Source organism: Arvicanthis niloticus, chromosome 16 (genome assembly GCF_011762505.2).
Source record: "Arvicanthis niloticus isolate mArvNil1 chromosome 16, mArvNil1.pat.X, whole genome shotgun sequence".
Taxonomy (NCBI): Eukaryota; Metazoa; Chordata; class Mammalia; order Rodentia; family Muridae; genus Arvicanthis; species Arvicanthis niloticus.
In genome coordinates, this window is record NC_047673.1 from 8,333,981 (window position 1) to 8,620,459 (window position 286,479).

General features: G+C 46.9%; 7 protein-coding genes and 1 long non-coding RNA gene across 22 annotated transcripts; 4 read left to right on the plus strand and 4 right to left on the minus strand.

Annotated features, from left to right (window-relative positions):
* Positions 1 to 5,001: 5,001 nt before the first annotated feature.
* Positions 5,002 to 17,174, minus strand: C16H13orf46 (chromosome 16 C13orf46 homolog). Of its 3 annotated transcripts, none has more exons than XM_034520885.2 (9): positions 16,876 to 17,173; positions 14,822 to 14,873; positions 13,508 to 13,670; positions 13,372 to 13,419; positions 12,385 to 12,435; positions 10,470 to 10,537; positions 9,055 to 9,133; positions 5,989 to 6,057; positions 5,002 to 5,448 (listed from the first exon to the last, which is right to left on the minus strand). In XM_034520885.2, exons 1-9 carry the CDS (start codon positions 17,063 to 17,065, stop codon positions 5,443 to 5,445), a joined length of 726 nt encoding a protein of 241 aa, XP_034376776.1. In that variant the 5' UTR covers positions 17,066 to 17,173; the 3' UTR covers positions 5,002 to 5,442. The 3 variants fall into 3 exon arrangements, 2 of the variants coding, with proteins under 2 accessions (XP_034376776.1, XP_034376777.1); XR_004608482.2 differs by having other exon boundaries at positions 5,012 to 5,448; positions 5,989 to 6,173; positions 16,876 to 17,174; XM_034520886.1 differs by lacking the exon at positions 5,989 to 6,057 and having other exon boundaries at positions 16,876 to 17,172.
* A 5,392-nt stretch (positions 17,175 to 22,566) lies between these two features.
* On the minus strand, positions 22,567 to 135,095 carry Rasa3 (RAS p21 protein activator 3). The gene is made up of 24 exons (XM_034520433.2): positions 134,863 to 135,095; positions 87,631 to 87,748; positions 70,130 to 70,233; positions 62,499 to 62,593; positions 55,252 to 55,328; positions 52,839 to 52,919; positions 52,375 to 52,447; positions 49,322 to 49,398; positions 47,646 to 47,750; positions 46,379 to 46,535; positions 45,466 to 45,614; positions 44,206 to 44,320; positions 42,836 to 42,910; positions 42,076 to 42,199; positions 40,873 to 40,979; positions 39,281 to 39,358; positions 38,195 to 38,272; positions 36,918 to 36,991; positions 35,539 to 35,645; positions 34,714 to 34,796; positions 34,264 to 34,472; positions 32,878 to 32,981; positions 25,541 to 25,724; positions 22,567 to 24,085 (listed from the first exon to the last, which is right to left on the minus strand). The coding sequence occupies exons 1-24, from the start codon at positions 134,915 to 134,917 to the stop codon at positions 24,007 to 24,009; spliced, it is 2,508 nt and encodes an 835-aa protein (XP_034376324.1). The 5' UTR covers positions 134,918 to 135,095; the 3' UTR covers positions 22,567 to 24,006.
* Positions 135,096 to 143,537: 8,442 nt separating this feature from the next.
* LOC143434590 (uncharacterized) lies at positions 143,538 to 151,121 on the minus strand. Its single transcript, XR_013104200.1, has 3 exons — positions 151,022 to 151,121; positions 149,072 to 149,143; positions 143,538 to 144,324 (listed from the first exon to the last, which is right to left on the minus strand). It is a non-coding gene; the product is annotated as an uncharacterized LOC143434590 (long non-coding RNA).
* A 13,339-nt stretch (positions 151,122 to 164,460) lies between these two features.
* On the plus strand, positions 164,461 to 189,028 carry Cfap97d2 (CFAP97 domain containing 2). 3 transcript variants are annotated; one of them, XM_076913851.1, is made up of 5 exons: positions 164,461 to 164,619; positions 180,690 to 180,770; positions 181,789 to 181,907; positions 184,479 to 184,648; positions 188,641 to 189,028. In XM_076913851.1, the coding sequence occupies exons 1-5, from the start codon at positions 164,530 to 164,532 to the stop codon at positions 188,706 to 188,708; spliced, it is 528 nt and encodes a 175-aa protein (XP_076769966.1). In that variant the 5' UTR covers positions 164,461 to 164,529; the 3' UTR covers positions 188,709 to 189,028. The 3 variants fall into 3 exon arrangements, with proteins under 3 accessions (XP_076769966.1, XP_076769967.1, XP_034375758.1); XM_076913852.1 differs by having other exon boundaries at positions 184,488 to 184,648; XM_034519867.2 differs by lacking the exons at positions 184,479 to 184,648; positions 188,641 to 189,028 and having other exon boundaries at positions 181,789 to 181,911.
* An 11,940-nt stretch (positions 189,029 to 200,968) lies between these two features.
* Positions 200,969 to 225,099, plus strand: Cdc16 (cell division cycle 16). 2 transcript variants are annotated; one of them, XM_034520248.2, is made up of 18 exons: positions 200,969 to 201,168; positions 202,302 to 202,356; positions 202,444 to 202,541; positions 203,657 to 203,695; positions 204,360 to 204,500; positions 206,124 to 206,283; positions 206,988 to 207,079; positions 208,004 to 208,137; positions 209,340 to 209,419; positions 210,540 to 210,589; positions 211,577 to 211,650; positions 212,394 to 212,519; positions 214,889 to 215,041; positions 216,903 to 216,966; positions 219,256 to 219,317; positions 220,828 to 220,963; positions 222,580 to 222,670; positions 224,588 to 225,099. In XM_034520248.2, exons 1-18 carry the CDS (start codon positions 201,121 to 201,123, stop codon positions 224,845 to 224,847), a joined length of 1,863 nt encoding a protein of 620 aa, XP_034376139.1. In that variant the 5' UTR covers positions 200,969 to 201,120; the 3' UTR covers positions 224,848 to 225,099. The 2 variants fall into 2 exon arrangements, with proteins under 2 accessions (XP_034376139.1, XP_076769968.1); XM_076913853.1 differs by lacking the exon at positions 202,302 to 202,356 and having other exon boundaries at positions 200,995 to 201,168.
* A 3,864-nt stretch (positions 225,100 to 228,963) lies between these two features.
* Positions 228,964 to 252,402, plus strand: Upf3a (UPF3A regulator of nonsense mediated mRNA decay). Of its 2 annotated transcripts, none has more exons than XM_076913854.1 (9): positions 228,964 to 229,225; positions 229,581 to 229,687; positions 230,990 to 231,096; positions 234,641 to 234,739; positions 234,862 to 234,972; positions 237,667 to 237,722; positions 237,812 to 237,967; positions 238,798 to 238,931; positions 252,267 to 252,402. In XM_076913854.1, exons 1-9 carry the CDS (start codon positions 229,025 to 229,027, stop codon positions 252,283 to 252,285), a joined length of 990 nt encoding a protein of 329 aa, XP_076769969.1. In that variant the 5' UTR covers positions 228,964 to 229,024; the 3' UTR covers positions 252,286 to 252,402. The 2 variants fall into 2 exon arrangements, with proteins under 2 accessions (XP_076769969.1, XP_034376445.2); XM_034520554.2 differs by lacking the exon at positions 252,267 to 252,402 and adding an exon at positions 240,481 to 241,038 and having other exon boundaries at positions 228,966 to 229,225.
* Positions 252,403 to 256,915: 4,513 nt separating this feature from the next.
* On the plus strand, positions 256,916 to 267,556 carry Champ1 (chromosome alignment maintaining phosphoprotein 1). Of its 9 annotated transcripts, none has more exons than XM_076913855.1 (4): positions 256,922 to 257,072; positions 259,256 to 259,410; positions 262,985 to 263,136; positions 263,522 to 267,556. In XM_076913855.1, the coding sequence occupies exon 4, from the start codon at positions 263,566 to 263,568 to the stop codon at positions 265,969 to 265,971; it is 2,406 nt and encodes an 801-aa protein (XP_076769970.1). In that variant the 5' UTR covers positions 256,922 to 257,072; positions 259,256 to 259,410; positions 262,985 to 263,136; positions 263,522 to 263,565; the 3' UTR covers positions 265,972 to 267,556. The 9 variants fall into 9 exon arrangements, with proteins under 9 accessions (XP_034376129.1, XP_034376131.1, XP_076769972.1 ...); XM_076913856.1 differs by having other exon boundaries at positions 263,525 to 267,556; XM_076913857.1 differs by lacking the exon at positions 259,256 to 259,410 and having other exon boundaries at positions 256,921 to 257,072.
* Positions 267,557 to 276,209: 8,653 nt separating this feature from the next.
* Coprs (coordinator of PRMT5 and differentiation stimulator) lies at positions 276,210 to 281,566 on the minus strand. Its single transcript, XM_034520241.2, has 4 exons — positions 281,411 to 281,566; positions 279,039 to 279,105; positions 277,107 to 277,322; positions 276,210 to 276,641 (listed from the first exon to the last, which is right to left on the minus strand). Exons 1-4 carry the CDS (start codon positions 281,477 to 281,479, stop codon positions 276,472 to 276,474), a joined length of 522 nt encoding a protein of 173 aa, XP_034376132.1. The 5' UTR covers positions 281,480 to 281,566; the 3' UTR covers positions 276,210 to 276,471.
* Between the last annotated feature and the right edge of the window lie 4,913 nt (positions 281,567 to 286,479).

The following is a 286,479-nucleotide window of genomic DNA, read 5'->3' on the forward strand; positions in this document are numbered from 1 at the left end:
TATGGTTCTCAGAGACAGGTTCACACCACATCATCAAAATGAGCAAGAGAGAAGAGGCAGGTTCATACCATATCTTTCAAGAGGGAAGAACCAGAGCACAGTCACAAACAAAGCAAACCCAAACCCCCAAAGTGTATATAAAAATGTCCGATATATCTGGGATTCACTTACGATCTTCCAGACTCCTCCAATGGGCTTGGGTCACTTCTCTGGCTCTGCCCTCTGCAGCACACACAGTTTGTCTTCTAGGCTCCAGCTGGCTCCACTCCACTGCTGCTGGTGTCTTGGTGGTTGTCCTATGATACTAGCATCTCCAAAATGCTGGGGTCTTCTGCTGTAACTGGGCTGTGCTTTCGATAACATCCCCTCCTGGGTTTGTGGCACCAAGCCTCAACTTCTCTTCATGACCCTTTAATCAATAATGAGGCTACACCTTCTCCAGTGGCCCACTGTGGCCTCTCACAGTGCCAAGCCTCAGCTGCTCTCCATGACCCCTTTATACCTTCAAAACCAGCACCACCTGTGTGACTCTTACACTACCAAATCTAGCTGCCAGCATAAGGTACAACCTTGGCTGATTCTAGAGCATAGCTTTTGTGTATGGACTCTGAGGAAACACTTCCCAGAAGTTTTCACCTCAGTGATGCTGGTCTCTTCTTAATCACCACTAATTTCTCAGCTCCAGCTGGCTAGCATTATTGTCCCAGTAAAACATTGGTTTTCCTTTATTGTTCTGGACTCATGTTAGTCACGCTGATTCTTCAGTCCCAGCTGACCAGAACCACAGATTTGTAACCAAAGACCTGGTAGAGTTTTTCCTTCTCTGAAGCTTCACAAGACAGGCCTCCATCACCTGCACTGCTCTCAACAGTCATCTTCCAAGCTCCCACAGAACAGCTCACTGAGCTCTCAACACTCAGTGGCCTTTCTACCCAAAGTCCTTCCAAAACAACACTATCAGGTCTCTCAGAGCTATACTCCACTAACCTGGTACCAACTTATCTTATGGATACTGTTGCTATGGTTAAACACCATGACCAAATGTAAGATAGAGAGCGTGAACAAGTTTCTCTGACTTACACTTCCACACTGTAGTCCATTATTAAAGGCTCAGGACAGAAACTCAAGCAGGGATGGACCCTGGAGGCAGGAGCTGATGCAGAGGCAACGGATGCTGCTTACTGGCTTGCTCCTCATGGCTTTCTGGGCCTAATTTCTTATAGAATCTGATTTCTTATAGGACCACCAACCCAGAGATGGCCCCACCCACAATGGGCTGGACCCTCCCCAGTCAATCACTTATTAAGAAAACGCCATACAGCTGAATTTCAAGGTAGCATTTTCTCAATTGGTTCCCTGCTTTCCCATGACTCCCATGACTCCAGATTGTGTCAAGTTGAGCCAAAACTAGCCAGCACACTGGAGACTCCGTTTGCAGTGCAAACACAGAATCAGGATGTCTCTGCTCCTTGTTTGGCATTTAAAACCACCTGTCCCACACCTCTGAGAGGCATTGTCTCATAACTTGTTTAAAATTTAAAAAGACACCGTATAAACTCATCAAATTGGCACTATCGACATAAACACATGTATTAAAATCACACCAACTCAACGGACCCATAGAAGACACCTTAAGTCAGCAATGGGTCGAGAGGGTCACCTACTTGTCACCTGAACATCCTGTAAAAGATCTGAGAGGACTTGAGTGCCCAACAGACCCAGGTGCTCATCTCTGCCTGGTCTCCACAGTTGACATGGAGTATTCAAATAGCCTTCTGGTTCCTCATTGTCTGGAGCCAGTTCTATACTTTGTATCCATGGCTTCTGGCTTCACACCTGGTCAGGCAGCTAAAGAAGCTTGCTCCAGAAGCTTGCCTCTACCCCAGTGCCCTCAACAGACCTCCACCCAGTTTGTCATCTAACTTCTGCAGAAACTCTATCTGCAGCTGCCTAGGACAGATGTTGTCACCCATGGGTTGCGACCTTCAACAAATCTCTATCTCCAGAAATATTTACAATTCATAACACTGGCAAAATTACAGTTACTTAGTAGCAACAAAAATAATTTTATGATTGAGGGTCACCAGAAACATGAGGACCTGTATTAAAGGGTCACAGCATTAGGAAGGTTGAAGCTCTCTGGGAGGACTCTTTTAACTGCTTGAACTCTTAATACTTTGTAGCCTGTGACCCACAAATATACACGAAAGGGATACGTTCAGTGTGTGATATGTAATGTGTAATCTGAGGGTATTTGTAAAATTGGAATAAGGCCTGGAAAGACGGCTCAGCCATTAGAAACACATACGGAGGATCCTGGCAGAGGAGCTGAGTTGTCATCAGCACCCACGTCGGTGGCTTTCCTGAGATTCCCTCTAGTATGTCCATAGTGCTAATTCTAATAAACTTCTTGCCCCAAAGAACATTCTACAGCAGGGGCCCTCAGTCCCCAAACTGAGACCTTTCACTGTGTTCCTGATGTAGCACACTCAAGACAAATGAGTGTGGGGAACTGCATCCCTTCCTGGAGGACAGCGCCACCTAGAGTCTATAGCTGTGGGGCTCCCCGCTCTGCTCTCTATCTGCCAGCAGGAGCTTGTGGGACCAGGGAAGGACCTAGTACCCCTTGTCTCCCATGCATGCATGGAGTGATATATTTGTCTGTTCACCCTGCTCACTGTGGCCATCCTGTCAGTGGATGTCAGGCCTGTGACATTAATTGTATTCTTGGCTGCAGACATTCAAGGTGTTTCCAGTTCTGACATCATGGGTGTCTGAGCTACTGCAGACTGGGGGACAGCACTTTATAAAGCCAGCTGTGAGACACGCTCATCCAAATCTGAAAAGGAAAATTACCTTCTCCTGGTTTGGAAAACCACAAGCCGTGCTAAGTAGATGCTGAGCCAGGCTAACGTGAGGACCTGCAGAGTCATGACCCTCAGCCCTGGCAGAGACCGGGCAGGGTGGTGAGTTCTGAGGCTCTGGCTTCCTCCAACTCCTGTCCTTTCTAGGTCTAACTAGCATTCCAGGTCTTCTTTTTGTTCTTGGAATCTGTGACTGTTCCCACCTCGGGCAGGAAACTTGGCAGCAAACTCCGGAGGATGTCAGCCAGCCAGTCCTCAGAGGACCTGAGTGGGCGGCGAGTTAGGCGGGCTTGTGGAGAGGGAAGCTCGGGGGAGAGCTGCAGGCATGTCTCAGCATGCCTGGGCCTGCCCCACAACCTGGTTCTGCAGAGCTGCTGACTGGAGATTTTCCCTATGGCTCTCACTTGGAAAGAGGCTACCCTCTTTCCAAGTGACAGACATGGACTGCAGAGAACTTTGTTGCCAAGTTGCCTGGATGCCAGGGGTTGGGTAGGAGACTGGAAGGTGGAAGACTGAGCTCACAGTCAGACTGACTAGATAGGGAACTGTTCTTGTGATGTGGCTTCAGCTCTGAGCACTTGGTGTTCACCCAGGGGCTTCTGTCCTCTTATCCACTCTCATACAGCCTGGGGCTATGCTGAACCTTAACTCTTTAGCCTTGGGTTAGTTGAGGCCACAGATAAGAACGGACGGACAGGACTGTTACTTGTAGAAAATGATCTGGCAGAGAAGATGGGAACTCCTTGTGAACAGAGGTCTTGGATTGGGAGGGGCACTAGTCTCGTGGGCTAGGTCCCTTTGGAAGCAAGGGTTCTTGAGTGTGGGGTGGAGGCCCTTGGAGAATGAAGTCTTCCCTATCATGGGCCCTGAGAGAAAGCTAGATCTTTCCACAGGACTGGACGAGTTATGAGAGGGACCAGAGTTGTCATGACAGATCATCAAATTAGGAGAAGGGGTGGGGAGAGCCTGTGGGTAGCCCCTGAGGATGTATGCTCCACCCCAGCGCTGCTCAGTCTCTGGGCTCTGCCTCAGCTTCATGTCCTCTCCCTGTGCCTCAGTTTCTCCATCTGTAAAGCAAGGGTCGTCCTTAAGATGCCTTAAGCTTTGTCAGACCCAAACAAGATGGCTGAAACCAGGGGTTCCTTCACTGAGACAGCCTGTCTTAATCTTGCAGAACATTTGCTCACCCCCAGGGAGGGTCCTGACACCACAGGTCACTTTTGTCAGCTGTGGTCACAGTGCCCTGAACTCTGAAAATGTGCCCCAAAGCTAAGCTCACACAGGGAAGATGCTAAGAAAGTTGTCAGAATTCAGACCCACCTACTGGAGCCTCTTCTAAAGGAGATAGCAAGTGCCTCACTCAGAACTGTCAATGGATCTCTAAGCCCCTAGCCAACTCCCCAGACGTCCTGACCCAGGGGGATGATGGGTACCATTCTTATTTTCCCATGAAGCTTACAGATTGCCAGACTCCAGGACATCAAATGGACCATAATAGGCCACACCTCTTCACGCCCTTAAAGTTGCATGCTCTTCCCTGGCAATGCAAGACTCTTTACCACCTCAGCCTCTCAGTAAGGAGTCATAGACAGTCTGACTACATGGGACATTTCCATTTCTCTATAGCTATAAGAGGGGACCACCCCGACTCTGCCTCATGGCTTGAGCGCTTGTTAGAGCCTCCAAATGCCCATCTGCCTGTCTATGGCATTTGGCCAGAACGTCTTTCAAAGCACCTGCCCGTGATACTGTCTCTGTCTGCAGATACACCAGTAACTCTTCTAAGCAGTTTCTAGACACAAAGGACAAGCTGCTCAGTGACCCAGGACTTTCTCAGCCTTTCAAACATGAGCCTGAATTCCATCAAGACCATCCCTGAACCATCCCTTCTTCTTGGCCTTTCCATCCCAGCTTGGGTTCTTCATTGATACATATCCTGGACTCCTGTCAATTATGAACCCATTAGGATGTTGCTCCTAGGTGAGAGGGGAGGCAGCAGACCCTCTCACCCTGTCCCATGCCTCCTAGTGACCATGGCAAAACCCAGAAGCCCATTATAGGATCAAGCTTCTGCTACCCCGCCCTCCATTCAATGGACTCACCATGTCTACCGTGTCCTTAATGAGTCCAGGTACTTAACAGCCTCCGATGTTTCAGGAATTGTTTTGCTTTGATTGGTGTATGTGGAGTCACATGGGAAGGTAATGGGGGGTGTCACATGGGAAGGTGATGGGAGGGTCACATGGGAAGGTGATTGGGGGTGTCACATGGGAAGGTGATAGGAGGGTCACATGAGAAGGTGATTGGGGAGTTCACCTTTCCAAGCATCCTTAGAGAACTAGGCTTCCAGGCAGAGGTACTAAGGAGGGCTGTGGCCCAGGATGTAGGTGCAGGGAGGACCAGTTCAGAGGTGACCTTATCCCCTTCTCCTCTCCAGCTGTGGCCTGGAAGTTGTCTATATATGACATTGTAACTCCAGCGATGCGTTCATAACGTGTTGTTTCCTTTAGTGAACAATTAGCTGGCGCTTATGTAGCCAGGAAGCGGGAGGTGCCTGTTGGTCCTGAAGAGTTGGTTCCTAGGGCTGAAAGCAGAGCTGTTTGGAGAATCTTCGTCACCAGAGGGCGCCATCAGACAGGCTAAAGTAGCCACAGCCTGGTGGTTTGGTATTTGGACAAATAAGCCTACAGGGGCAGCAGCAATTCGGGTGGAGGACAGAGGGGAATTGTGGGAAGGCTGGCTGGCTGCAGAAGGGTGTACTCTATAGAGACGAAGGTGCAGAGCAGTTACCACGAGCCTGCACAGCTAACAGGGCACCCTTCCCTCTGCCTCTCAGCTCCCGCAGCCTCCTGCCTTCATGTCTTAAGTAAACTTGACTGCTATTTACCCTAAGTCTAATTTTTACAAAACTCTTTGTAGGTAAAATAAGTAGTATCAAAGGCTATTGTCTATTCCACTGTAGGCAGGGTCCATGGGGACACCATGTGCTACCCCTATCTCCTCAGGGGCAATGTGGACAGAATGTGTCACACAATCTCCTTGTGACCCTAACAGAGGTCCCTGTTCCCTCACTCTGCAGTGACCATCTGCTGGAAGATGAGTTCACTGTTGTCTGTCACCTTACCTGTGCTTGGCCTTGGATTGGAAGAGGGTCCTTTGCCTTGAGTATCCGTTGGCTGCTGTCACTCTGGCCCTGCCCATGGGGGGGATCACGAAGCCATTCCAGGCCTAGGCTGTCTTCCCTTAGTCCCCAGAAAGCTCTACTAGTGGCTGAGTCAGAGGGGTCCTGTTCTGAGACGACTGATGGTTCTAATAAAGCCAAGCTTGTGTCAGTGCCCTGACTGGAAAGATCAGGCCCAAAGAGGATCCTTGGGGTCTAAGTCACGGGGGCTCCTGGAAACCGCCAAGAAATGGGATGCAGGACTGTAGAAACTGGGCTGTCAGCCCTCCCTGAATTTCAGCATCACTTGGATCTGGGAAGCCAATGGCTGTGCTGGATCATAATGGCGGGCATCCTTCAAGAGCCTCTGGCCATCGGAAGCAGGATCAAGCAAGCCCACTGATGACTGGGCCCAATGTCTTTGTTACCCATGGACATGTGGACAGAATGCAGGCACCCTTTGTTCCTCAAGCTCCAGATCTATTTCATCCTTCCAGTAAAACTGGCTGCTGCTGGCTGCTGCCCAAGTGTCACTGAGCTCCTGCCCTGACCCTGAGTCCTCAGCACATAGATGATCACCTCCTCCTCCTCTTCCTCCTCCTCCTCCTCCTCCTCTTCCTCCTCCTCCTCCTCCTCCTCCTCCTCTTTCTCCTCCTCTTCCTCTTCCTCCTCCTCCTCCTCCTCCTCCTCCTCCTCCTCCTCTTCCTCCTTCTCCTCCTCCTCAGGTGCTGAGCTGCCAAGTGCTGAGCAGCTCCTGCCCAGACCTCCTCTTTGATGGGCCCAATGATGCTAAGAAGCCGGTAGGCTCTGAGTCTATGCACAGAGAGACAGGTGCAGAGAGGCAGGAGAGTGTGGGCTACCTCTCATGAACATGGGGATGCTCAGAGCCAAAGTCCCAAATATTTCTTGAATCTGATATCAGTCCTTGGACCTGGAAGATGTTTTGGCCCTTGACAAAGACACACAGAAGCAACCATATTGCTGAGATTTAATCTATGTGTTCTCCTACCAAGGTACCTGGCCGTGGCCAACACAGGACTGCTATCCAGACACACCAACCAACGATGGACAGGTAGACAGACTCACGCTGAGGGCAAGAGTCTAAAAGCAATGACTGAGGCCTCCTCTTCCATTCTGGCAGAGGGACCAACTAGTTGTTTGTCCTCTAGTGTCCATGGGTACCTGTCTCGTTAATGGCAGCTGGAGAACGGACCTGATTCAAAATCACATAATAGACCCAAAGCATTGCCTCAGTTTACCATATAGATCCACTCAGAGGACCATCTGGACCCATTTATCGCCAGTGAATGATCTGGAGAAAGAGTTGCCCTTTCAGCTAGGGGTCTAGGTGGAAATTGATGGATGGACCTCCCTCCCTTCTCTACCCAGAGTGTGGTCTCCCTCTAAGACTCACTGTGAGAGACTGCAGCTCCAGAAATCTGTCCTTCTATAGCTAAATGACCTCAATTCTCACCTGTACTCCATGTGTCCCAAAGGAAACAGAAGAGAGACATACAAAGTACTCATCTGTGGTGGCCCGTGATCTCTGACCTTTGACTTCCAGGTGTCTCATCACCTGCTCCGTGTGCCTATGTGTATATAACCACGAACATGGAGTGTGTCTATATGTGACCCCATACATTTGTACTATGTAAGTGGTGTGTGCACTAGGAATACACATTCAAGTGTGAATACATGTGTACTATGCATTATACATATGACTGTACAATGTGTAGGCATATGTGTATGTGTTTGAGGATCTGAAGAGCACAACCCTGCACACTCACATGGGTGTGTTCGTGTGTGCTCTATGCTGTATGAATGTTGAGCATATGGGAGTTCTCTGGGTGGACTCTGGAGGTACATGTCTTGTGAGAGAGAAGCTATGCCCACCCTTAGGATGAAGTAGAGCCACATGACTGGCAACTGTTGGCCTGTGGTGGTTTGCTTTTATCCAACTGGTTTAAAAGGTGAGAAGTGTCCACATCGGCCTTCCACTCCCACATGGCTGTCCTGGTTCCTGACCCTGTGAATCAACTCTGAGCACACTCTCCAAGAAGCTCAGGCTCTCTATCTGAAGGTCAAAATGTCTAGATAATCCAGAGGCCCTAGCATCCTGGCATCTACCTCTCAGAACCATGGCTGTGGTAATTGCCAAGAAAGAAGGTGACTCTAGCTCTAGGTTGGGAAGGCAGCTGGCCTGATGGGTGCTGTGATGGGGCCTTCCCCCATTTGCCAGGGCTTGAGGTTTGTCACAGGAGGCCTCAAGCCCTGAACATCATTTCTGAAGCTGTGTTATCCTTGCACATTTAACCTGCATCTCTGATAATAATGAAGCTAGGGATGCTGGGTAAATGAGGAGACCAGGCATTATGTCATGTGTTCCTACACCTGGTGAAGGGCCAGCTTCTCCTCTGGGCTGAGAGCACATGACCACAGCCAGATCCAAAGGTAGGAGTACCCATGATGAGGATCATATGGCAATGCTGGACTTTGGTTTCCCCAGTTTACCAGGGCCTGACAAGCACAGAGGGTGGCCAGGCTGCTGGACATCCCTGGACCTTATCCTGCAGGGACCTTGGCGCCCACCATGCCTTCCCCAGAGCACCGTGTTCCACTATGTATTTGGGCCAACTGCTGCTTCTAGATGTTTCCAGGACCTGCAGGTTAGGACTGGGGCATGCCAGCATCGCCCACTATTACTGACAGGAGCCTGTCATAGCCACTCTATTGCCTCTGTCCACATCCCATGGAGAAAGGAAATGACCTACAAACAGCATCTCATCATGCCTCTGGTGACCAAGGGCACACCTGTGTGGTGCTCGTGACCCCTGGGCATTCTCAGACTACAACAGACTAGAGACTTCTACATCATAGCATCCCAGCCTTTCTCCCAGCTATGGCTAATCTTACAAGATGCAAATGGAACCCCCTGGGAACTGGTCAGAGAGGATCTGGCGTGAGCACATGACCCCTGTGCCCCTAGTTGCTCAGTGTCCCACCCTTCTCTGCCCTTCAGGCCTCCAGTACCTTCTCCATAGTACTGGTGGTTTCCTTTGCCTTCTTCTTTGTGTGGTATGGGATGCAGCATACCCAGCTGGTCCTTATCCTGGAGGCCAAGAACATGAGGATTTAAGAACTCCCTCCCCACCCTGTAACGTGCTAACCTCCTGGCTAGCAGCTTCCACCCCGGTCTCTCCAGATTGCTCTCTCAAACCCCATAGCTCCCACTCTACAAAGTCCCAGGAACGTGAAGCTTATACCCCAGCCAACTTATGTATTATTCAAACCAGATTTCATAGGTGGCTACTGATTTTTGTCCTTTGGGTACCTATGTCTCTTATCCTCTGGAGTAGGACAATCTGGGTGTGGATGTGATCGTCTGTCATGGCCTGGTCATGGAGGTCTGTCAGGGTCACTTCCCAGTGAGGATAAACAAGACATCTCAGAGTTGCTTCCCCAGAGACATACAAGCTTGAAGCAAAGGTTGTGACGGCTGTAACAGTAACTCATCAACTGGCCGCCAAGCAGAGCGCTAAGCAGAGTGTTATCATTGCTTGACCAAAGAGCAGAGCTTCTGGGTGGCTTATGGTCCAGAGGACACCTACCAGCCTGCACAAACCCAGCCTGGGTATGAGTATAACATCAATGGCTGTGCAGCCTAGCAGTGTCCTGGGTCTATGAGGCTGGATTAGGGGTGACTCTGAAGACCCCCCCTTTTCTGTGCAATCTTGGCGCCCGCACAGTTGCGGTCATTCCTTGGAGAATTCCTTGGTGTCAGTTTTACAAATCCAATAGAAAAATTTTATTTTGAAAGTCTAAGTAAGGCAACAATACTAACAAAGCCACTAATTCCGAGAGGTGGGAGTCTGAGTAACCGATATTGTGTTCTTTGTACTTTTCTGTATTGTTAGAAATAAAGTAAACTGGATCCAAGGGCCAGAGGCAGGCGTGTCCTTGAAGCCTAATACTCTTCCTCTTTGTGGCTAATGGCTCTGGACCTCAGGAAGTCTTAAAGCTTTGCTGCTCTACCTAGAGGCACAAGTCTCAGCACCAATGTATAAAACCTTGCAGGCCTAAACCCAGCTGTGGAGGGCTGTCCTCTCCCTGATGGCGTCCATGTGTGCAGGGCTTTTCCAACCCAGCATTCTCTAGCTAACCTCCAAGCTGGAGATCCTGATTTTACCTTCTGCTTCTTGGCCATTTTGCTGGCTTGGTGGAGTCAAATGTGGCGCCTGGTAGCCTGGTAATTTTTTTCCCCAGCTCTGAGAAAGTCTACTGTGTTGTTCCTTGTTCCTCTCTGGTCCCCCAAATCACGTGGCTTATGCATGGCTTGGGGAACAGAGGGAAGGCAGGAGGCACGGTGCTGCCACTATAAGAGTTGGTGGCAGGGATGTCACTCTGGATAAGCACCCCTATCCGGGCAGTTCCTCAGCAATACTTACTCATCTTCAGACAAGTCCCCTATGTCATTGGGGAGTCTCTTCTCTTCTTTTATGGTACAGGTGATTACCTGAGGGAGGTAGGAGAATAACCTAGGGCACCCATCCAAGGAACAGACAGGGACAGAGGCCAGTCCCCTGTGACCCTGAATGTCCTTCCAGACTGTGCCCTGTTGAGTGGGAATACCTATCAGGGACCCTGGCTCCTTGTGTGACCCTCCGTGGCCCCTGGGCTAGGATGGGAGACCTGGCCCCTTGGTCTAGCTCTTCTTCTGGCTGACCTTTCCAGAGTCCTTAGAACTCAGGGCCTCATAGAGATTTAATGGACAGTCTTTTTTTTTTTTTTTTTTTTTTTTTTTTTTTTAAGTCAGACACTGATGTGGAAGCCAGGAAGTGCATGCTGACAGGAGCCTGATATAGCTGTCTCCTTAGAGGTCTGCCAGAGTCTGACATATTCAGAGGCAGATGCTCACAGCTAACCATTGAACTGATCAAGGGGTTCCCAATGGAGAAGTTAGAGAGAAGGCTGAAGGAGCTGAAAGGGTTTGTGGCCCCATGAGGAGAGCAACAATACCAACCAACCAGAGCTCCCAGAGTCTAAACCACCAGCCTGGGAGCACATAAGGAGGGACCCATGACTCCAGCTGTATATGTAGGGGAGGATGGCCTTGTTGGGCATAGATGGAAGAGGAGGTCCTTGGTCCAGTGAAGGCTGGGTGCCCCAGTGTGGGGGAATTCCAGGGCGAGGAGGTGGGAGTGGGTGGGTGGGTAGGGGCACATCCTCATAGGAAGAGGGGGGATTGGATAGGGGGTTTCTGGGTGGGGGGAATGGGGAAATGGGATAACATCTGAAATGTAAATAAAATATCCATTAAAAATTTAATTTAAAAAACCATATTGTGTGATTCAAAAGCTAAAGGTATAACAGGTGTTAATCTGGAAAATAACCAACCCTCAGGCACCCTTTGACCTTGTCAACAGAAATCCTCAGGAACTGTCCAGAAAGACATCTGCTCATTACAGCAGGAAATCAGAGGAAGGGACTCCAAGTAACTATGTTGGCACAGCACTGAGAAAACCTCATCGTTTTATGGATAACCATGGTGGTGATGGTGATGTAGGTGGTAAAATTAATAATGGCAGAGATATTGGTGATGGCGGTGGTGATGATGGTGACAATGATACTGAGCGTGAAAATATGGTGACAGAGATAAAAAGTACTGTGACAGCAGCAATGTCACAGTAGTGGTGACATTGATGGTAGTGATGGCCCCACCAGTGGTGATGGTGGTGATGGAGAGAGATAGTGAGACAGCCATGTTGTGATCATGGTGGTGACATTAGTGATACTTAATTCCAAGGTCGCTGTTTTGCGAGCTTCGGGAAACAACCTTGAGATACTTGCATCGAACACAAGAGGCTCTGAGTGGTTTGAGCAGTTACTGACAAAGCCATACACTTCCTGTTTTCCTAGATCCAAGTGCGTCATTTCCTGTGCATGATTCCTTCAGAGCTCTGGGGACCCAAGGGTCCAGGCTGGTGTTTAAGGGAGGAAGACAGACAGACAGACAGACAGACAGACAGACAGACAGACAAGGGAGACAGAGACATACAAAGAGAGTCAGAGAGAGAGACAGGAAGATAGAGATAGGGACAGAGACAAAGGCAGAGACAGACGGACAGACACACACACACACAGAGAGAGAAAGAGAGAGAGAGAGAGAGAGAGAGAGAGAGAGAGAGAGAGAGAGAGAAAAAAGGTGTTCTCATTCTATCCCTAAAGGCAGGTCCTCAGCACCAGCACCATGGAGGGTCCCTGGAACGTCTGGCCTTGGGTCTCTGCCTCCGCCTTCAACACAGTGCAAGTGCTTTCCCAGTGGGTAGTTTGAATTTCTGGTCTGGAGGGTTTGGCCTGTACCTCCTCTTCAGTATGGTCTCCCAGGTCGATCTCCACAAACACAGATGGTTTCTACGAATGGAAATGATACCCTATGAGTAAACTTGACAGAATGCAGACTCCTAGCCATCTGGGTCTGAGTGGCTCCACCCGATTCTGGCGATGACTGAATACTCCTGAGAAGCTTGACAGAGGCCCCATGGTGACATAGACAGCCGGGTGTCCAGGGGGTTGGCTCTGGGCAGAAGAGGGAGGAGTATGGCCTTCTGCCTCATTCCTACCCATTGGAAACAAGTTATTGATGTTCCAAGGGTTTCACCTCCTTCCACCTTGAGTGTTAGGGCCTTCAGGTGACAAGGTGCCTGAGACCTGGGGATCTCTCCTCATCCCTGATCTACTGGGAGCACATGGGTCACCTCCATATACTCCCCTAGAGCCAAGCTTCACTGACATGAGACCTACTCCACAAGACGGGATGATATAACAGCTCGGGGTATGCCACCGAGGTCTCTGCTTGGCCCTTTAGCTGGCCCAGAATCTTACCAAGGACTATCTGTTGTAAAGTCCTGGTGAAGAATGTGTTCTACTGCCACTATTCCCTGTGACACGGGCTGGGAAAGGTCACTGCAAAATTTATAACTCAGTATGGTGCTTGTACAGAAGATGCACCTCAGAGGCCAAGTTCAGATGGGCCTTTAGTCACCACACCTGGGTGAGGGTCTCCGGGGTGTATTACTGTGGGCTAAGCTCAACTGGAAGGTGAAATCTTTTCAAGATCCACACCTCTGGTGACTTCGTCGTTTGGCAAGCTAGGGCAGGATGGCAGCATCAGGCAAAGTGGTCCAGAGCTTGATCCCTCAACCCCTCACCAGCCCAGTTGGACAGCACAGCACCTGCTCAGATGGCCTTATGGGATACAAGCCTACAGTGTACTCCTAGCCCACTGCGATTTGTCTACAGACAGATTTACATATCTTAACTCCTGTAGCTAAAGAAGGAAGCTCTTGCCTGCTTTTCTTCTAGGTGATCCAGCTTCGTGGACTCTGGTTGCTGCTCCTATAAATCCAAGAAGACACCAACAGGTAACTACAGGGACACCTCACAGGAGGACAGACAGAGCAGGCAGAGCCGCCCAAGGCCTTACCTCAGCCACAGAGGTAGATTTTTCTTTGCAGGCATCATTCTGTTCCCCTGTGGCGCTGGCCTCTGAGTCACTCTTCTCTGGGTCCGTTTTCTCACACTTGAGGTCCACTTTTCCCACCTCATCCTGGCCCTCTTTCTTCTTCTCGTCCTCTAAGCTCACCTGACTGGAGGTAAGCGCGACAGGGGTGTCAGAGAGGCAGTTTGGAATGAGTCAGGACAGGAGTTACTTGCTGTCTTTCTGGCTCCTCCCCCTAATGCTAGGAGTGGGGTACGCCTGTGGGCCCTTTGGAGGCAAAAAGGATGACCCCCTATTCCCTCTAATGATTTGTCCTGTCTGGAGACACCAGCCCCACTCCCTCCAGGTAGGGACCTTAATTAGGGCATCAGTGGATGGATGCATGCACATGACTCATGACGACCTTAGTGGCTCCCTGACCCCATGTGTTTTGTTGAATGTGGCTTGGGAACTGCAGTGGGAACAGGGAACACAGCTATCTGCTTACCATTGCCAGAGGGAAGACTCAGAGAGCTACTGGCCTTTGACGTATTTGGGGTTACGGTACCCAAAGTCCCTGTCCTTTATCTGAGGCTAGACAGATGCTATAGGCCTATGTGACATGTTGGTACCTAGTTCTACCAACCAATGACACCTTCAGTGGCTTCTTAGTTGCCAGCATCCCTCCACCTCAAGATTTCCTGGTCTAGTATCCTCCACTGGTATTGGCTCATGGGATGTCATTTGTAAACAGGCAGCCTGGTCCACAGTGGATGGACTCTGAGAACTGGGGAAAGCCCTTGGTTCCATGACTTCTAAGCCCTTTAGAGGATGAGAAGGTAGGAAGTATAGAGAGATGGCCCCTGTGTTAGGTGGCCAGACATCTTGCTCTATCTGACCAATAGACATCTTGTTCTGTCTGACCAATACTGAGGCTGGTTATGCACCCCGCTTGCTCAGCAAGGAGACCTTGAAGGCCCAGCTGACATGACAGGGTGCAGATTCTTTTCCAGGAGAAGCACATGGAGATGTTTGTTGAGATACTTCCAACAAGCCAGCTCGATGCCAGACAAGGACCAGCCAGAAGGGCTGCCTAGGAAGTGAACAGGACTCTCTGCAGTTCAGAGACACATGATGGTGGGTTCTGTTTTTAGGACAAGTCTCTTGGATAAAGAGAATCCTCAACCCTACCAACCATCCCTTCATTAAAAGGATTCAGTTTCCTTTGGGTTCCCCAAAGTCATGACCCCAACAGTGGGCTCCAGGCCCACTCCCCACACCCCAATTGTCACATTTTAGAAGAAAGCCTCTTCCACTCACCAGGTGCCATCATCCGTGTCACTTCTTGGGTCTTTACCTTGGTCCTCAGAGTCTGAGGAGCGAAGGAAGTAGGTTAGTACATGAGTATTCTAAGCAAGATATGGTGGCTCCTGCATCTAGGCCTTCCCACCGTTTGCTACCTCACAGGCTCACTGTCCTGCCTGGCACTCCTCTCAGCCAGCCTGAGGTCAACAGCCATGGCTAAAAAAGCTCCCCTTTCTCCTCTTTGTCGGCTTCTTTGTCCGTGCTCCAAGCTTTCTTCTGGCCCAACACGCTCCATGCCTGGGCTTGAGCTTTGAGCCCACCTCATGCACTGTTGTAAAAGCACAACCCCCTTGCTCTATTATTATATGTTTGTGACCCAGGCCGGGCATCCATGGCCTTCTGGAACACACCCACAGGTTGGCAAATGTCCTTATCTCAGCTTCGATTATTGATGTGGCAGAGCAGGAGACAAGAAGGGACCCTCCCAAGATGGCCACTCTGTGGAAATGGGATGACTTGTTCAGGAACATCCTGACCGCTGATGCCTCATGGCTCTGAGGACCATCACTGGGGTGATCTTAATTATCCTTTATCCTATGAGGCAAGAGGTACCTTGAATGTGCTCAAGGCCGAGGGGACCCTAACAAGCTGACATGGATTCCCTAGCTTCAGGGCAATACCTGCAGGGAACTGTGCCAGGGGAGCCTGGAGGGATGCTTGTTGGTCTGTGAGCTATCCCAACATGCCATACTCCTTCTGCATGTAACTTCCTCCCCTCAGCTCCAAGGGACCTGGCAGTTCAGCACAGCACCCAACAGGAAGAGTCGTGCACAGATAGCTTCTCTGAGGTTTTATTCTGGACTCTCCCCTAGAGCTGCCATTCGGGCCAGACCACAGCTGGTATGACCTGTTCCCCCACAGTGGCTTTGTGACTCAGACAGGAATTCCAAAGTGCTAGAGAAGAGTTCTTATAGAAATCGAGCCCAGAGCCTGAGTTGAAGGCTGCCCTTCTCTGGAAGGTTCCCTTACAGAATTGGCTGGCCTTTTCCTGGGGCTTAGCTTGCAGGCTAGTTGAGGGCAGTGCAGGATAAAGTTCCTCACAGGTTCATCTGTCTTTCCACCCATTTCAAACCTCATCCCATCCCCCATGCAGTTCTTCATAGAGATGCCAGGTGCCTAGCCACCTGCCTCCTTCCCAGAAGACAGCCTGACCCTTCCTGTGTTCAGCATGCCTGGCTTTGGCCTGTGCCCCGTGTCCCTTCCTCAAAAGACCCTGTGCTTTGTCTCTCTATTGCCTGAAGTGCTGAACTCAGACATCTGTGGATGTCCCAACAGTGAGGAGCAGGAGGCTGAGGCCTTTTAGCTGGGGCTGGGAGTTGTTATACAGCATTGCATGATCATTCAGACCTTGGCAGTTCTCATATGCCCCAGGGAGAAAAAGGGCAGGTTGCAGTCTGATCCCAGTCTCAGACGAGAGTCCAGGGGGTCAAACAACATAGGAAGGGGCCTGATGGGAGGCTTGCTGGTGATTTAAATATTTCCAGAAGATTTAAAAATGGACTGGGAGGCTGGAGAAATGGTGCTAAACATACTTCCAGAGGTCCTGGGTTTGATTCCCAAACGCACATGGGACTCAAGTCTAATTCCAATCCCAGGGGATCCGACACCCTGGTCTCCAAAGCACTGCATGTACAAGATGCACATACATACATGCAGGCAAAACACCCACACACATAAGGTAAAATAAAAGGACTGAAAGCTCCCCAGCACTCCCACACACATGCACACATGTGACTGTGTTTCAGAGGATGCTGATTATTAGGAGAATCTTCCAGACCTGATCTTTTCTATTAAGTGCACCGAGCAAAGAGCGGTCACGAGAGAGACAGGGTTTCCATTGCTTGGTGCAGTTCTGGAGTTAGAAACCAGCTACCTTCTCCTAATAGGAATGCGTCTTGCATGATGGATACACACATTGCCCATGTTCAGATGTCCACAAATTGTACTTTCTTGAGGCTGGGCCAGGTCTGCCTGCTCCCCCAACCCTCCAGGAGGGAGCCACCCCCTACCTAGCTCCTTGCGTAGCAGCTTCCTGATGCAGACTGGTGGATCCCCCTTCTGGTGCAAGCCACCCACACTCCTGCTCCTTTGGAGTTCCGCCCCCTCACTGGCCGCCTTGAGGTAGACAGGGGTTATTCCTGAGGGCAGGGCTCCAGGTCCAGGCCGGTGCTTCCTGTGAGTGGTGGGATCCTTCTCCATCCTGACCCAGAGGGAAGGAGGGAGTCACCAGCACAGCCTCTGGCATCTCTGCCAGCCTCTCGGCCAGCAAAGTGGTCCAGCCTGAGCTCACTCACTGTTGCTATAGCGCTGCTATGACATCACAAGTTAGAGCTGAATGGTTGTTGAAGGCTGTCCCAGAGGTCCCCGCTGGCTCAGGTTTTTTTCTTTTTTCTTTTCCTTTTCTTTCTCTTTCTTTCTTTTCTTTCTTTCTCTCTCTCTCTCTCTCTCTCTCTCTCTCTCTCTCTCTCTCTCTCTTTCTTTCTCTCTTTCTTTCTTTTTTTTGAGTGGTTTGCTATCTGCTGCTTTCCTGTACTTCTGGATTCTTTAACAGCTAGGGGTTTCTAGAAAGGCAGCGTGTTCCTGAAGCCAGTGCTTTCTTCCATTTGAGAATCTTTCTGTTTCTTCAGGCATGAGGATGGCAGGAGACAAAATCAGGAAAATAAATGAATGGCCCTGGGGCAGTGTGATTCGGTTTACATTCAGACCAATGAGTCAGAACTTACCACTGAGAGCAGGGCTTGCGGGGAGACATTTTGGTGATTTACATGGACAGAGAAATCTGCCCATACAGGACCTCAGCCTTGGTGGCCTCAACTGGAAAAATGTCTCACAGCTGAAGGCTAGAGAGCAAGGAGGGGCAGGGATGTCTCTCCTGCAGTTTCTCCAAGGGTCTACAGATGTCATCTTCATGGGCTATCCCCCCAATCTGTTTCTTCATCTCTACAACAGCAAACACAGTGAACTGGGGCTCCCCCTGGTGTCAACACAGTACACAACTCTCCCCTCAGAGGGATGTCTGTTGCTAAAGACAGGTGACAACTGCCTCAGAGCACATTCAAATGACCCCAGCCTCAATGCTCCAACATAGTGACAATTGGACAATTTTTTTTTCTTTTATGAGTATGTGTATGTCTGTGTGTGGATGTATGTTGGGGGTTGGTTGGTCTGGTGCTGCTATGTATTCAAATGCTAAATACTGGCCCCCCAAGATCTGATTGTACCCAATAAGCAGAACCTCACATACACCAGTGATGCTATGTAAGCTTTGCTCCCCAATTTAAAACTACTGGTTAAATAAAGGTGGCTATAGCCAGTTACTGGGGAGAATAGGAGAGGTGGAGTTCCAGACACTGGGCTAGGGGTCGCAGTGGGGAGCATGAGGAGAAGAGAGAGTGAGAGTGAGTGAAAAGGGAGATGGAGAAAACAGGAGATCCCCATTACACGTGATCAGGTGGAGAACAGGTGCTCAAATGGAATGCCCTCCACCCTCACTCCCACCCTCACCCCCACCTTCACTCCCACCCCCAGGACAGACTTCTGGAGCAGAAGTAACCCTGGGCGGGATTCGAACAGCTGAGTTTTTCTTTGGGGGAGAGCAGCTGAGACTAAAACAGACAGCACAAGCGATTTTTAGAAAGGATTGCTGAATTAGATCAGCAGACAGAAATCCTAACTCCAGAACGGAAAAAAGGAGCCCTGTCACCACGGGAAGGAGATTTTACATTTGTTCCAACCGGAGAAGAAAAGCCACGGATTCTAAATTCCAAACTGATGAAGCTCAGCTTGACAAGGTGAGAGTCAAACCCCAAGTGTCTGGGGAGCGCAGCTGGGAAATTAAGTCTAGCAAATAAAAATATAGTTTAGGGGTAACTCCCCACTAATTGTGCAAGAGAAATAATTCATAGGATTCTGCCTTGGTTGTTGAGGGACTGGCTGTGTCATATTAATAACCAATATGTTGTGGGAAATATTTTAAAAAGGTACCATCCCCTGCCAGCGCCTGCTACTCTCTGGCCTCGGAGATCTCACCGCCTCCATGGCTAGCTCCATGCAGCGACCACCCATCTCGTGGTTCTCTTGCTGTGGATTCTGCTCACATTCTCAGCCATCCTCCCCCTGCAGTTAGAGGTCACAAATCCCTGTAACCCGGTAAAATCAAAACTCTGGAGGCTTGCAATTTATCAGTCAGATTTATATTAGTAAGTTCTCAACCCACAAAACGCCCGCACAATGAACTCAAAACTCAATTGTTATAAACACAAGCTACACACCTAGATGGGGCAAACACATCCTACTTATTATTTGATCATCTATCAAAGAGATCCCCAATACTAATGGCTCCCAGGACTGTGCTCTTCTTCCTCTCCTTCCCTTCTCTCTATCTCTCTGTGTTCCTCTTCATTTAAAATTCTCAGCCCACCTTCCTTTTCCACTGTCCAATCACAGGCTCTCATCCTCTCTTATACCTGCCCTCTCCTGCATATAGACAGTAATCCACACTAATAGTTTATTAATCTCGATGTACAGTAAGTGCGCGTGTGAGTGCAGGCGCTGGCAAGCTCCAGAAGAGAGTGTGGGATCCCCAGACTTGACGTTTCAGGCAGCTTCGAGGTATCTGATTTGAGCACCGGGAACTGAACACTAATATCGACTCTCAACACTGAAGATCTTCAGCCCCTTGGAGTTTTTATATTAGTAGGACAAAGAAAGTCAGAAACAAAGGCTCTTTTCAAATACACTGTTGTATGTTGTAAATAGGCTAAAATCTCAGAATCTGGGCCTCAGATGCTGTCCAATGGCATTCGTTGGGGGAAACTAGGGTTTTGTTAATACATCCCAAAAGGCTGCTCCTGTTAGTCACAGGTTGTGAGGTCAACAAGGACTGGCTATTAAGGTAGCTAAAGAAAGCCACAAGCTCCGGATCTGTGACACTCCAACCCCTCCACAATCACTGATGCTCTTATCAGTTACAGCCTGGAGAAGGTTCAGTGCAAGGTGTTGGTCCATCCAGAAGCCCCTGTTTACAGTTCTCTCTATTGGCCAAGTATCACATATCACTTACTAAGTATTATAAATGTTCCGTGTCTACAGGGAAGACTTCCTAGGACCTGATGTAGGGAAGGCTTGAGCAGTTGGAATAGCAGGCTTCAAGAGAGGAAAAACTGGTAAAGCCATTAAGAAAGAAACTTCTGGATCATATCGTTAAAATCTACTAGTTAAAGATCTGATGCTTTCTAAAAATCATCTGTATTTGACATAATGTGACATCTAATAGTAACATACCTAAAATAAAATAATCCAAAACATTATCTCAGAGTAAAGGTACAGACGAGGAAAACGGGCCCTTTAAACAAACAATTTCCTAGATTGGCTCTATGTTTCTCCTGTATTTACAGCCATTTATACTCTATGAACTGTTTTATTTTGTACTTGGAAAACTTGGGTTATTATCTTTTTAATTTTAGTTTTTCTTTCTGGCCAAACGTACAGCTCTAACCTGCTGTAGCATGGCTAGCTCTAATTTTGAAGAAACACTGGTCTTTCACCAGGCTCTCTGGGTGTATATTTTAGTTTTCAGTTTAGTGTTTTTATGGGGTTCCTGAACATATGAACGAGTGGGTTTCTGAGTGTTTTCTCTTCAGGCTCTTTTCCTTCTGTGGTTTGCCTTATCCAGCTTCGATGTGATGACTTCTGTCTACTACATCTTATTTTGTAATGCTCGGCTGCTACCGCTTAGAAGTCTGTTCTTTTCTAATGAGAGACAGAAAGGGAGTGGCTGTGGAGGTGAGGTGAGGTGGGAACTGGGAGTAGAGGGAGGGAGGACTCTAATCATGATATAGTAAGAAAAGAATCTTTTTGTTTGTTTGTTTTTGAGTCAGGGTTTCTCCGTGTAGTGCTGGCTGTCCTGGAACTTGCTCTGTAGATCAGTCTGTCCTAGAACCCACAGAGATCCTCCTGCCTCTGCCTCACAAGTGCTGGTATTAAAGGCTTGTGTCATGCTTGGCCAAAAATCTATTTTTAATAAAAGGGGAAAAATTGGTCTTCACTATCCAAATTATCATAATTCTCACCCGTGGATACTATTATATTGGCATCATACCAGATTTATCTTGGGAAAGTAAATGAAAAGTTACATTATAGAAGAAATTTGACAATGTAATATTCCTTTAAATTTTCTTTAAACAAGGTTATCTTTTCCTGGGGCAGAAGAGATGGCTCAGCGGTTAAGGGCACTGGCTGCTCTTCCAGAGGTCCTGCGTTCAATTCCCAGCACCCACATGGTGGCTCACAACCATCTGTGATGGGATTGGATGTCTTCTTCTGTCATCTAGGCACACGTGCAAATAAAGAACTCACAAATACATACATAGATAAATCTTTAAAAAAAAAAAAAAAACTTTTCCCATGGACCAAATATTATTTGTAACAGTGATAAAAATGAGATATCAGACCTATTAGAACAGAAGACACAAATCTCTAATAACAATAGTCATGACATTTCATACCTTAAATGTAAATGTTTTCTGACTGAATTATTTAAAGTATCCTACATTAAAAAAAACAAACAAACAAAAAAAACCAATAGCCCAACATAAAGTGTAATTGGGCTCTGGTCCTGCAACTGCCAACCTAGCCACATGCATGGAAGGTCTTATCAGTTAACCAGCCTTGCAGACATTCGGTGTAATCTCTTGTTCTCAAGACTTGAACTCACACTGGTGACCTTACTTCAGTTTTGTAACTTCCCAAGACCCCCTCCCCCTTCTCAAACATGGCATGCCTGAGGTTTCTGGTGTGATGTCTTCAGCAGATGGTGCTGGCGCACAACCTGAACACAGCTGAGAAGGTCTTTAGTGGTCTGTTTTCTGTATGTCTTCCCCACAGGGAGATCAAGTGTGAGCCCTTCCCACCCCCCAATGATCTGAATCCTAACTAGGCGTGCTGGAGTGTGAGTTGGGCACATTCTAGAGGAAACTTGAGTCTTAAGTAGGCATGCCTCCATGTGAACCGAGTCCTAATTAAGCATGCTGTGGTGTGATGGTTCCAGTGTGAGCTCATCTCTGATTAGGTGTGCTTGAATATGAGGTCAATCCTTCATTTTGGTATTGTCCAATTCTTTATGGTTTTTTTGTTTTTTTTTTTTTTTTTTTTTGTTTTGCTTCCAGCTGACCACACTAACAGATGCCCGTGGCCAGGACAGCAGACACTCCACACTCCACTCCTGGGAGTTCCCTGGCAGACAAGAGGCCAAGGAGCAGGGTCATATCTTCCCTGCTCTGCTCCGCTCTCCTTTGTGGCCAGTGGAAACTGACCAGCGACCCACTCCAGCTTCACCCTGTCCTGGGAAGCCTTCTGGCCTGAGTTCTTGGCCCCAGAAAGTCCCTAGAGAAAAACTCAGTGCTCTCTCAAAGCCAAACTCCAGACTTTTCTGGAGTGACTCCCATTTAACTCCCAGTGGAATTAAAAAGGGAAAGAAAAGAATGAAAACCAAAGGGGGAAGAAGGGGACAGGGGAATTAGGTGTTCGGCGCTGTCCCTCATCCTAGTGAGTGGACATGCCATGCTGTTGGAAATGCCACCTGTCATGAGAGCCACACCTGTCTGGGCTGAGCTCGATGCCATCTGCCTTTGTCTGTCACCCTCCCTGTAGGGAAACTCCTGGACACTGCTGCCCTCTGGAAATCCAAACCACTCCACAGAAAGAATAAAACATCTGCTTTAATCAACCAGTAAAATACATTGCAAATTAAGATTAGTATCTTATAAACAGAAACATTAAGTTACAAACCCATGTTAAAAACAAGATCAGTGCAGCCTGCCTACTGTGACCAAAGTTACTTTTTCCTCCCATCCTCCACTTCTAGGCCTTCCAAGGCTATTATGTTTCTAGATACAGAGTGAATCTCCCTAGAAGAACAAAGAGAAAACGGTACCAGGATGTGTGGTTGTGTCCTTCAGGAACATCTGCCCATAGAGCGCCCCTCTCTCGGCCTCTGGAGATGCAGGGGTGAGGCTCCAGAAGTACTGTGGGACTAAGCTGGTGCAGTCTGTCTTGTCTGTCTCAGGACCCTCCCACCCCAATCAAAAGTGGTTCCAGACATTGCCATGTATAGCCTGCTGGACTCACAGAGACCTAGGCATGTGAGATACCACGTTTGGCCTTTATTGCTGACGGTGCAGTCCCCATCTCAGAGCTCCGTCCCTGAGGACCCTTTGGCTTTGTGAGAAGTCAAATACTGTTCCCTTTGGATCTCCCTGGGTCATCCCCTTTAATGCATATAGATGCTGGTGTTCCACACTGCCTTATATCAAAATGCCATTTAAAAACAATCCTTTAAAAACATTAAGAAAGACAGCTTGGAAAATGGAGCATGAGGATTCTAGTTTAAAACCTTACCCAGCATCCAGACCTGCATTCAAACTGAGGGGTGACGGTCACCCAAAGAAGACTTGGCTCTCAGCACTCCCTCTCCAGAGACTCTTAAGAAAAGAACCCCAGGTCCTCAAAGATCAAAGGGTTTCTGTACCATCCTGTCCATCCCAGCCACAAAACGGCCCTTTAGCCAGGGACAGACCAACATAAGGTAAGGAGAAAGGCTGCCTGCCTGCTGACTTCCAGGGAAATACTGCTGCTAATATCCCAAAGAGGGATTAAGTAGAATGGCAGGACTACGTGTACGTCTAGGGCTAAGGCCAGACTGATACATGTGTACAGAGCCAGAGACCGGCAGGCAAGGAACAAGAGAGTGCACACTCCAGAAGGTGCACTCTAACGTGAATGAACCAGCCGTGCCTCTGTGAGGGACTGGGCCGCAAGGGAACTGGTTTAGACAAAGTCCACACTTCCCTAATATTTAACAGATCTCTGGATCCCCGTACAACTGAAGGAGTAAAAAGACAGATGATCATACATTCCAGGATGGCTCAGATCGCCTGCGCTGGCAGCCAAGGGAAGTGCACAGTCCAGGCAACAGTTCCTGCTGGGGAAGAGCATGCTTGGCTTGCGGTGGCCCCACCAGCTTGGCAGGGCCTGTGTGAACGGGTGAACATGATTCCTCTCCATGTATGTGTTCTGTCTTCTTTTATCTGCTTTTCCCCCTGGTGCGGGTCAACAGCGCTGTTCTGGGAAGTGCTGTGACCTTAAATGGAATGGGTGGAGATCTCAGACTGCTGCCTGATGTAGTTCTGGAAACAACTCTTGTCTCCAATGGGATGCTCCCTGGAGAGAGAGCAGAGGGGAAAGTGAGGTCCTGCTCCCGACACCCCAACAACCACTGTACTTTTAATTGTCATTGTGCCTGTTTGTCACTGTGATGCACACTCATCATTAAAAAAAATGTGGAAAGTTCAGAAAGAACAGCCAGTACTGACCCCAAGGAAGCATTCACTGTGACTCAGGTTTCTCCTGTGCATGGTATGTCACACGCTTCACATGTGTAGATGTCATGTGTGCTTGTGTATGGAGCACATTTAGAACATACACACTATACATACATACGTGTGGGCTGTGCGGTCTGAACACATGTGGCAGATGCACACAGATGTGTGTACATGCTAGTGTGGACATACACGGGCTGTATACACGCGTGTGTACTGCGTGAAGTATGTATCACTTGCAGGATGTGTGTATGTGTGTATGTGGTATGTGTTCTGGGAGGGCACGGCTTTGTCTTCCTTTGTGCTGGGAGATGTTCTATGCTGGGACAGGGCCTGGAGCATTGTGGGTGCTTGATAACTGTTACTCTATGGTGAGTGCACTCCCCACCTCCCTCCATGAGAAGTGGAATGAAGCCTCTCACTGTGCTCAGCCTGTGAGCTTTGGTCTGCCAGGCTGACATGCATGTCTAATACACTCAAAGCAATGTTTCTAGACGGTGAATGTGGAGCACCACAGGACTGTCCAAAGGGATCGGGTAGTATGAGCCTGGCTGGGAACCGGTGCAGGTAGGTCTGAGATCAGAGTCAACACCACCCTGTGTTGTTAATTCTCAGCCCTGTGAGTATCTGGGGACAGTCAGGACATGGGCCATGGCCAGCTCTAAGGGTCCCAGCGCAGTTGGGATTGGGCCTTGTTACTGTTCCTGGGGAAGGGTGATACTGGGAGGGCATATAGGCTTCTGAGGTCCCTGTGGGTCACTTACCACTTAAGGACGATGACCCATGCACTTACGGAGAAGTCCCTGAGCAGTCCTTGGGTGGATGTAGCACCACACCACCTGCTGACCATAGTCCCGGAGCTTCCCTAACCCTTATGGAACAGCTTCATCTCCAGCTCCTCAGCTGGAAAGCTTGACCCACCAGGGGCCACATGGCCAGACTTGGAGAGGCTGAATGTCCCAAACTGGCTTGAGTCCTCTACCTACACCCCCACTCCCCACCTCAACCAGGGACAAGAATGTGCTCGGCTTCGTGACCCAGCACGCAGAGCCCCCGGTGGTCAGAAGAGGTGGCAAAGGGTGTGTGTGTGATGGTAGATGGGTGGCCCCAGGCTCCTTCTAAGGCCTCGAACTGGGCTGCTAGTGGGATGGAGCTAGCTCTCTGCACACGACAGAGCTGGGTACCCAGGTCTCTGAACTCCATGGAACCCCGGGGCCCTCCCACGTGAAGTGGCTGCTCATTGAAGGGCCAGATCTCTAGATCAACCCTTCTGGCTAAGGAGCACCCCGACACTCACTGGCTCCCGTATCTCGTCTTCTTGAACTTGTCTCTCCTGTACTGTGCATGCTCCTGTTCAAGGGTCCCCACCCCCGCGATGACCTGCTTCAGCGTCTTGTACGTCTCCTGGGGGTCATCGATGATGAACGTTGAGTACTCCTCCTGCTCTGGGCCGTCGTACACAGACTTGCTGCCGCAGGCCTCTGCCACGGGGTGTGCGGAAAGGGGACCGTCAGTACGGGGTGTAACTTAGGATCCCCCTCTCCCTAGCCATGTCTCTGCATACCCTCCCTCAAAAGGCTTTCTCTTCCCCTTAGAAAAGAAGGGGGCTGGCTGGCCACTTCCAGGGTCAAACACTGTCCAGCCTGGAGGACCTCTGGGGGAGGGGCTGCACAGTCAAGGTTTCTCCAGTTTACATTCTGAGACTACATATCCCAAGCCTCGGTATCATGAACCCATGTGCCTGCCATCAAGCCAAGAGAGATGTCTACACCTACACACTGGGTTTAGCTGTCTGGGGTGGGGCTATCAGGATGAACTTCCATTTTGCATGTCTACAGAGTCTGACAGATGTCACTCACAATGCTTCTGGCTAGGACATATCAGCTGTGAGGGTAGCAGGAGAGAAGACATGTCCAGCAGTGGCCAAGGACCTCTGTTCTCTACTGTTCTCATCTCCCCAGATGGTCTTCCTAATCACCTCCACAGCAGCCATGCCATGGCCTCTGGCCATCCACAAGGACCATCCAGGCACCAGAGCTGCCCTTACTCACCTGACCCTGAATACCCAAGTTGGTATGCTATTTTGCCTCACTGTCCAAGGCTAGGCCCATACCCAGGCTAGGCACTCAAGCCCCATATGCCATGGGATGAAAGCTTGTTTCCCTTCAAAGTTATATGGTGAAGTCTTTGCTTATTTGGTTGACTTGTTTTTTGAGTTAGAGCAATGGTTCTCAGCCTTCCCAATGCTGCGACCCCTTAATACAGTTCCTCACGTTGTGGTGACTCCTAACCAAAAGAAATATTTTCATTGTTGCTCCATAACTGTAATTTTTCTGCTGGTATGAATCATAATATAAATATTTGTGTTTTCTGTGAAAGGGTTGTTGGACCCCCAAAGGGATCTCAACCCACAGGTTGAGAACTGCCAAGCTAAAGTTTCGTTGTATGGCCCTGATTGGCTTCCACTTAGTATGTAAATCAGGATGACCTTGAATTTTCTGAAGTCATCCTGTTTCTGCCTATTGAGCTCTTGGATTACAGGCAAGTGTCACATGCATGGCTTATGTATGTATTATGTATGAGTCTTAACTCCTAGGTGCAGTATCAGGAGGTGATCCGATCATGAGGACACAGCCCTGATGGATGAGACTAGTTCCTCTGTAAAAAGAGGCGTCTTCCAGACCATCAGGCATGGGAGGAAGTCAGTCTGCAATCAGAACTGCCCTCTCCAGAACCAGCAGTGTGATGAGTGGATTGCAGATGTCCTAGACTCCAGAGCCATGAGAAAGAGGTCTCTGTCACCATGACCACGAACAACCAGTTTACGGCAGTCCAAAGCAACCAAGGCAGAAGAAGACACAAAAGATGCCCTAGTGTTATTCAAGGGCATGAGCAGTTTTGGACCTGCAGAGAAGGGGCTGGCAACTGCTAGAGACAGAGCTGGACAGGCAGGCAGTCCTGCTGAGGGGAGAGCAGTGGCAGGGCCATGCTCCTGTAACACTGAGAAAGCAACAGTCTGCTCAGGTCTCACACAGTGACTAAGGAGGAGTTACAAACAGAGAGAGGAGGCGATATTAGATCTTAGGTGACAAAGAACTTGGCTGAACTGGGCTTGTGATCTGTTCTGTGCAAGACAGAACTCGCTCATGGCATGGATATTCAGCCAAGGAGGCTTCCCAGTGAAGAGGCGGAGGAAGAGCTGGTTGCTCCTGACTGCCAAGGTGGGGAAGAGAGAAGTAGGTCAATAGACTTGTTTAAAAAAAAAAAAAAAAAAGGACCAGGGAGTGCCTGGCTTTCCCATTCTGTGAACATTTGGAAGGAAGAGAACCACCGAGGGGAGTGTGGGCTACAGACTCACCTCCTTATCTCAACAGAGTCTGGGGACAAGCAGGGGTCACTCAACAGAAACTGCCATCAGGGACTAAGGGAAGAGAGGACAGGGTAGAAGGAAGGCTGCATGACAGCTTGGGCCCTATAGGACTGGACCAGAGAGTCACTGGCTATTGCTGTACATGTTTCTCACAGCGAGGGACAGAAGACTTGAAAGGCAGACCAGAGGGGAGTAGGGCTGCCCTCAACACCAAGAGGTCAGCTCTTAAGTCAGCCATCAGATTCGGAATTCCTGACTGCATTATTAAATTGAATCTGAACCAGGAGAGGGAAAGATGAAACCAGTACAAACAAGAACAAAGCAAATAAGAGAACAGAATCTGCTTGAAGTGGGGCAGCTTTAGTCATCTACTGGACATAGTCTCAAGTCATCTGGGATGATGATAGTATCAGTGATCTATTATGTAGACCAGGTTGGTGTGTATGTGCATATTCATGTGTGCACATGCAAATGTGTGAGTGTGATTATCACATGTATGGTCACTGGGGTAGGAAGACCCACCCATCATGGGTGACACCATTCCCAAAGCAGGAAATTTTGAACACATGGGAACGTGAATTCAGCACTGGTGTGAATCCCCTCATTCACTGCTCTCTGCTGTGGACGTAAGGTGACTAGCTGTTTTAAGTTCCTGCTGCTTTGATTTTCCCCAATAACGGACTGTAACTTGGAACTCTGAGCTAAATAAACACTTTCTCCCTTAACTTACTTTTGTCAGGATATTCTATCAGCACCAAGAAAGGAAACCAAGGAACCTGTGGAGATGAGTGTTCAGGGAACTGTATTGTGTTTGCAGACTTTAGCAAGGCCACTGGCATGTCTGCACAATGACTGAGATGTAATCTGTGTGTGGAAAATGAGCAGCAGACGAACACAGGCTTCTACTGACCGACCCTCCATTACCATCTGACCATCTGAGAATGAGACAGAGGTGCTGGTCCAAGTTCAGAGCTCTGACTCCGGTGAATGTGACATTTGGAGACATGATGGGGGCATGTCTCAGAAGCCTAGCTGACAGTCATATGCAGGAGGACTACAAGACACACGTAGCCATTGCTCTGGTCTCTGTTGTTGAGCCAAGTGGAACGAAGTGACGGCTGGAAGGACTCATGTTTGATGTCGTGTATGAGATGCTGGTACCAGATTCTACAAGAGTCACCCCAGTCAATCTCCCAAGGTCTGATGGGTGGAACAACCTGGTCAGTAGATGGACAATTTGGCTTGCTTAGGGGCACAGCATGGTGAGCAGGGCCAACTGTCCTCCACAGGGACTCTCCATAGCTCAGCACTGCAGGTGCCATGTTGGCCTCCAGTACAGGCTCTCTCCGAGCCCCAGACCAAGAACAGCACCGAGTTACACTGGGTCACCACATTTCAGAGGGAGTAATAAGAAACTATAGCAGGCACATCTGGCTTGGCCAGAGGAGAGGCCAGGCCACCGGAGGGACAAGGGAGCTGCTTAGGGTTTGAAAGGCACAATCTTTAGCAGACAAAACAAGCTGTGGCCCACTGAGGAAGGGACTTATTGATTAGATGGGGATAAGCCCCATAGGTGAAAGAAGGAGCTTGTCTAATAGAAATGGGATATCCCAAGGCATTCAAATGCTCCGGCACAATGTGCAGAGAGTGGGAGACTTGGGAACACTTAGTCCTAAATGGGACATCTTCACTAAACCCTTCCTCTCAGGACTCAGGAAACTATGCAGAAGAAGCCGTGGAAAGACTGGAAGACCCAGAGGGGATGGATGGTTATCATGGAAGCAGTGTCTTCCAGGACACACCATTGCACACATGAGCACACAGAGACTCTGGCAGTATGCACAGGGCCTGCACAGCTCCAAGCTAGACAGAGTCTCAGTGCTGAGAGGGGAAGTGTACACGAGCTCCCATCCCTAGCCAAGAAGCTCTCTCCACCTGACAACTGTTTGCAAAGGAAGAATCTGTTTTCTCTGATGGAGTCTTACTGGGTATACAACGATGTTTGAGGACAGGCCTCATGCCCAGAAGTAGATGGGCAACACAAATCAAACTCAGTAGTATTTTTTGTAAATTTTTTTTTGGTCTCATGTTGCTTTGTTTGGGCATTTTAAAAAATCTTACCAGTCTTTTGCTTATATAATATGGCTTCTGAGTTTGTGTTTTCATGGTATGTGTGTGTGTGTGTGCATACATACATACTTTTTGTGCTTTTTGTTTGTTTAATTCTGTATTTATTTACCTGTTTGTTTTCTAAAGAGAAAGAGAGAAAGAAAAAAGTAGTGGTGTTGGATGGGTGGGGAGGATCTGGGAGGAAGTTTTTATTTAAACAAAACAAAAACAAACTGTCCACCAACAAAACCACCAGGACAGCACTAAGGCGTAAGGCAGAAGCCTGTAAGCTGCACAGCCTCTGACTTTCACAGGGCGTGGTGCTGGATGAAGTGAGTGCCAAGGTTTCAACCATAGTCAGTGGACCCTTATTGTTAGGACAATCCTTACAGGGAAGAAAGATAAAAATGGGAAGGCAGTTATCATCTGTCCATTTCCATCCATCCACTTTCCTGTCAATCCCCACGTCTACCTGCTTGCCTGTTTATAAAGAGATATCTGTCTATTCCCACCTACCATCATCATTATCCATTTATCTCTTTGTCCAGCTACCTAAAGTCCATCTATCAGCTATTTTCTCATTTGTCCATCAATCTGCCCATCAATTTGTCTGTCCACTTGTTCATTTATCCATCTACTTGTCCATCTGCCCATCTATTTAGGAGTCCATCCAACCAACCAAACAACCAACTAACCCAATCAACTCAACCAACCAAATAAACCAGCCAAACCAGCCAGCCAACCAACCAACCAACTCAACCAACCAATCCAACCAAACAAACTAATCAACCAAACCAACCAACCAACCAACCAACCAAACCAACCAAACTAACCGACCACCTAACCAACCAATCCAACCAACCAAACTAATAGACCACCCAACCAACCAACCAACCAACCCAACCAACCAACCTACCAACCCAACCAACCAACCAAACCAACCAACCAAACCAACCAACCAAACCAACCAATCAACCCAACCAACAACCCAACCAACCCAACCAACTAAACTAACCAACCAACCAACCCAACCAACCAACCCACCCACCCACCCAACCAAACCAACTAAACCAACCAACCACCCAACCAAACTAATCAAACCAACCAACCAACCAACCAAGCCAACCAAACAAACCAACCAAACCAACCAAACCAACCAAACCAACCAACCAACCAACCAACCACCCAACCAACCAATTCAACCAAACAAACTAATCAAACCAACCAACCAACCAAATCAACCAAACAAACAACCAAGCCAACCAAACCAACCAACCAACCAACCAATTCAACCAAACAAACTAATCAAACCAACCAACCAACCAACCAACCAACCAAATCAACCAAACAAACAACCAAGCCAACCAAACCAACCAACCACCCAACCAACCAATTCAACCAAACAAACTAATCAAACCAACCAACCAACCAACCAACCCAAACAACCAACCAACCAACCAACCAACCCAACCAAACAAACAAACCAACCAAACCAACCAAGCAACCCAACCCAACCAACTAACAAACCAACCAACCAAACTAACCAACCAACCAAACTAACCAACCAACCAAACTAACCAACCAACCAACCAACCAAACCAACCAACCAACCAACCAAACCAACCAACCAAACCAACCCAACCAACCTAACCAACCCAACCAACCCAACCAACTAACCAACAGCTGTTGGCATCTCTTCTGCATCAGGTTCTGGTGCAGATAAACCCTGTCCTTTGTTCAAAGACAGTCATATGATACAGTGAACAGTTATGAGGCAGCTGCACTTGCAGTGATGGAAGCAAAGCCCAGGCTGCCAAGCAGCAGAGGCTGGGGAAAATGCACAGGGAACTAGGCACTAGCCAGGCTGAGGAGGACAAGCTTTCCAGGTTGAGGGAGGACGGGGATCCTGGACTGGAGCTCCACAGTGCAGGAGAGCCCCAGGCTATGCAGCATTGCTGGAAGAAGCAGGAAGGCATCTACTCACAGGTGTAATCACCCTCAGTACTCAGTGAGTCTTCTCAGTGAGGCCCCAACCTCTCCAAGGCTCTACTCCTACTCTGCTTCAGTTACTCTTGCTGGAGCTGCCCACAGCCGGCTACCTGTTTACTGAGTCACTGAGCAGTCTTAGGTCATGGCCGCATGCGTCCTCAGAGTAGGTATTGTGAATGCCAGGCTTGCTGGGCATGAAGATGTGACAGATGTTTACATGAGTGTGAGTCCATGTTGTGTTCAAGAACCCAGGTGGACATGCACAGTTGCCCTGCGCTGTCTGTGCATAGGTGTGTACAGGCCTGGTACACTGTCTGTGTATCCCCAAGGCCAGTCATTCAACAGTGGGTAGTACCGGGAGAGATGTGGCCGGGCTCCCATGTGGGCACTGGCATGAGGTCCATAGAGATCCCACCCTCATCCCATCAACCATGGTAACGCTCCTGGACCAGAGCAGGAGAATGGGAAGAACCTTGGCAGGCCCACTTCTAGGCTTCATTGTACATGTTCAGTGGTGCATGGGGCCCATCACGTAATCCCTAAGAACAGATGTGAGACCTCCCAACTCTAGGGTGGACGAGTGGTTCACTTGACTTCGATGGGTTCTGCACCTCTGAGTTACAGACCTCAAACCCTGCCCAGGTGGCATCTAATTCCTCTCATCTAGACTGTTTGCTTTAATTCTACAAAGAAATTAAGTCTTAAGGGTGACAAAGTAACAGATATTCGAAACATGCAGTATGCCTGTTTCACAAGCTGCTAGGCATGTGCCATATTCACATGTGCCCACACAGTCGTGTGTGCATCTACATGTGTGCACACATATATAACACATGTACACACACACACACACACACACACACACACACACACCCCACACACACGCACATGCATACACACCTCTGGAAAACACAAGAGAATGAAATCATGGTGGTGTAGATGTCACTGAGAAAGGCTAAAGAATTTGGAAGTTTCAGTTTACATGTTAAGTTCTCTCTGAAAATGTCAGAATGTCCCACAGCCAATTGCTCTCAAAACCACACCAAGCTCCCGGTCTGTAAGTGGCTTAACAGACATGCACAGACACCAAGGAACCCCAGAGGCTCTTCTGTGGTGCAGCCCCCACTTCCAGTTCCTCACGGTGGGAGCCCAGGGTCCACACTCACCCTGCATCTTTTCCAACTTGCCCATGTACAGGTTAAAGAGAGAGTAGATGCGCTCTGTTTCACGGTCCCCATCAATGTCCAGCCGGATGTCTGCTGGGAGACCACTGTCCAGAGACACAGATACAAAACGGTGAATGTGAGGGGTGGGGGAGAGGGAGGGAAGGAAGGGTAGGGAGGGAGAGAGGAAGAGAGAGATAGAAATAGAGACAGAGAGAGACAGGGGAGGGAAGAAGGGAAAGAGATAAAGAAGATAGAGACACAGGCAAAGACACAGAAAGACAAAGAAAAACACATTCACAAATGCAGAGAGAGAAAAAGAGAGAGGAGGGAGAAGGGGGAGGGAGAGGAGGGACAGGGAGGGAGAAAGGGAGGAAGAGAGGGAGAGGGAAAGGGAGGGAGAGAGAAAGAGAGAGAGAGAGAGAGAGAGAGAGAGAGAGAGAGAGAGAGAGAGAGAGAGAGAGAACGAACTTCGGACACATTAGTGATATGGGGAAGGGTCTTCTTGAGGCACATGGGTAGGAATGACCCAGAATAGCCCCACAGTCCGCGATTCCCCTCACCCTTGAAGGCTATGTGTGAGGCTCTGGCTCCTGCCACAGCCTAAAAATGGAGGCCCTTGCTCCCTTCCCTGGAGGGTTCTGGGAATACAGGGCCACACACGCAGATCTGAGAACCTGAGAAGGGGCCCTCCTGGGACCTGGGCTCTGCACTAACGAAGCTGATACAATTTACTCCAAGGCTCTGGGAGGGTTAAGCGACAGCCTAGGGTGGGTGACCCTGAGCAGTCCTCCACCTCAGGACTTGTCACATGAGGCTGCCAGTGCTTCTCTTATGTGCACAAGCTACATAAGGGTTCAACAAGGGGCACTACCAATCTTCATGGCACTAGGCCATCTATGGGATTGGCAGAGTTGGTAGAACCTTGACAACGGCAGAAGGCCCAGCTGACCACAGGGCCAGGAAGGCAATGGCCTGCCCCAGTTTCTAAGAAAGGGGATGCATGCTATGATCCAAGGAGAGAAACCAGACTGAGGCATCTGTAAGCTAAGCATGTTCTCAGGGATGCACAAGCCATTCATGTTCTTTGTAGAAGAGACAGAGAACCCTGCCCTGTCTTCAGACCCTCCACACAAGCCTACCGCTCCTGAAGACATCTCTGCCCCAGGCAGGACTCAGAGAGAACCTGTGAAGGCTTGCAGCTGGCGGCAGCCTATGCAGAGCCTTCCTGAGGACCACACCAAGGGTTCCCTGGAGACAGCTCTGTGCACATGGCTTCTGAGTAGGTATTAGTTACATCTTAGTCAGTACCTTAGCTGACGTGCCTTATGCAGTGCAAAAGCCACCAGCTGGGCCTGGATGAACAGGGCTGAGGAGCCGTGGACCTACCCGGTACAGGGAGTGCAGCCAGCAGCCGTGTCTGAGGAGGCCCTGCAGCAAAGCCAGTGGCCATTCAGGTAGGCGGACGGGTGGAAGACGGTGAGCCGCTTCTGGTTGCACTGACTCACTTTGGTGAGGATGTCGATCCAGTCCTTGGCCTCCACACAGTTGTTGGCCTGGATGTACAACGCGCGCTCTGGCTGGATTACCTGGAACATCTGAGCAGGCAGGATGGGATCAGGGGCTATTGGTCCAGCCGGTGGCAGGCCATTTGCCTAGCTTCTGGTAGGTTCTACCAATGGGCCAAGTAGAGAAGGAAGTGGGATGTATGAGTGGCAAGGTGTCAGAGTCCCCGGGCCTGGATATACAGGGGGAACGGGGGAGGGCACGTTGCCAACAGGAGAGGTGGACAAGGAGGAGGAGGGACCACCTGTCAGGTTGGAAGGGGCCGTCGCTCACATTTTTCATCCGGAAGGACTCCTCCTCTAGTCTCTCCACAGCCAAGATGTTCTCGATGGGGATGTTGCAAAGTGGCTGGTCACCTACAGTGAAGAAGGTGTGAGTGCCCGGCTTAGATACATAGCACACCCCTTGTGTGAGGCGCCCCACAGCCCAGTGGCTGCAAAGCCGCAGCAGAGGGCTCCCGACTGACTGTCCTTTCCTGAAGGCTGGGAAGACAGGAAGATTGTGGATGCAGGGCTGGGGTAGGCATGGGGCTCTCAGAGCACAGGATATACCCACAGGCAGGACCTTGGCACCTTGGAGCTATTTTCACACTGGTGACAAAGTGTCTTGCTCAGGCCCACAGGAGCATGGCACACACCACCTCCAGCAGGACGGCATGCTGGCCAGTTTAGCTCTAGGGCATGGCAGAGGCATTCAGCTCTATCCCTATGACTGAAACTTGGAACTCTGACGTCCCAGCTCGATGAGGTACAAAGAGACCTGGCTAATAGTGTCTCCCCTAAGCCTTTCCTCTTTATTGAATCACTACTGAGGCCCTGCATCCTTCATAGGAGCAAGAAAGACACAAAAAGGGGTGCTGGGGGCAGCAATGCCACACAGTTGAGGAGATAAAAGTCAGGGGCCTAGGGTCTGCAGTACCACAGTCAGCTCTGCACGCTCTGGTTCTATGGGGGTGGAAGGGGCAGAGGCCTGAGGCTGAGTCTCTCTCTTAGGTCTCATTTGCTCCCCAGGATCCTGTGACAGTCAGCCCGCACTGTTAACTGGCAGGGCCTCCCTGGCTTGCTGGGCCCTGAGGGAGGGAGTGGAAAACCTCTTTACCTTTGCTTTTCTGGTAGGTGAACTCATGGTTTGTCAGTCGAAACCACCTCTTCTTGAAATTCTTCATTCCAAACCGCTTCCTTCCTTGGGCCCGCTTAATCATGAACCTGTCGGAGAGGGCACATGGTGCTTACCGAATGTTCTCAGGTCAGGGCCGGAGCTCCCTCCAGACGTACGGTCTAATCCTCCATCCTTGTGAGCACGGTACTGGTACCATGGTACCATGGTATCATGGGCAGTGGTGCTGGAACCCTGCCACTTCCTTGAGCTAAGACTGAAGATGAAGGGCACACACTCTCGGATTTTTGAGCAGTTTTGCCTTCTACTACTACTTTTTGAAAAAACATAATTTTCTTCGACCCGTTAACATATGGGGTTTGTGTAAAATTCGTGAACACAGCATCCTTTGGAACACTGGACTTTATAGAGGAGGGCGTGGGTAGCTCTAGGTGGCTAGACAGAGAAGAACCTGTGGAGTCCTTGGTAATGGATTCACATAAATCTTCGTGCTCAGTTTTTTTTTGGACCCAAGTACCACCTGCATGAGTGACTTTTTCTAACACCACCTGTCTCTCCTCATGAGGTGGAAGAGGCAGTCGTCATTCCTGGAGGTTACAGATCGCTGAGGCTGCAGTCAGGCCCCCTGGCCTCACATAAGCAGGGCTGACTTAACCCAGCGAACAAGCTGAAACGGGCAGAGTCGACCCCACAGCTCTGTGTTGGCAGGTGACAGACGGAGAAGCACTGTGGCAGAGGTGGAAGTGAATCTGTCCAACCGTGGTGCAACAGTTACCACTGCACTCGGACTTAGATGATACTGCAGCTAACCGTGTAAAGCCCCATGCAGCCTGAGGATGTGACCCTCAAAAGGAACAGGTAGTGCTTGGGTCTGGGGTAAAAGTCCAAGACCTTGGCAGGACAGTGTGTTGGCAGAGCTGGAGAGGGTGCACCTGTCCTGCAATGACCAGTTACCACTGACATAAGGTTTGTAAGCCCTGTGCACACTGGGTCAAGTCAAGTACTATGAGACAAGCCCAGTGCTTTGAGGTTGTGAATTAAATGCACATCACATGGTGCCATGAATGCATTGTTGAACACCTGATTAAGTGATTAAAAAAAGAGCAGATACAGGTAGGGCGGCCTGATGGGTACCTAGGGATGGCTCAAGTTTAAGCCAAAAAGACACAGGAGACATAAGCCTAGCCAGACAGTCTCAACTAGGGACTGGGATCTGGGATGTGGGGCAGGTCCATCAGTTGATGCAAACAAGGGCAGGCTGCATCCCCCAGATGCCTCAGGCAGGGCTGTGGGTTGGAAGGAGTGGGGGCGGAGGAGTTCAAGTTCACAACAGTCTTGACCGCCAAGACCTAATTCCTTACCCTTCTTTAAGCAGGATGGGCTGCTCTATGCTCTTGGGGTCCCTTCTTCCCGAGGATGAGATCAAATCCAGGAACTGAGGTAGGAGGAAATCAGATCATTAGAAGAGGAAGCCTGTGGCCGGTGTCTGTTCTGCGGAGCCCTAGCTGGGGTGTGTAGACTGCTCCTGAACCCAGTGGGGAGATCTGGGGATGTGAGTCCTAAGACGGCTGGGTGAGGGGGTGCTCTTGTCTCCAGTATATTAATCCAGCCCACCCACCCCTCCAGGTCTTGTCCCTCAGCTGTGACCTGGTCGGGGCTGTCACTAGGAGCCACGTGAGTGCTAGGAAAGCTACTTGAGCTTCATGGGCCTAAGTCAGGTTCTATTGGTCCATCCTGAGGTCCTGAGGGGAGGGAGGTGTTAGCTCATCCGGAACCCCACTAGCTCTGCCTGGCTGAGGTTACTATCCCCTCTGGTCCCCAGCTTTGGCGTGTGACCTCTCCATTCCCTGGATTCCCTCCATCGGTTGAAGGTCACCCTGAGCTTCTTCCCTTTCCTTGTCCAGGACTTTAATGCTTTCTAAGAGAGAAGCTGTGTAGACTGTCCCAGAATGGTAGAACAAAAGCTATTTCCAGGGTCCAGAAGTGTCTTTCTCTATTGCATCTGAGCTCAGCAGCACACATAGGCATTAGACACACAGTCAACGTAAGACCTATGCTGACCAGTTTGGGTCAACTCAACACAAACCTAGACATATCTGGGAAAGGGAGACTCTCAACTGAGACATCCATCAGATTCACTAGTGGGCGTGTCTGGAGGACACTTTCCTGATCATGACTGATGTGGGAGGGGACAGCCCACAGATGATGCCAACCTGAATGCGTGGTCTTGGGTGGTATAAGAAAGCAAGCTGGGCAAGCTATGAAAAACAAGCCAGCCAATAGCATTCCCTATGGATTCTGCTTCAGTTCCTGCCTCCAAGTTTCCTGCCTGAGCTCCTGTCCTGACTTCCCTCAGTGATGGACCATGATGTAGAAGGGTACACCAAATAAACCCTTCCCCCAACCCCAAGTTGGCTGTGGTTAATTTTATCATGGCAATGGAAAATAACTCAATAGAAAGCCTTTGGCACAAAAAAAAAAAAAAAAAAAAAAAAAAAAATGAGGGTGACTTTCCACATCAGACTCAGGGGAGCCAATGGTGACTTTTACAGCCTCAGTTAAAGTGGCCAGGCAGGTTCTGGGAATGACCATGGAGAGAGAGGATGTGGGGAGCTGCCTTCAAGGGTGTGACACTTACATTTCTTACAGCATCTGCATACTTCTGCTCATTGAAGAGTTCATAGAACGTCGCCATGTACGACTCCTTAAAACTGGCCTAAAAGGAAATGAATCACCTGCTGACAGCCACTAGCATTAACGCTCATGGCCCAGGTCACAGGTCACCTGCTGACAGTCGCCAGTACTAATGTTTATGGTCCAGGTCACAGGTCACCTGCTGGTGTTAACCAGCACTGATGCTCATGGCCCAGATCTGAAAGCTGTGACACAGGTGACAGGTGTGGCAATTCCAGATCACCTGGGTGAAGGGGAAGCATGCAGCCCCACTTAGCGGCTTCAGCATTCATCTGGAATACTAAAACATTAGCCATAGAGGTTGCCTGGGAGTCTATGTTGAAGCCTCTGGCACAAAGCACATCTTTATGCTCCTATTGACACCCGGGAACTGGGTTCATGGGCTACAAACTAGCTACAGATGTAGTCATGAAGACTGGTGCTATGGGCGTGGATCAAAGCTAAGGTAAGTCTGGAAGAACGGGAGTTCAGGGCAGATGAGAGGCCTCGGCACCAACCCCTGGTCAGGGGCATATAATGAAGGGGAATGCAGGCTTATGACCAAAGGGGTCGGAGGGGATCTGCTGCTGTTCAGGATGCAAAGACTGCATATGGATGAAGGGCAGCTGCTGACCCTCCCTGGGTTCACTTCTATAGCACCAACGTCCCAGGACAGCAAGGTCAATATCACACACCTGGTCTACTATAGTCAAAGGTCCTGGGACAAAGCTGAAGAGGCTCAGCTACCTTGTCCACTTAGAGTAGGATGGGGCTGCTCTGCTCACCATGGCCGGTGAGCCTCCCCACAATGACTGGTAAGGGCAGTCACATGGCTGAGGACAATCTGTCCCGGCAGCAGGACATGCTGGACCATCTATTTTTGCAGCTGGGAGATGGAGACACAGGCTTTAATTATCTTTGCTATCCTCTTAACTGTGATGAGCACACCCTCCCCTGTATGCAAAACATTTCATTGATGGCTTATACAGAGAGGGAAAAAACCCAAACCCAACCCCCCAGCAGTCATAAAGGATGGTGAGCACAGGCTTACAGACTTGGACTTGGACAAGCTGCCAAGGGTCTGGATCGTCTTGGAGATCAGTGTCAGGGTTCTAGAAGTCTGTGGATCCTGAGGAGACAGGACGAGAGAGATGTGGGTTTTATTAGTTCTGTGGAAGAGCAACTGTTAATCCTGGAATAAGATAATATGCTGAATGGCACTAAAACCTACCATAGCATTGGAGTATGTGCATCAGTAAAGATTCGGGAAGACCAGTGTAGCCTGGGGTCTGTTTCATCAAGACCCCAGGTTCCTGGCATTGCAAGCTGAGAAGGGCCACATGGCTGAGGACTCTCTGCCTGATATGACAGGGATGTTTTCAAAATTAGAGCAATCCTGAAGATCACTATAGCCCTAGCTAAGGTCCCACAAACCTTGCTAGGGATGCCTGCAGCTTTGCTATGACTTGGAGGGTGTGATGTTTTGAATATGCTTGGCCCAGGGAATGGCACTATTAGGAGGTGTAGCCTTGTTGGAGTGGGTGTGGCCTTGTTGGAGTGGGTGTGGCCTTGTTGGAGTGGGTGTGGCCTTGTTGGAGTGGGTGTGGCCTTGTTGGAGGAAGTGTGTCCCTGTGGGGGTAGACTTTGAGGTCTTATGCTCAAGCTACACCCAGTGTGGAAAAAGACCCTCCTCCTGGCTGCCTGAGGAAGACAGTCTTGTCCTGGCTGCCTTCATATCAAGATGTAGAACTCTCAGCTCCTTCTCCAGCACTTGTCATGCTGCCAGGCTTCCCACTGTGATGATAATGGACTGAACTTCTGAAACTGTAAGCCAGCTGTAACTGTAAGCCAATTAAATGTTTCCTTTATGAGAGTTGCCTTGGTCATGGTGTCTCTTCATAGCAATGAGACTCTCTGACTGAGGGTTTAACTTAATCCAAAGAAAGCTCCAGCAGGTCATGTTGTGAACCCCTAGCAGGAGGCTACTCTCCTATACCTTGGCCCTGCCAGGCATATATCTGTTGCCCCATTAGAAGAGCTTGGCCATAGCATGTGCACCATAAGTAGATGAAGAAATGTGTGTATGTCTTAGATAGGGTGGGGGGGGCACTAATAGAGAGTATCAGGTAAGACCCTGGTCAGACATGAGTTATTATATAAAACACTATTAAGTGGGGGTCAGAGAGATATTTAGTTGATAAAGTGTCACACAAGCAGGAGCTTGATCCCCAGCACCCATGTAAGAAGTGGAACATGGTAGTGTGCACTTGTATTGAAGAGGTGGAGACAGACAGGGCCCTGGAGCTCACTGGCCAGGTAGTCCAGCCTAACTGGTGAGCTCCAGATCCCAGAGAGGGACTGTGCCTCAAAAACAAGACAGCTGGTGCATAAAGAAAGAGATCCGGGTTTGACCGTGCCCCACTCCACTGAGACACACCTACACATACACAAATATAAAATAAGATAAAATAGTATTGATTCTTCCATCAGGGTGAAGAAAGCTGCCCAGCCCATCCTCTCTTCCACTCTCGGAAGCCTAGCTGCTGAGGGAGGTCCAGCTGGCTGAAGGGAACTTGCTATTTAAGAAGGACTAGCTGGTTGAGGTGGACTGCCTAGCTGTGAAGGACTGGATGGCTGGCTTACCGTGTGGTGGGGTGTCAGCTGGAAAAGGTTTGGGGACAGGATGGCAGGAGCGAAGAACCTCAGGAAGATGAAGCTGCTCACAGCGGTGTACCTCACATCCAAGTCATCTGAAGCAGACAGGGGACAGTTTCAGTCTGGGACAGAAGCATGGTACATGGGTTCCGGTCCGATCTTGCTTGGCAATTCTCAAGGACCTCGTAGACCAGCCAGACTTGGCTTAGATTCTGTCTCTCTCTCTTTCTGTTTAGGCATCTCTTCTGTATCTCCTGTTCTCTCTCCTCAGTTCATTCATCTCTGTGTTCAGTCACTGCTCTGTCTCTGTGTCTCTGTCTATCTCTTTGCCCATTTCTCTGTCTCCCGATCTGCTCCTCTCATTATGTCACAAGAGGACACAGTCTGGCAGCTGAAGGTCATAGATGTAACCTTCACCAAGGCCTCCTGAAGATCATTGTTGGGTGGTCTGTTCCCATATGGGCTGAGATGATAACTTTTTTATTTTTGTCTTTGGAAACTCTCTCCCTAGCCTTCTGAGGTCTGCAGTCCCAGAGCTTTGGGTGTCTGAAGATGCCTGTCTCCCAGAGGCTGACCCTGGGAGCAAGGCACTCTGGCCTGAGACACACAGCTCCAGCTGGTGTGGAATAGTCATGGGGGCTCTCATTGCTTGTTGGATAATCTGTTTGGAGTGTGGGTGTGGGGCCTGGAGAGGTGTGGGTGGGGCAGGGGTTGGGACAGGAAAGGTCAATAGCATTGGGGTACGGGGTTGGAGGTGATAGGGGCAGCCTGAGAGGTCTGGTCTGGTCTGCATAGGACAGGCCTATAGTGTCCAAGAACTCTGGGCAATATCCTTGTGTGGAAGGAGGCTACCATGAGGATACAGTATTTTAGGGGATAAGGCATACAGTTTAAAGGGGGCTGTGGGGAGGGCATCTCTGCTTCTCCAGGAGCCAGCATGAGAAACAGATCTGAAGAAGAGGGTCCCCGGGAAACCTCTTCCCAGATGCCCTGACACTTGAAGTTCTTTGGTAAGGGAAAGGGGTTGGTCTTCTTAGCAAGGTGGTAACTCAGAAATTCATGACCCTAAGAAGAAAACATGCAAAGGCATTTCTGGGAGGACATGCTTACACTAAAGGATTGGGGTTCCTTCCCAGAAACTGGGGGATTCTGAGCCAAGATGGCTGGGAACTCATCCCCTAGCTGGCTCACCTTGGAAGCGCTTGGCAGCTGCCTCCCGCAGGGAAAAGAAGATGTCACACATGACCGTGGGGCAGCTCACCCCGGACTTAGTGATGACAGTGAAGATACGATCCACATACTGCCTTAGGCTCTCCTGCAAGAGTTGGGCAGTTAGACCCAGTGTCTCCCCGAGGCCAAGACGGCCTCAGAGCCATGCCTCAGGATAGCAGAACCCAGCCCTCCATGATGTTTACAAACACCCTCCCTGTAAAAGGTCCGAATGGGGTGAGTACAGTAACCCAGCCCCTGGGTCCTCTAGCCCAGCATCGCTGAATGTAGACTGAGCTTCACTGGGATCCACAGAACCTGCACTTCTGTTTAAAGGTCTGAACCCAATGAAGTCTGGTCTGTAAGAGCTAAGAGGACATTGACACATGGGAGCCCCTTGAGCAGTCTGACATGCTTCATATAAAGAGGCTTGTTTGTCCCGAGCTGAAAAGTGGTGGAGTTTGCGGGTCAGGTCTGAGCCTTCAGAAGACAGTGGCAGCTGTTGGAGCCTCCAAGAGGCAAGCGAGTGGGGCAGTGGAGGACAGGCGGTAACAGGGCATGTGTGACGACAGTGCTGTGAGCTCAATACTCGACTCAGGGCCAAGGACCAGGGAAGCGGTTTAGGGCTTGGCTATCCCCCACCCTGACTGAGATCTTCAAACAGTACCCACACAGTCATGAGTAGAATCTCCACCAGGTGACCAACCTTGGGAAGTGTCCCAGAACAAAGCAGGTGCCTTACCATGTTGTTCTCAAGGTTTTCGCCGTCTTTCAGTTTCACAGGGTCGATCTCGCAGGACTTGTGGCTCTGGCAGATCTGGAAGAGTGTTAAGAGGTGCTGCACAAGGGGGGCAGATGGAGCTGAGAGGCTTCCCGAGGAAGCTGGCTCTCCTGGAGGCAGCTTCCACAGTGGATGCTGGACAGGCATGCCAGACTTGGACTGGGCTGCAGCTGCCTTAAAGATCATCCTTGACCCCATATAACCCCAAGTCATCCCAGAGTCCCATGAGGTCCCACAGAGAAGACAGTTGCTCCTACACAGGCTGCTGGGAGGAACCAGTGAAACACAGAGGCAAGGCCAGGAAGCACAACCCTCCTCCGTCCTAGCCAGGTGGTGAGCATTGCCCCAGGACCACATTGCTTGGTTTACTCGTGAAGAGACGCTTCAAAGGTTTAAGGACGTTCTTCCTCTTGAGTGTTGCAAGGGTTCTGCTCACAGATACATCACTATTCTACTTTACATTTTCACACACGGCAAAGAACCTGCTGTTGACAACCCGCCTTACTGGAAAGGCGTCCAACAGAAGTCGTGTGAGGGGTGGGGTTATGAGAAGGGAGTCGTCTGGATATGAAAGACATCCTAACCACAGGCACGGACAGTCCAGGGGTTTGACGGTACAGATCACAGAGGCAGCCCTTAAGGGCCGAGGGATCTGCGGCATGTGAGGAGCTCCTGAGAAGAATGAGGCTTCTCTTAAATGTTCCTCTGTCTTTAGCATATCTATCTATCTATCTATCTATCTATCTATCTATCTATCTATATCATATATTAATCTATCATCTATATATGTATCATCTATCTCTATCTCTCTATCATCTATATCTACCCATCTATATATTATCTACCTGGCATCTATATATATCTATCCATTTATATCTATCTATCCATCATCCATATCTATCCACCTATCATCTATCAATCATCTATATTTAACTATTAATCAATCATCTATATTTATCTATCTATATTATCTATCTATTAATCAATCATCTATATCTATCTATATATTATCTATCCATCTATCATCTATATACTATCTATCTATCATCTATTAATCAATCATCTATGTCTATCTATCTCTGTATTATCTATCCACCTATCATCTATATCTATTCATCTATATATTGTCCATCTATCATCCATCCATCCATCCATCCATCCATTTATATCCATCTATCTACATCCATATATCCATCAAGAAGCAAAAAGGATTCTGGGATATATACAATATGTCCTCTATGAGAGCTAATGAGGTCCCTGTAGGTAACTGGGTAGCTCTGTCTCGTATAGAAGCATCGATCACCATGCTGAAGTGGCCAGGGCCATCTCACCTCCTCAATGGTGGGCTTCAGGGTCACATGGAGATAGTGCATGCCTGCCAGCTTCATCGTCTCATCTATGCACTTGGATGTCAGCGAGTTTCCTCGGAAGATGGTATTGGGGTCCCTGGAAAACAGCACTGGGGTGATCTCTGCCTTGTAAGATATGAAAGGAGCAAAGCCTCCCGAGAACTTGGTCACTGGGTGGGGTCATAGATGCTGGCAGGCCTGGGGCTTTGTGGGAAATGCTCTATCTCAACAAGTTCTTTTGCTGTTGATGTGCAGAGCTGCACGGACCCTGCCTCCACCTGTCCGTGAAGGGTGCGTCTGCAAGGACTTGGGCTTTTGGCACCAAAGCCTCAGGCTGCACACAAAGCCAGGTAGTCACTGGCTGCTGATCAGCGTATCCCCTTTGCTCCGGTTCCCTCATCATCAAGGGCGTCTTGGGATAAGCCTTGCTATTCTGGGGGGAGAGCAGACCCAACCTTTTTGAGTCAGTAGTGGGGCTCTCCAGGAAGACTTGGAGCTCACCGGGGTGAATAGAGCTGGTCCTTGAAGCCCTGGGGCCCAGTGCACCCCCTCCCCACCCTTTGTGGATCTTTCCAGAAATGGTGACTTCTGAGAGGACCAATAAGGAAATCTGTTAAAGAGGGTCAGAAACCTGCTTGGCTCCTGGAGAGCCTAACACTCTCGCTTCCTACCAAAGCTGTACACAGATGCAGTTTAAGATGGCTACTTTTGATGTCTAACCGCTGGGTACCCAGGGGCCCAGCTTCCCATCAAGGATATAGATAAGTGGGGAGCAGCAGGGTCAAGTGGAAGATACAAAGAATGGGGGTAGATCTCTGTGTGAGGCTGGGGTACAGGGAAGGTAGCATGGAGGTGGGAGGAGCATGAGGTGGGAGGGGCCTGAGGTGGGAGGAGAATGGGGTGAGAGGAGCATGGGGTAGGAGGAGCATGGAGTAGGAGGAACATGACGTGGGAGGACCATGAGTGGGAGTGGCATGGGGTAGGAGGGGGCCTGAGGTGGGAGGAGCATGAGGTGGGAGAGGCCTGAGGTGGGAGGAGAATGGAGTAAGAGGAGCATGGAGTAGGAAGAGCATGAGGTGGGAATGGCATGGGGTAGGAGGGGCCTGAGGTGGGAGGAACATGAGGTGGGAGGAGCATGAGGTGGGAGGGGCATTAAGGGACGGGGGGGGGGGGGGGTGGGGGGGTGGGGTGGTGGTGGTGGTGGAGGGGGACTGAAGGGGTGGGGCAGCAGGGGGCACTCACTGGGTCCTCTTCACCTCTGCGCTAGCGATGGCACTGATGAAGGGCACTACCCTGCCATAGTGCAGCAGGAGCCGTACCAGCGGGATGGCTGCCTCTTGCTTGTCTCTGCACACCTCACCCAGGATGTGAGCTGCTGAGGCTGAGACAGGCTGGGCAGAGGGGTAGTATGAGCAGTGAGCACGTGATGTGGAACCCACCCTCAGCAGGCTGTGCCCCATCCATAGTACCTGGTGACTAAAGACTGTCACCCTATGGCCACGTGCATGACAGCACATGGAGGCGGGCCACCCTGCAGAGGGACTCACCCCATCTGTGGTTTCCTTTCTATCTACTAAATATCCCACCGCTTTGCCGAGAAACCTACACCTTACGAAAACCTGTGTTAACATCCCTAGTGCAGTGGTTCTCAACCTTCCTAATGCTGTGACCCTTTAATACAGTTCCTCATGTTGTGGTGATTCCACCGCCCCCCCCAACCGTAAAATTATTTTCATTGCTACTTCATAACTGTAATTTTGCTACTGTTATAAACCATAATGTAAGTGTCTGATTTACAGGATATCTGATATGTGACCCCTGTGAAAAGGTCATTTGATCCTTAAGGGGTCACGAACCACGGGTTGAGAATCACTGCTCTAGCGTGCCCTTGCCAGGCTGAGTGTGGCACAAGCCTGCTCCTGCCAAACCCCAAATCCAGCAGGGCAGCCTGAGCAGGCCAGGCTCCTGCAGCTATAACTGGACAGGGTTAAATGTCACATGCATAGCAAAATGGGTACAGGCACCCCCGGGGACTGAAAACAGGGTGGCAAAGGCTCGGTATGCTTTGGATAAGCAGAGCCAGACAGGTGGGCACACAGGGCAGGTTTGTGGAGCAGGGTTCGGGCCTTCACCAGTAAATATGGCTGACACACACCTCCACATCTGCAGACTTCAGTAACAGGTCACGCAGTGGGCTGTAGTACTCCGAGGAGAAGACGTGGTCTTCTGTATAAACTACATTTAACCTCAGCGACCCCAAATCATCTGTCTTTAGGCTCTTACTACCATTGTCTCGGGGCTGGAGGAAGTACCTGGGAAGGAAGGACGGACATGGGCCAGCAGGTAAGGCCAGGGTCCTCCCGAGAGTGTTTCCAGGGAAGCCCAGTGCCCTGCCCCTAGATAGCCTGTGTTGTCACCAATGGGTCTCAGGTGGAAAGACAAGGCTCCAGAGCTATTCTCCAGGATATCATGGGGGCATGGCCACCTGGGTGTTTCCTGTAGAACCACAGACTTACAGGCTGAAGGGAAGCTGAAACAGGAGGGACGATGGAGGGACTAGGAAAGCTGACAAAATGGGGACCATTTTAACACACAAGAGAGACCTGGGTTGTGATGGTGGTCTGTGTCACTGCAGGATTTTCTGAGAACCCACCCCCCCGCCCCCAGCTCACATTGGCCATCCCGCTTTACCCAAATGTTTCTGGCCTGGCAGGTTGTCATTGGCTGGGGTGGAGCCCTGTGTCCCAGAACCTGGCCATGGAACTACCAGGGGATCTCCATAGAACTAGAAGTCAATTTCCTGGGACAGGAGTCCACGTTAGTACCCTCAGAGTAACACTTGGCATGGGACATTGCAATACAGGACACTGGGCTCCATGTGCTTCATGTCTTTAAGTAAAGATGCATTCTTGTTAAAGCCAAAGTGTCTGAAGGAACCAGGAATAAAGTCACGGGAGCAGAAAGGAAGCTTTATGAGAGCCTCGGCGGGCTCGCAGACAGAGAAAGTTTGTCTGAAGACCCACAGTACCCTGCAAACCAGCCCTAACCAGGGACCCCAGACAGTGACGAAGGCCATCCACAGCAAAGCATCTACTAGACTGTTGACATGCTCTCCCAGAAGAGGCCCAAAGCTGCACAAAGCTCTAACACTTGCTTTTAACTGGACCCTTCTTTGTCATTAGGATCCCAGAACCAATGGTCTTCCCTTCAGTATGGACAGCTCTCCCGTCTGCTGAGTGTTACCTACTGTAAGAGCAGAGGCCTGGTCAGAAAGCCCAGCAAAGTTAAGAGCAGGCCATGGGAGGTTAGGGTCAAAGGTTAGCATGGCACGGGGGCGGGGGGTGGTGGCATGGGGGCTCTGCAGTTCAAAGCTGTTCTGCGCTGGCTCCCCCCACCCCCCGTACCTTGAAATGCTCACTTACCAGGCTTCATAAGAGCTGGAATATCGGAGCACCTTGAGAGGAATCCTCAGCTCCCCGAGAAACTCATCCCCAAACTTCAGGTTGCTGGCGTTCCACAGGTCAACTCTGAAAAAGATAAGCAAGTGCCATTCCGATCTCACCGAGCAGGGCCACCTAATGGGCAGGGGCAGAGGGAGCCTGCTTCCCAGCGTGGGCAGGGAATGAAGGCCTCCTGTTCTCAAAGTGAAGACTTTCACCACGGGCCAGTGGGTGAGCCAGGCTGCACTGTGGAGCGGAGATTTTGATTCTCAGTGCAATGGACTAGCAGTGGGCAGACAGGATACCTGTGTCTGGGAGCCAGTGGGGACCCCCAGCTCAGTCTGTAGGAGGGAACTACTGGGGTCACTACCCACGGCAGAGACAAACAGCTGTTCCGTTCTTGGCTATGACCTGGGTCCCTTCACCTAGTAGTAACCTAAGGACCCTAAGCAAGCATTAGAGATCTGCTAAGGCTTTGGCTCTGCCCCAGACGTCCCTGCAGGCCTGGCACATAGAGTAATAGCGATGACATGAGGCTGAGCAGTTGCCCACAAGACAGAATCGCAAACCAGGACAGATGTTCCACCACAGCTATACCTAGGAGGGATATTAGACACCTGACAGCCCAGCTTTGAAAACTTCAGAGAACTGCCTTTGTCTCCAACACCCACTAGACTGTAGGGTGTGAGCCTTGATCAAGGTGTACCCTCTGGAGGGCCTACAGCTGGGTCCCAAGGAGTCACAAGCTACACAGTCTGCTGTCATGGTAGTGTCCATTGCTTCTTGGGAGAATGGGTCACTCAGGGATGCTGTTTCCCCCAAGAGAATGCTCCTTGTTCCCTCAGATTAGGGGTTGTAAGCCTGCACGGGGATAACTGGGTTGGGAGCATGGTACCCAGCTTGGCTCAGCAGGGTTCACAGCCAGAGTGTTGAAAGTCTTACATAGGTTTTACCATGCCTTGCCTATCAGGGCATTACTATGGACGAGGATGATTTAGAAGACCAAGCTGTCCTTCAGTCATCTTCGCCAGGCTTACAGAGCACACCTGCATGACCAGGGGCTTCACTGAAAACATGCGTGTTGAAACCCACCCCTAAGATGAAGGCCCCTGCTGGCGAGCTTGATCATATGACGGCCAGCATCTTCCCCAAACAACTTAGATGGATTTAGGAATCCACAGGGGGAGGACATGGTGCATACCAACCTTGACAGAAGACTTGGTTTCTATAGCAACAGAGCAGAAAGACCCACACGGGACCCACAAGGGACCCAAAAGGAATCAGTCACATCAGAGGAGATGGCTCTGCAGGGGTAATCAAAGCCTCAGAGACTCATATAAGACTCTGCTCAGAAAACAGCCTGGAGGAAGGAATCTGCTAGGTGGCAGCTGGCTTTCCCATAGGGCACTGAGGAAGAAGAGGAGGAGGAAGAGGAGGAAGAAGAAGAAGAGGTGGAGGAGGGCTTTGTCCCCTGGCTGTCTCTAAAATTAATCCCAGACCTTTGTGAGTAGCAAGTACAGGGGGTGTAAAGCCAGCACTGGGATGAGATCCCAAACGGCTGATGCGGCGACGTGCCAGGGCTACCTCCACAGTTCGGAACCTGTTTAAGTGACTGACCTCTGCAGCTTAGAGGCTATCGCCCTCTGTAAGGCACTCACCGGATTTCAAGTTTGTCCACGTCCTCCTCCTCGAAGTCAAAGTGGGACTTTTTGCTGTAGCTGCAGGGTCTGGTCACCTGAAGTCAGATGGGAATGAGTAGTGTCAGACTCCCCAGTCAGCAGCTGGGAGAACACAGCTTGGCATCCCACAGGGAAGGACCATACAACTGGCCGCCCGTGAGAACCAGAGCTGAGTGTTTCTGGACTAGGAACTCGCCCTGAGGCCACATCAAGCCATGGCAGGGGCTGATTTCTCAAGAGGGGGCAGGAACGTATGCATGGAGGCAGCTTTTTCCATCTCTAAGCTGCCTATCGAGTTCATGACCTTGCAGGTCCCCAGGCTTCTTGTCCTAATGTAACGAGGCAGGAAGATAGACCTACAGGGCAATAACCTTGGCTCTTAGAGTCTCCTTTTTACTCTCAAGAAAGTACGAACAATGCACTCCACCAGACACACACACACACACACACACACACACACACACACACACACACCACACATAGTAGGTCCTACACTCAGTTCACTGTGGTGGTCTAACCTGTCTTCTAACCCCAGCAAGACTTTCTGGAGAGTTTACACTCTGGGAGAGGCCAGAAAACCGAATGGACAGTCTAACACTCTTTACATATGACAGTTCAGAATGTCAGGCTCCTGGAACGTAATAGACGTATCCTGTTTGCTCCATGCACAAAGCTCGATTCCTAGCACCATACACTCACTTTCCTTAACCATGAGCTTTAATTTACTGGATGACGAACAAACACCGAAGCCGCCTGCCTCCCCCTGAACACCACCCCTGTCTCAACTGCTCCTCCCAGAAACACCCATTGGATGCAGTGGCCTTCCTACACTAATCTGTCCTTGTGCCTCTTTGGCCCTACCATCTCCGTGTCTCCTCTCGGTGACTCTCAGAGAAGCATGCCCCATCTCAGCCGTGGATATCCCTCAAGTATCACCTCAGGAAGGCTCCAGGCTTCTCCGCCACCCTCTCTCCCCAGCAAGGAGGACCCTAAGGGAAGTCTAGGAAGAAATCGATCTGGAAGCTACTTCCTTCTAACGCGTACTCTGTGAGGGGCTGCAGAGTCGGTCAGGCAGTTTACTTTCTTCCCATGACCTGCAAGTCTCCAGCTTAAGTCAAACAGTGGTTAGAAGCCCTGGTAAGTTTTGTAAGCTGGGTGTCCATCTTTCCGTCCTGCTGAGTCACAGGACAGAAAGATGGACAGCAGCAGCACCTGGAGTCTGAAATAGGAGGGGCAGGGACCCCGCCTGCCTCTGGCAGTCTTATAGGTGCCCACGACATACATGGTTCTCAAGCTTCTCCAGGACACTGAGTTAATCCTATGGGCTGGAGCTTATGTCTCGAGCAAAGAAATTGGCTACGCACAGCTCCAAAGTGCAGGGTCTCACACAGTAGGTCCACAGTAGAAGTGAGGTTGCCACCAGAGCAGATACGGTGTCAGAAGAGTCTCTCCTCACTCCTACCGTACTGTAACAGGCTAGTGGAGGCCTTCAGGGGCCGCAGACAAGGACAGACACTGCTGGCTTTGATTTCCAATACCTACTAAACTCACATTTTCTGACCACAAGTTCATGTATACAGGGAGAGCCTGTGGTTGGAGTGAGCGCCCACACTCCTCCTCTGTGACCTCTCCGCCTGCCTGTATAGCAAGGATTTCCTAGCCGCACAGTGGCGGGGTGCTGCTCCCCACCACTCCTCCCTGCACCCCTCAGGTCACAGACCTGCCTTCAGGTCTCTTGCTCCCTGCCTCTCTCTAGCCTCCATTACAGAGGAATCATGGGATTGGCTGAAGACTGTCCACTGCTCTGACCCCTGACCTGATTCCAGGGCACCCTTGTTTATGCAGATTTACAGAGCCTTCTCGGGGCTGAGAGTCCCAGTCTCAGGTCGGGAGGCCCCGCTCAAGCTACTCAGGAGTCCACACTTGAGAAGCCCTGCCTCCTTCAGCGCTGCAGCAGGCCGCTGTGCCACCAAAGCTGTGTAGCTTTTTTTTTTTTTTTTTTTTTTTTTTAAATCTATTAACTGGGTTCGTGTATCTGTGCATTGTGTATGTGTGCTTGTGTGTGTGCAGGTCAAAAGTTGATGTAGGACGTCTTTCCTCAACTGATCCTCACCGTTATTTTAAAGAGACAGGGTCTTTTTCACTGATTTGGCTGGCCAATGAGTCTCAAGGACCCACCTGTCTCCTTACCATAAGAACTGAAATTACAGGTGTGCACATCCGTACCTGGACTTTTTAGTGGGTTCTGGGGACCTGAACTCAGGTCTCTATGTTTGCTTGTCCAATGCGTTACTGACCCTCAGGCATCCCCACTTTTTAAAAATTAAGGTCTAGCCATCTAACATCCCTTAGTCTGGAGGTTGCTATGTAGACCAGTCCATCCTTAAACGTGTGGCAATCTTCCTGAGTGCAAGGCAGTTACAGATGTTGGCGCACGGTGCTGGCCCACAGTCTACCGTGACATGAGGTTATGAGACACCTATATCTTTCCCTTCCCCTCCTGCTCTGGGGTAGGCTCTGAAGATGGAAACTGAGGCTCTGCTTGTCTCCCTAACCCCCAGAACCTGGTGCTAAAGCATAACAAACAGGCTGAAAGGAGCCTCCAGCCTCACCCCTCTTGATTAGCCTGCTCTGGTTCTTAAGAGGCCTCGGGGTGCTCTGAGCTGAATCATTTCCCCTTTTTCACTCAAACCCTCACGTTTCCGGAGAAACAACCTCACCCTGCTTGGGGAAGCTGTGGCGAACGCACAGGAAAACAAAACCCTCAGAACCAAACAACCCAACCCTGTGTCCTGGTGACTGTGACGCTTCTATCTGCCCCTTCCGACTGGAGCCAGATGGTTCAGGAAGAGACGCTTGGCTTTGGTCTCCTGAGACTGAAGAAATCTCTAAGGAAATCAAATGCCACCCAGATCTGAGGCTCCTTGGACTGAGCCAGGACAACTCCCGAGACACAATCAGGTGGGCTCGGTTCGAGACTTGCTCCCAGTCTTGGTGCTAAGGCTCAAGGTTCTTCCGACTGAAGCACCAACCTCAAAATAAAACACCTCATCAAACTGGGGGTTGTTGGTTTTCTTCTTCACCTTCGTTTTCTTTGCTTCCGACCTGTAGTGAAGAAAGAAAGAGTTAAGAGAAAAAAATGGCTGTCAGCTCCAGATGGGTTTGAAACCGAGCTGTCAAATGTACAGTTGTTTACCACCTTTATTTATCTCGCAAGTATTGTCTCTCTCCACTTCCAGATGGTATGTAAAACAGGGACCTTTACTGAGCCCAAAATACCCAGTATGAAGCTCACAGAGGCTTTCCGAGAAACAAAGACACTTTACCGCAATGAACTTATAAATCTATAAAACACATTCCACTTGAAAGTGTACCTACCCACCCAATGAAAAGGGCGTCAACCTCTTGGCTCCCAGAGCTCTAGCCCGCCACCTCCCATCCCCCACAACCCAGAGCTGAAGCTCTGGTAGGGTAGGGTATCAGAAGAACAACTTGCCTGAAGGGTCCGGCCAACGTGACTGTGGCATAAGGATCACACTGCCCATTCACAATGGGGAGGCCCTGGCACTCGAAGATGCTGAGACAAAGAAGACAGTGGTCAGGGAAGGGCTGTGCTGGTCAGGTAGACTGAGCCAGTGCTTAATAGGCCTGGTGAGTTCTGGCAAGAATGTGGATCAGCAATCACCAAGTACTGTGGAAGGACAGAGGGCAGAGCAGGTAGCCTTCACCAAACTACCTCTTAGGGTGTTGAGCCTTCTGGCCACCATGGTCACAGCCCCTCCAAAGCACCTACGTGACAGCTAAATACCAGCGTGTCACCCAGGGCCAGCACTGCCCTCTGCTGCTCAGAGGCCTGCGTTTACGACTCCTTCATGGGGCCACTCTTGCTTCCCCAGAGAGCAAGCTCTTAGCCTGGAAACCCACAGCTGCTTACAGGCAGAAGATTTATAGCAATGGACTGCGGTTGTCTATACATTTTGACACTGAGTACCGGTATTTTCCTGCACTGGCCTGTGAGTCCCGTATCTCCACCACTCTCAGGCTTTTGCCTGACTCCACCTCTTGGTTTTTAGTTCCATGGATCTTCTGGTCAGATGTTAGGCTCTGTGAAGTTTAGGAGACTAGAAGAAAGCTTCAGTTCCTTGGTTCCTGAGTTTGTGAACTAGCCAAGAGTGGGTGCTGGGAACCAAATGCTGGCCCTCTGCAAGAGCAGCAAAAGCTCTTAACCACCAAGCTACTTCTCCCCCTCAACTCTGGGATCCTTGAGATTCAGAAGCCATGTTTATTTGACTTAGAATCAGGGATAGCCCCACACTGTGCACCTGTCTAAGTACAACTTTTCAGGAATCAAGGTTCACAAACACAGGGCATGTTGTGGGAAACATTAAATGGCAATCCATGCTACGCCGGCATGGTACCAGCGGACAAGTATCTTTCTCCTGCCTCCCCTCTTCCTCTCTTCAACCCGGAAGTCCTGCCTCCCCGCCCAGTTATTGGTCCCTTGAAATCTTTATTCATTGAAGGTTCTGCCACAAGGGCAGCATTTCTGTGTGAATGAGAATGATAATAAAATGTCCACCACGTCTCTATTCCTGAACTTCATAAATGAAGAATTTGAAACACAGTAAATCCCCAAATCTAGAGTTTAAGGTACAAGAGCTGTGGAGTTGAGTGTTTAATTGTTATGGGCTTTGCTCTTCAACTGAACCCTCAAGACGTGCCTCTGCTAAGTTGGTGTGGAGATGTTGGGTTATGGCGCCATATACCAAGGAGCTCACCAGGGAAACACAGTGTACAGAGATGTCTCAGAAGGTGGCATCTACACTAATTCCTGACTGAGCCTACATGGAAAGCTTGGGCCCACTGCTGCACTGAGGGGTGGGGTTGCTAACCTTCCCTTCCTATCTTTACTGGACAGCTGAAGGCGGCTAGGTGTGTCGAATGGCCACTACAGGATTAGTCTCTGTCCCCCATATTCCCTCACTCTCCTACATCCTTATCGCAAACAAATATTTTCTATTAGCTGAGGACTCTTCTGACAGCTACAGAAAACAGCCGCCATGCTCAGGGTGGTGATAAAAGCTCAGCCAGTAGCCAACTGTCAGTTTCACCGTGGGGTGTGCTACTACTGTATTAGGATACTGCACAAGGCCTTAACCTGACCGTGGCCAAACAAGTGCCTGTTCTTTGTAAGTTACCTAGCCTCGGGTATCTTGTAACAGTAATAGAAAACAGATGGTGATGTTCTTAATCACCAGAGCTCACTTCTACTTGTCCGACCACATGGAAGACTCTCCAAGACACAACTTGGGTCCCTAGTAGAGGGAGAGGGGGCCTCTGAGACCTGAAAGCCATCAGGACAGGAGTGATGTATGGTGCTACTCTCTACACATAGAAGGAGAGGAAGCAATCAATCTGTCTTGTACATTTAGGGGCATGATATAAATAGGCAGCTTGGTGTACAGTCTCAGGGCCAGGGTGGGGCCGACCTAAAGTATGAATGCAAAATAAAATGTGCCTGTCTACACTCCCCTGGAGCCACAGATAGCTATAGGACCGCCACCCTTACAGAGGGGCTGCTGAGTGCTCCACTGCGAAGTCCGGGGACTAACTTTAGCTAGGAGTGACCTCATACATCCATACATACCCATGTGACTTCGTTGTTGCTCCTGTCCCCTGCATGCCCACTCATTTCTATTTCTAACTCTGGAAAGTAGTGCCCACTTCTTAGCTGAAGTGTGGTATGAAGTATGAAGTATTAGTATGAGGTATGACTGAATAACACAGGCTATCTGCAAGAGCTGTATCTCATGCCCAGGCTGGGCGTCAGATCCATGGGGGACATGAGGGATGAGAAAAGCAACCTCTGGGGAAACGTGGTTAGGTCCTCAGCTCCCTGGGTGACTTACCGTGCAGCGAGTTTGTGGCAGACAACACCAGTGTCCGTAATGACCTCACTCAGTCTCAGCTCCAGGTGGACCTTGCCCTGTAAGGCATAAGGACAGTGTCATGAACAGACAAGGCTTGGGGGAAATCTGCAGCCCTTCAAGTGGCTGGCACTTTTGCCAGAAGGTACCAAATCTAGACTTAGACATGAAGAGAGAGGGTGCAGCCCATTGGTGTTATACTGGCTCAGACGTAATGGGCTTAAGAGCATTCAAAAAGGACACATGGACACGTGGCCCCCAGAAGTGCTACAGATGCTATGTCCAGGGCGTGTTGTAGTGAGATACAGTATGAAAGACTCTCCCAAGAGGGCTGCAATCTCCACAGGGAGGCCAGAGCATCCAAGTCTCATTCTCCATGAAGAATGTTACTCTTCATGAATGCTTCTAGAAGGGCAACAGGTAGCTGGCAACCCCAACCTCCTTTGTTTATCTCTACATAGTCACACCATGAGAATGAGGAGGGAAAGGCATCCAGAGAACAAGACCTGCTCCCCAGCAGCACCCACAGTGGCATGTGGGACCTCCTGTGGGTTAGGTGCACACAAATGTTAATCCAAGGTGCCTGTAATTAGAGACAGGGAGGCTAAACCAGGCAGTTTCCAAGGCCTCTTGTGTTTGAAACCTTTGGGCTTCGGAGCCTTCAAACAAGGCCTTGCCTAGGAGAGCCCAAAATTGATACATTAGTTCACAACAAAGACATCTTACCGATCTGTGTCACCTCAAGCTAGACTTTCATTATCAAGTATAATTCTGTCGGGAGTCCCTCAGCAACTACTCAGTTGAGTGTAGCATCCCTTCAAAGAAGTGATTTCAAACCTCACCAAAATCCTATGTCCTACTGTAAAAAAACAAAAAACAAAAAACAAAACAAACAAACAAAAAAATGAACTATGACTCTCCTAAGAGAGAGTTCCTACACTAGGGTGGTTTGCTTTCTGTGACTGTGTGTGAAATCCCACCCATGCTTTCACGAGTGTGAGGGTCACACCATTGCTCTCACATGTGTGAGGATCCCACCCATGCTTTCACATGTCCTTCTTCTGTGAGCCTTTCTCTTAACCTTGGTACTTAAATATAAATTCAAATGTCTTCATTAAATTCCAGCTCTGCTTCACACTAACCAGTCCCAAAATTCTCTTTTGTATTGAAGCCACAAATCCTGATCTGACTTGAACTGAGATCTCTAAATATCTAGGGACACTCCTTCAGGCTTCTGAGGCGACAGTGGGTGCTAGGTCTCCTGCCTTTGGCACCCCCCAAGTGCTGCCATAAGGTGTCCTGGTTGTCTTGGCCAATTTGACACAAAGGTATACATAATTGAGAAGAGAGAACCGCCATTGAGAAAATCTCTCCATAGGACTGGGCTGAAGGCAAGCCTGCAGAGATTTTCTTAATCAGTGATTGATGAAGGAGGGCTCAGCCCGTTGTGGGCTGTGCCATCCCTGGACAAGCAGTCCTTGACTGTACAAGAAAACAGCCTAAGGAAGCCATGAAGCGCAAAGAAGTAAGCAGCATCCCTCCATGACCTCTGCACCAGGTCCTGCCTCCCGGTTCCTGTCCTGGGTCATGGACGGCACGTGTTAAGGTAGAATAAACCTTTTCTTCCTCCAGTTTCTTTCTTCCATGTGTTTTATCAAAATAATAGGAACCATAACTAAGACAGAAGGACCACGAAGGTAGATACCAGCTCTCCCCACCCTGTGACCCCACCCTTGGCTGTTTAGTGGTGAGGAAAACCTCCAAACCCTAAGAAGCACAATGTCAAGTGATTTTTGTGGCTCCATTTTCCAAGCCTGGTGGAGCTTGCCTGAAGCTCCTGCCCAGTGCTTGAGTAACTGCTGGCTGGGGAAGTGGCCATCCCAGCCCCCTGAAGTTGGCCATTTTTAGGACCCAGCTGTGAGCTGTTCAGATGGATGGAACTGAGTTTATCTTTTAGCCTCTGAAAGGCAGAAGCACTGGGGTGAGGTAGATGACCCCACCTCCCACAGCTGATGGCAGCTGCCTTCCTGTTTCCTGTTTTTCCCACACACTAGCAGTGCCCCAAGACTCAGCACCAACACTCCTCACAAGGGCGGGCCCCACCTCAATAAGCAGTGGCTTCCGTTTCTAGAGGTCTGGGAGAGGCCAGAAGGAGGTGAAAAAGCCGACTACATCGTGACCCCTCTGCACCATGAAGCTGCTCTAGGCAAGCCTGTGGCCAGAAGTCGCTCTGGTTCCAGCCCTGCACATGATGGGTGTTGCCCATCAGGGCGAGGTGTCAGGGCGGAGGCTGGGAGGTGCCTCTTGCCCTGTGGTCAGGTGGCTCTCAGCAACCATCAGGTCTACACCTGTGTTTCAGAGCCGTACTCTCTGATCCCAGGTCCCATATCTGGGTCCAGTTAGCTTCTACACCACAGGGACAGTTGCCTGCCTTCTCTTCAAGACCTAGTGAAGGGCAGACAGGGGGCTTCTAATTCACTCTGATCTGAGAGAGAAACACTATTTGATGGTTCAGAAAGGAAGTGCCGCAAGTCTCCCCTCTGGCCTTAAGATGACTATCACGAATGTCCATGAACGGAGGCGGTGACAGGTGACAAGGGTCCACTGTATGAGGTCCTGAGAGGAGCTAACTGGAGTCCCTAGACCTTGTCATTCAGCAGGGAACACTGGGGACAAGGAAAGTACCTTTAGTGTCATTCATCAGATACATGGGGGGAAAACCACAGAGTTCACTCCCCAAAGTCACAGGAACAGACTAGAAACTAGTAACCAAAAGAAACACACTCCAAATACATGGAGATTACAATGACTTCCAAATAACACTCTGATAAAAGGAGTCTCAAGGTGAACTTAAAAGTATTTTTAAGTAAATGAAAATGAAAGTGCAGCTTATCAGAACTTGTGGGAGTCACAGAAACACGGTATTAGAGGCTTGTTCAGAGCGCTAGCTGCATGCTCTGGGAAGGGGAAAGGCCCCGAGTCAGTAAATTAGGACAGAATCCTCCAAAAGCAGAAATAACCAAACATCTGATTAGAAGTAAACACACACACACACAGACACACACCTCAAAAACATAATCTGAAAGCAGGAAGTGAGAGGAAAACAAAACCCCAGTCAGATTCGCTGAAGAGATTGTTAAAGTGATAGACCTGTAGTCAGTCAGGTTACCAAACCGAAAGAGAAAGATGCAGCTTCCCAAGACCACAATGAGGGTGTGCCCAGCCTGAGCGTGCAATGGGACGGCCTGTGCTGCAAGCTGGCTGTGACCCACTTAACACGAAGGGTGTGGACTTTGGGAAACAATGACTGCCAACACCTGTCACAAGGGGGACTGTCAAGGTTCCAGGAAGATATACAGATCTCTGTCTAGTGTCCCTATAAACTTAACTGGTAACAAAATTTTGAGTTTATTGCTGCCTCATGAAACGAAGACAACTCCTGGCCAGTGCCTCAGAAGAGGGTGGCTTGTTCATGGACACTCCCCTCTAAACCGTCCCTAGCAGCCTGAGCGGTCACAAGGCCATGGCAGGGAGAAAGGTGGAGATGGCTCTAGGTGAGATTTGTGACGCCAAGACAAGGCAAGGCAAGGAAAAAAAAAAAAAGCAGGACTGGTCCAGGTAAGCAAAAAAGCCAATACTTCTCCCAGCCCCCATGCTCTCAAAACCCCCAGAGACAAAGGTGGCCCTTGACCATGGACAACCGCTGGCAACCTTTTGTATTATCTGACACCACAGAGACACTCCCAAACACTGTGGAAGAGGTGGTATGTCCACCCCTTCTCTGACCTTCACGGTCAACTCATATCCCCAAGGTGTTATTTGCCTGTATGAATTAGAGCTCTAGGGTGACATAGCGTGTGTCCTGAATACATCACATGTCCATAATTGGTTCAGAAACACAGATCTGGGAAGTCACAGTAGGGGAGGGGCCAGTGAGTTGAGGACCAGTGCCATCCTTCCCCATACCATTCAAAACTGGAGGATGCTGGAGGCTGCAGGGTGCCCCATCAGCTGCAGCCCCTGCCTCCTTGAGAGGACCATCCCCGTAGCTGACAAGTCTCTGTGAAGGGAGCAACAGACGTGGCTGACTCCGTATAAACAAGCAGCTTATCAAAGGCTTTCGAAAAGTGTCGGTTCCAGAAGGAAGCAAGACATTTAGCTGTCTTTCTCTCCATGTCTGTGACACATGGTCTCTCCTGTGGGCCCGGTTCCCTCTGTTGTAATGTGTGACTCCTTCCCATGAATTACAAAATAGGTAGATCCAAGAACCCAAATGTGGCTTTCTGCCCCTTCTAGAAACTGTAAATGTGACATTTCTAAACAAGCCACAGCTGCGGAGCAAAGATGGCGGTTACCATTTAAAGGTCAGACCGAGGGGAGGAGCTGCCTCCCTAGCTCAGCCTCCGTGAACGAAGCTGTAGCATCATACGCACCAGCGAGGAATTGAGTCCCATAGAGACCTATTTCTCCCTCAGCCCAGCAACAGCAGCCTAGACAACAGCTGTGCTCTGTGTGCACGCAGTGCCTGCAGTAGCCAGAAGAGGGCTTTGGATCTCCCGGAACTGTAGTTACAGATGGTTGTGAGCCTCCAAGTGGAAGCTGGGCTTTCTTTAATTGTTGATCTATCTCCCCAGCACTTTCAATTGCCTTTTACAATCCAAGGTCTCAGGATCATGAAGGGTAGTGGGAAGGCACAAGTAGGAACATGCAGGGTGACACTAGAGGGCTGGGGTCAAAATCTGTTTTCACTGACATAGCACAAAGCTTCAAGGGAGAAAAACCTGTCCCGGTGATAATTTAGTCACCTTCTGACATTGATTAAAAAACCCCCCTCCAGACATGAGATTGACACATGCACCTATATTGATAGCTTTGTGGCGATAAAATGGTTCTGAATCCTGATTGTAGTCGCTGTGATACAAATGTGTACATGGGCTAAAGTTGCAAAGAAATCTACTAACCCAGCAGTACCAATAACTCGCATGCTGTCCATGGGTTAACAGGTATGTAAAATGTAGTCCAGGTCCCCAGCCTAAGGAAGGCAGGGATCCTGGCACAGTACAACACTCACGGACTTGCAACATAACACTCAGTGAAACAAGACAGTCACAAGAGATGGACTTTTCTCACCTGAGTTCTAAGCAAGTCACTGCCTCCCCACCCACCCATGTCCTCATTTCTGGCCCAGCAGAGTAGTGGATTCTGGGCCTGGGAATCTGGGTTTAATGGGTTGAAAAGAGATGTGGGGAAGGGTAGTGGGAAGGCACAGCTAGGAATGCACACGATGACACTAAGCTGTACTTAGCAATGGTTGGAATGGCAAGGTTTATAAGACGCGTGTTTTACACACTAAAAAAAACTAAACAGAGTGTGTGTTTGTGTGTGCGCATGCATGTGTGTGCATATATATGCGTGTGCATGTGTGTGTGCATGTGTGTGTGCATATATGTGTGTGCCTGTGTGCATGCATGTGTGCATATATGTGTGTGTTGTGCCTGTGTGCATGCATGTGTGTGCATGTATGCACATACATGCTTGTGTATCTGTGTATGCATAAGTGCATGCATGAGTGTGTGTATGCTGATAAGATCAGACAGAATAAGTGCACAGTCACGTGACCTGTACCAGCCACACCAGGTCCTCACAAATGGTATCCCATCTTTAGACAGGAAAAAGATAACATCCAAACTTCCTGGCAATATTCCCTGCAGACTTCCGTCTGCAGCTTCCTGTGAACCTGCAGCCATTTAAAGATGAAATGGCTGACAGACAGCAGGAACTTGTCAATGAAATCTAACTCAAGGAAAACTAGGCCTGGAAAGGGATCTCCGCAGCTCTGTGCAGGCGCTGAGCTGACCTCGGCCCTGGGGATTTCACGAGAAATAAGCCTGAAACTCCAAAGCAATGGAGAAGCTTCCTGAGCCAGGAGGGAAGGCAGGGACGGGGACAGCCTTCAGAAAGGCTCTACGTTCCTGCTAGAGTACCATGACTGCTTCTGTAGATGATCGCTGCACAATTTAGCTCCCTCAATACAAGTGGGTCAATGGGAGGCTGGATCAATGAATAGGAAATCAGACATGTCCCTCCATGGCTGAGATTTCTGCAGGCTCCTTTGCACCTTGGCCATGAGAGTCTACTCAGTGCCTCACTGTCTCTGTGCTGATTTCACTGCCAACTCTACGGATGACCTTTGACCTTGGCACGCTGGCCCTCTGCATAGAAAAGCCAGGCTGAGGAAGAGAAACCTTGAGGATGTGGGGCAAACAGACTACTAGCCTAGACAGCCTAGTAGTCCTGTAGTCCTAGGACACACAGATGCACAGCTCAGAGCTTCCCCCGTTAACTGTTAATAAATTCTTTCTGCTGAATTACAGCCTGGCTCTTTACAATGCCTGTTTCATGGACTTTCCCCAATCTCCATCTACACAGGATAAAACCAGCATAAATCCCCATATCCCACAATGCATCTAGCACTGCCAGGCTACATGTAAGTCTCCACAGCCTACAAAACCCCTGCTTTATACAGATGAGGCTTGCAGAGGCTGGCCACCTACCCATGTCACCCCTGAACAGGGGAGCTGAATTCTGTGACCCAGCTCCCAGTCATGACATGGCCACAGCAAAGTGAAAGGTCACTGCAGCTGTCCTTTATCTAAAACCAGGGCTCATGACAAGGGCCCCAGTTGTGAACAGGTTTGCACCCTGGGTTTGTGACCCCTGCTTCATCCCCTCTTACAGGCAAGTTCAGGAGTGACCACACTAAGGGTAGAAAGACCAGGCTATGGGGTTTTACGCTGCTCATCTAGGGACAGCCATGCCAGGCCTACCTAAGTGTCCATGATCTCTCTACCCCTGTAAGCTGGGTGCTCGGTCCCAGATAGCACACTATGTAGGCACGCCGTGGGGAGGCCGCTGAGGGGATGGGAACCCGGAGGTCGGCAGATCCTGTGGCTCAGCTTCTCTCTCCAGGAATAGCAGCACAGAGCCTGACCCACTCTTTGCCTTCTTTGTCACCTCCCTCCCCACCTTCTGTATTTTTCAAGTTGCTTCCATCTGCCTGACAATGCGTTCCAGTAACCAGAGCGACAAACACAACCGATGAGCAGGCTTGCAGAGCTCAGTCAGGGAGGTGAAGACGCAGTGCAGCGTGCTGAGCCGGCTCCCCTCCCACCTCAGGCCCATAGCCTATAGCTGATCTTACCCCAGCCCTACACGTGTGCGAGCCTCACCTGCACCTCTGAGTCTGCGTCTACATGCTGCAGCTGGAACCAAGTGTCCCTGTTGTGGTACCTCTGCAGGTCTTCCTTCTGGATGGCCACCTTGCCTGGAACACAGAGAGAGAGTAAAGGCCATGGAGGGGGAACCTGTGGAAACACACGAGAGGTCAAGGAGGCGGGAGCCCCAGTCTGTAGCAAGGTTAAGACTTGGATGCTCCAACACGTCAGAACACACTTCACACTGGCTTTGGTCAAGGCTTCAGACTTGCCTGTTCACATAACAGCACTTCCTGCAAGCCAAATGTCACAAGAGTCAGTTTTTACAGGTAAGCCAGTCTTCCACCTCACCTGTATCTAAGTTGCTGCAGCAGGCTGGCTATAAGAGAAAGGGGCAGGCCTATTTTCTGCCATTAGTGGCCTGCCAGGCTCCCACACAGCCCATCTGGCTGGCTGTCCACCACCTCTGCTGCCGTCCTTTCCCCATGATGTGGTTGGGAGCAAAACACACTACGTAGGTTTATGACAATCTGGTAGGAGTGTGTGTCTACTAATAAAAGCTGTAGAATGGTACACAAATGTGCATCTTTTACTTAAGTATCGTGTGGCATATGTGGTGGGTGACCATGCCCATAGGCCTGAAGGACAGCAGTTGTCACAGGGGCCCTCCTCCCTTCCCCTACCTGTTAGGTATTCCTTTGATTTTTCCCACTATAGGGTCCTGAGGCCTCTGACCACTGAAGGCGGCTACTGTGCGGCTCTTGCAAACAGACCTTTGTCCCACAGTGGGAGGTGACTTTATTTTTTAAGTCTCTTGTGAATCATCCCACATGAAAGTTTCATAAGATGGAGCTTATGTCTGTGGGGAAGGATAACAAAATCCTGTGGCTCTGTGTTCAGCTCGCTGGACAGCAGGCTGACCTCTGAAGCACGAAGCTCGAAGAGTTATGTCCTTGCTACTCTGTGTTTTCAGGGGCTGATGCTGGCATGGGGGGAGGGTGGGGGCTGGCATATGTATAATACTTATCCTGACTCCCATTCTTTAGACATTGCTACCAGCATTTATTTTTGAATTCCTTCACTCAATTTATACAAGACTCAAGACATTCAGAAGGAATAAACAGTAAAGCATCATCTCCCTTCTGGGGTCCAGCATCTCCCTCTTGGGGTCCAGCATCTCCTTCCTGGGGTCCAGCATCTCCCTCCTGGGGTCCAGCATCTCCCTCCTGGGGTCCAGCATCTCCCTCCTGGGGTCAAGCTGCCACATGGGGTGGGGCTTTAACAGCTTCTTCTTGTTCTCCCAGCTGTGAAATGGATTCATTCTCCCCATGGGCTCACACATCTGCATGAAGTCACCTTCTCTTCTGTGCTGTCAGACAGAAGCATTGGGCTCCTTGACCCCTCCCAGCCACAGAACTCATATCAGCCTCTTTACACAGAAGTCCCTACTTCAAGCATTTTGTTATAAAGCCCCAATGAATCGAAGCACCTGGCACCCACACTGCTGACCCAGGCTCTGGAGGAAGTGTAGCAGCTTAGGAAGGATGGTAAGCTCAGTTCGAGACACACACCGGCTTGTGACTCAAGCTTCACAAAGAGCAGATCCAACCAAAGCTCCTCCCTCTCCAAGATGGAGGACTCATGCATGTGCTAGTATGTTTTCTCCCACTGTGGACTTTTCCAGTATGGCTACTTTGTGAGACACACTTATGTTGTCATACGAGGCAAACAGTTATAGAACTGTGTGGTGCAGCTAGAATTTCATCTGTAGTCTTTCACACTGTCTGAGGGAGATACTGAACCCCAGGAGGGAGATGCCAGACCCCAGGAGGGAGATGCTACAGTCATCCATTCATGCACTGTCTGCTAGGCCTGGCCCCTGCTCCTGTGAGGCAGATGGGGTCTTCGCTCCTCAGGCAGCGTCTGTTTCCCTCTTCTTTAGAAGCCTCTACTGAAACTGACCTCAGTTCAGGTTTCTAAAACACACACAACCAGGTCCCTCGGGTCCTTTCTTCTTTGAGAAGAGAAACCTGTCACCTAGAGGTCCCCATTTCTCATGGCCCATGGCCTTAAAGCAAGAAGCCATCAGGCCAGTCCCTGGGAGTAGTGAGGACTGACATATGTCTTACAGAGTGTCTGAGGTCCTGATAATACCTCAGAGAGTACCCAAGGACCCAAGCCAACTGCTCTATATCCTGAGAGAGGAACCCCACCCCAAGACCTCAGAGGGAAACCAAAACCTTCAAACACCAGATCTAAGAAGGCTTCCCATGTCTAAGAAGGCACCCCAAACCCAAGAGTGGCATCAGATCCTGGAAAGCCCCTCAGCACTCTGAAAGAGCCCCAAATCTTCAAGAGAGCACCCCTCTAGTGAAGGGACTAGAGCCTGGCAGTGGCCAACCAAGGTCTGTCAGAAAGAACTGGCTTCTAGGGTGTCAGCATTCTAGCATTCTACACATAGCAGGGCAAGCTCCCCTCTGTCCTCTGGACTCGGGGCCTAGAGCCCTGTGCCAGGTGGAAGCCAAGAGAGAGGAAGGGATCGATCAGTTCAAAATGGCCGACAGCAGCCACAGCACAATGGAGGTACAGTGTCCTCAGGAAACAGGCGAAGCCCAATCAACAGTGGCTTTCAGAGCAGACCTTCCCTGGCTGTGCCTGAGCAGCAGCTGGTCAAGGGGATACCCAGAGCAGGTCACAAACTACAAGCAAACCGCCATCAGAAGAGCCAAGGCCCAATACTCTCAGGAGACTACAGGACACAGCCCTGAGGAAGGCTAATCTCCATAGCTAAGTACTGACATACTTAGAAAGGCAGATGGTTCCACTGTGAGCTGCCTGACAGGGAGTTTCCCCTGCCCACCTAGAGGAAAACTACCTGTCCTGGTTTCTCCCTTGTAAAACACCTGGAATAGCACATTTCACTCATTCTTGGAAGCCATGACCTAATTTTCTCTTGGCATGTTGGGGATGCACACGGCTTGTTGGAGCTGAGGGACATTCATGGTCTAGCCTCTCTCCAGGTGACACTGAAATCGTGGTGGAGAGACTGCTGGCTGTGGCAGATTTGTGGTTCTCCTGCCCTTTGCTGATGGAAGCCTCAGCTGGCTCACACTTACAAAACAAGCAGAGAAGAGCAGCCCCTCCTGCTACCCTGGTTCAGTCTTCCGCCAGCTCCCACTACCCCTAACAAAAGGTAAAAGAGGGTAGGGATGTAACTCAGTTGGTAGAGTGAGTGCCTATCGCACGGGGCCCTAGATTCCATCTTCAGTATCACATAAAACCTTCTACAATATGAACTATCAATGTCTGCCCTCAGAAGTTCAAGTTCGCCATAGCAAGTCTGAGGTGGTTGGTTACACGAGACCTTGTCGAGGAAAAAGAAAATGAGGTGCCAGCAAAATCCACAGGTTCTACACAGACAGCGTTCAGGGAGCTCAGCGTCCTGTGGGTCATGGTTGGACTGGCCTATGCCGGAGAGGAAAGAACAAGGAGAACCTACATCAGAGACCAGGAAACATTCCCTACACAGATACACAGAGAACTGTGTAGGGGTGGGGGATGAAGAGTATAGTCCTCATGAAGGGTACCCTGGGAAGGGAGATGGAGCCTGGCCACCCACAAGAACAAGAACTTGTTGTTTTGCAAGAACAAGGTCAAGACAGTCTGCAAACTGGGGCCCTATAATGTCTCCCCAATAGTTCATATCCATTTTCTACTTGTGATAGTACCACGCTATTGGTGAAAAAAATGGAAGTCTCCAGCTGATTTTGATAGTGAAAATTTGGTCCCAAGTCTGATTCAGCTCCTCATCCTCATACCCGCTTAGGTGGCCCTTGGCACCCCTAATAGCAGCTGACTAGTGGTGGCTCATACCCTGAAGCCCCTGGAAGGCAGATACACAAAGCTTTGAGCATCGGAGCCCCTTTGAGCATCAGAGAGCCCCTTCAGATGGAGACTGATCAGGACTCAGGACTTTTTGTGTTGTGTTCCCCTCACGTGGACTCCCGTTGAGTTTGGGGACATAAGTACAGAAAAGGGTTATTCCAGATCCAGTTACACACAATCAAGTCCCCTCCCTTTCTTTACCCCATGTCACATCCATGAATATTGTTAGTTGGACATAAATAAAAATAATCAGACCGGGCAGTGATGGTGCACGCCTTTAATCCCAGCATGTGGGAGGCAGAGGCAGGCGGATTTCTGAGTTCCAGGCCAGCCTGGTCTACAGAGTGAGTTCCATGACAGCCAGGGCTACACAGAGAAACCCTATCTCGAAAAACAAACAAACAAAAAAATCAGATGCTCAAACTATGTCATGCCAATATGGACAAGCAACTAGTCACGTTGATGGGGACAGGCTGGGATGCAGGGTACCGAGTTCTAGGGTGGATCTCAATTGGTACCATCTGGTGGTCATTGTGACAGTCCGACTGTCCGGAAGAACTTGCAGACCACCATTGTTTCCCTACCCCTGAAGGAAGATACAGGAGGCCACGGACACCACATGAACACTGAGACAATCCATTCAAAGAAAATTCCGAGAAACAGGATGAGAAACAAAAGCTGCACACCAGCAATCGCAACCACACAACATAAACTGTGGGTGAGCAAAAGTCTAGAAGGACGATGTCTTTGAGGGCTGGTGCCTCAAGGACCCTGAGAACCAAACTCACCAGCCTGGCTGATAATGAGGACTCATTAAATGATTGCAAAATGAGTACAGAAACTGAGAAACAACACAGATGTACAAACAACTAGGACGTGCTGCATTGGAGAAGCAATACAGGTGTGGTTAGCTTTTCTATTTTACACCTTTGTGTGCTCAAATTAAACCTATACATAAGTGTCTTCATATGCACAGATTTATTCATGTTTATGTGTTCCTTCAGCACACTGATCATATGCCAAGCAAGCACCCAAGGAATGAATAAAATATACAGATCCCTGTCTTCAGACATCTTACAGACAATGGGATACAGACACACAGAGATGAGTAACCCCGATATCCGATGTGGAGGCACTCTAGGGAAAATGAGGCAGAGAAGGGCCTAGAGACCAGTCTCCAGAGAAACAGCAGAGGGGGGAGGAAGAGCGTGTGGGGGTAGCCGTGAGAAATAAGCCAAGGTCCTCAATGAGAAGCGAGTCTGAGCTGCCTGCGAGCAGATGGTGAGGTTGGGTATGAAGAGCGAGCTGAAGACTGGCGTAAGACGTGGGCGTCACTTGGGTGTGAGGGAGTAAGGGGTCGGGTGTGAGGAAAGAGATGAAACACAGGAGAGGAACATGTATAAAGTCAGATGTGAAGGGCAGGGTGAGATCCATGTGAGGTGAGTGTGAGGAAAGGTGTAGTGGGCGTGAGAGACAAGTGTGAGGGAGAGGGATGAAGCCGTGGGATACAGGGGGCGTGAGGAGGGTGTGAGGTCAGATGTGATGAGGAAGGCGAGGGGAGCGGAAAGAGTGAAGGCTGAGGCGCAGGGCAGTGACGAAGGCAATGTCTATGTTAAGGCTGAGGTACAGGGTGGTGATGGCTGGTATGAAGGGTGAACGTCAAGGTCGAGTGAGATGAAGTGTAAAGGGAAGTAAGAGATGAGGTGAGGTTCCGGAGGTGACGTACAGTAGATGTGAGGGACAACTCTGCAGGTGTGAGGAGTGTCTGTGAGATTGAGTGTGAGCAGTGTGTGAGGTCAGAGTCAAGTAGCAAGGTGAGATGGGTAAGGAGCTAATGTGGGGTGTGTAAGGGATGAGGGGAGGCCTGCACGAAAAGTGAAGTAAGGTGAGGTCCACCCGGGGGATGCAGGGAGGGTTGTGCCTAGTGTGAAGGGAAAGCATAAGGAGAAAGTGAGGTGGGGTGTGAGGGGCATGTGAGGGGCAAGGTTAAGTGGCCTGAAAAGCAAGTAAGAGAAATGTGGAGTGCTTTGAATGAGAATGGTCCCTGTAGGGGCCTGTGTTTGAGTGCTCGGTCCCCAGTTAGTAGAACTGTTTGGGAAAGATTAGGGGTGTGGCCTAGTTGGAGGAGGTGTGTCACTGGGGGTGGGCTTTGAGATTCAAAAAACCCAAACCAGGCCCAGTCTTAGTCCCCTCCTCCCCATCCGCCCTCTGCCTGCAACTTCTGGATAAAATGTTAGCTCCCAGTTACTGCTCCAGTGCCATGCCTGCCTACTGCCATGCTTCCCACCATGACGATAATGGACTAACCCTTGGAAACTATAAGCTGGCCCCCAATTAAATGCTTGCCTTGATCATGGTGTCTCCTCACAGAAATACAACAGTGACGAAGACAAGGCTTAAAGACTATAGAGTGTGAGAAGGAGTAAGAGAAGTGTGTGAAGTCGTATGTGGGGCCTCAGGGAAGATGGGCGCAGGGGCTAAGGGGCTGAGGTAAATGGGTTTGGGGTGAGGTGAAGTCTATGGAGAGGAGTGAGGAAAGGTGGGCACATAGGAATGGGTCAGGTGGGGCATGAGGGTGAGGCTACGTGGGATGGAAGGGCTGAGGTGTGGTGAAGAAAGGTGGGTCTCATGCGAGAGTTAGGGTGAAGTGGTGGTGACGGTTGGCGTGAGACAGGTGACGGGGTGAAGATTGAAGTGCGTGAAGTAAGGGTGAGGTCAGATGTGGGGGTGAAGCAAGGTTCTGTTCCTCCTACAGTTCCATTGACACGCCCCCATCGAGACTCTGGCTGAAAGGTCCAGGGCTCCCCATCTGTCCGGGCTTAGTGTCCTCTCAGCTTCAGCAGTGTTCTCTTCTGCATCCCTGTGACTTGTTCACCTCAACTGACAGGGACCTCAGACAACACAGAGGGAGTCAGTCACTTCCTTCTGTGAGCAATGTGGGTCAGGCAGCAGTGGCCTCCTCTGCCCATCTGTGGTGGGTGAACTCTGGCACCACACCATTCCTGTTCTCCTACTTTGGACAATCTTGGATTCAAGGGAATCCAAGATTAATTATTATCCAAAATAATAACCACCCTTTGGCCTGTTCTGTCACCTAGACTCCTCATGCAACTACTGTCTAGGGAGAGTGTCAGGGTTGCCAACTTCTTGAAGCCACGGGGAAAATGAAGCTCAGAGACATAAGGGGTTGACGTGGACTTCAAACATGTCTGACTGGCCCCAAACCCTCCCACTGGCCTTTTCATATCCCTACTACTCTGCTGGAGTTAGGGGTGAGACCAGCCTAGAGACAGTGAAGAAGAAAGGTTCACAGTTCAGACTGCCCTGTGGTTACCTGGGAAGGAGTTCTTGAAATTTGACTAGGGATGTTTGGGGACACACTACATGTTGCCCTAAAGTGATGCTCAGAAGACCCTGATCAATGTGTTCTGGGTATGAGACTCCAGTGTTACAGTCTTCTGCACATAAGGTCATTATCCGCACACCGTTCTGCATTATCAGGTCAAAAGGAAGGATGATTCGAGAAGCTACAAACACCAGGCCAGGCCACACCGGCAAGCCTCTAAGCTGGTCCCATCAGGAGTGACTCAGAGCCATACAGTCCTGTCCAGGAAAGCTTCAAATTAAGTGCTAATCTCCTCCTAGTCATAAGGGCAGCAAGAGAGTGCTTAGGAGAGATTTGCCATTTCTCCCAGGATGAGACCCTCTTTGTAAAAAAGAAGAAAATGTCCATTTAAGTACCTACCATTTTAAGTACCTACCTATGATGGAATCCCTTCTGAAAACATCTCTATCAAAAATGTAAAAGGACAGGTGGCGAAAACTCCGAGGGATTTCACAGTAAAAGTCCTCTCCGTAAAAGGGGCTAGACAAACAAACAAAATGCACACGGTTAGAATGTTTGTGGCTGAGTCCACCCAGAGGACCGACTTGAACAAATCAGAGAGCTCAATGCGGGGCTGGGGGCAGGGCGCTGGTCATTAATAATCTCTAGCGCATGGATCCACACATAACACCACCCCCAAGACTGTTACAGAGACCTGACTGTAGCTGAGGCGTGGGGGTTGTACTCAGTGACGCATCGAAAGGAAAACTCACACTGACGTTTCTGATATGTGACTTTCCCCATAGACCTGCCTGTCCTTGGTTTCTGTATGGAGGACCCAGCCCCATAGCTGGCTCCCAGGTCTCATTCTCCCAGGGCTCATTAGCCCCCTCGTGAGTCACCCCACAGCTGCAGCAGCCCTACAAATGGAAACTTAAAAATAAACCGACGTTCTAATTAAAGGGGCAGAAAGCCAGAGGGCTTTGTCACTAAACAAACTTCCCATTGTTCTGGGCTAGGAAAAACTTGCTCACGACAGACACTAGGAAGAGGACACCAGACATGGAGAACTGCTTTAGGAGACCCAGCGATGACTTCAGCACACACATGAGGGTCTGACTTGAAGTTGGATGTGATTCCAAGTCCATGCATGGTCGTGGCTGAGGTCCAAACGGGAAGGGAGACTGTTGACGAGGGAACCAAGCGCGTTACTGTCAGAGAAGCCGCAGGGGAGCACATGCAGGGAGGACCATTGGCATTCACGTACCTAACACCTGCTCACCACTGCATACAAAATCAACACAAAACACATCGCACACCAAACCTAACGGTTAGAAATACAAACTTCTCGGAAGTCCGTGGGGACAAAGCTGTGACCTGGAGTTGTGTAGAGATTTCTTCGATATGATATTATAAGCAAGACAGCTTTTAAAAACTTGGTTAACTCAGACCATTAAAATGTAAAATTTTAATTTAAGATGCCTATGCTGAGACTGGACAGATGGCTCAGTGTTTAGAAGCTCTTTGCTGTTCTTCCAGAGAATCTGAGTTCAGCTCTCAGTATCTACACTGGGCAGCTCACAACCGTCTATCATCACCCCGGCTCCAGAGGATCCAACACCCTTTTCTGGTCTCTCACGCACGCACATGTGCGCACACACACATATACGCACAACAAATAAATAAAAATAAGTCTTTGAAAACTTCATGCTTTAGAACACATAATTAAGAGAGTAGAAAGGAGAACCTACAGAAAGTATCTGTAACTCGGTTATCTGATAACGGGCTTCTATCCACGGTAGGTCCGCTGCATCTCACTTAAGACAAATGGCCAGGAAACAAACAAAAGATGACAAGTACCATTAGCAGTCGCGATCTGAATGTGTGATGTCTCCCCACAGGTGCTTTCTGTTTGAACACTCGATTCCCAGTTGGTGGCACTACTTTAAGAATATTGCCTAGCTAGCAAAAGTGGGCTCCTGCAGGCGGGCCTTGAAGCCATGCCTATTTCCAGTTGCAGACTGGGCTCCCTGTTTCTTGATCTGCCAGACGGCGAGAAATGGCAGCGGCTTCTATCTGTGTTCTGTCACAACAACGGAAAAAAGTAGCTGTGCATTGACCATGGTGGGGAAATGCAAATTCAAGCAGGAAACACAGGGGACACTTCCAGCCTGGCCTCTGGGTGGGACAGCATCACTTAGTGTTCTAGCGTGAGCTCACAGGAGCTCAGCACACCTGCCTTCTCCGGCCGGGGCATGGACACACTACTCCATTTGTATGTAACACTATAGTATACTCGGCCAGAAAGTTACAGAAGAAACTACTTCTTCCCAATGAAAACGAAATCCTCAAAGTGAAAAATCTAAGAGACTGAAGTTGCTTTGAGCATTTCGGGTAGAAAGAAGAATTAAAGATAACAAGAGATATCATTTTATGGTTCATAGGAGCAGGATGCCAGAGTACTTCCGTCCAGAGTTTCTTAGCTTAACAATGCTTTGTAAGGAAATTGTACTCGACCCTTGTATTCATGTGAGTCTTTGGTTCTCCTATACGTGTGCCAGACACAAATACAACAAGAAAGCAAGGCCCTGTGTGGATCTCCATTCCTTAGCCTCCGTGCTCTTCAGATAAGACTCTTGAAACCATTGAAGAAGGAACGTCCACGTCAGGAGGCCGTGTGTGTGTGTGTGTGTGTGTGTGTGTGTGTGTGTGTGTGTGTGTGTATGTGTGTGTCTGTGTGTGTGTGTGTGTGTGCGTTTGCATGGGTGTGAGCAATCCTATGTGTGTGTGTACCTCTGTGTGTAGTGTGTATGCACATGCCTGTGGGTGCAGGGGTGTGCGTGTGGTACACCGATGGACACGTGCATGTGGACACAGATGTGTGCAGATGTGTCTGAGTACACATGAACACATATGCACGTATGCCTTCTTGCGTTTTGCTATGTACTTGTACTCTGGGTCCAGCTGGGTGTCCACCTACATGCATCTCTGAGCACATAAACTGCACATGTAAGCCACAGACTTACGTGTCTCCCCACAGTGCGTTGCCTTTGTAGTGTGGAGTGAAACCTGTCCACCTCCACACAAAGCCACAGATGCTGGAAAATGTCGGGATTTTGCAAAAACAAGACACCTCTTTATTTCTGTCTATGAACGTTCCGAGATGTGTCACTGTGGAAACAGCCCATGTTCCATAGGCTTTGGTCCAATAACGGAAAAACTGTCATCTATCCAAAGACTCAAAGAATGGAACAGAGGAAGAACAAACCCAGAAAGACACCTTGTCACCCACTAAAAAAACTAAACAGCCATAAGAGCTACTAGATGGCTCCATTTAATAGTCAACTGTAAAACATTCGTTTGTTTTAAGTATGAAATAGCTCCTCTGCATATATGCACGTCGACACCCAGGGATGGACACTGAAGTGACCATTTGGGTTAAGACGATTGAATGTCCAACTCCAAACCATCAGATGTTCCTGTCCCTTTTAGGAAGCCTGTGAGGTGGACCTCTGAGAACCAGTCTCCAGAGACTGACCTGCAGTGCAATCCTTGGTCACAGCAAATCCTGCCACATCGAGGGTTCTATTATAACCCACCTACTGAGGGGTTCAGAAGACATGCCACTTAGCTCTCCATTACAAGAGCAAATCTCTGAGATGGCCAATTTACAAAGAGAAAGGGAAGATCTTGGCTGAGAGTTTTGCAGATTCCAGTCCGTGATTGTCTGGCCCGTTGTCCTGGGATGATGTGAGACACATCATGGTGGGGCATTTGACAGTAAAAGTTTAACTTCATGTCAGGAAATCAGAAGGGAGAAACAGAAAAGAACCTGGGTCTCACTGTTCACACTGGGCTGCTGACACTGGGCTCTCACACTGAGCTGCTCACACTGTGCTGTACACACTGGGCTGCTCACACTGGGCTGTTCACACTGGGCTGCTCACACTGGGCTGCTCACACTGGGTATAACTGCAATGACCTAAAAATGCCCAGTAGGTCCAGTACAGCAGACAGTGAACATTGTGCCACACACCTTTTTAAAAAAATTTTTTCTAGTAAGGTCAATCACCATAAATGTTTTTTTTCTCTTATTTCATTTAATATGTTTTTAGCTTGAGTGGGATTTTGTTCGTTTGTTTCTTTATATGGGACAGGGCCTCACAATATAGCCCAGGTTAGCCTGGATCTCACTAGGTAGCCAGGCTAGACTTGAATTCACAGTGATCCTGCTGCTTCAGTGTTTCTGAGTGTTAGGATTACAGGTGTGTGCTACCATGCTTCATATTCTCCTATGACTCCATATAACTTTTCAAGTTGAGTTTACTTCCTGTGAGTCACCTCAAGACTTTGGGAATTAGGGTGGGACACTGGGAAGTGAGGGAAGGAGTTTACTAACCAAGAGACCTACTGTGTGCAGGCTAAGTTTTTATGAACCTGGCTCAACGGGTAGACAGAGACAGAGAGAGACAGAAACAAAAAGAGACAGGAAGAGACAGAGGGAGTGAGGGGGGGAAGGAGAGGGAGAGGGAGAGAGAGGAAGAGAAAGAGAGTGCAAATGTAGCTCTGTATCGGAGGGGGAATGGTGCCCACAGAGAATGAAGAGGAATCCGTGCTGCAGAGCCTGGAGAGATGGGCTCTTTGCCCCATGGAGCTGTGAGGTTTGAGCAAAGGGTAGAGGCCAAGGGAGGCTGGCCTGGCAGAGCTGGTGTTTGTTTTCACAGGAGGCAAGGGTTTCAGAGACAGATCCCACGTCCTAAATACAATTCAGCTTTCTTTCTTTAAAAACAGTTTGGGCTGAGTTATGTTTTAACATTTTTTTGTATATGCACGTATATGCATATGTGCATGTATATGTAAATGTGTGTGTACATGTATACATGCATGTATATGTATATGTAAATGTGTGTGTACATGTATACGTGCATGTATATATGTGCCATGGTGAGCATATGGAGATTAATGGACAAGCTGGAGTCAGTCTTCTCCGGCACTGTGTGGGTTCCAGGAATCAGACTTAGGTCATCAGGCTTGGTGGTCAGCACCTTTACCCACTCCCCTAATCACAAATCACTCAGGGTTTTAGACTCATGACTTCTTTGTGAAGAATAAGAAAGGAAACCAAAAGCAGTAACCTTCTCCACTCACTATCACCCTGGCCTGTGGTCTTAGCCCAGTGAGAACCCAACAGGACAAGCTTTCCCTGAGCATGAAGGCTTGCAGAGCATTGGGGACCCCGATCTGTGGCTAACAAGCATCCTCAAGGCACAGGTAAATGCTGCAGACACGTGAGTTTCTCAAGTCCAAGTGATGGCCGGACTTGGGGGGTCAGCTGGGCAAGTTGTAGTAGGTTGCTCATTCCCTGGGGTGTGCATGGCAGAATTCCTGCTCATGCCTGGCCACTGGGGCAGGGCAATGAGGTAGATGAGACCCCAGGACAGGTGGGTCAGCTCTTAGAAACAAAGTGCCCACAGTGACATCTGGCAATGGAACCGCCGTGAGCGTTACTAAGAAGACCCAGGCCCTGAGCCACGTCTGATCATCAGGACTGCTACAAACCAGTGTTGCTATCCACATGCCAGACGGGACATATAAATGGGAAAGTGTAAATGGGAAAACAAATATAAACGCAGCCAACTGCCCAGCTCCTTTGCACCCCAGCCTGGCAATCTATTCACAAACTGGACTCCCAGCCACTCTCTTGTGCAACCATCAACTTGAGATTTCCAAAGCATCTGGATTGAGTGTTCCTGGAACTCCGTGTACTGCAGATTCGTTGCTATTATGAAGTATTAAGAGGAATGTAATCTAACTATGGTGTTTAGAAGCGGGACCTTTTGGCTATGGAATAAAGAGAGCTGGGCATCGTGACTTTTGCCTGTAATCCCCACTACTTGGGGGTCTAAGGATTATTGGTATCAGGCCAACCTGGGCTACACGACAAGGCACTGTCAAAAGGCTGGAAGGTGTAGAGGGAGGGAGGGAGGGAGGGAGGGAGGGAGGGAGGGAGGGAGAAAGGAAGGAAGGAAGGAAGGAAGGATTAGTAAGGCCACAATGACACCTTGGATAGAGGTACAGACCACACACATGGATTCCCACATATACATCATGCACAGTTTGTCCCACCATGACACCTCTGCTGCCTGGGGACACTACCCAGTCTTTACAGTCCACCCCATGTATGTCAGATAGTCTGTAAAGACAACTGACAGGCTGCTGCCGCTCAAGTCTAAAGTGGTTTCAATTGTTACATTTAGAATTCAGTTCCTGGCTGCTTAACGGCCACACATAACCTGCGGCCACCAGACTCAACAGAGAATGTAGAAGCAATGGACACGCAGAGGAGCCCTTGTCCTTGACCGCCCTGTCCTTTTAGGCCAGCACCTGAGAAAAATCTCAGGCTGATCTATGGGACAGGAAACAGAGGCTCGCTTGGGCTACTGGTGGGATGGACTTTGCTTTAGACACGGCGCCACACACCACAGCCCTGCCTCTGCTTCAGAAACAGAGAAGGCAGGACTAGCGGATCTGACCTTACCAGCTCTAAGTTTTCCAGCAAGTCTCCTTCCTGTCACAGAGAGGGGACCTAGATTCTCTGGTCTTTGCTGAAGGTGGCACGAGACCAGCACCAGCACTCTCCTCAGCGAGCATGGGACATCACTGAGAGAAGCGCAGAGGCCTCTACACGTGGCATGCCGCAGTCACCAGGCACAGGAAAGGTGGCCCAGTCACACCCCCTCTGGCTGAGAGGCAGGTCACAGTGTGGGCAGCAAGGACTTCAGGCTGAATGATAGGGACTGGAGCCAAACCGGGCCAGATGCGAGCCTCTCTTCAGCACATATCCAGGAAAGCATTTTGGGGGCGACAAATTGATTCATGATATGATTTATATGCAAATCTGGAGAATTTCCCATATTTCACTCCTTTATACACGTTGAGTTTGGGAGCCTTTTAAAACAGGAGACATTCATGGGAACAAATATTTTCTTCCATTTTAACAAACATTAAAAACTCATTTTTTTTAAAATAAGAAATAGAATTAAATTAAAAATAAAATTTAAAAAGAATGAAAAATCTACTGAGGCTATACTGTTAAAAAACATTTATTTTTAAGGCCTGGTCTATTATGATAGCTCACGCCTTTAATCCTAGCACTCAGGAGGCAGAGGCAGGTGAGATGAGGAATCCCCTCCCCACACACATAGACTGCTGAGGTGCCTGGGGTCAGGCAGTATGAGGCATACGGTGACGGTGACGGTGACGGTGACAGGACCAACTTTTAGTAAAACGCAATGTTCTAAAAGTGACTGTGGTGGTGGCTGGACATGCCTCCGGGGCCAAGGAGTTGTGATTTTAAATGGCTGAATGATATGAACTGTCAATTATATATCTCAATAAAGCTACTTTTAGAACAAAATTCTAGCCAGATGTCGGAAAACTGGAAGCTAGAATCAACGTTCTGGGGTAAGTCCTCCTAGAACACGTCGCCTTAAATATACACAGACAAAAAAATAGAAATGGTTACAGATGGGTTTTCAAGGGAAAGTGGGAACTCCATACACATTCTGACACAGTCTGCTTTTCCTTAGCACCGTGCTTACAGCCACTTCCAGGAGAAGCAAACATACCACCAGGAGCCAAGTGTCCCCTGGCCACCAAACACAACCACCAGATTTCCTTACTATTAGCTTTCCCCAACTTTCACAGCTAGGAGCAGTGTCACAGTGAATGCTCGGTGGATCTGCATGGCCTCTGTCGGTCCCCTGTCTGTCCCCACAGAACCACTCTGAGGTGGGAGTCTCGGTGCAGAATGCTCTAAAGCTCTAGAAGCAGAGACTATGAGACAGCTCACACCTCACGAAGCCAGCTCAAACCAACCCAGTTAAGAGTGGGCTCGCACACGAGTGTGGCTCTGACCCTGTGCATGTTCATCTCCAAACACCAAAAATAAATCTGCTCAATTGATAGCATTTTTTAAAAAGTGAAGAGACTATTTATTTTAGAATGTTTAAGTTGCAGATGTGTTTAAGATGCTTCCATGTATTTATGAGCTTTTGAAACTTCACTTTTCTTAATGACTTTGGCCTGCGTCCGTTAGTAACTTCTCTCTCTCAGGATATTGACCCACTAGGAACATTCGAATCTGTGTTCCAATAACTTAGAGCATATGAGAAACCCTTGCAAAAGGAAAAACACCCCATATCTGTAGACAGCTTTCTTAGTAGTGGCTGACTTGACATCCTTCACCCCCCAGCTCTGAATAGCTTCAGCAGCAGGACTGAAGACCTTATGTCCTGAGCCATGGCTGCCCCAACTGTAATTGCGTAATGCTTATGACAGAGACCTTCAGGAGTACCCCCCAGCAAGGACCTCCGGGTGAGTCAGAGACACCTAGGCTGTGGCGAGTTACATGCCAACTTTCCTCCTGGGTCAGAAGTTAAGGACCAGGCTAGAAGCAGGAAGAACTGAGCATGTAGCCCCAGGACCTCAACACCCTGTGCACTGGATTCTCTCATCAATGGGAGTCGGCTTGTGTCCCTTCCTGGGCATCAGAGTTTAAAACATATTTTCAAAAGAAAAAGGAAGCAGGCTAAACACGGGGAAGAAGTCTTCTCCCACCCCCTCCCGGGGCCTCCCTGTGGACAAAGCCTCCTTTCTGTGGCCCTCAAAGGGGCCCACAGTGAGAGTGCTTCCCTTCCCAGGCACTGCTTAGCCACAGTTGTGTCCACACAGGCTGCCTTTGTCCAGGCCACAGCCTGTGTGGAGAGGCATGGACTGCAAGCCAGGAAGCCCCCATCCCAGCCCAAGGGCTCCAGAAACCTCTTTCCCAATAAAGAAAAGACCCACGGGGAAGGGCTGGGGCCCTCTCTCTTCTTTGCTGTTTGACAAGAAGAAATTAATCTAGCCAGCAACTCCTGCCTTGAGGCCACCAGAGTGATAGACACACTGTCCTTTACCTCATCAAAAAGGATGAAGCCAGAGGCTCAAAGGAGTTTCACAGAATCAAGGAACTTTCATCAAGAACAAGAAAAGCTGACAAGGGGCCATTATCTCCAAGTGCAGCCTCTGGCAGGAACCCTCTGAAAGCTCCTCCTCTCCTTAATTTCTCCTCCCCCCCCCCTTTCTCCCCTGCCCCTCCTCCATGAGCCCTCTGAATCTTTTCTCTCACAGTCCCGCCAGCCTCTCCTCTCCCTCCCACTGCCCACAGGACTGGGCACAGGGTGCACATAAGCCTCGCCCGCCCCGGGACCTGCAGAGAAACCACCAAGTCCTCCTTGAGTCATTTCCCGACATCTATGCCGCCCCACCCCATCCCAGCTGTTTGCTGCTTGCCGTGTGCACCTCGTGACAAGCGACATTGGTCATGTGAAATGATAGAGCTGGGTCCCCAGTGTCCTGCCTGAAGCAAGTTTCTGGACCTATTTCCCAACCTCAGATGGAGAGCTTGGGATGGGGACTCTAGAGGCTGTGGGGAAGATTAAAGGAATCTGGGTGGGTCTCCACATGCCTAGTCTCTGTGCCCCAGTCTGAGGAGGCTGGGACAAGGCCAGTCTCCAAGAGGACCTAGGGCAGAAGCCATGTGACTCTCAGGCTCTAAGACAGCTGGTAGCCCCAAGGGCTGGAAACAGCTCTCTATGAAGTTTCTCAATGGCTGAATGTTCAGCTATGAAATAGGTGCTGGGCTAATCACTAATTAAAAGCTAGATTAAACTTTCATTAAAGCCAACAGTATATCAGATGTCCCCAGCTGCAGGGCACAGAGGGTCTTGTGAGGGCAGCAGTCAGTTCAAGAAATACCTCAGGTAACAAAGTGGTTCAGGCCTGCGGGAAGCCTTTCTGTTTTCCCCCAAATCTGCCTCTTAAGTCTCCTGGACTGGGATTCTTAAAGCTCCTGGGAACTTGTATCAAAGGTACCAGGATGACAGGGCAGTCCAGATTTAACCACTGGTGTTGAGCCTGAAACCCTGGAGAACTGCTACCAGGACAGTCCAGAGAGGAAGAGGAGCACCAGAGATAGAAGACTGACCACAATGTCATCCAGTAAGAAATGGAAAAACTCCACTGGGGGTTCTCAGACCATTCACACATCTGCACAGGAGACTGGGAACAGAGTGACCCTGAGGTCAGGTCATGGTGCGTCTATACCAGGCTAACTTCCTGGCCTGGAGCCCCGTATGTGACAGCCTAACACCCCAGGGTTTTGGCAGGAAGCCTGCAGCGCACTGGCTGCAGGGTACCTACGAGTAGTCAAGACACGGGCGGGGATTGTTTATCTAGAAACTCTGGCACACAGATCTGCACATTTTCAAACTAAACACGGAGCTGGTGAGAAGAACAGATGGGGTGGCTCACGACTCACGGCATGAGGCAGGGGGATGAGAAATGTGAGCTGGGTTCCTGCCTGGACCTGTCTTCTAGGACCAGGAAGCACCTGCCACCTGTGCCGCCTGGAGTCTTGGGCATCAGGCAGGTACTGGGATAAACCAAGCCTTTTGTTCCCATACCTCTTTTCTCTTAGACTCCCCTTGTGCCTGCACAAGTCCATAGGAACTTGGTGCTGTCACAAGATTCCTAGGAAAATCCTCAAAGTCAGACACCAGGCCAGCTGTGGGACCAAAATGTTTCAAGCCCATGTCATAGGGAGCAGACAAAAGCGTAAGAGGGACCTGCAGGCCTTGGAGAGGCATTCCACAGTTCTCCAAAAGAACAGGGGTGCCCAGTACAAAGAAAGAGGGTCAGTGCTGGGCCCACGCTCCACAGTGCCTCCCTGCAGCTTCCTGGGGACCAGGAGGTACCCATCAGTGACACATGATGATAAGCCCCAACTTGGCCTGGATGACTGGAAAGAGGAATGTAGGAGCTACTTAGAGTACTGGTGACAGGGACAAGCCTGTGTTTCAGCCAGCTGCTGTCCACAATGCAGAAGGAACCCCACACTCTGACACAGGTGTGCTCCTGGCTAGGAAAGTGCTCAGCAGGGATTGGGACAAGTTAGCCGTGGGTGTTGTAGCTGAAAGGGGGCTAAAACAAGGGATCAGGAGTAAGGGGCTTGGTGGCCACACCCACATGGGAATGCACAGTGGCTTTCTGGGGTGTTAAAGGCCCACCCTGGACTGGAGAAGTCCCTTGGGGTCATTATAAATGCAGGGAATTCTTAGGCTCTGACCAAAAGACCCAGGAATTTCCAAGTGGGCCGGACCCTTGGAGAGACGGCACAGCCAATTGGTAACTGGCTTTTAATGAGAGTAACTCCCATCAGGATACCAGAGACCCAAACCATTCCAAGATTAAGAAAACAGACACTGCCTTAGCACAGGATCGTCTTAGACGTCTTTACGTGCACAACCCTTCTCCAGAACCCAGAATGAAGAAGACACAGAAGGGAGAAGGCACGGCAGGCAAAGGCCTTTCTACGCCACGTGCAACCCTGACTCCAGCTCTCCTGACACGTCAGCCTCTTGCACTAGGAACCATCGACTACCAGAGTCTCCAGGAGCTTCTGCCATTACCACTGCCGAGACTCATAGGGTCTCGCAGACCCCTGCTACCCAGTAGCCTTTCTTAACTCCCTGGTACCCTGCCCTGGACACCTCACTGCTACAGCCAGAGCTGCCAGCACTATAGCAACAACTGTAACTGCCTTGAGAGGGTACTGCTCCTCCCAGCCAATGCTTCCCATTGCCTAACTCCAGGAAGTGAAGGTACCACTCCTGACAGGATTTTCTTGTGGTTATTTAGGAGCTTATCCTTTGGAATGGCCATTCTGTGTGACAGCAACACATTCCTTTACTGCTCAGACAGTAACTCCCTCTACAAGCCCCTCCTTCCTTCTAGTTATTTCTTTCTAGTGCAGAGCGTTCTGGGAATTTTAAAAGTGGAAGCCCTGAGCTGCCTGCAGATACAACCTTGGGCTGCTTTTCAGCCATGCAGACTAGGGTCATGGGCACTTAAGTGAATGAGAAGTTCAGGGGCACTAAGGAGGCTCTCCTAGGTCAGGAGGGAGGGAGGAAGGTCTGTGGTGCTTTGAGTAAGAACGACTCCCACAGGCTCACAATTTTGAATGCTTAGTCACCAGGGAGTGCGGCTGTTTGAGAAGGATTAGGAGGTGTGTCCTCCTTAGAGGAAGTGTGTCACTGGGCTTTGAAGTTTCAAAAGCCTCCCCCTAACCCTCTCCCTCCCTCTCCCTCTCCCTCTCCCTCTCCCTCTCCCTCTCCCTCTCCCTCTCCCTCTCCCTCTCCCTCTCCCTCTCCCTCTCCCTCTCCCTCTCCCCCTCCCCCTCCCCCTCCCTCCTCCCTCTCCTCCCCTCCCCTTCCCCCCTCCCTCTCCCTCTCCCCCTCCCCCTCCCCCTCCCCCCTCCCTCTCCTCCCCTCCCCTTCCCCCCTCCCTCTCCCTCTCCCTCTCCTTCTCCCTCTCTTCCCTCTCTCTCTTTCTCTGCCTGCTGCTGCCTGTGAATCAGGATGTAAAGCTCTCAGGTGGTACTCCAGACATGTCTTTCTGCTTTCCACCATGATAAATGCTTTCTATTATAAGAGTTGCCTTGGTCGTGATGTCTCTTCACAGAAATAAATAGTAACTAAGACTTTGTTTTCAGGATTAGAAGTATCTCTTTCTGGTGGGACATAACCTTTGACAATATCACTTTCATTGGAGAGGGCTGGAGCCAGTGGGGCTTGCTCTCCCCAGTGTGCCCCTCCAAGGGTTGATGGTGGAGAAACGGGACAGAGAGGAGGGCACTCTCTCAGCTACACCGACTCAGTGATGTGAGCATGAACTAGGGCCTATCAGGTCTCATCCATACACGGGACAGACACACAATGTGTACTCTGAGAAAGCATCCATGCAAGTGGGGGAGGGGGCAAAGAAACTCAGCTCTATCTTCTCCCATTCTGAGTGGCTCTCGTTGAGACCCAGGCACACAGCAGGACCCACGGTGAATATACTTTGTGACTGCCTCTCCCTAGGGACCATGTTCGGCTCCTGCAGCTCTCACCAGCTCTGCCAGGCTGTGTGTGCACACAGTCTTCCACACTTTCCAGTTCAGACTTGCAGTTATGTGAGTCTTCGGTTCCTGCAACAATGTTGCCAGATCTGTATCTAATCTAAAGGGTGATGCTGCTGCTGGAGGGCCCTGGGGAGCCACGGAGGACCTGTTCCTTCAGATGGATGCCAGGACGCTGTCGGAAGGTCTGTAGAGCAGCAGCCACACTATGGGAAGGGTGGGAGCTAGCTATAGGGTCTCAGTCTGGACCAGTGGGCCGCACTTGCTCCATCCCACTACTCACCTCATTTGCCAATGGGTCTGCCCCCTCCCATCTCTCGCCTCAACATCTGCTGCTGGGTTCTGCCCCCTCCTCCAAGGCCACACAGAATCAGAGTAGGACTGACCCCTTTCAGATCTGGCTACTGTGTGCCCTAGTGAGCTGGCCCTGTCGCAGCATCGCAGCATCGGTCCCCACTTCTCTAAACTGCTTGCACTTCCCGTTTCCTTCTATTTCAAACTTCAGTTTCCTCTTCAGCTATGTCTCCGAGCAACTTAGTTCATTCACCAAACTGTCCATTTAAATGGCCACACTATTCATTCCTACAGGTGCTACTTTAGAACAATGTTCTCCCTAGCCGTCTCTCCTCCAGCAGTGTGTCCCCATCTGTCACCCCCACCCGGTAGTTTATTGTTCCAGCCATCCCTACACACACACACACACACACACACACACACACACACACACACACACAAGCAAGCACGTTTTCTTTGTACACATGCCCCTCTTAGCTCACACTCCTTGGAACTTTTTTCCCCCTTCCTTTCTCCCTCTTGCTCCGGGCCCTGCTTGTTCCAGGCCCTATTCACTCTGGCCCCCACTTGCTCTGGTCCCTGCTTACTCCAGGCCCTTTAGCCCCCGCTCACTCTGTCCCAAAGTACACTTTAGCTGTCTTCAGACACCCAAATGAGGGCATCAGATCTCATTACGGGTGGCTGTGAGCCACCATGTGGTTGCTGGGATTTGAACTCATGACCTCTAGAAGAGCAGTCGGTGATCTTAACTGCTGAGCCATCTCACCAGCCTTCCCTGGAACTTTATATAGAAAAGTTCTTTGAGACTTGGACTGGCAGAGGTGACTGTTTTTGCTGTGGTGGGCACATCATTGCCATCCACACGGTGGATGCTGACCCAGTGCTAACCTAGATCCCATGACTGTGGCTTTCAGACCACAGATGGGGACTCAGCATCAGGTCGAGAAGCACCTGCTATGGCTCACTTCTGCAAGTCACTGGTACGCGTGGCCCAGTGCAGGGCTTAGGGTGCCAGTCTAAAGACCTGCTAATGTAAGGAGGGCTGCTTGGCTATATGGGAAGTAGCCACACAGACCCATACCTGAGGCTCCTGTCAGTCTGCCTGTGTTCTCTTCTGGGACTATCAGTTTGGACTTAAAAGACAGAAGCTACTCCTCAGCCAGCATATCCCATCAGCAGCCTGAAGTGGGATGGAAAGGGAAAAGAGCCCCTCACCCCAGAGTCTGGCCCAAGTCTCGTACTAGATGAGAATCAAAAGTTCCAGGACCATTACACCTTTTTCTGTGAATGGTGCTAACAGAGAGACGATATTTCTTTCATATAGAGATATCTCAAATAACATTTAGATAGCGACAAACTTTGAGTAGAAAGGGTACCACCCAATAAATTTACCAGTGAATTGGGACTGTAGGGGCACACAGGCACATTAAAAAAAAATCTTATCAGGAAAACATGATGCAAGGACTTACTGGATACATCAAACCGTGGAAGGATGCAACTCCCTCCCATGAAGGAGCGAACACCAAGCATGGTGGTGACCCCAGGAACAATCATCTGACCCCTGGTGTGCATCAAGCACTGAGAGACTTTCTAACCTTCCTAGGAACTCTGTCTTGGCTTGATCAAGATTGACATGGTCTACTAGAATTGCTGTCTGTCTGTTTGTCTGTCTGTCTGTCTGTCTGTCTGTCCACCTGTCTGGACCTGCACAGTCCATCTGTCCCCACGCCCACTCCTCTGGACTAGGCACTGCCTTCATGTCACCTCATTCCCGTGGCTCAATCCTGACCTTGCAGCCTGACTCTCTTATAGCCCGATGCACTTCACCCTGGTTTGTTACTATACTGACAGACTTATTTTTGCTTTTTATCAGTTTCTCTGTTCTCAAGACTTATGAAACCCCATGAACTCTGCTGCAGCATAGATATATACGCACATACATACATGCATGCATAAGTATTTATATATACTGTGTGATATATAATGAGTAATTGTAGAATTAAATATTCGTAATTGAGATTAGAATAAAAGAATCCATGTTCACTTCCATCAGGGCCTAAATGGAAATATATAGTAAATTGTTGTCATTGAAACCTGTCTGAATCAATTACTATTCTTTTTCTATTGATTACACATTCTTACATTGTATATGACCCTGACGTAGCATCTTCAGGACACAACCTTTTGAGATGCAACTGCAGAAGCCACCAAAAGCACACATTGTAAAGCCACTCAGACGTGACTCTCTTGAGAAGCCTACGCTACATGTAGGTGCATGTTACCCTTTCCCAAAGTATGTCTCTGTTAACGTCAGTGCTGACACATATGTTAAAATCTCTTTCTTTCTACTAAGCTCTAATCCTGCTTCATACTGATTTACCTGAGAATTCTATGACAAAGTCAAAACTTCTGGCTTGACTAAGTAGAAGTCCCTCAAAAGATCTTAGGTGGCTGAAGAAAGTACTGCACTGTTTCCAGCCCCTATCAGACTGTTACTGACACCTGAGGTAGGGAATCAACTAAGAACACAGAAGTCAGGACCAGAAAGATGGCTGTGGTCGGGGTGGGGGAGCTGTAAAAGGACTTTTCCCCAAACTTCACAACTTGAGTTCAAAACTGGGACCCACATAGTGGAAGGAGAGAACCAGTTCCCACAGGTTGCCCTCTGACCTCCATTCCTGTGCTTTGACAAGTGTACCCCTCCCCCGATACGCATATGTAATTAAAAAAAAAAAAAAAAAAGAGAGAGAACCCAGACAACAGCTTCCTAAAGCTAGCTGCAAGAGATCCTCGATGTGAGGTGGGGCGCACTTGAGATGTACATCAGAAGAGTTCTCAGTCAACAGCTCACAGGAGCAGCAGATCTGGGGCTCACTGTAAACAGGAGTGTGACCCCCCTAAGGGCTGGTGTCACTACCACCGCCTCTGTTTAGCTCTTAGCTCTGCTTCCCACGACCAAAGCACCACATCCAGGCTCCAAATTAGAAACAAGGATTCCTGTTTCTAAACCTGCCAGTGTCTGGCAAGTAGCCATCCCTTGGCCATCAGAGGGGTCCCAAGCAGACATCCCTCCTGCTGACTCCACAACGTTGGCACGGTCCCCAGGGCATACTGATGGGCACAGTGCTCACATAGGAACACGCTCAGGTGTCCACAGGTAACAGGAGGGTAACACAACACCATTTTTCCAGAGTAAAAGTTATCATCCCAGCATCTTCTTCACTGACCCCACAAGACAATTCTTCAACAGACTTGGCTCCTGACAGTATTTTTCAAGTCTTCCTTTTCAGAAAAAAAAAAAAAAAAAAAAAAAAAAAAAAAAAAAAAAAAAAAAAACCCTAAAGCGTATATAAATAACAACACAAACAGCTGTAACCATGGGACCTCGGCAGGGTGGCTTCAAGGCAGACAGAATGGAAACACCATCCACCTCCCTCGGGGCGGGCAACATTAGTGGTTTTCCAAAAATTAGACTCATTAAGTCATCAGGACATGCTGTTTGCTGCCACTTGAAGTGGCAATAGGCAAGGATATAATTCAGCTGCTAAAAATGCTCTTAAAATCAGAACAGTGTTTTGAGACCACACAACCCATAATTCTAAACCCAAAAGGTGGAGTCCCTGGCTCCAGGTTGTCTCCTTTGATCTCGAAGAACCGCAAGGGAGGCTGGCACGCCTGCCTTGATGATATTCTTGGCTCCCTTCCTAGCGCCAATGGTAAGGACACGGCTTCCTTGCTATTTCCACACTTACTCTCAGATCGCTGCGAAGGGCTCTACAATGTCACTTCCTGTCCCCACATGCTCCTAGCCACAGCCCAGACTCTCCTTAGACTGGGAGCTTATTGACAAAGCGAGCAGGATGCTGGGGCAGATATCCACACTAAAAATCCATGCTAAAGGCGAAGGCTCTTACTTATCCTGGACCTCGAACTCACGCGTTACAGGTCCCATTATATTCTCATTCTCCTTGGCTGTCACCTCCCTTGCTCAAAATGTGCCAATAAATACTTTCTGGATCTTTCTCCTCAGTTAACAGCTCTATGTACAGAGCATGTGTCTCTCAATTTTTTTTTTTTTTTAAAAAAAGAAGTATGGTGCAGGAAGAGGAAGCTTTAACATATTTCCTCTCTTAAAGTTCTCGCTTGAACTCTTAATGGAGACTTTTAAAAATGAGAACTTTGCAGATGTGAGTGTTTCGCCTACAGAGACGCGGTGTGCCCACCCAGTTCCCACAGAGGCCAGAAGAGGGGGCCATTCCCTGGAACTGAAGGTAAGGATGGTGCTGAGCTGCCTTGTGGGTACTGGAAATGGAGCCCAGGCCCTCTGCAGGAACAGCGGCTCCTCTTAACTGCTTAGTCACCTCTCCAGCCCCCTCTGCGGGCTTTCTCAAGACGTTCTTTTCTGGTCCTGGGGAAAGATGTGGCCCCAAGAGTTTCCCATACTTTAGGGCCCTGGCGAGCAGGAACACTAGTTCATCCAGACAGAGGTGCCTACGATAGCCCACACCAGAACCCCGGGGTTCTTCTTCGTATGAAAACCTCACATGGGCAGCCTGGCACTCAGAAGAAAATAAATAAATATAATAAAGATAAATAAAAATCAAATAAGTAAGAATCGAATAAAACAGAGCAGCGGACATTACCAGAGTGACTTCTCTACAATTTTGGTCCGGAAAACCTCCTCCTGGTCCAGGTTCACAGTGCAGTAGCAGTCCCTCATCTTGTTTGGCCCCGGGTAGGAAGGAAGATTCTTGGCCTCACCTAAAGAGTTAATGAGACACATACCAGCTTAGCACAGATTGCTCAACATCCCCGTAGTCACACACACCATCGAGCTACCACAGAGCAGTCAAGACAGTCACCAGTCACCTCATGGGCAGACGCGTGCCTTCACCTCGTATACTTGCTCACTTATTCACTCTTCGTGTGGTTTGGTTTTCAGAAAAGTCAAAATATTGTCTAGAACCATGTTTGTCACACATGAATCCACCTCTAGAACAAACGAGAGGAACCAGTGCCACCCCGAGTCTGCTTTTCCCCTTGGGGTATCCGGGCACCGCTGCACAGTGAGAATCTCTGCCTTAGGATAGAAGACTGTTGTGTGTTTGTTTGCCTACATTGGTCCCTTCCCGTTTATAAAAACTTTAATCAAGGTAAAAGGCACACAGAGCGCAGTGCCGCAGCCATCTCTAGGTATGGTAAATAGGGTGAGCGTGGTCACACCGCTGCGTGGCAACATCTTCACCCACCATGGTCTCCTTCCTCACTTTGGATCATTACCCCTTTCCTCAGGGCCCGCTACGCCTCCGCCACGCCTCCGCCACGCCTCCGCCACGCCTCCCCGATGTGTCTCCAGCAACCCCACCTTTCAACATTCTACTTCCTGCCTCTGTGTTGTTGAGGCTCTGTGTTTCGGACAGCTCTGGCGGCTGCCTCTGTGAGACCATGCATATCTTCTGTGACTACCTTACTTCACCTAGCCTGTATCCGTACAGCGGGATGCTATGGCTTAGATGCAGAAGGTCCCCAAAGACTCATATAGGATATAGGTTTGGTCCCCAGGGTGGCGCCAATGGGATGTGAGGCCTTGGATAGGTTTTGAGATTGTGCCCTTGAAGGGTTATGGCTCTGGTCTGTCCTCTCTTTTTTGCTTTCTGGCCATGAGGTGAGTAATAAGTGTCACCAGTGTCACGGTCATCCCCCCAGAGACCCAAAGCCATGGATCCACACCGTCTCAACATGTAACCTCCAAAACTGCAGAACAATTTAAGATTTTCTTCCTTTCGAGGCTGAATACCAACCATGTTTGCACATTTTGTCCATTTGTGTGTCAAGTGGCTTTTTAATGTTTAATTTTATTATTAAACAAGCTAGCAATAACCACAAGGACTCATTTTACATTCACAAAATTAAAATATAAAGTCCAACTGTGATTTGCCAGTTGGGAAAAAAGTCTGGAAGGAGAAGCCTGCTATGGCCCCTGCTTCCCTACCATGGGCCCTTCTTCCTCTAAGAAGCCCTACAAAGTTCTGAATGTGTTTGGAGATTGCAAGAGATTCTGAGGCAGCCAGTGACACCGTGCACTGCAGAACTTTCCTGCCATACTATAGCTACATGCCCACAGTTAAGTCTAGGAAGTTTTCCAAACCCAGTCATTAGCTCCTGGGCCAGAAGCACAGAATAGCTCTACACATGGCCCAGCCTATGGGTGAAGGACACAGTCACAGCTACTATTCTAGACACAGGCACCTACTGAAGCACGGCCAGGAGAAGAAATACCTCTGAAACTCCCTTGCCTTCTAAAAGGCCTTTATACTGTTTGACCCATTTTGGTTCTAAAGGGATCTGGTACCAGATGCCCATATATGCAGTCCAGTGGTATAAAGAGAGGCAGGACACCATTCCATCACATCAGTATAAGAGAAGGGAGGTTGAAGACTCAGTTTCCAATGTTCTGCTGTTGAATAGCAATTTCTTAAAAGTTGAAAACTTCCATCCTGGAAAGATGCTCCTTAAGACTCTGAAAGTTCTAAAGGGAGGCTCATCAAAACTCAGGAAGCAAACAACTCACAAGTCTCAGGAAGTCCCTGAAACCTATCAGAATTACACAGTCCCTCTCCCCCCAAGATTATATAAATAGCCAGTTCTGCTTAGAAGAGACTTTCCCAGTTGTTGAACTGTTAGTCCTGCAGAGATCTTCAGGTTTCCAGCTTTTGTGAGTTGTCACCCACACTTGAATGGGCTTTTGTTGATTCATTTGCTTTGAAGTGTTCCTGTTCTTGTACATACCACTCATCTGTACTCCTTTAAGTAACCCCAGTAAACTCAAGCTGGATTTTGGTGATATCTGTCTGTCGTTAGCTGATTATTAGGTGAGTAAATATTTGTTCATGTTTTCCCTGGAGTGGTGCTAAAAAACAGCCAGCAAAACATGAAGTTACACACTGGTTCCTGTGAATACTACAATCAACAAGCAACACAATCAACCAAGTCATGGCAGAGCTCTACACTCAAGGCTGGGTCTACAGCACCAAACAGTCTTACCTTCCTCAAATACAATCAGGCACATATGCTCAGCTTTTCTGAGAGAAGGAATTCAACTAGAAACACACCAACTTACAAACTGCTCAGCTAAAAGTCCAAAGCATATAGCTCACTTTTAAACCTTTCATTAAGGTTGCTCTCCTGAGACATGGAATGAAGAAGGTTAGTAAGAGTTTTTTCTAATGAGAAATTTTTTTTTAATATTTTATTTTTCTTTCCAATGAACTTTGTCAATATATGTTATCTCTTGGAGCTGCCCACAGGTCTTAACATGCATGAGGCTGTTTCAACAGTGGATGGATAGAGCCTGTTTGGTGCCTCAGTTACCTCTACCTTGAGAACACAAGGCACTGGGCTCTAAATCTGACCAGTTCAAAGATCTTGGAGTTTTTTTCATGTTGGGGTGTTGGGAAGCTTCACTCTAGTGGGTGAATGCTCTACCACTAACCTCTATTCCTAGCCCTCTTTTTTTTTTTTTTTTTTTTTTTTTTTTTTTTTTTTGAAATAGAGTCTTGCTAAGTTGTGCAGGCTGGCCTTGAGTTTGTGGTCAGCCATCTTAGCCTCCTGAGTAACTGGGAGTCAAGTTCTGCACCATAAGGCCCAATAGACCCTGGAGTTAAAGGCCCACTAAGAAATCACTTATGGCCAATAGTGGTTCAGAGAAAAACTATAAGGACTCTTTCTTGCAGCCACCCTCACCCTAGAAACACAGCTCTCCCAAAATGTCCACTTCTTCATAGGTAGACTCAAGACATGACCAACATGTTTGAGGTAAAGCTGAGCCCAGCCTCCACACTTTACAAGACCAAGCTCTGTCAGCTTCCCAAGACACCACAGCCTTAGAACACATACATCATCTGTGGGGTCCTCAATGAATTCACAGGCAAGAACAAGATTGACAGCTTCTACATGGAGCTAAGCTCCAAGCATAGCCACCCTGTTGGTCTTAGAGGTAGCACTGCAGCTCTGGCCACATGGAAAAAGGACTTTCCATCCCTAGCTCTGGTTGGAGACCAAGGGCTCCTCCAGAGTTCACAAATTTTGAGCTGAAAATCACTGAATGCTACTAACTTCCCGGCAAACACCTTTATGATTTGAACTAAAGCTTCCCTTCCCTTTGGATTGTAACTGTTTTCTCTTCTTTGCTTTTATGTCTGGGTTTCCTTTTGTTAGTGTGAGCATATGTTTTCAACAATGACTATACAGTGAGGTGTAGATAGCTACTAGCTGCCCTATTTCTTGAAAGACAATGTTTTTTAAAAGTCCTTTGGGAGATGGTTTTTGGTGGAAGATACAGAATGGATATCATGTTCATTATCCATAGAAAGTTAAAAGAAGAGAGATTGCAACTGTGTCCTAGAAGGCAGTTCAGTAAGGATTCACTCACTGGCTCTGCACTACATTCTCCATGTATTGGTCACTACATTCTCCATGTATCCCACTTAGACAGGGTAGAAACATCCTGGCTGCTATGACAACAGCAACACCAGACAGCAGATGAGTGTCCTGAGCCATCCTTTAGCAGGCCACTCTGCCCAGGAAGACAGAACAGTTACATCTGCTCTGTGTCTTCTCACAGGGTCCCTAGACTCACAGGCTCTGTCTGTATCATAAAGTACCAAGAGCAGTGAGTCATCTCCAGTAAGCTCATCCAGCTTAGCGACAACAGGCCACCTGCCTGCCAGGTGTCAACGACACATAGGGTGCAGACGTCCAAGTACCCTTCTCAGTCCACAGTACCTTCTTCATCTCCTCCCAAACTGCATGGGTTTTTTTTTCCCTTTGAAAAAATTGGCATCTGTTTCTGCACAGCATTGGTTTGCATAAAAACAATTATGTATTATATATTTTGACAATATTCACCCCAGTTTTAGCCCTTCTCCTTAGTGCCTCCCTTCTCTTCCCACTAGTCTTACTTCAGTCTACCTTCTGCTCTCATGACACCCACATACACACAAATATATATATATGTATATATACATATATATACATATATATATACATGTATATATGTATATATACATACACGTATACACACACACACACATGCACTTGGGAGGCAGTGATCTCTGTAAGTACAAGGATAGACAGGTCAGCATACCTACAGGACAGCTGAAGCTGCACAGAGAGTCCTGGTCTCAGATTAAAAATAAATTAAAATTACTGTAGGGCCCACAAATAAGAGAAAACATGGTAGTTGTGGAGGTTTGTATAAGAATGACCCCACAGGCTCACAGAGTTGAATACTTAATTATCAGGGAGTAGTACTATCTGAAAGGATTAGGAGGTTTGACCTTGTTAGAAAAAGCCCTTGTGTATCACTGGGGGCGGGCTTTGAGGTTTCAAAATCTCAAGCCAAGCCCAGTGTCTCTCTCCTCCTGCTGCCTGTGGATCCAGATATAGAACTCTCAGCTACTTCTCCAGCACCATGCATGCCTGCATGACACCATGCTCTCCGCCATGATGATAAAATAGACTGAACTTCTGACCCTGTAAGCCAGCCCCAATTAGATGCTTTCCTTTATAGGAGTTGCTGTGGTCATGGTGTCTCTTCACAGCAACAGAATTCTGACAGTGTCCATCTGTCTGTCTGTCTTACTGAATATGTGGGTCTCCAGTCACATTCACCTTCCAGCACCTGACAGAAGTTCACTCTTCTTTATGGCTGAATAAAATTCCACTGTGCATATATGCAATGTATCTGTTCACTGCTGATGGACATTTAGGCCGAGTCCTTGACTTGACAATAAAGAACAGTGCTGCAGTGAGCGTGGGTGTGAGCAGGCATCTCTGGGGTGTGTCCCCTTGGTCCTTTAGTTAAATGCTCAGGAGTGGGATAGCTGGGTCACAGGGTGGTTCTGATTTTAGTTCGTTCTGGAAACTCCACCAAGCCTGGACAAACCTGCAAGCTCACCGGCAGTGTATGAGGGTTCCTTTTCCTCCACATCCTGGCCAGAATCTGTTTGAGTGGCAGGCAGTCTGACTGTGGTAAAGTGAAATGTCAGCGTGGTTTTTGGTTTGTTTCCCTTATGGCTGAGGGGTGTCTCGTTCTGCTTATTAGTCACTAGTACAGGACAGTTTGAGAGCTGTGTGCTCATTTCATTAGCCCATATGTTTACTAGACTGCTTGGTGTTCTGGGGTGTGTGTGTGTGTGTAAATTCTTAATACATCCTAGATATTAATCTTTTATCGGATCTATATCCTATATTTTTTCCCATTTTGACAGCTGGCTCTTCTCTTGATAATTGTTTGCTTTGCTGTGAAGAATCTTGCTAATGTCACACAACACCACTTATCAATTTTTGGCATTACTTACCAAGACACCGTAGCCCTTCCCAGAAAGTCTCTGGCTATGCCGGCATCTTAAAGAGGCTTCCTATAACAGCTGCAGATTTTGAGTTCTTATATTACCGCCTTTGGCCCATTGGTTTTTTTTTTTTTTTTTTTTTTTTTTTTTTTTTAACAGGATGAGAGATCTACCTTCGTTCTTCTATACCTAGAGATTTCCAGTTTTCCTGGCACCGTTGATGAAGAGCTGTCTTTCTTTATAATATATGTCTTTGGCACCTTTGCCAAAATGCTCATAGCTGGAGCTATATGGGTTTATGTCTGCAAACTTGAGTACTGTCTTTTTTTAGTTCTGATTAATATTGTCATTGGGAATTTTAAGAGAGTTTTAACCATATGTGTGTATGTACACATGTGTTTCTGTGTATGTTTACACATGTGTGTGGCTGAACACGTCTGTGTGCATGAATGTAGTGGCCAGAAGGTGGTGTCATATTCCCTCAGAGCTGCAGGCATAGGCATGTAAGGGACGGACAGTTGATACATGGGTGCCGGGATCTGTGCTTCGGTCCCCCATAACCACACAGCAAATCGCGGAACTGCTGAGTCAGCTTTCCAGCCCCTCCTTGGTTTCAGTGAGGATTGAACTGAGTTTATAGATTCCTTTTAGCAACACAGCCATTCTTCACAACGTTAATTCTGCTCATCCGTGAGCACAAGGGGCCTTTGAATCTTGTGTCTTCTTCAACCTTGTTCTTCAGTGTCTTTAAGGGTTTTGTTGCAAAGGTCTTTTAGCCCATTGTTAAGATCATCCCCAGGCATTTTTTAATGCCATTGTAAATAGGAATGATTTTTTAAATTTCTTTCTTAGCATTATCATTTATTATTGTTATATAGAAAAGCTACTGGGTTTTGCATGTTAATTTTGTGGTCTTTACCTTACTGAAAGTGTTCAACAGTTCCAAGAGCTCAGCGCAGTCTTTTCTGTTCTTCTGTACAGAATCACATTATTTGCAAATAGAGATAAATTTTGTTTCCCATTGGAACCCCTTGTACCCCTTCTCTGGTCTTATTATGCTAGTCGAGGTACCGGAGACTATATTGATAGGAGTGGAGAGACTGGATGCCCCTGCTTTGTTGCCTGTTTCAGTGTGACTGCTTTTGAGGTCTCCCAGTTAGTAATGTTTATATAGGCTTAACACAAAGAGCCTTTATTATACTGAGGTATTGTCTTTCTACTCCTTGTTTACGGTTTTTAATTGAGAAAGAATGCTGGACTTTACCAAGGGTCTTTTCTGCATCTATTGGTATAGTCGCATGCTTTGTTCTTTGTGACAGTTAATGTGATGTAGCATCTATTGGTATAGTCACATGCTTTGTTTTTTGTGACAGTTAATGCAATTATTATATGTATTGACTTGTATATTTTGTAGCATCCTTGCATTCTTAATGAAGCCCACTTGATCATGGTGAGTGACAACACCTTGGCTGTATAGTCAAGTCCAGTTTGGAAGTCTTTATTGTCTCTGCATTGGCATTCCTCAAGGACACTGGCCTGTCACTCTATTTGTTATTGTCCGGTGTGGTATCAGTGTAAGGCCAACTTCTTAAAGATGAGTTCAGCAGAGTTCCTTCCCTGTCTATCGTATGTGATAGTCTGAGGAGCACTGATGTCAGCTCCTCGTTAACAATGGTGTGATTCAGCTGAGAATCTTTTGGGGCCTAGGGTTTTATTAGTTGGGAGTCTTTTTTTATTATTATTAATTATGTGTGTGTGTGTGTGTGTGTGTGTGTGTGTGTGTATTATATATGTGGGTATTCTGCCTACATGTATGTCTATGTACCACATGTGTGCATATACCCCTTGGAGGCCTGAAATGGGTATTAATTGTTGGATCCCCTGGGACTGGAGCTGTAGATGGTTGTGAGCTACACTGGAGCCCTGGGAACAGAAGCAAACCCAGGCCCTCCGGAAGAGCAGCCAGTGCTCTCAACCACGGAAGCATCTCTCAGCCCTGCCATTTTAAACCCGGCTGAGCTTTACTGCTTGTTGTACCACTACTAAAGTTGGTTATGGGTTTTTTGTTTTGGTTTTTTTTTTTTTTTTTTTTTTTTTGGCTTATATTTGGTAGGTAGTATGTGCCTAGAAACTTAATCTGTTTTGATTAGATTTTTTAATTTATTAGAGTGTAGGCTTACAAAATATGCCCTGCTAATCCTCTGAAATTCATTAGTGGTTTTTTTTGCAATGTCTTCTTTCTCACACATACATCTCTCCCCCTCCCTCTATCCCTTCCCCTCTCTCTCTCTCTCTCTTTCTCCCTCTCCCCTCTCTCTCCCTCCCTCTCTCTCTCCCCCCACTCTTATCCACCTTTTTGCTAAGCCAGCTCTTCATGACACTGCTTCTTCTGTCTGTTTCTATTTCGTTCATTTCTGTCCTGATCTTGAGTATTCTTTCCTTGCGTGGTTTTATTTTTGACTGTTGCTTTTCTAAGACCTGGGGTGCATCCTTGAACCTTGCACACATTCCACCCACTGGGCTGTGCATTCATTTCATTCTGGAAATATTGAATCCCGCTCCACCCGCCCTTATTTCTTCAGTGACGACTCATTATTCAATAGTGTGGTTTCCGAGACCCATGAATCTGTGCACGTCCTGTCGCTTCTCTTGCTGCTGATTCCTAGTTTTACTCGCTGTGGCCAGAGAGAACACAAGCAATGACTTCAGGGTTTTTGTCTTTGTTAATCCTTGCTCTATAAAATGCTCCATAAAATGTGGTCCATTTTACAGAAAACTCCACAGGCTACTGAGAAAAATATGTATGACATAGCGTTTGCATGAAATATTCTGTGAACATTCAGCAGGTCTATTATATCTTTTTGGTTTTCTTTTGTGACAGCGTCTTGCTATATAGCCCCAGATATCTTAGAACTCATTCTGTGGACCAAGCTGGGCTAGAACTCACAGAGATCCACCTGCCTCTGTCACTAAAGTGCTAGGATTAAAGGAGTGCACCCCACACCTGGCCTCTATTTCTTTTTTTTTTAAGTATTATTAAACTCTAATGTCTCTTGTGTGTGTGCATGCATGTGCGCATGTGTGTACATGTGGGGGGGGTGCCTGTGCGTGCGTGTGTGTGTGTGTGTGTGTGTGTGTATACACTGTCTGTTTGTGTGTGCATGCATGTGCACATGTGTGTACATGTGGGGGGGGTGCCTGTGCGTGCGTGTGTGTGTGTGTGTGTACACTGTCTGTTAGTAAGAACAGATTACTGAAGTCCACCACTGTTACTGTGTTGAGGTCAATCTGTACCTGAAGATGGCATGTGGCACATATGTAACATGTACTACTACAATCTCTGGGGATAAGCCAGAGATGGCTGGGGTGCAGCTGTCCTAAGAGGTGGGTGACGGTGGCCAAGCATAGGTCCCGTTCTTAGAGCCACCTAAGTAACCATGCTCACCACTGCAGGTTCAGTTACCACATCCCCAAGCCTTGCTGCCTGCCAAGGGATTTCCTAGACTCTGAGAACACAACCGCCTGAAGTCCAGCTTGGAAACCAGTAAGATAGACTACAGGCCAGCCTAACCTGAGTCTGAGTTTGAGGAACTGGGAGGAACTAGGCTGAATGCTGTCCCCTCCCACCTAGTCTCCTCTAAACTGAAGAGGGTGGGAAGGGCCACCTGGAGCCTAGGCTTCTCTGCCACCCAGAATCTCTGAATCAAAAATTGGACCTCTGAGTTTACATCTGTCAAGACCGTGTATTATAACAACACTAGAAGTGTTTTTCTGAAAAGAAGGCTTTTGCAATTAAAATATTCTATTCCTGGAACCTGTTTTTACTGCCTTGTTATTTTAGTGAGTCCCGACTTCTAAATCACATTACACAGTCCGTGATCATGCTGAGTTAGACGGCGTAGGAACCACAGGCCTCCAACATAGAGTGGGCCCCTGGGAAGAGGCCCACGGCCACATCTCCAATCCTTCCAGTTTCCACAGAGGCCAGGAAGCTCTTGGCAGTGAGAAAAACCAGCATAGAATAAGACTGTTGTGTGGAAATAAGGAGGTTGTGAACGGCTGAGAAGGAAAAATTACATCTACCCATCCCAGCTTGTGGGAACAGCATCCCACTGAGTTTCTGGGATATGTGGCATAACATAATTTTCTTATTTTATTTAAAAATGAAATGCACCAACTCTCCGGGAGGAATTTACCAGGCATCTTATGTAGGTGATATTAAATAATGAATCAGACACAGTAATAATGAGTCTTCCGTGAAGACTTTCAAAAGACGCAGAGAGGACGCCCTATTTTGTACCCCATTAACAACAGCTACGGCATGGCTAAACTACGAGTTCCCAGACAAGACTTCTCAGCAGAAGAAATGGGTATTAATCAAAGGGGATTAACTCTGGGTTGTTCCATCTCTCCACCCATGCTTAGAAGAATCCTGATAAACGCGTCCTTGGAGCCTCATCTCTCAGCTGGGCTCTGAGAACATCAGTGGGAGGAGCTTCCGGTCAGCAGTGAGCTGTGGAACAGGCCCCTCCCACCACAAGAGTCTTCCCTTCAAGCTTATGCCCTGGAGACTCTGCCCATCCCTCTAGTCTACTTATTGGTCTCTCTCTTGAAGCCTAACTCCTACTGACAAAACTGGGCCTCAGCTGGTCTTCGCCTTCTGACTCCCAGAGCAGCATGTGAGAGACAAGCACAGAGACCGAGACACTCAAACCCCTGAGATGTAGAAACGGAAGCCCCGTGGGAGGTGGGAGTATGTCAGGGGACTAGTGTGGGTGCTTCTAACTTATTGAGATACGAAGTAAATGAGCGTGGCAATCTTACAAGCCAGGGATAATAAACTAAACTAATGGAGACGGGCATTCACGAAAAGAAGAGAACACTCCATAGACACACCACCGGCAGGCTGACATGCCCACGAACGTTCCACATTCCGCCATGCTGCTAGCCACACACACGGGGGAAAGGTAGAATAGGAGAAAACTCAGGGTTCCACAGGAATCCATTCAAATTAGCAAACAGGCAAGGAAACAACTGCACTGTATATAGATTTTCATACTGCCGTACACCGCCTGGTCCACAGGTTCTATGTACCTGAAGGCTGCCTGTGCTGGGTGTCTGCCATATGCACAGAAAACCTTTGGTGACACCTCCAGGCCAGCACCCAAGATTCCATCCCAGGTGTTTATGCTTCATGCCGACAATAGAGGTCTTCTAAAATTTTCCTCACAGTACAACCTCTGGAGGTCTTTCAGGAGACGAACACTCACTCTACACCCAGGGTCCAAATCCTAGAGGAGGTACGGTTTAAGGATTTCAGGACCTAGGGGAGAATGCACATGGGTGGCTCTGGAATATAGCCCAGGCTAGAGACACTGGTTTCTGTCACGAGCTATTCTTCATAAACCAGCTCGCAGCTGCAGCAAGAAGCCAGTGACTCTTTGGTCCAAGATAAAGGGATTTTGCATTATTAACTCAAAGGCTGCTGCAATTTTTAATACTCTAAACAGAGGTGCAGCTGCTGTCCGCACACATCTGCAGAGGTGGGATGCTTGAGACATGCATCCACCTGTTCAGAGGCTGTGGACAAAGAGGTGGGGGGGCAAGGGGACAGAATCTCTGCCTCCAAGACATGGAAAGAACTGTCTCTATGGAATCAAGCTCTGGGAGGCAGACAGAAGCAGAGGAGGAGCAATCCCGACATCCATGATGCCTAGCTCCAGCCAAAGCCAGCATGGAAGGAACCACGAGGGCTACAGCGAAGGGCAGGCTCTCCAGGGAAAATGTACGTGTGTGCTCACACAGGCTTGACATAGATCACTCAGGCACTAAACGCAGCACACAAAATGGCTTCTCAACACAAGTGTCATAGAGTGTGTTCGCCTTTAATTCTTCTTCAAGTTGTATCCATCAGGCCTCTTCCAGCCTCACGCTAGGAACAGTGACAGACACTCCCCTAATCTGTCAATGGCCCAAGCGACTTGGTTGGTCAAGTATTACATCCTGCACATATATGTATGGAGATATATAGATATAGATATATTAGAATACACGTATTGCTAGTCACAATGTGACAGCTCCCGGTAACAGATCTAGTTCACACCTTCATTTACCCCATAATTTCCTAAGCCCAGACCATACAAAAAAAACCAAAACCAACCAACCAACCAAACAAACAAACAAACCACCTGCCACCAAAGAGCCTAATGTACCCACCCTTAAGCTACCACTGGGCCCAAGCCAGGAAGACAAGATACACACCAAACCCACACAACAGTGGCAGAAGGTGAGGCATCCAGGGAATGACAGTTGGGTATTTACCACGCCCACTCTTCATGCAACATATTCCATTCGAGACTATACTGCAGATCTTAAACAGAACTGTGTGTGTCAGCAGGTCAAAACTTTCTTTTGATCCTGGCGTGGCAGGAGGCGCCGTGGCAGGTTAGACAAGTTAGCTGTGTGCACGTCTTACTGTGTGCCTGGGACCTGAGGCAGAAGATATACAACAAAGACCAGTGGGCTATGAGAGCTATGTGGGCCATTGTGGAAGTGGACACGGGCACCCACAGAACGCAGGCATGCTGCTCCACCTATTTTCTGACAGATTTATGTTGGAGGACCACGGGACAGCTCCACCGTTATCCAGTCACTGTACTGAATGAACGGGGGCCTGTTTCAGAACTGCCCTTTAGTGAAGGATAGACCATCTCTGAATGGTCAATGTCATGTTCTGCCACCAACTTCCCAGAGGATTAGACTATTGTCTTCTCCAGCTGCCAACCTGCAGCCCCCCAAATACATGGGGGTATCGCTGATATTCACAGCTGTCCCAAACTATAGCCCCAGGTACAGATGCTGGGAGAGGGCTCGACCCAGCTGTCTGCACACAACCCAATAGAGCTATATAGCACATCCCATTTGGCCCTCAGGGCCTATCAACACCTCAGCTGCCAGCCGCCATGGATGGGACCTGTTCATTCAGCTCAACAAGGTCAAACCGGAATGATGTGGGAGCCTATCCTGACCCTGGACCCGTAAGTTATCAGAACGACTCTGCTCTCTCTGACTCTTGCATTTGATGTATAAAAACTAAGGAGCATAAACACCTACAGGCTTTCATTGGTTTCTGGTCTCATTATGCCTCTGCTCAGCACCCACACCAGTCACCCCCACACCAGCCACCCCACCTCCTACAAGCCTCCTCCTCACCATCCACCTCCACCCCCTACACAGGCCACCATTAGCCATTCCCACCCCACACCACCACCACTACCACCACGACCAGCCATCCTCCCAGCTCCCATCAGTCAACACCACAACCACCACCAGCCATCCCCAACCCCCACCAGCTCCCGCCACCCTACCCCCGGCCACCACCAACCACGGCACCCAGTAGGTGAGTCCCAGGTGTCACTGGCTTCCAACACCGTCCAAAAGGTGCAGCCACAGCAGTCTTTGATGTTATTCTCTGGGCAGGGCTACGGATCTGCTTTCTGGGTGCTGGGCACCTGCGTTATAGACCAGCAATGAGCAAGCCAACCTGAGTTTCTGGGTTGCTGACTGTTAACCCTGGGGGAGTATTTACTGCTGGTCCTTATACTAGCCAAGTAGAGCCCCCAAAGTAGATCCGGGTACACTTTAAATAGCACTTAAGACTAGGTGTCACTATCATTGTGCTACACATAGGGGGTGTCACACTGCTGTGGACACACAGGACATACCTAGGACAGGGGCTGCAAAGCAGCTGCTGCTAGTGAGTGGCCGTTCTGGGAGAAGTAATTACCCTGCCTTTGCATAGGAAACTACTGTGTGGCTGGGCGGTGGTGGCGCACACCTTTAATCCCAGCACTTGGGAGGCAGAGGCAGGTGGATTTCTGAGGCCAGCCTGGTCTACAGAGTGAGTTCCAGGACAGCCAGGGATACACAGAAAAACCCTGTCTCTAAAAACAAAAAAAAAAAAAAAAAAAAAAAAAAGAAAGAAAGAAAGAAAGAAAGAAGCTACTGTGTGGTGCTTCGCTTTCCAAAGCCCATGCGGGTGCCCTCCTCCACCTACAGTGTCCAGCCACAGAGCTCCAGAGCTATCCCAACCTCCACCCTCAGGCCCAGCCCAGCTAACAGTGGCTTCTCTCGAGGCCCCCAAGTCACTTCTAAGGTTATTCTCTTGATTCACCCTAAACTGTTCCTTCCCTCTCAGAGCTTAACCCTTGAAGAAAGGGAGTCACTATAACCAGACACTCCTGAGTTTGGGGTTGGTGGGGAGGGCAACAAGTGACTCTGTATTTGTGGGTCCCAGCTCATCTCTGTGTCTCTGTGCTGGAATGCTGCTCCCTAAATCAATGAGTAAAAATCAAAGCAGGAAAGAGGCCGGGACATGACCAGGGACTGTCACTCACGGCTGGGAAGCTGCAGCTCCTGCAGCCTGGGGCAGTCAGACCTGGGATCCAGGTTCCTTCCTGTCTCCTAGGGGGCTATGTCCAAGGCTCCTGTTGCAATTGAGCTTTGGTCTTAGTCACTGCACAGCCATTTCTAGAGAGTTGTCACTAAGCCAGTGGGGTGGGAAGCTCAGGGTAGCTGTGAAGGGAAGGAAATAAAAGGAAACAGGGTGGGCTGGAAGACAGGCGAGGCTAAAAAAGGACTGGTGTGGGGAGGCTAAGGCCAGCACGTGCCAGAAGCTCCCAAAAGATGTGGAGCCCCTGGGAAATGTACCCTAGGAAGGGCATCTGAAGAAACCTGCTTTCCTGAGGAAGCCTGTGGCCCCTTCAGAAATGACAGGAGGGCAGGGAGGTAACAGAAGGTATCAGAATAACGCAGGCAGCCAAGATTAAGTGCCAAGTGAGAGTGAGAACTCTCTCTTTGTGCAGGGAGCCTATAGAGGAAGGCCTGCCTGCTTGAGAGAAAACAGGATGGGGGAGGCAGGGGAGATGCCAGCCAACTGTAAGGCTCCCCAGTGTGGCAGGCTGCAGCAGCCAACTGTTCTCCAAAGTGAGGTGTGTGGGACACATTTTGTATATCTCTTGTGTCTTGGGTGATTTTGTGTTTTTTTTTTTTTCTTTTAACAGCTCTACTGAGACAACATTTCAACACAGCACAGCACACAACTGACTAGTTCCCAGGAGAGCAGCAGAGTTACGAAAGAGTCACCAAAGACAATATGAGAACATTCTCGCCCCCTGGAAGAGGCCAGTCCTGCTGTCCCTTCCCTTTCTGTCCCTCCAGCCCAGAACCCTACACCATGTGGTGGCATTTCTTCTCAGGGTTCATTTACATTATAGTGGCTCCTGACTGCTTCTCTGCTTCTCCTGCTGGGTGATATTCTACAGCATGGGTGGACCATGGTGACAGATGCTGGGGTTGGGGCCAGCATCATGTTTTCACGGCACCAGAAGGAAGAGAAGGAAACACTCAGTGAGGTCCAAGATTAAACCAAGTGCAGCCACACTCCTGCACCTTTGCTGTAGAACAGCTATGGCACCAGCTCCTGCCTCTTCGACAGCCAGCCTCCCTGCCATTTCTGAGCAAACCTCCTCCAAGCTGTCTGCTGGCTCCCTGCTGAGAGAGGAGAGACCAAAGCCAGCTGCCATCTTCACTGTAGGAGTGGGCACTTTGTTCAAACTGAGGCTTTTTTCTATGTGTCTACAAATAAGCCTTCTTTCTTTAAAGGTCAACTATTATGTATTCTGACCCCCTAAAATGTCATCTACAACATCTGCCTCATCCACCCGTCTGCTGAGAACCAGGTGTCATGCTCTATTCTGGGTCAGTGGTCCCTGGAATCCATGGTAAATCACAAGCATCTGGGTTGGAGAGAGACAGATGGCTTGGTAGTTAATAGCACTGGCTGCTCTTCCAAAAGACCCAGGTTCAATTCTCAGCAACCACAAGGCCGTTTACAACTCTCTGCGCTCCACAGGATCTGACAGCCTCTTCTGGCCTCTGAGGGCAGCAGGCATGCGTGTGATTCACAGATATACACGCAGGCAAAAACACCTGTACACAAAAAATATTGAAATTTAAAAAAAAAATCCCAAGCGTCACTCTGGGATGTGGCCTGAATCACTCACTGCATTTCTGGGTGGCCACTGCCATCTGTCCAACTTTGTCACCACCTGCCCCTTTCTGCGCTGTTTCCCCAGCATCTAACACAACCAGGGTGGAAGACTGGGCCCTCCACGGCCCACAGGTCCTGGTTTGGGGCTCCTCTTGGCTGGCTTCACAGTTTGAATTCCAGTTTCCAACTGGCTTCCTTTCATACTCCTGTGGATAATAGTCCATTAGAGAGCTCCTTAAAGACACCAGGGGACTCAAACCTCCGTAAGCACTTGAAGCAGAGAGCCTGCTGAGGGGGTCTGCGGTTTAACCTGCCCCAGGAAAGGGCACTTTGGTTATTTTCTGTCTTTTGCTCTTACCAAGAAGGCGGTAATAAATTGACTTCTATAGATTCCATTTCTGTGTGATAAATTTCTAGAATTAAAATATCTGATGCAAAATTCACTTAAATGACCACACTGCTAGACGGATAAAAACACCCGTTTCCCATGGTCTCTCTAAGGTGTCCATTCATGATGTATGTCTGTTTATTACAAAAAGCTTTGCTTTTTTTTTTTTTTTTTTTTGAAAGTCTCTAATTCTATGCCATTAATTCAAAAGTTAAAGCCATTTCCTGGTCAGCAATCTAAAGTACTTACACATAACAACTCTCCCCAGCTCGTTCTCCTTCCTCCTTAGGACAAGGGACAGGTACAAACGGAGGCTGCACACTAATTGTCTAATGGGATCCCTGAAGACACAGTTTAGGGGAGCCTAAATCAACTTTATTACCAAGTTCCCATTTCCCCAGCATCTTCTGGACCCATCACTTCCAATTTACTAAAGTGTCCAGGTATATGTCAACCTAGACAACCCTCCTGGGACGATAAGTTCCCTGCCACCTCCCTAGAGGCCTCCCTGACCTGACAGCCATCTCTGGAGGAACCGCAGACCTCAGACAAGGAGCCACAGAGGCTTGCATCAAGAGCTCCTCTGACATGTGCAGTATTGGTTTTGAGTCAAGGAGCTGGATCTGGGAAACACTGCGTTTGGGGAATCAGCCGCAAGGCACTGAGACTAAGACAAATTAGAAGACCTTGCCTCCCCAAGGCAAGAAAGAGCATTGTCAAAGCACTGTTAATAGCATACTTTATATATTACATATACACACACATATATAGTATAGTAATATATAATATGTTATATTGTATACTATATACACTGTATATACATATATACACATATAGTAAATAATATATAAAATGTATATATACATGTATAGTATATAATATACACATACATATATGTACACATATATAACATAAAATGTATATATGTATATAGTACATGCTATATACATACATGCATGTACATATATAGTATATAATATATAATGTATATGTATGTGTGTGTACATATATAGTATATAATATATAATGTATATGTATGTGTGTGTACATATATAGTATATAATACATAACGTACATATACATATGTGAACATATAAAGTATATAATATATAATGTATATATACATATACATATATGTACACATATAGTATATAATAGTTTATATTGTAAGCATTCCTTTTGATAAAAATTTGTCATCATCCCTCCCACTTCCTGAGACAGCATTTCTCTGCATAGCCCTGGCTGTCCTGGAACTTATTACGTAGTCCAGCTTGGACTACGTAGTAAGCTCCAGGATGGCCTCAAACTCAAGAGATCCACCTGCCTCGGCCTCCCGAGTGCTGGGAGCTAAAGGTCCCAATACCTGAAGCCTGTGCAAGACGACATGCATACAGGCGACAGCTCCCACTTGCCTTCGGCTGATCCAGGTCTGGTCTAGCCTCACTGCTGTCAAATGCCAAGACACACAAATGGTACCAAAGACCAGGCCCGGGCCAGCTTCTCCTCACCCACCTGACTACTCTCTAGGGAGAGTAAAACAATATCCAGCTCATTGGAAATAGCACAGGATCACTAGTCCTGACCTGGGGACAAGGGCTTCCTCCTGTAACAAGCCTGCTTCACTTGGAGGTCATTCACCCTCTAATTTTGGGGAACTCCTTGCTCCTCTTTCTCCTTTCCATACCATTAGCTGAAGGAGTCCTGGGTTGGATGTATTGAGAAGATTTAGCAAAACCTTTTCCAGTCTTCTAATCATTAGAACCTATCCTCAATTCAGCTGATACAAAAAAAAAAAAAAAAATGTAGAACCAATTTTAAATGGATGGCTTCTATTTGATCATAAGCCTCTGACAAAAATGGAAACCTGCTTAAATATTTACTGGCAAATGTCAAAATGTCCCGACGCCACAACTAGAAGGCTCTCCTCTGGAACTAGATGTCAGTCACACACTTCTCAGGCTCTAAGGATCCCCGAGGACTGCTCAAGCCAAAGCCAGGTTTCCTCATGGACCATAAGGTGGCTTCTCAGCCATCCTGTGGATACTTCAGGCTATCTTGGATACTTCCTGGGAGACTTCTGAGCAAAGAAAGAGGACACACTGTAATTCCAAGCTCCTGTACAGCAAGAAACAACATGTATGTGTAACTGTGATGAAGACACAGACAGGGGTAGCTATACAGTCCCACTGTGCCAGCAACATGCTTCATCTGCAGAGAGGGGAGAGGCTGAGCTCTTATTAGGAGCCAATAAATTCTCCTTCCCTTCCCTCCCCTTCCCTCCCCTTCCCTGACCTTCCCTCTCCCCACTTCCCTGCTGTCAGCAGACAGAGGCAAGAATAGTCAGACAATTTCCTCCCCTCCCCTCCCCTCCCTTCCCCTGTCTCTCCTCTCCTCCCTTCCCTGATGTCAATAGACTGAGGCAGGAATAGTCAGACAGAAGGCTTTGATGACAAAGAAGGACCTAGTTGTCACAACCCCAAGAAGCCCAATGATCTCTGAAACTCAGAACAGTTATACCCCCACAAGGGCATATCAGCATAGCTGCCCCCCATACAGGGCATATTCAGACATAACCTCCCCCCCCACCCCCCCGCCCACCTCCAACCCACCGAAAGCAGTGGTAAGTGAAGAACAGCCAATGACACCGGTGTCTGGGAACAACAAGGACCTCAGACAGTACAAAGGCTACATAGGAAGGCTACTACAGCTGTCAAGTCACAAGTCTGACAGGAGCCTAGTATAAGTGCGTGTTTGGTGCTGTGGAGAGAAGCCAGGGCCTTGCACAAATTTAGCACTGTTCTACCACAGAACCACACTCCTAGCTTTAGAGTTCAATTTTAAACACTTTTGCAACTCAACAAAGAAACCCAAACTGAGAGAGAGGAGGAGGGGGAGGGAGGAGAGGGAGAACCAGCCCAAGGACCTAAACAAATACTTCCTCAAAGAAACAGAAAATGTCAGTGTCATTAGTCATTACAAAATCTCAACCCAAAACCACAAGATACCACACATCCAGCAGGGCACAAAGGGCAGCTGCAGTTTAAGAGAAAAACAGAACAAACAAACAAGCAAAGCAGAGAACGGGGAGACGGGAGAAACTGGAGCACCGGAGCATTGTTGCCAGGACAAAAGGAGACAAAGTTGCAATAAACAATAATCCTGCAGGACCTCAGTTACATGAGTAGCAACCCTGGACCACAGATAGAAGAAGACAGAGAAAGGGGGCAGGGAGAGAGAAGAAGGAGGAGGAAGGAGAGAGTTGAAAGGGATGGGAGGGAGGGAGAGGAGAGGGGGAAAAAGAAGGAGGGAAGGAAGGGGGAGGGAGAGAGAGAGAGAGAGAAGAGAAGAGAAGAGAAGAGAAGAGAAGAGAAGAGAAGAGAAGAGAAGAGAAGAGAAGAGAAGGAGAAAGAGAAGAGGAGAGGAGAGGAAAGGAGGATATTAAATGCTGAAACAAAACTCTGGCTATGCTTAGCCACAATACCCAGCAGGTGGGAACAGCCCAAGTTCCTATGGAGGCCGGAGTTGACAAACCACAGCCAATCATCAGGACAGGCATGCATGATGCTGTTTAAAATGACAGGGTGTTCTGGGAGGGAATTTTTAAAACAATTAAGTAGATATCCATGAAGGCACATCACAGCAGATGATTAATGGAAAGTATACACTTTAAGATGAATAGGGTTACAGCCACAGTTTTCTAAATTCTATGTTGTATGCCATTTGCAAAATTCTTTTATATTTTTATGTGTGTATGTGTAGGTGGGTGAATGTGCGTGTACATACACACGGAGGCCAGAGACCCACCCCAGTGTTGTTCCTTAGGGGCCATCCAGCTTACTTTTGAGACAGGACCTCTCTCTCCCTGAGCCTCACCAACTTAGCTAGGCTGCTGACTAGAGTCCCAGGAATCTGCCTGTCTCCTTCTCCACAGTGCTGGGGATAAAAGCGTGAGCCACCATGTCCAGCTTTTTGATGTGGGTTCTGGGGTTTGAACTTGGGTCCTAATACTCCCAAGGCAAACACTTTGCTAACTAAGTTATCTCCTTGACCCTGTGTGACATGCAGTTACCTCCATGTGGAGCTTGGCCACTGCCCACACACAATTTCATACCTCCTCGCACCAGTTCACACTCTATCCCCTATCTTTGTAAGGAGCTGAGAGGCGCAGAAAGAAACACATCTTTGGGAGTTTATTTTTAGCTCTATTATTCTCACGTACCCAGTGGGATCTGACAGAGCTCAGCTCAGGAAGCCCCGCAAACATCCACAGCAGTGAGTATGGAACTCCAGCTGGCATGGCCGCCACCTCTAGCGCCCCCACCCCACCCCACCCCCAGCTCAGCCCATACATTGCAGGATTCTAGAACTCTCTTTGCTACTTCTTACGGGCGTGGAAACGGAGTGTGATGCACAGGCTTCTCTTCATCTCCAATGATAATAAGCTGAACTAAATTGGCAAGAAGCCTTCATCTGCTTCGGTGAGTCAGTCATGAAGCCAAGTAAATATTTCTTTGTATTTCCTGAGTCCTCACGAGATGACTTTCCCCCCACACCTGACGCGCCCCCACCTGACCCCCGCCACCACCCTGGCCCTCAGAAGGTAGCTGCACTGGCTACTTTCATGTCAGTTTGACACAGGCTGGAGTCATGTGAGAGGAAGGCGCCTTCAATTGAGAAAACACCTCCATAAGACCAGGCTGTAGGCGGGTATGTAGGGCATTCTCTTAATTACTGATGGATGGGGAAGGGCCGGGTCTACTGTGGGTGGTGACACCCCTGGACTGGTGGTCCTGGGCTCTGTAAAAAGAAGGCTGAGCAAGCCATGGGGAGCAAACCAGTAAGCAGCACCCCTCCATGGCCTCTGCATCAGCTCCTGCCTCCAGAGTCCTGCCCTGCTTAAGTTCCTGCTTTTGACATTGAACTATGATACAGAACTGTGAGCGAAAGAAACCCTTTCCTTCCCAAGGCACTTCCTTCTGGTTACAGAGTTTCAGCAGATCAATGGTTACCTGAAGATAGTAGCTAATTTGAGGTTTTTTTTTTTTCTTTTTGCAATTATGTTTTATCTAGATGTAATTCACTAGGATACAATTCTCCCTTTTAAAGGTTGTACCCTGGAGGCATTCAGAGAGCCTCACTGTGTAAGAAGCCTCAACACCTGAGAGAGCAGCCACCGCCACCCTCTACCACACCATGAGATCCACACTTTTCCTTTGTTTCTGTGCGGTTACCAATGCCACGGACACTTCCCATAAACTGACAAACAGATGCTCTTTGTACCCAACTTCTGTTAACAGTGCTGCGTTTCTAGGCCCTGCTGTGTCATGGCCTGCACCCGGTTTCACTCCACTGGTGCCAGAGTCACCACAGCAGAGGACACAGAGTAGACTTAACATCATGAGCAAAGTACCCCTGGCACATCTCCTGAGCACCCAGGCTTCCTCCCCGCCAGCCACCCCACCCCAGAGTCTCAGGCCCTAAGAGTGCCCAGCTATTCTGTTTATTGCTCATGGATGCCAGATCAGGGTCGTCCTCCTGCCTCCTGTGTTATCTATGAATTGTTCTCCCCACTCAGCATCATCTGCTTCTTGCCAGACACTTGACATGGCTTGCTGCCTGACACCCAGCTCCCAGCTTGCACCCCATCTCCCTGACAGGACTCTCCTTTGTTACCATGTAGCTGATCCCAGCCAAAAATTCTTCCTCACAGGAAGAATTGTTCCTGCACCCCATCTCTCTGACAGGACTCTGTTACCATGTAGCTGTTCCCACCCAGAAGAGCCCTCGTGGGAAGAATTGTTCCTTCCCAGTAAACGCACATCCAAGACTTCACTGACTTACAGGAGGGCCCATCTCTCTCCTGATGTCTCCTTGCCCTCCAGCAGGTAAGCGCTCTCTATTGCCTTCAGTCAAGCTTACTCCCGGCCAACATGGAAGCCCCAGCCACCACATGGCTGCCTGTGTCCAGTTGATCCGGCTCTTCCCTGGAATTTCCTGCACATGCTCCTATCTGTTGCTCATCCACCTCTGGACACACCCTTTCCTCTTGCTGATACCTACAACCACCCATCCCTGTATTCAAGTCCTTCCCTCCAGCAGGCTTCCCTGGGCACTCATCAGAACCAGCGCAGCCTTGGTCTCCGAGTTCCCTCAGCAATTCGGTTGTCACCTCTGTCTCAGTTCTCACAACTTCTGCACAGAACAGCTGTATCTCTAAGCACTGATATCACTTCCTGAGACTCACCAAGCATTTCTGATCAAACACCCACCTGAACAACTCCAGAGCCAATCAATAACTGTTTAAGGACAAAGTCCTGAGTTACCTTAGGGGCCAAAGTCCTGAGTGACCTTAGGGGCCAAAGTCCTGAGTGACCTTAGGGGTCAAAGTTCTGAGTGACCTTAGGGTCAAAGTCCTTAATGACCTTAGATTTTTCCTTCCTGTTTCAGTTACCTGAGCAATAAAATCCTGACATAGGTTACAGATCAACTCTCAGAGATCCACTAGCTGAGCCCCACACAGGACACCACTGCTGTAACTGACCAGCCTCCCCTCCCCAGGGCTAGTCTGGGGGAGCAGTACAAAACCACTCTACCACCACAGCACAGTTGCAGCCGGCTGCACCCTCCATATAAGGCTCAGCTGCTCCCCTGTGTTCACACCCAAGCAAACTCCACTTGACAAAAGCACTGCCTCAAATTTCCAGGATGATTTTTTTTTTAACTCTCTTAATGAAAACCACCACCTTTATACACTGTCATGTGCATTGGAAGGAGCAGAGACTTGAGACCAGATGCACACACCTGAGCATGGGTTCTTTTTTGTTAGAATAAGGTAGGCATGGAGAAGAGTCAGAGGATGTGCATACGTCTTAACTCTGGAGATTAACATTTAATCTTCTAGTTAGACTCCCCAACACCTGTCTCTGTGTGTGTGTGTGTGTGTGTGTGTGTGTGTGTGTGTGTGTACACCTGTGTGTGTACACCTGTGTGTGTTTGTGTGTGCAAGTGTGAGGGTGTGTGTGCACATTTGAGCGTGCATGCACACAAGCATACAGAGGCACAAGGCCAACCTCAGTTGTTGCTCCTCTGAAGCCATCATTGGGACCTGGGGTCTACTGACTAGGCAAGGGTGGCTGACTAGTGATCCCCAGGGATCTCCTTATCTCTGCCTCCCCCGGAGCTGGAATCAGAAGCACAGCCACCATGCTCAACTTCATACATGGGTTCTGGGAACTGCACTTAGGTCCCCATGCTTGCATACAAGTATTCTACGGATTGTGCTCTCTGCCCAACCTTCCTATCCGGCATCTCCCACTTCTCTCTCAGCCTTCCCATACTGAATTTTCTCCTCCCAGATAGGGTCTCATGTATCCCAGGCTGCCCTGGAACTGGCTCTACAACTGGGGATGACCTTGAACTCTGATATTCCTGCCTTGGTCTCCTTGGTCTCCCAGTGCTCAGACTGCAGTCAGAACCACGACATACGGTTTATGTAATGCTAGGGGTAGAGCACACGGCTTCAAACATGTTAGCAATACACTCTACCAACTAGGCTTGGTCCCAACCCCAAACCATCCATCTCTAGAGGACTGGCGATCAGCCCGGAGTCAGGCTTCTTCCTGCCCTGCCCCTTCTGGCCCTTGGCAGAGGCCTCCACAGAACAGTTCATGGTTTCCGCATCCTGTAATAAGCTATTTTCTATAATGAACATGAGTCATTCACAACTTTGGTGTAGAGTTGCTGAAGAACGGAGTCAGAATATTAATTCGCTCCTTCACGGCATCTTAAATGTGTACTCTTTAAAAGCTGAGAAGAGACTGAGCTCGTCACCACAGCCAGTGTCAGGAGAAAACAAGGAGTGAGCTGAAGCCACGCTTGTTTTTCTGCACACTTTAGCTTGGCAGACTCTGGCCCCAGGGCCAGCTCTGAGACGGCTGAGTCGGGAGGTGTTTTCTCACCTTGTCCCCTGACATGATCTAGTCTCTGGGAAACAGGTGGGGGCTAGCACTGCCTAGCAGTCATTGACCCTGTGATGGAGCTGGACCTGCAAGCATCCAGTGGCATGAAAAGCCAGAGTCCAGGGAGCTCTGGGCAAAGGTCTCCTCACCGGCGGCTACCTCTGTGCTGCTTGACTCAACCTTCAACGAACCTCATATCACCAATTCATATGGTCCACCAAGTGAGCCCAGGGATGACCAAGGGTGACAGGTCCAGGTGGAACCTCATCAGAATAGATTCTGTGAGTTCTCTTTGGAACCATGCTTGAACACCCCCCCCCCCAGGGCCCCCGGGAAAGCCCAAAGCAACCTGCGCTGGTTCTGGGTGGTACAGAGAGCCATCTCTCTGGGGGTTCTTGGGCAAGATGAGAACTTACATGGTGTGGCTGACAACTGGAGCAGAGAGGGAACTTTATGGTCCTAGAGGAGGTAAAGCTGGAGGGACGACACTCGGGCACTCTGTTCTATAAAAAGCCACTGGTTTTTTTTTCCTCTGACATGTTCTAACCACGGCCTCTGCTCCCTCCATTCCTCCCAGTCCCCTACCTCCCCTCTCCCCCAGATTCACTCCTCCTCCCATTTCCCTTCAGAAAGGAGCAGCCCTCCCGGGGATATCAACTAAACACAGTATAAGAAGACACAATAAGACTAGGCACAAACCCTCATCAAGGCTGGACAAGGCAACCCACTGGGAAGAAAGGGTCCCAGGGGCGGGCAAAAGAGTCAGAGACATTCCCACGTTAGGACTCCCACAGACACCCAAGCTAAACAACCATAGCATGGTCCCAGCCCAGACCCACGCAGGCTCCATAATTGCTACTTCAGTAAGAGCCACTGTTTCGATGGGGTTTCAGACATTAGGATACATGGGCAGAAAACCATCCCAGAAGAAAGCACATCTGAAATACGATCTGGGAAAGAAAACCGAAGTTTCTAATTTTACGTTTCCTCCTACTCCAAAATCATCACCAAGACTTCAGAAGGGCGGGACTAGTTCAAGTTTGGGTTGTGGTTCCCCACAAAGGACAGAGAACTGAGGCAGGTCCCACTTGCTCTGTGATCATTTTGGGTACACCACCCACTCTGTGCCATACTGATGACTGGACCAAGCAAGGAAACCCATTGATGCTGGACAGAGGCCACAGGCCGTGGCCTCCTGGAAGGCAGGGATGCTGCATCATCCACAGTGAAAATTCAAGAAAGAACTACACTTCAACCTCCCCAGAGGCTCACACTACCATAGCCCTCCTGGGCACTTCAACCTCCTGAGAGGCTCACACTACCACTGGGAGGGTTCACACTCACTCCTACAGCAGCCCAACACATGTTGTATGGGTTCAAAATTAAATCTAACAAAAATTATTTTCCTGTATTTTAAAACTTTTAATTACATACAAATGTAATTATATAATACATATATTTTAAAGACACATATGTAAGTATCACATAGGCCTTAGTAGGGTATCTGTTCTCCTCCCTTCACCTAGCCCCACACCTAGATGACCAAGCAAACCATATGGTGTGGACACTTGTGTCTCTGAACACTTTCTCTCTGAGCACACAACCATACAAGGGACAAATATATTTAGGTATGGGAAGGGTGTTCTGAGCTTTTATGAAAGTTGCTTCTTTGTTTGTTTGTTTTCAGATAGGGTCTCACTATGTATCCTTGGCTGGCCCACAACCCACTATGTAGACCAGGATAGCCTTGAATTCATAGTTTGGCCTGTCTCTACCTCCCCAGTGCTGGGATTAACGGCATGCAGCACCATGCCCAGCCTGCTTTTACTCAAGTGTTTTATCACACTGTACTGAACTAGCGTCCCAACCCTCTGCTATACTGAAAAGGCTACTCCCATGGTCCTAGCCACGGATGGACAATAAGCCACTTTAAGGCACAGGGCTGACATAAGGCATTCACATGACTTGTCTGAAGATGGTATGTGATCTGTCCACCTGGCTTTTGCCCTGGATGCCCTTCTCATCTCTCCAGTGGCTCCTACCTCACACTGTGTTGGAAACCGCTGTGTTCACATGCCTGCCAATCCTGGGAGACCGTCACTACTGATCTCCTTACCACAGTCCTATCCACATAGGCACAAGCTCACACACAGATACAGTGGAACCCTGAGCCGAAGTTCACATGCTCACTAGCTCGAGCCCTCAACCAGCGTCTGAGTGGAGAAAGCCCATGGCTCCCTGCTCTAACTACAGCTCCCTGCTTGTTTCCAGAAGTGTGGGTGGGCAAGATGACAGCCAGCACTGTTTGCTTTTGTGTCCGCGCCCCCCCCCCCCTTGGTGCTACTTTGTAGCGATGTCTGCTGCTTGTGGGTAGGGTCTGCTCCAATCTGCAGCTCCCAGCATCTTTTCAAACAGACACTTAAATTCTTACATGCAGTCCTCTCAGCATCCATGGGGACTGGTCCCAGTATCCCTCCGGAGATGGTTGTTCCAGTCCCTTCTAGAAAATGGTGCCATATTTATTATGTAGCCTATGTGTGTCTTCATCTGCATGTTAAATCTCTCTGGGTGACTTACTCTATTAGCTGTGCGATTGTCTTACTGTACTGTCTATGTTATAACGAGACAAGACTCTGTGTGTGTTCAGTAGAGCACATTTCTTTCAAATATATTTTTTTTATTCCCAGCTGGTAAGACTCCTGAGTCACGGTCCAGCCTTCTAGTTTGCTTCCCTGTCAATGAACTTTCCCATGTTTCTAGGGCTATTCAGGACACTCTGATGGTTTGCCAATTTTACTGTTGTTTTATTCTTTTCCACAATGTAACCTTTAATCATATAGGAAAGTTTATACAGTGTGACCTAGAACGCAATTCCATTTAAGGTGACTAGGTAATGAAGCCCAGCCCAATCTCTCATGTAATTAAAATGCCTCCTTAACCATCAGGGGGACTCTGAACCCACTGTAGTATATTCCTGCATCACTTCCTGCCTATCAGGAAGCCTGACCCCTATGAACAACATGAAAAACTGACCACACGTGTATCCCAAAACCATGTGCAAAACACAAAGTCCAACTAGTTCTTAGCAACTGCATCACCTTTCATAGCTTCTGGCTATAAGACCCAACTTCCAATCAGAATTGGCGCTAGCCCAAACAGTTGGACTGGCAAGATGGTGAAGAACACTGGCTTTTCCAGAAGACCAGGTTGATTCTCAGCATCCACAATGTAATTAACAACTATCTGTAACTCCAGTTCCTGAATATCTGATACTTTCTCCTGGCCTCCAAGGGCAATGAATTCATGTGGCACACAGAGAAAGTGATACACATATACATGCCTATGAAATTAAAGCATAATCTTTTTTTTAAAAAAAAAGCTTCTCAACTTTTTCACATTTAACCAGAGCTAATAATCAAAATTTAGAGTGTTCTTCACTGCAATTTAATCACTTCTACCTAACTGCACACTGCTTGATTAAAGGAGTGTCTTTAAGGGGTCCCACATCCATCCCATGGGTAGCTATTTTCCTCCAGCTATGCACCGACAGGGCCATTTCACCCTGAAACTCCCTGGAGTTTCACCTTCATCTTCATCCTTCTCTAAATGATTCTTTCCCCGACACTGGTTCTATTTTTAGTTGCGAGAACCGGAGCCTTCAACCAGTGGAGACTGTCATTTACTGTCCAACCAGCAACTGACTTTAATCTTCTATGAATTAAAATCAACTGGGCTGATAGGAAATCCCCAGCATTGACATCTGCCACCCCATCTAATAAGTGACCCTCTGGGGCTCCAAACCTAAGGACCCCAAATTCTACCAAGCCCAGGCAGAAAGGAAGGCAGAAGGCAGAGAAGTCAATATGTGTAAGGAGACAGTGCTGTGATTACAGTGGGGCTCACACCGCCCTGGAGTCAGACACAGTGCTCTGTTAAAGGTATCTGGGTGGAGAAGGGTTTTCCTGCATCTTGTCTGTTGCAGGAGCTTTGGGATCTGATCTTCCCACCTTTCAACCTGCAGGAGAGCATGGCTCGACTCTCCTCTCCCTTCCTCTTCTTCACACCTAATATGACACTCTGGATGGTTTCCTTGACATTTTGCTGTACACCTTTTCCTCTCCCTTTACCATCCATAGTACCCAGTCAGCCAGAAGGAACAAAGCCTATGACAGAAGCAGCAAAAGCCAGTATAAGCCAGTCACTGTTAACAGGTTTCAGCACTGCAGGCTGAATCAGTGGCCACTGCACAAGGGCTCACGTTACAGTTGTCTTTTCCAATAGAACCATACGACCCTGGGTCATCAGAAACAGAGGCCTGAATCATTGAAGGGCCTTCATCCCAACATAGAAGACTGAGCTCAGAACAGATAGGAGCTGCTCCAAGCCAAAATTTCCCTAACAGTAAAGTGGACCAGCTCGGCTTGCTTGCTCAGGTCTCCAGGGACATAACCATGCATGAAGTGAACAACCTTGCCCTACCCCCTCCAGTTTCCAACTGCAGCTAGCAGACTTCCAACAATGTAGCTTGCAAGATAGGAATGGCTATGCATCCCTCCAGCCAGCACCACATCTGAGTATTAAGAGTCAAGGGGCACCTCAAGAGGGTAGAATATCTCCTTTTACATATCAGCTCTGTGGACAACACAGAGGTATCCCATGGTCCACCTGCATAGCTCTGGTCCACTGGGCTCTACACAATGACTACCCAGTGTCACAGGGCAATATCCCAGGGCAGCAAAGCCAGCAGCCTAGGCAAATATACCCCAACCTAATGCAAAATAATAAACTCAGGGTATTGGGGTACCAGGGTACAGAAGTTTTGGGTCACAAAGACCTCCCCTATATCCACCTCCAACTGTTGTGACCTTAGGTTAAGTAAAAATCCCAAGAGCTCCCCAAGGGAGCAGCATTAGTGAAACTCTAGATTCCAGGCCAAGTTGTTTCACTCTGACAAACAGGCTTCCAGGTTCTCAAGACTTTGGCTTGGTGCTGGTGCAGTGTGGCTTGATATTCAGCCCATACCTACAATGTGAGCTCTCTCAAAGTCTAGAGCTAGAGCAGCCAAAGAGGCTTTATTTTGGGGGGAAAGGTGTCATAAGCAGAAGGAAGACTCCAATAGTAGCAAGACCCTTTCCTTCCTTTACCCGCCTGGCCCAGGATCAGAGACATCAACAGAGGCCTGAAAGCTCAACTTTAGTCAGTGCTCCACACACTTGCTATCTAAAGCGGAGAATAACATAATAAAACCAGCAGACATGAGGCTGGCTTAGACACTCCAATTTCACCTTTCTATGGCTAGGAGGATATGGTGATACAGACAACTAGGCTGATGATCCAAACGGCTCTTACAGCCCATAACCAGTGTGACAAAGTAAGACACAAATTGAAGGATACAATTTCTTACTCATCCTCTGCCCACCAAACAAACAAAACAAAACAAAACAAAACAAAACACCCTTGCAGGTCCTTATCTGAACAGTACCAGGGCCTTCAGATCTCTGCAAGTACCTTCCTGGCCATACACAGGGTCAGCATGTGGCTAGGTCCCACATGGGTTTAGAGAGTACTTGGGTAAGAGGGTCCCCCCTCAACACAAGCTGGGAACATCATATATGTTCAACTTGAAAATACACATGACAGCCTCCATAAAGGGCGCTCAAACCACTCAGTGAACACACTCCAGCTGTCAGACACCCACAGACAAAGACCAGTCCTCCAAAAGAAAGTGTTAGACTTACTGCACACAAGGCACCCCGGTGTATAACTATAGCTCTCTATGTTTTAACTTCCCTTTTCCGTCTTCCCCTAAACTTTCTACAGTGATCATACAAACCTCACCCACCACCACCCCATATACACATATGTAAAAGTCCTGCAAAGACCTGGAGCAACAGTTGCCAGGAACCCACAGATGAAATAAGCAGAGCAGGGTTTAGAGAACTCAGGGTAGAACCTGAGGAAAGAGAAGAGAGACTCTGCTTCCCGATCTCACCTGATCCCACATCAGTGCTCCAAAAGTTCTCAACGGAAGCCGGACCCAGCCCAGCTCAGGGATTTGGGGAGCTGACTCTGCTTTGGGGCTGTTTGGGGGTCCCCGGTAGCTCTGATGTTAGGCAAGGGGCCTCGAGTCCTCCCTGAGGTTCCTCACTAAAGAAATCCTATCACAGCCCTCACAGGGACACCCCTGCACGACTCTACCTGCCATAAGCCTTCTGCCCTGCAAGCATCAACAGAGCAAGCAACACGCACAGTGTAAGGTGAGAAGAAGTGAGGATGAGCTGTGAGCACGTGTCTAGCACTGGCCCTGCACTGGTACCAGCTCACTCGCACCAAAGAGGAACCGTCCTCTCTGGTAAGGCCCAAACATGTTTTGCAGTAACTCTATCTCACAACCACCATCCGTGTCTCACAAGCTGAGCTCCGCTAAGCACAGTGGTCTCAGGAAAAAAAAAAAAAAAAAAAAAGTGCCATGTGACTTACTCCTAAAACTCGAAAGCAAAGAAGTGGGCGCTGGCGTCACATACTGGTGATGTGGCCGGGAGTTCGCACCATAGTAACAAAGTGCTTGTATCAGGACTGCCCACCTCTTAAACAGACTAAAATAAGTGGCTTTGCCTTCCAGTAGCCCAAGAATCTTCCTGCTTCTGGCCCACAAATTTCTGCAGCAAGAATTCCAACCAAAACACTTCAGAGAACTGTTTGGCCCACAGAAGCAAGTTCTGGTTTTCCCTAGTCCTTTGATTATCCAGATTTTGCTCTCCCGGCATAGCTAAGTGCAACTGGGTCCCAGAGCTTATAGAACAGGGCATGGAACCTTCCTTCAAAAAGTTTAGGCTCTGACACAGCCAGGGCCTATGTCAGGGCAGGGTACAAGGCCTTAAGCCAGACTCTCATGATCACAAGACACTGTACAGCCTCTTTTAGCCGTGACCTAAATGTGGATTGAGGAAAAACATTCCTTCTATAACAAGAAATATTAGTGAGTCAAGAAAAAGCAATGGTCCGAATCCAACATAAAAACAGAAACCAGTGGCTCAGACCCTGAAGAATCAGATGCTGAGCAGCATGGAGCCTGGATCTGCTCTCAGGCTGCAGGCTGCAGGCTGCCCTGCATCTAGACTCTGGGGTCAACAAAATAGACAGAATCCCCAAGTCAATTATTGTGTCTGCCAACACAAGATAAAAATGGCTTTTTGCATTGGTGTGTGCGTGTGTGTGGAGGGTAAGCATTCGTGTGTGTGTGTGTGTGTGTGTGTGTGTGTGTGTAAATGAGTATGCCTAGTTGTATGTGGAGGACTAAAGGCGACATTAGGCGTCTTCCTCAACCCTGGCTACATCATTTTATGTCTCATTTACTGTCCCTCACTGAACCTGGAGCTCATCAATTCTACCCAACTAGGGAACCAGTGAGCCCCAGAGGTCCTCTTCCAGCCAGCACTGGGATTCCAGATGCCTCCTACTGTGGCAGATGCTATCTTATTTTTTATTAAAAAACAGATTTTTTTCATACAGTATATGCTGATCATGGTTTCCCCTCCCAGCTCCTCCCAGCTCCTCCCAGCTCCTCCCAGCTCCTCCCAGCTCCTCCCCAGTTCGTCATCCAAATCCATAGCCCTTTCTTGCCTCCCACCTCTCACTGAAATATAAACGGGCACCTAAGATGGTAATAAGATAAATTAAAAACAAAACAAACAGGAAAAAAAGAGTCAGAGAGAAAGCACACAGCACATACGTGGACACTGAGACACGCACATGCTCACACACAGAAAACCCATGCAAACTGAATTGGGAACAGTAGTAGATAAAAAAAAAGTCTCTAAGGTAAAAAGAAAAAAAAAGTTCAGACAAAGCAATGTGAGACAAACAAAACAAAAACTAAAAACAAAACAACAAAAACCCTCCAAAAATATCCCTGAGTTTGTTTTACATTGGCCGTCAGCTGGGCATGGACCTGCTCTTAAGTGCAATTATATACCGTATGCTCAATAGGACTCCCTTGGAGAGAACTAATTCTTCCTTTGTGAGCAGTTATCAATTGGAGACAGCTTCTGGATTGTGGGTGGGGCTTGTGTCTACTTCTCTCTGCTCTAGGACCCCATCTGGCTTAGTCCTGTGCAGGCCCTGTGCATGCTGCCACCATCTGTGTGTGTGTGTGTGTGTGTGTGTGTGTGTGTGTGTGTGTGTGTGTACCCAAGTGTATACAGAAGGCCTTGTTTCCTTAATGTCTTCCGTTCTCAATGGCTCTTAACAATCTTGCCACCTTCTCTTCCACAGGGTTCCCTGAGTGGTGAGCGGAGTTATTTGATGGTCTCTCACTCTCTTGTACCTAGACTTTCCCCGGGTGCTAAACTCCATGGCAGGCGCTTTTTTTGACTGAGCCATCTCTCCAGACACGGCTTTTAGATTTCAAAAATAACCTTATCAAAAAGACAGTTCATAGCATCTGAAAATTATATGCAACCCAAATGTCAGTGTCCATAAATAAGGTTCCACAGACATACAGTCACACCTCCCTGGTGACACACTGTCTGCTTACTTGGAGCTACAGCAGTGAGGCTGAGTGTCCCAGGCTCCAAGTGTCCCAGTTCCCAGCACACACAGATAGAGCTCACAGTGGTTGCTCAGCCATGAGAGGGTCTATACAGAAGCATTCCCACTTGAATTCAACACATTCGCATCTGCCTTGTGCTTGCTGGAGAGTGGGGGACCACCCGAAGAGCCCTTTATCCATATGGATGAAATTCTAGCCCAGACCAGGCCCTGCACATGGAGGTCAAGCCACAAGCCAAGAGTATGTCTCCTCCATGCATACTGACAACATCATTAGGGCCACAGGAACCAACAAGACAAGCACCTGCTGATGTCATCCACGGATGGACCACAAACTGAGTTATACTGGCTGATGCCTTCACAGAGGAAATGCCACCTCCCACCCACAGGGCATCCAGCCTCTCAGAGTACCACGCCAATGCATACCGTCTTTTATCCCAAATAACTTCTAACTGCACAGCTCCTCCAAACACCTTAATTGTAGCAAATAAGCCATCAGATGTGTTTCTAGAGGGTCACTGAGCCATTTGGGGTCATTCAGTGCAACTCAGAATCGCGTGTCTCTTCTGTAGGTAATTACAGGAAAAGGGTCGATCTCTCCTCTTACGCCAAAGAGAACAGAGAGATGGAGTTTGCCTCAGGGTAAGACAGGAAGACTGGAGGGGGCATAGGGACACCATAAAGCCCTAAGGCCATAGAGTGGCCAGGCTGTGGTAACAGCTCACCCATTATAAGAGCAGAGAAACCTAACAAGGGTTTTGGGCCCCACTATCTAGCAGGCAAGCATCAGAATAGAATACAAGTGTCTCTTCTTATGTTCTTTTTTAGTGTCCGAGTATTCTGTCTGCATGTACATCTGCATACCAGAAGAGAGCATCAGACCCCTTTATAAGTGGTTGTGAGCCATCATGCAGGTGCTGGGAATTGAACTCAGTACTTCCGGAAGAGCAGCCAGTACTCTTATCCACTGAGCCATCTCACCAGCCCCATGAGCGATTCTTTTAGGATGGTCACTCATCCTAAAGCCGTGCACCTCCATGGCCTCAGGCTCCTTTCTCCTCTGTGTTCTCCTACAAGGCTATTCACTCCACTTTCAAGGAGCCTTGGCACCCACGCATGGAGACTGAGGGTTGGAGGGCTCCTGCACAGGCCCCAGTCACAGGCAGACACACTGAAGAGAGCATGCCAGTAACGGTGTCCCTGTAAGCCTCTCTCATAAAGAAAAGGGGGTAAGCAAGCAACACAGAGCACTGCTGAGTTTCTTCTCAATGACCAAGTTGCTCCTGAGAGTAAGAGAGGCTGAAAGAGACCCAGACCCAGCTTAGAAAGCAGTTGATGTCAGATATCCACGAGCTCATTAAACACCATAAACCTTAACCTATGTTTCCAGCCTACACCCTTTGTCTTGGCGAGCCATTTGGCGTGGCACTATTAGAAAGTCAAACCACTAACTTATCTGTAGTACTTAAAATGAACTTCCTCTAGCCATGTGCTTTCTATTCTGGATTTCCTGAGGTTTCCTTTATTAGACTCAAGTCCAAAACTATCTTGGAAAGAACCAAGGGACATATGGGTCTTACGCATTTGAGGGTAAGGGAGAAGGGGCCGGGAGAGTCAGCATTTCTCAGCTCTGACAGCCTGCGTGAACTCCACCCATTAAAAACTGGCCATTTGCTTGTTAAGAAGACTGCGATGAACCCAGACCTTATTTTACTCTGAAAAATATAATAGTTTATTCCTGTGCCCTTTAAGCCACATGGGACACACTGCCTCCCACGCTCCTCCCGTGTCAACTTCTCAGTAGCCCTACTTCCAAAAACATCAATGATGAAATGACCCAGCCTGCCCCAGGAGAGTTAGAGACACAAGTCAGGGAGATTCCTGGTATTTCTGGAGTTGACGTGTTACGAGCAGGTCACCCAGTCCTCGTGGGCAGCTGCAGGCCTGGGCAGGAAAGACAAGTTCCAGGGACAGGCTGCTATGTGGTGCACAGAGCCAAGGTCTGGTAAACCCAGAATCCCCTCAGATCCCCTGAAGTCTTCACTGTAGGTGGGCAAGACACTGTGCTCCTGTCTATGGGCAATGAGGTATCTGTTGCCTTTGTACCCCTGTGAAGGAGTGGTCCTGGGTATCCTGGTTGAGCCATCGAAGTAAGCTTTGCTGGGTGCAAGACTGGCAAGTGGATATATCTTAGCAGAAAGCAGGCAAGCGCCTCAGAGTACGACACTGGGACCCAGTGCTGAATGCTGACCTTGCCTTCCACATGGGTTCTATGGTATGCAGGGTCTGCTCAAAGCTGACCCAATTTGAGAACACTCTTAAATTCTGCAAAGTAAACTGTGTTCCATGTCCATCACCTTACAGAGAGGTTGACTTTGCTCAGTTCCTGGAGGTTCCTGCTGCGAGTAGGCTTCACTTTAGCCATGTGTTAGCATACCATGGATGGATCGTGTGAAGAAGCAGAGCTGTTTGCCTCCTAGCCAAGAATGGACCAGAAGAAGTGGCTCAGGGCCCCAGCATCCTCCATGCCCCACTCCCTAAAGATGGAGATGTCCTCCCACAGCCCCAACCTAGAGATCAAGCCTCTGATACACAGGCCTTTGGGGGCACTCTTACCATAGCACATTGCATCTGTTGATAGGACGGCTTGAATGATAGAGATGGTGACAGGATAGCCCAGGAAATATATCTAAGTGGCTTTGGGCTAACCTGCTACACTCACTCAAGTGCTTCCTTCAGCTTCAATATCCTATACCAACTGTTTCTCACCAATGGCCGGGAGCCCAGTCCTAGCTTCTGGGAAAGAAGCCCTGATGCCCAACTCCACAGCCTGCCTCTGTACTGCAACAGACACTCTATGGACACTGTGCACTGACACGAGGCCACACTGAGGTTAGCACTTTATGGTAGGTTAGCACATCATGGAAGACAACTGAACACTGCCGGTTAATGTAAGACACAGAGGCTCTGCATGGCAGGCAGAACAGGCTCTGGTTTACGGGGGCCTCACGAACCCCTAACCCTCTTACCCCAAGCCCATGCATGGTGCCCACTCACCAAGAAAACTCTATACTCTTACGAAGATTTTCGGCTGGTTACACACAGCCCAGGCCTTGGCTCACCCGTCATCCTATGACCCTGAGCAGACACTGACTCTCACCAACCCCCACACAGCTCCCGGGTGAGATAAGAAACCAGAAGAGAGCAATGACAACATCAGGCTCAACTTATTCCGTGCCCACACAGAAGTGGCACTTGGCAAACTATTCAATCAGCGATGCTACTAGGAAGGGAACACTTAGAATTCTCATTGTATAGTATCAAGCCAAGGCACAGACAGCTCGAGTAAGACGTGAGGGCCATCCAGCTGGTAAACCTCATACACCGCCATCCCTTGGGTTGTCCCAAGACCGCAAAGCATCGGGTACAGAGTGCACAGCTTTGGAGTGTTCTCCAGCACGATGTGCAGGGAGAACTTTGCTCCCTGCTCCCAAAATACGACGGACAGTAATGTGATACTCTATTTCCTGAGGAGCAGAGTCAGACACATTCTTGGTGTTCACCAGACATTCAACAATGTCCCATACCAGTCTTCTCTCCATCATCCTGTTCAAAAGATGTGATCAAACAAGGCTTTACCTCAGTACGTTGGGCCCATGGATGCCCATGTGACGAACAAGAGTCCCAGCCACCGCCAACGGGAAAATCCACGCATCAGAGAAAGATTGCCCCTCTGTACGCACTTCCTTCCAGACTTGGTAGGATGGTAATCAGGACAGAGGGCCGCCTCAATTGTTGTGCGTTAGGTTGACCTGCTCCCGGTTTGGGAAGAAGGTAATAGGTGCGAAAGGACAAGCATACACAAGACATCAAACAGCCCTCTCCTCTGAGTTTCCAGTCTGACCTGACAGAAGCCATAGCTTTCTCAGCCCTGTGCAGCAAAGCTGGGGGTAACAGGACACCTTAGAGCCAGCAGGTAGGAGTGACAGGGCCCTATGGCTACTTTATCTCATGACCAGAGAGGCCAAGGTCGTAGGGAAACCCCAGGGTAGGTATACATATTTTGCAACCTACTTTTAATAAGGGTTCAACCTCTCCTCTAGCCCGCCACCCAGCAGAGGTAGTGGAGGAGAAAAGTTATTAGGATGTGGGGGAAGTGGTCCTGTTCAGCAATAGTTCTTTGGGGAACGAGCTCAATCTTCTTGGATAGCAGTTTGTTCCAAACACCAAATATGACTTAGCAGCTGCAGACCAGTCCTCTAGGCAGGCAGACATCAAGCATGAATCAGCAGCTACAGTTCGGTCCTTTCAGCAAGCAGATACCAGGCAGGTATAGTTCAATCCTGAAGAAACCACCAGGCTCGCCAACCAGCCTGAGGCAAGGCCACAGAGGCAGCAAGCTACCAGAGGAACCTCACGAGCAGTTCTTGGGCAAGTTTCTCTTAGTGGCAGCATTACCACAAGTCGAGCTCAACAAGGCTATGGAAGGCGAACCAATACATGCGTGTCTTTAGCAAAGAACATGGAGGCGGAGCAAATCAAACCAAAGCTCAGTGCTCTTCTCCCAGTGTCTGTGGGGTCATATTTATACACCTACATCAAGCGTCCTTTCACCTGTGTCTGCTTCAGGGAAAACAGCCTTTCACATGTCTGCTTCAGCAAGGCATCCTCTCACCTGTGTGCCCCAGCAAAACATCATTTGACATAACTAACTTTTCAAAGAAACTAGAAGTTTCCACCTCACCCCAGAGCTTCCTCCATGCCCTCTTGGTCTCCCTCTGAGCCCTCTCTTTGGTATCCACTCTGGAGGAAGGGCTGTCCTACACTCTTCATTTGCCCTGATGACAAGGGCCGTGCAAACTGAGAAGGCATCTTAGCAGGAAGACAAAAGCTCAAACCACAGTGCTTGTGGGCAGCCTCCTGATGACCGTAAGAACCTTCCCAGGCAACACCTGCTCTGCATTCCCTAGGTAGCCAGCCATTCTGCACCGCACCAGAATCCAAACACAGAAAGCTACAACTGCAACCCTGCCCAGCCTACTCCAAACCAGGGCAGCTGATCTGCCTGGGGACCCTGTCCAGCCCACCAGCTTCTAGACCCCTGGAGCCTATCAGCCTCTGCACCCTTACCCAGAATCCCTCCTCCTATTCTGCTACAGCAGCAACAGAACCACAGCAAACTGTTCTTACATCCACAACACCACTAGGTGTGGTGTAGCTACAGAGATGCTAGAGCCCTGAGGTGGGTGGACTCCATAGAATGGGGGCTGGGGCTGTGGGGCGGGGTGAGCCACACTACTGACCGCGACAACCACAAGAAATAAGCAAGATGTGTTTGACTTGTGGCATGAGACCCGGTGGGTGTCCTCTGCCTGCCAAGCCCTCCTGACATGCTTCCTCTAGCCCTCAGGAGAAAATTCTAGGGCCCAGGAAGGAGACAAGAACGGAGGAAAAACTTTCCCTACAGAAGTCATGAAATATATTACACTTCATGAACAAAATTTTAAATCAAGACACTAGGCAAAAACAGTGAACCTTTTTTTTTTTTCTTCTTCTTCTTTCCATGTGACCCTTCATTTCCAGTCAGGACAGGCATAAACACATTCTTGGGTTCCAGTACTGAGGATCTCCCTCCAAACACTGAACTCAGAGCTGCCGGGAGCAGGAAGTGATGAAGAGCGAAAGGAATGTCAGAGATTCCAGACGGATGGGACCAGCTGGGGGATCAGGGCAGCCACACTAATGTCTCAGATGTTGCCTGTGGGACTCCTCAAGGGAACTTCTGCAGAAGTACAGCCCAGGAACAGCCAGGGGCCTGTGTGTCCAGCATAGCTCAAAGAGGCCGGGTGTCCAGGCAGGGACATCCTTCAGTCATCTTCTGGTAAGAGTCCACCTGACCCAGGACTCTGCGCCATCTCTGCCCTAAACAACCTATGGGTAGAAACTGCCCATGAGCCCCCAAAATTACTGTCAAAACCCAGTGATCTGCAGACAGCTGTTTCCTGCTTCTCACCAACAGGCTATGGCTTGCAGCTGCCTAGGATCCCTGGTCATGGCTGACCTACTGAAGTTCTGCTCATGGCTTCCTTCACAGAGCTAAGGATTCGGGTTTGCCCTACAAGTCCCTTGGGTCTCACTGTGGCTTCCTGAGCATGCAGCTTAGAAGACCCAGCCTTGGCTCCTGCCTGCCAGAGCCCACCTAAGAGAACAGGTCAGAAACCAACAGAAGGAATCCCACAAGAAAAACGCTAAGCTGTGGGTCTAGAAACACGAGTGTGCCACACAAATATAACATAGGTAAAATCCCAGAACAATTGTGGGAAAAGATCTCATGGTGTGGACAGTGGAAGAACCAGCAGGTGCCTCCAAGCACCAAAGTCATAGTATCAGAGGCAAGCTGTCTGAAGGGCTCTCGGACCGCAGGTGGAAAAGCCCCACCCATGTAGGTGACAGGAAAAATAAAGGACTGTGTGAGAAAATCAGGACTACTTTAAACTCAGCAAATGTCACAGTGCCAGAACTGATCCAATCTGTTGTTAGGAAACCTGGGGAAAGTATAAACCAACATAAACCACGCTGAGTGCCCCAACCCTCCACACAACTATCACATTGCATACTGGGGCAAGCCAGTGTGCCCTGCAGGTGGGCCCCAGGGTGTGTGTGTGTGTGTGTGTAGATGAGAATCTAACTATATCATGACACCTCATAATGGCCCCTGCCCTAACCTGGATGCTGGCCTGGTGAGTACAGATCAGTTTTTCCTCCCTCCCTCCCACCTTAATGGTGTCCAGTGTCAGGAGACCTCCAGCGGTGCACACAAGCACAGGGCACAGTTCCGGCCACTAGGATTCCACTTTACAGGGTGGAGGAAGTCCCCTATTGTGTGTTCCTAGGTCAACAACTTTACTGATCTGATGATCACTACTCAAGAGATAGCCTTGACACTTGGGAATGGATGCCTTCAGTGTCCCTTCAGGCTGGAGGCCAGCAGCCTGCTTCCTTCTTCCTGAGCCCAGCCTAGGTCCAGGCTCCACGGCTGTAGAGCAGAACTGCGTTCTCTCTTCAGGGACCCGGCTGACGCTGCTGCACAGATGAAAATCTGGCACAGACTCTGAACCCAGCAGCATCATTTTGGAGATCAGCCATATGGACAAGGGGTAGTGTCCTCTCCAGGCTATGTGGTAGCTGCGCTTTCCCAGAATTCCATCCTGCAGCAGTCTGCCTGCACTAAGGGCTTCAAGCCAGCTCAGCAAGGCTTCCCAAGGAGGCTAAGTATGCCATCTGCAGCTCTGAGGGTCTGGAATTCCCCAGCTCAGCCCTCACCCCAAAGGCCGTGGGAAAACCAGCTCCGTCACAATGTTCATCCCATCCTCGAGACAAAAGTCCAGGCCGACCAGGGCCTTCGGGGCCTACAAACAGATGAATTTTCCGGAAGAGCCTCATGTTCCTGGACTAATGCTAAAAACCCTGTGCCCCAGTCTGACCCCAGCCTTGGAAAATCCCAAGTTAGCCAGAGCCAAAACAAAGCAGATGCCCAGAGACTCGGGGTCTTAGGACTGAGATACCTCCTCTCCCTGAACTGTGCACTCCACCCGCTTCCTGCTTGCCAAAGCCACCAAAGCCATACTTTCTTCTCCAGATGGGCTTTCCTGGCACAGGGCAGCAGGAGAGAGTGGGTAGGATCAAGCACCCTGGAAGCCAAGGATGAGATGAGAAGAGAGACATCTCTCGGTGGTCATGTCTTGTGATGCTGAAGCTTCCCACTGGATAAGATGTTGCTCAGCCGGGGTAGGGTTTGCAAACGGTCACCCCTGACACTGACTCTCTGCTCTGTGCTGCCTGCTGACACCAGCACTGGTCACAGTGAAGACTGTGCCCCATGGGCTAGTCCCATGAAGGCTGCTTCTACAAGGTACTGAGAAGGAAGGGCATTTTATTGGGAGGCTATCCGCTCCTGTTCGGAGGACAAGTCCTTGCCAATCATGAAGACTCCCAGACCCTGTAAGGCAGATGCTTACCACAGGACAACTTACTGGGAGGCTACCTGGCTTCTGAGCCTCGGATAAAATGTGAGAAACACCTTTCAGGACCATACCGACCCTCCACACAATCTGTGTGTCTTCGGCTCCTCAAAGCTCAAAGAGCAGTGGCTGTCACTGGAGGGCATCACCATAGTGTGGGCCCAGCATGAAAGCAAACCCCAAGAGTTGACTTGGGAACAGATGGAGAGCCTTTCTATGAGCGACTCTCAGATATGAAAGTGAACTATTTTCTTAACAAGAACCGGAAGAGAACACTGACAACAGTCTTCAACCATAAGAAGAGCTTTAGTGTTGTGGGATCATCCCCCGTAGCCTCTTCACATGAGGAGAGACCAAGGCAGAACCCCAGGAAACATGATACAGTGCACGACGGCCCGGAGACAACTTCCCTCGTCCCTCAGTGGATGTTCCACAATGTTCCACCCTTTCAACTAGCTACTTTTTATATCTGTTCCTTTAACTGCTGGCTACGGGGGGTGGGCGCAGAGCACTTCTGTACCCAATCACCATCTTGTCAGAGCTGGAACATTCCAGTTGTGCAGGTGGCTTCTCTTCTGCACCAGCATAGACTGCTACCTTGACAGGCACCTACAGAAGGCCAGCTGTGACCCATGAGGTCCCTCCCAGTCCAACTGCCTAACTGTACATCACTCATCTTGTACCTTCCAGAAGCCAGCCAGCGCCTACAAGTCATATGTGTGGGTTTTGTCACAACCTACCTACATGTGCTTTCTCCCCAAGGGGAGGCTCCATCTACTCCCCATGTTGGAAACTCCAGGCAAGTCATCTGTGCCCCCATGTTGTATGCACTACCAGCCAATACCTGACAATATCAGAGGCAGGGAGGGACACTGAGACCCATGGATGCATGGTATCCTCTCTTCAAGGGCAAGGGCAGAGTCGTCTCTCTTCACACTGCTACCCTATCTGCTAATTAAAAGTCCAGCCCTCTCTTATTTGTGCATTGCTTGGGCAAAACTCTAATTTGCTACAAATTAACAAAACGAACAGCTTCAACTTATACCGGAAACACTGCCTCTGTCCATGATGCTCTGGTCCCTGGCATATCTGCTGTCACTAAGCTGGGCTCAGAGAAATGTCACTTCATCTAAAACTGCAGAGTTATCAAGAACCAGCCACTACCCTATCTTGAGATTCTGGTTCCAAGAATGAACCCATCACTTCCTCTCTTCATTGGCTGTCTGGGGCTCTGGTCCTAAAAAATTAGGCAGCCCACCTCCAGGGTCATTCAGCTACCTGGACCTTCAAAGGCCATTGGCAAAAGACCATTTTTGTTTTTGCATGCCATAAACAAAACTATCAGCTTCCATTTCTCTGGTGGCCACCCAGGAAGTGGACTACCTCCATCTTGCTAAATATTTTCATATTCACACTTCAACATCGTTTGCCCTCAGCCAGTTATAGTGAATCCCTCAGTGTGTCTACGCATGTGTAGCTTATGCACTCAGATACATAATCAGCTTCAGGGAATCAAATCAAGACACTTTCTCCCTTTCAGGTACCGACTGCCACGGATCGTCACTTTGGGGCTACTGTGTGTCACCTCAGACTGTCCCCCTTACTCAGTCTTATGGCACTTCGAAGATCAAGTCCTGCACCTATCGGTCAGTGAGTGTCGGAGCTGGTCAGCCTTCACTGAAGTCAGCTCAGCCCTGATAGCTACAGCATGAACTGGTGCCCCTTTCACCCCCTCAACATCAGCTGCCTCCTCCCTCCAAAGCTCCTCCTCAGCCCTCCACTAACCACCAATCAAATCTAAGATTGTAGTGGAAGTAGCCTTGTGAACTGACAGGAAATGTTCAGAGGTGACACAGGCTGGCTGTGATATATATAATATATACATATTATATATTATATATCATATATCACATATCACATATATCACATATCATATATCATATATTATATGCTTAAATTAGCTTGGCTACACACACACACACAAACACATTCTCCCTTCATGGACATCCATGTCATGAGTCTGTGAGCATTTTGTGCACTTGCAGAGGACCTAAGTACAGTTTCCAGCTCTGCTGAGCAGTTCACAGCTGCAGGCAATGCCATCTCTAGGGAATCCAATACCCTCTTCTGGCCTCTGCAAGTATGGCATGCATGTGTACACACACACACACACACACACACACACACACACACACACACACAAATAAAATAGTAAAAAGAAAAAGTCTTTAAATTTAATGAGAGACAAATGTGCCCAAAGCCCTCACTTGAAATCTGCATTTCTCTGCCCACCATAGTCAACATCCTGACGGGCCACAGCCTGGAACAGCAGGGGGAAGCGGTCCAACCTGAGCTCCCCTCGCCTCCGCAGGTACAGCCTAAATCTGCACATTAGTCCCGGGCAGTTAAAAATACCACAGGCAGCTGAGCTGGGCTGAGCTCGGTTAATGGAATACCCAAGTTAATTTTAGCATGAGAGAGCTCAAGAGAATCTAAAGTCTCTCATGCCAAAGACCACATTTGGCCCACGTGGCATCTTCTTAAAGCCAGACCCAGAAACTACTGTACACGAAGGCTATAGTCATGACTCAAAAAACACCTCTTCTCTCGGAACCCAGCCTTGGCTAGCCATGACAACTGTGTTAGCCCCACAAAGCACAACTGCCCCCTGCAGGTCCGTGGCCCGCTGTGACCCACAGCGGCTCTGGTATCAGTACACTGTGGCCAGTGGAGAAGGCAATTTCGCTCAATGGGCTAACTGCAGCCCTGAGCTGCCAGCCCTGAGCTGCCAGCCCTTAACTTAGGGCTTTGACACCTGCTACCTCCTCACCGAGAACGAGCCAGGCGTGCACGCCCTTGTCTGCTCCCATCTTTCACTTCTGCACATCCTCATTTCACTGGCTCCTCCTGCTTCTGCTTAGATTTTGTTGTCAGCAGAAAGGCAAGGGAGAGCGCTGAGGGACAGCACTGAGGAAACACACTGAGGGAGAGCACTGAGGAAGAACAGTGAGGGAGAGCTCTGAGGGGAGAGCACTGAGGGAGAGCTCTGACAGACAGCTTTGAGGGAAAACACTGAGGGAGAACACTGAAGGCAGGAAACCAGCCCTGGTCCACAGCAACCCAACCCTGCTGAATGGTAGGAGCTACCATGTATATGCCCTGCTTGCCCTGTACTTCTCCACAGCCATATAACTTCAGAGCCCGAACATGGAGCCTCGGTGAGGATGCCGGGCGGCTGCTGCACTGTTCAGGCAGAAAGACTGGAGTCACCAAGAATCCAGGGGAAAAGCAGAGAGCAGAGCCTGGTTCCCTGGGGGCTCGGGGAGCTTAACAGAGACCTCAACGGAAAGAAAATGGGCAAAACCGTTTGTAACGGCGCAAGAGAACATTTCTGGCCTGGGAATACAAAGCCAGAATTTTAAATTTTTATTCATTACTTGATAATTAGCTCTATGCGCTCAACATTTTTATCAAGGGAGCACTTTTAGAAAGCAAATAATAAATATTGTAAGAAAGGAAAACATGACTGGGAAGTAAAGCTATATTGCAGCCCTAGGGAACACCAGGCCCAAAATAGCATTGCTGGGCAGATGAGCGCTGGCCACAGATATCCGCCCAATCACAGGCCAGCGCTGGCTCTAGAGAGTTGGGCTACACAGTTCCTCAATACAGCAGCCTCAAGGAAGCGTGGGTCAGTCCCATGTGATGGCTGAAGATGGCTTTAACAAAGCAGTAATTGTTACCAAAGACACTTACGATTCTAAGTGCATGGAAGAACATGTCTAAATAACCACGTGAATTTCAAACGGAGAAGCAACAGATTCTTCAAGACTGGAGATGCTCAATCAGTGTTCTTACTAAGATACTTTACTTTTATGTGGCTTTGTCTCCTGTATGAGCCAAACGTGGATGGAATGAGAAAGAGGAAGGAGAACAGAGAGTTTCATCTCTGGTGAAACCAAGCACTATCTTATGTCCTAAAACCAAGAAGTAGGGGGCAGGCCTCACACCATCAGCGCCTTCCCTACATTCCCGGCCACAGCCATGGGAATGGTGTTAATCTGTATGTATGGCTTTTAGGGGAAATTGTCTCTCTTTCCTTCTTGGGAACTTCTCTGGGTGGGGGAGGGTATTGACTAAGACAGATGACAGCCTTGTGCATGTATTCCCACCGGATGCAGCCCCCCCCGGGGGGCGGGGAACGGCTTGACAAGAAAGATCTAGGTCACCCTGGAAGTCACCAGAAAGCTTGCTGGAAGCCAACATGCCTGGAGACAAGGCTCAGAGGAGTGACTCTGGTGTGTGTGTGTGTGTGTGTGTGTGTGTGAGAGAGAGAGAGAGAGAGAGAGAGAGAGAGAGAGAGAGAGAGAGAGAGAGAGAGAGAGAAACACTGAGACAGAGACTCAGGGGCGGAAAGGGTCAATACTTCTGCCCTCAAGTCAACTACAGTGTCATAACAAGTGACACTCTAGCAGATGTAAATCATAGAGTGATATGACCACAAACCAGAGATGCAAAGGAAAACCCAAGAGGTCCCTCCTCCATTGCTAGACTGAATAAGGCACACCGGGAGCCCAGCTACCTAACCCACCGGGCTAGGAGTCCTGTTCTTCTGATGGCATTTCCCTGGGGACCCACCCCAGTGATAGCAGACAAGCGGGGCAGCCAAGAAACACCAAACCCAAACGAGTTGCTACCGCTGTTTTCTGCACTCCAATAGGCCAAACCCAAGGCACATCTGTGCTCAGACACAGAAGGCAGGGTCTATCTGCAGAGCTACTCTCCCTGCACACTCCATCCTGAGGGCACACAGCCATCCCTCTCGAGCAACCCTGCAGGTAAAGAAACATTTAGGGAGGCAGTGGGGAGCTTGGACACCTCTACCCAAACTCACATTTGAGTGCTGTCCAGCCCCCTATGCAATCAGAGGCAGCAAAGGCTCCAATCATTCCCTTATTCAAAGTCTAGCAACAGAGGAGGGACCTTATGACCCTCTGCCACTCCTCTAGTGAAGACCCTATTCCAGCAGACAGGTTGGACTGTCGTCTTGAACACTGGAGCCTTTCCTTTCCTCCTGTCTAACTTACTATGTCATTCAAGAATGTTTGGCTAGAACTAAAACCCTTCCCTGCGTGCACAGTAGCTGATGCTAGGACTGGAGTAAGGAGCAAGGCACATTGTACTGAAAGGGAAAGTCCTGGACCCTTGTTACCAACTGACCTGACTTTCTCCCAACAGTATTTCCACAACTACCTCCCCACTTCCTTGAGCGGAAGGGCACAGCACCCCTGGAGCCTGGTGGACTCACTCGGTCAGAGGACCTGGCTGAAGGAAACTGAAGCTGGCCGCCCTCACACAAGTCGTCTTTGCCCACAGAAGACAGAAAGCAGCCCCTTTCCTCAGATGGAAACTGACTGCCATTCCAGGCATTAAAGCAAGAGAAATCCCTCCCATGCCCTCTGCTCAGCCCAAACACCACATGCTATCCAAAGCGCTTCTGAACCAAAGATCAAACTGTCTCGGCGATGATTCAAAAGCAAAATAAAGCGGACAGGAAGCAACACGCTGATTGCGAGTAGTTGGCGTTCTTCAGGCAGCATCGAATGTCATCAACAACTGACACTGGGCCGGGACTGTTGCCACCCACTAGGGGCCTTTTCACATGGGAACAAGCCAGTAATGTGGGGCGCAGTTCAGAGGGAAAAAGACTACAGGAACAGTGCACTAGGACCCAGAATTCCTTCCAAGAAAATTGGCCCCTGCCCAGTAAGTTAATGACTTGATGTGTAACGGTCACTTCAGAAAACCACTGTAAGGAAGTAGACTCACACATCACTCACAAGATTAAAAAAAACAACAACAGCAACTGGGAAAGACGAAATCTCCAGGTTAAAAAAAAAAAAAATCAGGAAGTCCTCTCCAGATCACTCCAGTTCCACTTCACTCCCTGCCCCCAGCGTTCCTGCCTAAGTCGCCACCAGCCTAGGGCAGCCTGAATGCCAGGCCTGCGGGCCACAGCTCCCACGGCCAGTTCTCAATGAAAAGAGGGGGAGGTGCTGGTGGCTCCATCACCACGCCTGCAGTACACACACACACACACACACACACACACACACACACACACACACACTCATTCACACACAGAGTAGCGCGCGTGCACGGCCTCGAAGCCTGCAGCACCGCGCAGCCGAAAGGTGAAGGGGCGCCCCCTCCTTGGGAAAGAAGTTCCTGCGCACAACTGTGAAGAGGACACCAGGAGACTGACATCAGTAGACCCCGATCCCTGAAGTGGGAGCACCGAGACGGATCCGCGCGTGCTCGTGCATGTAAACTCAGGCGCCCGGGATCGGGAGCGGTGCTGCGCACACGGACACACGCAGGCAACCACGCGCGCTCACGCACACAAACAGACGCCCCCTGATGCAGGTCCCGCCTCCCCCGCAATGCCACGGAGAACTGGGCAGTCTGGGCGGGGAAACACGAGAAGCCGGTCCAGCCGGGCCGGACACCAGGAGCTGGGGTCTGGGGAGTTGCCCAAGCCACCGCGGTCCTCACCAATCTTGATCCTCACGCTCTGGAAGACCCGCAGTCCCTCTTCCTCCACCGCCATGCTGCTTGTCGACCTCGCCAACACGCGAGGGCCCGGCAGCGCGGCCGCAGAAGGGGGACAAGACAGGGGAAGAAGCCCGCAGACGGAGCCGAGCGGCGGATGCCCCCGGAGCCCCGCGCGCTGCGGTCCGCGCTCTGCCCGGGTGCACCGCCTCGCGCCCTTCCATTGGCAGAGCTCTGGGGCGGGGCTGTGGCCGCCTTCCTCCGCCAGGACCCCGGTCTTCATTGGCTAAGGGTCTGCATGGGGTGGGGTAGTACGACTCCGCCTACTGTCAAACACTGCACCCCATTGGTCGGGTGTGTAAGGGGCGGAGTCAGATTGTAAGGCGGGATCGGAAAGGACTTGCCTTGGAGTGCCCCTGAAGCTGTCCTGGTTCACAGCCCTCACTGGTCTGGTCTCTGAACCTGGGACAAAGAGAAGTCGTGAGGATTGATCTGTGTTTTAACTACCAGGTCCCGTGAGACCGACTCGCACTGAAAACTTAAAAATCTATATTCAAGCAAAAGGTATGAAAGGAAAAGATTTCCTCTGGCCTCAGCTTCAGCGACTGAGAAAAGTGACACCTGCCGATCGCTCTGGAGAAATCAGGAGATGATGCTCAGTCAAAGTGAGGTCCTAGTAGACCCTGCGCCCAGCAGGCAGTCCCTGCTTACCCTGTGGTGTACTTGGAAGCCTAACTTCCACTGGAAGGTTAGCATTCCAGAACCTTCAAACCAGGTGCTTACAGGCAATTTGGTTGGTATGCAACTTTGGAATTACTGGGTCTCTACAGCGATACTGTGAGGTGCCATTACGATCCTTTCAGTAAATTTTCCTGCAATTGGCATAACTCCCAGCTTTCCTAGAGGGGCAAAAGCTCTGGGCTCCTCAATTCCCTTATAGTAGTCATAGAAGTCTCCCAGAGGCCCAGGTGGGTGGGTAGAGTGGAGGTAGAGAGTGCAGTGGGCTTGATGGAGGCCCGCCCTTCAGCAGTGAAAACTGGGTAGAAGACCTGTGGAAAGAATACACTGCCCTTGGGAGGTCTGAAAACCGAAGTGGCATCACCTGTGGTGTCCGGAGGCTAGATCATTGATACACAGACACAAAAGCCCCTTGGTGCTATATGGTAGTTCTCTCACCAGCAACCAGAGAGCAGAAATACAGTGTATAGCACACCCAGAAAGGTGCTGGAATTTCCAGAGAAGTTGAACTGGAACCCTCCAGAAGCTGCTGTGTCATAGTCAGGCTCTGACTGGGAGGAGAGGGAGCCCTTCTAGGTTAACACATTTAAAAACCCTGAATTCCCTGCTCAGGAATTCAGCTCAGTGGTAGAGACACAAAATCAGTAAAAGACAGCTTTAGCTGGGCTGCTGTACTGTGATAAAGCACCATGACCAAAAGCAACTTGGAAACCAAAAATCAAATGAATAAAAAACCAGGAGGTGGTGTCACACACCTTTGATCCCAGTGCAGGAGGCAGAGGCAGGCAGATCTATGGGGTAAGTTCCAAGACAGCCAGAAGTGCACAGAAAATCCCTATAGTAGACCCCCCCCCCAAAAAAAAAAAAACCACACCAAAAGACTTGGGGAGGAATTGGTTTATTTTCATCAGGACCCATCATCAAGTCAAGGCAGGAACCTGGATGCAAGAACTGAAGCAGAAGCCACTGAGGAGTGCCACTTCCTAACCTGGTCCTATTGGCTTGCACAGCCTTCTTTCTTACCCAACTCAAAACCACCTTACCAAGACTGGCCCTTCCCACAGTGAGCTGGGTCTTCCCATATCAACCATCAGCGTCCTACAATCAGGAAATGCCCTGCTGACTTCTCTACAGGAAATGTAATGGGACCTTTGAGAACTTTCTCAGTTGAGTTTCCTCCTCTTCTCAGTTAACTCTAGCTTGTGTCAAATTCACACACACACACACACACACACACACACACACACACACACACACACATACACACACACCAAGGGGGAGGGGAAGCTAAGAAAAACCTCAATTCCGGACTCCTCTGAATCTGCTCAGTGATCTTATTTCTCTCAATAAAGCAAATGACCTCTATGCCTGAAAACACCTTGAGACATATACCTATAAAACACTACACAGCTGTTGCACCTACTGGTCCCTTCCCTTTACTAGATCAGCACCACTGCCTGAAGCCAGGCCCGAATGAGGGAAACAGGTGACCAACAGACCTTCCAAGCCATTGAATATGAGCCTCCAGAGGTGAGGCAAAACAGACCTAGATCTGAGGGACATGGAGCAAGGTGACTTGTTGAAATTTCACTAACATCTACAGGCAAAACCAACACCCTAGCAAATACCCCCATGGTCCTGGGACAGCCTCCTGAAGCTGTTCAAAAAAAATCACGATGCCACATTCAGTGAAGTAGGGCTGTCAAGTTGTCACATCCTCAGAGTGGCTAGCTGAGAAAGGCACACTCTGTGAGTCTGGGCTGGCGATGATCTGTAACAAGTCACAAAGGTAAAAATACAGTTGTGAGATGCTCCAGGACAGATGTCCGTAGAAGGACCTGACAAGCTAGGACTGAGCTGCTGCAGAGCTAGGCCCTGCCAGCCGTGAGGACAGGGGCAGAGATGGCACCGGAAACTGATAGAGGAAAGCTGATAACCGACCATCAGCAACAGAGAAGATGTAGTGGCATCATAACCACCAGAACAGGAGAGCTGGGAGAGAGACAGACACTCCCAGGAGAAGACTGCCTCTGACTTAATTAATAAAACCAAGGGAAATCAAACAGCATGAGCAGCTTTCACACCTACACTGCTAACTGAGGTGAGGCTGAATTCTGAGGATGACACCTGGTAGCTGCGTGCTCACACAGGTGCATGCTAGAATGCTCAAGGGCACCCCAAGGGCATGCAGCTGCTTAACAGAGGGTTTCACTTAGATCTTTCCAGGATGGCCAGGGCTTGTAGTCCCAAGGTCATTATACTTCAGTGTAATGCAGACCTGTAAAGCTAAAAAGCCAACCGAGCCCTGCATAGGATTGGCTCACGGGAGACCAACTGCATACTCAGCTTCATGAAGGCACTATTGTGCTGAATACAAAGTTTGTGTAGGCAAATTTAGAAAAAGTCTGAACGCCCTACAAGCCCTCAGCGTGTAGGCTAAGAGCTATCCCTGTTGGGAAGGCCAACCAAGGTATCAGAATGGAAGGTAAACGGTAATAACACATCCCAGGACAGAGACCCGCGCTGCCCCTGGAGACACAGTGGGTCAGCGTGGTTCAGTAGACATGTTCCTGAAAAGCCAGATAGATTTCGAAGGGGAATAGACCACCATAGACTCAAGGCGCTAGCCACCTTACTTCAGCCCTACTGCCAGGACAGATCTGCCCAGGCTGCCAGGAGCTGCCCCCCGAGTGTTCCTTCTCCTCCTGCTATGGAAGGAATTATAGGTAGTCTGCAGCCTCCTGGAATACCTTGTCCCTACACAGACACAGCCCTTTTCTGTACTAGCTCAGCCTAATTCATGAGTTGACATTGTGGTTGACAAAAGGTTAGCAGGTAGAGGGAGAGAAGCAGGCTTTGTGGAGACATGCTTAGAGCATCCTGAAGCCAGCCAATGCAGTTGTGAAGGCTACTTGCTGAAGCCTCCAGGTGTCCAAACTCCTCAGGAAATCCCTCATAAGCAAGGATGGACAATGTTCACTTCCCACTCTCCCGTGAAGACCGGCCTGAGGCGGGTTCACTGTGAAACTGGAGTTGCTTCCGTGGCCCATCCCTAGAAGTCTCAAAGTTCTAGGTAGACACGGAAGAGAGCCCTACGGCTTCTCTGTCCATCTGGCAGACAACCATGCTGTCTGATTCCCATCACCCTCAAGACTCAGGGAGAGAACACCGGGTGGTCTGTGGATGAAAAGTCCAAGCTGTGGCTCGGTTGGAGGAGCATAGACTGGTCCTCCAGGTTCTGAAGGGAACAGCCATAGGAAAGATGCATGATACTCAGCATACAGCCTCTCTCAGTCCAGCTCAGCCCTAGTAGAGCCATGTAGCCATAAGGCCATCATCACTCAGCCATCACAAGTCAAGTCTATGATACCCACCAGGGGTGCCAGGCAGGCCCAGCTGTCATCCATCCTAGGCGGCAGACATCCATAAGCAAGGCTGCGGTACAAGCATCTATGTCGGCTGATGACACCAGGACGTATATCACGTTGGGCTGGATCTTGGTCTTCCTACCAGAACCTAGGGCTTCTGCCACCTAGGCCTCCCAGTAACAGAGCATTTGTGTCTTAGGGTCCTGTTCCTAGATCCCTCTACGAACTTGGCATCTTGTGTTCATTATCCTTGCCACATGACAGAACTGGGGGTGGGGAACCCTTGTGCCACATACATTTGTCACAAAACTCTCTGGAGAACCCCAGAATGGTCACCGAGACCAGGAGTATATAGTGCCCAATGATGCCCTGCTCACTCTCTGTCATGCTTAACCAGACACACAAGTCTGTCATACACAGGGTAAATCCCTTTCCCCTTGTGAAGCGCAGGTGCCCATGTAGATGGTATCTTAGGTTTCTCCACCAAAGAACTGGGTGGAGCTTGGTGTTGAGTAATACTTTCCTCCAAGACTGAGACATTTTTATCTTGCGGGGAAACCCCCTTAAGCAGAAAGGTAAACAACTCAACATAGCATCAGGAAATCCCTGAAACCCACCAGCTTCACTAGGCCCCTCCCTGACAGAGTAAGCAATAAAACCTGACAGTCTCTCTCAGAGGCTCAGAGCCAAGCTGCAAAGAAAACTCTTAAGACCACACCAGCTCTCCGGAAGCAGCAGAGCTGCCTAGAGGAGTTTAGTCTGGAGTCACTTGGAATGGACACTCTCTATTGAGCTGCCTACAGGCTGTGCAGTGTGCTCCAGGTTCGCAGATTTGTGAGCTGTCACCGGAGCTGGGGTGGGCTTTGGTGATGCAGCCACCTTTGAGTCATTTCTGCTCCTGTGACCCCTTACCCACACCCCTGTAAGTAACCCCAGGAGAACTCATCATTTCCCAAGTTGGACTTTGGTGGTACCTGTACTTTGGTCTTTTGTAGGCTCCCTACCTTCAGTAATAGGTGTGTGTGTGTGTGTGTGTGTGTGTGTGTGTGTGTGTGTTTGTCTCCCCAGAAAAGTTTTGTCACACAAAACATGAAAACTGGCCTCCCCAGTCCACAATCTATGTTCAGTTGTTTACCTTTCTGCTTAAGGGGCTGCCCTAAAAGATAAGAATGTTTCAATCTTGGAGGAAAGTATTACTCAACACCAAGCTATGGAAGTAACACATAGGAGAATATGAAATCTTTAAAGCAGTGGTTCTCAACCCTCCTAATGCTGCGGCCTTTAATACAGTTGCTCATGCTGTAACGGCCCCCGACCATAAAGTTATTTTTGTTGCTACTTCATAACTGTAATGTTGCTACTGTTATGAATCATAATGTAAATATCTGATATGCAGGATATCTGACATGTGACCCCTGTGAAAGGGTTGTTCAACTCCCATGGGGATTGAGACCCCACATATTGAGAATTGCTGCTTTAAAGGAATAAGAGGTGGAACTTTAGAGCCGTTTTGTTTTGTTTTGTTTTGTTTTGTTTTTTTGAGATAGGGTTCCTGGCTGTCCTGTAACTCTCTCTGTATAAACCAAGCTGGCCTTGAACTCATAGCAATCCTCCTGCCTCTGCCTCCTAAGTGCTGGGATTAAAATCATGCACCAGCACTGCCTGGCTCTATGATTTCTTTTTGCTATTACTTTTTTGTTCTCTTATAGAATATCCTTCTGCTTCCCTCAAAAATATTTTGTAGACCCTCAGCATCCTGAAGAAAAGATACCCAAGCACCTGCCTCAGGCACCACTATGGCAGACAAATGTGTGATGAAAAGATAGGAGCGAGATCAAAGCCCAGGCGTTCGTACTTAGTGGAGAAAGGTGGAACTGGAGACTTGTCAGCAGTGAGGAACAGTAGACATAAGGATGTGTGAGGTACTGGGTCCCATCAGCCCCAAGGCTGACACCCAAGGTCATGTCTGAGTCTGTGGTCCTGCTACAGCTGAGATGTGTTGATGTCTGTTCCCCAGGTTACCACCAAAAGCAAAGCGGATATCCCTGGTTTGGGCTGCCACTGGAGACCATATAGATATCTGAGGGTTGTGCTGCCGAGGGGGCACATGCTGATCTGAGTGGCCTGCATACCAGTGGAGACAGTACAGATAGTGTAGCAGAAGCCAGAAGCCTTGAACCATACCAATGACTCATTGCAGTGAACATTTGCAAGATGTGTAGACAAAAGGGTGTGCTACGTGACACACTGTGACACACTACAGCTTCCATGACAAGATTTTACTAAATTCTATCTTCTTTTATTTTCTTTGGGGTGGGGTTTGCCAGGGCAGAGGGCAGATACAACAGGAATGGGGTTGGGGTGTATGAGGTGAAATTCATGAAGAATCAATAAAAAGCTTAAAAAGAATTATTGAGACGTATGAAGTTGTTCGGAGCTTCTTAGATCACTTGTTATGCATATCTAATCAATCTACTCTCGAGGCGTTTGAGACGACATAACATAAACAACCAATGTATCAGCAAGTACTCTTTAAAGGCTACAAAAAGAAGGCTCGAAGGAAGAAATTGCAATGTCAGCTCATGGAAAAAGCTGGGGCACCGAGCAGAGAGGTCGGCTCTGTGCCTCCTGAGGGCTAAGTTTAAAAGAGAAATGCAAAGGGGTAAATTATCCTCCATGGGCTGTGTGTCTAACAAGAGCACAGAGGTAGACTTTTCAGGAATGTCAAACATGTATTCGAAAGGTTTTTCAACAGGCTAGGGGGATGTGCTCTCCGTCTTAAATGGCACTGGAGCGTTGGACACAGTTATATGCTCTAGGGTGAGTCTGAGTTTCTTGTAGCATTTCCTGAAAAGCGTGAAAGAATGTGGGAATGCTGCTTCTGATGGTCTTGTGGGCCACAGGGAAGATGCTGCCGAAACTGTAGAGGGTGAACAGCCTCCAGGTTATGTTTGTCTGGAAGCACACCAGGAAGCACCTGGAGTATGTCTGTACCACAGCCCTTCTTGGCACTGCCCCATGGTCTCTGCCACTAGTAGGAAGAAGGCTGTGTGGGTTTGTAAAGATGTCACCCCCCATCACAGCCAGGCCAGGGACTCTACCTGGAAGTATAAACAGTGGTGGAGAGGCCCCTCCCCTACTTTGGACAGCCAGAGCCCTGTGCATCCCCCCATTTTCTCTTACTGGGGCCTCAAACCTCACATTGAAACACAATGAAAACCGAGTAGCCTGGATCCCTTGTGGCCGCCTTGTGTGATGATTGAATGGCCTTACCTGCTCCAAGAGCAGCCGCAGCTGTGCGTGCCTCTGCATGTGCGAGTGAGCTTCGGCTGCGCAGAACATTAAAATGCAGACCTTATCAGCGTAGCAGGCCCTGCCTACCTGAGACAGGCCTTGACCATTTACACAAGCCCACGTCTTTACCTTGAACTGATAGGAATAGAACTGGTGTTTAAGGATACCCCTGTGGGGATAGTGTGCCACGTCTCTCCGGCGACCATAAGAACATTCTCTCAAGGGTGGCCATATGGTTTTTCATCATAATGAAATTAGCTTGATGTTTTTACCCTAATTAGCCAAATAGCTTTTGAAATTGCTAAAAGAGTAGTTAACTAGACTTTTTATGTAAGGAGGTAATCCTTAACAACAACCCAGGAAGTATGTATTTTTATCCCATTTAAAACCTCCATGAAATTACCCAAAGGGATTTAAAATGCTTGATGGGGGTCAGGGCAGGGACTTCCTGTGAGAATCCCACACGGGCTTAAAGCAGCACGAGAACTCGAGAGCTGTAGGAAGTCCTGCGTGGACAGACAGGTGTTTCCTGTCCCAGGTGCCAGAGATACAAAGAATCAATGCAGGGAACGTCTAAAAACTGTTGCTGAACGCTGTTGAGATCAAAAGGAGGAAAAATGTTGTCAATGGCTGGTAAAGGACCCAGCTGTACAGCAACAAAAGACTAAATGGGCAAAAACATAAGCGTATGTCCACCGCTTCAGCACAAGGGTTTCTGTTCCTTCTGGTTCTTTAAAGGTCCCATACGTGTTTCTATACACTTGGCTCTGTTTAGAAACGTGTTTATTTAACAGATCTCTCCTAAGCACTTGGCTGTGTCTTAGACCTGCCAGCCTGTGAGACAACAGACACACCCAGCCAGGCCCAGCCCTAGTGCTTCCCCCTGTGTGGTTCCCTGGGTGCTAATGAGTTGTCCTTGTGAAGAGGGACAGAGACCTGTAGAAAGAGACTAGAGACATACAGGGACTTCCTGTGCATAGCTACAGTGGCCACCCCATGGAAGAATCTAAGCCCCTGTTCCTGTGGAAAATAGCCTTGGGGACATGAGAACACTAGCCATACCAGCTCAGGCCTGGCATATCCCTTCCCCTCCCTCAAACTGGGCCGCCCTGCTACTTAGGCAGTTGAGACTGAACTGACTAAGGAACCCTCACCTCAGAAACTGAGCAGTGAAGAATTCGAAATCCCGGGGTATGGGGGTATGGGGGTGTGGAGGGGTGGGGAGTGGGGGGAGGTGGTTGTGGGGCCTCTGGAGCAGACACAGCAAGGGCACTGGTACATTCTGCTTCCCCCTCAAAGTTGGAGCCCTTGGCTAGGAAAAGTGACTGGAAGTTGCCAACTGTAGGAGCTCTGTATGCACCTCTCCAATCTCCTTGTCTTCCAGTTTGAGGTAAGCATTCCCCTTCTCCCCAGATGATCTCCAAATCTCTGTTAGACAGAACTCAGGCTGTGAGGCAGGTTCTAGACCAAGGATATTTTCCCTGAGAGCCAGGAGTGGCCTCTCATCCGCTGATGCTGTCATGTGCTGAGCGCTGAAGGGTTTGTAGGCCTCACAGCAGGCCACAGGGAGAGGTGAGTAAGTTTTCAATGGTTTCACATCCCCAGAGCAGTGCTATCCATCAGACTAAGCCTCCACCCATAGACCGCAAAGGCCCTGAGTGATCCCAGCACCCCCTGCTCTGCCTCCTTATGCTAGAAGACAGCTGGGACCTCATTCCCTCACACCACAAGGACCTCCATATGCCCCTCCACCTACAGGGAGAAATAATTTTTTTAAAAAGATGTTAGACACACAAAACATGGTTAAATGCAAAACCGGAAATGACCTTTGACCTCTCCTTCTGGAGGCATGTGCCAAGCAAACAGTGGGAAGCACACAAGGGATACCACTGGCCACGTCAAGGCTCAAGGCTTAGGGCAACTCCAAGAAAGTGCAAGAAATTCATCTAGGCGTAGAGTCTCCAGGGCAGCCACTGTCTGCTCCGCTTGCACAACGTTCTCCAATGACAAAGCCATCGAGATGCAGGCCCAGACGGTCTCACAGCAGAGAAAGAGGAAGCTGTAGCTGACCAAAGATAGAAGAGACCCTTGATGCCTGGAGATGCCCTGCATCCAGGAATGCACATACATGATAGAGCTGCTTTAGTCTACATACACATGTTCACACGCACATGCTCAAATACGCAGCACCAAAAAGCTTATGCCCACTCATCACCACACATATGCCCACACATGCTTATACACGTGTTCACATAGTCAGCACATATACACTTGTACAGGATACCACATGGGCATATAGTCAGTATATGTATATGCCGGAACTTACATGTTCACATACTCAGACACACATGCTTACGGGCATATACTAAGCACATATATGCTCACACACTCATACTCAGTACCTACACAAATACATGTTCATATACTACACAACACATGCACACACACATACACGTGTAGCAAGGCAATCTCAGTGGGTCATTGGCCAATGCAATACTAGAGGCAATTCCAATACTGTGGTTTTGCAAGATGTTAGCACTGGAAGAAACCGGGAGACACTCCACGGGACCTGGGTTCTGTAACTGAATGGGAATCCACATGTTTTTTTCACAGACTGAAATGCTTAGAGCCACAGATGACACAGAGGCAGCTGTCACCTCACTGTCAGTCTCCCCTTCTCACGGCAGCTCCAGAAACCAAGCCCTCTCAGTAATAACCCAAACCTCCTCTGCACAGGAAGGGTGTGACCCGTGTTTACCCACCTAGCAGGGTACAGCCCTCTGTAGAACCAGCCCTTGATGTCTCAGGAGGAAAGCTGAGGTCAGAGAAACTCAAGGTCTGTGAGCGAGCGTCACGGTGCCCTGGTGGTTTGACTGCAAGGGACTCACCACGGGTGGGTTCCAGTGATGAAGACACAGCTAGAGGGATCCTGGGCCAGGGACTTGCTGGCATAGAACTGCCTGGGCCCCCACTGCTGCGCTGTCTCTGTCTTTGTGTGTGTGTGTGTGTGTGTGTGTGTGTGTGTGTGTGTGTGTGTGCCTGTCTGTCTGTTTTATCTCTCTGTCTGTCTCTCTTTGTGTCTCTGTCTCTGTGTGTGTCTCTCTGTCTCTTTGTCTGTCTTTCTGTCTATCTCTATCTCCGGTTCCAGCTCTGGCTCCAGACCCCGACCCCTCCCTTTACCCATCCCCTTCTCTATCTCTATCTTTATCTCTGTCTCCATCTCTGTCTCCATCTCTGTCCCCCTCCTCTTCCCCTTCCCCCTCCCATTCCCCATCCCCAGCCTCTATCTCTATATATCTCTTTCTCCCAGGCCTTTCTGATCACAGGTTGTTGTGAAGCCGTAGGCTTTAGCACTAAGTCACGGTCTTCTCAGCGAGACTTTGCCCCACAGAAGTTAATTATCTCAGTCTCCTGACCCAGCCTTGGGATGAAAGGAGCCGGTTGTTTCTATTCCAGAGTGATTCAAAATGCTCAAGGCAGATGATATAGTGAAGCCACACCCAAGGCACTCAGAAGTTGAACTGAGTAGCTCCGACTGTCTAATGTTTTACAGCCTATTCTAGTTTCATTCATTTTAAAAACATACTTTTTAAAAAAAAAAAAAAAATTTTATGAGTGTTTTGCCTACATGAATGTGCACTATTTGCTTGCAGCGCTCAAAGAGGCCAGAAGAGGGCATTGGATCCCCTAGAACTGGAGTTACAAATAGTTACAGCTGCCAATTAGGTACTGAGAATCGAACCGGGTACACTGGACAACCAACAGTCAAATGCCCTTAACTGCTGAGCCATCGCTCTAGGTCATGGTTTGTTTAGTTTTAGAACAGTGATTTCAAGAATTGATTGTGAGCCTCCGGCTTGTTGAAGGTTCATGCTCATGAAAGACAACAATTAAGTTGTTGGGAATTCTGTGAGCAAATGGTTAAATAGAGCCATTATTTTTAAGTTGATGGGGCTGGAGAGATGGCTTAGCAGTTAAGAGCACTGTCTGCTCTTCCAGATGGTCCTGAGTTCAATTCCCAGCAACCACATGGTGGTTCACAACCATCTATAAGTTGGATCTAGAACCGATGCCCTCTTTTGGCATGCAGATATACATGCATATAGGGCACTCGTATACATAAAATAAACAAATCATTTTATTTTAAGTTGAATTATGTTCTCTTGAGAGGTCTGAGAATTCCATACCTTGTGTTCTTGAGGCCACTTGATGTCACCTGTGGTAGAATGCCTACAGCCACAAACTCATTCCAGTGTGCCCTACTCCACCCTAGTCTCTTGAGCCTGTCCTCGTCCACTTAGATTCTAATACAGGAGAAGGGGGAGAGCCCTCTAGTGGGGCACAGCGATGCCCCCAAGATACACCCTCTGCCTCTTAGGACCTCTTAGGAGGTGAGAGTCTTAGAACGCAGCCTGAGCCCAGAGGTTTAGAGGAGAAAGCAGACCTGTTGTACCCTGTCTTAAGACAAAATGCATGCTAGAGGGACATGCGGGCTCCGGCGGGCGCCTGCGAGCTCCTGGGGGCTCCAGCGGGCGCCTGTGGGCTCCCACGAACTCCCGCAAACTCCCGCAAACTCCCGTGGAAGGTCAGGATAAAAAACTTGGGTGCTGTTTTGCTGGTTAGATACCTTTCTCTCCGGTCGGGAGAAGAGGGCTGGGTAAGTCTTGATTCGGGGCCTGATCTACTGGGGTGGCTTCATACTTAAGCCTCAAGCTCCTTTTCTTTGTCCCTTTCAAATACTCCAGGGAAATTTCTGGGAGGAGAGTGTGCTGAGAGGGCGCATGGGAGGGAGAGGAGGGGGGAGGAGGTCCTTAGAAGTTGCCCCAGCCACCTCCTCATGGGAAGCACGCCTGCTGGCTAGAGTGCTCTAGGCTCTTGCAAAATGTGTCTGGCTCTCCCTGAGGAGCTGTGTTCATTTCCTGCCATGAATGAGCAGCAAGCCTCCCTCCAGACCGAGGCTTCTTGAGTCTTAACACTTCCTGTCCCTTGTCACTTGAGAAAATTTTACACGAACCCAGGTGTTGTAGGTATATAAAACAGATGCACAAGGCAAGCATAAGGACAATGAATCATAAAGAATTTTATCTTAAAATAGCTTTATGGTATACATGTTATCATTTACTGAAGATAAAGGGCAAATCTGCACGCTAATGAGATGCATGTGCTTCCTTATTTTTGCATAAAGGATTAAACCTTGACTGAATACTTGATCCAACAGGATGCAGAGCACCCTCAGTGTCTTTCAGAGTTGATAAATATTTTGATCTTAGAATCAGCAGTGCTGAGGGAGTTACTCTGCATAAATATAAAGTACAAAATGGCAAAAAAAAAAATACATTTAGAACCATTTCAGAAATTGTTAAACATTTTGTTCTAATCCCAGACCAGCATTCATTGTGGAATTTTTTTTTGATGGATTTCTGGTCATCAACTCGAATGGAAAATTTTAAAGTTTTTTTTTTAACTCTATGGGTGTGGGCCTGCGTGGGGAAGGGGGAGTGCACATTCAGCACTGGTACCCACGTGTCTTCCTGTAGATGGATGTGAGCCGCTCTGTGGGTGCTATAGGAACTGAATCAGGGTCCTCTGCATAAACAGCACACACTCACTCTCAAGTCTGACCTGTTTCTCTAGCCCCACAAATCTTTTGTTGTTCGAGACAGGGTTTCACTATATAACCTTGACTTGGAACTCAATATGTATAACAGGCTGGTGTCAAAGTCATAGAGATGCCCCTGCCTCTGCCTTCATAGGACAAGGTTTAAAGGCATGAGTCACCACAGCAGGATTAAACAGAATTTCTTTCTTATTTATTTTGTGTGTGTGTTGTGGGTGTGTGTGTGTGTGTGTGCATGTGCATGTGTATGTGAGCGCCCAAGCATGCATGCACACACCGTATATGTGCACTGCTCAAGAAAGCCAGAAGTGAGTGTCTGCTCTCCTGAAATTGGAGTTACAGTTGTGAGCCACCCTGTGGGTGCTAAGAATTGAGCCTGGGTCCTCTGGAAGAGCAGCATGTGCCCTTAACCACTGAGCCACCTCTCCAGCCTAAGCAAACAGCCATTTTTAAAACCAAACATCCTAATGGAACACAATCCCAGATTGCACTAATCTGACATGTGTTGAGGAATGGTGGAGACCAAGCTTGCTCTCCGGAACCAGACCATTGTTTTCCTAGAAGAGCAAGCCGCTCTGAACACACAGCGAGAACACAGCAATGGTCTGGATTCTGGTGTGTTTCAGCATTATTTATGGGTGTGGAGGGCATGATGGGAAACGTGACGCTCAGTGCTGGGCATTCAGAGCCAAGGCTGCAGTTACGTCACGAGCAACAGCAGCAATGCTAACAGAAAACACCTCACATCGGTCATAGACCTGACTCTGAATTAAGTCTTTGTTGTTGTGGCTGTATGTTTGGAGACCTTTTACTACAACTCTGCCTTTAGCACATTGAGTTACAGGTAGTGATCCACAGTTTGTGAAGCTGAGCCCGAGACCACCCAACAAAGGCACCGAGAGGCCCCAGAATCCTAGGACCCACTGATGGACAGCTGCCTACCTCCTCCCACTCCTCACACTGGACGGAATGGCAGTATGTGTAACCTGGTTCCACCCTTCAGTTCTCCACGAATCTGCCTGGACTGAATAAGGGCTGACCACCAGTGGTCCCTTCCTCTTGGAAAAGACCACATGTGCCTACAGCTCTGACTCGCTCGCAGCCTAGTCCCAGGGTACTGCCCTGTCTTTCTTGCCCCAGCTGTCTACAGAATTGAGTTGGCCCAAAGTAAGCTGTATACTGTGAACAGCCATACCTGCATTGAAGATGCTTCCATTGGTTGGTCGGTTAGAAATTTGTCGTTGTGGAGAGTTATAAGGTCGCAGATCTAGAGCCAAAATTATTTGGGGCTATTGTTAGTTGTCTTAATAGCTATTTAGTCTCCCCTCCCCCATGCCTGACATCCTTCCAACTGTCAACTGTCCTTTCAACTATCATCCTTTCACTATTAAAGCTTTAAAATGCACTAATTTAGCAGAATGCTACCTTCCACTAGTCAGAAAAGCTAAGCCTGTTACCAGACAGCATCTGAGGTCCCTGCTTTACTGTCAATCACTACCTGGTGTTCCCACTCATGTGTTTATCAAAAGCCTTGACTTATAAACTGTCTTTTATTCTACATCCATAAAAACTTTGCATAGCTACTGCCCCAGTGCCACACATCATCTGGAGCAACCCGAATCAATTTTTCTGCATCGTGGTTACTCAGATTTGGCTCGGAATAAACTGTTCTTATTTCCTCTGGAGCAAGAGCTGCGCTTTGTGTCCACACGATGAGCGATTTGAGCCAGCCAGAAGGATGACGCGTCAGCCAGAGAGGAGACCCTAAGGAAAGGATAGACCTTGAGCTAAACGCCATGTTTAAGTATTGATGGCAGCAAGTGGCTTCAAGGATCAGCTGGGGCTCCATAATTTTGCCAGGTTCAGACTCACATCATACGGGGTGAAGGATATAAATGTTCCGCAGGCAGTGTAAATCCTCTGCAAAGACCCTGGACTGTCCCCCACGCACATGGATGGATGCTGTATGAGCAGCTGCCGCTCTCCCAGCCTCCTTCCCCTCTCCATCTTCTTACTAGTCCAGACCTACATGGCTTTGGCTTTCCTTATGCAGATTCTCTATGACCCAAGGACTTTGTCATTCATGGAATCCATGACAGTGATGTCCCCAGGTAACTGTACATCCAATCTCCCTCTTTCTGTTGAAACTTGGCTACCAGGATCCCTGTCAAAGAGGCTTGATTGGCTACTGATACCAAGCTGTCCATGTTACTCCAATGTGTTTTACTGCCTGACCTGTTTTGTATTAATTTGGTTACTTTGTGTATCTTTTTCCAAGTTTAGTGAATAAATATAGTTATTTCCAAGTCGTATGATACTCTGTCATAGAAAACACTTATCTCATTCAGATTATTGATTCCCCAGTGTTTTAATTTTTTTCTCAAATAAGAGAATCTGCATCCAGCTGACTGTCAGAATGACAGTGATGGCGGCCGAGGACTAACAGCACATGATTGCCACGCAGGCTACTCAGGCATCTTACACTCTGCCCATCTCTGGGCACGGGTATAGCAGTTCTTCAGTGTCAGAATGGACATCCTGCCTCCGCTGGTACACTGTGTTTGCTCTGAACGTCAGACATCAAACCTTTCATTTGCTTGTTCTTTAACTTCAAATGCTGTGGCATCACAACCATGGGAAGCCCACTTCTGAAGACAGAACAGGATGAAATCTAGGAATGTTAGTCCTGGCCTGCATGGCGACCAGAGCCAAGTGCGCTCTGCAGCACCTGCTGGCTGCATCTTCAGCCCAAGCTCCTAGCTCCCTGCTGCCCCGAGTGCTGGGCTGCTCGAGGCTCTCTCAGGCAGCTCCATGGCACCCTGGCAGGCTGTCCACAGGTGTTTGTAGACTGTTCTTTTTTTCAGACCTCGCTGTGCCACCGTTTCTTAAAAGGAGAAAGAACATAGAACTTGACTGGGTGGCTTGCCAGTACTTGGAAGACTGAAGGAGGAGGGCTGCTACCTGCTTGAAGCCATTTAGACTGCATGTTGAATTTCAAGCATGCCTGGACTACAGAACAGGGCCCTGTTTCAAGGGCAAGAGTGAGACAAAGACACACAGAAAGAGTATGATCACTGGTCACACATACTACATTCATTCATACATACATACATACATACATACATACATTCCATTGTTTACTCACATGCATCCCTGCTGGAAGAAAGCATGTCAGAGGCTCCATGTGGCCGGTCTCGCACTGTTTCTACACAGTGCAGAGCATCTTTAACAATGCCTGGCTTAAGGATATCACCCGGCAGTGCTGCCCGCTCCCCTCCCCACACACACACTCCCAAAGGCCACAAACGCTTGGTCCCAGTGCTGCTAGCCAGAGCCTGCTGTTCTTTTTAATTACACACTGCCGCACTCCACTGAGTTGGAGCTGATCGCTGCTGACAGGCCATCTGGCCTCCTGTCCTTGTGGAGGATCACACCTTGGTGGCTGTGTCGTCCCCCCCCACCCCCCGCCACCAACCCCCAAGTGCATTCTAGTGTTTTAACAGCAGAAAGCCTTCGTTGCTTTCTGGAAAAGAAGACAAAGCCCTTCAGCTCATACCAAGCAGGTGCCTTCCAGGCCCTCAGCCCACAGATTAGGATTCTTGTCTCAGCCTGGCAGAGGAGTAGGAAGTTGAGAGATGTTCAGAGTACGGGGAAGATGCAGGGTTGGACAGAAGCTGGGCACAGGGTACTGCAGGACTGTCAGCCCTCTCAGATGGACCTGGGCCTGAGGAGCAGCTCCTTAGCCCTCACCTATCTCCCACTGTGCAACCACCCCCCAATAACACAGATGACTGGGCTGCCGAAAGACTGCTCGGCAGGGACGTTGTTGATTCACAAGTGTGCTCAGTTGTCAAGTTCCAAGAGATGCTTGTGGATGGTTCTAGGTTGGACTGATCAGGAGCCAGACATTGATGGGGTTAGTGAGATGGAGACTGTCAGTTATAAAATAGAAGCAGTTCTGGGTCTGCGAGGTCACCTGGGACCACACCTGGAGCCTGCAAGATCACCTGGGACCACACCTGTAGCCTGCAAAGCCACCTCGAACCACACCTGGAGCCTGCAAAGTCACCTGGAACCACACCTGGAGTCTGTGAGGTCACTTAAAACCACACACCCCTGAAGCCTGAAGTCCTCGGCCCTGAGGATGATGGTCTATAACCCATAAACCCCTGAAGAAAGAAATCGAAGACCTCAGAAGATGAAAAGATCTCATCATAAAAATGGCCATCTTACCAAAGGTAATCTACAGATTCAATGCAATCCCCATCAAAATCCCAACACAATTCTTCACAGACATGGAAAGAGCAATTCTCAACTTCATATGGAAAAACAAAAAACCCAGGATAGCCAAAACAATTCTCAACAATGAAAGAACTTCTGGGGGAATCACCATCCCTGACCTCAAGCTGATTCTAGAGCACAATGGTGATTTAAAAAAAAAAAATGCATGGTATTGGTACAGAGACAGACAGGTAGATAGATGGAATAGAACTGAAGACCCAGAAGTAAACCCACACACCTATGGACACTTGATCTTTAACAAAGAAGACATAAATTAAAATTAATACCTTCCAATCCTATTCTGTTTTGGTCAGTGTTTTACACAGCAACAAAAACCAGGCTAGGACAGCCAGGCTCTCACATGCTCACCCGCTCACCCGCTCACCCGCTCACCCGCTCACCCGCTCACCCGCTCACCCGCTCACCCGCTCACCCGCTCACCCGCTCACCCGCCATATCCTCATTGTAACTCTACCAGACACTACTGTGGCTGTTTGATCCAGTCTTATCTAATACAGAAACAAATACAGGGCTGGTTGATGTTTTCCCATGATTCCTTGCTTATGTTAGTTTGTCAAGGTTCCACCACAACCAGGTCACCACAGATGTTTCTTGCCTCAAGACTAAATGTGCCTGCGTTAACAAAGGAGAAGCCCAAAAGCATCACAGTGAGTGGATGCAGCCAGACACAAACACTCCACACTCCATAATTCTATTTATACGCCGTCCCACAACGGCAGTGTGACAGGTCATGGAAATAAACCCATGGCTGTGCCAGCCTGTGTGAGCAAGAAGACATCAAAGGCAGGAGAAAGCAGGGCTGACTGTGGGGGGTGGAAGTCTTCTGTATTTTGAGTATTCTGCTAATTATACAAGGACGATGAACTGTGTTGTCTCACTTCGGTGGGGAGCTGAGCCCACTCAGCACACTCTACAGGAAGGCTGAACTTTGCCGTCATTTCTTGCGCCATATTTTCTGGTTATGCTTGCTTTTCTTCAAAGGATTTCACAGTGTGTCTGTGTGCCCTTGTTGGCTGTGCCTCACGTGGAGGCGATGTTTGTGCCTCAGGGGCGTGTAGCTAACTTTCTCTCCTTTCCTGGGCTTCTCCCTCTCTGCACCTGCTATTTTTTCCTTCTTTCATTTTAACTCTTTAACTTACTTCTTGAGATTATACCATCATTCCATGATTTTCCTCTTCCCTTTCCTCCAACCAAACCCTCCCACACATCCCTCCTTACTCTCTTTTAAATTAATGACCACTTTGTAAATTGTTATTACATACTCAGCATCCTTAGCAGCCTGCAGTTCATTGTGTGGAGCTGAAGCCTCCTGGGCTTTCTCTGTCAATGTTAGCAATGTGTATCTGTGTATCGTTGACTTTGTTCAATTTGTGCTTAAGCCGCTATGTGGGTGAGACTTTATGGGTTTACTTCTGATGGTACTAGGAGACACCATCTCAGCGCAAACTCCCCGATCCTCCGGCTCACACAATCTTTCTGCTCCCTCTTTTATAAATGATCCCTGAGCTTAGGTGCAGCAGTTGTATTGTAGATGCATCTGTTGGGGCGGGGTTCCACAACTCTGCATTCTTATTGGTTGTGGTTTCCTGTACCACTCTCTGTATGTCATAAAGAGAAGTTCCCTGGATGAGGGGTGAGGACTGTGTGTATCCGTGGGTTCGAGGACAGCCGTGAAGAGTGTAGTGATCCTCCAGGATCCATGACTTCAACAACCCTGAGGTGATGGCTAGGTTACCAGGCATGGTTTCCCTCTTGTTGAGCGGGTCTTAAATCTAATTAGAACGTGTTGGTTACAGCCAGGGTGTGTGTACCACTACTGGGCCCTCAGGGTATTTGTGCTATAATGGTGATTGTGGTTCACGGGTGTCATGGCTGGGTAGGATTGTCGATTGCCTCTCTCCCCTAGAAGCTCCCATGGAAGCTTCCTTCTTTCATTTATTCTATTCTTATATAGACCTCGTGCAGGTTCCTTCTGGCTGTGACTCATCCCTAAGTGAGGAAAGCCTTGCTTGGATTAGCTGTTTATGGAGCTTCTGGGAGGCAAGGTATGCCACACCTGCCTTGCAGGAGTCCCTGTGAGGAGGGCTGAGTGATTATGGTGACAAAGTCCTGAACAGACAGATCTGGGCTGTTCTCAGTGATGTGTGCCCCTCCTTTATTCTTGACAATTCATCTTCTTTCAGGTGCATCTCTTCTGGTGACACCTTTGCTTCCCCTCCCCCCTTCTCTGTTTTCTTTCTTTCTTTTCCTTCCTCTTTTCTCAATTTTCTTTCTGCGGTTCCAGAGATTAAAACAGGTCTCATGTATGCTAGGCAAGTGCTCTGTCACTGTACCATGACCCAGGCCAGCTTCATCATGGCAGAGAGATCCAAGTTGATTCCTGGTGCTGGCCCATAGGCTGCTTTTCCCTGAGTGTGTGATGCTCTCTGGGATCTTTTTGGCCCCTCTGGCTTGTGCTGTCACTCCCCGTGACTTCCCCACTTGCTGTAAATAGGAGCAGCCACCACCTGGTGTCAGTGGAACTTGTCTTTTTCTTTTCCCACAAGAAAGGAGGTTAAATGTCAGCTCTACTCGGCCAGCCCTCTACCAGATCGTACGGTCCAAAGCCAAGTCCTTGGTTTCTACAGGTGTCCTCTCTTCCCAGGGGTTCATGGGGCTCACAGTCTCTCCTGCTTCCTCTGTGGACCTTGGCCTGATGAGTCACATCTCTGTCCCTGGGAAAGTTGTTTGAGGGACTCACTCACTCTCTCTCCCGTGTTCGCTCTCCCTGCCTTTGGCCCCCACTCTTGACCTCCCTACTCCTCTCTGTGCTTCTCCAGCTGTTTCTTGAGATGGGGCCTGTGATTCACTTGACTCCGGGACGCCATTTTTTGTGTGTGTGTCCTCCTTGCTGCCTGTTCCCACTGGGACCCAGGACAAGCAGCTGAGGCGCCTGTTTAACATACCAAAGTGTGCCTGGCCTCCAGGTCCTCCCAGCTTCTCTGGGCCCCTACCTTACACAGCATTGCTGGAAAAGCCTGCCCTCTACCCAGAACTTTCCAGACCAGGGGCTGGGCTTCCCCTCCCCTAGAACCTCCTCCCTATTCAATCCAGGCATTTTCGTCCCCCGCTCTCCTCCTCTCTCTCCCTTTCTCTGAATTTTCTCTCCCCACCATGTGCAAATCTCCCCCCTTCCTTCTCCCAGCTGCCCTCCAATCCATGGTGACTTCCCTGACCTCATTCTTTGGGGCCAGTGAACCTGCCCGAGAGCAGCTTCCCGATAAGCCTGCCTTTATATATACTTGAATTCAGCTTGACTTGGCTCGTTTCACGGGTGGGGAACAACTTATCACTTACCTAGGACTCTGTGAATGATATGCAAATAAAACCAATTTTTTATGAGGACAATCTTTGACTTCAAATGTTGTGTTTCAGCTCTGCTGATTTCTTCGTGGTCCTTGTTTTGTGCTGGTGTTTCTCTTTGCTGGTCTGGGTAGCTGGCCACCCGAGTGAGTCAAGAGTCACTTTGAGGAGATTTTCTTTCCTCGGTCTCCTAAGTGTGGAAGTAAACGTCTGTGCTCGGAGACGTCTGTGTCGAGGGTGATGGCGATACGATCAGCTCTAGGCAAGAGCTCCCTCTCTGCTGCACCCAACAAGTCTGGATTCAAACTGGAATACGGGGCCTCGTCTGGGTCCAGATCCATGCTAGAAGCTGTGGCCCTGCCTGCTATGGATCTTTGAGAAATAGCTCCTTCTGTCTGCTTCCTGGAGCCTGCCTGGTGAGGGAAGTAAATGGCTTCAGCCATCAGCAGCAGTGTGCTTTCTGGCCTCTGGAACTATGTGCTCACTCTTCTCTGGGCCTACCTCAGTTTGTCCCTCTGAGTTCCTTTGGCAAGGCAACACGGCTTCAGTGGCTGGCCTCTGCAGCATCACCTCAGTGGCCTCTGCAAACCCTGGCTCTGAATGACAGCCTAGCCACAACTCTCTCCTCCCTTTTCACTTTGGAGGCCAAGGGCCACACTGGCCTCCCAAAGCCTAGGTCGCATTGCCTGTCCCAGCTATGCTTTCTCTGTGTATCTTTTCTCCATGCCAAGGAGCAGGACACATGGGTGCTCAGAGGACTGCCTTGTCCCTTAGAACTGGTGCTAGACATCTGGGGCATTCCTCAACTTCAGGAGGCCTGGAATGATATCCCCAGTGCCCTTAAAATATAGGAACAAAACTGGACAGATAACTGGAAGACTTGAATTCTCCGAACGTGGGAACGATGACCATGTTTGGTCACAACCTTTGCATGGGGCTCTGCCAAGAACACCAGCAGTTCCTCTTTGGCTGCAGCCGCTTGTTTTTCTGTATGTCATCAGGTTTGGCTCTCGCCCATCTTCCCAGGATTCCCAGCTTGTACAGAAAGGCTTGGGCATTTCGAGCCACCTTGTCTTTGAGTAAATCTGCTTTCTGGAGAAAAGTTTGCCACTCAGCTATGCCACACAGGCAGAGTATCAGATACATTATTCTCTCATCCTACCCTGCAGACTCTACCGGTCTTTCTGAAGGCAACGGCACTGCTGGCTTCTACTTGCTGTGCTTCACATGCCCATGTAGCCACTTCATCCCAAACAGAATGCTTCACGTATAAGTAGAACCCTGACAGGCTCTGCTAATAATAAACACTGCACCTGGCACACCGAGTGGAGAGAGCAGTGTCTTTCTATATAATCTGTTTCCTGAAGATTTCCAGGGTTTTTCTTGGTTGAAAATTCACTCTCTAATTCACTGGTAGCTTTCAAATGCAGGACTCACAAACCAAATTATTACCCATGTCCATGGGCAAAACATCACATAACCAAGCCTGCTATTAGCCCAGTGTTTGGGATACAGCTGTGGACAATTTGAAGCTGTGGGTTTTCAGGGATTGGGGGGGTTGTTTTTTGTATTTAGCTCTGAGATGTTTTCTTCAATAAAGCTAAGTGCAATACCAACATATTAAATACGGCCAAGAAAAGCTGTCCTGATAAAGAACAGCAGGGAGCTTCCGCTCCTTAGAGGCTCCTCACCAGACTCAGAGACACCAGTGATACAGAAAGTACTCAGGGTTGTGGAGCTCTGGACTTTGGCGTCTTAGCTTCTTGCTAAGTCACGGTCTGTCCCATAGATGGGCTGTGTGCCAGAAGCAGGAAAGGGACAGAACCCAATAGAACAAAGGCCAGCCAGGAGTGGGGGAGGGGATCCTTTGGGTTGGCAATGACTAAAAAGTGTTTGGCAATCTTTATCTTTTCCTTCACTTGAGACATAATCTCACTATGTAGCCACGGCTAGCCTGCAACTCGATATGTAGCTCAGGCTGGCCTCAAACTCTGACATCTGCCTGCCTCTGCCTCCTAAGTGCTGGAACTAAAAGTATGGACTACCACACCTAGGATATTTGGCAGTCTTATCCAACGTGGTCCTCATGGAGACGAGAGGTCAGAAACACGGCTAGAAAGGGCCCAGTGAGTTTCCATTGTCAGGATGACACTGTAGCTCCCAATAGCCTCCAAAGAAGAAGAAAGATCTGTGGACCCACAGCTACCCTCCCAGGCCCAGGGGTCAATGCGGCACAGGAATGAAACCTGTCCCTCCACCTTCCACCTCAAAGAAAAGCAACAACTTGGGTTAGGCTGAAGACCTGGCCAACCCCTTCCTCCCCCCCCCCTTTTAACTGTCATATCCTGACAGCAAAATAACCTAGAAGCTCACCTTTGACCCGCCACACACATTCATCCCACACACAGAGCCTCAGCAGAGAAAACACCCCTGGACCAAGGGTCAGAACTGTATTCCATCTGCTGGGCATCATCAGCCCTTGTGCCCGAGTACCATTCTGATGATGTTTTTGCCTTTAACAACTAAAGTGGCCCTAAGAACACCTCTGACCCAAAGCAGGATCATCACAGAGTGTCCTGAACGCAAGGCCAGTTCATCCTGAGAAGGTGGCTTCCAGAGCTCCCCATTCACAAAGAGGTGATCAGCAGGGAAGGATGAAAGAAACCCATGAGGATCAACAGCCCTGTTTTTTAAATTCAGGGCAACTGTGTAGACCCACCAACTGTGGCTGCAAGCCAAACATGACTGGGTTCTTATCTGAGGTTACAGTGACTTCCACCTCTATCCAAGCTGTACCACTATCAAGCAGCCCAGAAACGCATTCTAGGAAGTTCTGGGCCCTTTGGAATTCTTCAGCCAGGAAGTTAACTTAAATATCTTGCAAACATCCCCCCCCCCCAAGTTTCTCTGGGGTATTTGAAAACTCATCACTAGAAATCTGAATTTTTTTCCATTAGGGAGTGTGATACTATTTCAGGGGAGGGGAGGCAGAAAGGCACACGGCACCCTTGCTTGACCCCAAATGGAAACAGTAGGCGGTGCCACCTTCCCTAAAGAGGGTGCTCCAGTCTGTCTCCATCCACTCAAGGCTGTTCAAGACAGAACTGAATGAAAGATTCTGTGGTCTGTGATAAATTCAAGGGGTTGGGGCTTCTTACGTATCTGAAGCCAGTATTAAGAAAGCCACCAGGAGCTCTTTCAGCCCCTGAGTCAGCATCTTAGCCCAGGTCCCTGTCTTCTCTGAAGGCCATTCCCAACTGCTCTGCAGAGTTGGGGGACAGTGCCCACAATCTTAGGTTTATGGGTACCTCAGGGACAAGCACATGTGAATCTGAGTCACTACATGCAAATACCAATTATGGTTCCAGAAACAGGTCTAGTTTATTCCAGATCATTGATTTGCTTGCCTTCAGCCCAGGCTGTGGGCAGGGATACTAAGGATACTAAGTAAGAACACAGCCGGTCTTGGGGACTGGGGGCTCTGAGAATTGGGCGGATACAATGAACAAGACTGAAAGGAAACAGAAAAGACAAGCTTGCCACAAAGAAGGAGAGCCAGACGTCACAGATAGAGAGACTCGGCTCCCACTAAACCCAGAGGTCAGATAACTGGCCCTCCACCCCTGGGACATATTCCTTATGGTAAATGAGGCAAGGCTTCAATGAGCTCTATTTGTGCATGTCAGCAACTTCCCTTGTTCTATGCTGTTCAACAGTTACCACGTCCACTAATAAAAGTTCTCACTGTGTAGGCCGAGGTGAAGGTGAATTGAAAACCACACCTAGTGTCTCCTTCTAGGACACAAAGCTTCTCTTTGGAGGCCAATACCCATCAGACCCCCAAACAAACCCTGGTGTGTGCGTCCCCCACCTCTACTCCCACTTAAGAATTTATTTCAAAAGACGCTTCATTCACTGTACAAGAAACTGCTAAGGAGACAGACAGCTTAGCCTGAAGAAGCAGACAAGGGAGACTGCATACCACAACTGCTGCCTGACACTGCCGGGGCCGCCTGTGTGGAAGAACACCTGTGTTTTGTTTTGTTTTTTTCTGGAACAGCAGTAGGTAGAATTATAAATACAGCCCATCTATATTGTTCCCAAGTCTAAGCTGCCCCTAAATTGAATGTGCTTCTTTTGATAGGCCAAGTTCCACCACGATGTGGCAATTTATTTATCAAAAAAATCTGAATCAAGAAGACAGAAGCAGATGGTAACAAGGTCCTGCATCCTTTGATTTTGAGATTGGGGGAGGGGGCTATCTTTTAAATGTGCCTCTAGCTTTGGTCTTATCCAGTTCTCTTAACACCTCCAAGATGTGTCTATCTTTCCATAAAGGAGACAATGGCCCGAAGGTGAGTGATCTCCCCAAGAGCATCAGGTCAGCAGAGTCTAGGGTGTGGAGCTAGATGTCTTTGCTTCCTACTCAGCCAAGATACATTCTTGCCTGCCAGTCAAAACTGAGCTAGGGACCTGGTCCCCAGCAATCTTCTGATGAAGAGTTTTGAGCCCTAGGAAAAAGAAATAATTTATTTACTTCTTACCAGTTGGGTAAAATTGGCTCAGACGTACAAAGCACAATTTATATGCATCCTGAGCCTCAAAGTGGTTCCTGACAGTCCCCCGGTGCTGTTGCTATAAACACTCAGTCTGCTGGCCTCTACTGCAAACACACTGATTCCCTATAAGGAAACCCACTTGCAGTCTGGTGCTAGGAGCTCACTGAGTCTGCTGAGGATTGGACAGTGATGGGTGGCAGTCACATCGCTTCCTACGTGTTGTCACATCTTCTGTTTGGCACATCTTATAGCCCTTCACTCTGAGGAGCACATAACATAGACTATCTTTCCCTCCCCTCTCAGGCCTTGCCTGCCTACCTGGAGCCAATCTGAGCAGAGGCTCTCACCACTTGATTGAGTGAGCTGCTTTGGAATTCCGTGCAGGCTGGTCACCAGTAGACTGGGAGACCGCTACCTCCCTCTCCCAGACAGCTTGTTATTACCAGCATAGACTGGTAGACTGGAGAGACTATACCAAGCATCCTACATACTGGGACACTCTACACCCAAGCATCACTTGACCAGAAAATGTTGATAATGTTGAAGTTAAGAAACCCAGTATCGGGCTGGTGAGATGGCTCAGTGGTTAAGAGCACTGACTGCTCTTCCAGAGGTCATGAGTTCAAATCCCAGCAACCACATGGTGGCTCACAACCATCCATAATGAGATCTGATGCCCTCATATGGGTGTCTGAAGACAGCTACAGTGTACTTACACAAAATAAAAAAAAAAAAAAAAAAAAAAAAAAAGAAACCCAGTATCAGGCTGGAGAGATGGCTCAGCGGTTAAGAGCACTCACTGACTGCTCTTCCAGAGGTCCTGAGTTCAATTCCCAGCAACCACATGGTGGCTCACAACCATCTGTACTGGGATTCGATGCCCTCTTCTGGTGTGTGTCTGAAGACAGCTACAGTGTACTCATATAAATAAAAGTAAATTATATATTCTGGCTGAAAAGATGTTTTAGCCGTTAAGAGCACTTCTGGCCAGGCATGATGAAGCACACTTTTAATCCCAGCTCTGGGGAGGCAGAGTTAGGTGGAACTCTGTGAGTTTAAGGCCAGCAGGATTTACATATCAAGTTCCAGGCTAGCCAGAGCAATATCCTGTAAGCCAGAGTAAGATCCTGTCTCAAAAGTAAAAATAAGAATCTAACTCGAATTCCAGGGAAACCTGTGCTTTCTTCTGGCCTCCACGGGCACTGCGGCCAGGCATACATGCATGCAAACATAAATGTCCGCTATCTACTGGAACCCACTGTGGGTCTCACCTCTCATTTAATGGGGCCCTAAAGGGTCAGCTCCAGGAGAAGGAAGAAGAGAGACATGGAGCAAGGCTTGGCGCAGCCTGGGGCATTTTAAGATGAAGCTCACTGAGGAACTAGATACTGGACTGGACTGACAGGGAGACTTCTCATTAGTCTCAGAGACAAAGCTTCCTCCCGGCTTCTAGAAAAGGTTCAACAGTGTCACTGTGTAGTGACAGTTCCCTCTGGGACATAAAGTGATTACAGTGGCAGTTCCTACCAGAGACAGAGCCATCTAGTGACAATCCCCTCCTGAGACACAAAGCCATCCTGTGACTATTGCCACATGATAACACTACCCCCAGGTCCCTGTGAAATTTCTTCCCTGTCCCTGGGATTTCTCTAACCTAGAACCACGGTAGCAACTTCCATCTTGGACATCATCCTTCTAGAAGCTGAATCCCTCTGGATCATAAGGACTCAGTTTCCCTGAGTTTCAATTTCCTTCTCAGTTGGAACAGAAGGTTTATCCCATCTTCTGCTGTGTTTTCTCCTTTCTCTGGAAGGAAAGGATAGGCTGCCAAAAATACTTAATGAACTACTTCCTTGTGTTTACAGTGGAGAAAAGGTTTATTTATTTTACAATTACATCCACATTTAAATGGCAGCCAGGGACCATGGGGCTAGGACCTGGGGCCTTGAGTCCTCCCTGGGGTGCTGAAGAGCTTTCTGGAAGGATTTGGGGACTTGGCCCTTGCCTCAGAAACACACACACCCTGTTTAGCCTCTGCAGAGCCTCCCCTGCCAGGCCTCACCCTGGGTGCCAATATGGCTCCCCAGCAGCTCTCTGCTCTTGGGCTTTCAGAGTAAAGGCTGTAGCAGTATTCCTGCTTCTTCAGAAACCGGCTGCTCTGCGAAGATACCATGTTCGGCCCGCTCTCTCATCCAGGAGACACCCTCCCCTGCAGATGAGGGAAGGGCAGGGGCTTTAAAAATACCAGAAATACTGTAGTTGTTCACTTCTGAGAAGTCTTCCATAGTTGATAGCCAGATAATAAAAGAAACTGGGGCCAAGGAGACTTTGCAAGCAGCGTGGATGTAGAAGTCCAGCTTGGAGTCATGGCCTCCCCAAAACATGGCCTGTGAGCTCTTGGCAGAAGAAGTCCAAGTAGTGAGGTATGCGCTGCTTTTCAGCGAAAGCAAACGTGGTTCAAATCCATTTGGCCTGGTTTGGATGATGAAGGAAAAAGCAGCTCAGAGGCACCCTCCCTACAAGACGCCTTCCTGGACCTGTAGGGGCCTAGACACAGTCCAGTGCCTTCTCTGCCCGTGTTCTACTCCGTAGATGTCTGGTTCTGGGAATGCCAGTGCCAGGAGAGCTGGCATGATACACAGAGGCACCTATGACCATAACCAGAAACTGGAAACCAGGATGGCAGACCAGATGTTGAAGGAAGTCTGCTCTGTGAATAAGTGTCCTGTGAAAGGGTATGGCGACACTTGACACTTGTACATCGCCTGAATTACCTAGGCTCCGGGGCAGAGGAGTGACTAGGAGTCCTAGGATCAGGACTGCTGTAAGTGGTGTGACGCAGAACATATTCATCAAACAGTTCTCAAAAATTAGTCATACAAATGTGGCAAAGCACACCTTAAAACAGTGGCCAGGCGGAGTGATACGCGATCGTTAATCCCAGCACTTGGAAGGCAGAGGCAGGTGGATCTCTATGAGTTCCAGGCCAGCCAAGCCTAGGTAGTGAGACTAGGTCTCAAACAACCACCACCATAACCACTTCCTTCCCACCTGTAGCAATCGACACGGTGACCTCTAGGCTGGTTTGTGGTGTAGCTGAGGCAGGGTGGTTTTGCCTGCTCTGCGTTTGTCCACCCTTCCCAGCAGGCTCAGTGCACGTTTCCTGTCACACTGTACTCCAGGTTCTCTCGGCAGCAAGAAAATCATCCAAATCTCATGTGTGTACCATCTTCTTCTCCTGTAGGTCAGAATACCTTAAGAATGAGCTCAGAGAGGGAGAGAGCATGGCCAGGACAGGTTTTTTGTTTGGTTGGTTGATTGGTTGGTTTTTGGTTTTGTTTTTTGAAGAGGGATTGTGTGTTGAGGTGCAAGAGCTTCGGGGAGCAGGACCCTGGTGTTCAAGGGACCCAGGCTTTCTAGAGGCCCAATGAATAAGTGCCACTGATCCTGAGAGATCCCCCCGCCAAAGAAGGCCACAGAAGTTTCCCTGTCTTTTCTTAGGCTGAACTTTTCACAACAAGGACCTGTGGGTGTGTAGTCAGTTGTCCATGGCATCTCAGGAGGCTGCCATGACTTGGCTTTATTCATATCTTATCCTGAGTTTGACTCAAGCACAGCTGATGTGTTGACAGTTCCTAAATCATGTGCTATGTGCCCGTCTCCATTTGACCAGAGCTGAGCAGGGAGTGGCATCTACCAATTCTGTACTCCAAGTTCTGGATACCAAATGTTACAAAGGCCAGAATTCTGAAATGAAAACAATATTGCTATTCTTTTTGACAGTCTTTTGGGTTGCTAAGGAAAGTTTGTCCAAGACAGATAAAAAAAAAAAAAAAAAAAAAAAAAAAGTGTCATGAAAATGAACCTTAAAAATGAACAGCTTAAAAATGACTAAGACTTCGTATAACTGAGCCTCAAGTCAAGAGAAGAAGAAAAAAGAAAAGAAAATCTGCTACCTGAGCTGGAGTTATTGTTATATTGTTATAAGATTTTTATTACATTTATAACATTGTTACAAATGATTTAAAGATAGGACCAAAGGTGTTTCTTTTCCTAAAGAAATACAAAGATTAAGAAAGGAAAGAAAAGAAGAGAATGAGAGGTGGCAGATGAATGTGAAGGAGGGAGCTGGTCCATTCTATCTGTTCCGGCAAAGGAGATGGCCTTTGACCTCCTTTTTCATGTTTTCTTCTGGAGCTGGGAGCTGAGTTGCTCTGCTCAAAACAACAGCAGTGAGCGAATCAAGCTCCAAGACAACCACTGGGGTGGAAGAAGAGTCTATTTTTCTCTTAGCTCTCATCCTTTGTTCAAAAGCCTCCACAGGCTGAACTGGGCTCTCCCCAGGCCTGGGTGCCATGACAACAGTCACATGACCCCACAAACAGCACTGCTGAGGCTGTACTGCTGTTCCTGCTCCTCTCTGAAGGGACCCTGGAGTCTGTGATCTGAGATGCATAAAGTCCCCCAGCTGACCATCCCGTGGGCTAATAGGGACCTGCAGAGAGCCTGGGAGAAAACCTACCAGGACCATAGGAAGAAGGTAGGAAGACACCTACTAGCCTCGTGCCGGGGGTTGCAGTGCTAGACAGAGAGCCCAGGGAAGTCTGGCATGGATTCAGAAGGTCAGAATGGTAGAGTTTCTTTTTAATTAAAGAAATATTTTATTTCATGTGTATGAATGTTTTGATTTCATGTGTGTCTGTGTACCACATGCATACCTAGTACCTGTGGAAGCCAGACGATCCCCTGGAATTGAAGTCACAGACAGTTGTGGGTGCTGGGAATCAACTCAGATTCTCTGGAAGAGTAGCCAGGGCTTAAAACCTTGCTAACTAAGGGTCTCTCCAGCCCCAGAAGTTCTTAAGAGGGCTCATCATTATGTCACCAGTGAACAAAGTTTCCACAAACTTGGAGACCATCCCATCCCCAAACACGGAGTGTGTTCCCAAAGTACCCAATTTCCCCCAAAATACTTGAAACTATCTTAGGACAAAAAGACCTGATGTCCACTCCTGCTCCATATTACACGTACCAGAAGGAACTAGAACCTGCCTGGGCCTGGAAAGGGGGAGAGACAAGTGCCACTTATACTCCCTGGATAAAGATGTGGGTGTTGCTAAAGAATGTCATGATGGGCCGGGCAGTGGTGGCACACACCTTTAATTCAGCACTTGGGAGGCAGAGGTAGGCGGATTTCTGAGTTCAAGGCCAGCCTGGTCTACAGAGTGAGTTCCAGACAGCCAGGGCTACATAGAGAAACTCTGTCTGGAAAAACAAACAAACATACAAACAAACAAGAATGTCATGATGGAGTTCAGCCCAGCTTTCCGGCCTTCTTACTAGGCTAGCCAGTTGTGTTGGGAACACTGGAGGGAGGGTGTTCTTAGGTCTGGAAACTTCAGGCATAGGGCGATCCCCTTCACTAATTTTCAATGGAAATCAGTTTGGTTTTCTCAGCAACCAAACCGATAACCAACCCTGTTTCCTTCAGAAGTCTCAGGTGACACCCTAAGAGATCAACTCATTGTCAGGCTCACTTGATGCTCCAGCCTCACCCCTCCCTTGCTTTGCCTCTGTCCCCACCTCCCTAACCCCTGGGAGCCCCTATGTAACACTCCTCCACAGCTCTTTAGAGGGCCTCCGCTTACCTCTTGAGAGGACTTCCTCTGGTCTCACTGTAAGAAGAACACCATGGCCTTCTGCTCTCTTGTCCGTACCACCGTGGTGGGTGCACAGGTTCATCGCAGGGCACCAGTTTCACCTGCTCTGACCATGACTGCTCACTGTAGTGTTGTGGACCTGAGTAACCACTTCAAGAGCTCTCACTACTCACTAGGAGGCCAGAGGCAGTGACTGTTGTTCCTCCCAGTGATCTTCAAGACTAGCCTTGTAGGTACCTTGTTCTTGCTTATCCCGGGGAATTGACCCAAACCCATGAGATAGATAAGTAGTCAGCCTGTGCTTATGCAAATATCCAGACTCTGCTCCGAGACACTGTAACACAAGGATTTTTAAATGGTCACTGTGGAAGAAGAGGGCTGAGTGGGCAAATGAGATTCACAGAGGTGGACAGTGGCCTGGGACCCTGAGGTGTCTTGAAGCACTGGCTTACAGGACAAAAACATAAATCTTTTAATGTCCCAGAAGCTTATGATTCGTTTTTTTTAAGATTTATTTATTTATTTTACATATATAAGTGCCCTGTCTTCGTGAATGCAAGAAGAGGGACTCAGATTCCATCACAGATGGTTATGAGCCACTATGTGGTTCCTGGGAATTGAACTCAGGACCTCTGGAAGTGTAGCCAGTGTTCTTAACCACTGAGCTGTCTCTCCAGCCCAATAAGGGGTTCTTAGAGAACCTGATATGTCTGTGGCCAGCAGCAGAGCAAGAACACTGGGGATCCACAGCTTGGCACAAAGGTGACAGTGTTAACATGTGAGAGAATACACCATGAGTCTAACTGAGAAGGAAAGACAGTCACACAAAGATGGGAAGGGAAATCACACAAGGTCAAGGAACCCATCTTGGGCACAGCTGATCAAATAGCTAAAAGTGGGGGGGGTCGTGAGGAAGCACACAATGACGGACAGCATAGCATAGAAGCCATGCCAGCTGGGGGTGTGGAGAGGTCTGAAAGTCAAACATTGGAGGCCAGGAGCTAGTGTGATGTACCCATAGGCATAGGGAAGGGGTCCGTCGTAGCCAAGGTTTCTATTGATGTGCATCATGGCCAAAGCAACTGGGGGAAGAAAGGGTTTATTTGGCTTCCACTTCCACTCCCACAGTCCATCATCAAAGGAAGTCAGGGCAGGAACTTAAGCAGAGACCACAGAGAAGCACTGCTGACTGGCTTGCTCTCCGTGGCTTGCTCTCCGTGGCTTGCTTTCCATGGCTTGCTCTCCGTGGTTTACTCAGGCTGCTTTCTTATACAACTCAAGCCCACTGCCCAAGGGTAGAACCACCCACAGTAGACTGGGACTTCCCACAGCAATCACTAATCAAGAAACATTCTACAGACTCACCTACAGTCCATCAGAGGGAGGCATTTCCTCAGCTGAGGCTCCTCTTCCTAGATATGTCTAGGTTTGTGTCAAGTTGACAAGAGCCAAGCAGCACAAGGACAAGGTGTGACTGTGGTCCAGACACCAAGGGCCCTGGTGAGTGAAGACAGACACAAGCAGGTGGGAGACGAACGATGAGGAGCACCAAAGGATGAAGATCCATCTCTTCAATCCTAGGTGCAATCAGTCTGGACAAAAACAAATCTCTGTTTCATGTGAAGAGTAGAGATCTCAGCTTTCCAAGTAGTTAGTGCTAGACTGGGAAACTCTGAGAACACAATTTAAAGAAATAGAGAAAAGAGAACACTGCACCCCAAGCCACCAGCCACCAGCAGCACTGCAGAGCCCCTCCTCAGCCAGTGTCACCATGACGAAGCCAACACCTCCATGGCAAAGCCAGCACCATCATGGCAAAGCCAGCACCACCATGGTGAAGCCAGCACCACTGTGGCACAGCCAGCACCACCATGGCACAGCCATCCTTCTGTTCACTGCTTCTTTGGAAATGCTTCCTTCCCCCTCCCGGTCTGCCTGGCACCCTTCCTCTGATGGGCTTACACTGATGGTGGAGAATCTGCAAACCTGAGGGTGCATTGATAGAGCCTGTATTGATCTGTTCCTTATGCTATAACAAGACACCCCAGAGTAGACAATGGATAAACAGCAGACATCTGTTTCTTTCTGTTCAAGAGGCTACATGTTGAAGATCAAATCTCTGGATGCCTTAGTGTTTGGTAAGAGTGGCTTCAACGATGACAGCTTGGGTGGGATAAGAGAAGGAAGGGCAGGCAGATTTCTCGTGACTATTCTATAAGGGCTTTAATTTCATTCATGAGAAAAGAACTGTCATGATTTAATCACCTCACCAAAGGCTCCACTTGTTAATGCCTCCATGGGAAGGATTAAATCCTGGAATGAATCATGGAAGGACAGAGTCAAACCATGGCAACCTTCAAAACTGAAGTCAAAGAGAACAAAGGACCAACGAAAAATAAACATAAAAACAACCCTGAATTTCCAAACACAGTGGGACAGGGACAGAGTAGTACACCAGTAACGAAAGTACCAAGAGGAGAGGAGAGGAAGGAACAGTGAGGGACAAGATTCCTATCAGACACTACGGCAGAGATCCAAGGAGCCAGAGATACTGTGAGGCATAAGAGTCTCAAACTACACACAGGCAGATCGTAGTTGAACTTCAGAAAAACAAGAAAGTAAAGAAATGATCTGAGGAGTTGGCGAGGTGGCTCAGCAGGTAAGGAAACTTCTGCCAAGGCTCATGGCCTGAATCTGATTCTTGGCACCGAATGATGGAAGGAAAGAAGCAACTCCCACATGTCCTCCGACAGGCTGTGGACGGTGCGTGTGCACATAACACATACTCATGCACACACACACACACACACAAATAAGTAAATATACGTAATAAGAAAAGATTTAAGTACAGATGGTAACAGTGGCCTGGATTGTGTGTGTCTTTGTATACTTCAATGATACAGGAGCAGGGAGGAAATAACAGAACATAGTTGTTATAAAGTACGACACTGTTCAACATTCTTGATGATGTTAATCGAAAATGGACTTGGAATAGTTTCAAGTGTATGTGGTAAACTGCATGGGAAACAATTTAAAATCTCTTTAAAATGTTTAACTGATGTGGCTGGAGAGATGGCTCAGTGGTTAAGACCGCTGGCTGCTCTTGCAGAGAGAGGACTTGGGGTAAGTCCCAGGACCCACATGGAGATTTACAACTTTCTGTAACTCCATTTCTAGAAGATCTGACACCCTCTTCTGGCCTCCTCAGGCACCAGATACACATGCAATATGCATACATACATGAAAGGCAAAACATTTGTACACCACATAAAGTAATAAATATTTTAAAATCTCAGATAAAATGAGAAAACGCAGAAAACTAGTATGGACCCCAAAAAAGGAGCAAGACCAGGCTGATGGATAGACACAGCAAATATGAATCCAATTGCATCAATAAACACTTTGTATGTCAATAGCCTCAATCAGTGGCTCTCAGCCTCCCTAATGCTGCAACACCTTAATACAGTTAGTTCCTCATGTTGTGATGACTCCAACCTTAATACAGTTCCTCATGTTGTGATGACTCCAACCTTAATACAGTTCCTCATGTTGTGATGACTCCAACCTTAATACAGTTCCTCGTGTTGTGATGATCTCCAACCTTAATACAGTTCCTCATGTTGTGATGATCTTCAACCTTAATACAGTTCCTCATGTTGTGATGACTCCAACCTTAATACAGTTCCTCATGTTGTGATGACTCCAACCTTAATACAGTTCCTCGTGTTGTGATGATCTCCAACCTTAATACAGTTCCTCATGTTGTGATGACTCCAACCTTAATACAGTTCCTCATGTTGTGATGACTCCAACCTTAATACAGTTCCTCGTGTTGTGATGACTCCAACCATAACATTATTTTCATTGCTACTTCATACCTATAGTTTTGCTACTGTTATGAATTGTAATATAAGTGTTTTTTGAAGATAGAGGACTTGCCAAAGGAGTAGTGACCCGCAGAATGAGAACTGATGGTCTAAATGCACCAATTAAGTGACAGAGATGGAGACCCTTGAGAGTGTCAGCAGTTAAAGGTTCTCGACACCAAGCCCTGGACCTGAGCTTGATTTCCTGGAACCCACATGGTGAGAGGGAAGAACCAACTTCTGCACGTTATCACATATCACGAAGGTTATAGCATGTACACCCTCCAAAAACATGATAGGTAAATAAATGTTTAAAAATACAAAGTAGATCAAAAATATATTTAACCATATCTACATTGACTGAAGACATATACTTCCGTAAAAGCTGTATAGATTAGAAATAAGTACATGGAAAAGAATACAGCGTGTTAACATTGACTAAGAGGAAACAAGAGGGGGCTGGAGAGATGGCTCACTGATTAAGAGCACTGACTGTTCTTCCAGAGGTCCTGAGTTCAATTCCCAGCAACCATATGGAGGCTCACAACCATCTATAATGGGGTTTGATGCCACCTTCTGGTGTGTCTGAAGACAGCGACAGTGTACTCACATATATAAAATAAATAAATCTTTTTTTAAAAAAAAGAGGAAACAAAAACAACTTTTTAATCTTAGGCAGAGCAGACTCTAAAACAAAGAATTTCACTAGGAATTTGAAAATTCTTGCACGACGGCAATGGGGTTCACCCTTCAAAAAGATAATAGTCCTTATTAGTAAGCGGCTAGCGATAGCATGTCAAGCTACCTGGAGCAAAGAGAGAACTTCAAGAGAAAGTTCTGAGTTGTGAGGTGAGGGCAACAGAACGGGTGGAGGTAATAGTGACCACAGTGCATTATACAGATGTCTGAAAACAACTGCCATTCAACAGGTGCTGGTTTTAAGGGCGGGGGGAGGGGGAGAAATGCATGACTCTACCATCACAGCTGGAGATTTTAATACCTTCCTTCAGAAACAGATCGCCAGGCAGAAAATCAGTAGGGAAATATTTGAGCTGGTTAGCACTATCAGTCCGTTGGTTTGAAATCTATAGATTATTCCACCCAGTAGCCATATAATATACATTTTCCTCAAGACCATCTAGAATGTTTAACAATATAGACCACATCCCAGCCTATAAAACACACCTCAGTAAAGCTAACAGGTTAGAAATCATATGACATTTGTTCTCAAATCACTGTGGGACTGAGCTAGAAATGAATAATAGGAAGGTAACTGGAGAGATTTCCAAGCATGAGAAATCAAACACTACAGAGTAACCCATGGGTTAAGGAAGATATCTTAAGAGAAATATATAGACAAATACATTCCATTTATTTTGTGTGTGTGTGTGTGTGTGTGTGCGCGCGCGTGCATATGCACACGCATGCAGGAGTTGGTTCTCTATCTCCATCATGGATTCTAGGGATTGAGTGCAGGTCATCCGGCTGGGTGACAGTGCCTTTGATCCACTAGGCCATCTTGCCGGAACTAAGTGAAAATGAAACACTGTTTCTCAGAATGGATGAGATGTGATCAGAACCTCGTCAAAGGGGAAGCTGCAGCACTGGGGACATGGATCTGTACAAAAGAGGAACAAGCTGGGTGTGGTGGCACGCAACTTTAATCTCAGCACTAGGGTAGCAGAGGCAGGAGGATCTCAATAAATTCAAGGCCAGTCTGTTCTACATAGCAAGTTCCAGGCCAGCCACGGTTACATAGTGAGACCTTGCCTCAAAAAACAAGGGCGTGGGGAGTTAAATACAAAGTCAGCTGAAGTAGAGAAATGAGCAAATCAGGAAATTAGTAAGAAAAATAAATGAAATCTGTCCTTGAAAGTTGATTCTCTGGAAAGATCACTAAAATATATAGTTTCTATATGGGCTAACTAAGAAAAAAATCAAGACGTCATAAATTATTATATGAGATGGAAAACAGACAACTCTAGTCTAGGCACCATGGACACAGGCTGGGGTGTAGCTTAGCAGCTGAGCACTAACCTGGAATATGCAATGGGTTTGATTCCCAATACAACAAAAACAGAGACTCTGAAACAGGCCTATATCTATTAAAATATTGAATTGACAACTACTTAGCTTTCAAATGGAAATCTCTGAGGCCACATGGATTTGCTAATGAATTTTCCCAGATATTTAAGGAAGAGGTTGGGCTAATTCTCTATGGTCTCTTTCCAAGGCTAGAAATAGACTTCCTAATCCTTTTCATGAGGCCAGCGTTATCTGGTAACCCAAACCAGGTAACCACATTATAAGAAAACCACAGACCAATAACAAATGCTCATAGATGTAAACATCTCTAACAAAGCACTAAAAAATAGAATACAACATTTTTTTAAAAAAATTGTATACCACAACCAATTGGGATGCATCCCCAGTATGCAAAAGTGGTTATTATTCAAATAACAATTAATATAATCTGTTATACAACAGGAGAAAGTGAAGATAGAGAAAATAAGAAAGAAAATAGGGAAGGAAAGAAGGAAGGAAGGGAGGAAGGAAGGAAATTAAATCAGAATCAAGTTGGAGGACCAGTGCTTCCTGTCTTTAAGACATACTCTAAAGCCATAGTCATCAGAATGGTATGGTATTGCTCAAAGAATAGTCAGTTAGATCAGTGGGATAGAATAAGGTACCAGAAATAAGCACACAAATAATTATAATCACATATTTCACAAAAAGTCAAAAGCAACACATTGGACAAAAATAATCTTTTCAGTAAATAGTATTAAGTCAACTAAACATCTGTGTGCAAAGTAGAAGCAGCAGCAGCAGCAATCTAGACTTAGAACTTGCAAATCTCACAAATATTAAGCAAAAAGTTCACCATATGTCTAAATGTAAAATGCAAAACCATCAAACTTCTGGAAGATAACAGATGGAAATTCAATGATCTTTGGAATAGGGGTAATTTGTATATACAAGCCAAAGAAAAAGGCATAGCTCACGAAAGAAATAACAGACAAACTTGGGCTTCATCAAAATTTTAAAAATGCTTCTACACTGGAAAACAGCATTGGGAGAGAGAAACCTGGAGAAAGGCTTGTAAAACATCTATATGATAGATGCTGTTCTCCAAAATGTACAAAGGATCCTTAAAACTCAACTAAGAAAACAATCTAACTTAAACACTGGGCTTAAGACTGAACAGACATCCCCAAACAATATATGCAGACAATATAAGCCTGTGGAAAAAATGTCTCACGTCATTTCATATAGAAAAGATAGATTAAAACAATAATTAGACAGCATTACATTCCCATTAGAATCCCCACGCCCCAGAAACCTCCACATGAGCACGTATTAGAATCCTCCACCAGACTGTCCCTTGGGTTCTTAATGATGCTCCCTTACACAGGCACGCATGATCAAATCACTAAGCACTGGGGACCAGTTTAACCTTCATCCCTGCTCTCAGAGGGGTTGAGGACCAAAGCTTCTAGCTCTCTACAATTTCAGGAGGAGCCTCATCCAGCTGTCCCACTGGCTACCAACAAGAAGACACTCATAGCTTTAAAGAGTTCCAGGACTCCAGTTCTATAATAACAGGAAGGGGAGAGAAGACCGAGTATATGTCTTCCCACACCTGTATAGAGAGCAACAGAACTTCCCAGAAGATCACAGTAGAAGACTGACAAATAGAAGACTGACAAATAGACAGTAGAAGACTGACAAATAGAAAAGGTGTAATATTCTTGAAGATAAACACTTGATACGCAAAGTTGCCAATTTCCCTTGAGTTACTTTGTAACCTTAGGGAAACCCACTGTCTTTTCCCCTGGGACTAGGTACATTTACCATCAAGCTTACGTGATAGGCCATGCATAAACATTCAGGAAATACTGGAAAGAAAGTATAATTCCAGGAGGCTAATCTATGATACAGATGCTAAAACCACCACAAGGCCTCTGGACCTAAGCATCTAACAGTGCTAAGCATGGACAGGAGTCAGACCAAAGGCACAGTGGACTCAGCCTCAACTGCATATGGAAATCAGAAGACAGTCAAAGTGGTGTCACTGCAGACTCTGTGCAGACAGTAGTCTCCTTGCTGTTCCAGAGGCTGAGAGCAGACAATCAAGAAGCAGAAATGTATAAATTATATATAATACAGAATATATATTATATATTATGTAATCTATAATACAGAATATATATATTTAATATATAATGTAGACTATATGATAATATATAATTAATATATAATACATAGTATATAATTCATTATAAATTATATAATTAAAATTATGTTATAATTAGAATTATATTGTACATTCTATTTATTATATATTATATTTGTTATATATTATATATATTATAATTAGTATATTATATGTTGTATTATTACATATTCTATATCATGTATTATATATAATTTATATGGATGTTGCTGTACCTTGTCTGCTCCCAGACTAATGTATGTAATACATATGTTTTATATATTATATATTAATATATTTATTTATATATAAAATATATTTATATATTTATATATTTATATATTTATATATAAATATTATATGTCAATATAGTATATATTGATACATGAATATAATGTATAAGTATATTATATGTTTATATAAATATAAATTATATATAAATATGGTAAATATATAATATACATAATATATTAGATGTAATATATAATTAAATAACATATATTATACTATATGCTTGTTATTTAAATTATATAAAGTATTCATTTATCTTTATATATTATATATAGATATTTATATAATATATAAATTATTTAAATTATATAAGTTATTTAATAATTATTATAATTGTATATTTTATAGAAAATAATATATTAAATACAAAATATTAATGTATTAATAGATATTATATATAGTACATATGTACATATAATATAACATGTGCATATATAATATGAGATGTATTATATATAATATAATATATTATAAATTTTATAAATATAAATATTATATGAATAATATCAACATAAATTATACACATATATTATATACATATATTATATACATATATTATATACATAAATTATATACATATATTATATGAATAATATCAACATAAATTATAAATTATTGTATTATAAATACAATAAAATAAGGTAAGTAGAAATTAAATTATAAATAAAATATTATGTTATAAATATATTTACATTTTATAATATATTATGTAATATATATTATGATAGATAGATAGATAGATAGATAGATAGATAGATAGATAGATAGATAGATAGATAGATAGATGATAGATAGGCAGATCGATCTTGTTGCAGTGCCCCCTGGTGGTAGAAGCAGAAAACTGATGCCCAAGCCTTGCGCCCTTTCATGAGGAATGAAGAAGAGGCCATCTTTGATGCAAACCTTTTGTTCAGCAACTGCAAATTCATCTCCAAGGCTACAACTGCCCACAGGGTTACCTCTTCACTCTACACTGAGGAATAAGTTTCCTATCATGAACTCAAGGGCACATTAAGACCACAACAGTCTCTTAGTCTGTTTGGGCTGCCTATAACAACAAACATTTATTTTCACAGCTTGGAGGGTGCAAGTCAAAATGCAACTGGAATGCCTGGCCAGGGCCATTTTTATAGATGGTGTCTTCCTCTTGTCCCTCTCACTGGGATCTCTTCTTTGTCATTTATCCAATTTAGGGAGGATCTGCCCCAGAGTGTCATCACTCCCGAAGACTCCATCTCTGATGCTAGGGGCTAAGATTTCAACAAATGAAATTGGAGGATGTGAATATTCAGGTCTCAGCAACAGCATCTCAAACATCGTGAAAAGTGGCACTGAGTGGTAGGATGTTGTTTATACACAAAAGATAAGCCTGGGTGTATTCTTGCTGCTGAACCTGAGCTGCCATGGAGAAGACTGGACTAGACCATTTTAATAGCAGAGATTTATTTCTCAGAGTTCTGTGCACTGAGAGTCTAGGGTCAAAGATGCTGGCAGGGTTCAGTCCTTGGTAAGGGTGGCTTCGTGAGTTGCATACAGCACACCTTCTCTCAGCTCACTGGACAAAGAGGACCAATGGGCTCCCTTTTTCTGACCCCTCCATGCTTCATTCAGATTCACACTCCTTCAGGGGACCCTGTTTCTACACTTACCTCCAGAGATTGGAGCATCCATCTGGATTCTGGGGCCTGGAATCTTTAGCACATACATTCTATACTAAGAGAAATTCCAGAAGAATTGTAGATTTAAATGTAAAAATCCACATGAGTGTGGTAACACATGCCTGCATTCTGGAGGCTAAGAGGACTATCAAGATTTTAAGGCCAGCAGCATAGGCTACATAGTAAGATTCTGTCTTCAAAAAAATGTAGCCAGGCATGGTAGTGCATGCCTTTAATACCAGCATTTGGGAGGCGGAGGCAGAGTTCAAGGCCAGCCTGGTCTACATAGTGAGTTTTAGTACAGTCAGAGCTACACAGTAAGATTCTACCTAAAAGAAAAAAAGTACAAACTTACTTAAAATTAGCTCTGCAAGGAGTAGAAAATACAAAAATTACTCTATAGAACCATAGTAGAAAAATATACTAAACATAATTCAAAACCCTTTGAAAAGAAGGAAGACTGATAAACTTTATATAATAATAAAATTATAATACCATGTCATAAATAATAAGGGGAGGAAAAGTAAGTGTACATGGAGAAAAATAATTGGACGTTACATCACAAAAGTTCATACTCCTCTGTAAGCAGGCTTTAAGGCTGGGAGAGCAAAAAAGGGACAAGCAATATGGAAAACCAGTTTTCAGAAGAATTTCAAGTAGCTTTTAACCTATAAAAAGAAGATAGTCGATTTCACTAATAATAAAGAAATGCAAACCAAGCTTTCCCTCTAATACTGTTTCTCAAGTCTGAGCCTGGTGAGGAGCTGGCTGTGCTCTGGGGAAAGGACCACCATCGTGTGTCCTGTGTGTGAAAGGCAGAGCCCCACGGGGAGCTGAGCAACACCTCCTCAAGTTGAGCACATGTTTAGCCTTTACCCTAGCAATCCCAATTCCAGATACACTGGCAAATACACAAAGGCGAATTGCAAAAGATGTTAATTGCAGCTTTTTCTTTGTAATAGCAAAGTTGGAACCAATTCAAATATTCTTCAATGGGCAGCTGGGTAAATAGGGTGCTTTGCACATAATGACTTATCAATTGTATAAGGAGGAAGAGACGTCTCCACATGCTACTGTGCAGTTATTTCTGGAATGTCGTATGTTGTGTCTTGTGCTGAAATTTAAGCCCCATCGTGAGGCACATACATTGTGAGGGTAGAAACTTGATCTACTATGACGTTTGGGCTGAAGCCTGGGGTGGTGGAGAGGGGTAATTCGGATTAGACAATGCCATCATGATGGAACCCAGACTGAATCCTGGTGGCTTAATAAAAATAAAGGGATGGTTGGAGGTTTGTCTTTGCAGTGGAGCTCTTTCCTGGCACAAATGAATATTGTTTCCATCTCTACATGTAGATAGATGATAATAAACAGATGATAGAGAGATAGATAGATAGATAGATAGATAGATAGATAGATAGATAGATAATGTATGGGAGACCATGAAACATGTAAATACACACATACACGTGCACACAGACACACATACATACATGCATACATGTGCATACATACATTTTATCTCTTCCCATATCTCTGCATCTGCAGGGGCTTGGCTGGTAAGAAGGCCAGCATCAGATGGACCAGAACTGCAGAGCAAAACAAACCTCTTTCCTATATCAAGTGCTCATCCTCAGGTATTTAATTCTAGTAACAACAAAAAAAAAAAAAAACTGACTAATACATAGTATTTCATGCAAGACAGTGAGTAAAGATGCATACAATTTCTTGTTAGTGGAAATGAAACCGGTAAAAATGTGTGCAAATGTTTGGATGCACACGTACTATGAAGTTAGTGTAGGCATGTTCTATATGATTTGATGTTTTTAATTATGAAAATAGGTATAACACTGGAAGAATAACTAAGGAATAACTAATGAGAGCAGAATGGAGTTGAAAGAACTCAGTTCTCTTTTTTTTTTTTAAAGATTTATTTATTTATTTTATGCATGAGTACACTGTCACTGCCTTCAGACACACCAGAAGAGGGCATCAGATCCCATTATAGACGGTTGAAGTCCACCAGGTGGTTGCTGGGAATTGAGCTTAGAACCTCTGAAAGAGCAGTCTGTGCTCTTAACTGCTGAGCCGTCTCTCCATTCTCCCACCTCCAGATCTCTTTTAAAAAGCTCTTTGGGGCATGTTTGGCTTTGGAACTGTGTAAACATCTTACATCGTACAAAGCAAATTAACTTCAAAAGGTGTTCCCGACTACTGAGAATGAAGTTAACCGGAGTGCTGACGCCGCTCATTCCTAATCACACTGAGAAGACATAACCCAGAGACCTTTAAAATCAGCTCCTTGGTCCGCACAGTGACAGTGTCCCAAACACAAAGCAATAATACATAGGGGTGTTTAGGGGAAGAGGTGGTCCTGCTGACGTTTAGCTGAACACAGCATCCTATGAGAAGGTGTAGTCGGAGGTTAGGGTGGCTCTCTAGTAGGAATGTGATTCTAACCTAGTGAAACTGCACAGTGTCCACCGTGTCCACCGTAACAGGCAGGCAATGCCATCCCTAACATTAACTATCTACATGGGCTGATGTCTCTGCAGGCCCTTTCCCACTGTAATCAGCTTGATAATCAGACATGATAGCTTTGTGGTGAGCTGCAGGTTCAAGAGATAGCTCTACCCCTCACTGTTCTGGAAGGGAAGGACACAGGCAAGGTCCTTAGAGACAGTGGGCTCCAGGGCCCAGGGGCAAGCCCATGCCCCGCTGAACCTCATGACAGACTGGAATACATTAAGCACTATGATTTTAAAATTCAGTAAGTAAGGGGCTGAGAAGAGGGCTCGGTGAGTAAAGGGCTTGCTACACGAGCATGAGGAGCCTACTTTAGAATCTCGGACATAAAAATCTAGGCCTGATGGTTCCCACCTGTAATCCTAGCACTGGGGAGACCTTAGAGACTGAAGCATCTTGAGGACTCACTGGCCAGCCAGTCTAGCCAATCAGTGAGCTCTAGATTCAGTGAAAAAGCCTTTCTCAAAAAACTACAGAAATGATAGATAGATAGATAGATAGATAGATAGATAGATAGATAGATAGACAGATGACAGACATGTACATATATGAAAACCAATAAAGGAAGACATTTGACAGTGACCTCTGACTTCCACATGTACGTATTTATGTGTGCCCACTCCTGTATGCATACACATATACAAATATGTACACATGCATATAACACACATGCACACATTCATAAGTAAGCTATGCATGGTGGTGTACCCCCACAACCCCAGCATGTAAGAGAGTCGTGAGTTCAAGACCACCCTGGCCTGCCTACGAAGACTCTGTTTCAAAAGGAGGCAAAAAGATAAGTAAATGAAGAGAACCTAGTAATTTATCCTGTGAAGATGAAGTTTGCCTCTGTAGGAGTATCTCAGAAGCAAAAGCAAAGGGAATCGGAAACTTAGAGTATCTCTTTTGAACCCAGCCAAGTGCCACCCCTGGGATTCGTCACTGTTTCTGAAAACAGAAACAGTGCTGGGGAGATGGACGGCTCAATGTATGAAGTGCTATGCAGAGGCATGAGGACCTGAGTTTGCATCTCCAGAACCTATGTAAAAACCTAGGCATGGCAGTGCATGCCAATAACCCACACTGGGAATGGGCACTGGGGGATAGGTCAATCCCCAGAACTCCCTGGACAGACAGTGTCTCTAAACAATTGGTGAGCACCAGTCTCAGGTGAGCACCAGTCTCAGGTGAGCACCAGTCTCAGGTGAGCACCAGTCTCAGAGAGAGACTCTCGCTTAAAGAATCAAAAGCAATAAAGGAAGACACCTGACGCTCACTTCTGGCTTCCATGTGTATTGTATATGAAGACACACGCGTGTGTGCACGCATACACACTTGTGCTCACATACACATGTGCACAAACACACACACACAACAGAGTGTGAGGGAGGGAGAGGGAGAAAGGCAGGCAGACTTCTGCTCCTTCTGATAAAATTGTCATAGTATCATCCATGTTTTATTCTTACCAAAGGGAAAATTAGAATTTAAAGTTATGAATCATAATTCATACGAGATATCAAGCAATACTATTGTAAAAACTCAGACGGAGAAACTGGAGATCAGAATTACTCATTTTCCTGGGGGAAAACAACCTTACAAGAAATGTAAGGAAGACATCTGCTGATCATTGAATGGATTGTTTTGTTTTACTGGTCCTAAGTCAAAAAGGAAGAGAAGAGATGGAGGAAAAGAAGGAAGAGAATGGAAGTATGGATGGTGTTCAAATGTTGTAAGAACTGTTGTTGAAACTCTGTGTGTGTGTGTGTGTGTGTGTGTGTGTGTGTGTGTGTGTGTGTGTGACTCTGTGTATGTGACTCTGTGTGTGTGCCTGTGTGTGTGCATGTGTGTGTGCGTGTGTGTGTGTGTGTGTGTGTGTGTGCATTTGTGCGTGTGCTGAAACACCCAAGCGTGGAATACCGTCCTACTGGCCCCCTGGATGCGCTCAGAAGAGACAAAGTGTGCAATAGTGAGCACAGAGACGCTAGATTGGGATCAGGCTGTGCTGCATTCCAAGGATTAACCTACACAGCCTCATTAATTACAATGCTTTCTCTGGTTGAAATATTTTTCTGTACTGAAGATTGAACCCAGGACTTGTACACACAAGGTAAGTTCTCAGCCACTGAGCTGGAGCTTCAGTGTGTCACCAAGGTGCTCAGGCTGGCCTCAAACTTGCAGCCCTCCTGGGTTAGCATGCACCATCAGACCTGGCCTACATTTGAAGTTTTACACAAACATTTAAAGTAACTCTGAGAGGGAACAAAGCAGAGTGACAGTCACACTCACTGTGCAGCCAGGGGTGACCCCGAATTTGCTGTGTAGGTCATCCTAATGGGGATGTCACAGAGCCTGCTCAAACTGCCCCCTGGACTCTCACTGTCTACTCTGTGCTGCAGGTCCAGAATGCCCAACCACTAGTGGACACCCACCCACCACAGACTTACAGCCATCTCCACCTAAAGTTCAAGAAGTTGAAGGTAGGTGCCTCATTCTCTTCTAGTCATGCCCCCAGCTTACAAGGTGATGTCACCTTGGAGCCTAGAATGTGAGTGGACAAGCTCCTTGGCCTTCTCAAAGACAAGATGTCACCAAGGGGTCAACTGAACTTGTCCTGCCCTAATGGCAGGGAGCTGGCTAGTGCTTGTTCCAGAACTTTCCATGATATTGCCCCCATCACGTCATAAATGCAGACAGATAACTCTTGGACAATTTGTACAGTGCAGCTCCAGATAGTCAGCATCACTGGCCACTTCTGGATTCGTATTTCTCGAAGTGCAGGCCATGGGTAAGTAGTCACGCTTGCAGGGATGTCAGTGGGGCCAGCTGAAACTGCTGACGTCATAAATCAGCTGAACAGAGAGCTGCGGAGCAGCTGAGCAATCCATCAAGTTAACCGGTTTAAAAGCTGAAAGCAGGGCTTAGTGGTCCCACCAGGCTCATGGCAAGATGGGAGGAGAGTCAGGAGAAGCCCCAGAAGCTTGCGGGCCAAGTGGTACGACATATAAAGCGGTGAACAAGAAACTCTACCTTCAACTTCTTGTTCTTGTTCAAACAAAATAGACTGTGAAGATGGACAGCCAAGGTTGACCTCTGACCTCCACAGGCTGAAGCATAGAGGCATTTGAAAACACACACACACACACACACACACAGTGGGGGTGACTATAACTATAATCTTTTCTTCTCTCTGGAATTAAGTACACCCTTTTCTACTGAGCAGCATAAAATGTCTCTTGAGATAGTTTCTTTGCTAGCATGACCACCACGTGTCACTTTAAGAGACAATCTCACCATACAAGATGGCGTATCTCCTTGTTACTATTGCAGCCCATCCCAGTGTATGTCACCCCAAAGATAGAGTGGTCGTCCACGCTCTTGTCTTGGTGCCCAGTATTATGGTGTACCTGATGGCTCCTGCTGGAGACCTACAGGATGTGGCTTTGAAAAGTGTGTCTGGAAGAACCTTGTGCTTTGGAGGGGTCCCTGTATCCACAGATGGAGGAAGAGAGACTCTCCATCATTGACAGAAACAACTACCTGCTTCTTCAGAGGGTGGCCTCCGCCATGAAAACCAAGGGACAGACTGATGGCCAAAATAACTTCACAGAGAGAAGGTAACAAAAAGGCTCTTGACATTTGTCTTGGCTGGGTCTGTGTTCAAGGGCAGAGGACAGGGGCACGGTGACCCAGGGCTGGGGACAGGGGCATGGCAACCCACAGACAAGATATTCTTTCTGATCATAAGAGCCAAATTCAAAGGGCCCACATGCTCCCTGACTCCAAACCTTCCTTGAGGCTCTGAGATATATCAGAGCACAAGACTGGACCCAGAATGACAGCAAGCCCAGCCACAGGCCTGCTGAGGGCCAGGCACTATCCACAGAGCCTTTCCAATCACCATTCTTACAAGGACCAGGCAGGGTAGAGGCTGTGCTTCTTCCCATTTCATAGAGGGTAAATTGAGGTATAGTGAAGCTGCACAACTTGACCAAAGTTGCCATCACTGTGGAGGGTGCAGGGTGTGTCCAAGTTGCAGAACACCCAACAGCCTTGCAGTGTTAGCTCTGGGAGAAGGCAAAGGGCTCAGACCTGATACGTGAGCAAAAGCATGGCTGTCCCCTCTCTGCTGCTGTTGCTCTCTGAAACCTGGGATTCCCTCAGCTTAGAAACTTGCTTCCCAAGGGGATGAAGGGCAGCATGCCTTCGTGGTCCATGAGGATGAAGGGCAGCATGCCTTCGTGGTCCATGAGAATGAAGGGCAGCATGCCTTCGTGGTCCCTGTGAACACCCTGTCCTTTGCCCTTGCCTCTGCAAAAGAACGGTGCTCCATCCTTGGTAGCCATGTGCCCTAGGAGATATCTGTCATCTTTCACTTTGAGTGCAGAGTCACGGGGCCACTGCAATGCAGGCTTTGCTGCAGGAACTCCTGGACTCTTTAACCCTTTAGAGAAGTTTCCAGATTCATAATAAGCTAAACTATAGGCAAGCCATCTAATTCAGGGAAGAGACAGAGGCGTCATGTATGAGGCCACTAATTTGGGGAATCATATCTGTTTCAAGTGCACAGAAAACTAGTTGATTTACATAATCTTGATATAGCCAGATATCCTATTAAGAAAAAGAAAAGCCAGCACTTTTAGAGAAACCATACAACTTTTAACTATATAACTTTTCTATCTTCACTGAAATACACTTGGCACTTGATAAGAAGTGCCTTACAGTTAAGGTATACAGTTTAATGGGTTTGATATGCCCCACACTGAACCCATCTCCTTAGATGGTGCACACAGCCCTTGCTCCCGATTCCTCTGGTGCAGGTCAAGAATTCTTATGACAGCCAGGCCCTGGAGGTCACGCTGGATGAGGTTGGCTCTGGGACTACACGCTTGTTCTGCAGAACAACACTGGTTTGTTTTGTTGCTGTTTGTTTTTTGAAGACAGGATTTCTACATAGCCTGGCTCTCCTGGAACTTACTATGTAGACCAGGCTAACCTTTAACTCACAGAGATCTCCCTGCCTCTGCCTCCTGAGTGCTAGGATTAAAAGTGTGCACCACCACACTTGTCTAGACTGACATTGCTGAGGACAGCGTCGGGTCAGCCTGGGACACCTTTTCCTAGAGGCCATTCTCTGTTCATCTCACCTATCAGTGAGCATTTTGGTTTGTTTCTTGATCACTACTAATCAGGTTACAATGACTGTTTACATTTTAAAACAACAACAATTTATCCCCATGTCTGAAGAGACCAACAACTCAGTAGAAAATAGAGAATGAGCCGGGCGGTGGTGGCACACGCCTTTAATCCCAGCACTTGGGAGGCAGAGGCAGGAGGATTTCTGAGTTCGAGGCCAGCCTGGTCTACAAAGTGAGTTCCAGGACAGCCAGGGCTATACAAAGAAACCCTGTCTCGAAAAACCAAAAAAAAAAAAAAAAAAAGAAAAAAAAGAAAATAGAGAATGCAAACAAGCCATCCAGAGAGGGACCCCCTGAAGGAAAAGGTGGGACTCCTTGAACGTGCCACCAGCAAAATCGGTGACAAGAATTAAACAGACACAAAACAAAAGCCATTTAAAGGTTCTGTACATTGTTATGAGGACACATTCACAGGGCAGAATATTTAGGATATCTATTGTATCAATAGAGGAAGCTACAGTATTTGAACTGCACTGACCCCAAGCTAATCCACACAAGACCCACCTGGGAAGTCCTGTTGGAGCTGAGGCTGGTTCTTCCCACGATGATCTTTCTAAACTACACATGCACATGTACTTGGTTTGAAGCATTTAGCACTTTCAAAACAGATTAGGCTCCTCAAGCCTCCGGCCGCCAGGCTTTTCCTCATGTGCTCTGGGCCTCCCTCCTTTTCTTGCTCAACCCTTCTCTCCCTTTGAGGCTCTGTTCAGCATTGCCTTCTGGATGCCACTTCACTGTCCCTTAGGGACCTGGCATCTTCACCTCATGAGCTCAGTGTCCATTCCCCCAGTGGACAGAGGCATCCTAGTACAGGGACAGGGAGGAACATTTGTTGAATGTTTCTCAATGGGAAGCAAACAAGAGCCCTGATATTAACTAGAGCCTGCCAGGCCTGAGGACACATGGGCTCCCTCCCTTTGTGAATGCAGAGTTAAGCTCTCTGTCCCATAATCTTGGTCTACGAAAGAATGTGTGTATTCCTTTCTGGAGTCTAAACAGGAAGCAGAGAGAACAGGCATTTATGAAAGTGCAGAAACAAAATCAAGTCGTCCCAGAGAGACTCAGAAGCTCAGAGCCCTGGTACGGAGCACAGAGACGGCGGGAAGACTGGGCTGCCATGGCCAGACATCCCTGTAAACGCAGACACACCTGGAGAAAAGGTACCTGCAGTTCTTACTTGTTGTCTGTGTCCTGAACCACTCACCACCTGACCCTACCTGCCCTTGGGGTTGGAGGTGCTCGGAGTCAACACCACAGACTCCAGGAGCGCAGTAGCGAGCTCATCTGAGCACGGCTGCAAGCTCCTTTAATACCCTCCACCCGCACCACATTGGTCCCAAGAAAGCATCTCTTCCAAACAGTAGTTCCTAATTGGCTGGCATTATCTGCACCTGCAATCCTTAGTCTCTTAGGCAGTTCTCAATTAGGTCCTCCTGCAGGAGATGCTTTTGTGGCGGTGTGGCCTCTGGCAGTTACATAGAGGTGACCCTGCCGTTCCTGCTACACTTCCTTGGGAATGTGCAGCTATCTAAAGTTCCTGACTCCATCAGTGTCACTGCGCATGTGCTTTGGATCCTTGGCTGTCCAGGGCCTTTGGTGCATTACTCAATGAATAAATGCCTCAAGTCATAGAAGCCATAATGAAGCCTGGGAAATTCTCCCTTCTTTCTTCCCAAATTTACAAGGAGATTAAAAATGAGTCCGGCTGATTGATTGTAGGTTCGGGGGAGAGTCTGGTGGAATTAGTGACTTGATCAGATTGAACCCATCAAATCTCATTATGAAACTGTGTGATGACGTGAAGTAGCTGTTCCACTCAGAGTCCAGGACCAAAAATAAAAATCTATAACTGGGAAGAATTTGCCAGAAAACTTAATACTCTAAACTCTTCCTCTCCACGTAACCCAAATCACTAGCAAACTCCTAATTGAGAATGAAGAGCAATTCGGTTCTGTCGTCATCATCCTTACAGATGTCTCAATGAACCAGTTATTAGGGGTTTTAAACTGTCGCTCACTGTCCTTATGCAGGATGCTGCTCTCAGGACCAAGTCTATTCTACGGGGAAATGCAGATACCAGATTGAGTATTGTAGGACATAGAACCTCCCCGATCGAGACCCAGTCCCTGAAAGATGCCATCCCTCAGACCCTTCCAGTGGGCATTAGGACAAGTACATTTGCAGAGATGTATAATAAGAAGCAATTATTAAGTAGCAAAGCACTAGGGAAATTTAGTCCACTTTTTAATTTCTTTGAAAACCTGAACATTTTGTTTCAAGCCTCAGTTTTAATTACAGAGCAGTAGCATTTGCTACTGTAGAAAATAAGGCATTGACATGGTGTAAATTAGTTATCAAAGGAATTTTTTTCTAAGACAGAATTTAACTATGTATGTCAGGCTGGTCTTGAACCCAAATTTTTCTACCTCTGCCTCCCAATTGCTAAGATTACCAGCATGCATACCCTGCCTGGATTCAGAGTTATTTCTCATTTTTTCCCCAAATATATTGGAAGTTTTAAAAACTTTTTAAAAAGCATTGCTACCTCTGCTAGCCATTTGTTTATGCCTGAGTTGCTTATGTGTTGGCTTTATTCGAGGCCGTCTTAAAGGGCAAAGACGACTTTTACTGAGTACTCTGTTTTCTGTTGTTTCTGAGTCTTCTGGTTGTTTTGTTATTCATCCATCCTTTTCATAAGGTTGATTTTGTGGGGCTATTTTTTTTTTTTTAATTTTCCAGTGAAAATGTCTAGAAAGTGCTTAGACAAAATGCTCCGCTCTGTTCAGTAAGGGAGAGGCTAAGACGGAGACATAGGGAAGGCTATTCTGCTTGGAACCCATCCCTGCAGCTACCACCCAGTCCACACTCCCTGTAGGACGTTGCCAGCTTGGCTCAAGGACAAGTACACCCTGCAGTGGCTCCTCAGGGGCTGGGTGGGGGTTGGGGAGCTTCTTCAGGGTAACCCCACCTCCTCCACTGTTCACCTCTAGGCCTACCGGGGATTTGTCAGTGACTCTGGAGTTTTAAGACAGGAAACAGCTGTGCTGTGGTCTGGAGGCAGCTTCCTGCCCAGAGTCTTTCAGTCCATCTTAGGCATTCATTTCCAGAACCTTTGCTCTGGGTGTCCACGGGAGAGAGTGAGGGACGCGGGGCTCAGGCTGCATCAGATATGGAATTTCTTGTTCTTAGGTGACTTGGCCTTTTGTTGTTTTGTTTTGAGACAGGGTCTTACTCTGTAGACCAGGCTAGCTTTGAACTCCTAGAGCTCTGCCTGCCTCAGTTTCTCAAGTCCTGAGAATAAAGGTGTGTACCACCATGTCTGATAGGTGTCCCAGCCTTTTATAGAAATAAAATTTTACACACACACACACACACGGGGGGGGGGGGAGTGGAGAGACAGGCAGACATACACACACACACACATAAACTTATGTTATCTGAAAATGGCAAGGACAGGACTCCATTTTAGAATGCCTGGAGTGCACTCTGCTGGCTGGCCAGCTCAATCTAGAACTTTTGCTGGCCCCGAGCCTCTCACAGGCATTACAGAGAAGACCACCCTCTCCTAGCCACTTCAGCAGACTCTCCCACATTGCTGCTTGCTCCCTACCTCCAATAACAGAAAAGACTATGTTGTCAGGAGGCTATCTATAAAAGCACCGCTAAACCACTGGCCATTTTGCTGCTTCCTGGGGCTTAGGTTGGTGGAAGCACACGGTCTCTACCATCCCCACACCAACACCAGAAAACAAAACCCAGAAATGACCACAATGAGAAAGCCAAATAAACAAACTCCTGCTGGACAGTGGAGCAGCAGACAAGCTCTAAGCTCTTCAAGACAGCTCTATGGTCCCCAGCATCAGTAAAGACAGATGGACCTTATCTCCTGAACCCATATGCACCCTTGTGAGGGTTAGGTGAGCAGCAGTTGCCAATAGGCTACAAAGCTCCTGACCCTGAGGAAAAAACAAACAGGTTTTAGTTTCTGTCCTTCATCACCGCATAATTATATCATATGGAGCCCAAAATCTAGGGTTCGGGTGACACCTTGAAACCAACTGATGCAGTGTAAGAAGATACTCGACAATGAAACTGAAATTATTTGATCATTTGACGACATGTACACCCAAGAGACATACACAGATGACCAATGAGCACATAAAAAAAAAAAAAATCCAGTGTTGTTGGGGAAGTGGAAGTTGATACCAGTGAGAGACTTCACACTTCACACTTGACACTCACTAAGCCGACTGGAATAGCACATGATGTTCGCAGATGCTTGTAAGGTGTGTGGAGAAACCAGGAAGCCTTGTGGTGATGCGCTGACTTAGAAAACACTGCTGATTCCTTTAAAAGTTAGACCGCAAGTGCACACCCAAGTAGAGGAGAGAACCAGGACCACAAACACATGCGAAACTGAACACACACCAGTATCTGTACACATTATTCACATTAGTGTCCACATGTGGATCACTGATGGATGAGCAGACAAAAAAAAAAGAGGCATATGTCTGTCGATGGAATATTATTCTGCCATAAAAACATGGGGTCTTGCATTACTACCTTACGGATGAAGCTTAAGGACATCGGTGAAAGAGTCAGATGCAGAAAGTCACATAGAGGAGATGCCCAAGACAGGCAAACCCTGGTGGAAAAAAGACAAGTGGCTTCTGGAAACTGGGATGGGAGACTTGGAGGGAAATAGTTATGGGTTATGGTTTGTGAAGCGTTGGTGATTATAATGTTCTCAAATTATACTGTAATTATAGCTATATACATATTAATGTCTCTATAGCACTAAAGTATTCACTTTAAAGGGCGGCTTTTGTAATCTAGTGTTACAACACTTCAGTCTGAGCACTATAAAACAAAGATATGAGCCAGCATGGAGCCAAACACTGGGAGATAGATGGCAGTAGGATCTGGGATTCAAAGTTAAACTAAACTGCATAGGAAGTTCAGAGCCAGCCTGGGCTATGTAAGACCTTGTCTCGAACGAGCAAAACTTCACATGACAACAACAAAGGATTATGTAGTGTATTCTAAATTAAAACAAAATTGTCCAGGGAGGTGCTCCATTCTCCGTGCATTCTGGAGAACTGGCCTGTTTTCCTGCTCTTGCCTAAGGAATGTGATTGTTCCTGTCCCACAGGAGCTGAGAATGATGCCCGACAGGGCCACAGCCTCATGTGGATGCGCAGCCTGAAGCAGAAGGGGTGAACCCAGCCACCGAGAAAACACCAGGGCCAGATGCTTCTGTGCCTTCCCGTGTCTCCCTGGGGGGTGGGGGGGCAGGGAGAGGGGGTGTGTGCAGGTCTTGGGGCTGGTGGCCAGCATCTGAGGACCAGCTGGCTTCATGGCCTCCAGGCACCACTGTAGGAGCTGTGAGGCAGCGCTCCGGAGCTGCTCAGTCACTTCACCAGATGACACAGCACAGCTATTTATTGTTTTACTTGAACCGATAACCAAAAACAAAATATGCAGAGTAATAATACTGGAAGTTACAGGATTTGAATTAAACTTTCTTTTCTAGCCGTTAATACTTTTCTGAGTTACCATGAGTTTGGGTGGTTGTATGTAATTCTCTTTACAAAAAAAAAAAAAAAAAAAAAAAAAAAAAAAAAAAACCCTGTGACTGTCATTTTACCAATTATGTAAATAAATCAAATTGAGATCTTTAACCCAGATCTAGAATGCATGACCCAAAAGGTAAGGACCCAGCAAGTCTTGCAGAGCAATTAAGGAGTGTCTGAGAGTCCCAAATCTGCCTGTCTTCCCTGTTTTCAGGTAAGATCACATTTAAATTATTATGTAATGAGGAGCTGCTAGCCTGTCTGCCCCAAATGTAACTTTTTAAAAAACCTCATTCACACTTTCATCTGTTCATCCAGCAAAGTCCTGTGGGGTTCTGGAAGTGTAGAGAATGCATGCTGTATGTAAGCTGGGAGCAGCCATTTCAGAGAAGTCCAGTTATCCTGGTGTGTGTGTGTGTATGTGTGTGTGTGTGTGTGTGTGTGTGTACAAGCTGATTTCATTTCTTTAGGCTCAAACCCTTGGATGTCTACTTGAAGGTCAGTAGTAAGCTTCACGCTAGCTCCCCAGACTGCAAAGATCCCTTCAGTACATCACAGAAGGGGTAAAAATAACGCAAGAGCCAGCAAGGAGACCTTTTCTGGCTGTGACGTAACCGCACACAAGGACTCACTGTAGCTGGGGTTATCTACACAAGACCTGCATGGTATTGCGCTGGTCAGCATCTAATTATGGTTAGGGAAGGGGCCTATGAGGGCTCGTCCTTCCCTGAAGGACTAGTAGCAGTTCATGGCTACTGGGGAAGGGGAGTATCATATTATTCAGAGGTGTAGCTTCAGTGAATAACTTCCATGTCTGTTCATGCAAGTAGCTCTAATTCAATGAAGTGGCCAGCACACTTGCATACATGTGTACACACAAGCACACATGTGTACACATACACATACACAGATAGGAAATGGGGCTGGAGAGATGACTTAGAGGTTAGGAGCACAGTGTATTTTTCCAGAGGACCCATATAGGATGTCACAGCCCTCTGTATCTCTAGTTCCAGGGAACCAAATGCCCCCTTCTGGCTTCCATGGGCACTGTATGCTTGTGGTTCATACATTCATATACATAAAATTAAAATGAAATGAATCTTTATGGAACAATAAAGGTAGGAAAAAGACTTGCTAGGAAGAAGGGCTTCATGTTTAAAGATGTTTAAAGAATGGAAAGACTGTATCCACTCACCAGGCGCATCACTAGCTGAGTCAGGAGTCCTTGGCAGCGCTAGATCTGAGCTATCATTTTGTGAGTTCCCATGGATCTTTGTGGAATCGTGTTCAGGAAGCAGTGTGGTAAGATCATCACCTGATCTTCACACAAAACTCCATTTTCATATCAGGGCTTAAACCTGATACAATCCAGTGGGGTGCAAGCCAAAGCCATATCTCTCCTGGCACTGGCTCTGTCTGGTGTTTTCGTCTGCATGGTAACTTGCACCCCTGGCTCAATGTACATTCTCTGTAGAGTCAAAAGCAGAACTCTCTTGTCACACAGGTTGCCTACAGACCTGGTCTCTGTCATTGACGATTATCTCTAGGACCCTGTGGTCTTTGACAATCCTGGCTCCTTCCCTGCTCAGAGGTCTAGTTGCCAGTTTCTCAGCAGAGGGGACTCTCCCGCCCACTCTGACCTCTGTACTGTCACACTATGGTCCACAGGTAAGAGGCCTCACTCTAGTGCAGACACCATCCACAACGCGTCAGGAGAGCATCTGTCAGACTGCGTTCAGGGCAGCCCTTCAAACATCCCCTGTGTCTGTTCTCACCCACCTCCTTTCGTGTCTACTGCTCCTCTCTCTTTTCCATGATGAAAACCCCTCCTACAACCCTGTGTGCTTCTGTTCCTGCCCCCAGTTTGTACCTCATACTTAATAAAGTCAAAGTCTAGTGGGAAACGGGTCCCTCACCCTGGTCAGCAGTCCAGCAACTGTGTTTCCTAACCCCTTGTAGGGCCTCCACCACGCTGGAGTTGCTATGAAAGTATGAAAGTGAGAACAGAATACAATTATCTGAGATGTCAGAAGATGGGTTCCGGGAGAGTCCAGAAGATGGGGTTCCGGGAGAGTCCACTGCTAATAAATTAGCTTTTCTCCATACAGCTCAATTACTCAGTGTATATGAAATTTGCCAGGCTTTAACCCCTGAACACACACACATGCACACACATACACAGAGGTATAAATGTAATGTATGTGTTACATATAGATATATAATGCATATATACTATATATATGATTTATGGTATGTATTAGGTATGTTTGTATGTGTGGTTTATGTGGCATGTGTTTTGTGGGTTTTTTGTGGTATATATCATGCATGTGTTCTATGAAGTATTTATGTGTTGTATGTATTATACAAGTGTGGTATATGTGTTGTGTGGTTTGAGTACTGTGTCATGTGTTTAGTATGCGATATAGAAGTGTGTGGCATATGTGTCCCTGTGACTAGTGTGTGTCTGGTATGATATGTATGTCTAACGAGTATGAAGCATGTAATGTAGGTGGTGTGTGGATATGATGTGTTTCAGTACATGTTGTCTGTAGTATGGTGTGGCATACATGTGATACAGGGTATGATATACATGGTATATGTATCATTATATATGGAATGTATTTGGGGTAAAGTTGATGTATGGAGTATGGTGTATGTGGAAGTATATATTGTATAGACAAGGAATATATATGGTGTAGGAAAGAAATAGTGTGTGTGATATATGTAGTATGAAGTCTGTGATGGGTGCTATATGTGATGTGAGAATACTTAAGGTGATTCACATGCTATATGTGAACTATGTAAAGTGTCAGGAGCCCTCTAGTAAAGGCTAAGGCTGGCAGGTGACTTTCCTGGAGGTGGCCCACCACCATTTTGCATAGTCTAAGATTGATGAGCTCTGAGAGGCAAATTTCCTAGAGACTTAATGCCAAGATAGCTTCTTGCAGATGATAAGCCTTTCCCATCACTATCACATATGCTAATAATTCCTGGGCCCACCCTATTGAACAGACTTTCTGCAGATCAACATAAAGATGAACTTTTGTGAATTAATCCTGTTTAGATGAATTAATAATTTTATAAAATTCCTGATTTGACTCAAATAATTTTAGGAGGAAAGTTTTAAGAGATGGACTTAGTTGTTTTGCTAGAAAGATGTAATAAAGTTAGAATCAAGAACAGAATATTAAGTAAAGGCTTCATAATAATGAACACAACGAGCTTTCACAATTACACTAAAAAGAGAAACAGGCTTGGGATGAATTTGTGATCAAGGAAAAACACTCCTTCTAGGTCAAATCCAAGGGCGAAGCCACAGGTGTGCGCTATGATAGAGTGAGGCCATGTGAAACTGTGGCTTTGAACTTATAATGAGCTTATAGGATGAAACACTGCTTTAAACTTGCTATCAACATTCTTTTGTGTAACATCTTATCTATGAAATAACTGTATAAAGAACTTTTGTCTAAGAAGATATAAAAAGACCAGAAAGAAGAAATGAAGTGGCGGCTTGGGGGTTGTGCCCTACCCATCCATCCATCCATCCATCCATCCATCCATCCAAATGTGTGGGTGCAGCCATTTTCCACTTCACCCAGTGTGTGTGTGTGTGTGTGTGTGTGTGTGTGTGTGTGTGTGTGTGTTGTCTGAGTGACTTCTTTCCCTTCCATTCTTTTCTCTCTGGTTCTAAAAGAGTTAATGAGCTCCCCAGCCACCAGAAGGCTTCTGGATGACTCACCTGAGAAAGGAAAACTAGCAGTAAATCCTTTCACTCAATTCCACCTCTCCCCACACACAGCATGTGTTAATTCACCAGAATTTAGTACTCATTTAAGCACAGAACAGTAAGAAAGAGTTAAGTTTCCCTATGGGTTATTTAAGCATAGAGTTAAATTTTTAGTGCTTACTAAAACACAGCCGGAGTCAATTACTAGAAACCAGCAATGTTTAGCCATAGAATAGCAAGGAGTTAAGGTAAATGTTACCAAAAGTAGGCTACTTTTGCCCTGGCCATCACAACTTCTGCCACCACAACCACCAACGCATCCATCCCTGCCTTCCAGACCTGGAAACCTTGTAGATGTCTGAGGGTCACCAGCAGTGAAGTGTGTTTTGTGGCACCTGTAGTAAGTGTGAAGAGTGTGGTGTCTCTGTGTGTGGATTTGGAGGTACGGTTTGTGTCTTCGTAAAGGCTGCTACTGTAGTGAAGAAACACTATAAGCAAAAGCAACTTACAATTCGCCGTTCATCATCGAAGGCAGTCAGGACAGGATCTCACACAGGGCGGGAACCTGGAGGCAGGAGCTGATGCAGAGGCCATGGAGGGGTGCTGCTTACTGGCTTTGCTCATCATGGCTTGCTCAGCCTGATTTCTTATAGAACCCAAGACAACACGCTCAGGAATGGCACCATGCACAATGGTCTGGGTCCTCTCCCACCAATCACTAAGAAAATGTCCTACAGACTTGCCTACAGCCAGATATTACGGAGGCATTTTCTCAGTTTAGGTCCCCTCCTCTCAGAAAACTCTAGCTTGTATCACATCAGCTGTAGACTCATGTAAGAAAATAAAATAAAAATTAACTTAAATACTTTCTTACGTCACAAAATAAGAACCAGGGCACAGTCACAATCAGATCAAATTAAAATAAAATTCCAGTGCTGTAATAATGCAATGCCCAATGTCTTGGATTTGCTCACAGTCTTCTGAGCTCCTCCTAAAGGGCATGGGTCACTGCTTCAGCCCTGCCCTCTGCAGCACATACAGCTTGTTTTCTAGGCTCAGGCTGGCTCCATTCCATTGCTGCTGCTGTTTTTGGTGGTCATCCCAAAGTACTGGAATCTCCAAAATACTGGGTCTTCCCTGCAACTGTGATGCGCTTTCACCGATAGCCTCTCCTAGTCTCTCTTTTGGGACCCCAAACCTGTCACACAGTGCCAACCCTCAGCTCTTCTCCATGCCCCTTCAAACCTTCAAAACCAGTACCACATGGGTGACTCTGAACACTACCAAGTTCAGCTGACAGCACAAAGTCCAAACTTGGCCATGTCTGGAACATGGCTTCTGTGCTAACTCTCAGGAAACACTCTCCAGATTTCACCTCACCAGTGTTGGTTCTTAATCACTACTAAATTCTCAGCTCCAGCTAACCAGCATCATGTATCCCAGCAGAGCAAAGGTTTCACATCAGTAGTTCTGGTATCTTGTTAATCATGGAGGATTCTTCAGCCCCAGCTAACCAGAACCGCAGAATCTTAATTCAAAATGGCTCCAATGGAACCTTTAAACTTCCCTCTGAAATTTCACAAGCCAGGCCTTTATCACCTACACTGCTCTCAACAGTCTCATCTTCCAAGATCCTACAGAACAGCTCACTGAGCTCTCAATACTCAGTGGTTTTTCTACCCAAACTCCTTCCATAATTCCACCCCCTCCCAAAACAGCAGTCAGGTCTGTCACAACAAAACCCCACTCCTGATACCAACTTGTCTTAGGGTTACTGTTGCTGTGATGAAACACCATGACCAAAGCAAGTTGGGGAGAGGAGAGTTTATTTGGCTTACACTTGCATATCACTGTTCATCACTGAGGGAAGTCAGAACAGAAACTCAGACAGGGCAGGAACCTGGAGACAGGAGGTGATCTAGAGGCCATGGAGTAGTGCGGCTTACTGGCTTGTTTCTTATGGCTTGCTTGGTCTGATTTCTTATAGAACCCAGGACCATCAGCTCAGGGATGATATCACCTACAACGGGCTGAGCCCTCCCCCATCAATCACTAATTAAGAAAATGCCCTGCAGACTTGCCTACAGCCCCATCACGGAGGTGTTTTCTTAATTGAGGGTCACTCCTTTCCAGTGACTCTAGCTTGTGTCAAGTTGACATAGAACTATCCAGCACAGTTTGTGATGTGTATAATATAGTATTTGTGACAATGACTCTTTAGGATGTGGGGTGCATGACCAGTGTGTAAAGTATAGTATGTGGAGGTAAATCTGTGGTGTGTATGATCATGTGTATGGTATGGTATCTAGGGGAAAAGTTAATGCTGTGTGTGTTATTAGTGTGTGTAGTGTGGTATCTGGGAGGGGTGTCTATATAGCATATGGATTTGTATGATCAGTGTGTGCAGTGTGGTATCTAAGGAATGTCTATGCAGCCAATATAAGTGACCAATAGCAATACTATATTTGTGTGTAACTGCTTTGTCTCTGTGGTATATGCTGTGTGTGACCAGTGTGTGGTATGGTATTTTGGTAGTGTCTATGTGCTGAGTGATGTGTGTGCTCATGGTATGGTTGTTTGTGTATACAAGTTGTATGTGTGATGAGTTGTGTGGTGTTACATGTGTGTGTGTGTATGATGAGCTGTGTGTGTGATCAGTGGTAGTACAGTCCCTGTTGTATGTGATCTCTCTGGTATGTAATGTTTGAGATTATTATGTACAGTGTGGTCTCTGTGTGTGTCTCTTTGTGCTGTGTATGATCAGTGGATAGTACTGTATCTGTGTAGGATGTGTTTGTAGTGTGTGTTATGGGCTGTACCATATCTGTGGAGGGGTATCTATGATCATAGGGTAATACTCTATCTGGGAGGCAACTCTGTGGTATGTGAAGTGGTATATATGTATGGGAGTCTTGGTGGTGTGCATGACCTATATGTGTGCTATGGTATGGGTGGGGAGATATCTATGTGGTGTGTGTGGTAAGTGTGTGTGGTAGCATCTGTGAGGGTGTATATATGTGGTGTGTGTGATCTATGAGTGTGGCACAGTATTCCTGAGGTGTAGTCTGTTTGATCGGTGGTTAGTACCATATCTGGGGAGGATCAGTGTATGTATAGTGTCTGTGGAGGGTCTCTGTGGTGTGTGTGATCAGTGTGTGTATAGTGTCTGTGGGATGGTTTCTGCTGTGTGTGTGTGATCAGTGTGTATATCAGTTGTTGCCAGCCACCTGTGAGTGCCGAGGTTGCAGTCCTGTCCTCTAAAAGAACAGTTTGGTGTTCTCAGCCGTGGCGCCATCTCTCCAGCCCCCAATACATTTTTTAAAAGCCATTTTAAAAAAGATTTAAATAGTGAATTTAGCTTAAAGTATAATCTCTTAGTAAGCAAATCATATCATACACCCTACACAGATACACCCTACACAGATACAGTACTACCCACTGATCATACACAGCACAAAGAGACACACACAGAGATACCACACTGTACATAATAATCTCAAATATCACATACCAGAGAGATCACATACAACAGGGACTGTACTACCACTGATCACACACACAGCTCATCTCACACACACACACACACACACACACACATGTAACACCACACAACTCACCACACATACAACTTGTATACACAAACAACCATACTATGAACACACACATCACTCAGCGCATAGTGTCTGTGGAGAGTCTCTGCTGTGTGTGTGATCAGTGTGTATAGTGTCTGTGGAGGGTCTCTGCTGTGTGTGTGATCAGTGTGTATAGTGTTTGTGGAGGGTCTCTGCTATGTGTGTGTCTGTGTGTGTATAGTGTCTGTGGGAGGGTCTCTGTTGTGTATGTCTGTGTATGTAGTGTCTGTGGGAGGGTCTCTGTTGTGTGTGTAATCTGTGTGTATATAGTGTCTGTGGGGCCTAACAGAATGGAACTTAGAAAGGAAGTGGGATGGCATTCTTGTGTGGGTGCTGGTTACTATTTGAAGAACCTTAAGGTTTTTGAAATAGGGCCAAGTGTGGAGACAGACACTTTTAATGCCAGTAGAAGCAGGTGAGTTTTGAGGCCAGCCTGGTCTATATAGTGAGTTCCAGGCTAGCCAAGGTAATGTAGAGACTTTGTAATGAAATATTCAGAAGTTTAGTTGTATCCAATCTATTCCAATGTCACAACAGTCTCAATGGAACTGGTGGCCACTGTGGAGATCAGGAAAGGGAAAGATAAACTAAGTGATTAAGTGCTTCCAAGATACGATTTTCACTTGACTGATGTTTGCAACAAAGCATTTAATAAATGAGGGCAACTGGAAGAATAAAACACTGACGTATGAACTTCATGCATACCTAGGATATGACGTGATTTGCTTACTAAGAGATTATACTTCAAGCTAAATTCACGATTTAAATCTTTTTTTAAATGGCTTTTTAAAAAATGTATTGGGGGCTGAAGAGATGGTGCTACAGCTGAGAACACCAAGCTGTTCTTTTAGAGGACAGGACTGCAACCCCGGCACTCACAGGTGGCTGGCAACAATCTTTGACTCTAGTTCTAAGGGATTCAATGCCCTCTACTGGACTCTGTAGGCACTGCATGCACATGTTGGTATAGACAACGTGTGAAAGAGAAATACGCATACACATAAAAATAAAATAAGAAAACAACCCTGGCGGACAGAATATATTAGATATCTTTGTTATCTTATTGGTCACTTTTGTCAAATAAACGGCAGCTCAGACATGGCTGGGGTCATCACAACATGAGGAACTGGATTAAAGGTTCGCAGATTAGGGAGAGGACTACTGCACTTGGTGGTTAAAAACCATTTGTAATTAGTTTCAAAGGATCCAATATCCTTCTGTGGTTACTGCACACACATGGTGCACAAACATATATGAAGGCAAAAGCACCCATTCATGTAAAATAAAAATACACAAATCTAGCCGGGCGGTGGTGGCGCACGCCTTTGATCCCAGCACTTGGGAGGCAGAGGCAGGCGGATTTCTGAGTTGGAGGCTAGCCTGGTCTACAGAGTGAGTTCCAGGACAGCCAGAGCTACACAGAGAAACCCTGTCTCAAAAAACCAAAAAACTAACAACACTGTAGAGCCCCCGACATAGTAAGCTTCAGCTCACAACTTGACACAATCCATAGTCACTCGGGAAGAAGGAATTGCCTAGATCAGATTGACCTGATCACAAGCCTGGCGGGAGGGGCATATTCTTGATTAATGACTGATGTCAGAGGACTCATCTCACTGTGAGCTGTGCTACCACTGGGCAGGTGGTCCCAGATGCTGTGAGAAAGCAGGATAATCGAGCCAGCAAGCAGCACTCTTCCATGGCCATAGTATCGGTTCTTGCCCTGACTTCTGTTCATGATGGACTATGATCAGGACGTATAAAATGAATGAAGCCCTTTCTCACCAAGTTGGTTTTGGTCGTGATGTTTTATCACAGCAATGGAAGCCTTTAAGACATCTCATCAGATTGTTTTTTGTAGTGTTTATCACAGCATCAGAAAAGCAAACTAGGGTAGTTAATGCCCAAACATTTTTGGCATTCCTGGCCTCTGGCAAGGACACTTTTGCCTTCTGGTCAAGGACCAGAATGGAACTGATGGTTTTTTGAAGTCCCTGCCCTAAAACGGCCTGACCAGTTTCTATCCCCTGTTCTCACCATTGCCACTGAAAGGAACGAAGAAGTTATATTGCCAGCTTGGAGTTCCTTTTCTTCTTCCCAGAGAAAATGATTACTGTATGGATTTAGATTTTTTGATGAAAAAAGAGGGAGGGGTTTGGGAGAAGAGAGGTAAGAAGAGAGATGTATTAGAAGAAATTGGTTCACACAACCAATGCTGCAAGGTCCTGGGGTCTATATTCAGCCAGCTGGAGATCCAGGAGGACCATGGTAGTTAATCTTAACTGCCAACTGGTCTGAATCACCATAGAAAAAGATCTCTTCACCTGTCTGTTAAAATATTCCCAGAAAGATTTAGCTGAAGAGAGAAGATTCATCTTGAATGTGGGAGGAACCATCCTGTAGACTGGAATCTCAGACTGGGTCAAAAAGGAAAGTACTAGAACTGAGCTCTGGCATTCATTTATCCTTCTGCTTCCTGGCGGCAGACATAAAGTGACTAGCTCCCTCACACCCTTGCCACCATGCCTTCCCTGCCATGACAGACAGTGTCCCCTCGAAGTATAAGCTAACATATACCATTTCCCCCTTATGCTGCTTCTTATCGGGTATCTAGTCAAGGTAAGAAGAAAAGTTATTAGTACAAGAGCTAGTGATATGAGTTCCAGCCCGAGCAAAGGCTGGGTCTACAGCATGGAGACACTGACATCCCATGTCTAATGGGCAGGCAGAGACTGAATTTGTCCCGTTTAGTCTTTTAACAGGTTAGATGTTAATCACATCTAGAAACACCTCTGTAAATACACTTAAGAGTATTGCTTTGCCAAATATCTGAGCACCCAGTGGTCCGGTCCTTGCGCATCACAGCCCCTCAGGCAAGAGATAAAGGGTTCCTTTGAATACATCATAGTTCAACCTACTGAGATGCATGCAACAAGAAACATTCAGGTGTTGTTGACACTGGGACACAAAGGTCACCCTTGAGAACTGCACAATTGAGTTACAAACAAAACAAACCACATACAAACCTCATAATGTTTTAAGAAAGTTTATAATATTCCGTTGGGCCACATTTGTAGCTCTCCTCTGTCACATGGGACCTACCGCCACAATATTGGAGAACAACCCTATAAAACATTACAAAGAACAAGGTGGCTTCTGATGAGGAAAAGCATTTATTCTGGTGAGCAAAGCAAGTCTCAGAATGAAATATTGTACCTTTCACTTTTTTTGTAGGAAAGGAGATGTATTTGTAATTATGCACATATACAAAGTACATCATGGAAGCAGAGGATGTGCTAGGTAGGGTATGTTGTAGACGTTGTATCTTGGAAACCAAAGGAAAAGAGAACTCCGTAGCACTGTTTGTTAGAGGCTCTTCAGAGGGATCATGGGAAACTCAGACAATTCAGGAAAATACACCACAGACAGGAAAGGCAGATGGAGCACCTTAATATTCTGTAAGCAAACACTTCGTACTGTAGGGGGAAAAAAAAACCTGCAATGCATACTGCAAATAGCTCAGCATGTACACGCTGCTAATGGTTTGTTTGTTCCAAGGGTCTCTACTGGAAGAATGAAGGTCTCAGCAGCCCTCGGACGATGCAAACCCAGCTGCACAGAGAGGTAACAAGAAGTGCAGGAGACACACAGCAACACACACCAGCATAATCTCAGGAGTAAGGCTGACCAGAGAGGCAATATTAAACTTTGGAATAATTAACTTTTTTTTTTTTTACTCTTTATAAGGCTTTCTTGGTTGGAGATGAGATAAAAAAAGAACAAGGTATTAGAATGTTAATCTACTACTTTCTCAGATAACTAGCTCTCTGACTTGAAGATTAAATTCCTGTATCTGTGGTGACAGCACAAATAGTCTTTATAAAATGATTCTATCCAAAAAATGGAAACAACCGTAAATATGGTAAACTATACCTTGCCACATACCCACCTCAAGTCAATGGTTACGGTTGGATCAATAGCTAAAAATGGAGAAGACGGGAAAGTGTGTGTGTGTATCCTTAAAGTATTACTCTGTCATACATATGTGTATATATACATTCACAGAAAAGGATGCAGCCAACTGCTCACAGGAATGAGAGCAGAACATTTGAGTGGTGCCATTCTCTATACTTTCAATAGGCAACACACGTGCACAAAATGGAATTTTTAAAACACAAAATGCCCCATGTGGTGATGCACATCTGTATTTCCAGCACTCAAGGAGGTGTGTGTGTGTGTGTGTGTGTGTGTGTGTGTGTGTGTGTGTGTGTGTGTAAAGGAGTCTGAAAGTAAGAGGCCAGTCTGGTACCCAGGGACAGCTCTGGGCCACCCAGGACTGAAGAGAGAAAAATTCGGTCTCAGAAATATCCGATGGGGAGAAAAGTAGCCATAGAAGCATCTCTTCCACTCCATGAAGCACGGAATCCCGGTAGACACCCTTAACCGCCTCCCAGACAAAGGCGAATAGCGTCAGGAACAGGAGTCTGGCTCCGGAGCCTGCCACGGAACCAGTTGAGTGGGCACACACCCGAGGGGGACACTTTTGCAGGGGACTTCCGGGGTAGGGCCTGTCGGAGCGGAAGTGCCGTGTGGCGCGCGGGGTCTGATCCGGGCGGTGGTCGGCGCGCTTAGGTTCATCGACAGCCGGGGGCGCGCGGAGGCTCGAGAGGGTGTCGGGTGCCTGACCTGGCCTCGCGGCCATGAACCTGGAGCCGCTGCGCAAACGCGTCCGGCAGTACTTGGACCAGGTGCGCGGCGGGTGGCCGGACGCTGGGCTTCGGGGCGGTGGGGCCTGGCGGGGAGCGCGCCCCTGATCGCTCAGATCCTGCGTGGACTGTGGCAGCGGGGCTGGGGTTGGAGGGTTGCATTGTGGCCTTGGAATCTGGCTGGGCCGTAGGCTGTTTGAGAGGATTTAGTTGTGGTTCTTATTTGATAGAATGCTTGTGAATGCAAACAAGCTGTCTCCAGTTAGGACGGGAAACAATACCTAGTGCTACATCTTCAGCCTCCACACTTCCCTCGAGTGGACAGCAGAGAGTGTTTAAGGGAAGGTGTGTCTCTGGGGTCCACGTCATTGTGATGTCATTTGGTTTTTGCTAAAATGCTTGCTCTCCCGGTAAATGGAGAGCGGAATAGATGCTAAGTGATTGAGCCAAATGTTTGCAGCCTGCTAGCAGGCAGTCGGTTTTGTGATTATTTTCTTTGGCACTAAGATGTAGAGAGGACCGTGTGGGCCTCTTTTCCACTCTGGGGGCATCTGTTCTGAGCAGATTCTCGGGTCCATAAGGCTTTCTCCTGGCCATCCATTTGGCAACCCTGTTCTGAATGTATTCTGGGGAACTGAGGCCGAGGCAGTAAGAGCCAGGGATCAGCACTAACCAAGACAAATTTATAAATGTCTTTCCGCTGTCAGATTAAGTTTTGTTAGAGTTGGCTATAGGGGGCGACTTTGCCCATGATCAGTGACTGTTAATGCGTTATGGGTTTAATTTGAAATATTTGGATCTAGGGATGTACTAAATTCCTACTTTGGGATTCATTGGAGATTGTGGAAAGTGTTATTACATAAATGCCAGTACCAGACGTTCTTGATGACTGCACTTCAATCCCTTGTCTACCGTTTTAGATACTAGCTGATACATTTTTGGTAGTGTAGGAGTTAATCTGCTACCTTGAAATGTGTATATGAAGTTCTTACAGTAAGAAACTAAAACTCACGCTAGCTGAGCTGTAAAATGCAGATGATTGGTGGGCCCCGTGCTACATCTAAGGACGTGTTGTATAGTGAGTTGTTGATTTGGTGTGTGGGTTTGTGCTAGTAGACATCTGTCAGAACTGTGGGGGCAACGGCAGTCACCCTGTGTTTGCTTTTTGTATGCAGCAACAGTATCAAAGTGCTCTGTTTTGGGCAGACAAGGTAGCTTCACTCTCTCATGGTGAGTGACATGCAATTTATTCCCCCTAATTCATCTTTAGAGGTTTCCCCATGAGCCTCTGACCACTTGTGTAATTTTGCCCCTCAGAGGAACCCCAGGATGTTTATTGGTTGGCTCAGTGTCTTTACCTCACAGCACAATACCACAGAGCAGCCCATGCACTCCGGTCACGCAAGCTGGACAAAGTAAGTACCCAGACTGTGTGAACTTCAGTTTCCCAGCTGTCTAAAACGTCATTAGGTTCTTATGTTGGGTATGGGCTGTTATTAAGTTAACATTTAAAAGAACTTAAATTTTTTATTTTTATGTGAAAAAAATGTTTTATCGGTTTGGGGGGGTTTTGGCTTTTGGGGGGAGGTGGGAGGAGTAGTGTTGAGACAAGGTTTCTCTATGTAGTAGTCCTGGCTGTCCTGGAACTCAATTTACAGATCAGGCTGGCTCAAACTCACATATATCCACCTACCTCTACCTCGTGCTGGGATCAAAGGTGTGTCCCACCACACCTAGCTAAGAGAGTTTTTTTTTTTAATTATTATTATTTCTAGTTTTATTTATGTGTTTGTGTGTGTGCCACATGAGTGTGGGTGCCTCCAAAAACCAGAAGTCAGCATTGGGTTCCTCGTTCCAGGTACTGTGAGCTGCCCTATGTGGGTGATGGAAACAGACTTGGGTTCTTTGGAAGAGCAGCAGGCACTCTTCCAGGAGGAAAGCTCTCACTCCAAGTCTCAGTCTTTCCCTCTCTTGCCCACCTGTCTAACCTCGCATTCTCATTGTAGTGTTCTTGCTTTTGTTTGCTTTAAAATTTTGTTTTTTAATATTATGCAAGCGTGTGCGTGTGTGTGTGTGTGACCTGAACCACCTGTGGGATTTGTCCTCTCCTATCATGTGAGTCTCTGGGGACCAGACTCTGGCCTCAGTCTGTGGCAAGTACCTTTAGCTCCTGAGCTGGCTTGAAAACCCAGTTTGCTTGTTTTGAGATAAGGTGTCACTGTTTTTCTTAGTCTGATTCCTAATTCTTGGGCTCAGGGCAGTTCTCCTGTGTCAGCCTGTGTGGTTGGGATTGCAGTCAGAACTTGTCTTGGATCCTTGGTGCCTTTAACATGTTTTTGATGATGAATATAGGCTAAACAGACTGGGGCTCTTTTTTTTTTTTTTTTTTTTTTTTTTTTTTGCTGTAAAGGAGAAATTCTAAAACTCCATGCTTAAGTTTTCTTTTAAAGTAGATGTGTATTATTTTATACAATACACATACATTTTATACATGTAAAGCATTTGACTGTTTCACTTATTTCTTTTCTAGCTGTATGAAGCTTGCCGATACCTTGCAGCTAGATGCCATGTAAGTGTGCTTAGTTTCTGTTTTATCTGGTGAAAATGTGACTGAACAGTGTGCATCCTTCATGTGTGGCAGCTCTTGTTCCAGAAGCTGAAGCATGGCAACTTAGCAGAGCATTTCATAAAGAATGTCCTTTTTAGTATTACTTTCTATAAAATACTGATTCCTATTTGTACTTTAGGCATTTAAATAATAGATATAGTATTTATTGACATTTAGAAATCTAGAAGACTGGGCTAGAGAGATGGCTCAGAGGTTAAGAGCACTGACTGCTCTTCTGGAGATCATAAGTTCAAATCCTAGCAACCACATGGTGGCTCACAACCATCCGTAATGAGATCTGATGCCCTCATATGAGCAAGCGGGCCCAGAGCAAGCAGGGCTGGAGCAAGAGGGAGAAAGGAAGGGGGAAAAAAATCTAGAAGACTGGGTTGGAGAGATGGCTCAGTGGTTAAGAGCACTGGCTGCTCTTTAAACAAAGGTCCTGAGTTCGATCCCTAGCAACCCATGGTGGCTCACAACCATCTGTAATGGGACCAGATGCCCCCTTCTGGTGTGTCTCAAGACAGCTACAGTGTACTCATATACATAAAATAAATAAATAAGGTTTAAAAAAGAAAACTCTAGAAGACATCGGTGATGGCTGGAACTTGTGTTTTCTTCGTAGTACGCTGCAAAAGAGCACCAGCAGGCCCTGGACATCCTCGATATGGAGGAGCCGATCAACAGAAGGCTCTTTGAGAAGTACCTGAAGGATGACAGTGGCTCAAAAGATCCTTCTAGTGACTGGGAGATGTCACAGTCCTCCGTGAGTGATACAGTTAGCATGTTTCAGTAACAGCAGTGGGAAATGCCCACGTGACAAAAAATACATGTGTATAAAAAGTTATGGTTACCTGCTTGTTCTAAGTAACCAAAGACTCAGACATTTCTGACTGAGCGTCAGTGTGAAGCTGTAATGATATGGATGTCCTCTGAACAGGCTGAGCTGGGACCTCTACAATGCCTGGAGCTGCACACAGTGGGTGGAAACATCTTTCTCTCCTCTCTGGTGTGGACACATGAAGAGGAATCTTAATTAGCTTCAATTGTTTACAGGAAAGAATGTTTGAGTTTGTATTATTTATAATTCTACAAAATTGAAACAGATGTAATTAACATAATTAATCACATGCTCAGGTTATTAACCTGGCCTCTTATTTTTAGTGGTTTCTTGAGATTCAGCTCACACTATACAGATACAGTTCACCCATTCAGAGTTTATGGTCCAGTGGTTTTTAGTGTGGTAAAGCTATGCTGGCTTTACCTCCAGCAACTTTAGGGCATTTTTATCATCCAGAAAGATTCCAAATTACTTAACTTGTTACCTACAGATTTACCTGTCTCCTTTATAACATAGTTATGAAAGGGCTGGAACCTGGTCATCCTCCTGTACATTCTAATAATACAGGAATATTACGCATCAGGTATCTCCCTTCCCTCACTCTTTATTTATTATGTACTTAGAAGTGTACTGATTCTCTATTAGGACATGCATATATTACTATCTTGGGATTCTCTTACATACTAACTTACCTGCTAGGAATGCATGGCACACTATTTGTTTTTTGAGATTGTGTTTTAGAATACTCCAGAGAAAATTTCGATTTAGTTGCCCATCTGCAAATCACCATTAACTTCAGTTGATGTGTTTCTTAAGGTTTAGAGTCTTGACAGGAATCAGAGTCCACATTCTGTTGGTGGTAGGTAGCAGGATGGCCAGCACCCCAGAGGTACCCACATCTCCAGGCCTTACAGAGTTCTGTAATTAAGGTATATTTCCCCTTTATCACAAGTGAGGAGAGGAAACAGGCCAAGAGAAATTAAATTATTACACAGAAGCACATACAACTGTCAGAGCCAGAGTTTGAACTCGGTCTCTGGGCTCTCCCTGGCCGCTCCTCACCTTGACCTTGAGCTGTCTTGCTGGCAGGGTTGAATGTTCTCTAGGCCTTCTCATTTGGTTTACATGTCAGACTTTGTCTTTCGTTTTGATTTTATACAGTCTCTTGTCACTCTTACGTCATTATCAAGAGACATGCCTTGAAGCCACACTCCTGAGGTACAAAGCTTCATTGGCATAGAGTCACCAGTGACCAGTGTCCAGGGAAGACAGGCCAAAGAAGCTTTAGTCTAGTCTCAGACTCAATGATGTTGCCCAGGTTGGCCTTGGACTTGCAAATCCTCCTTCCTCAGTTTTCCAGGTGTTGCGTTCTAGCCTGGTGAGACTAAAGCTTCGTTTTGATGTTGCACACTGTTGATTTATACTGTGCTTTGGCAGTTGAGATGACATCATAGACATAGTAAAGACTTCTCAGTGTTCTAATAGTATATATCTCTAAATCAAAAATTAATTTTACTTAGCACATAACAAAATGTATTTTTCCAACAGATAAAGAGCTCTATCTGTCTTCTACGAGGGAAAATCTATGATGCTTTAGATAATCGCACCCTGGCTACCTACAGTTACAAAGAGGCTCTGAAGCTCGACGTCTACTGCTTTGAAGCCTTTGATCTTCTGACATCACACCACATGCTGACAGCACAGGAAGGTTTGGAAACTGCTGTGTTTGTGTTTGTGTGTGTGTGTGTGTCCATCCATGTGTGTATCTGTGTTTATGGCTGTTGTGTAGAATGAATACTATTGCTTGTCTTATTTTCTGAAATTAAGAGCAGAGTACACAATAGTCTTAAATACACCTAGCTCTCTTCATGTATGAAGCACATCACAAAACAGCGTGATGCGGTACCTTTTGCTGGTAGAGTCTTTAAGGGCTGTGATGTCATGAAATCTTTTATGAGAAGTGATTTAAGGGGGAGTTAATAACAAGATCAGTGATCAGAGAACACAGGGTTGGTGTGGTAATGGAGTTCATACACAGACCTAGCCAAAATACTGCCTCTTAAAACCCTGGGCTCTAAAGACAGGGACAAGGACAAGTAGGATGCTGGCTGTTGGCATCTAGTAGAGGCTGAAGATCCTGGAGAGAGCCCTTCTGTTCTCAGGATGCCTTTCAGAGAGTGGCCATACTGACAGTGTAGTCATCACCAAGGCTTGGGTTTGTCAGGCTGATGTGGAGAACCAACTGAGGGCTCCTGGCCCAGCTCTCCAGTAGCAGCCTCACTGTAAGGATTCTCTACTGTACTTTGATTTCCTTTTCCTCTGAGTTGATTTACATAGAGCACATAGAAGAGTTGTCGATCGCTGGTTTCCCATGAATATTTGAAGATATTATTTTTTCTTACTGTTTTTAAGAAAAAGAACTTCTGGACTCACTGCCTCTTAGCAAGCTCTGTGCTGAAGAACAAGAATTGCTACGATTTGTATTTGAGAACAAATTAAAGAAGGTGAGGGAAAGCTCAGCTAATGTTTCTCTTATGTAAATACCTTACATCTTTCCTTAACATTGGCCTTTTTCCTTTTATTAGTTACTTTTGTATATGTGTATGCTGTGTGTGTGTGTGTGTGTGTGTGTGTGTGTGTGTGTGTGTGTCCATACACACACTTGCCTGTGCATGCAGTGGGTGTGTCAGGATATCTTCCAGTTAGTTTTCCACAGATCCTCTCACTGAACTTTGCTGTTTGGGCTAGAATAGCTGCAGTGAGCCTCCAGCGTCCTCCTGTCAGCTCCTTAGTGCTGGGGTCCCAGGCCTGTGGCCATGGGTGCTGGGGCCTGGAAGGTAGGCCTCACGTTTGCACAGCAATTGCATTCTAGCCAGCTCTATTAAAAAACCAAAAACTGTTTATTAACAGTAGCATGTGCCACAATAGATTGTGTAAATATATGAAAATGCTTCCTAAGTTCTGTCTTTCCGAGATGAAATTTTAGAGGAAAGCATACTGATGAGAGTTAATAGACCCCAGCGTTAATAATGTGTCGAGGGGCTCACGAGCACCTCGTGTGACGTCCTCACCTCTTAGGTACAGCATGGACTAAGTTAATAGTGAGCACCTCGTGTGACGTCCTCACCTCTTAGGTACAACATGGACTAAGTTAGTAGTGAGCACCTCGTGTGACGTCCTCACCTCTTAGGTACAGCATGGACTAAGTTAATAGTGAGCACCTCGTGTGATGTCCTCACCTCTTAGGTACAGCATGGACTAAGTTAATAGTGAGCACCTCGTGTGACGTCCTCACCTCTTAGGTACAGCATGGACTAAGTTAATAGTGAGCACCTCGTGTGACGTCCTCACCTCTTAGGTACAGCATGGACTGCTTCTTCCTTTTGCTTCGCTGTTGCTCATTTTATGTATACATTTTTCTGTTTCAGTATAATAAGCCCAGTGAAACTGTCATTCCCGAGTCAGTGGATGGCTTGCAAGAGAATCTGGATGTGGTAGTGTCTTTAGCTGAGAGACATTATTATAACTGTGACTTTAAGATGTGCTACAAGCTTACTTCTGCGTAAGTATACTCGCTGTTTTTGTGTCAGAATGTGAGCTTCAGTCTGTAGTGTAATTCACACTTTCTCTGACAGTCTTACATTAATTGGTGATTGAAGTTACCTTTACCATTTGTAGAGTATTGAACAGGTTGCTGTATTAAAAGAGCAGGTTCCAGGCCCCAAGTCATTGATCCGTGTAGGCTCGCTACAGTTACTTGAGAAGAAGACGTGTCTGCCTCCCCATCCACTGATGTGGGACTGGCAGTTTCCCTGCGCTAATTGTACTGAAACAGAGAAACTTACACATAAATGAACAATGACAAGGCAAAAGATAGAAGCAAAACCTGTCTCCAGCCACCAAGAGCTGTTGGCCTCTAAGCCACACCACAGTCCAGGCTTCAACCCTCAAAGGTCCCTCTTCTTTCCAAAGTATTTTGCGACATGGAAACCCAAGAGGTGATAGTTTGAAAATACCAGTTTGGCCCATGGTTTTGTAAACCTCCTCATTTAGTACTGCTAGCTCTAAGACAGTCCTGTGACTCCAGCTGCCCTGTCTTGCGTATTCACTGCTAAACCGTCTCCTCTAATACCAGCTTCCCATTGCATGTCTTTACACATTGCAGCCTAGTTACACTTTGTAAATTTTTGTGGAGCATGAGGTCGGGGTTGTTTGGTTTTTGGTACAGAGTTTCTCTGTGGAGCCTGGCTGTTCTTTCCTCTGTACACCAGGCTGGCCTCAAACTCAGAGATCTACTGTCTCTGCCTCCTGAGTGCTGGAATTAAGGTGTAAACGTTAACTAACACATTTCACACCTGGCTTTTTTGTTTGTTTGTTTTTCTTCTAACTAAACCAGTTTTCTATTTATGCTTATTTTATGTTTGTGATCCTGGAGATTGGACCTAGGACCTGTCTATTGTAGGCAAGTGTCCTGCGCCTGAGCTTCATCCCACACCCTCTTTATTTTGAGACAGAGTCTTACTAAATTGCCCAGGCTGGCTTTGAACTTATGATCCTTCCGCCTCAGCCTCTTGAGTAGCTAGTGATGTAAGTATGCACTTGGCCTGGCTTCTCTTTCCTTTATAATTAGTTGAAGTGACGTGTTACAGTCACAGTATCATGCACCTGGTGCACAGTGACGGAGCGTGAGGGGCGGGGCGGGCGTGTGATGAGGACTGCTATCCCACTGCCTTCCAGGTGGTAACATGTTGCTTTTACTTTCAGAGTGATGGAAAAAGATCCCTTCCATGCAAACTGCTTACCTGTGCACATAGGAACTCTTGTGGAGCTGAATAAAGCAAATGGTGAGCGCTTACATCCCCCATCCTGTAATCTTACCAGCTGAGGGTGGCCTCAGACTCCTGATCCTTCTACTTCTGCCTCCTCAATGCTGGGGTATAGGCGTGGGCCGCCAGGCCAGGCTTTAGTTAGTTAGTTAGTTAGTTAGTTATGTTTAAGAGCATTCTGAACGATTGAACGTTTGTATTCCGAATCCTGGCTACTTAGGAGACCACAGCAGGAATGCTGTCATCATCAGATGACTGAGGGTGCAGAGCAGAGGATCTCCCGTCTTTCTGCTCTCTCTTCCTCTTCACAGATGTGACTTGTGGTCCAGAGTATGTTAGTATCACGCCTCATTAGTATCAATTTTGACTGCTTTTTTTAAGTATGAAATTAGTATAGACAAACAGTTAAGTCAATATTTAGAAATTGGAGTAGATATTTCTCGTGTCTTAACATTTGAGAAACATTTGATTTGTTAGGCAGTATGTTTATCCTTAAGTCTTTTGAAACCACATAATGAGTTTAGTCAAGAGGGGAGAACGTTTACAGAAGCTCCTGCCCTGCATCCACTGAGCTCTGCCCTGGGTCTATACCTCAGGTGTCCTGGGATCAAGCACCCAGAACACTGAATGCAGAGTGTGTTGTAGGATATGCGGCTGTAGGACATGTCACCATGGATGCTAAGACAGGCACATGTCTTTATCACTTACTAACATGATGAACATGAGAATTCGGCTAACAGTTTGATTATACCATACCCGCTCTAGCCTGTGGCGTGAGGCACATGACTTTCTGCCTCACCTACCGTGCTCAGTTGGGACGTGTGCTTATGAGGCCCATCCTGTGCCCTTATCCACTTAGACAGTTGCAGCCAGTGCTCAGTGGCAGCTACTGGGCTGAGGAGGGCTGTACACAGGTGATGTGTACCTAGAGGAAGGAGGGCTGTACACAGGTGATGTGTACCTAGAGGAAGGAGGGCTGTACACAGGTGATGTGTACCTAGAGGAAGGAGGGCTGTGTGCAGGCGATTTGTACCTAGAGGAAGAAGTGATGAGATTGTCGTGTGTGAGTGGATGGAAGGTCAGACCTGAAATTTAGATTATTCATGTCAAATACATTTTTCCCTTTTTCCTAAAACAGAACTGTTCTATCTTTCTCACAAATTGGTGGATTTATATCCGAGTAATCCTGTAAGTAAAACAATTTCTTTTTTCTTTTTTGTTATCTGAACTTTAAGAAAATAGTTTGCTAGTATGTAGACAGTAGCTTATATATTTAAATTCAAACAAATGATGTGTGTTTTTGTGTGTGTTATTTAATGTATCAATACTCTGTCTGCATGTACACCTGCATGCCAGAAAGGGCATTAGATCCCTTTATAGATGGTTGTAAGCCATTGTGTGGATACTGGGAATTGAACTCAGGACATCTGGAAGAGCAGTCAGTGTTCTTAACCCTTGAGCTATCTCTCCAGTTCCACAAATACTGTTTTCTGTTAAAGCAGTGAGACAAAATGTTCTAGTTCTAGAGATAATAGCAAGCAGCTTTATTATCTAGTCCATGAAATCATTTTTATTTCCACTAAGGCAATAACTTTGATTAAAACCTTTTCCCTCTGGTTATAAAAATATACATACTCCTTTAGTGCTGTACAGAAGCACAACATTCAGAGTTAGTCATGTCTCCCTTTCCCAAGGATATAATTGTCGCATGGCTTTTTGTATGCACGTGTAAGGCACTGGATTGAGCTTGTACTTAGAGAGCTTAGAGTAGAAGGTAGAATCAGATCAGAAGCTGTGTCCTTAAGACAAAAGCCCGTGAATAGGGGCTGACTCTCAAATAAGAAAGAATGTGTCTAGCTCAGCTGAAACCAGTGTAGGGGAATCCAGCCACCTAAAACTCAGAGCCCAGCTAGAAAGCAAAGGTGAGTCAGGGTCAAGCCAGAGCCCAGGCAGGTGTGCTGCTCAGAAGCCTTGACCTCAGTGGGAGCCACCTTGGGAAAACCACAATATCTGTTCCTATCCAGGACCTTAGTAATGTGTATGATCTCAGAGAGTCCCTAATTTAGACTAAAATTTAGGAGTTGAGAACATCCAACCCAGCCTCTGTCTGGCCTACCTTGTTAGATTCCAGTTCAAGGTTCAGTCTCTGGTTATAGTAAATATTGGACTTTTTAGGTATCTTGGTTTGCGGTGGGATGTTACTATCTCATGGTTGGTCATAAAAATGAGCATGCCAGAAGATATCTCAGGTATGAATTTGTTTTCTTCTTTGCTATGTAGTGAACCTTGTTGCTCATAGCTTTAATGCAGTAAGTACTTTAAAAGTAGCCTGAATGAATACTCCCTTAAGCAGGCTCTGCCCACATGCATTGTTTATGTGTATACTGTTCATTAGGATGCTGTAAGCAGAGATGTAGCAGTGGTGCAGGCCATGTACTCAAGACTTGATTGTGTCGTTTTATTTGTACATGAGCATAGGAAACAATAATGTAGTTTCAAAGGGCTGTTCTCCTTTACACTGTCAGCCGTCAGCTTTTGTTAACAGAAAGGCCATTAACCTCTGAATGAGATTAGGGTAAGCTGGTGTGACCATTGAGTGAGTAGGTTCCCGTAAGATCTGCTGTGGTTTCAGGTCTCCCTGTATGCACCCGGGGAGTCTAACCTGGTGCCTGTCAGAACAGGCCCACGTCGTGTGGCTGTCTAAGCCGTGATGTTAGCCTTGGGTAACAGTGGGCTGCTGTGTACATAGTGTGTGTAAGTTGCATACCGAATGCTGGTGAGCTCCGCTATATTACTTTATCTAAAAAGCATAGGACTCGCCTAAAGTTTCTTCAAGTTTGTGGATTGCCTTTCATTTGGCAGCATTGGCAACAGTTGTACAGTTGTTAGCAGTTTATTCAGTTGATGCTATTAATGTTTTTGATGCCATGTACATATACAAACCTAGAAGTTGGAGAATAGATACATTATTTGAACATTGCTTTTGTTTCAGCAAAGCTACCACGTTGGAGAAGACCTACGGACCTGCCTGGATAGCCTACGGGCATTCCTTTGCAGTGGAGAGTGAGCACGACCAAGCAATGGCCGCCTATTTCACAGCTGCACAGCTGATGAAAGGGTAGGCACACAGCCTGACTAAATGCCAGGAAGGGCTTCCCTTGCCACATGCAGGGCGTTTCTCTTAGGAATATTGTTACCGTTTGGATCCTGAATTAGACAACACTGTCCCAAGTGTGTGTTAGCTAACAGTCTGTATTTATAATGTGAATGTGGCAATGGAAGGAAGGGATTGATGGGATTCTCTTCCAATCAGTGTGAGAGAGAAGGAAGAGACCTAGGGAGACTTGCACACAGAGCCTTTTACTTTCCACGCTCGTCAAGAATGGACATGTTCATAGTACAGTCACGACACCTCCACTGTTGCCGCTGTGGTCGCTGCTGTATGAGCAGTTCTGATGCTGCTTCTCCCTCTGACTTTCTAACAATTCTGCTTTATGTGTTCTGAATCTCTGCTCATTCTTAGATGTGTAATTATTGCATCTCCTTGATGCCCTGAGTTATTTATCACCAAAATGTCCAACCTTGTCTCTGGTAACAGCCCTGTCTCAGAGTCTGTCTTACCTGGTCTCTGGTCACACCAGCTCTCATTTGTTACTTTGCCATCCTTTCAGGATCACCCTACTAGCGTGAACTGTCAGTTAGCAGTTAGGGAGCGCTGTCCCTTGCAGTCTCTGAATAGAAGCATAAGCAACATACAGTTAAGTCATTTTAAAACTGTATTTTTTACTGTAGTGTGTATTCACTTCCATGTAACATGGTGAGGTAGACTTACTTCAGCCACTAGCCCATTCTCTACCCCTCCTGTCTGTGTTCGCTCTCTCTCATTACTGCTTTCCTTTATGTTAAATAGTTTGTGGTTTGGATTTTAGTTCTTTTGAGTTTAGTTGTTTATAGTGACTTTCTTAGTGATCACCATATGGAAAAGCAACGTCTTAAAGTAGTGTAGTTTCAAACACTTCACTTTAGCCCTGCCCCTGTGTCCCTCCTTCATGTCACTGTGAATCAGCTTATACCTCATAGGTGAATCCGTTACCATGGTTTATACTGGGTTTTTCTCCATTGCAAACACAGTGACAGTTCACTGCCTTCTGGTCACCACTGCAGTCATGTCAGTTACACAGACTGACTCACTCATTTTTCATGTAGATACAGTTCACATGTAGCTAAGTTACCATCATGTCCTCACAGTTCACATGTAGCTAAGTTACCATCATGTCCTCACAGTTCACATGTAGATAAGTTACCATCATGTCCTCACAGTTCACACGTAGATAAGTTACCATCATGTCCTCACAGTTCACACGTAGATAAGTTACCATCATGTCCTCACAGTTCACATGTAGATAAGTTACCATCATGTCCTCACAGTTCACACGTAGATAAGTTACCATCATGTCCTCACAGTTCACACGTAGATAAGTTACCATCATGTCCTCACAGTTCACATGTAGATAAGTTACCATCATGTCCTCACAGTTCACACGTAGCTAAGTTACCATCATGTCCTCACAGTTCACACGTAGATAAGTTACCATCATGTCCTCACAGTTCACACGTAGATAAGTTACCATCATGTCCTCACAGTTCACACGTAGATAAGTTACCATCATGTCCTCACAGTTCACACGTAGATAAGTTACCATCATGTCCTCACAGTTCACACGTAGATAAGTTACCATCATGTCCTCACAGTTCACACGTAGATAAGTTACCATCATGTCCTCACAGTTCACATGTAGATAAGTTACCATCATGTCCTCACAGTTCACATAAGGGACTTGCTTTAGTTTCCACGGTAGATCTACTAGTGTCGGTATGTATCGCTCTCATGGCTACTTGTGCCTGTTTGTTTGTAAGCCCTTTTATCATAGGTTTTTTATTCTGCTTGTCAATCCCAAAATCACTATTTGGTTCTCTATTATAATTTCTGTTTTGGGAGCCCTGAATAGCTGGCTCAGCAGTTTAGAGCACTAAATTTCCCTTGCAGAGAACTAGGTTCAGTTTCCAGTGGCAGCTCACAGCTGCCTGTAACTCCAGCTTGGGGAATCTGATGTCTGCTTTTGGCCTTCACAGGCTCCTGCACACATAATACACTAGTCACATATGTGTATTTAATTTAATTTTCTTCTTCTTTTTTTTTTTTTTTTTTTTTACTTGCTGTCCTCTGATGGGGAATTATTCTTATACTTTTTACTAACTTTGTAAACTTAATTTTCTTTAGTCCTTTGACTATTAACCTAGCTTATTTAAGGTATTGTCCAGCATCTCCTCTTCTGCTAGGACGGTTTCCGTTGACTGGTCCCCCGCCCCCGGGCTTGCACTGTATTTAGAGTTAGAAAAGGTAAACAGCAGGATCCAAAGCTGACAAGTTTTTGTTCATTACAAAGGTTCAGGCGTTGAATGTGTGAAACTTTCCGATCATTTCAGGTGTCACTTGCCAATGCTATATATTGGATTAGAATATGGTTTGACCAATAACTCGAAACTGGCTGAGCGGTTCTTTGGCCAAGCTCTGAGCATCGCCCCAGAAGACCCATTTGTTATTCATGAGGTTGGAGTGGTTGCCTTTCAGAATGGAGAGTAAGTACCACAGGGCTCCCGCCTGCTGTGGGCTCCTTGAAATGGACCTTGGCCCTTAAAACTCCACTGACCAGAGCTGCTCGTTATTGGACTTTTGTTTTATAAAAATGAGTCTATTCATTTTTATTTTTAGATGTATTATTTTATGAGGCAGGTATGAATTCAAAAGTAGAAATTCTCATCATGGAATTCTATAAAACACTAAACCCTGCTGTGCCCTCCTTTAATATAGGCTGCCACAGACTCCAGTGCCCACCATGTGTCTTCTTTATCAATTAGATGTTAGATTCACATGGTGTCACATTTTGAAATAAAAATGTCCTGTGATTAATTATTGTCAGAACAAAAAGTAAACTATTTAGCGTGATCATCTTCATAATAAGGCTTTTCTATAGCCTTGCATATCTAGTGAATAAGCAGTTTGGAAGAGAAGGCTGTAGGCTGCATTAGACTACCTAAATGTAAGCACAGCGTTGTTTGTTCTAAGACTTGGGTTATCGACGGCTCACACGGGAGAGCACTTGCTGCCTTGGCAGAGGACCAGGATCCTGTTCCTAGCATCCTCATGGTGGTCACAGCAATTATAACTCAAGTTCAAAGGGAGCCATGCCCTCTTCTGACCTCTGTTGGCACACACATATTTTTAGGCAAAACACTTAGACACATAAATCTTTAAAATATTTTCATTTAGGTTATGTATTATATATAAGAAGGGTTTGTAACCTCAAAAAAATTAAGAATTATTATTTTATGTGTGTGAGTGTTTTGCCTGCATGTATATATGGGCACAGAGGTCAGGGGATAGAGTCTGGTTAAGCCACCTTGTGGGTCCTGGGAATCACTGAGCCAGTTCTCTAAACCCATAGAACTTTGAATGTAGATAGTACTTTAATATAGTTCCTCCTCAAAATTTGCTGCCACTTTCTCTGTGAATTGACCAACAAAAATCACTTGTTCCCTAAAACCAATACTCTGGCGATTTAAATCTTCACACATGTAGATGTGAAAAAGCCCGAGTCCACTGGGCTGGCCTGAGTCAGCTGAGCCCTTCCTGGCTGCTCTGGTACCAAACTGTACCCCGTCTGCTGTCTAATAGTCTTTTTAGTGCTGTGATTTTCAACAGTGTATGTACTCTTTGTTGGTAACTTTACTGTCTAAAATAATTTCCAAACTTACTGCTGCCTCTTGGTGTACCGTAAGTAGCCATCATGTGCCTCCGAGGGAATGTGCAGTAGCTGAACAGTGGCCAAGTGAGTGTGCTGCTGGCGGGAAGTTGGCTCTCAGTGAGCTGACAGTATGTGGTGAAGAGGGTTGGTTAATCATTGGTTAGTTGATGAAATATTGTGGCCAGACATTTACAGGAGTCATTAGAAACAGCTATCTCCTAAATCCTGAACCTGTGCTATATCCATAAGACTAGCTATTTGTCTCCTAAATCCTGAACCTGTGCTATATTCATAAGATTAGCTATTTGTCTCCTAAATCCTGAACCTGTGCTATATTCATAAGATTAGCTATTTGTCTCCTAAATCCTGAACCTGTACTATATTCATAAGATTAGCTATTTGTCTCCTAAATCCTGAACCTGTGCTATAGTCATAAGATTAGCTATTTGTCTGGCTCAAATTATTTTTTCTTTTTTAGTCTTTTGTTTTTGTTCTTTGAGTTGTCATACAAAGTGATGAGTTTCTATGGCATTTTCATGTATATGTATCATCATACTCTGTTTTTATTCATAGTATAATCTCAATTATTTTTAGCAGTTTCCATGTTATTTTAGTACTACTAGAGATACTCAAATTTTTCTCAGTGTCTTACCTTTGCAAATTGTGAATAACTGCAAACCCCTCCTCTATTTTAGATGGAAAACAGCAGAAAAATGGTTTCTCGATGCTTTGGAAAAAATTAAAGCAATTGGGAATGAGGTATTGTGTGCACATACACACACAGACACCACTGAACATATTGAATGTTAGATGTGGACAATGCAGGCAGTCTTTCTCCTAGAGGAGAATCAGCTAACGTTTGACATCACAGATAACTGACAGGGTTCTGATTATCTGTTGACTCGTATACCAGGAAAACATGAGCTCAGTTCTGACTCCAGAGCAGCTACTGGGTGTGACGTGGGGCAGCAATCAAAACACAAACAGTGGTTTTTTGATATGGTTTCCAATGACTAGTTGAAGTATTAGTCTCTTCTCGACATTGCTTCTCTAGAGCTTCAGAGAGCCTCGTCTTTGGCTCAGTTAAGAAAAAGCAGTTTGGCAGCAAACCAACCTCTTTAGAACTAGGTGTCATTTTAAGTCAGACCTTTTGTTGTTTTTATTAGTTAGTGCTGATGAATTAACCCTAATGGCAAGGCTTTATATATGCACTGGCATTATTCAGAGTCTTTTTAACTATAAGCATGTACCTAAGAGACTGCATGTGGCTGCTCCTTGGATTTTTGTTTCTGGAACTGGTACCTGTCTAGTCTTACTCTGTTCTGCATTTCACACCCTGGTTTTTCTTTGTACCTCACACTCATGGCCTCCGTTCCTTTATGTTTGTTTCTGTCTCTCTGACAGACACAGTTCAAAGTCTCCGCCTGGGACAGTCTGCCTGTCCACATAGATTGAGCCCTGCTTGCTTTGGTCTTTGATTGTTCATCATTTGAACTTACAAACATTGCTGTGTGTTCCACGTGTATGTCTGCAAAGCATGGTTTATTGTCAGCTGAGTTTTGGGTAGTTAATACTAGTGTTTTTATCAAAGTAGGATTGCCAGTCAGCACATTCCATCATTGAAACAATTCCGTATTTTACTGTTTACTGGCCCAACAGCAGCACCTGGAGCCGGTTAGAAACGCAACCCTAAGATCGTTGAGTCAAAGCTGCAGTCTTAGCAGCATTGAGTTGAGTCTCATACATAGGAAAGGTTGAGAAACCTGAGCCACTCCTAAAAATACTTTTTCATTCATAGTCAGTTTGCAATCTTACAAAAACTTAAATATGAGAGCATACGACTATTGAAGGATCATAATACCAATTAAAAATTACAGGAAAGGAAAATACTGTTTTACTTTAGTAAGAAACTGCAGCAGAAATCAAGCTAGCTAACGAGAAATACTCAGGCCCAACAATGTCTGAGGGGGTTGTTTGCATGGGCTGGGCTCCTAAATCCAGTCCTCAATGCCAGGGAAAAGATGACCCAAGTTCCTTTGTGGATTTGCTTAACACGTTTACTGAGTGCCAGCCATGAGAACGGAGCTAGGCATCAGCTACAGTAAAAACTGTTTGTTATAGTTTGTGTCTTCAGAGCCATTGGAAAATACAAGTATGTAATCTGAGCAATGGTCCAGTCTGACCAAGGATATGAAAACACTCCATGCAAGGGTCGCTCACCCACATGTGGCAGTGAAGAAGGGTTTGGGGCACACCACACACCCCATCCTTAGTATGCAGACATCAGCTAGACAGAAATAAGGGACAAGGTGTTTCAGAGGCAGAAGTGGTGTGTGCAAAAGCAGGAGTGGATTCATTGTGGTTTGGATTTGACATTTCAGAGGATATCAAGAAATGGAGCAGGAACGTTAAGTGGGTTATTAAAAATCTTCAAGTGGTGCTAGAGAGCTGGCAGGTTATCCAAGGAGAGAGAACGTGAGAAGTTTCAGGAAGAAGACAGCATAGCTGTGCTCATAGGGTAGAGGCTCAGGCCAGACTCCTAATATTGGGAAGCCAAGGTGTGTGGCATTGGAGGTGTGCCTGCCAGGTAAACTGAACAAACTCTAGAGTCTTAGAAAGGCCAGGGCATCCTGTTCCCATCGAGTGGCTGGCTTGGATATTTGGGATGAGGTTAGAGAGCTAGAATGACTAGGGAAAGATGCATTTAGTATGCTGAGTTGAAAGTGCTTATAACATTTCTAGATAGAAATATTTAAAAGGCAGATGGCCATAAAGATCCAGGCTTTCAAATCGACTCTAGTCGGCAAGTACACAATTTAAATTTCTTTGGCCTGGCTGGACTCTGGGATGAAATTGTGCTAATTACAGTCTAGTTTTTAGGAAGTCTTGTCTAGTAGAGGAGAAAACTGGATGAACCAATAAATCGTGTGTGTTGGGGTTGGGGGATACCAGGAGACAACCCAGTTTGCAACTTGCAGGATGTGAAATGAGTTAGTAGAAACAGCTCAGGCTGAACAGTGACATGGATTTGATGTTGCTATGTTCTAGGTGACAGTTGACAAATGGGAGCCTCTGTTGAACAACCTGGGACATGTCTGCAGAAAACTTAAGTAAGTGAAATGAGCATTCTCAGTTGTGTTCCTTGTCACTGAAAGTGTGTTTGTTTCATGATATCCTCCAGTCCCCATACTTGGCTGCAATAAGCATCAACATCCCCGGTTTTCCTATTTCAGTTGGTATACTTTTATTTTAGAAACACTGAAGAGTATAACAGCTATGGCTTTTTTTTTCCCTCTCTTATATTAAAAACCTTTAATATTCAAAATTAATTTGGAAGCACTTAAACAATAAGGTCTAATTAAAACTATATCCATATTCTGGCATTGTTTCCCCAGAAGTTTCATGATACTGTAGGCAGGTGACAGTTACAAATGTGTTCTTGGCTGGAGATGTACTGCAATGGGAAGAATGCCTGCCTAACATTCAGAAAGCCCTGGGTTTACTTCCCAGCTCTGCGTAAAAGCAGGCATGGTGGCTCATGTCTCTGTGATCCCAGCATTCAGTAGGTGGAGGCAAGCAGATCAGGTTCAAGGTCACCATGGCTACATTGTGAGTTGGGGGCCACGTGAGACCCTGTTTCAAAAATGTGTGTGTGTGGGGGGGTGCTGTTTTGTCAAAAGTAAGGCGTGGAAACAAGATGATTCAGAAGTTAGCAAGTGTGTCAGGTGTGGCAGCACACATTTAGATGGCAATCCCCAGGACTGAGGTGCTGAGGCAGGGTGAGCGCTGCAAGTTTAAGGCCAGCCTGCACTGGAGAGTAAAACTCGGGCTCCACAAACAAACAAACAAATAAACAGAAGAACCTTTTTAGAGGCATTACATAAATATCCTTATGTAATACAAGATGGTTTTACAGCTTAAAAATAACTGAAATGCATCAACTGGGGAGGGTGGTAGGCAGGAGAGGGTTCTGCTGAAGAATTTCTTTGGTCTTGACTATCTGTTAAAGTTTTAACATTTCCCAGACTTTTAACTGAGTATGAAACCTTTTCACAGATTTCTACAGAACAAATAGTTCAGAAACTTTAGGAAATGATATTCCAGGTAATTTATAGATAAACGTTAAGGCAAAACTCTTTGGTGCTTTCGACTGCCTTTGGTATAGAAAGGTTATGTCACTGGAAAAAATGGTGTGTTATGAAGCTCAGTGTGGAAGCCCGGGACTTCCTGGTGGTGTCGCAGCTTAATGCTGGAGTTCCTCATCCAGCTAAGGGACATGGCAGGAAGTAAATACTTTTACCTTTTGAGACAACCTCACTAAATAGCCCTGGCTGCCGTGTAACTTGCTATGTAGCCCAGGCTGATTTCAAACTCAAGAGATCTGCCTGCTTCTTGCCTCTCAAGGCCTGGGATTAAAGGCCTGTACCATAACACCAGACTCCACAGGAAAATATATTTTCAGACGGTGAAATCCATAAAAGTAAGTATGGGGAGTTAAAAGTCTTGACCACATCTCTCAGGAAAGACTGTGGATTCACAAAGACAAGTAGAATGTTTTTAGTCAGCACTTTTATTCCATCCAATAATTGTCTTTCCCCCTTTCTCTTCTTCCCTGAACAGGAAGTATGCTGAGGCCTTGGATTACCACAGGCAGGCCCTGGTGCTCATCCCTCAGAACGCATCCACCTACTCTGCCATCGGCTACATCCACAGCCTGATGGGCAACTTCGAAAACGCTGTGGACTACTTCCACACGGTGTGTCTTCCGTTAGACTTTCTTCAGTCTGGTTAATAATGTGCTCTTCCATTTAAAAAGATCTTTTCTCAGGCCACATTTCACTGATTTACACATTTAAACCTCTTTAGTAACCCTGTGTTTATTCTTTTCTCTGCAAAGAAATTATGCATATTGTGTAGTATTCATCAAATTAGAGGTAAACATGAGGCTGTCCTGCATATGCATTGAGGTCTTTGTCCCTCGGTCCCATCTGGATTTGTGCAGCCAAGAAGAGAGAGGGGATTCCCTGTCTTCCTCCTGAGAACTTGGACTATTAACCCCTGTTCCTCCTGTATGTGAACAAAAGCAGTCCATGTGTTTATCACAGCCAAGAGGCTTTTCTTAGTTCATGTACCTTATTTCATGAGAGAAAGCCTGAGGCAAGTCTTTGAAGGTCCATAAAAGAAAAAACATAAAGACAGAAAGTTCTAAGTTGTGCTTTAACATATAAGTACAGTGACCACTAAAGGAAAAAAATGGCAGCTCAACTTGATCATCGTCATCTCCTGTCATGTTTTTGTACTCATCTATACCTGGATTTCAATTTTTTATCACAAAAAATATTGAATTTTTTTATTGGGTAGTTTATTTATTTACATTTCAAATGTTATCCCCTTCCCCAGTTTCTCCTCCAGAAGCCCCACATCCTGTCTCGTCCTTCCCTGATTTCAAGGTTTTTATTGGCACTCTAGTCTATGCATTAAAAATAAAATAGAAACGAATAAATGCTTTCAGTTTCCAGCACAGGCAGGTGGTGTTCCTTTCTTCCTTATCTCAGTGGCAGCACGCATGGCTGTTCTGAGTCAGGGTTTTACAAGCTGCAGATATCTGTTTTACACATCTTATAAAAACCTCCAGATTGCTGATTTGTCAATAAAAGGCTTAGACAGTGGCCACAATTGATAGATTATCTTTCCATGGCCTTCACGTGGTCTCATCCCCCTTCCCGATCACTAGGTACGCCTTTACAGGCAGGGCATTCAGATTTCAGCTATGCGTGCTCACAGCAGCATCAGGACAGGACCAGCTCGAAGATACCAGAAACATTAGCACTTGAGAACATCTGAGCCTTAGGGGCAACTAACTAATGCTCTTTGGAGAGACGGGTAATACATGAGGTAGTGCGATATTTGAAAGGTAAATTCATTGATGTAATGTGTTCATAACTGGTCTTTAAGGATCAATTAGCCATTCTCAGGCTACATGAAGTCCTACAGTTCTGTGGTCATAGGAACGTTGAGCTGTAAGCTTAACCTTAGAATGTTTTCTGGTCTTAAAGTCTTTGAGATGTTTAAATGTGACTATTAGTGTAAGTAACTGATCTTTAATCGTGTTGATGCACAAGGGTCACAGAACTCTAAAGACAGTTGTCTAATGTGCTGGGGACAGCCTTTAGGACAAGAGTGGCATAGTGTGATAGCCATCCTTGACCCTTGCCTGCTGAGCAGGCACCAGCTCATGCCTAGACTTGGAGCTGGCTACTCACTGCGGTCTCAGCTAACCTATCCAGGATTCCATAGGACGCTTTGTGAAAATACTTCTAACAAACGGGAAGAAATCACATTTTAATAACCATGCTTGATCTTTTTTGGCAGGCTCTTGGTCTTAGGCGAGATGACACATTTTCTGTTACAATGCTTGGTCACTGCATTGAAATGTACATTGGTGATTCTGAAGCTTACATCGGTAAGATTAAATTGTTCTCCTGACAGCATGTTATACTCTGTGCTGGTCTCTTGAAATCTCATGCAGCGTTCGGAATTCTAGAAACGCACTTAACTTGTTGGAATAGTGCAGTATGAGTTGTGGCTCGTGTCAGGTTGCATGCTGGCTGTACGTACAGCATCTGTGCTATATGGTAGTCCACAAGAGTCGGTCGTAGAAGAGGAGCTCATGGAGATGTTTCTCTAAGACAATGGATGGCTTTGTCCCCTTTATTTAACACAGAGCACAACATAATAATGTATATTTTAATAGATTTAATACATTTCATTTATTTAATAGTGATTTATAATACTTTGAAGAACTTTTACAGTGATAGAATCATTTTAAATACAATGCTGTAGTTGAGCAGTTCTTTAAGAACAGGCACTGTGAGGTCAGGAGAGCGCATTGAGGTCAAATGTTGAGAGCTGTACTTAGGGGGAAAATAAATAAAGAGACTTTAAAGACTGGGGCATAAACAAACATGGGGGGGGGATGATAAATTGAGCTTTAATAAAATGAAGACCCTGGGCTAAAGAGATGGGCCAGTGGTTAAGAACACTGACTTCTAGAGGTGGCTCACGGCCATCTGTAATGGGATCCAGCGCCCTCTTCTGTGTGTCTGAAGACAGCGACAGTGTACTCACATACATAAAATAAATAATAAATCTAAAAAAAAAAAAAATGCCACTGTAAGAAGAAAGGCCTGCCACTGAATGGAGGTATGAATCACAGCCTAGACAGCCTATCAGGAACTTCTTGTCTAGAATTTAAGAAAAAACCCTCTAAGAAAAGAATACACTAAAAGTGTGCAGATGCTGGGTGGGGTAGTGCATCCCTGTAATCTGTCTCTGGATTGCTGAAGCAGGAGGATCATAGGATCCAGGCCAGCTTGGGCTATACACACAATCTCGTGGATGGTGTGTGTTTGTGTGGGTCCTATCCATGAAAAGAGCAAACACTGCAAGAGTGGCACAGAGTTAGGGGACGCCTTGAAGGCATTCAGCAACATCTCACCTGGGAATGGAGCTGACACTGGCATAACAGGCCACCGTGCTTCTTCTAACAGCTAGTGCTTCCAACCACTGAGCCATCTCACCAGCCCCAACTAGTGATGATGTGGAACAGCTGATATTTCTGTGTTTTGATTATGTTAGAGTTAGAAATGAGTAAAACCTGGAAAACCATTCATGTGTTGTCAGAGTTACCAGGTAAATATTGCTGAGTCGCAGGCTTTCATCAACAGGAAGAAAGGTTGAGCTCTGTGGGTCACTTGCGTGCTCTTCCCCTGGGCTTTCTGGTCACTTCATGTGGCTGTGGTCAGATGACTGACTGACTCTATGATGGGCTCACAGTGGGTAGAGGACCTCAGCTGGGATGGAGTCAGATTTCCGTCCAGGCTGCTTGGTAGTGTAAGTGGGCTCAGAGAGCTAAAGGGCGAGAAAGAACTGCTGCTGCCAAAGTGCCTCGCCCTGAGAGCCATCAGCTTGAAATGTGTCATAGTTTCAGTTATGTCAGAAATTATTGACCCTAATCTATCTAATTAGATTAGCCCGAATATATAATGTTTTATATATTTTGATATAACTTGAAAATAGACTTCATTTCTATGAGCAGTGGTTTAGGACAGTACCCAACATGGTTTAAGATGTACTCACACCCAGACATTAGGAACAGTCAGTTCTGGAGCCATGTTGGAACCATGACTGCATGCACTTTGAAAACTTTTCTAAGAGTCTCCTTTGAAAATGGTGAAAAATAAAGAAAAAGGAAAGAAGAAAAGTGGCTTCCCCTGTACCCGGTATTTATGTTGTTTAAAGCACAGTTGGACTTAAGTGGCAGGGCAGAACAAGTAATGATGGAATTTCATGTTTTTTTAATGATGGTGTTTCTTTTTAGGAGCAGACATTAAAGACAAATTAAAGTGCTATGACTTCGATGTGCATACAATGAAAACACTAAAAAACATCATTTCACCACCATGGGATTTCAGGGACTTTGAAGTAGAAAAGCAGAACACAGAGGAAGCGGGGCTTGCACCTCTGGAAAACGCCACTAAAACTCCAGAGTCCAGACCTTCCTTGGAAGAGACTTTTGAAATTGAAATGAATGAAAGTGACATGATGCTAGAGACGTCTATGTCAGACCACAGCACATAACCACAGCACTTAACCTCACAGAGGTCCAGGGTCCACCCTCATGTGCCAGCGTAGGTCAGTGCTCCCTTGAAGCCTTGCTACGTCATACGGATTTCCCAGTTCCTGATGTGACTCCAGACTACATCTCTACAGTTAGGACCAGCAGCCTGCATTAAGAGGTGGGACAGCAGACCTTGGCAACAGATGTTTTCTGATTTTCTGAACCTACAAAGTAATTAGTTACATGTAGCAGAATAAAGAAGGTCAACTGTTTGTTGTCTTTTTCATTGTCTTTTCCAATAAATTTATATTTGGGAATAACTTTAGAAGCTTCCAAGCTGGTAGAATGTATCTGTTACCTTCTGTTGCTATAATAACATTCTATGACCAGGGCGGCTACTGAAGGAAGAGTGCAATTGACTGCGCTGGAGAAGCAGTGCAGCAGGCAGGCATAGCAGCTGCAGGGGGAGCAAGGACAGCCCCTCTCAAAGCCCATCCAGTGACACATTCCTCCAACAGTGACAGCATCTGGGGACCAAGTATTAACATGCCCAAGCCTATGGGGAATACTCTCTGCTAGACAATAATGTCCTCACCTACTGTGTCTGAAGTAAGATCTGTTTCACTACTGCTGCTACCCCAGGCTAGCTAGCCCACAAGCTTCGCGATGGCCTGTTTCTAGTTCCTGTCTTCCATATGAACACTGGAGGAGCAGATGGTTTTGTTCCAGAGTTCCCCAAAGTGAGTTTTCACATTTGAGCTGTGCCATTTTTTTAGTTCCACAACTTCTGTTTCATTCCTTTTACAAGAATTAAACAAGAAACACCCATAGGCACTCAAAAGCAATTCCTGTTGATTCCTGTTGATATATATCATTCCTCGTGACTCCAGTAGGAGTTCTTTGTGATTTCCATTAGCTCTTTGAACATACTAGTGTGTCTTTCATTCGTGAATCCAGAGAGTTCTTGGGTGGGTGCAGCGCGTGACCTGCCGGGAGCTCAGAGCAGGTTAACTACCACCACTACATACTTGATGTGGCTGATTGGCATCTTGGACTAATAATGTCATGTCTGGCCTTCCTCAGTTTTGTCCAGTTTTTTCCTTACTATGTTAGCCATATTTTTTCCAGCTTTTTTTCTATGCTTTGTAATATTGTGTTGAGAAAAGCATACATTGACTACCTATTTATTTTAATAAATTTAATTTTTATTGAAAATATTTTTTTTCATGTATTTTGAGCATGGTTTCCCTAAAGCATCCTCAGCTTGCTTGTTTATACAACCCAGGAACACCTGTCCAGGGATGGCACTGCCCACAGATACAGCCCAGGACCACCTGTCCAGGGATGGCACTGCCCACAGATACAGCCCAGGACCACCTGTCCAGGGATGGCACTGCCCACAGATGGCTGAACCCTTCCACATCGTCATGAATCGTAAACCTGCCCTGTGGGTCAATCTGATGGAAACTATTCCAGGTGACTAGTTTGTTGCAAGTTCACAAAAACCAACTCAGATGACCTCTTGACACATAAATCACCATTAAATGGTAACCTTTTCTTGTTTACCATCAAGATGCAATACTACAATATAAAGTATAACCTTCAAAGTCCCTGGTCTTTAAAAACTTGTTAAAGTTCAGTGACACTAAAAATATGCGGTCTTGTAACTATAGGCTCAGAAACAAGTAGTTACTCCAAGAGGGAAGAAAGAACCAAGCACAATTACAATTGAATGGAAACAAGCAAAACCCAGCAATGTAAATAGTTTGTAATCTAATGTCTGGAACTTACTTGTGATCTCCTGGGCTCCAGGGGACTTGGGCAGCTCCACGTCTCGGCCTGGCTCTGCCATCCACAACACACAGCTCCTCTGGTAGGCTTAGTTGGCTCTGCTCCTCACTGACACTGTCCTGTAGTCCTAGCATCTCCAGTATGCTGGAGTCTCCACTGCACCTTCACAGTGGCCTCTCCTGGCTCCTTACAGTTTCAGTCCCAGCTAATTTCTGTGACCTCTGAAATCTTGCAGCTTTCATACCTACCCCACCAGTACCACTCTGTGGGGTACACATTACCAAGTCAGCTTTCCTGCTTGAGATGCAGTGTGACTGCATCTGGACCACAGTTTCTGTGTGCTGACCCTTAGGAAGTATATCCAGAGAATTGCACCTTGATGATGCTGGTCTTATCAATCACAACTGATTCTTCATCCCCAGATAGCCATCATTATTTGTCTCAATAAAGATAGATTCTTAATCCAAATATCACAAGAACATGCCTGATAGTCTCGGTGTCCCTATGATACTTCAGAAGGCCTCTCTATTCTTTCAATGGTGTCTTTCATGTTTTCACAACTCATGCTCTGAGCACTCAATGGCTTTTCCAGCCCCAGCCCCAAAGCTCTAAAGACTTCCACAGTCCTCAGAGACACACACAAGAAAACATGGTCAGGCTGTTGGCAATAGCCCACTACCTACTATCTGTTTCTATCCTAGTTTTTGTTGCTGTGATAAAATACTGAACCAAAGCAACTTGTGGAAGAAATCTAGTTCCTCTTAGAGCTCTCAGGTCACAGATCACCATTGAGGGAAGTCAAGGTAGAAATTCAAGTAGGAGTCTGGAGGCAAGAACTAGCAGGGCCATAAAAGATGCTGCTTATTGGCTTATTATAACCAACGCCCACCTGTTCTGGGACCCTCTCATGTCCATTAGTCAAGAAACTGTCCCACAGGCCAATCTGATGAAAACGATGTCTCAACTGATCTTTCTTCTTCACAACTAACTATTTTGTGGCAAGCTGAGGTAAACTAACCAGCACAGTTTACCTGACAGTTGAGAAGCTGTTAGGGGACTAAAGCCAGCCCAAGATAATTTTGGCTCTGAGCTTGTAATGTTCCAACTTTCTTCCATTGTACCGTTACTATCCATTGGCCTTGTACAATCTTAACCACTGGGTCTGGCTTGTTTTTTCCTGACAACTCATTTTCCACATTCTATCAGCCTCTCAAACATTCGGTGTGTTCCTAATAAGGTTAACAGGCCATCATAGCGTTTGGTGAGCGTAACTGGTTATTGCAAACTGACCTGGTTCAAATGGTGGGCTCAGAGACATAGGTTTCCTTGCAACATGAAATACTGGCAACTCCTCCTGCCCAGGTTTTTATAGAACTTTGATGTCCGAGTCCTTGTTAACGGTTTTGAGTCTTTGGCCTATTAAAAATGTCACATTTCAGGAGTGCTGCAATCGATACGGGACGTCATTGTGAAGCCTGGATACGCTTAATGTAAATCTTAATTTCTGAAATTTTCTAATTCTCCTTTACGCTTAACGTAAGGAGAAAGGGACTATAAATTAAAAACTACAGCCAACTCGAATAAGAAAAACTCGAGTACTGAGAGCTGGAGAGTTGGCTCTGTGGTTAAGAGCACTGACTGCTCTTCCGGAAGTCCTGAGTTCAATTCCCAGCAACCACATAGAGGCTCACAACCATCTGTAATGGGATCTGACTCCCTCTTCTGGTGTGTCTGAAGACAGTGACAGTGTACTCACATACATAAAAATAAATAAATTTTTTTAAAGGAAAACTGTACTGTTTGTATGTCTGTTATTTTTTATTTATTTATTTATTTATTTATTTATTTATTTATTTATTTGCGAGACGGTGATGGCGAACGCCTTGAATCTCAGCACTCAGGACGGCAGAGGATCTCTGAGTTCCAGGACGACCGGGGCTACACAGAGAAGCCCTGTGTCAACAGGAGGAAACATGTAGGAGGGAGGGGGCGAGGGGCCGCGGTGGAGGGAAGGAGTGGGGCGAAGACAGAGATGTGTTTACTTTCGGTGCTGTCCCAGTGACTCTGGCTGGACCAGACACTGCTCTCTGCTCCTGGGGCCTCCCAGTCCCAGGCTGTCGCGGACGCCGTCCACGTCGCAGGTCAGCAGCTCACGGGATGTCCGGGCGAGCATTTGTTCTCCGTGTGACAGCACCGATCTGCTCCGCTGTCATCGCTGTCCTAGGATGTTCGCGAACTTTTGAAACTGGCGGGCAGCGCCCCTACGGGCGCGGGGCAGCACTGGCACCGCCCCTTCCCCCCGTCAGGGCCGGGGAGGGGACACTGGACACCGAATGCCAAGGGAGGGGCTGTCTAGTCCTCGCGAGGCTTCGTTCTCGCGGAGGTGGCGGCGGGCAGCCGGTGGGGATGCGCTCGGAAGAGGGGGCCGGAGGCCCCGGCGCAGCCCTTTCTGCGCGGGGCCCGAGCTGGAGGGAGAAAGTGTCGGGCTCGGAGACTCATTTCCGCCGCGAGTCGCCGCGGAATGAATCGGCGGCGCCGCCGGCCCCGTCCTTAAGTGAGAGCGGGGCCGGCAAGCCTCGCGAGGAGAAGAGGACGGCCCTGAGCAAGGTGAGGGCGGGGCCATCAAAATCTCGCGAGAGGACAGGTTCACGGCCCCCCGAGTGGGCGGGGCTTGAAGGGGCGGGGCGGGCTGCTTATCTCAGGGGCGGGGCGGCGTCTCCGAAGTGGTGCGAGCCGCTACCTGCGGGGTGGGCAAGGATTAGGGAGCTGCGGTCCACGGTGGTTTCCCGGGCTTCGGAGCCGCGGTCCCCCGGGATCTGGGGAGCCCCGGGATGGGGAACCGCGGTCCTCGGGATCCGGGTCTCGGAGCTGAGGAGCCGCGGTCCCCCGGGCTCTGGGGAGCCCCGGGCCCGGGGGACGGGACGGGCGGCAGCACTTGAGTGACGAGCGATGGTCACCGCAGGTCGTCCTTCGGCGTCTGCCCCCGGGCCTCACCAAAGAGCAGCTGGAAGAGCAACTGCGCCCCCTGCCCGCGCACGATTACTTCGAGGTGGTGGCTGCGGACCTCAGGTGAGGGCTGCGGCGGGACACCCACGGTTAAGGACCGAGGGACCCCGCGGCGCTCACTCTTACAGTCCCCTCCCAGCTGTCAGTGCACGCCACGCCCACGTTAGGATCGGGCAAGTCACCGAGTCAGTCTACAGGGACTCTGTTCTTTGCGCTGCCCTGCCTCCCTCGGCCTAGCTTTTGAAAAACCGCATGATGAGGAAAACCAGACTGCATCCCTTACACACGTAGAGTCTGGAGTGGATTTCATTAGTGAGAGACCGGTTACTGAGCCCTGAGAAGCGGGATCGCATTGCATGCAGCCCGGCTCACCACCCAGTCAGCACCACCACCCAGTCAGACAGGTTCACCCTGTGGTGATGGGAGCCACACAGGGCTGACCTAACTAACCAGCAGATGTCCGTGTCACAGGAATTTGTGGTTTTTCACGATAATGATTTTTATATCTTTTTATGGTTTTCCTTTTCGTTTAGATCATATATGCTTTCCTTTGGGATACCAGTTTTGTTTTTTTTAAAAAGTCTATTCAAATAAAAATATAATCAAACGGGTATACTTTGAAAACCGCAGGTAGTTTTCAGATGGCTGAAGTTTAGAAAAAACAGTTTAAAAGAACAGGGAGTTACTCCGTGTGCATTTCCGGTCCCAGTCTGTAACTTGGCACTCTCCTTAGGAACAGATTTCTCTAAACTGAATTGTGGCTGAAACTGGGGGTTTGGTTTCCTTGGTACCAAAGCACTGGTCTACTCATCCCAAAAAAATTAATGGTTCAGTATCCTTGTCTGTGAAGGAGCCAAGACTCGTCTTGTTGTTGTTCAGATGTACCAGAAATGACTCTAAAAATGCCCATGGTGTTTGGTGACTTCTGGAGTCTAGTTTTTTAACCTTAGCTGTGTACAGTAGAGGTTCTCCTGAGTAATTAAGGCTTCAGTTATGCTTGGTTAATCTTCAGGGTTTTGTTTTTTGTTTTTGTTCTTGGTTTTGGGTTTTTTTTTTTTTTTTCTTTTTGGTTTTTCGAGACAGGGTTTCTCTGTGTAGCCTTGGCTGTCCTGGAACTCACTCTGTAGACCAGGCTGGCCTCGAACTCAGAAATCCACCTGCCTCTGCCTCCCAAGTGCTGGGATTACAGGCGTGCGCCACCACTGCCCGGCCGGTTTTGGGGTTTTTGTGCTAAGGAATACCCACATTGTTAAAATTAACTGAGAGGTGGTTCTTTGGTATAAAAAAGTATTTGCTTATTCATAAAAGATAAGGCAAAATTAAGGGTCGTACAGTTGTCCTAACCATTGCTCTCTCGGGTTTCAGCCTCTACCCTCACCTCTACTCCAGAGCGTACATTAATTTTAGGAACCCTGATGATATCCTGCTGTTCCGAGACCGTTTCGATGGATATATCTTCATTGGCAATAAAGGTTAGTGAGTTTCAGTTAACTTCTCAAACACAGCTAAAATAAGGTTGTAACCTTTTACTGCTACTTTATCATGTGCTGGTGAAGCTTACAAAGCAAAGAACACCAGACGTTCAGTGTGATAAGAACAGGAGCCCGCCATCGATGGAGAGTGAGTGTGCAGGCATTCCTTTTCTGAATTAATGAACTCTGCGTTCCAAAACTAGGTTACCTCATGACATTTGATGAAAGTTTCCTGGGCTGTGATGTGGAGGGCACATGGGTGTGGCCATCAGCTGTGAAGCAGGTGGCACAGGCTCCCTCCCATTCAGGGACTCTGCCCCTGAACTTCCTGGATCTGTTTCTCATAGTCCTCCTTCCCCTGTTCTGTCCGTCAGTCCTGTGTTGTATTTTCTGCCTTTAAAGTCTGTAAACACCTGAGCCACCTGTCCGGCCTCTTTGTTATTTCTGACCCAGGTTATTTAATTGACATATTGATGGTTTTCTTTTGCTTTGTTTTCTCTCACCATGTACCCCAGGCTGACCCCAAACCTGCAGCAATCCTTCTGTCTCTTTCTCGTAAATCCTGGGATCACAGGTACATGGTACCACTCCCAGATTCTTTTCTTTGTTCATTTGGTTGGGTTACTGCTCACTTGCAGAAGTTCTCTGTGTCCTCTGGGTGGCGCTCTCTTACCAGCTGGACGGCCCTCCCAGTCCATAGATAGCCTTTTCACTCTCTAGATTGACTTTTGATGCTACTTGATTTTGACATAGTTCTGTTCATCTGTTCTTGCTTTTAGTTGCCTCTGCATGTGTTGTCATATCTAAGAATTTATTAACATAGAACTTTCAGTTACTGGCTGTGGGTTTTGAGTTAGGTTTTTTTTTTTTTAAAATGTTTTTTAAGATTTATTTAGTTTATGTATATGAGTACACTGTTGCTGTCTTCAGACACACCAGAAGAGGGCATCTGATCCCATTACAAAGATGGTTGTGAGCCACCACATGGTTGCTGGGAATTGAACTCAGGACCTCTGGAAGAGCAGCCAGTGCTCTTAACCGCTGAGCCATCTCTCCAGCCCTTGAGTTGTTTTTTTAAGTATGTGGCTATTGGGTAAATGTCTAATTTCATTCTCTTGTATGTGACTGGCCAGGTTTCTCAGCACCATTGGTTGAAGTATCCGATGGTCCCTGTTAAATGATCTTAACATCCTTGTCAAAATGATGTGATCATATATCCAAGTGTTTTCTGTTGGTTCTCAATTGCATTCCTTGGTGTGTGTGTCTGTTTTGTGCCAGCACCATGCTATCTTGATTACTGTAGCTCTGTGGTAAGTTGAGTCAGGACTTTGTCAGCGGCTGTGTGCTGTGTGAACACCATCCCTGCCAGTCCAGTGTCTTCCACCTCCCCATTCTTTCTTTCTTCTTAAGTTTTTTAATTATACTTATTTATTTTATGTACTGACAATTTTGGAATTTTGGTATCTTTTTTAAAAACCGAGAAATATTACAAGATGATATTGCTTACTGGGCTCAGTCTTGAGGTAAAGTGCTCCATGTGCTGGCTAAAGCCAATTAACAGATCCTTCAGAGAACGCCTCCGTATATGTTCACCTTCCTCCCATATGACATCAAAGTCAATTCCTGCTGCTTCCAGTTTTCATGTTTTTGTTTGAAACAAACCTAGCATAGAACATAATATATGTCCTTAAAGCTCCCAAACCCTTTAGCCCCGTGTCTCTTTTAAGCAGAGTACGTTTTTTGAAAAAAAAAATATATATATATATTTGAATTAACATCTTTAAATTAATTTTTAATTTTAATTTTATTTTATGTGTATGTATGTGTACTATGTGTCCAGGTGTCCTCAGAAGTCATAAGAGGGCATTGGATACCCTGAAACTGGAGTTATAGGTGTTTGTGAGCCACCTAATGTGTGCAAGAACAGCAAATGCCCTCAACCACTGAGCTGTCTAATATAAAAACATTTTCACATCAAAATAGTTGATTATAACTAAAAATCATGACTGAAGATACTCCATTCAACAATTATTTGCAAGTAATATTGGATAGTTGGGTTTACTGACCTGTACATTTCTCTCTTGTCAAGTGAGCTGTTTTATGTTGTGAGTCCCCTGATGATGGACCATTCCATGTAGTGAGTGATGCTGTGAGTCCCCTGATGATGGACCATTCCATGTAGTGAGTGTTACTGTGAGTCCCCTGATGATGGGCCATTCCATGTAGTGAGTGATGCTGTGAGTCCCCTGATGATGGATGGGCCATTCCATGTATTGAGTGTTACTGTGAGTCCCTTGATGATGGACCATTCCATGTAGTGAGTGATGCTGTGAGTCCCCTGATGATGGACCATTCCATGTAGTGAGTGATGCTGTGAGTCCCCTGATGATGGGCCATTCCATGTATTGAGTGTTACTGTGAGTCCCCTGATGATGGACCATTCCATGTAGTGAGTGATGCTGTGAGTCCCCTGATGATGGGCCATTCCATGTAGTGAGTGTTACTGTGTGTCCCCTGATGATGGACCATTCCATGTAGTGAGTGATGCTGTGAGTCCCCTGATGATGGGCCATTCCATGTAGTGAGTGTTACTGTGTGTCCCCTGATGATGGGCCATTCCATGTAGTGAGTGATGCTGTGAGTCCCCTGATGATGGGCCGTTCCATGTAGTGAGTGTTACTGTGTGTCCCCTGATGATGGACCATTCCATGTAGTGAGTGATGCTGTGAGTCCCCTGATGATGGGCCGTTCCATGTAGTGAGTGTTACTGTGTGTCCCCTGATGATGGACCATTCCATGTAGTGAGTGATACTGTGAGTCCCCTGATGATGGGCCATTCCATGTAGTGAGTGTTACTGTGTGTCCCCTGATGATGGACCATTCCATGTAGTGAGTGATGCTGTGAGTCCCCTGATGATGGGCCGTTCCATGTAGTGAGTGTTACTGTGTGTCCCCTGATGATGGACCATTCCATGTAGTGAGTGATGCTGTGAGTCCCCTGATGATGGGCCGTTCCATGTAGTGAGTGTTACTGTGTGTCCCCTGATGATGGACCATTCCATGTAGTGAGTGATGTTGTGAGTGACCTGATGATGGACCATTCCATGTAGTGAGTGTTACTGTGTGTCCCCTGATGATGGGCCATTCCATGTAGTGAGTGATGTTGTGTGTCCCCTGATGATGGACCATTCCATGTAGTGAGTGATGCTGTGAGTGACTTGATGATGGACCATTCCATGCAGTGAGTGATGTTGTGAGTGACCTGATGATGGACCATTCCATGTAGTGAGTGTTACTGTGAGTCCCCTGATGATGGGCCATTCCATGTAGTGAGTGATGTTGTGAGTGACCTGATGATGGGCCATTCCATGTAGTGAGTGATGCCTCTTTCCACCACTCTCCTGGAAGCACTTTTTGATCTGAAGCTTACCTTGTCATTACTGTGCTTTAAGTCTATGTACACAGATAACGGCATTAGATACTTGTTTCCTAAAGTGAATAGAGTAGAGTTTCCTAGTGACACTTGGAATATCTCTTCATCCAGGCCTGGAGTATCCTGCAGTGGTGGAGTTTGCTCCATTCCAGAAGATTGCCAAAAAGAAGCTGAAGAAAAAAGATACCAAGACCGGAAGCATTGAAGATGGTGAGCCCTTTTCAAAAGCCGAATTGTAAACCAACAGATTAAATGTGCTGACCAAACATTACCTATAGTTGGAGAGAGGGATATACTGATTCATTCATTCATTCATTGTTTTAAACTTACAGATCCTGAATATAAACAGTTCCTGGAATCATACAGCTTGGAGGAAGAGAAGACCAGCACTAGTCCAGAGACACTGCTGGGAGAGATAGAAGCAAAGACAAGAGAGCTCCTCGGTCTGTTTTGTTCCTTTGTTTATTGAGATACTTACTGATGGAGTGTATACTTAATTCTCCATTATCAAGATGAGGGTAAAATTTCTTTCTGTTACAGGTTTGAGGGAAACAGAATTTTCTACTTTTGACAAAAGAGTGGATCATGGGGAAATATTTCTGAGCCTTTCTTGATGAAGACTGCTTCTGGGTTAAGATGGGCAGGCAGGTTAATTGTGGCTCTCTCATATACATAGAAAAGACAGAGGGGGAGACTTTGGGGGCAAAAATTGAAATTTGATTTCAAAACATGTTAAATTATAAAGTTAGAAAAGGCAAAGTAGGTGTTTTAGAACTCAAATGTCCCTTGTTATCAGGTTGTCACTACAGGCCGCTCTGAGACATCCTGTTTGTGGGTTAGAATCTAGTTTTGTTCCCATAGGGGCCCTCTGTCCTTGGGGCCTCAGTCTGCAGGATCTTGCTCAGTGCTTCCTTCATTCCACATGCGGACTGTGGAGGCTGCATCTGTAGTTACTGCTTCTGCTTTTAAATCAGAATCTTCACCAGGAAATTCATAGCAGTTGCCAGTTTTTCCTTAGCTTTTAATCTTCCATGGAGTCTTATGAGCAAGTCTAACAAATAAGGTTTGAATAAAATCATTATAAGCTCACATTGGCAGGCGTTCCGACTAGACCAGCCTAGGATTAGCTCTGAGACTTGGCACTTACAGCCTCAGCAAACATCATCACCTTGTTGAGCCTTGTAATCTTCTGTGATAGGTAATTAGGAAGGGAGGAGGGATGAGTTAGTGTTACTAAGCTTTATCTTGGGATCCTTTGTTTTGCTAGTCTGATAGCAAAGTGTCTCTTTAAAATAAAGTCATTTCTGCCAGACTCATTACATCAATAACAGCGCCTGCCATAACGCGTGGGCATCTCTGAGCAGGTCTGCTCTCTAAGGCTGAGACCATTTGATCTCTAGCCAGGGTGTCAGAAGTCCTTAGTATCATGCCAACTCTCAGCTATACCCAGGGATTCTTCCCAGCCCGTTCACTATGACATCTTTAAAGGTCTGAGGGCAGGTCCATCCCTGCCTTCTCACCATGTGCTCACAGTTGAAGGCGGTGGAGCTCCTCGAATTGGAGCTCTAGTGACACCTGTGGGGGCCCCTGATCCCAATCAGACATGAGAAGTGAGGCACAGGAAAGGTGCTGTTCAAGGTAAGGTGTGGAATACTTTAGGTCAGAGAGATGGGTGCTGGACTTTTGTTTGGTTGGTTTAGTTTTGGGTCAGCAGTGCCATCTACAGTCATTTTCCAAACTTTAGATTAAATAGCTCTTGCCTGAAATGATTAAAACCAGAAATGTTCTGTTTGGGGCTTTGGAATATTGTGTGTGTGTGTGTGTGTGTGTGTGTGTGTGTGTGTGTGTGTGTGCGCGTGTGCGTGCGCGCGCGCGCGCGCACATGTATGCACACACGTGAATATACATACATATATATACATGTGTATATAATAAAATAAAATATTGAGGAGATGGCACACAAGTCTAAAGATAACAATTGTGTTTTCTGTGTATTTTAAACACAGTTAGAAGGCAGGTGTATACCACATTTGCACTGTGTCTTTGTTTTGACTGACCTATCATAAAATTACATACAGAATTTTCCACTTGTGTTATTACATCAGTGCTCAAAACTTTACTCAGGGGCATTTCAGATTTTGGGCTTTTGAATTAGTTGGCATGCATTAAAGACTCTGTTGTATTGGGGCTGAAGAGAGGGCACAGCACGTAGAGCGCTTGCTGCTTCTGCAGGGGACCTGAGCAGTTCCCAGCTCCCGCATGGCAGCTCAGTGCCGTTACTAGCTTCAGTTCCAGGGAATCTGACAGCCTGTTCTGACTGCCACAAGCACCAGGCATAAACATGGTACATATCATACATGCAGACAAAACATTCACATAGATAAAATAAATATAAAAAAAAAAAGTAGAAAAGCAAAAAAAATCTGAAAATATGCATAGCATCAAAGTAAATATGTAAATGTTACTTCTGATTCTTCAGAAGTATAAAAATAAATTAGTAACATTTGAGAAGCTTTAGATATCACACATATACATTTTTGCCAACTATGTAAGCAGTATTTTATGACCTTTTTTAAGAAAAAGTATCATGTGTCTTTTTCTTCACTGTTAAGTTGCCTGTGGTTCTGTAAATAACCACATACCCATGTTCCTTCCTATAAACAGCCAATTAAACTTTTGGGGATCACAAAAAAAACCCACAAAGGTAAACATGGGAGGAGGAGGAGGATTAGTTGGGAAGAGAGGGGTCAGCAGGAGAGGGAGGGCTCCTGGGTAGGTCACGGAGTGTAAATGTGATCAAAATGCATTATATATGTGTATGAAAATCCCATTATTATGCATGACTGATACACAACCTGGTCTACTGAGGAGGTGGGCAGCGGGAGGCTCTAACTTCCTGATGGACAATGGGTCACCAATAAACACTTAAAAGAGTAGCAAGTCAGTGTATCCAGAATTGTCAGTACCTACAAATTACTTGAATTTATAACAACAGAATAAGAACAGTGCATACTTGAGTACATATATTTTAGAGATAATATTCTTCCCCTAATTATTTTAATGTTAAACTAGAAACAAGTACTTAAGATAAATCTCAATTTACAAGTTATGTGTAATGCATAATTTTTGTTCTTTAGCCAGAAGAACCACACCTCTTTTGGAATATATTAAAAATAGAAAATTAGAAAAGCAGGTAGGTGACATTTTACTTGGTGGGCATCTGTTCTGTGTCTGCTGTTTCTACATAGGAAACTTTACACATGTGTTTGGCTGTACCTTCAGAGACTCCGGGAGGAGAAGCGTGAGGAGCGGAGGAGGAGGGACCTGGAAAAGAAGCGTGTGCGGGAAGAAGAGAAGAGGAAGAGGAGAGAAGAGGACAGGTGTAAGCGGAAGGAGGCGGATAAGCAGAAGAGAGCAGAGAAGGACGTGAGGATCAAGGTAGCTGCAGAAACAGTAGACCTGTCACAGTCAGTACGCCACTGAAGTACCGTAACTCTTTAAAATCATCAGCCGTTCTCAGTTAATCTTTATCACAGTTCCTTACACCCATTCTATAATAGCTTCAAACACCCCTGTGAGCTCAGGTGTCCTTACACAGCCTGGTATACTGAGGGAGAAGCATGAGGCTCTGACCTCCTGATGTAGAATGGTAAATATCACCGGGAGAGCCCATCCAGGTCTTAAATTCTCATGATGGAAGCAAGCCACACCTGAGAACTTCCTGCCGGCCTCTCTGTGTCCTCCTCAATACCTAAGGACTAGAAGGAGGCAGCCATTCAGGCTCGGCACCAGGCAGCACCCCTGGGTCTCACCTCATGTCCAGTTTTCCCCATGGCTGATGCGTTTATTTATATGGATTGAAGAGATATTTTTTTCAAAATTGGAATTGGAATCAGCCCTGCTTAGGACTTTAAAACTGAGATTTCACCTTACTCCAGAGGATTTAAGATGCCTTATTGGGGTTCTGAAGAAATACACAATATAAAGAAAGTATTAACCATCATTAAGCGTTACTTTTAATATGTAAGGACCATATCTGTGGTTAGCAGAGTCTGTGTGTATATGCACCATGTGTGTTTGGTACCAGGAGAGTCCAGAAGAGGACGTTGAGTCCCCTGCACCTGGAGTCAGTTATGGTTATGAGCTGTCACGTGGGTGATAGGAACCTAATTCAGGTGCTCCTGGAGAGCAGCAGGTGCTCTTACCACTGAGCCGCAAGAATAAATCATACAGTAGTAGTAAATCATATTAATGTTACCATTTCTCAGCTTCTTAAGAAACTGGAAACGGGAGAAGAAGCAACCACAGAGAAACCCAAAGAAAGAGGTGAAGCTGTTGGTGCTGGAGATGAGAAGCAGGAAGCCCGGCTGGTAGAGAGCCAGCCAGAGACACCTGCGGAGAGGTGAGCACACTACTGTTGCAGTGACTGTCTCCTGGCCCTGGTCTGTAGGCACAGCGGCAGTGCAAGTGCTGCACACTTACCTTGCCCTCAGAGGCATGTGTTTTCTGCTGAGCACACCAGAAGCGTAGTGAGCACTAACCCAGCAGCCTCAGGATCAGCTCAACAGGGAATTCTGCTCCTCCTTAACCATCATCACCTCCTGAGCCTCTTCCTTTCCTTGTAAGACCTCCTTTCTGGGCTTAGATCTCCAGGCTCTGCCATCCAGGCCTCCTTCCTGTGTGAATTATGCCTGCTCAGTGCTTTCCTTGGTGTTAGAGATTTCACACAGTTCTATCCCAGCTCCCCTGCAGTCTGTGTGTGGTCACATTTCAGTTACCTACAATGACAATTTCAGAGCCCCATCTTTTAGGGCTGGTCCCTTCGGGAGGTTTTTTGTTTGTTTATTTGGTTTTGTTTTGTTTTTGTTTTTTTTTTTTTTTTGTGGTGGAGCAATAGGCCTTCTCCTTCATTCTGTCTTTTGTTGGCCCTGCCTCTGTAGCTGTACATGCTCATAACTTGGTTTCATGGAAGGAACTCAGCCATGAAGCCAGCAGGCAGAGCCCCTGGTCCTTCGTATCACAGGTAGACCTGTGTGTCTACCACACACACACCCAGGCTTGCCCAACCCAAGGCTTCTTCTACTTGTTGGATTATCAACTCCGCAGTCTTTAGCACCTGGAGCTGTGTTTTAGCATTGCAGTGTTGTGGTTTATGAACAGCAGTGCCGTAAGGTCCTCTCAAGTTCCTGTGCCTCCCACGTGGCTAGCACTCGGAGGGAATGTGGTAGCCTGTGCCAATGGTTCAAGGAGGCAGAGACCTCAAGAACCAGATAAACAAGCACCTTGTCCACTACTCACTTAACCTTTCCATTGCATCTATCAGTCCATCTGGCACTATTGGACTTCGGTTCATCTGGGCACCTGGGAATGTCACTCATTTAGCTAAGCTGTTACACGGTGTCATAGGATTTACTGCTGTGAGCAGACACCATGACCAAGGCAACTCTTATAAAGGACAACATTTAATTGAGGCTGGCTGACAGGTTCAGAGAGTCAGTCCAGTATCACCATGGTAGGAAGTGTGGCAGTGTCCAGGCAGTATGGTGCTGGAGATAGAGCAAGAGTTCTACATCTTGATCCAAAGGCAGTTAGCAGAAAACTCAGCATCCTCAGGCACCTAGGAGGAGGGTCGCAAAGCCCACTTCCCAAAGTGACACATCTCCTCCATCAAGGCCACACCTGGGGACTGCACGTCCTTTGGAGAACTGAGTGGTAGGACAGTGTGTCCACACACCTTAGTGTCATCTCATCGTGTACTTGCCATTCAGGTACAGCGGGGACTGAATTGTTTATTCATCTTCTCGGTGTCTTCTGATGGATGCTGGAGCCCATGGCTGCTCAGTTCTGTAGCAATGGGCTCAGTTCTCACACACCCCATTCAGGGTAGAAGGGAGACAGATAATCAAAAAGCCTCCTACCTGCAGTTAGTCACCATTTGTATTGACTCACAGGTTACAGGATGGCAGTGATAAAGAGCAAAGGGACAAAAGATTTCGAGAGAAGGAACCTGAAACTTCAAGATGTCATCCAGACAGTTGCAGAAAGCACAGCATTCACTCAGAGTTTGCCAGGTTTTCCAGAAGAAACGAAGACGAGTCAAAGTGGGGGAAAGGCTTCTCCCAGGACAGAGGGAAGAAAGGCCAGGATGGCAGTGTCCCCGTGGACATGACGGAGAGAGGCAGCAAGGAGCACAAGGAATACGACAGCCTGGGGCCAAGAAAGGATCGCCCGGGAAACAAGGCCCTGTGACCACAGCCGGCTTCCCTGACATACTCGAGACCCAGCGTGCTCGGCAGCTTCACAGCCTTGCTCCCCGAGTAGAAACCCTTATTAGACTGACAAGCACAACTGCCTGGTGTCCATAGGTCCAGGGCTGTGCTCTGTGTCAGCTTGCATGCCCACGTGGGCTGAATTGCAAAGTTCATATCTTCTAGAGCACTCTTGCTCATCTGGGGTGCACTGAACTGAAACTAAATTCAGAATAAAACATTCCATCTTCTTTTAAAGAATCAGGTTTTTATTTACCAGGAAAAATAGCTTAGCATAAGTCATTTACTGGAGATGAATTTTGTAACATTGCAGCCTTAAGATTATAAGGGAAGGTGCTGGAGAGAAGGCTCAGCGGTTAAGAGCGCAGACTGCTTATAATCTTAAGGCTTCTGGACTCGATTGCTGGGCTGGAGTAAAGCTTAAGTCTCCACATGGAGAGGAGTTGCGATGGTTAATATTAATTAGTATCCACTTGGCAGGATCTAGAATCACCTGAGGGACAAGCCTGTGAGGGATTATCTTCCTTAGGTAACGGAAGTGGGAGGAGCCAATCATTCCCAGGGACTGAGCCTCAGACCACATAACAAGGAGGGTATTAGCTGAACACTAGCTCCTCTCTCTGTGCTTCTGAGTGCCCCCAAGACTTCCGGTCTACAGCAGGCTGGACCCTGGAACTTCGAGCCAAAAGAAACATTTAAGTCGTCTTGGTCACAGCGACACTAATGTAGGAGGCCAGAGATGGGGGGAGAGGCACAGGGACTCCCCTACTGGACATGCCCCCTGGCCTGCTGCAGCTGCAGGGACAGAAGGGCACTGGGAAGCTTAGGGAGGCAAGCTCACCCGATGTCAGCCAGAGAGAAGCAAAGTCACATTTGTAAGGGGACACACAGACCTCAGAAATGAGAATGGGGTTTTCCAGGGAGGAATCTGTGAGGGGTCAAGTAAACATCTAAATAATGGTTATTTAGATGAGGAGGTCAAAGGGTATATGGGTGCTGAGACTGTAACTGGGGACCCTGGCACAGGCCACAGGAGCGAGTACCACTACTCAGGAAGAGGGTGCTAGGTCAGGGAGGTTGCTGTTGGGATGAACAGGAAGCAGCTTGAGGGATGTAAGAGCACTGTCATCTGACCCATGTGAGGTGGAGACCTGGGGTAGTGGAAGGGCAGGAGAAATGGGCCCATGCTGCAGGAGAACAAGGAGAGTAAATAAACTCACGGTGCATCAGCAACACGATCCTCGGCCCAGGTGTGTGATTAGCTGCTGTGAACAACCATTATACACGAGAATTCATCACTGTAGCTAGACACACCTTTCCAAGCACTGGCTCCAAGCTCACTCTGCACTTTAAACTTTATCAGACCCGAGACACTGTCTTGTGAGCATTCCTTACGGTGGAGCACAGTTAACCGTCCCAGTGGCCTTCCTCCCTGTGTACACAGGGCTATACTCAGTGCGTAGCACGAGAGGCTCTGATGCCAGCTCAAAGAATTTCTATTCTGTGCTCTGGCAGATATGGCTATTTTTCTTTTTTATTTACTTATTTATTTTATGTATATAAAGACTATCTTTATGTATATAAGTATACTGTTCCTGTCTTCAAACACACCAGAAGAGGGCATTAGATCCCATTACAGACGGTTATGAGCCACCATGTGGTTGCTGGGAATTGAACTCAGGACCTCTGGAAGAGCAGTCAGTGAGTGAGTGCTGTATGCTCTGTCATCACGTGATATCTAGTAGTGGTGAAGCTAACGGGTGATGCAGGAACAAGCAAAAAGACAACGTCTTCCTGGGCACAAAGGAGGAAATCAGCATGCTAACATTTGTCTTGCAAATACTGTGGGTTTTCTCTAGAATTTCCAGCCAGCTGGATGTTTTTAGTTATGAAATCTTTTTCTATTTATTCATACATACACTGTAGCTGTCTTCAGACACAGCAGAAGAGGGCATCGGATCCCATTACACATGGTTGTGAGCTATCATGGGGTTGCTGGGAATTGAGCTCAGGACCTCCCGAAGAGCAGCCAGTGATCTTAACCGCTGGGCTGTCTCTCCAGCCCTAGTTATATAATTTGAAACCACTTAAACCTCAATGATTTTTTTTTTTTTCTGAGCAGGGATAGTGGGTAGAGACACGGTCTCATATACCGCTAGGTTCAAACTTGCCATATGGACAAAGAGGGCATTGGAGTGGTCGCCTGCCTTATCTCCCAAGGGCTAGATTTACACATGTGCACATCTGTATGCCACCACAAGTGGCAAAGTGAGTTTTTAAATTAATTTTTATTTTATGCATGTGTTTTGCCTATGTGTCTATCTGGGTAGCTTGTCCATGTCTGGTTCCTGCAGAAGACAGAGGAAAGTGTTAGATGCCCTGGAACTAAACTTCACACAGATATGAGGCTCCATGCAGATGCTGGGAATAAAATCCAGGTCCTCTGGAAGCCCCAGAGCCATCTCTCCAGCCCCATTATTTCTCAAATATTCAAGCTTTTAGGAAAAATCTTGGCAAGAAATAGACCAGCATTTAGGAGCAGCTAAAGGAATGCACATGGTGAGTTTTGTTCTTTGTTTCTCAGTGCATTCTGTCCCAAACTTGAAACAAGTACAAAGCAAAGAAATGGGTATTGTTTCTAAACGGACCCACAACTTAATTATTCCAACCCAATGCAAAGCTCAGAAGTGAAAATTAAATGAGGAATTGGAGACCTTATCCGTCTCCCACAGTTTCCTCTGCAACAATAGGACTGCATTCTCTGCTTTTCTGCTGTGTCCTCATAGAAGGACACAGCGAAATCTACGTTTAGAATTCTTGCCTAATTTTTTCCTTCTTTCTCTTTCTATCTAGCTTACAGTGAGTTTTTTAACTTTAGTAAAAACTACAACACTTATGTTTCTGTCTGCTTATGCTATTATTTCGTCTCAAGATAACCAATTCCTTAGTTATAAGTTAACAACAAAGATATATACACATGAAATTAAAATCTATTTCTTTATTTATATATTATTTGTTTATCTTTTGTTTTCGGAGATGGGGTCTCTCCATGCAGTCCTGGTTGCCCTGGAACTCACTGTGTAGACCAGCCTGGCCTTGAATTCCCAGAGATCTGCCTGCCTCTGCCTGTTTAGGGCTTGGGTTAAAGGTATGGGCCACCATACGTGGCTTTTTGTTTTTAAATGTATCTTTGATGCTGGATAATGAACCCACAGCGGTTGTATATGTTAAAGACCACACTTCACCACCGGCTACATCCCTTACCTGAAGCTAAGGTTCTCTACACCATTCCCTTCTGTCTTGACACTCTGTATAATTCAGAAAGGAAAAAAGAAAAATTAAGGGCTTACCTTTTGGAATTTCTTGCAGATTTTTGACAGCTGTCTAACATCATCAAAATCAAGAAGGAGAGACTCTCTCTGTGTGTGATTAAGTGCCCAGGCATCCGAAACAAGTCTGATTTTTCTCTTATAGGTTCAAAGAATCATCCAGTAATTTTTTTTATCAAAAACTTTATATTTTCCCTAAATATCAGAGACGGACGGGCACCAAAATATGACAAGCAAACACTCCCATCCACTCTTTAAAAACAAAACAACAACAACACTCCTTTGGTTTTAAAAGCTATATATACCAATCCTTGTTCCCAAATCCGTCCTCATCTTTAACATAAGGCTGTGCTCTCACTGAAGCATCCTTGGTCCTGTAAGTGAAAGGTGATGCTACTAACTTGTTTTCCGGTAGCCTCCTTTCCAACCGGCCTCAGAGACTACTTGTCCTCCTCAGCATTCATTTCTCAGTTGGTTGGATGGTGCTGTCATGTGATTTACTGGGTGTTGCAGCCAGAGGACAGGCTGCTCTCGATCTGGTAGCCTAAGTTCTGGACTTGGGAAAGCATGTCCCTTCCTGCTTTTTCCACCAGCTGTACCAGATAGTTCTAAGCCAGGAATTTGGGCTCTCTAGAGTGTTTTACTTATTAAAAGATAAAGTGGCTTCTTCATGGGCCTGTCAGGCCTGTGTTCTAGGAGGTATCATACAACGCTTTCTAGCACAAATCACGTTTTGTGAAAGTGACTACTCAGGTTTGTTATGTATGTTAGTCTCAATAAAGAAATCGCACAGGTTTGAATAAGGAAAGTATATCCTATAGATTTAAATTTGAAATTAGGACTATTTCAGTACGTGTAGTTTTTATCCAGTTTAAGTGAATCATAGTAGACTCAGTCATGTTGATTTAAAGTAGCTGTCAAGGGCTAGTTCTTGGGAATTATTTGCTGTGTCTGTGATAGGAAACAATTTTACAGTATTAAATTACGTTACTATGGATTTAGAAGTGAATTACACTGGATTCTCCCTGTTTAGCCTTCTGTATTTTATTTTAGCTGAGATATTACCAAAGTTAGGATCTATGTTTAAATTTTTGAATATCCCACACAGAATAAACCAAGGGAAATGCCCTGGAGTTGGAAGTCTTTGTAAAAGAATGTGAGTTTAAGTATGCTTTGGGGTAATAGAGATCTCCATAAAATACGAATCTGCCCTAGTATCTTAGAATATAGGTGTGGGGAGGGGGTCAGAGGAGATTTCCCTCCGGGTCCAGCATTTCCTCAGGAAATGCAGACTAGTCTGCCAGATGTGTGAGGATTGCAGGGAAAACAGTTGGATACATCCAGGCTGTAGAGAGAATTGGACCCTAGGACACCTGCTCTCTTGATGGAAGTGACCGCTTACTAACCTGCTGGTGTTGCTCAGGACCCAGAGAGTGTCTTGCAGGTGTGGCACACGCAAACAGGGAGTTTTCTTTCCTGTTTAATTTGTGTTTGCAAGTCAGCTGAATCAGAAGCCAGACATCTCTGCAATCCAGTTTAGAAGAGCAACGAAGTGAGACTTGTGCTGTTGAGCTGTATAAGCCAACTTAATTGTCTACTGCAGTTTTTGTGTCTACTACTAATAGTGGAGGCCTGTAAATCTGTCTCACTGCAACCATCAGGCCTCTTTCAAGGTGCTAAAACTAGAGGTTCCTAAGCTGTTCCACCTCCCATTATACCCCCTTACCGTTTTCTAAAGAAATGCCTTGAACAATACTGGGGAGAGAAAAATTGGTGACTTCCTTTATCCCTTCTTGGTTTATGGAAATTAAATAGGAAATTGAACTACTGAATTAAGTTCTAACACTGTAAAAATAGCCTGTTGTGTCCTTTATCTAAATGTGGTGGTGCCTAGTACTTACAGGACCTAGTACTTCCTCTCCTAGTCTGGCCCCACCTTTTATTGGACTTTGAATTGCTAGGTTTCCTGGAGCGGCCAGAACACAGTGTGGAGCCTCTGTGAGCCCCTCATCTATTCAAATGCAGACAAGGTCATTGGTTTTTTTCACCTTTCTTCCTCCAGCACTCCAGGTATCTTACACAGATGCAAATAATTGTGTTTGCAGTCCTCTTCAGTAGGGAAATGGTAGTTAAGGAAGAGTAGTATGTAAGACTGTCTTAAAAGATTCACTTTTAGGCTAGGACCTGTAACACTGGTCATTGTGACCTTGCTAGTATGCTGACTCTCAGTGGTCCCCAGAAGGACATAATTGTGCATAATTGGAAGCACTCTTTTATTTAGTGTTAGACTTAGCTTTATCAGACTTAGTCATACCTTAGAACCCTTGGAGCTTAAAAGAAATAAAAGATTCAGAAAGTGGAGCCTTTTAGAAGGCTTGAGTGTGTGTCTTTGTCCCCCAACCCCACTGTGAAATATTTTTCTTTAAAGGGGGAGAAAAACAATAGCAAGAGCTGTTAGCTAAAGTTTCTCACCTTAGAAGAATGTGAATAGGACAGACTAGGTAGGGCTCTTGTTCATGTAACTTTCCATCCTAGCTCTTAAGAACAAATGTGCAGTCACTCTGCTTTCTGAGCCTGTGAACTGCTCTTCAGTTCACACTGAGCCTAGGCCCTAGGCCAGCTGCTCTCAAAGGGTAAACCTCATAGTAGTCCATATAATAAACTATATGGAAAACTTTTAAGACCTGTGGTCTCCACCCCTCCGCTCAATCAAATTTCAACTTTAAGTGTCAGTTACTCTAGCCTGTCTCTTGACTGGCCATTTGGTGTTATTGTCCAATGGCATTTGTTGGCTGTATGGTTGTTTTCTATGTTGACTTCTGCTGGCATTAAAAGGTATGCATGTTGAATGTAGTCTTAAACACACAAATGTCCCAATGTAGTTCTCTCCAGGTTGGCTACCAACATAACTTCATGGTCAGACGTTTTCTTTTAATGAATGTTCAAATCTATAAATGAAACTGTTCTTAAGGCCTGATCAGAGGTGGGGATGGTGCTGAAAATGTAGTTCTGTGGTAGAGCACTTGGCTAGCGTGTGCAGGTTCAAATAAGGCAGGTCTGGTGGAACAGACCTGTAATCCCAACTCTTTCAAGGCTGGGGCTGGACAATCACAAGTTTAGCCTTGCCTGAGCAACTTAGTAAGATGCCGACTCCAAAGTGAAAAGGGGGTGGGATATAGCTCAGGAGTAGAGCACTTGTGCAGCATACTCGAGGCCCTAGCTTCAACCCTTCGTTACCACCTTCACCCCAACTCTCAAAAAAAAAAAAAAAAAAAAAAAAAAAAATTAACTTGAAATTCCCCAGAAAGGTTTAATCTGGAGTCAAGGTCAAGTGTCAAAATCCTCAGGTGTTTGAGATGACCTCATTTGATCTTCTAGCACTCTTTACAGTTCTTTTCTTGGCCTCCTTCCTTATATACTTACCCCTGTTGTGTTCCCTTCACAACAGCGTATCAATGAGCGTTCAGTCCTGAGGGTTTCTGAAATGTGGGCAGCTCTTGTCAACAGCTATAGCAAAAGACACTGGCATTTGGGTGGAACATGCAGAGGCATCCCCCGTTCCCCCATGAATTTACAGCACTGCTTTAGTTCAAATGTGAGCCCAACGTAGTGGCACAGGCCTTTAATTTCAGCAAGCAGAGGCAAACAGATGTCTGAGTTCAAGGCCTGTTTGATCTAGCTTCAGGCCAAAGCTTAAGTAGTGAGACTCCCATTAAAATAGCAAACAACCCCCAAGAATGAATGTGACAAATGTGACTGATACTTGCTGGTGAAAGGCACTGTCCCCCTTTTTCAGTTTGAGCGCAGTGAACTCCATAGAGCCTTAGGACCTGACAAAGACCTTCCCTTTGAGTAGACGGGTTACATGCCCAAACACAGTAGGCTGACACAAGCTTAGCCTTGGTGCTAAGCTCTGGATCCCTCTCTGTCATTCTTGGGTTAAACATACTCTCTAGGTGAGGTAGGACAAGCCTTCTAGTTGGCTTAAGTTAGCTGCCCTTGCTCCATTCCCTTGGGGTTCAGTGGGGACAGCTGTATGGATATTGAGTAATTTATTGAAATGCTGCCTTCCTCCACCTCATTCTGTAGCCTCTGTGGCCCCTTCATTTCTCTAGGCAGGGGATTCTTCTCTCATTTGACTTGTGGGCAGCTCCTCGGGGCCCCAGCCCTGAATTGCCAGTCTGCACACAGTATATGACATTGGACTCTTGCTGCGGAAGTGAATACCTTGTGAACTGTCCTGGCCAGTATCAGAAAGGGGGAATGGTATTTATTTTTATATTGTATATATTTTGTCATGGTCTGCTGATTCCCTGCTGTTTCACTGAAAACGACAATTACCTCAATAGTTAGTTTGATACTGTGTGTTAGATACTTTTTGAAAGAACTTTTTAAAAAGCTTTTTTGATCTTTGGAGATCTGTAGATTTATTTCCATATGAACTGGTTATTTTGTTTAAAGTACATTGTTAAATTAAAAAAAAAAAAGAAAAAGAAAGAAAGAAAGGTGATGCTGTCTGCTGTGAAGGAGAGGCTCACTGTCTCTGAGAGTGGGTCTTTGATAGCACGGCTGTTCCCCTCCAGTGTATTCTCACTGGATGCCTCCCTCTCACACTGAGCTCTCCTCCTCTCCTGTCACACACAGGGCCTCACTTTCACATTGAAAAAGCGGGAGGGCAGAGGAGGTGACTGGGTGATCAGTGTGTTCTGATTCCTAGCATCCATGTAAAGGTGAGATGGGCCAGGTGGGCCTGAGAGCTATGTGACCAGTGGCAGGGTAGGCATGCGTGTGGGCGTGTGGGATGGGGACAGGTAGGCGCTCTACAGAACAAGCTGGCTGGCCAGATTAGCCAAATCAGCGCGCTCAGGATTCAACTGAGAGACCTCACCTCAGTGTATCAGCGATCCAGGAAGATACCCAACATTAACCTTGAGCCTCTGGACACACCACATACATACACACACACACACACACACACTAACATACATACCATCCCACACACATAGTAACACCAAACAAAAAAACCTGGAATCCCTAAAAGTTCAGGGTGTCTGTGCTCTTTCCTCTAAATTAGGGCTTCTGAACCCGAAAGCCACATTAGGGGTGGTGATAGTCTTATGACTACCCTGTCTTCCTCAAGTTAGTAAACATACTGAGGGCTCAGTAAAATAAAGTGTGTGCCATGCAAGCATGAGGACCCAAGTTCGATCCCCAGAACCCATGGTTAAAAAAACCACAGGCAGGTGGTGCACACTTGTAATCCCAGTTCTGGGAGGTGAAGACGGGAAGAACCCTGGGGCTTGAGCTAGCCTCACCCACTTGGCATGTACCAGGTCCCAGTGGGAGACCCTGTCTCAAAAACCAAGGTGGATGGTGCCTGAAAAATGGTACCCCAGGTTAACCTTGTCTATTGCTTTCGTAGCCACAAAGACATGCTCATGTGTTTATAAAAAGATAAAGAGATACAGGATATGTTCTATGGGTGTGTGGTGAGGTATGGGGGAAGGGGATGTCTCAGCAGGCCCATGCCGAGGCATCTCCTCCCCCAGAGGGACCAGCCACACACCAGTATAGTATAGAATAGAGTTTATTCAGGGCGTGGGGAGGGGAGTTAAGAGGGTAGTAGAAGCAGAGAGAGGGAGAGGGAGAGAGGGAGAGAGGGAGAGAGGGAGGGAGAGAGAGAGAGAGAGAGAGAGAGAGAGAGAGAGAGAGAGAGAGAGAGAGAAAGTAGAGGAGTAGAGGCCAGCCATGAGCATGTGAAGAGAGGTGGGGAGGGGAAGAGAGAAGCAAGAGGCAAGAGAGCAGGAGAGAGAGAGAAAGAGAGAGAGAGAGAGAGAAAGAGAGGGGGGAAGGGGCAAGCAGCCCCCTTTTATAGTGGGTCAGGCCTACCTGGATGTTGCCACATAACTGTGGGGTGGAGTTTAGGCAGAATGCTAACACATGCCATACACTTTTCTATAGAGTAGTCTCTCTTACCTTTCGTCAAAGGAATAATCCTAAAAAGTTACAAATTTTCCACATTAGATTATCCATCAATATTCCTCTGACATAAAAATCAATGGGACTACATTATAGGAAAAAAAACCAAAACCAAGACAAAAAAAAAACTTTATTAGCTAAAACAGGCACCATGGACCTGTGAGATGTTTTGTCAGGAAAAAGTCTTTGCCACAGAAACCTGAAAGCATGAGTTTCATCTTTAGAACACCCATGCTAGCCGGCAGTGGTGGCGCACGCCTTCGATCCCAGCACTTGGGCGGCAGAGGCAGGCGGATTTCTGAGTTCTAGGCCAGCCTGGTCTACAGAGTGAGTTCCAGGACAGCCAGGGCTACACAGAGAAACCCTGTCTTGAAAAACAAAAACAAAAAAAAAAAAAAAAAAAAAGAAAGAAAAAAGAAAAACAAACGCCCATGTTGGGAGGAGAAAATCGATGCTTCAAAATTGCCTACACACACAGACACACAGACACACACACACCACACACACACACACCACACACACACCACACACACAACCACACACACACACACACCCCACACACACACACACACTCACGGACATGTATTCTGTCTCCAGTGAAAGTGGATGCCTTCAGGACACCTGGCTCTGCTTTCTAATACTCCCCTCTGCAGTCATGTGACTAGGCTAGGGCGTCCAGATCTGTGCTAACTTGATCTGGTGGAGGACCTCTATCATTCTAGGGAGCACTCCTAAGTGTGATCAAGGAGGTGTGAAATCTCCAATCTCCAGATTGGAGTGGATATAGAGCCTGGGTTCCCAAGACGATATTGTTTTGTTGGGGTTTTGTTTGTTTCATCTGTATGGGTGTATATCTGTGCATGGCTAATGTCCAAGAGGAGGCCAGATCCCCTGAAACTGGAGTTACAGTGTTTGTGAGCTACCATGTGTGACTTGGACCAGCAGATTGTTTTTTCAGTGACAGGAGCCTGAGAAGAAGGACCAGAGAGTATGACGATAGGCAAGCTTGGAGCCAGGAAGTCTAACACAGCTGTGTCTTATGCCAATCGAGGTTACTAATGAGTTCAGCATCTTATATTCCTTATAACAGGAAATGGGCCAAGGTCAACAGAAAGCTACATCAGTGTTGGCAAACAGAACACAGGATGCCTCAGACAAGGCTGCCTCAGACACGGCTGGGGGCAGGAGTGGGGGTGGGGTTGTGAGGGCTGGGAGGAGTGGTAGGGTTGGAGAATGCTGGCTTCTCAGGGACTGAAACTTTCACTCCTTCCAGGTCCTGGCCCCAGATCCAGACCCAGACTAGATCTTACCAAGTCAGCCCCTTGGTAAGGACACAAAACTAATGGTTGTTCCCTTTGTCCTTTCATTGGAACCTCTGATTGGCCTTGGATTGGCCTGGCTCCCAACAATTTGGATGCTGGGAAGAGAAGAACCCAGATTCTCTGGAAGAGTGGCCAGTGCTCTTAACTACTGAGCCATTGCTCAAGTCCTTCAATGTTTAAAATGCCACAGAACCTTTTTTTTTTTTTTTTAAGATTTATGAATTTTTTATGTGAGTACAATGTCACTGTCTTCAGACACACCAGAAGAGGGCATTGGATCCCATTACAGATGGTTGTGAGCCACCATGTGGTTGCTGGGAATTGAACTCAGGATCTCTGGAAGAGCAGTCAGTGCTCTTCACTGCTGAGCTGTCTCTCCAGCCCGTATGCCACAGAACCTTAACTCAAGCAAAGGCATCTGCCCACTACAGAGAAATTCTCACAATGGGGTTCTCCACCCAGCAGCAGCTCTGGTTGTCTTCTGGGAACTTGCTAGATTCCTCAGACCGGCCTCAGCATCAGATGCTGTCCGAATGGGGCCTGGCCCTACTCTCCAGAGCACTGGGATATCTGTAGAGGCTTGTGGACTCCCCTGAGTTCCTTGAAGTTGCCCAACTTCCTGTCTTAGAATAACAAGGATTAGATTTCCAGCACCTCAAAAATTGAAAACAAAGTAAAAATTTAAAATGTGGATTCACTATAAACCCAAAGATACATAGGTTGAAAACAGAGTAAGATATTAATCAAAAGAGAATATTATAACACCAGGAAAAAGGTTGTAAGTAACTAAGACAATGGAATTGATTTTTTTTTTTTTTTTTTTTTTTGGTTTTTCAAGACAGGGTTTCTCTGTGTAGTCCTGGCTGTCCTGGAACTCACTCTGGCTAATGGTAGAACCAATTGGAATATCAACACCTCTCTACATAATGGATGAAACCAGCAGACACATGGAACCGGAGCACATAAAGAACCTGATAGATCTAAAAGACATGGGGCAAGGATGGAGCAGGTGCATTCATTTAAAATGCATATGGGACTTTTACCAAAAAAAACACATTCAATGACAAATGAAATACCAAGAGATTTCTAAAAACAAAATATTAGACACACCTCAGACCACAATAGGGTAAAGATAGACTGAAGTAAATGAGAAGTTTTATGTTCGTGGGAATTAGGAGGTGCCTCCAAATGAAGGAAAAGAGAACACAGCCCAAAACTTGTGCGCTGTGCTAAAGCCAGGCCAAGAGAAACAGGTACCCAGCAAACGCCCGAGACGGGAAGGGGGCTGAAACTAAGACGTAACTTTAAAACTTTCGGTATTTGAAAAAGAGGAGCAAACAAAACTACAAAGTAGACGCTGGCTGTAAAGAATAAAATTGAGCCCCCGCCCCCATGTTAACAGATGTGCAGCTTGGTCCTCATGTGGGTCCTCTCACAACTGGGCTGTCTCTGACTCTGTGCCTGCCCGTGGATCCCTTCCCTAACTGGGCTGCCTTGTCTGGCCTCAGCAGAAGATGTGTCTGTTCCTACTGCAAGTTGATATGCCAAGGCAGGTTGATATCCAGGGGAGGCCTCCCCTTTTCTGAGGAGAAATGGAGAGGATGGAGAATGGTAAGGGGAGGGGAGGAGGGGGGAAGCAGATGTAAAGTAATTAACGAAAAAAGAATAAAACTGAGGAAAGATGAACTAAAAAACGCAATAAAGCAAAAGGTTTATTCTTTGAGAATATTACCGTTTCACCCATTTCTGAAGAACAAGTGAATTAAAAGAGAGTGGTAAGGTCAACCGCATGCCAGCAAATAGAAGCATGTTTGAGGGGAACAAGCTCCTGGAAACACAAAGTCTTCCAAGACAAGAGTGTGTCATAAGGATTAGATTTCCAGCACCTCAAAAATATCTGAATAGGCAGATACATAGTAAGCAGGTGAGCCCGGCACTCAGGCAGCAGAGGCAGGTGGATCTCTTGAGTTCAAGGTCACCTTGGTCTACAGAGTGAGTTCCAGGACAGCCAAGACTACACAGAGAAATCCTGTCTCAAAAAAAAAAAAAAAAAAATTAAATTAAAAAAAAAAAAGAAAGAAAGAAAAGAAAAAAAGAAAGAAAAAAAAAAGAAAAGAAAAAAAGAAAGTGAAATCAGTAAATTAGTATAAATCCACCAAACACGAAATAACTGTGGTCACAGGTATTTTATTGGCGAATTCTACCAAACATATATAGCAACATAAAAGAAAATTGTGTCGGGCTAGAAAAATGGCTCAGAGGTTAAGAGCACTGACTGCTCTTCCAGAGGTCCTGAGTTCAGTTCCCAGCAACCACATGGTGGCTCACAACCATCTGTAATGGGATCTGATGCCCTCTTCTGGTGTGTCTGAAGATGGCTACAGTGTACTTATATACATAAAATAAATACATTTTTAAAAAAGAAAATTGTGTCATTCACAATTTAAATATACAAACTGAAGAGGAGAAAACCATATTCTAACTAATTCTAGGAGGCATTACTCTGGCACCAAATTGAGATAACTGTACTGTGGTGTTTGTTTGTTTGTTTGTTTGTTTTTTGTTTGGTTTTTTGTTTGTTTGTTTGTTTTTCGAGACAGGGTTTCTCTGTGTAGCCCTGGCTGTCCTGGAACTCACTCTGTAGACCAAGGTGACCTTGAACTCAAGAGATCCACCTGCCTCTGCCTCCCAAGTGGTGGGATTAAAGGCCGTGCGCCACCACCACCCAGCTAATGGTTTGTATATAGTGCCCAGGGAGTGGCACTATCAGAAGGTGTGGCCTTGTTGGAGTAGGTGTGTCACTGTGGGTGTGGGCTTAGGACACTCATCCTAGCAGCCTTCAGATGAAGACATAGAACTCTCAGCTCCTCCTGCATCATGCCTGCCTGGATATTACCATGTTCCCACCTTGATGATAATGGACTGAACCTATGAACCTGTAAGCCAGCCCCAATTAAATGTTGTCCTTTATAAGACATGCCTTGGTCATGGAGTCTATTCACAGCAGTAAAACCCTAACTAAGACACATACCATAAAACAAAAACCTACAGATCAATATCAGGAGTAATATCAGGAGAGGAATGCTGATGTGAAATTCTCAGTGAAATACCAGCATATCTAACTCAGCAGCACACTGGATGATCACATTGCATGACTAAATGGGATTTATTTCTGGAAAGCAAGGATGTTTCCATATATAAAAATCAATCACTATAATGCATCATTATTATGCAATGTTAGAATGAGTTTTAAAGGCCATTTGATTGTTTTCATTGATCTAAAAATAATTTAATAAAATTAAGTTTTCACGGTGAGTAGTACATTTTTTTTTTTTTTTAAAACTAGGAATAGAGACAAACTACTCCAGCCCTAAGATGCACATATGGAAAGCCAACAGCGAGAGACTGAATGCCTCTAAGGGGCAGTGCAAGAAGTCTTGCTTTTATCATTTCTGTCTAACACAGACAACTCTGGCTTAAACAGTTAGGCAGGTGTGATGATGGTGACTCTTGGTTGTCAACTAGACACTAAGAAGAGGCTCTTCTCTCTGGGAAGAGAAAGCCTCAGTGGAGGAACTTTCTGCATCAGACTGGCTAGAGGGCATTTTTGTGGAGAATTTTCTTGATCGCTAACTTATGTGGGGAGAGGCCCTCCCACTGGGGGCTGTTCCATACCTGGGCAGGTGGGCCTGGGTTGTATAAGGAAGGCACGGAGCTATCCAGGGGAAGAAAGCAAGCTAGGAATGGCACCAAGGTCTCTGCTTACTCCAGGTTTCTACCGCCAGCTTCCTGCCTTGAGTTTCCTCAGTTTCTTATAACGTAAACCCTTTCCTCCCCAGCTTCTTTCTGGTTAGTGTTTTATCACAGCAACATAGAAGCAAACTAGGCCATCAAAGGGACAGTACATTCAAGTGAAAAGTCTCTGCTTTCTGGTTATATGATTTGATATGTCCCTGAAGAGTCCATACATGCACACACGAAACTCCCAGGAGCTAATAAAGTTAATTAAGCAAAGTAGCTGGGTATAGGTTGCACATAAAATCAATTGTATCTTTATATCCTGACAATGAACAATATACCACCAGGTAGGTTCTTCTCTGTGGGAAAAAAAAAGGCTTGGGGATCCCACGGTTCCTCCCGCCATGCTGTGGGTACTCGGCTGGGAATGCTCTGGGTTCCTCCAGCTGGAAGTTGGGCCCGGCTGCTCATTAACTAAAAGCCTCTCCCTGGCTCCTCACGGTTCCTCATAGCTGCGCGGCCCCAACACACGAGGAAGCCCTTGGGTTTCCAAAACTGGTTTATTCACATGGCGGATCGTGGATGGATCTGGATGCATACCCCTCAAACCCAGGATCGACCTGAGTTAAAAGGGGAGGGGAGAAGGGGGGAGGGGCTGGGGAGGAATGTTTAATCGGCTCCACCTCTGGCCTTCAGGTACCTCATTAGTATGTAAATCTCTCTAGGGCCTGTTCGCGCCCTCCACCTGTGTACATGACTGAAGGATGGAGGTGGAATGGAGATTAGACCTTGTGTTAGGCCCAACACTTCTCCTTTTCACCTCATAGGCTCTCCCAAATCTCACTTCCTCTGCTTCTGGTAGACGCTGCTCTGCCTCACCCCACAGGCTTCCAGGGTTCTCCTGACTCTCAGTCCCCTGACTTACCAGGAAGGTTCCACTTCTTCTCTACTCCATGGGCTTCCAGACTCTTCCTCTACCTTCTCCAGGACCCCATGATTGACAAGAGTTGACTCCAAACATGGAGAACCACAGCAGACGGTGGCGGTGAAGGGGACCAAAAAGTGTGCTGACCCTTGGATAGTGACTATTGGTGCAAACGGTCATGGATTCTCAAAAGTGGGTTAGGGAGGCCTGTGGTGGCTTGTGCCTTTGAGACAGGTGAGTCTCAGGGCTACATAGGGAGAGTCGGTCTTAAGAAACCAAAGTCACTAACGTTTTATGTGTCAGACAGCATGGGCTGCTTAAATAAGGTGGTCCTGGGTTCATTTCTATCATCATCCCAAACCAAAATGCAAAGAACCAAACCACCACCACCACCACCAACAACAACAACAAAGGCAAAAGCTTAAGAAAACTACATAGGTGTATAAGGTAAACTAGGTCTTCACAATCTTTCATAGCAAACAGACTAATACTAAAACTAAAGGCGAATACATTTCAATTGTAATTGAAGCCGATTTCTAGAGTTTGAGTTTGGAGACGTGAAACCTGTTTACTGTCTTCTAAAAGCTTTGTATTTGTCTTGTATTTCTAGTGTAGACAGTATGCCAATGAGTGAGTCCTTATTAAGAAGGAACATATCAAAAGACAAAAAAACAAACAACAACAATCCAAACAAACAAAAAGGGGGGAAAGCAAAGAGAGGGAAGCCCAGACCAGGGGTTGGCCCTTGCTTCCCCCAGCCCAGTCCAGCCCAGCCCAGCCGGGAACCTTAGGGGCCGGGGGAGGGGGCGACCCGGAGGCACGCGACGGCACTTCCGGTGGGGGAGCGCGATACTTCCCGGCTGGTCTTGCGTGCAGCCGCCATTCCCGAGGCTGTGCAGCCGGCCCAGCGTTTCCTGTGGGCGTTTCCTCCTCTTCACTCCAGGACACCTCGCCGGAGGGTGAGGAGCCGGCGGCGCCTCGGTACGGGCTGCATGGTTCGGCGGGCGGGCGCGGTGGTGCGGGCGGGCGCCTTGATGCGCTTGGCGCGGCCTGGAGGCCGGAGCGTACCGCGGCTGCTTCCTGCTCTCCGCCTCTAAGGCCGGCTTTTTTTTTTTTTTTTCCCTTGCTTCTGTCGGTGGCGGTGGCGGCGCACAGGATGGGAGGGGGCAATATCGGTCTGGAATTTGCTTTAGGGCTGCTGTCCCGAGGTCCGGAAGACCTGTGACCTGTGGCAGAAGTTCCCCCGACGTGGACCATATAGGGGGTTAGCCTTGTCCTGGGAACCTTTGGGATGGCTGCAGCCGAGCAGGGTTTTTTTTTCCAAGAAAGGGACAGGGCTTTGGCACTTTGCTCTGGGGTGTAAACTAGTGCCAATCAGGTGTTGTCTCACATTTAAACTAAAGATCGCTCAGTGCCCAGAAGTTCTACCCCCCAGGTAAACCGATCGTGCTTGTCAAGAACACAGGGAACTCAGAGCAGTAAGTTACTCTGAGGACCTTAATGGCCTACAGGTGATAATGCACTCAGCCTTTCCTATAAACTGTGGCTCTCCTAAGTTAGGCTGGGGTTGCAGCTCGATGGTCAGCCCTTGCTTAGCAAGAGTGAGGCCTTGGGTTCCAGCCCAGCACTTGGGAACAAAAAAAAAAAAAGTATCACTTGTTACAAATTACCTCACTAATTAAAGCAAATTGTTAATAGAATCGGAAAACGTGTAGAAACGTGCGAGTTATTTGTGCTTTGTGTTTTGTTTTTTAAACACAAAACCAGTCAAAAAATGTATAACCTTAAAAAAAAAAACAAGACTATTCATGGAGTACAGTTGTACTAGTATGTACATAGGCTAATAGGTCCTAACGTCCTAGGTTGCTGTGATCAAAAACACCTTTGGGGAGGAGAGGATTAATTTCATCTTACAGGTTATAGTCCATTGTTGAGGGAATTAAGGGCAGGAACTCAAGCGGAAAATACAGAATAAAGCTGTGTGCTAGCTAACTCCCAGCCTCACAATTCAGTTCCCTTTCTTATACAGCAAAGGCCTGCAAGCCTAGGGACAGTACCTGCTACAGTGGGTTGTACTTCTACATCAATTATAAATCAAGAAAATGCCCACAGATGCCTATGAACTAGGATGATGGAGACAGTTCTTCAGTTGAGGCTCCTGTATCCCAGGTGTGTCAAGTTGGCAACTAGTGTAGCTTACATATCCACTAAGCTTACAGGCATTCTATGTTGGATTTTTAATATAAAACATGTATATCTAAGTGTATTTGTTTGTTTGTTTGTTTGTTTCGAGACAGGGTTTCTCTGTGTAGTTCTGGCTGTCCTGGAACTCACTCTGCAGACCAGGCTGGCCTCGAACTCAGAAATCCGCCTGCCTCTGCCTCCCAAGTGGTGGGATTAAAGGCATGCGCCACCACTGCCCGGTCTAAGTGTATTTTTAAGAGACTATCAAGGCCAGGTATGGTGACTCCATGCCTTTCATCCAAGAACTTGGGAGGCAGGGGAAGGTGGCGCTCCGTGAGTTGGAGGCCAGCCTGGTCTACATGGTGAGTTCCAGGACATCTAGGGCTGCATAGAGAGACCCTGTGTCAGGAAACAAAACTGCCAGGAACTAGGACTAGGTCTCCAGGACGAAAGTGGGTGGGAGTGGGTGTGGTTTCCACAGTGCACCCCTGCACTGGGGAGTGTGGGTGACCATCTGTCAGCACCAGTGACCAGAGCGCAGACTTAGAGGCTTTTTACAGTTAGTGTTAGAAGTGCCGGAATCCAGACTGGGGTCTGCGCACATTGTTCAGCAAAGATTTGGAGTCAAGACCTTGAAGAGTTACTTTCTCTCAAGAAAGGGCATGGAGTTGGGTTGGTGGGTAGGATCTGGGAAGAGTGAGGGGAGGGGAAAGGGGTATGAAAACAATTTCTTTTTAATCAAATAGGAAAACCTTAAAAATGTTTACACAAAATTTAAAAAGAAGAGTTACTCTGAGCATTTTTATCCATTGTAAAACGGAGAGGCCGGGCTCTTAGTCCTTCTGGTCTTATTGATTGCTGGTTTCTCAGTGTGGCACTGCTGGTAAACACTGTGTTCCAATTCATGATAAAGCATTTTATGAAACATTCTGGGTCTGGAGACCTGGCGCACCTGCTAAGACACCTTTTTGTTCTTGCAGAGAACCCAGCTTGATTCTCACCATCTACACGGTGGCTCTCAATAGTCCATAGCCTCAGTTCAAGGAATCCAATGCCCTCTTCTGCCCTCCATGAGCACCAGGCACACACTGTGCACAGGCAAAAATGTGATCAAAATACACATTAATCTAAAAAAGTAAGACTTTTCTGTATTATCCATACTTTTTCCTTTGTGACATGTTTATGTTCATAAGTGATACTTTTTAATACTGCTGTCAACATGATGTGTTTTACATATTTTCCCAGCTTGCTAGGACACCCTGCCTCCTTCTTTCTATTGATAATAGTTGAATCAGGCCTTTGGTCTTACCCATGCTTAGGCAAGTGCAATTCCATTAAGCTACACCCCTTACAGAGACTCTTAAAAGTAATTTTATCTACTGGGTGGTGGTGGCATATGCATTGGGAGGCAGAGACAGGCAGATCTCTGAGTTCAAAGCCAGCCTGCTATACAGATTGAGTTCTAGGATATCTAGGGCTATACAGAGAAACCCTTTCTCCAAAAATAAAAAAAAAAAAGCAGTCTATTTCTGGGGTAGCAGCTCACAGTCCCAACAAAGCATTCTTATCTAAAGCTGGAGACTATAGGACTGCCCTAGGTTTGTGCAGTTGATAAATGGATTACAAATTCTTGATACCGTCCCTCCAGCTGACTGTATGGCTTCCTCTGCTCTGTTTGCTCTGCTTATTCACCTGATGTTGAGCAGACATTTAATGGTAGGGTTGAGTTTTCTCAGCTGTATTGGAGTTGTTGATGCTTTAGTTTTGAGACAGGGTTTCTTTCTATCTCCCAGGCCTGGAGCACACTATGTAGCTGAGGGTGACCTTGAACTTCTGATCCTCCTTCAAGCCCTTGATGTCTTGACATGAGTGCACAGGTCTCCTTTAGTTGTGAAGTTGGAGTCTTCCCGGCACAGTATTAGGACTGATGAAGTACTTTCTGAGCACACAGCACCAGGGACAGGTGCAGGGTGCAGGGATGAACTGGGCTCTGTGAGAGCTGTGGCTTTGGTGTTGAGCTGAGATGTGTGAGGTGACTGGTGTGTTGGAAATATGCATCTGGTTTGAGGAGATTGAAAGGAAGGACTGTGCCTTAGGTGCTTTAGTGTGAGCCCTCTAAAGGGTGAGTGGGTTGCCTGTTGGGTAACAAAATGGGCTGTACAAGGAAAGAAATACCGTTCTTGAGTTCTAGCACTTGAGAATCAGAAGAAGGGAGATGCCTATGAGTTCAAGGCCAGCCTGGTCTACATAGCAAGCTCCAGGACAGTCAGGGGTATGTAGTGAGACCCTGCCTAAAAAAAACCAAAACCAACAATACTAGTAATAATATCTTTAAATAGGATTTATGAAAATTTAAAATATTATTAAATTCTTGGGTTCACTGTTTTTGAAATTAGGGCAATCCTGTGATTTCTAGATGCTGCAATCTGTGCTGCTCACTAAGGGCACAGAAGGAATATGAATATGGTTGCACCATGGTCTCTATCGTAGAGCGTGTTACATGTGCTTGGCAGTGGCTAGGACTTTTGTTTAGTGGTAGAATATTGTTTAAAGGGAAATTAGATTTATTTTCAGAGACACAGTCTCACTGTGTTTCCCAGGCTAGCCTCAACACTCACTCTTAGGTTCAGGTGAGCCTCTTGCCTTTAGCTTTCTGAATAGGCAGCTCTGCCAGCCTGTGGGCATATAGCACTACCCTTGACAAAGAGAGAAGATTTTGCAATATGACTGAGGTTACTGTGCGTAATGGTTACAGTTTTATCAGTTACTGGTTCCTGTGCTGAGGAGATGGCATGCCAGAGTGGGCTGTGGAATCGGTGAGAAATAGGAGAGAAGTACTAAAGAACCAGAGTTTAAACATAAGACTTAGGAACTACTAAGTGCGCATGCATATTAGGCAGAGAAAGGGGTTGTCTAATCAAGAGCTGAAACAGCTGCTTTGGGGTAACAAGATTAGGCTAGATTTCTCTGTCCATCTAAAGGTAGATTAAAGATGCAAATGTGATGTTGCAACGGATGGGTCTTAGGGCTGCACATGAACCAGCACGTGCAAGGCCTGTGTCCAGCTTCCAGCACTACCAAAACTAAGCTCCAGCGTGGAGTAGGCAAGTCCAGAAAGCCTCCTCCTAGATGAAGAGTCCAGGCAGTAAGGCTGCTGAGAGACAATCAGCTTTCCCTGGGATAGCTCCCTAATTGGTTATCCACTATAGAGTGGCTAGCCCTAAAAATACACCTCCAAGGAACACTAAATGAGCTCAACGGTTGGATTTGGGGGGGGGGGAGTAATAAGAAAACGTCATGATTTTGTGGGAGGCCTGAAATGGGATTATGTAAATACAGTAGATATCTATGACATTTTTAAAGTAAGTTTTAAAAAATTTAAAATTGAAAGTAAAATAAAATGAAAAAACAACAAACCTAAAGATGTGAGTGTTAGAAAGAATGAAGTGATTAGCATTAGAAAAAACATACTAAACAATTGAAAAAATAGCAGAATAAGAAAGCATAATGTAAGTCATGTGTGGTGCTGTATTTGTAATCCTAGCGAGTGGGAGGCCCAGGCAGGTGAGTCAAGAGCTTGGGAAAGCAGGCCAAACTGGGCTATATAATGAAACCCTGGCTCACAAAAAGCATAACTTAGAAACCCAGATTCTAAGCCTTAAGTTTAAATTTATAAGTAAACTAATAGGTGTTTTATAAAAACAATTTGTGGTTAGATACTATAAAATTAATGAGATAAATAATAAGCTGGGAAATATTTTAGATAAGGGCTGTTTTCTTTGTGATTATATACTGAAGTTTACAACTAAGAAAGATGGACATAGAAAATGAACCAATACCTAATGTTTAAAAAGACGAAAGGCTAGTAGGGAGATTGTTGAGTCTTTCTCAGGAAAGAACACAGTGAAGTTGGGTGTGGTGCGGTACCACTGTAATTCCAGGGTTCATGAGGTTGAGGCTGGAGATTATCCTGAGTCTTCAGGTCAACCTGGGCTACATAGTAAGCACCAGGCTAACCAGTGCTACCTGTCAAGACCTTGCCTTTCAAAAAATAAGTAAACAAATTTATAGATAAAAGAGAACACCATTAAACAGCAGTAGTGAGCTCCTTCCTGTAGCAACAAGGAGTTTTGATTTTACTCAGTTTTGAGGAGTTGGGGAGATCTTTCTCACCTGCACTCTTGGTGTATTTTAAAATTCACCAAGAATTCAAATTTGGTGTAAATTTAAAACTCAGACAGTCTTTGAACCAGTAATAATCTACTAGAAGTATTTCCTACAGAGAGACTCTTTTATACAAAAGGTAGAAGGGAGTTCTGTGCTTACTCTATAAAAATGTTCTGCAGGTTCTTAAAGGTTTAGTGTGAGCCATGTGTGTAAAATGCTCTGTGCTTGTATATGGCTGGAACAGTTCCTCAGTAACACTAGTTACAGTGAAAAAACTGGCTAAAACTTTTAGCCTCCACGGTGTCTGTCCCCTGTCTGATGCCTGCAGGATCTTACTCAGAGACCTTCTCTCTTTTATTCTTAGGGTGGTTAAAACATTCCAAAAGTTGATAGAAAATAAGGCCAGGGTCATGTTACAACAATCTTTCCATAGCTAGATTTAATTTCCTGGAAAGGATCTAAAGTTTCTTCCTAGATTTTTTTTTTTTTTTTAAGATTTATTTATTATATATACAGCACTGTGTCTTTGTGTACACCTGCAGGCCAGAAGAGAGCACCAGATCTCATTACAGATGGTTGTGAGCCACCATGTGGTTGCTGGGAATTGAATTCAGGACCTCTGGAAAAGCAGACCGTGCCCTTAACATCTGAGCCATCTCTCCAGTCCATTTCTCCCTAGGTTTAAGTCACCTAGGTATGTATCAGCTCTGTATGTGGACAGCTTGTTGATTGAGGATTTTAGGATCTAAGTGTAAACTACAGTAAATAGTTAGGAGCTCATTCTTGAGAAACTGATGGTCCTAACCCTGGGCTAGAACGAGTCAGTCAGTGTCTCTGAAAGCACGGCCGTGTCTTCACGAAGAAATGAGGAGGGTGTGCTTGAGTGACAGTGTTGGGGTTAAATGAGATGACTGTGTAAAACTCAGTGCTGTAGCTCAGCCACAAGTTAATCTCTCTTTTCTTCACAGTCTTGTAGACATTTTTAGTGCCACATGTGTCATTCTGGACTTACATCTATGCAAGTACAGCATTGTGTTCAACACAGAGTCCTTTGGAAGTAACTCCTTTCTCTGTTGCAGCAGGATTGAAGTCTGTCAAGTGCAGTCCTGCGGTGTGACACAAGATGGAAGTGTGTCAGGAACTGCGGAAACCAGCGATAAGCCTGGAGTGTGGTCACTGCAGTTTCCGAGGCACCGATTACGAGAACGTGCAGATCCACATGGGCACCATTCATCCTGAGTTCTGTGATGACATGGATGCTGGAGGACTGGGCAAGCTCATCTTTTACCAGAAGAGCGCCAAGCTCTTCCACTGCCATAAGTGCTTCTTCACGAGCAAGATGTACTCCACGGTGTACTACCACATCACAGCCAAACATGCGGCTGCAGACAAGTGGGCTGACCAGCCGAAAGAGCAGCTGAGCAAAGAGATGGAGTCTGGGAAGAGCCCGCCCCTTCCTGAACCTCAGAACACAGCCTTTGACCCAGCAGAAGTGAGGCCCACTCCAGCCCTCCCCACAGAAACACAGAAAACTAGTCCGAGTTTGTCTCCAGAGTCACAAGCCTCTGTTCCTCCGGTTCTGGAGCCTCAGAGCTCTGGTCCTGTTATTTTACCCGAGCCACAAGCCCCTTGTCTTCCTGCTGAGACCTCAAAAACTTCTCCTGTTTCTTCCCCTGAGTGTCTAGACCCACCCTGTGAGCTTCCTGAGCTGGAGAAGCCGGAGCAAGTCCCTTCTCCTGAGTCAGTAAAGTCTGCTCTTGTCAGCTCCAAACCCCAGAAGCATTCTCCCTTTGCAGATACAGGGGCTCCCCCTTCAGCCTTGTCTCCAGAGTCACCGGTTCTAGCCACTTCTCCTGAACCCTGGGGCCCATCCCTCAGTGCATCTCCAGAGTCTCGGAAGCCAGCGAGGACTGCCTCACCTGAGCCAAGGAAGCCATCCCCATCAGAGTCTCCTGAACTTTGGAAGCCGTTCCCTGCCATCACTGCAGAGCCACGGAGACCAACCCCAGCAGTATCACCAGGTTCCTGGAAGCCAGGGCCACCTGGTTCTCCTAGGCCTTGGAAATCCAGTCCTTCAACAACATCAGGACCGTGGAAGTCATCTAAACCTGCTCCACCTATGTCTCCTGGACCTTGGAAGCCAATACCTTCTGTATCACCTGGGCCTTGGAAACCTGCTCCATCTATGTGCACTGCATCCTGGAAGTCTTCAGTCTCATCTGGTTCCTGGAAAACGCCACCCACATCTCCGGAGTCATGGAAGTCTGGTCCACCTGAACTCCGAAAGACAGCCGTTCCCTTGTCGCCTGATCATTGGAAGGCAGTGCCCCCTGTGTCTCCTGAGCTCCGCAGACCAGGCCCACCACTTTCCCCAGAGATCCGAAGTCCAGCAGGTTCTCCAGAGCTCAGGAAGCCTTCAGGGTCACCAGACCTTTGGAAGCTTTCTCCTGACCAGCGCAAAACTACTCCTGCTTCACTTGAGTTCCCCGAGTCCCAGAAAAGTTCCTGTGGTAATTCTGATCTCTGGAAGTCTTCCTTCATTATGGAATCTCAGAAATCTAATGTCTTCTCTGAGACGAGGAAACATGCTGCTTCTGGCTCGGCTGAGTCACCGAAGGTAGCCTCAGACATATGGAAGCCTGTCCTGTCTACCGATGGTGAGCCTAGGAAGTCCACAGTGTTTCCTGAGCCCACCAAGGCAGTCCTTCCTGCATCTCCCGAGCCACGGAAACGTGCACTTTTCCCAGAGTCCCGGAAGCACGTCCTTTTACCTGAGCTGCCCAAATCCGCCGTGTTCTCAGAGGCCCAGAAGGCCACGGAGCTTAGTGAGGAAATACAACTTGAAGCTGTGGACAATGCAAAATGTGATAGTCTGGTCCAGGAAGGGCTTCTGGCTACACCCAAGAAACTGTTAGACGATGCTCTATTTCCTTCTTCCAAGAAGCTCAAGAAGGATAGCCAGGAGAACTCGGACGCTGAGCTCAGTAGCAGTGAGTACATCAGAGCAGATTTAGACGCCTTGGACATGAAGGGCCAGGAGTCAAGCAGCGATCAGGAACAGGTGGATGTGGAGTCTATTGATTTTAGCAAAGAGAATAAGATGGAGATGGGTGGTGTAGAGCAGGCCAAAAACGTTCTTCAGTTCACCGAGGAGAAGGAGGCCTTCATCTCTGAGGAGGAGATCGCAAAGTACATGAAGCGTGGAAAAGGGAAATATTACTGCAAAATCTGTTGCTGTCGGGCCATGAAGAAAGGCGCTGTTTTGCACCATTTGGTTAATAAGCACAATGTCCACAGCCCATACAAGTGCACAATCTGTGGAAAAGCATTTCTTTTGGAGTCTCTCCTTAAAAATCACGTAGCAGCCCATGGGCAAAGTTTACTGAAATGTCCTCGCTGTAATTTTGAATCAAATTTCCCAAGAGGCTTTAAGAAACATTTAACTCACTGTCAGATCCGGCATAATGAAGAGGCAAATAAGAAGCTGATGGAAGCTCTCGAGGCGCCATTGGAGGAGCCGCAGATTTAATTTTCGGACATTGACCCTTGCTCTACAGTGTTGCTTGCCAAACTCGTAGGTTGTTGAGTAGCCTAAATGAATCAGTAGCCAGTGTGTGTGTAGTGACTGTAGCTTGTTTGTCTAAGTAGTGTTACAAAGAATAAGTACTTGGTTATTTTTTCATATGGTCTCTTGTTTGTGTGTCTGGCTATTTTATAAGTCAGTACATTTCTGTTATAGATTCCAGATGGATATGACTCATTTTCCTTAAGCATGTTTTAGTCATAATACAAGGAGTGGGGAAAGTAGGCAGGCCATTTAGCAAACAAGCAAGTTTAGACCTAATCAGAGCCTTTCTTCTCCTCCACCGTGTGTGCTCGTGTGTGTGCGTGTGTGTGTGTGCGTGTGTGTGCGCACGTGCATGCATTTGTGTGCGTGCGTGCTGTGTGTGTGTGCGCGTGTGCTCTGTGTGTGTGTGTACACGTGTGTATGTGCGTGTGCGCGCACACGTGTGTGTGTGTGTGTACACGTGTGTATGTGCGTGTGCGCGCACACGTGTGTGTGTGTGTGTGTGCGCACGTGTGTGAGTACGTGTGTGAGTGTGTGTGTGAGTGTGACTGATTTCAGAACATAGAGATAATTAGATGAGCTCCGTGGTGGAGTCTTGCCTAGCATGCTTTTGCATACTTTCAGTCCCAGGGCTCTATCCCCAGTACCTTAAAAAAAATAAATAAATAAAATAAAAAAGGAATGTATGAGAATTGAGCATGAAAAGTAAATTTGAGAAGAATTTTGTTAAATGTACTTTTGAACCATGTCTTATATCTTATTTTTTCATGTAAAATTAGTTTATAAATCTTGAATATTTTCTTGTGTTCATTAATGTTTATGTTATAGAGCAGCGGTTCTCAACCTGGAGGGGGATGACCCTTTCACAGAAAGCACACATATCTACATTATGATAATAGCAAAGTTAGTTATGAATCAGCAATGAAACAGTTTTATGGTGGGGGGTCACAGCACTAGAAGGCTGAGGCCTGCTGTGAGGACAGTTAAAGAAAGGGTCACTGGTTTGCGGCTGATAGGAAAGCTGAGCAGGTCTTTAAAGCAGTTTTGGTATTTTCTGCAGGCTGAGAAGGACACCACTTTCCTGTAGTTCTTTGCGATGAAGTCTTCCTTGTGGGGGTCTTGCCTTTCACTTCTCTGCCAGTTCCCATCAACAGATGATCCTTAATTGCCAAATGTGTTAGTGTTTGTACCTCCTACTCTGGGCCGAATGTACTTTGTGTTGGGGCTCAAGACCTGAGCATTGAGCAGGAGCGGAAAGTCTTCCAGATGCACAGTAAAGAGTTCACAAACAGCGCTGGTGTGGCAGCGGTACATAGTAGACTCAGACTCTGCCTCTTGGGAGCTGGGTTGAAGAGGGTTCACTTGAGCCCAGCCTAGCCTGGGCAGCACAGTGAAATCCTGCCTCAAAAAGCATTCCTGCTTGAAAAGCATTTTGCTTTTGTTTCACATGGTTTTGCCATTGTAAATACCTTGTATCTCTCTGTGGATTATTCTAACATATTTTGTTAAATGTGTATCAACCAAATTAAAAAGGCTTTCATGTTAATATCTTCATGTGCACTTTCTTTTAATAATTTGCATTATAATCAGACTTATGATGCCTGAGGAAGGTGGTTTAAAATAAGCTTATTTTGGCTCTTGGGTTTGGAGGTTTCAATGGCTTGTAGGGATGTGGCAAGGAGGAAGGGTTCAGCAGAGGAACACTGCTCCCCTCAAGGGATCCAGAAGAAAGAGAAGAGGGATGGGAAAGGGCCAGGGCCAAGATACATCCCTCACTGGCACACCAGTGACCCACCTTGCCCAGGGGTGCCACCACTTCCCAATGATATATTCAGGTTTTACTCTGGAGGCCGAAACATTGGCAGAGCAGAGTCTTCATAACCCACTCCTGAAAGTGCCCTCAGGCACGTTGGGGTGCCTCACCAAAGCCTGCATGTTGGTCCACTCAAGTCAACAAGATTAATTGTGGGAATTTTCAGTGGATTATACCCAAATGTCATCTTCTTAAGAGAACAGTTTTCATGTGTTGAGCCATTCTAAGACAGGGTTTCCCTTAGTTCTGGATAAAGGGGCTTACATTTCAGTAGGTTGCCAGTTGGTTACTGCACAGCTAGGATTTAGCTTTTCAGGTTCAAAGTCTTAACCCTGTTCTGTTTTAAAATGTGACATTTAAGCCATTGATCTTGCCCCGTCCACTCTGGTTTTAGACCTTGTATATATTAAGAACAACTAACTGTAATTTGATGCAATGACTTTGCTTCCTCTACAGTAGCCATTTAATAATTATGACCGGCTTAGTGCATCTTTATCTTCTTCCTCTGTAAGACATGTTGTAATGAGTCTCACTTAGTGTTTCATGGACTACAACAGGGAGTAAACAGCGGTATCCACATTGTGGGATGGAGCCTGTGACATCCTTGGATACTAACAAATACCTGAAAAAGCATCCTAACAGGGTGCTGTCTGGTCCCCCAAGAAAGTCCTTTCCCCAAGGTCTGGCATTTAGACAAAGGCCTCATTCCCTCCTGGGCTTGAAGAAAGTTCCTGCTTGCTAAAAGTTCCTTTTGCTCTGACAAGAGCAGCTTGTGACCCTTCCATTAACAGGTGACCTTGGTGCCTGTTGTCAAGGTCAAGGCTAGCTTCTAAGCTCCCTCAGTCGCTGCTCACCACCATCAACCCAGCTCACAAACCCCCTTTCTCCCAATCCTGTTTAACCCTGAAAACCTTCGAGGTAGCTTTTTCTTGCTTTCCTGGGAGCGAGCCTTGGCACTTTGGAATAAACTTTCCCCTTTTCACCCAAGGAACAGCTGTTGTGGTTTCTTTACTGTACCCATCTTCATTTGGGTCCTCAGGCCCCAGACCTAAAATAAAAATTTCCAGTGTAGCGGTCACCTATCCATGTATACTTTTGATGACATGATGTACATTTCTTGGCACAGTGCCCTCATGTTAACCCCAGCTGGCCTAGGGCAAAATAAATTCCAATTCTAATTAGCCCTTGGGGTCGAATTGCTTGGCAAACCAGGCAGGTAGCTCTCCTGTCTTGAGCTCCTAATCTGCCTGTATGCTGTGTGACCTACGGCTCTGCCAATAGTGTGAGAGAAATCCAGGCTCCACTGGTACTGCGTTTACAGAATATTCCTGCCACCGAAGTAGACTGGGGTTCTGCTTAACAGATGTAAGTGGCCTGTGTACCCAAGTGTCAGACAAACACAGGATTAATAAAAGACTGTAGCGCTATGCTACTTAAAAATCATACGAGAACAAATTGAAGAGGAAAGAAAACACTCAAATACTTAGGTTGGCTGTTTCTGATAGTTGATTGCTTTGGAGGCAGGGTCTCGTATAGCCCACATTGACTTTGAGCTTGGTGTATAGCTGCAGATGAGTTTGAACCTGTGATCCTCCAGTCTCTACCTCTTGAATGCTGAGACTACAGGTATGCACTCCCATGCACAGTTTATGTGGTGCTAGGGATTGAACCCAGGGCCTTGTATATGTTAAGCAAGCACTCTACCAATCAAGCCACACCCTAACCCTGGTTTGGGGATGGAAGTACAGCAGCAATACATGTTATTAATGAACAAGGGGTGAATTTAGTAGCAACTGGAATGGTCCTAAGTACATATCACTACATTAAAAATATATAAAGCAAAAACTTATGAATAAAAAAAAAACAGTTGGAAAATTCATTTACCTCTCAGAAAGAGAAGCTTATCAATACCAATGCTATATACAAGATCTGGACTTCTCTTTAGGAAGCTACGTGTCGTATTTCTGTAAAACTGTCAGGAGCTGCATGGTAGGCACAATTCAAGTATTCATGGGCATGATGAAAATGGTCTGGGCCCTAGAATAAATTAAAACCTCCAAGGACTGAATGTTCATAACTCTACCACTGTGGGATCAAGTTAGAAATCACTAATGAAATGAAGCATTGCAGATGTTTCGAGATTAAATGACACCATTCTAAATGACCAATATGGAAGTCGTATGGCATCAAATGATGGTTAAATATCTGACAGGAACTCTGAGCTGCAACTAGAGCTGTAGACAGAGGAAGATGAGGGGAGAGGGAGGAAATGCACTTTTAAACCAGCCCTAAGAAACAGCTGGGTGTCTGGGACATGGATGGAAAGGGGCGTGCACTGCCGGAGTTGCTACATCTGAACTGTGCTGAGTGGCTCAGCCATTTGTCAGTCCTGGAGACTGTGAAGTAAAGTTTAAGCAGTCTGAGTCACTTCCTTGAAGGTTCTGGTTTTCCAAGGACTGTTTTTCTTGCTAGAACTCTGCCCCCAATATAGTAGAGAAAACATTCATATTAGCGAATATGGATAATTATGAACAAAATATTGGCAAAAATATTTTTAAAAACACACTATGGTTTTTATGATGAGGTCAAGTGGAGATTAGGAACATGTAGTAAACCATATAGAAGGGGCAGCCTTTTCCTCTACTCCTTGAAGCCTTTGCTGCTCCCAGGTTTGGAGGCTAAAAGTCCCAAGGTTGGGTGGTTCCTGCCTGGCTTCTGTTGGGGGTCTTAGTCCGTGTTCTGTTGTGAGGAGATACCACAACCAAGGCAACTCTTATACAGAAAGCATTTAATTGGGCACTTGCTTACAGTTTCAGAGGGTTAGTCCGTTATCGTCATGACAGGCATGGTGCTGGAGAGCTACATCTTGATGTGCAAGGGGGCTGGGCTGGGCCTGGTATGTGTTTGGAACCTGAAAACCCACCCTTAGAGACACCCTTTCTCCGATAACGTCACACCTCCTAACTTTTCTAATCTTTCCAAGGAGTTCTATTTGCTGGTGGCTAAACATTCAAATATTGGAGCCTATTGGGGCATCCTTATTCAAACCACAGGTCTCTCGCATCATGTTGGAGGGAAAGAAGAAATGGCTTTAAAAAAATTTTTTTTTAAATTTTTTAAAATTCATGTATGTGTAACTATATGAGATATATGTACCATGTGCATACAGGTGCTGAAAGATATAAAAATCATAAGTTGATCCCCTGAACCCTACTCTTAAAAGCAAAGACATAAAAACCTGTAAGTCAAACACTGTGTTGCCTCAGTCCCAGGAAATTAGCTGACCATTTGAACAGATGGCCCTAACTAAACAAACCTTAAGATTCATGGTGTCAGGATGCTATGGGCCCGAGATTAGCTTGGCCGTGCTTTGAACTAACAGCCCTGAGACAGTTGGTGCCAGGATGCTAAAAGTTTGAGATAAGCCTGACCCCCTTGAACTGGAGCTCATGATATATAGTGTGAAACTAGTTCGAAATAGCCAATTATAAAGTGACACACCATCCATCTTAAGAATTTGAGATCAAATGTATCGATGACCTAGTGACCTGTTCCCCCTCCTTCCCCCTTCCCTAACTCCACTCTCAGCCTTCCCCCTTCCCTAACTCCACCCCCACCTGGTTTGTAGATTCCCCCTTAAAAGCTGTAAAATTCTTTTGTTCTTGGCTGAATTCCTCTGCCCCTGTGTGGGCTTTTGGGAAGACAGCCCTGGCTAGCCAGTAAACCTCTTGCGATTGCATCAAGTTATGTTTCTCGTGAGTGATTTGGGGTGCGTCTGCAGTTCTCCGCAGATCGTGAGTTCTTTTTCGAGTGGGCTTTACAGTGCCTGCAGAAGTTACAGGGTGTCAGATCTCATGGAACCGGAGTTATAGGCAGCCATGAGCTACCTGATAGGATGCTGGGACCAAAGCTAGGTGTTCTCCAAGAGCAGTAAGTAGCCTTAACTTCTGACACAGCTTTCCACAGGGGTGAAGGAGCATTCAGCCCCAGAGCCAGGCTTTAGGGCAGGACGTCCGGTAACAATGTAATGGACCAAATAGGGATAATATCTGAGGGCATCTTTGGATAGGATGCTTACCAGCTGTGTGACAGGGAAGGATCAGGAAAAAAGAAAAGCCCTGAAGCTGTAAAACCTTGTTTTGTTCAGGAAGTCTTCCTTCCTGCTTGGGCAGTGCCAGTGGCTCCTTTGAGCTAAACAGGAAAAATGAGTGCTTTTAAATCCATGGCCCTCAGGTTTGTCTCCCGGGCAAACTCTTGTTAGTTCTGTGCATTGGATCTCACTCCTTTGTCGCCTGTGGCTGTTCCTCATGTAGTTCCTCTTGAGCTATTGGTCAGGGAGATTTCGTGGTGGCTTTTAGCCAGCCTGTGGCCTCTTGACAGCCTTCTGCAGTTCTGTTAAGTTTTTCTTGGAGCATATTGTTTGACAATAAGTTTGGATTTGTTGGTGCTAGTTTGATAGGACATTACAAAGCCCGAGGTTCACGTCCCAGCACCTACACGAAGGCTCACAACTGTCTGAACTCCAGTGGTTTGACTGCTTGCTTCTGGCTTCTTATGGCAAGGCATGCACACAGAGCACTTACATACATGCAGGTCACACACACACACACACACACACACACACACACACACTAAAAGAAAAGCCATGCTATTTGGAAATCCCTGCTATGGTTTGAGAAGGTGCAAATTGTGTTTCAGAACTCCCTAGAGTTATCTGTATAAGATAATTGATTTTTAAAAAAGTATCTTGAGTCAGCTTAGGTTTAATTATAAATGGGAAACACAAGACCCCTGGTAATTCCTACTAGTCTACCTGTACCTCACTGAAGGAACCTATGTTAGAGCTGTAAAAGAGATTTTGTGCACCTCATCAGTGTGCCCACCAGTCTGGGCTGGCTCCTGACTTTGCAAGGTAAGTATTCCTGCCGTAAGTATTCCGATCTCAAGTACAAGGTAAGGGTTCAGGGTATTATGTCTGCAGCCCTTTTTGTTGCTTTGAACTCATGTTTTCTTTCTGGTTTTTAGTTCTGTGTGCTTAAGCTAATTTTTTTTAAAGACTTATTTATTTTATGTATATGAGTATACTGTTGCAGTCTTCAGACACACCAGAAGAGGGCATTGGATCCCATTACAGATGGTTGTGAGCCACTATGTGGTTGCTGGGAATTGAACTCAGGACCTCTGGAAGAGCAGTCAGTGCTCTTAACTGCTGAGCCATCTCTCCAGTCCTGTTTTGTTTTTAATTTCTTGAATATTTTAATTTATTATAAAGTAGTTTATTGGTCTTTTGATACTTCAGGAAGCAAAACCAGTGACTTTTCCTTAAGGAATGGAGGGATGGAGGGAACACACATACACGCATGTACTATATTTTATTATTACTTTTCAGAATCCCACCTACACAGTTATTGTTTTCTTGCTTGGTTTTATATTTGATTGGAGGGCTGTGGCTCTTCATCTGTCTTTTCTCTGAGGACTGAGCCCAGTTGGTAAGGACTCTTCTCTGCAAGCCTGAGGGCCTGGGCTAAGCTGGATCTCTATAAAAGCCAGGGGGGCGGGGAAGATGCCTTTGATGGCTTTGTAATATAATGCTGTGACAGAGGGCAGGTTGAGGGGGAAGGGGAAGGTCTGGGAGTTCACTGATTAGCCACTCTAGCAAAGTTAGTGAGATCCCAGTTTAGTTAGACCCTGCCCCAAAAAATAGGGTGAAAGATGACTGGAAGACACCGGATGTTGACCTCTGGTCTCCACACGCATGCTCAGGCACCTTGTACATGTGTGCACATACCCACATGAACAAATACACACCCATTAATTTTAAGTCACTTGAAATCACTTGGAGGATTCACCACTCTCCAGCACTGACTGGAATTCAGACACCAAAAAGGATTCGCTCACAACTGCCTGGAGCTAAAAGGAACCAAGTTACTGTTTTGTATACAAAATTTAAAATTTTAAGGCTTGCAAAGTTTGTTAGCCATATAACCAAATAGTTTCAGCTTGTCAAATATAATCTGAATCGAACCATCTATAGACTTAGTAAATTTGTATTATCGTATTTGTCTTATACCTCAAATACTGTGATTTTTTTAAAAGATTATTTTATGTGTACAAGCCTGCATGTAAGTCTGAGTACAGCATTTGTACGTGGTATCCATGGGATCAGAAGAGGGCATCAGATTCCCCTGGGACTAGTTACAAATGGTTGTGAGCTACCATGTGGGGTTAGGATCCAAACCTGGGTCCTTTACAAGAACAATCTGTACTCTTAAATGCTGAGTCATCTCCAGCCCAGTGACTTGTATTTTTCTTCCTCTTTGACAAAGAGGGAACTTAGGATATTGACCATACTTGTTTGATACCTTAAGTTCTGCAGGTAATATAAAAGTAAGTTTGAAAAAGCAAAGTGTAAAATGTGTTGATAAATGCTTATAAAAGAAAAAGAGCTGTAAATAAAAAAAAAAATACTAAAATATTTGCTAAGATCAGCAACTCTTGGTTTCTTAAAAATTCTTGAAAAAGAATATATTTGAGTGTATATGTAAGTTTCATAAAGTATTAATATGTAAAGACAACTTGATGTGTTGCCAAGAAATCTATGATTTTAGATTAGAGGAATGTTACGTATCTGAAAGTAAAGACTTCTAGTACATTTATTTCTTCCTGGTATGAACCCAAAGTCTGGAGGGACTAAGCTTTGAGTAATACAGATGTTGTGTGTCTGTTTTTGGTTTGAGACAGGGTTTCTCTGGGTAGCCCTGGTAAGCCAGTGCTCACTTTGCAGCCCAGGGTGGTCTTGAATTCATCATAATCCTTTTGACTCTGCACCCTGAGTGCTGGGATATGCCACCATATCAAACTTGAAATTACTTTTGTTTTTGTTTTTCCAGTCAGGTTTTCTCTATGTAGCCCTGGCTGCCCTAGAACTCAACCTGTAGAGCACACTGGCCTTAAAATCAGAGCTCCGCCTGCCTCTGCCTCCCGAGTGCTGGGATTAAAGATGTGCACCACCGCTGCTCAGCAAAATAAAATTTTAAGAATTATGGAACATATTTGTTCATTGACTTAAAATACTAGTCTCAGACTTTTAGAAGAACAGTTCATCTAAGTTATGAAGTAGTTGATAATAACTTTATTGGTGTATTGAGATGGGGGGGGCAGAGCCTAAACTTGTTGGGCCTGTCCAAACACAGGCTTTTCGCCAAAATTCTCTGGTTACATGTGTAGCCTAGCCAGCTGCCAGAGGGGGGACAAACTGCTGATTTTCCTATAGGATGAACTCAAAAGCAAGATGCCTAGGTTCACACCTATCATGAGCACAGTTGGCAAACTAACGTAACCTGCTATGCTTGCCTCATGGTTCTGCTTCCTCCCCAAGGCCCCATGTATGCAATCATACACGGCAGCTGTAGCCGCCTCAAAACTCTAGTCACACATGGAACAAAACATTTCTCAGTTCTGCCTTCCATCACAAGCCCCATTCCTGGTGTCTTAAGACCAGACCTACTTGCAGCCTCATCACCTTCGGTGGATGAAGAAAGAGTGGCATGTGGTGAGATGGCCCACACCTGCCTCCTCACTGGGGACAGGAGAAAGTATCTTCTCTGCCCAGGACCTTGACTATATGGCTGCTGCCTTCTCTTTCCAGGTGCTCCCTGTGCACACTCCACCATGGGGACTCTGGGAGGACATTCGAAGGGTCAATGCTCAGCAGAGTGCTGGGATGTATTTGCTTGTTCTTCAGATCTGAACTTTTTTCTTGGTTTAGTTTTAATCACGAAGGGGTAAGAATCTACCCCAGTCTGTCAAAGAGGCAGAGGTAACTGACGTTGACAGATCCTTTCCCCTGACTCCCAACACTTACACACATAGAGCCAGGGAACAGAACAGAGTATTAAAAACAGTATTCCATGCCAATTAAGGGTTATATAGGGCTGGAGAGATGGCTCAGTGGTTAAGAGCACTGATTGCTCTTGCAAAGGTCCTGAGTTCAATTCCCAGCAACCACATGGAGGCTCACAACCATCTGTAATGGGATCTGATGCCCTCTTCTGGTGTGTCTGAAGACAGCGACAGTGTACTCACATACATAAATAATTTTTTTTTTTTTTATAAAAGGATAATTGCTGGCTTTAAAATACCAGTTAGTTTCCTTCCTTGTAAGCTAAGTGAATGTTTAGCCTTTCCTTCAGAGGGGATAGAAATAAGCTACACAGTCACCAGTGACCCCTGGGTTACAATACCTGCTAAAACATGCCAGACATACAGAAGCCAAGCCACGGTGCCTTTTCTCTTTGAGAATAGTTAGGTCTCTTAAGTATTCCCATCCTTAAAATGTAATTCAAGGACTTACATAATTATAGGGAAGAAACGTAGACAAAGCGTATTAGGTTATTTTCCCCTAACTTTATTTATAAAGAACACAACTCTAACAGAGACAAAAATTCCAACACACTCCAGAGTCCATTAACAACAACAACAACAACAACAGCAGCAACAACAACAACGTCCCAGTTAATGCCTGTCTGTAGCCCACACTGAGGAGTCGCTGGGAACGATGTCTTGGAAAGAGTATCTCACTTAAAACACAGGAAACGACTCGTGATCTGGAGGACACAAAAACTCCCCCACTGCAGAAAGTGACACTTTTAGTCTTCGGCATCGTCAAACTGTCCTGTTTCGAAGACCATCTTCGAGTAATGTGGTATCAGTGGAGGTGGATGGTGCCAACTGGGGTCATATATCATATCTCCTTGTGGCGCACAGCACACCCAAGGTTTAATCTCTTGGGAAATGCTCCCCTGGATGTCATCAGCATCTGCAGACAGTTTCAAAAGAGGGAAAGAGGGAAAGTCAAACTGGTCAGCACAAGAAAAAAAAAGTCTAGGCAACAATCTTACAATTATTTTAATAGTAGACACACACATATGCTCATGCGCATGCACGTGTACACACACACACACACACACACACACACACACACACACCCCTCCTTTCCTGAGGAAATGCAAACAAGTCACTCTGAACAACCCATAAAGGAATACAAAGGAACGGAAGGCAGAGTACTCCCATCTGCAGCCACTCAGCTCAAACACTTTAGGAGAATTTTCTTGTTAAAGCAAATCCAAATGTATAGATTATATTTAATACAGAAAAGAAGCAGAGATCCCAGTCCTGGAACAATGGAGCAGTGGAACACCACCCGACTTCCACACTGCCTGCCTTTAGGGCCGTGTGCAGGGTCTGAGCAGCTCAGGCCCAGCCCCAGATGCTCCCTACCTACCGTAAGGATTCCCTTGGTCCGCTTTCAGCTCCAAGTCCCAGTCCTCGTTAAAAAGCTCGGCAGCCTGTTCCATGGGTGGGCAGGGTGGACCCTCTGACGGCTCCCAGGCATACAGATCCCCATCAGCTTCCTTCTCCACTGCAAAGTCTTCCTCCTCAGAGCCTGGGCCCTCGGCATAGGTAGGAATGTCAGTAGGGATGCTCTGAGCTCCACTGGCTGTGAGCGAACAGACATTTAAAAAACTGATAAACTGGAAGTCTGCTCATATGGTTAGAAAATTTCTTAAAGCCTTTTTCTAAAGAAGCAGTAAAAATCTACAGATGTAGCTCTTTCATTACGTGAGCACTTACTGGAGTATTTAGCTTATATTTTGGAAATGAAGTTGATTGGTTTTTTTCCAAGATGTTTGTCTTAAACAAGGCCACTCAGTACAGTGTAAGGGGCATCTTCAGGTAGTTTACAATGAACCCAAAGGCCTCTGGCAAAGTGTGCTTCTGCTATTTCAGGCCGCGTCCCACTTTTCCTTTTGAAGCCTGTTAGATTCAAGTACACAGAGAAAAACAGAACAGGGCCTGTCCAGTTCCCACTATCTTCCTCCTGAATTCAGGGAAGCCACACAGTAACTCAACAAAGCCTACAGATGGACAATGGACCTCCAAAACTCTGCTGCTGTAGTAATACCAGGTCTGAGGAAAGGAAGGAAGTGGCCGGAAACAGCCATGGCATTAAGATTGTTGTCACAGCTATAAAGCAATTCAGTGGAGAGTACAGAATCTGGAGACAGATTGCCTCAGGTCAGATCGGTTCTGAGCTGACACTGAAGCTACTGATTCCTCAGTAACTTTTAACAGAGATATCACATGCCCTGGCAACTCTACTCGAAACGGTACACCCAAAAGAACTATAAAAAACACTTCAGTCAGAAAAAATGTTCACTGAGGCACCATTGAGTCACCAAATATCATCAGTGAATGAATGATCCACAAAATGCAGAATGGTGGACGTGCTCAGTCTCGTGAGTGATGGATGCTGACACAGGCTGCTACAGGAATGAACCTTGGAAATGTGCCGAGTTCAAGGAAGCAGGGACATGAGGGGCCTTGTGTTGTATAACTTCATTTACTGTCAATTCACACTTGCATGTCCATAACAGGTGAATCGTTAGGGGTGGGAGAAGCTATCAGTAGTTAGGGGCTCAAAACTAAGAGTGGAGAGCGTTTACTCCAGGTACAGGACTTCCTTTTGGTGTCATGAAAACCTAGATGCAGCAGTGACAGTTGTACACAGTGTCACGGAGCTGGATGAAGCACATCATATGCTTTAATATAGTTCAGTGGTAAAGGCAAGTATATAGCTTTTGCTGCATTTTAAGACTTTACTGTGTACCTTAAGTTTCTCATTGGTGAAACAGTCATCAGGTTGTTATGAGTTTATTTAGGGGGAAAAAAAGGAAACAGTTGGATCTGTGCTTGAAAATCAGTGTGCACTTAGCACCTGCTCTGATCATACCCATTCTATGCTCAGGCTGTAGAGAGCAGCACTACCCATTGCAACTTTCCTACAGGCTAGAACAGTACACCACAGAGCTACATAGTGACCAGTGTATTGGGCAGTATCATTAAAGCTCTTCCCAGTCAACCCTAGGAGGTACTATAACCCACTTTAAAGATAAAGACTTATCTAAGGATGAAAAACGCAAGCCCCAGGACTGGAAATTCCTAGCTACGTACACTAGATGCTTTCCACGGTCCCAGTGAAACAGGGTGGTCTGGATCCATGGGCATCGAGTGCCACCTGGAAACTTCCAGACCATTTACTGAGACAATGGGCAAAGAGGGTCAGCTAGCAAGAGAAGATAGACAAGACAGAGGGCCTGTGCTGTTCTCTCTTCAGCTCATCCCACAGCCACCCCAGTCTCTGCTGTCTACTTGCCTAGTCGATCCTCGGCCAGTGCAGTCTCTGTCTCCCGACCAGACAGGTCAGCTGTGGCAAAGCCAGCCTGTGGAAGAAGAAATGATTACCAGGAACTTGGGTGTGTCGGACATGTCACTCTTTGAAGCTCCACACTCTCCATCTCATACTGCCCTGCACACTGTGGAGCCAGCATATGCTTCCGAGGACTCGGCAAGGCCTCAGAGAATGGGGCCTGTGGGCATCACCCAGCAGCACATCTGCATTCTGACCACTGGGATGCCCTCTTGCAGTGGCCAGCTGCCAGTTTTGCTCTCATCCCTGGGCCCTCTTCAGAAGTCTGGGCAGTGCAACTTCTCCAAGCTTACAGACCCCGGAGCCAGATGGGGCAGCTCCCTGGTCTCGTTTGTAAGCTCGGGTGTGTGTGTAAACTCTTTCCTCTAAGTTTATATACACTTCGGCTGCTCTAACTTCATCTCTTCCTTTCTTGGCCAGGATTGATAGTTGTTTCCTGAACCTGCAACTTCTCTGCAAACCTTTGCCTTCTTCAGTTCTCTCTGTCTAACAAGTCCTAGCAGACCACTCCAGTGGTCCATGGGAGAGGCAGCTGAGTTCTCAACACTGGACCGAATACCTGAATCCCCACGGACAACTAGGTAACTTTATGCCCCATTACATCAAAGTTCCCCAGACTTTACTCCCCGAAAGCTCTCTCTGCAGTGGAACCAGCAGTGTCTAGAGCTTGGATGGTCAGGTGGATTTCAGTCCCATCCCTGCCATTCACTCGGGGTGTGACCTCTAGAAACTGCAATGGCTGCTCTGACCCGGCAGAGGTCCTAAGATGAAGGAACACTTAGAAACCATCTAATATGGGTTGGAGGCGTAGCTCACTGGGTAGAGTTTGCCTAGTGCACACAAAGCCCCACATCGATTTTCCAACACCACATAAAGCCAGGCCTGGTGGGCTATATCTGTAATCCCAGCATTTAGGAAGTAGGGGCAGGAGAATCAGAAGTTTAACATCATTCTTGGCCACAGAGTAAGCTCAGCTCCTGGGCTATGTGAGACCCTGTCTCAAAAAATATTACAATAAAAATAAAGCCAACAGTGACAACAAAACCACCTGTTAGACTGCAAGAAGGTAACACTTTTGACTTAAATCCGTTTTAATTTTTTATTTATATATTTTATTTGTAATGTGGATGTACCAGGTGGATCTCCTAAGAGCCAGTTGCAGAGGGCTGAGACACACCTGTTGTGGGTGCTGAGAACCAAGCCAAACTCTGTAAGACCAGCATGGCTGTCTCTCCGGCCTTAACTGCCCCCTTCATCCTGCACATAAACTGACTTACCCTAATTACCATTCATTATCTATCACTCCTGACTCAATTCATCTCCTGTAGTCAGTGATAACCACAGTCCACTGCTGCTCCCGAAGGTGCTGGACCTCTTACTTGAACCTCATCCCCGTCTCCCTACTCCTGCTCACTCTCGGTGTAATCACTCCTCCACTCAAAACCTTCTCGGGCCCTCCACTGCAACGCCATCCATATTGCCTCTCACGGTCCTCTTTCTGTAAGAGGCCTGCTCTCCGACCCAAGCTCCCAGGCCATTTGCCTTGCACTTTCTCATATCCAGCCTTTGCTGGGCCTACCTTCTCACCCAAGAACATCCTTTCCAGCTCCGCCCTGATACATTACTCTCCTATTTTGGAAAAGTAATTTTCTTTGCAAATCTATTGGTACTGTCGCTTCAGGTACCATCAATGATGCTCAAGTAAGCGTTCCATTCATACACCCAATTAGCATAGACGTTGTGCCAGGCACAGGCGTGGCTTCTGCTAATCAGGATGCCTATAGTCAGAAGCTCCCTGTACCGGTGGATGCAGTAAGAGCGGGCCATGGGAAAAGGCTGTATGGCGCTCACTTGAAAACAAGTTTCTGGAAACCCGTGTCACAAGGGGACCTTTCGTTTCATCAAATGGGAAAAAAGTACGGGTGACACCTTGCGTCCAAGGTCAGCTGCACATCCCCACCAGTGGCCAGAGATCCTCAAGGTAAAAAAAAAAAACAACAAAAATCCGTTTCCTCTCCCACCTGACCCAGCCCCCTGCTGCGGGAGCCGGCTCCGGGCAGCCAGCTCTGCGTTCCTTGCATTCACTCCCGCAGAGGCTCCCGAGCAGCCCCGGCGTCCCTCTCCCTCCAGCGGCAGCCACAGCCTAGGGCTCGGGTCTGCGCGCGTTCCCGCGCCCACTGCCGTTACTGGCCAGGCGGTGCGCGCCCTCGCGCGGCCCCGGCGTTTCCCGGGTGAGCGAGCTGTCCACAGCGCGCGAGCCTCACGGCTTCTAGCCCGGGTGGTTACGGATGCCCGCGTCCCCCACCCCTGGCGCTCACCTCCGTGCCGGGGGCCTCCCGCGCACTCGGCTCGCCCGGCCCGGGACCGGAGGCTGCCTGAGGGTCCATGCCCCGCCGCCCACAGCCAGGCTCCCGGGCCGCTCCAGCACGTGACGGCTGACAGGCGCCGGGCGAGCCAATCCGCGCGGCGCTACGACAGAGGGGGCGGGGCGGCGCAGGGCAGCACCAGACGACACGCCCACCTGCCTTGTGCCCGGTCCGCCGGCTCTCCAGATCTTTCTGAGCTCAAGCGCTGGGCTTTAGAGCCTTAGGCCCGACTGGGCACTGAGCCTTCCCAGCCACACTGGGTTTCCCTACTGCAGTGTGAAATGACCCGAGAGCACATAGAGCCCACCCGGGTGTCACACAGTCAGTCTCTGGGCTCCATCACTTTTCACTCTACCCCATCACAGGGTTTTCCAGATCACAGGCTGCACCTGCACTACAGCATCCCTTAATGAGTAATGAGAAACTCAATCTGAAATGATCTGAAATAGCAGCCTGGAGACTTGCCGCTTTGGTTTAATGATCCGTCTTTAAAGTCAATATGCGAGGGCCAGTGGTGGCTCATGCCTTTAATCCCAGCACATTGGAGGCAGAGGCAGGCAGATTTCTGAGTTCAAAGCCAGCCTGGTCTACAGAGTGAGTTTCAGGACAGCCTGGGCTACACCGAGAAAACTTGTCTTGAAAAACAAAAATAAACAAACAACAAAAAGTCAGTCTACTAGGAACTAGGATAAAGGATCAAAACAACATGCCACCACGTAACATAACACGTGGTGGTGCTATGGAACTTGGAGTCAAAACCTGTGCTCCAAGTCAGTAATGTGACTATGTTGAAGAATTCTCCGTTTTCCGTTTTCTTCTCTCCATGATTAATTTGGCTATTTTTACTGGCTTACTAAGTACGGGGAGCTGACCTAACTTGGGACACAGGTTGTAAACACCCCTATCCCCACCCCACCCCCCCAGTTCAAAACAGGCAGTAGAAGCTGACAAAATCTGTCTTTCAACGGACAAAGTCTTACAGTCTATAATCTGGTTATCTCCCCGTTGCCTCAAAAACATAAGTCAGCTTCTAGCTGTAGATAGGACTGTGTGTGTGTGTGTGTGTGTGTGTGTGTGTGTATTTATATGTGAATAACCCAGCTGTAGAGGCAGCCTTCACGGCCTCCCCTCCCCCAGCATGGCCTACACTCTAGTAACAACACACATGTACTTTACATATAAGTTGCTGTACACATAGACATAAATAGTGGGGATGAAAGTTTCCCACCTGGGCCAAGAGTCTATCAAAGCATTACAGGCTCTCGCTGTTGCCTTGGTGGACCTTCACAGGGGAACAGTAAGTTCCTATTGTTGAAGACACCATACACTTTAGACACGGGGCCCAGAGGCCCCTGAGCTGGAACGTTTTCCTCCTTTGGTGTTGGGAACCGCACTAGCCCCACGTTGGGGGCCGAAAATGTTGAGGCCTGAGCTGCCCCACTTTGGGCAGCCAAAAATGTCGGGGCCCTCTCCACTCCAAGCTTGGCGGCCACTGTTTCCCCGGCCCAAGCTGCCGCTCCGGTCTGAGGGTCAGGGTTCAGCAAGAGAGAGAGAGTGAGGACGGACTCGAAGAATGGAGACCAGACAGAGTGTGATTCAATCCCGTTTATTCTTCAGTCTCTCTTCCTAGTCCAAGTCCCAAGTCTTGAGTTCCTAGTTCCTAGTTCCTAGTTGTACTCCTCTTGTTCTCTTCCGAGTGTCTAATGTTTGTTAGTTTTAAGAAAAAGTCCGCAGTTCAGAACAGACCACTCCAGACCACGCGGTTCCAAGGGGAGGAGGTTTATTCAGGAGATAGGGCAAAGGTGGGAGAAGAAGGTGGAAAGGTAAGAGAGAAGAGAAGTAGAGGCTGGCCATGACCACGTGGAGAGAGAGGAAGGTGGGGGAGGGGACAGAGAGGCAAGAGGGTAAGAGAGAGAGTAAAAGAATAAGAGTAAGAGAGAATAAGAGTAAGCGAGTAAGAGAGCGAGGAGGGGGCATGTAGTGAGCCGCTGTTTTCAGTGGCTACACATTTGCATTTTCCAAGATGGCGCTGGCCTCGTGTTTTCCCAGCAGTAAACAATTATTCTGCACAGCTGCTAGGCAGAAAGAGCGCCAAGTCACTGGCCTATCCCGAGGCGTAATATTGGGTGGTGAGCGAACAGCCATTCAGAAGTGAATACGTCACTCTAGGATATATTTAAGCAAGCCGCTTCCGGTTTCTTCGGTTTCTTCCGTCTTTCCGCTTTACCGTGTGGAGTAGTAAAAAGTCCTCGTGGCAGTATACCCGATTACGGCCTCCTGTCCTTATTCGCGGACGAAAAGGGATTTGGGGGGCGCTCGTTACAGGGGCAAGCAGCCCCTTTTATAGTGGATAAGGCCTACCTGGCGGTTGCCAGGTAACTGGGGAGGTGGAGTTTAGACAGAATACTAACAATGTCTACTCCTACTCCTAGTGTCTGAATCTCTGTTACTCCAAATTGTTCTCTACTCTCCTGTCTGCCTCTTGCCTTTTATATGTCTCATTTCTAAGCCATGCCTCTAAGTCACACCTTTAATCATGCCCTTAGGTCTTGTCTCTAAATCTGATCTCTAAGTCACACTCTTAAGTCACATACATTTAATCTCACACACCTTTAATCTCACACACCTTTAATCTCACACACCTTTAATCTCACACACCCAAGGAAAGTCCTGGGTATCCAAAGCAAGATGTTATCAGAGTGTGCTCAGCTGTTGTAGGCTATTGTAATCCAAGTCTCATGTCAGGGTATATGGCTCAAGATGGCTGCAAAGCTGATAGCCGCTTTCTGCTGAAAGTCGGCCCCCAACACTTTGGATGCTTGCATAGCATCTCCTGGATCATGAAAGCATCCAAAGGCGGAAAAGAACAGATGGTTCTACCTAGCTATGATGCCTATGAACCACAACAATGACCAGCACCACACAATAACCCTCACGGAGCAGCGGTAGTGTGTATACCTTGGCAGTAAGCAACAGCTTTCTAATGGGACCTAAGACCACTCAACAAGAGGGAAGTCATGCTCAGGACCAGAAACCCAGCCCAGTGCTCAGTGTTAGTGAAGTCACGGCTCTTGGAAGAAAAGCAACAACCGCCACTTTATTAAACCATCATGATACTTAACTACACTCGAAATATTTGTCCTCATACCCACAGAAAAGTACAGGGTCAGCCCTCATCAAGGAAACAGATGGAGATCATTACAGAAAACCACAACCAATCAAAGTGCAGAGTTGTGGAGCCCAGTCCCCACAATGCATCTACAACACAACTTCCACACCTCAGGCTCAGAGACCACTGCAGAAGAGGGAGTGGAAACAGTGTAGGAGCCAAAGAAATGGAGTTTCCTGTGAGACTGTGTCTCTTAGGAGTGTCGGGGAGGCCACAGCTAAAAAGTTTCACCAACATGACCACTAAACATGCTAACTGGGTGGGAGGAGCTCAAAGCCTCAGCCCTGCAGGCAACTGAGGATTGCTGAGAGAGGGAGAAATGGTCTTCCCCAAGGAAGAGGACCGTTGGTTATCCAGTACCCAGTGGTTGGTTATCCAGTACCCAGTGGTTGGTTATCCAGTACCCAGTGGTTGGTTATCCAGTACCCAGTGGTCTGCCCTGGAAGCGTAGATACACATACAAGTAACAGTGTATAGACTGAGAAGATTGCATTTAGGTGCACATTCTCATACACACACACACACACACACACACACACACATACACACACACACACACACACACGTACGTTCACACACACAATACATTCATACAGATTTACACACATTCACACACATGTTCACACATACAGTTCACACACACATAACACATTCACACACATGTACACACACATTTCTCACGCGTACACACATTCACACACACATGCACAGGCACACACACACACACGACTAACCTGTTACCCTGGGAGATACTTGCTTGCCTCTGCATGATGACCATTGCTAAAGCAGCTTGGGGAAAGGCTTGGGCTAAGGAATCAGAAATACTCACTTACCTTCTGATTTTATTTTAAACAGGAGTCTTGCTGTACAGCCCAAGTTCAATTAGATGCCTGGCTCTTCCTGTCTGCCTCAGCTTTCCAGGCGCTGGGATTACAAGTGTAAGCCACCACACTCTGACTGAAAGAGAAATCCACACCGAATTATAAGAAGCTTTAAAAATAGCACGCACTGCCGTGACTTAGAAACTACAAATCCATCTTCCCAGACAAGACATGCTTACACAATGTACTTGCTCCTTTTTGAACAACATAATTTTCCTGAAAAAAAAAAAAAAGACTAAAAAGTTGGATAGTTTTCCTGTAAACTAAAAAGGATGCAATGTCTTCTACAAGGACAGAAGGCCTTTTGCATCTTGTATGTGTGAGCAGATACCCAAGCCAGCGCCTCTGTAGCAGTTTAATGAGGACACAGATGCAAGTTAATACAAGAAGTGGAGACTGACAGTTGGCCAGTCCCCTGCCTCAGTCAACATTTAGTGACATTAGCCACCCTTGAATTCTGGTTTAGTCACTTCTCTTCCTATTCTCTTTTTGCTCTTTAGAATAATTTAAATTTATTTATTTATTTATTTATTTATTTATTTATTTATTTAATGTGTGAGTACTCTACCTGTGCATACACCTGCATGCCAGAAGAGGGCGTCAGATCCCATCATAGATGATTGTGAGCCACCATGTGGTTGCTGGGAATTGAATTCAGGATGTTAGGAAGAGCAGACAATGCTTTTAACCGCTGAGCCATCTCTCAGGCCCCCTTATTTAGAATCTTAATCCAATTACATTTCAGGGTACTTTGGAGACCAACAATTTCAAAGAATATATTCTAAGAAGCCAATTTCCAATGTGGGCAAATTATATGTCTACCTACTATGTACAAAGAAGCTATGCACATTCACAGCAAGTTACGCCATACAGCTGGTCGTCGTCGTCTGAGGCACGAGGTCTCACAATATTAGCCAAGCTTTCTCAGACTCCTGGATTTAAACAATTCTGATGCTGCCATCTACCAAGTA

Bases quoted from the DNA above. Each gene is read 5' to 3' on its own strand.
- Rasa3 (XM_034520433.2), bottom strand. From the start codon at position 134,917: ATGGCGGTGGAGGAAGAGGGACTGCGGGTCTTCCAGAGCGTGAGGATC. The intron at 44,321-45,465 runs GTGAGTGCCCCC...GCTGTTTTCCAG, and splicing joins GCAGAGGTGAAGAGGACCCA to GGACCCCAATACCATCTTCC. The intron at 42,200-42,835 runs GTAAGGCACCTG...CAACTCTTGCAG, and splicing joins AAAACCTTGAGAACAACATG to GAGAGCCTAAGGCAGTATGT.
- Champ1 (XM_034520238.2), top strand. From the start codon at position 263,566: ATGGAAGTGTGTCAGGAACTGCGGAAACCAGCGATAAGCCTGGAGTGT.
- Coprs (XM_034520241.2), bottom strand. From the start codon at position 281,479: ATGGACCCTCAGGCAGCCTCCGGTCCCGGGCCGGGCGAGCCGAGTGCG. The intron at 279,106-281,410 runs GTGAGCGCCAGG...CTTCTTCCACAG, and splicing joins GGGAGGCCCCCGGCACGGAG to GCTGGCTTTGCCACAGCTGA. The intron at 276,642-277,106 runs GTAGGTAGGGAG...AACTGTCTGCAG, and splicing joins GGACCAAGGGAATCCTTACG to ATGCTGATGACATCCAGGGG.
- Upf3a (XM_034520554.2), top strand. From the start codon at position 229,025: ATGCGCTCGGAAGAGGGGGCCGGAGGCCCCGGCGCAGCCCTTTCTGCG. The intron at 229,226-229,580 runs GTGAGGGCGGGG...TGGTCACCGCAG, and splicing joins AGAGGACGGCCCTGAGCAAG to GTCGTCCTTCGGCGTCTGCC. The intron at 234,740-234,861 runs GTGAGCCCTTTT...TTAAACTTACAG, and splicing joins GACCGGAAGCATTGAAGATG to ATCCTGAATATAAACAGTTC.
- Cfap97d2 (XM_076913851.1), top strand. From the start codon at position 164,530: ATGCATAAAGTCCCCCAGCTGACCATCCCGTGGGCTAATAGGGACCTG. The intron at 181,908-184,478 runs GTAACAAAAAGG...TCCTTTCTGGAG, and splicing joins AATAACTTCACAGAGAGAAG to TCTAAACAGGAAGCAGAGAG. The intron at 184,649-188,640 runs GTACCTGCAGTT...CCTGTCCCACAG, and splicing joins CAGACACACCTGGAGAAAAG to GAGCTGAGAATGATGCCCGA.
- C16H13orf46 (XM_034520885.2), bottom strand. From the start codon at position 17,065: ATGGAGAAGGATCCCACCACTCACAGGAAGCACCGGCCTGGACCTGGA. The intron at 13,671-14,821 runs GTGAGTGGAAGA...GCTTACCTCCAG, and splicing joins GACACGGATGATGGCACCTG to TCAGGTGAGCTTAGAGGACG. The intron at 12,436-13,371 runs GCAAGAGCTTCC...TTCCATTCGTAG, and splicing joins ATCACCTAGAAGAAAAGCAG to AAACCATCTGTGTTTGTGGA.
- Cdc16 (XM_034520248.2), top strand. From the start codon at position 201,121: ATGAACCTGGAGCCGCTGCGCAAACGCGTCCGGCAGTACTTGGACCAG. The intron at 208,138-209,339 runs GTAAGTATACTC...TTTTACTTTCAG, and splicing joins TGCTACAAGCTTACTTCTGC to AGTGATGGAAAAAGATCCCT. The intron at 222,671-224,587 runs GTAAGATTAAAT...GTTTCTTTTTAG, and splicing joins TGATTCTGAAGCTTACATCG to GAGCAGACATTAAAGACAAA.